General features: G+C 43.1%; 6 protein-coding genes across 12 annotated transcripts in view; 4 read left to right on the top strand and 2 right to left on the bottom strand.

The window, feature by feature from the left end:
- PRR15 (proline rich 15) overlaps positions 1–2349 on the top strand; it is a 3446-nt gene extending 1097 nt beyond the window's left edge. Inside the window, exons 1-2 of one of the 3 annotated variants that reach the window (XM_054021131.1) lie at positions 1040–1058; positions 1410–2349. In XM_054021131.1, the coding sequence (XP_053877106.1) occupies positions 1535–1888 (354 nt within the window). In that variant the 5' untranslated portion in view covers positions 1040–1058; positions 1410–1534 and the 3' untranslated portion in view covers positions 1889–2349. Of the gene's footprint in view, positions 1–1039; positions 1059–1201; positions 1220–1409 lie in introns of those variants that run through there. The other 2 variants (XM_054021132.1, XM_054021130.1) reach the window with 2 other exon arrangements.
- A 43308-nt stretch (positions 2350–45657) lies between these two features.
- Positions 45658–47885, top strand: LOC128830787 (uncharacterized). Its single transcript, XM_054016565.1, has 2 exons — positions 45658–46264; positions 47255–47885. The coding sequence occupies exons 1-2, from the start codon at positions 45688–45690 to the stop codon at positions 47728–47730; spliced, it is 1053 nt and encodes a 350-aa protein (XP_053872540.1). The 5' UTR covers positions 45658–45687; the 3' UTR covers positions 47731–47885.
- A 25263-nt stretch (positions 47886–73148) lies between these two features.
- On the top strand, positions 73149–127204 carry WIPF3 (WAS/WASL interacting protein family member 3). Its single transcript, XM_054020052.1, has 8 exons — positions 73149–73373; positions 89788–89944; positions 114332–114464; positions 115573–115701; positions 119586–120302; positions 122110–122265; positions 123228–123329; positions 124300–127204. Exons 2-8 carry the CDS (start codon positions 89843–89845, stop codon positions 124338–124340), a joined length of 1380 nt encoding a protein of 459 aa, XP_053876027.1. The 5' UTR covers positions 73149–73373; positions 89788–89842; the 3' UTR covers positions 124341–127204.
- Positions 127205–132195: 4991 nt separating this feature from the next.
- SCRN1 (secernin 1) lies at positions 132196–188164 on the bottom strand. Of its 2 annotated transcripts, XM_054020053.1 has the most exons (10): positions 187974–188164; positions 177821–177939; positions 170105–170264; positions 158878–159059; positions 152741–152943; positions 149040–149234; positions 147459–147624; positions 140819–140999; positions 135408–135567; positions 132196–135081 (listed from the first exon to the last, which is right to left on the bottom strand). In XM_054020053.1, the coding sequence occupies exons 2-9, from the start codon at positions 177883–177885 to the stop codon at positions 135409–135411; spliced, it is 1311 nt and encodes a 436-aa protein (XP_053876028.1). In that variant the 5' UTR covers positions 177886–177939; positions 187974–188164; the 3' UTR covers positions 132196–135081; position 135408. The 2 variants fall into 2 exon arrangements, with proteins under 2 accessions (XP_053876028.1, XP_053876029.1); XM_054020054.1 differs by lacking the exon at positions 177821–177939.
- A 15678-nt stretch (positions 188165–203842) lies between these two features.
- Positions 203843–217888, bottom strand: FKBP14 (FKBP prolyl isomerase 14). The gene is made up of 4 exons (XM_054020051.1): positions 217213–217888; positions 214538–214689; positions 210039–210166; positions 203843–205266 (listed from the first exon to the last, which is right to left on the bottom strand). The coding sequence occupies exons 1-4, from the start codon at positions 217407–217409 to the stop codon at positions 205108–205110; spliced, it is 636 nt and encodes a 211-aa protein (XP_053876026.1). The 5' UTR covers positions 217410–217888; the 3' UTR covers positions 203843–205107.
- Positions 217889–218177: 289 nt separating this feature from the next.
- Positions 218178–258410, top strand: PLEKHA8 (pleckstrin homology domain containing A8). Of its 4 annotated transcripts, none has more exons than XM_054020047.1 (16): positions 218178–218494; positions 225134–225195; positions 232562–232678; positions 233695–233850; positions 237981–238105; positions 239816–239974; positions 240869–240909; positions 242234–242391; positions 244418–244586; positions 245882–245967; positions 246375–246433; positions 248486–248710; positions 248793–248923; positions 249611–249681; positions 250818–250879; positions 251821–258410. In XM_054020047.1, exons 3-16 carry the CDS (start codon positions 232657–232659, stop codon positions 252016–252018), a joined length of 1662 nt encoding a protein of 553 aa, XP_053876022.1. In that variant the 5' UTR covers positions 218178–218494; positions 225134–225195; positions 232562–232656; the 3' UTR covers positions 252019–258410. The 4 variants fall into 4 exon arrangements, with proteins under 4 accessions (XP_053876022.1, XP_053876021.1, XP_053876024.1 ...); XM_054020048.1 differs by lacking the exon at positions 218178–218494 and adding an exon at positions 221793–221841; XM_054020046.1 differs by lacking the exon at positions 225134–225195 and having other exon boundaries at positions 218179–218494.
- Positions 258411–284538: the final 26128 nt, after the last annotated feature.

Genomic DNA, 284538 nt, shown 5'->3' with positions numbered 1-284538 from the left:
CCCTATGTGCATCCAGAGGTGAATAATCTTTGGAGGGGGATCAATGGCCCAGATAGGGGAGGGGGAGCTTGGCTCGGATAAAAGCTGAATAAGAAACTCTGAACTGCATTTTGGATGGATTTATCTGGCCTGTGTCTGCACCTGCCGCTCTGGTGTGGGGGAAGTCCTGAAGTGCTGTGAGAGGAGCTATGACTTGTGAAATAGTGGCACTATCACAAGACCTTTGGCTTCGCTCTCCCAGAGCAAAGAAACACTCATGACTCCTGCTAAGCATCTGATGCTCTGGTTGAAAAGTTAAAGCAAAGTCCCCTCTCCCCAGTTACTAGTGATCTGCACACGTGCAAAACTTGGGGTAGGGTTCACTCTCCAAAGCAGGGACTTTTATTGACTCCAAATGAATGAGATTAATCGGCTCATCGCTACTTTGTGTTTAGGTTAGTCAAGGGTCTGAATCTGTACCAACCCTATCTTTTACATCGGGGAAATGGTGGCGGTTTGCGACATTGTGAGAACTTCTGGGGTTTATGACCGAATAGCGGGAACTTGTCCGTCCTCAGTCTGGAGTTGTTTGCAGCGATGTTGTAGCCCTGCCGATCCCAGGGTCTGAAAGAGACTAGGCAGGTGGAGGAGTTGGTCCATAACAAGAAGAAGAACAGGAGTACTTGTGGCACCTTAGAGACTAACAAATTTATTAGAGCATAAGCTTTCGTGGACTACAGCCCACTTCTTCGGATGCATATGAATCCGAAGAAGTGGGCTGTAGTCCACGAAAGCTTATGCTCTAATAAATTTGTTAGTCTCTAAGGTGCCACAAGTACTCCTGTTCTTCTTTTTGGGGATACAGACTAACACGGCTGCTACTCTGAATCCATAACAAGAGATTACCTCGCCTACCTAGTCTGTCCCGACTGTCATACGAAGATCCCTGCAAAATAGGGACCGGTCTGGAGGCCTGGTGTGCTCCTAATTCCTAATGACTTGGTGATGGTTGCTTGATCCATCAAGAACTGCAGGAAGGGGCCCGCTGGAAATAAGCGCTTTCATTGTGTGCTGTGATCGTGAGTATCTCTGGAAACCACAACCCCCTTCACTGAGGCCGCTCACCCCAGTGTGATTCCTGCAGTTAGTGTTCCCACTCAGGTGATAGAGGCACCTGGGGCTGAAAGGGCTCTCAAGCCCAGCCCAGTTCCTGTGGCAGCGGCTGGCATCTAGTCAGCAGGTAGGTTCGGGCTCAAAGCCAGCCCCCGGGTAGAGAACACCCTGTCTGTGTGACTCGGAGCAGGGCAGGCTGCCTGCCAGCCTGGCCTCGGGCCCTCTCGGTCTCCTCCTGAGTCCTGCCCAGCCTGGTCGGTTACTCCGCTCTCCTGCCCTGGCAGCTCAGTCACTCGCTATCCTTTCCTCCCGCACAGGAGCCGCGCCGCGAGCGCCCCGGGGAGTTCCCTGCCTCGCACGTGGTCGCAGCCCAGGTGAGCCGAGCCGGAGCGGGGAGCGGCTGCCTCCTGCCCAGGCGGCGGTGGCTGGGCGCCGGGAGAAGATGGCTGACAGCACCGCGGCCACGGGCTCCTGGTGGAAAGCGCTGACCAGCAGCAGGAAAAAAGCCAAGGAGGGGCCGGTGGCCGGAGCGCCGCCGCCCCCGGCTGAGCCAGCCCTGGCGCCGGCGCCCCCCGACCCGGACTCTCGGGAGAACCAGCAGCCCAACTTCAGCAGCAGCGAGCCCAAGTTCGGCGAGAAGCCCGGCGGCGGCGGCGGCAGCAGCCGCAGGAACCTGAAGATCTCCCGCTCCGGCCGCTTCAAGGAGAAGCGCAAGGTGCGAGCCCCTCTGCTGGCCGAGAGCCCCAAGCTGTTCGAGGGCAGCGCGCCCAGCCACGCCGGCGAGGAGAGGCAATAGCTGCGGCTGTTTGCTGCCCTACAGCCTCCGTCTGACCGAGACTGGCCCTTGCAGCCAGTCCCCCAGCTCTCGCTCCTCCACCACCCAAGGAGCCGTGACTCCGTGTGGGCTAGAGGAGGAGACACCTGCTGCTTTGGAAACGCCTCGGGTGCCTCTCGTCGCTAGGAGGAGGCCTTCCATCCCCGGGGGGCGCGGTGACCCCGCTGTAACCAGGGCAGGGATGAACCTATTCTCTCGTTCGGATTCCAAATTTTGGAAACAAAAATAATCCCAGCGCCGTGTGTCTCTGTTCCTGGCTGCTGCACTTTGGACTGGAATATCACCCTCGCTGGCTGGAGCTGACCAGCGCTGCCCTGCTGCTTATTTTAGGGGGTAGGGCGGGTACCTTTCTTGATCAAAAATAGCTCAAGCAAATGGGGATGAATTTTAATAATGAAATAAAGCTGAAGTGTAAATGCAGATTTTCTTGGTCGGAATTAGAAGGTGCAAAGACGCTACAAGCGTGACTAAGACAATGCACTGCCATAAATTACTCGGGTGCTGTGTAAATTAACAACGCGTATAAACCAAAGTCTAGGAAGAGGATAGGAACATATTCAATTACATTCACAATGCAGTAGACTATAATATGTTGTAGTGTCAGTACCAGGGCAACCTATGTCCCTCCAGACGGCAGACCCCCTCCCCTCTGCAGTAGCTTTTCCAAATAGGTGGCTATCCTTTCTCGGCTTTCTGACCAAGGGGATTGTTCGTTGCTCTAATACACTAAGATGAACCCTCTTTTAAAGGGAATGAGATTGAAGTATTCTTACCTAAATTCAAGGCCAAGAACTTCCAGGGGTACCTGTAGATCTCTAACAATCATGGTCCTGTTTGCCTCTAGTAGATACGTCAAGCAAAAGAGTAAACGAATCCCTCTTACATTCAGTGAGTTATAAGAGGGTTATTGTAAGTGAGAGGCGCTTGGGTTCCCCTGCTCCCATCTAAGTGTTAGGATTTGCCTCTTGCCTATTTGAATAGAATTTCTCTCTCCATCCTTCCCTCCTCCCACCAAACTTCTAGGTAATTACAAGGAATTGCTCAAGAGGTGAATCTGTAATTTTCTTGTAGAGAAGAGCTCTTCAGATTTGTCATTCAGCTCACTAAGGAAGGTACACAATGCATTTAGTATGGTTCTCTGGTAACTGATGGTTTCAATCTAATGAAACTCAACCAAAGACATTGGGTGATAACACGTAAATGTCTTTTAGGGAGAGAATAACTCTGGTGATGCTGAACAGAGTTGTGTTTAGTATGTTTGCAGCCAACACTGAAAGCAAGAATGCTCATTAACATGTAAATGGCTATTGGTGGTGATGATGGTGGTCTTAGCCTTTATCCCTATGAAAACAGGCTCAAGGTTCCCAAAGTTTCTGCTGGTTGCAATCAAGCATGAAGTGGAACTACTGATTCTCCTAATAACTGAAATCTCAAACATCCCTTGAGTTTTCAGAAAGGCCCTATCACAAAGCGAACCATTAGCCAAAACACATTGGCTGAGACACTGAGATGTAATGAGGAAAACTAGAGTGGAAAAATGTCTGTCTATAGTATCTAAGGTAAATAAAACTGACTTTGAAAACCTAAACCCAAACTAAACTATGAATAGTCAAAATCACTTTCCATAAGCGGGACTAAAGACAAATTAAGGCAGCAGAGACTGAAACTTCTTTCCCAACATATTAGAAACTCTAAGAATTAATGTATGGTTGTGATATTGAATAGGCATTAGTCAGTCCTCCTGAAATTCCATGTACTATGATTTCTGAGTAACCTTAGTCCAGTAACAGTAAATTACTTACTTAATCTAAAGTGGGACAACAGTATACTCCTCTTCAGAAGAGTAAATAGTGAATGTTGTAAGTAGGTGGTCCATTAACCTTCAGGTGGGGTTATGTCTGGAGCGTGTAAGGCTATGTCCTGCTGAAAAGAGGCCAGGAAAGCCAGACTTCCCAGTTCTATTGTGACAAATTTCACTTACTCTGTCCACCTCTGGGGATATTTAGAAACCTCTTACCTGAGTAACTCTTCCTACTATCAAAGAACTTGGTCAGATCAATGACTTTATAACAGTGCACTCTAATATTACTTTATGCTGTTAAATAGTCACTGTCCATGCACAGTAATAGTGTAGCATTTGTGGGGAAAACGCTTAAATGGGGTTGTTTCCCTCCCACGTCCTCTTTACTGTTTCTAGATATAGCAGTCCCTCCTTCTCTCCCCCATCCCTGCCACAGCTCACCCTTTACACATTTAGATTCTATTTAAAAAAACAACCTCCCTTTCACTGACTTACAAAGTGAGATCTCAGCAGTGGGTGTCCTTTTACTACAAGATCATAGAAATCTCTGGGTTACTCAGTGAATTTTGACAAGTGGTCCACTGCTGTTTAGAAGTAGAGGGTGCAGTGCCAGCTCATTGAGGACCCTAAGCAGGAATATTTCCCCTCCAACCCCCAACTCATAATAAAAAGTGAATAGGGGCCCCCTTGAGCTGCTCTGGGGATCCCAAGAAATTGCTTAGTCTGCTTATGCCTAGCGCTGGCTTTGTTCATGTTACTTGAGCTTATCATACAGGCCCCCTGTCCTTGTTAAGGTGCAGCTGGATATTGAGAAAATGTAACTATATGTCCTTCTGAAAAGAGGCCAGGAAAGCCAGTCTTCCCACTTCCACTGTCACTCCTCTATTACAGGAGGGGGTGGGGTGAGAGTCTGTGGCCTGCAAAGTGCGGAAGGTCAGAGTAGATGACTGTGATGGTCCCTTCTGGCCTTAAAGTCTATGAGAATAGCATCAGAGTACAGCTAATTCCTGCACTGCATGGGAGAAGTCAGGGAAAGGAGGGGGAGCCATCATTATTCCTTTGTCCCAGCAAATCCTTTCAGGACAGCAAGAAATTTAACGGGATGTAGTGCTGATCAGTAGGGCTTTCATTTCTGACCCTACAGCTGGCTGACTATGTAATCTCTGACAAGTCACTTAGGGCCTCTGTGCCTCATCTATCTTGTCTAAAATGAGAATAATTCCTACTGTTTGTACAACATTTTGAGATCAACAATTGAAACTCTCTAGACAGCCATAAAATATTATGTTTTGATTCTTTGTTGTTATTGTTGTTAGAATTCGGCTAGGGTGTTCAAAATGTTGCTGTTAGGGTTTAATACCAGTACTGGTCAACATCTGACCAATTATCAAACATTATGTCATCATATTTTTAAAGTCCCATGTTATAAATGAGTAAGAGCTCAGAACGGGCAAACTATGAAGTCATTTTACCCCAAAACAGCCTGGATAGCAAGAATCTTCCTGTCTTTAGCCCTGGAGCTGGAGTTGTGGGGGGGTGGGGGATAATTTCTGACTCCCAGCTCAGTCAAGCCCTTTGCTTCTCCACTGAGACTAGCAAAAAGAAAAGTGCTGTCAGTGTTGATGGTGGCTTTTAACAAACTGGATTTATCCATTAGAAAATGACCTGTGACCATCATTTCATTGCACAGAGGCCATCAACTTCCAGGTAGTAATACATTTGGGCCACATTTCTAGAGGCGAAAGGTTCCATATCCTATTACCAACCCCCATAACCAATGAATCCACTGGTTTAATTAGCATAAGTGCATCCAGATTTTACACACTGCTAGCACATATGTCATCATATTAATTATGCAATAATTTTATGGAATTCTTGTCACTCCTAAGGAGGCTTTCTTTCCATTTTAGAGTGGGTGAGGGGGCCGTGTTGGAGAGTGCTTAGCCCAAGACAATGTTTTTCTATGCAATAAATGCCTATAGGGGGAAATTGTATTCAAGATACTTATATATTCCCCTTCTTCCTGCCCCACCTTTTTATAAAATGTATGTTTAAGAAAAGAAATCCAGGAAGTAGGACAACTTTTAAAAAAAAAGTAATTGCAAAGAGAAGGAAGATGAGGTTCAATTTAACTCTGCATGGTAGCTTTGTAATTACTCCTAATCTAAGTATCATTAAGAATTTGAACTGATTAAAGAAATGAACTTTTTAGGGTCAAAAATCAACATTCAAAAAATGGGAAGAAGCTTTATTAAGAACCTTGAAAAATGTTACCTTAAAGCCTAATCAGTCCTGCACCTGCTGAACTAAAGACAGCAGGGGAAGACAGGGTTTAACTGGCTGGTGACTCATTCCTTCCTACTGTATGCTGATCAAGTTGCTGCTCACTCCTGTTGCAAAGAAGATTGGGTAGGGCAGTAGGAGGCTCCCTTCTCCACCTGTGGAGAGTGACTTCATGTGAAAAAGTCATTTTGGCTCTTCTGAAGCCCCAATGTCTGCAAGAATTTAAAGGAATCAACATCTAATGCTGCTGAGATGTTTGTACCTGAGGATCTAATGTAAGGTGAACTGCAAAGGGATAGCTGGGATTACTTGTGCCTTTTATTGCTTCTAAATTATATTTGTATAGTTCAAATTTGACTTGTTTTACATTAGAAATATCAGGTCTTGTTTTTTTTGTGGAGAGTTAGTGGGATAATATCACAAGAGGTTGAAATCTGAGCAGCTATATTCCCAACCCTGAATTGAACAAAAGGATCAACATGCCCTAACTATCCTTTGAGAGCAGCAGCTCAGCTTTCAGCCTCTTGTGATGTCATGCCCTCTAGTCCTCCCGAGTGTCTGGCAGCAAAGCTGGGAAGCCAACTCCCAGTGTTTTTCTTCTTTTGTTCTTCCTTTCTTTCTTAACCATGGAAGAATCTTTGGTGCAGAATTTCTACATTAGGAGGAACAACCTCCCTATCATATCCTCCTTTATTCCCTTGCGCTTCATGTTCACCTAAGGATCCTTCCCCCCTCCTACCACTAACCTAAGGTAAGCCGGGGTGGAGTTTTGCAGGGGTCCAATATTTCCCAAACATCTTAAAAGTAGGAACAGATCTTTGGATGTAGACTTCAAATAAATCATAATGATTAGTAGCTCCATTCAAAGAATTGGTATTAACACTTATTTAAATACTTTATCTAGACGAAGCAATATGTGTGCACTGGAATACAAACTTATAACAGCCTTAGGCCCTGATCCTATCTGAGTACCTTTACTGAGATGAGCAATCCCCCCTGAAATTAATAGGAATCCTCACGTGAGTAAAGATAAATGTAAGACTTCGCATAGTTTGGGATGGCAGTTCATAATACACCTCTACCTCGATATAACGCTGTCCTCGGGAGCCAAAAAATGTTATAGGTGAAACCGCGTTATATCAAACTTGCTTTGATCCGCCAGAGCGCGCAGCCCCCCCCTCCCCCCCCGGAGCAATGCTTTACCGCTTTATATCCAAATTCATGTTATATTGGGCAGTGTTATATTGGGGTAGAGGTGTGTTTGACACTTGATACATACAGTTTATCAATACCAGAAGTATTTTGCTCTTGAGTGCCTGGCTTTCTTTGCCACATCTCCTTCTTCTTTTGTATCTGCAAGAACACCTGTTTTCCAGTTTTGATCCTTTCCCCTATTCCTAGGAACAGATCACTATTGCTTAAGTAAATAACTGAAGCCTCTAGCTCACCCCTCGCCCTTATGCTCTGAGCAGTCAACATTGAGTTAAAAACTCAGTCCTGAGTACCAATAACAGTTAAAGAAATACAAACCTACACATTTTGTGCAAATCGGGAAATAGGCATACTGTCCATTCTACTGTTCCAGATACATGGCCTTTTCTTTACACCACTAGTTTTCCATTCCAGGCCTAGAGTTCAATTTTCCAGGTCCACATTTTGTCCCCAATCTTGTAAATGTTTACACAGGTGAACCATACCATTGATTTCAATGGGGCTGGTCAAGAGCATAAAGTTATTTACATGCATAAGTGTTTGCAGGATCTGGTACACAATGGCCAAGAAAAAAAGAGAGCTCAATTTTACTCTTCCCTATAGAAACTGTAGAAAATTAGGTGCTGTAAATACACCTACCTGAGACATATGAATATTCTCCCAGGTTTGCAGTCCCTTGTAATTGCATATCTCCAGAGGTGTTCTCCATGACTGGAGCTTCTAAAAAAGATCAGTGTTGGCCCCAACTGCTCTAATATAAGTGGGAGCAGAGTTAGAACAATGTTGCGTGCTTTTGAAAAAAACACTCAATATCCTCCTCAAATGCTACCGGCAGACTCCAGACTCAGTTCTGAAATTGGTTAGTAAGGTAGAATTTTCTTTAAATGCAATAGTTACAGGTACAGGATAAATTTTCAAGGGCAAAACCCACAGCAGTTCATTTCAAATCGTTTTTAAAAAGAACCAAAACAAGTTTCTGGAAACTGAATATTGTGGGTGCAACCACTGACTAAAGGAAGGGGATAGACTAACATGGGTTTTGGTTTGTTTCTTTGGTGCGATGTCAAGATTGAGCATGATGCATGAGGTGATGCTGTCTTTATCAAGAGGTATAAAACCACAAGTAGTCCTTCTCTTGTGTAGTAAAGATACCTTAACACTTCCGGCAAGACTAGGTTGGTATCTCCAGTGTCCTGCTTGATTCCAGTTTGAATAACTATATTCAATATATTGAAATTCATCTTGTTAATGCTTTAGCTATAGTAGGTTTTAATACCATCCCATTGTCTGAAATGGGAAACTACTACATCAAGAAAGCAATGTACAGTATTATAGTTTCAAACACTACTGCCCGCCTCTCCACAACTTCTTACGTTGATTTGAAAGCTGAAACCTAGAAACACTATCTTTGCAATTACAGACAATCACTTTTCCTTACGCATTATGTAGAAGTCAATATTATTTTGCTGTGATTATGGTTTACTGTACAGCCGATTTTGACAAGTGATTTAATGCACTATTCATCCATTTGAATAAGCTTTCCAGTTGCTTTTTGTTGTACTAAGGGAGAAATTGGCCGTGTCCATCAACTGTAAAATTTTAGGCTTCAATAAACTTTAAGGATGCTTATACAACCCACCTCACACCCACGCACCCAACTTTAATAATACTTAGCAACTTGCATAGTGCTTTACTTCTCCATAGCACAGGGGTCTCAACATTAATCCTTATAACACTCCCAAAAGTAGATAAGTATTATCTGTATTTTACAGGTAAGTCTGTAGGGGCAAATTCAGACCTTATATAAGTAGCTGCATCTCCACTGGCTACGTGCATCTTGTATTTGCTATTGTCTGAGAATGGAAACTAGACTAGATGGAAGGTTACCTCAGAAAACCAACTTCTAATAAAATGTGGATTAAGATTCAGCTGAGCATTCTAAAATTGTTGGTCTCTATCTGAAGTGATTCTCCAAACCTCTTGAAGTTTGCCCATCACTTATCCACGCAATAAAGTGCAGATGCTGCATACCTCTAGCAAACAGTTACTGATAGACTGCATATTTATAAAGTATGGGTGTGATTTTAAAATGTGCCTGAATGACTTAGGAGAACAAGTCTAATTGACTTGCAATGGGACTCATACTCCTTAGGTCTCCTATTTAAAAAAAAAAAAAAAAAAAGTTTTGGTATAACCTAGGGTGAGAATTTAAACTGATTTAATTATACCAATATAACCCTCCTCGTAGATGCTTTTATTCCAGTATAAGGCTGCCTCAACACACTACACAGACTACTGACAAAGCTATGTTGGTGTTGCTATGGTGCTAGCATAACCTATAGTGCAGACAGAGCCTACACTGATGGAAGGGATTTTTCCATTGGTGCATGAACACCACCTCCTCAAAGTTACCTATGTTGATGGAAGCATTCCTCCATCGCCAAAGCTGCATCTACACTGGGGGTTAGGTTGGCATAGCTGTGTAAGTGAGAGGTGTGGTTTTCTCAAACCCTGACCGACACAGATATCTTGACCTGACTTTTAAGTGTAAACCAGGAGGGCCTTTTTTTTGGTTTAGTTTATGTCTCTTGGGTAGGGGTTAAGCTTAAATTGAAACAAGGTACTCTTGTACTGCCTGGAATAAGTGTGTCCACAAAGGGGGTTATCCCAATATAACGATACCTGTACAATCGATAAAACTTTCCGGTGTAGACAAAGCCTATGTCAGTTTAGTGCCAGCTGGGTATGACACTTTTCCTATCAAAACTATCTTCATGACAAGTATGTTAAATGCTACAGCACAGAGCAGTCATCATTGGGTTAATAAATAGTACATGATAGTTTTCCATAATGGCACATACCAGGTGACTGCATGCTAATGTATTAATTTCTTGTTCTGTGTTTTAAAGCATTCATGCTCAAGGGAGAGTTCCTCCTCCCCCAACAGCTAGTCTTGCCTTCCAGCTGCTAGTTGATCTTTTCCAGCTCTTGTTCAGAATTCTTCCTTAACGAATCTTTCAGTGAAACTTTTTCAATCAGACTGTAGTATAACATTTCTGCAAAGCTATTGTTCCTTTGTTCTCTTTCTCCAGATCGGCTTGTACTTGTAAGCAGCTTTCTTCATAAACCCAAGAGAAATCTTCTCTTTCCTTTTGTCTCTATTGAGAGAGACAGAGAGCAAAAGCCCAAGTCAGTTATAAGCCCTGAAATGTGTGTTTTTTCCAGTGTTTTGGTATTGGTTACTGCCATGGCCTTTATCTGTTCCCTTGGCCAGCCAGGAAAAGACATGCCCTCAGTCAACACAATCAAAAGCCATTTAATTAAAAGCTATTCAAATGCTTTAAAAATGTTTCCTTCCAGCAAACCCCAGTGTCAAGAAGACACCTTTCAAAAGCTGCCAGTGTAGAGTAAAAACAGCAGGATGATTCTATCCGTAAATTATTTTTAGGTCTGAACAGTTATCATAAAGACCTACGTTATGTTTCTGAGAGGATGTGGAGGGACACTTGCACAGGCTTCATTGGTTCTTTCTGGCATTTTCTGACTGTATAGTGGCTGCAGTAGATGGTACCAAGGATTGTAAGAATTTTATTCTCTCTCTCACACACACACACACACACACACTCACACACACAGTAGTGCAAATATAGGGCTAAATTATTCAGAGTCCTTGCAAATGTGGTATTTGTATGCCCACATAGCACCCAGTTGGTCACATCTGTATGCAAATACTTCACTTGTCAGTACACATTGGGTATTTGCATGCATGAGTTGACATGTGCAAATCCATATGCGATATGGCACGCATGTAACCTTTTTGAAAATCTGACCTTTGATGTCTCAATAAATGCTTTTAGGTTTGAATGGAGAATCCCTTGAGAGTTCAAGGTGAAATACAATGCAAGCAGGCGCTGAATAGAAACCCCAGTGTTCTGAACCTGCCATACCCCGTCCCAGGCTATTACAGGAGTCCTGAGAGAGGAAGAAGTACCTGCTCTAGCAGCAAATTAAGCATAAAGCTTTTAATCTGACAAAAAGCTGTTTAATGGAAGGTTTAAAAGTCACGGGGAGCCTGGAGAGCACAGCTCTACCTTTTCTGCTAAAATCAGAGGCAGGGCTCCTCCTCTCCTTGGTTTGTGGGGGGCAGTGCTGTGGTCAGCCGGTGCAGTGCAAGCTCTCCCACCTGTTTCAATCTAATTTAACCCATGATTCAGTAACCTCGTTTTGATGTGTTATGGTGAGGCTCACTCAGGGCTCAACTCACAAGGCACTTGGAGAAGTGCCAGTTCTGCTTGATCAAACAATTGCATGAGCTTATTAAATATATGGAGAGGCTGAGGGCAAATACAGAAGGGATTGCCCTTGCCCATGCAATAAGCATCTCTGAGGGTGGCACTGGGCTCTGAAACTCCCCCTTGACTTCAGTGCGACCAGAGTTGGGCCAATGCTAGCACTTCTGAAAGTTTCACCTTTAATGTTTGCACATTATAGAGCTCAGATGAAGATCTGTTCCTTTTGTGGCAATTTAGTGGACACACTTTCTTGCTCCTACTAGTAGCCAAGTCACTTGCATCTTGGTACTTTGAGGGGAAACATACCCTTGGGATTTCAGGGTATACAATGAGCTGACAATTGCAGCTGTAGTGAGCCAGTGTCTTTTGCTGTAAAGAAGGTAAATTCTGGAGGCATTCTGCTGAAATCCTGAACTGGACACCTCATTCTGCATCCCAGATATGGACTGGGGCTGGAGGAAGAGAGGTCATCTTGGTGGAGGGTTCTTACCTCTAGAACTCATTCTCCTTGCTGGTTTTTCAGAGCCCAACATGATGGCCTGCAGGGATGGTGCAAGACCAGTCTGTTTACCCAAATATTTTGCTTGAGCCAGGCAAGTGGGTCATCTTTTTCCCCCCCTCCTGATATTGGAGGCTAATAGCCTTTCTGGGTCATTTCCATCAGGCTCAGTGGTTGTGTTTGCTCTCTTATTGGTTACTGCAGGCAGATGTTTTTTCACAATGTGTTTTTGATCTTTCCTGTGAATTTGCCCAGATGCTATTAAAAAAAAATACACCTAATGATGTGGCTGTGTTGCTTTATCAGGTAGTTGTGCAGTCTTACCCACCCCACAGACTGAGAAGGTCCGAACCCAGTCAGTACAGGACTGAAAGACTGCCATGGAATAACTGTCGGAAGAGGACTGAGTCATTCAGTAGGTGGCATTCCTCCATCCTCCGTTAGTACTGAATCATGGAGTTGAGGGCAGAAAGTTGTTATCTGAAAGATGAGATGTAAAACTGAGGTCCTGATAATGTGAGAGGCAGGGTGAGTGAGGTAATTTTTTTATTGGACCAACATCTGTTGGTGCGAGAGATAAGCATTCAAGCCATCCAGAGCTCTTCTTCCTGATAACGTGTCAGTATTATTAAAGTTCCAGTAGCCTGCCTATGTAAGGTACTTACATTACTCCTATTACCATAGTATTTGAGTACCCCATGACCTTTAGTGTATTTATCCGGTGAAGGGAGGAAATACTATTATTCCCATTTTACCCTTGAGGAGCTGAGACACAGTGAGGCTATGTGACTTGGCCACAGGAAGTCATTGGCAGAGCAGGGAATGCTGTTCACAAAAAGAAGGAGGTTCCTGACTAAATTCCAAATTTGTTTGATAATTTCTGGGTGCCCCTAACTTCACCGTAATTCAAATGAATCTTGCCATGTCCTCTCCACACTGTCATGTAATGCTACTGCATGCTGTTATATTTCTGCAACATTTCACATCAGAGGTGGCTGTGTTTCTGTGAATTGCATACTGATTCCTATGCAGACAATCTGCAAAGTGCTTTGGTATCCCTCTGGATAAAAGATGCTGTATAAATATAAGTTGTCACAAGAGTGCCTATTAGGTTCCTGACAGTGGCTGTGGTCTCGTGGCAGAAATGCAGGCACATGCACTTGGTCACAAAATACATTTTAAAAATTATCTTTGCTTGCCTGGTGTTTGATAAAGTAGGTCTGAGATATGCACAGGTTGGTTGGCATGTCACACAGTGCTGACAGATATATAAGATTGTATAATGTTCAAATAATATAAATATTCACCACAATTATAAAGCAATAAAAGTGATCTCTCCACCCCTGGGATAGGCTGGTCTGACAGGCTCTTAGGCCCGCACCCTTTGAAAGGAACTCATGTCCTATTGGAGATTCTAAAGTCTGTTAGCTTTAAGGGACGAGCTGGTTCCAGTGGGCAGCGCCTCTCTTGTTCCAGTGCTGTTTCTAGTGGCTCCCCAAGCTTGGGCCTTGTCTACATGGGAAAGTCTTTGAGGTACGATTTTTAAACCAATAACTACTAATAAGAGCATCCACACAGGAGGAGGAGGGTTATACTTGATTAATTATATCTGTGTAATTGGTAAAACCTTCCTGCTAGACCTAAGGCCTAAGATGGCTCATTTGGAGTGGGGTCTGGGAGGGTATGTCGACATGGGGATGAAAAAAACCATGAGCCAGACTCAGCTGACCCGGGCCAGCTGCGGCTGTGCCGAGGGGCTTTTATCCCCCTGTAGATGTTCTCTTAGTGTCTTGTAAACAGTGTCCTTAAACAATGGTCACAGTTCCATAAGACATGACACTTCTGTACCCCTGATATACTTGTTGTAATAATAAATCCCAAAGGAAATCACTGAAAGCGGCTCCTTTTACAAAGGTTGTTAGAAGAAGGCCAAAGAATGTAGGCTACATTTATTAGATGGGGGACTCTATCCTGGGAATCAGTGACTCTGAAAAAGATCTGGGGGTTGTGGTGGATAGTCAGCTGAATATTAGATCCCAGTGCAACATTGAGCCAACAGGGCTAATGCGATCCTTAGATACATAAACAGGAATCTTGAGTAGGAGTAAAGAGGTTATTTTACCCCTGTGTTTGACACTGATGAGACCACTGCTGGAATGCTGTGTCCAGTTGAAGAAGAATGTTGATAAATTGGAGAGGGTTCACAGAAGAGCCATGAGAATGATTAAACGTTTAAAAATAATGCTTTGCATTGATAGACTTAAGGACCTCAATCTATTTAGCTTATCAAAGAGAAGGCCAAGAGGTGACTTGATTACAGTCTGTAAGTACCTACATGGGGATCAATTGTTTGATATGGGCTCTTTGATCTAGCAAACAAAGGTGATCCAATGCCTGGAAGTTAAAAATAGACAAATTCAGACAGGAAATAAAGTGCCAAGTTTTAACAGTGAGGGCAATTAACTATTGGCACAGTTCACCAAGGCTCATGGTGGATTCTCTATCGTTAGCAATTTTTAATCAAGATTTGATGTTTTTCTCAAAGAGATGCCCTAGGAATTATTTAGGGGAAGTTCTGTGGCCTGTGTTATACAGGAGGTCAGACTTGATGATCAAAATGGTCCCTTCGGGCCTTAGAATTTATGAAAGTCTGGAAAGGAGAAAAAAATCACCAGGAACAGTTAAATTAAGAGGGAAGAACAATTTCCTCCATTACTGGGATTATTGGGTGAAGCTGGGTCATGCAGGAGGTCATAACACCCATTTTTGCAACTTATGGGCTCTTAACATCTATGAACTTTGAAGCTCAGTCAGCCCCTTACCTTGGCACTCTCCTCACCATCCTGACAAACCAGTTTAAAAACACGCTGATTACAATTTTATTTGTTGGACTATGAAACAGAATTTTCTTATTGATACTCTGCCAAGGATATAGCTTGCCCAAAGTTTTTCTCCCTTACACTTCATTCAGTTTTTCCTCTCTGAAAATGCAGGAATGGAATTATCTCTGTTCTTCAAAGTCCAGGAATACACAGGGTGTTCCCACTACCTTGGTACCTTTAGGTGACACCCTTGGGATCTCAGGATAAACATCAAGTTGACAATTGCAGTTGTACTGAGCCAGTGTCTTTTACTTTCAGGAGCAGGGGTATGACTAATAATTTTGGCACATTTGGGGCTCCCTCTTGGCTTGTTAGGCCCAACAAGAATCTGTAGGATTCATGGGCATTCTACAGCCATCTCTAATACATTGGTCACTATAATAATATATTGGGGCAGGGAAGAGAATAGTTTAGCTCTTCTGAAAATCAAAAGCATGGTAAAATAGCTCAATAAGGGGCATGCCTAGGCTCATTGATTTTGTTAGCTTTCACATACAGGGATTTCATATGAAGATTATTTAACTTGGCGCTTGAGTCATTAATATGAATGAGTTTTACCATGCCAAAATATGAAGAGCATGAGACCTTTTAAAAACAGTAACTGGCCTTCCATCCCACCCAATATGTTGATCTGGTTTTGGACCCCACTTCCCCCAAATCTAGGTGGGCACTGAAGTCATTTATACCCTTTGTTTCATTCACGTTCCCTGGTAGCTGATTTCATTGTGTGTGTTCACTATTACCCTCTGTTCAGTTCTATTGTAGATTCCTAATGTTTAGGTTATAGGTCCCCTAGTTTCGATTCTTTCAATGGTGTGAATTTCTCCCCAGGATTTTTTTAAGTCAGTTCAGATATTTGAATAGCATATGTTTCACTTACTGAGAACCATTTTTTTTTTTTTTTTGCTTGATATAAAGTTTTGGTGTACGTAATCAAGGATATTCCTCAATACACACAAGGATATATGTCTTCAGATCTATTTCCAGTAGAACAGCTGTTCCCACAAGACAATAGTGATATACATTATGCAGCCTCCTGATCAGCAAAATGACAGAATCTGAAGTCTTCAGAGAAACCACCTGCAATGGAGATCAGAAATCTTTAGAAAGAATTCCCTCCACCCAACCCAAAACATGAAGAAAGCTAACTCCTCAGTATATTCTTCATGCACTTGCTTGGAAAGTTCTGAACACCGTAGAATGTTAGCTATTAATTGTATCAGTGCTAAAGGGTTCAATGAGTAGGAACAACAGCAGTTAAAGAATAAGACATAATGTGCTGTGAAGTATTTACAAGTGTGGTAGGTATAAGCACACTGGTGAGGTACAAGACATAACCAAATGTCTTCAAAAGTACAACATCTGTTATAAAACACAGCTTTGTACATACATATTTAGATATGGCCTTTACACTCTTTGATGGACACAGGCAATCTGATTTGCTGAGGCTAAAGCAAATTGGCAACAATACGGTGTGCTGAGCGGAGACTCACTATGTGCTTTATTGCATATGCATTATGAGCCTGAACCAGTTCTCACTGAAGTCAACTCCTATATTGGGATTCTAAGGAATACTTGGACTACAATAAAGTTGATTCTGATTCTCAGCCGGTAGGTGACAGGATGTTTTATTTCCCAGTTGAGAAAAGCTGTTGGAGAAAATCGTTCTTCCTGCGCAGTTGTTCTCTGGTTTTTGAAAATCTGTGGGGTGGAGTTTTACCAATAATTCTAGGTGAGCAGAGTTAGGCCAATGCTGAGCACTTCTGAAAATCCTATTCGCCATGTCTAATCATTGAAACAAGCATTCATTTTGAAGTCAATGGTAAAACTCCCACTGATTTTCACAGAAGCAGAGTGGAGCACTTTTGAAAATTCTATGAGCACCTTTGAAAATTTCACCCTGAAATCGACACTATTTTCTTTTACCGTTCCTCTCCTCAGAGAATCTAGATTTCCTGGTACTTCTAGAAAATGAGTTGTCATCGGTGCAGATCCCTTATACCACTTTGTGTTTCTTGGAATATATGATATCATTAGGCCACAAGATTGCATGGTCCAACAACCTACTTTATGTGAATGTGCAGTCACCAGGTCATGCATTTAAATGAGCACACATTTGAGTGTGTGACTGAAGGCTGTACATTCAAAGACAGGCACTGGGATATTTATCAGTATTTTCTTTTTCTTCTCTTGATTCTTCTTCTTTAAAAAAAAATTAGAAGAAAGAGTTCAAAGAGAAAACACCATGCTAATGTGATGATTGAGATTTTAAATGCACAGAAAGTCATTACATTCAAAAGTTAGGTTCTCCCAGCAGCCACATCTTGTAAATATGGGGGAGGGGAGGAAACAAAATTGATGCCACACAGAAATATGAAATACTCCTTATGCAAATAGGTGCCAAGTTACAGTTGAATGCGGTAGGTCACAATGACATGCACTGCAAATCTGATTTTTTTTTTTTTTTGGCAGTTTAACAAATTGAACTTGGGGGTTTATCCACCCAGTAATGGATATCTCTGGGCACTGTTTTATGAACATTCCATAAAAGTTGTGTGCAGTGTGTCATTGTATGGCAAACATTGCAGGAGAGCTATTGTAAAGTAGCATGATTTGCTTATTATCTGCACTCAATCAGCAAATAAGCAGCAGCACTGGTATATTGATACATCATGTTATTACTATGGTAATAAAGGTCAAGCCAAAGTCTAGGTGCTAGCATCTCAGATGTTTCATCAGATCCTGAGTTGAGGATCCAATTCTAGGTCTCTTGTTAAAAATTGGCCTGATTTTAAAAGGAATGAATATAGAACACACTAAAGCGTAGGGATCGGCCTAAACCAAAATTTGGGGCCTGGTTCACTTTAGAGTTCATAGTTTAAATGTATCTCTAGAAAAGGTGACTCCAAACAACTCAATATGGGAAGGCTCAGATCTGGATCCATATTTTTGAGCTCCCAAGTTTGGGAGTACTTAGAAGCAGAGCTCTGGTTTGGCCAATTATAGAGAGATGCATTTTTTATCTAGATTTAATTGAGGCACATCTCTACTAAAGAGCAACAATACTTTGCATCTACATAGCACCTTTCAGCTGGGGCTCTTCAAGTGCTTTACAAACATTAGTTCAGGCTTACAATCCCCCTGTGAGGTAAGCAAACATTACACCTCTCTTTTTGTTTTGTTTTTGTAGAAGAGAACTCCATGTAATTTGCTAAAGGGGTGTATGCTCTTCCATTAGAAAACAAGACATGGGAAAAGGCATTTTCTGTCTGTGTGTTTGGATTATTTCTCTCCATGAGGCCCTGGTACCCACAATACTGTGTCAATTTCTCATTATGCAATTTAAGGATAGTGGTTGTGGAAGTGAATAAGCTGAAGGTAAGGCTGGAACAAAGGTGGGCTTTACTATACTGTCACTTAGCTGTCAGCTTCCAGTTCTGAAAATGTATGTTTTGACTCATCTAGAATATCAGTTGATATGTTGTTTTAACAAGCGGGCCTAGAAGATGGCACCAACGTGCCACTTTCCAAAAATGTGCATGGCCAAATTTTCAGCCCAAGCTGTCTGACCTATTGTGAGATTGTAAGCAGCATATAGGGAGAATGAAGATGGCAGTGTGGAAAAGGTGAAAGAGGAAACAAAGATAAAGCTAGTATGATTCAGCCATATCACTCCAGCTGCGATCTTGTCATCTTTTGCAAGCTAAGCAGGGTCATGACTTGCCAGTAACTGGAGAGGATGTGCCTCAGAGAAATCAGAGAGCAAATGTCAGCACTGAAACCACCCTAGAGCATGGTACTAGGGGGCACTGTGCTATTGCAGCACTTGGCCAAAAGTGACTAGCAATTTTAGGTGCCTCAATTTCTAGGTTCTATCAATGGGCATGATTTCCCTGCAGCACCCTTCTGGCTAAATGTGGCTCTGCGGAGGGCTGCCTCAGTCTCCCTTTCATTCAGGATCCCTTACAATGTCCACACAGTCCAGATATTCAAACCATTCCCCCTTCTGGAGTCCAGTTTATTAAGTCCTGCACAAAGTCTTTCAAAAGAGAAAAACTTACAAAGCCTTCATCCCAGTTTCAGATGTGCCCAACTTGCCCTCCCTGAGGGTCTTCCTCCCAATATCTCTTGGCCTTTTTCACACTCCTTCCTCACTGGTGTCTTCTTTACTCCCAGAAGTACCTCCAGGCATCTGCCACTCACATGCAGATGTCTCACCCTTTATAAGGCACAGATACCTTCCCTGAAGCCAGTTGTGCACCAGGACCTGCTGCAGTGGACCCTGCTCTCTCTTAAATGGTCCTGTCATCCTGCGACAGTGGCCAAAATAAGGTACTTTGAACTGAAGGGGCCTGATTTTCAGAGGGGGCTGCTCAGCACTTTGTGAAAATCAGGCCCCTTTAAAGTGCCCCAAGTTGGGCATCAAAGTCTTGAGTTGCTCTTGAAGATATAGGCTATTGTGTCTTGGCTGACAGGTAAAATCAATTTCTCTCGCTCTGAGGGATTTCTCATTTGCTCATCATTGTTAAATGTATCTATTGGATGACAGAGGGTCATTCAAGATCTCCATGCACTATTTCCAGCAAATATAATGTCAAGCCCCCAATGTTCTGATCAAACTATAATTTTGGTAATTACATTCTGCTTACCTAAATTCTCCTGAACTGCAGTTAGGATTAGTATTCTTCTTCACCTCCTAACTGAAACGGTTTTGTTCTCTTGCTTCATACAGTTACAAAGTTGCTGTGTTCCACTCTAGAAGTGGCTGCATTGCATTAGCTGGTGAATGACTCCTGCATATATAGTGCTTTGGTATCCTTTGTGTTATATTTTCCACACACAAAGTAGCACTATGTGCTTTCAGTCCAGATGCTTAATTTTAGATTAAGAAAAAAAAATGTCTCAGGGGACAGAGAGAGAGAGCACCGTGTGAGTCTTTCCCTCTATAAAATTTTCTGTCTAGAATTGTCTCACAGCTCCGTGCTCCAAGCACTTAGTAGAAAGAATTCAAATTTAAAGGAGTAGTTCACAGAAAACAAATGAAATTTGCGTTGCTACAAACACCATAAAATAAAATGGGATAAAAATATATAAAAATTATATATAAAAATAACGTGACAGCATACAGGTCCTAGGCAGGGTACTGTACAATTAAATTTAACAGAGCTCTAAAATAATTTAAAACTGCAATTAAAAACAAACAAACAATAAAAACCCTTGCTTTGAAAGTCAACGCAGACTTTGTATTCTGCACAGTCCAAAACTGAGGGTCACAATTAGAAAAGTTCTAGGGTAGAATTTTCAAAGGCACTTAAGGGTGTTTGACACCCCACTACTGTAGGTTTTCAATTGGGTACCTAAATCCCTTAGTCACACTGGCTCCTAGTGTCTCAAGATTGCTTTCAGGACAAAACTAAACAGCTTGCTGCTTCATAAAGCATTCAAGGAACATGGTCAGGTATGCCAGTCCACAACCATTCAGGTCCTTGGAAATACTGTAACTAAGAAGACTTTAATATTAATATGAACTATTCAGGAATCCAGTACAAAGAGTTTAAAATAGGAGTGATAGGCTGGGATAACTGAATGCTTGTAACAATGAAAACTGCTGCATTTGGAATAAGCTGCATCATAAAAATAACATTGAAAATGAAGAGTTACAGTAACTTACAAAAGAGTCTATATCCTCAGTGAATGCAAGATTCCTATAATTTTACTGACAATCCAATTGACATGCCTTGATCTGTCAGGGTGTAACAACAGCAGGAAGTTTGTATGAAAACAAAAAGACCAAAAGCCAAATGAAAATTAATTGACATCTTTAATTTGTCCAATCCCTTAATGTCTCTCATCCCAAGAGCTGGATTCAGATCTCTCCCCACGGATAATGATGTACTGCCAATACTTTAACTGTGTGTGTGTGTGTGGGGGGGGTCCCTTAAAAACTATCCTCTCTGTACCCAGTGACCCAGGTCTGTAAGTGTTCTTGCAGAGGAGAATTTAAGCAGTAAGGTCTCTATTCTTTTTTTCCTCATTGGAGGAAGGCAGCATAATAGGGCAAACAAACTTATATTAAGATACTACTTGCTAGAAATATTTACATGTTGTTCCTGGAAAATACTGAATGAGCCAGATCCCTGCCATGGAGCTATGCCAATGTACACCAGCTGAGAATCAGCCCCTCGACAAGTTTATTGAAGATATAGCTTAGTACTATCCCATCTGCGCAAAGGGAGAGTAGAATGGGAAGGTAAAGCACAGCTTCTAGGGGGACCCAAAGGAATCCTCTTCTGGGAATTAAAAAAAAATATCTGTAGCCTGGTGGAACTTGGTCCATTCCAAAGTAAGTATGAAGAAGGCAGCAATCTAGCTTGCTGAGGATGAAGCCATGAATGACCATTGCAAGGTCTGCAGTAAAGAGCAATGGGCAAAGCTTGTGAAGAACCCGGAGGTAACAGCTACTCTAGAAACTGTCCCCAGCAGCGGTTTGCATGGTGAGAGGGAAAGCCAGAGTAACTCAAACACCAAGCTTGTCTCCATGGTGTTTTTCTCACCCTCTCAGCTCTTCTCAGTGCCCACAAAATCCATTTGTCCTATGTAGCTTGAGCTAGCCAATCATTCCTTAACCAAATAAAGACGCTAATCATGCAACTTGCTCTACAAAAAGTCAACTGTAAAGCAGGCATTGAGCAAAGTGTGAGGCTACCTCAGCTCATTTCCCTTTAAAATATTCCCTAGCAGTTTCATTTCCACAGAGAACAGCATGTTGCACAAGATGGAACTCAACAAGGGAGATTCTGAGGAGACTGTGACCATCACCATCGTGTGTGATGTCCTTGCCAGGAAAGACCCATCAAAAAGCAGTTCTGCCAACTCCAGCTAGGGCCCAGATAATCAACACATAATGGTCAGCAGTATCAAAAGGGGCTGTATAGGCTAAGAGGGGTAAAAATATTGATCCTGTTATTTGAATAGTTGTCCTTGAAAATGCAAATTGTGGTATCTGCTAGTTGTGTCTCTGGATCATTAGGTTCTGTTGATCACATAATGTGGCCATGTAATCTAAGTTGGAAATGTTGAGGCTCTAGTTCTTGTTGCTTTGTCATAAGTACGTTTGTTCTACTAACTGTTGATCTCACTTAAATAGAGAGTATGTGTAAACAAGAGGCATGTAAAAATGGTCTGTGCAAAATTGTTATTGAACAATTATAATACTACAGTCTTCAAGAATGAGGGAGAGAAGTTACTCAGTATTATGTAGGTGACAATATAAGGCCACATTGAGTCTGTGAGACCAGGAGGTGCACTGGGAATAATGCGGAAGGACATCACCCTGACAGGAGGTCCTAGGGCAGGTATCCTACCTCCAGGACCATGACTACTGCTACGAGAGTTCAGGGTGCATTCCCAGCACTGCTGGCTGATGTGGCAGGAAAGTGGGTCCATAGCCCCATTGTTTCCCTGTCTAATCTGAGGAACTCTAGCACCACCCTTGTGCCATCTGTATGTAGTTGTATACATACTACATACAACACGTGGCCAACTCTCATCAACTCCTAGTCAAGCCAGTGAGGGGTGAGGGCACATTATATCTCTCAATGGTGCTTGACACCTCATAGCTAGTGGGCCAGATCCTATGTGGGCTGGGATTACGGGTGGCCCTTGATTAGGGGCAGAAGCAGGGGGGAAGACCCTCCTACGCTTATAGTACAGACAATAAATTATGCAAACAGAAAAGTACAAAAGATCATTGAACAGATACTGTATATAATTATGGAGAAGATAGTCCAGAATTATTCTATATCGTTATGGCTTTAATTATTTCTATTACAGCAGCGCCTAGGGGCCCCAACTGAGATCAACAAACCCTTGTGCTAGACAATGTAGATTCACATGGTAAGAGTATCTGGCTCAAAGAGCTTCCAGACTAATTAGACAAAGGAAGTTATTATATTATCACCCTTTTTACAGATACGGCAGAAGAGATACAGCAAATTAACTTGTCTAAGGTGGCAAAGGAATCCGTGGCAGAGCCAGGATTTGAAGCCAGATCACTTGAATCCCAGATCAGTGGCTTAACCACATGTAGAATTTATTACATTCCAAAGTATTGTGTATTTACACAGTGAGCACTGTAAGATTTTACCAAAGTGTCTGGATCTTCCAGAAATGTTGGAAATGGCCACATACCCCTGCGATCCAGCACTTAGACCAAATGACCGTGAAAAGGAGACAGCCAAAGTGAAGAGCTGATACTCACTGACAGGTGCACAGAGCAAGTATCACTGAGGCAGTGCTATAACTGCTTAAGGGACAACGGTGATTTCTTCGGGTCTTGGGCCCCTTGTTCCTTTATTACAGCCTGGAGAGGTCAGGGACAAGGTAGTCTCACGCAGCCAGAATCAGCTGTTAACCCCACAATACCTGTGCCACAGGGCTCTTTAGTTGTGTGAAATAAATTCAGCGGAGGAGGAAGAATTTCTGTTTGGGTTCAGAGCTTCCTAACATGAGAAAGTGGAGAGGAACAACAGGTGGATTTGATTGGAAAAATCCACTGTCACTGAGACAGTCCAAAATAACCCTTGGGACTCCTGGCTGCCTGGAGAATGCAGGCCTAGGCCCCTAATAAACACAGATCTGAGGGTATTTTTAGTATGTGTGTTTGAATAGGAGTATTCTGAATGCAACATGACATCCCCACAATCAGTGCAGGATCACTATAACCAGAATTGCAATTTGCACATGGAGAAGCACTGAGACCCAGGTCCTCAAAGTTATTCAGGTGCTGTGAAATCAGTGGGTGTTAGGCACCTAAATACCTTTGAGGATCTGAGCCTGAGTCAATCTGAGTCCTTCATTCTGCTTCACTGTCAGGCAAAACCTGCCCATAGTCGTGACATGCCCAGTAGGCAGGGGTGTAGCTCCGGACCAGAGGGGGCACCTGTAGGTGGTAGGGGTGGTATTTCACCAACCGCTGTGAAATCCGTTTCATTCCACAGGGTTCCAAAAGGAACTTTTTTGGTTTATTTAGAATTTTTAGCAGAAATGTTTATTGGCTTTAAAATCCCCCCCCCCTTCCCCACCGTTTTCCTTTTTCCATTTTTCCACTGAGAAAGGGAGAAAAGAGGAGGGATGGGGAATGAAAACCCCCCAAAGTTCCTTTTTAGATTTAATCAAAAATGGTAATTTTTGAAAAAGTAAAAAACAAAGTCTAATTTGGGGGGGGGTGTCATTTTTCAATTAGAAAAAAGATGAATTTGAAACATGCTGACCAGCTGTAGTGAAGATCCTGCCCAGGAGTCTGTATCCCTGGGATACTGTTGGACACATGTTTCTTGGGGGCTTCTTCCATCGGAGGAACATAAGGTGTGTGGGGAGAGAACCATGCAGATCCACTGGCCATTCCCCTGTGCAGGGTAGGACACAGCCAACGGAGAGACCACTGCAGTCCTCCGGCTGCACTGGCTAGGGGAAGGAGTCCTTCCATCACCAACCCTGAACACAGATTCCTCCATGCCCTAAGGATTTGGCCCTACAAGTAGGTTCCACTTGCCAGAGATGGATGTGGGGAGTCTTGTCTAGTGGTTGGAGCAGATGTCTGTGGCTAGGAATAGGCGCCGGGGGTCAGAGCTAGGTATGTCTACACAGCAAGGAAAAACCTGCAGCTGGCCTGTACACCTGACTCGGGCTTGCAGGGTTTGGGCTGTGGGGCTGTTTCATTGTTGTGTAGACTTCCAGGCTCGGGCTGGAACCTGAGCTCTGGAACCCGCCAACCGCACAGGGTACTAGAGCTGGGCACCAGCCTGAGCCCAGACATCTACATAGCAATGAAACAGCCAGGGCTGGTGCTAGACATAAGCAGACTAAGCCATTACTTAGGCCCCCAAGCAGCACAAGGGGACTCCCTATTCACTTTGTATTATGTGTTGAGGCTCCCAAAAAAATTCCTGCTTAGGGCCTCCAATGGGCTAGCACTACCTAAACAGCCCCAGCCCTGCAAGCCCGAGTCGGCTGGCATGGGCCAGCCGCGGGTCTCTAGTTGCTGCGTTGACAAATCCTTACAGGCCTGATGTCAGCGCCAAAGTTGGAAGTCAGAGCTAAGGCTAACAGCTGGGTTACCTAGAGTGGGGCAGGGCACATACTGGCACAGAAGCTGTTTCAGCAGCTGGTGAACTGCTGCTGCTGGGCTTAAGAGCCAGTCTCCTGACTCTTCACCAACCAGGCAGTGTAGCCAAACAGGCAGCCTACCACAAGCCAGCTTGCACCCATCAGGTTGCCTGGAGACTGGCCCTGCTGCAGGCCCTGGTTCCAGGCATCACTATACATGGTTACTTTTGGTTCCTAATGAGTTAACTTGCTGGCATCTGCTGAAGAGCAACTCAGTGGTAACACTCAGTGATTGGATTGATTGATTGATTCAGGCACTGGTTCCTCCCCATTTTACCTCCAGAAGGCAGGAGTGTCTTGGCTGACAGCCAAATGATTGTTTAGGAGGGTGCATCCAGAGGGTTAACTTTCTTATTGAATCCCAAAAGCCAGTGAGCAGGAATGCAATGAGATTACATACACAGCAGAGAACAATACAGTTATCAGAACTTATTGCAAATGGCCAAATAGTTTGGAAAATATTTTGATATACAGGAACCCTACCCAACAAAGTTTCCAGCTCAGACTAGGATTTTCCTGCTTTCACTATTGCTTTTTCTTGTTTAATATCTTAAATACTATGTTGTGACATCAACAGACTAGGACCAAGCCCTTTAGGATAAGTAAGGTATAATAGCATCTGCTTTCTAAAGACACTTGCCTGGACCGTATTATGAGTCTCTTCAGTATGTGTATTGTGATCACTATTCTATATGCTCTAAAAGAACATGCATTACAATCTGTTCAAATCTAACCAGACTAACTAATAAGAAAACAAATGGGTAACTGGGTGTGGTGCCAACCTTTGCTCATGCTATATTTGTTTGCAGTTGTCAGGAAGCAGGCTGAACCATTTATCTTGTTCAGTGAAAACCATACACTAATATTTAATTGTTGTCACAAGGAAATGGGCATGTTCTTATAGGCACTGCTTTGGTTAAGGAAAAGTCGTAGTCACCTGGCGTGTAATCTGCATTTCATTGGTGGAGCTGTGGAATCTTTAAATTGTCCATCAAATGTAGCTGTCAAAGTGTCTTTGTTAATATTTCAGTATTCATACTAATTATTATTCTGTTGCCCTGGATAACTGGGAACCTCCCCAGATATAGTAATGCACAAGTATCAGGCAGGACAACTGTTTCCCACATTTTATATTTTGATCATTGATTCTTTTTTTAAAAAAAAATCTTCCTCATATGTTCATTTATATTTTGGGGTGTCTGACAAATGTTACTAATAACAAATGTATTTTATTATGCAGGGGTAATTACAAAAAATGCCTAATCAAGAATTGGAGCGACAAGGTAAGTGAGGGCATATGTTTTATTGGACCAACTTCTGTTGGTGAGAAAGAGAAGTTTTTGAATTATATAGAGCTCTTTCTTAGATCTGGGAAAGGTACTTATGGTGTCACAGCTAATACATGATCTAAGAGATAGTTTAGCATAAGTAGTTAGCACATATTCTAAGGAACCATTCAAGGTGAAGTGACTGGTTAACACCCCTGTAGTCAAAGGACAAAACGGGGGTGGGGTGGGGGGAAAGGGGTTTAGTGGGTTACAGATTGTTATAATAAGCTATAAATCCAGTGTCTTTATTAAGACCATGATTTTTAGTGTCTAGTAATGAATTTATGCTCACAGGCTCATCTTTTGAAAGTGTTGTGAAGGTTTCCTTTGAGGATGAGGACCAATAGGTCAGATGTAGAGTGATAGCTTTATGAAAAGTGTTCACCCAGAGGTGATAGGGAGTTTTTGTCTTTTATCATTTTCCTGTGTGATTTCATCTGAGAGTGTAATGATTGTCTGGTTTCACCCACATAGTTGCTATTGGGGCATTTAGTGCACTGGATGATGTATACCACATGTTATGATAGGCCAGTGTAAGTCTCCTAGAACTTGAAAGGTTCTGTTGTGTTGTGGGGGATGTTGATCATTGTAGCAGTGAAGAGATGTCTGCAGGGTTTGCATCTGTTGTTCTGGCAGGATCTGGTGCCGCTTTAAATTGGTGGGGAGCTTGCTTCTGATGATGAGCTTGGAGAAGCTGGGGGGGTTGTTTGAAGGCCAGAAGAGGGAGTTCACGAAAAAATTCTTTCAGCAGTCGCCATCGAGTATGGGTTGTAGTTGTTGATGATACCTCATATGAGTTCTAGCGTGGGATGGTAGGTGACAACAAGGGGTGTGTGGTTGGAGAGGGTTTTATTTCTGTATTGAAGCAGGTTCTCTCAGCGTATTTGGGTGGCCGATTCCATGATGTGATCAACTTCTCTGGTGGAATATCCTTGTTTGGTAAAGGCAGGTTTGGGTGTGTTAAGGTAGATATCCTGGACTTTCTCCTTGGATAAAAGATATTACATCACCCACCTCATCTCCGTAATATCCTGGGACCGACACAGCTACAACATGGCATACATAATCAAAAACTGGTTATTTTTATTAGAACGTGGACTGCTCTTAATAGTCCTACTAAGGCAATGCGAGGCTTGTCTGTGCAGGTGCTGCAGGACGGGCTCTTCATTGGACAACTAATACTTAAAAACATGTTAGTTCAGCAAATGCAAGAATCCAGAGGGAATACAGCACTGCTTCTATGTGGACAAGGGCCTTTTAAGGCTTACCCCGTCTAGATATTCATAAATTCTGCCGCAGACCCTATGATCACATAGAAACTCTGCATGCTGAAACTCAGAATTTCTAGTCCCTTCTAAAGGGATTTCCTCATATCCATCTGCCTAGCTAGGCACTTATTTGGCTTCCACTACTGTAATGCCCATGGAAAGGTTGATTTGTCCCAACAAATGGACTTATTTGGGAGCTCACCTGTAATGAGGCTTATTCCTATCACCTGTTAGGCAAAGGGGTTAAAAGCCAATCAGTGCACCTGTGATTGATTGCTGCCTGGGGGCAGAGGTTGGCAATGATAACTAGGCGCCTTCCCTTATAAGGGAGCTCAGGAAATGCAGAGGCTTTTATATGGTGAAAAACCAGTAGAATGTAGGTTAGTGCAGGATAGGTGGAAGAGTGGTGAGTTCAGCACAGCAAGGAGAAGCTAGGAGGGTTGAGGGAGAAGCCAGAGGCCTGAGAACTAAGGGGAGGTTGTGTTAAGCACAAGCTGTGGGGAAGTAGCACAAGGGAGCTTGGATGTAAGAAGCAGCCTGGGGAAACAGTAGCACATCTGAAGAAGTAGACTAAGCTGCTTAATACAGGGTCCCTGGGCTGGAGCCCAGAGCAGAGGGTGGGCCTGGGTTCACCTACCAGTCTCTGAAGAAGGGGCATGTACGCCACCAGAAGGAGGATTGAGCCCAGGGTCGGGTGGAAGAGTGACACCAAAGGCTGAATGGAAGAATAGCCCAAGGGGGTGGAAGGCTCTCATGTGTTGGGATGTCTTGTGATGTTTCAATTTAGACCTTTCCTTAACCTGGAAAGGGGTTGAACTTTGTGACTTGGTTGAGGTCTAAGCCACAGAAGACCTGGTGAGAGGCAGGTGGCCTGCAGGAGGTACTAGAGATGAGGGCCCCCTACAGTATTGCACCCTAACACAAAGGGATGCAATGGGTGGTGAGTACACTACCTTATGCCATCATCAAATGTAAAACTATGCTGGTCTCTGTTCTTTCTAGATCTGGGCAATACTACACAGCCAAGAAAGGAAAATTTATCTTGCTCTTGCCTACTATGTAGTCAAGATTGTTGGATTAGATTTTTAAAGTACTGTAGAATGAAATCAAATTTACTGACTGCGTCGGGTTCATACTGCTAACAAGTCTTTGTTGGCTTTGTGTTTATTGGTCAAATTTTCTCTTTGAGAAAATATCTATTTAGTTCACTCAGTATTACACTATTTGCTGTATGGAAGTAAAAGAGAGATTAAAATCAGAGAGGAGTGAGAGAGAGAGTAGCTAATCCAAAGCATCTTGCCTGGATAATTTCAGTTAGGTATTTCCATATATATTTACTTTCTTTATTTCTTACAGTAAAGTAGCATACATTTTGGACCTGTTGACATGCTAGGGTCTCTTTGGAGAGCAAATAATTATGCAGCGAGAATAATAACATTTGTGCGTGCACAAATTTGTTGGCATCAACACATCTGCTGCCAGCTAAAGAAAAGTGCTTAGTTCTAGCTCCTAAATGGATCTTCTAGAATTAGGATTTTGATACCAAAAATTATTTCTGAAAGACCGTGAATTAAATTACACAGTATAGGAAGGGAGCTGCTTCTCCCAAGATCATAGAAATTGCAATTTATAATCTATTTTGGCCAAAACCCTCATATGGTCCCTTGACATGTCCCTTATAAATAAACCAAGAGTGACAGATTACCAAATCCGAATTGTTTCATTTTAGCCTGTTGTGCTTTGACACTTTTCTGCATTATCCCATGCATTACTAAGTGTATGAGGTCTGTCATAGGTTATGCCCTCATCCCATTCATGGAAAGACAAATGAGCATGTCTGCACTCAGGAAGCAACAATTAGGTGAACATGCTCTGCCTGGAGAAGGGAAGCTTAAACAAGTGAAACTTGCTAAGGAGTGCGGGGTGGGGGGGGGTAAGAGAGTTTGCCCAGGAGGTGAGGCTGCTAGAACTGCTGTTGAGCTCCAGGAGCAAGGTAAGCCCAGCCTGAGGCCAGGGCTAGCTTTTCCTTCCTCTGCCCTCCTTTTTTGGGGACAGATGGACACTACCACCCTGACATGGAGCAGGCGCCCCGGAAGGCTGCTCCTAGCCAGTGCCCTGTGGCATGCAGCCAGGGACTAGAAGTAATTGGACTCAGAAAGGACCTCGGGAGAGAACTGAACTCCTGCCAGGGAAAGAAAGCTTGCCCAGGAGTGGGGGCTCCTGTACAGGGCAAAGGGACAGGAGACCCAAAGGGTATGTCTACAATGCCATTAAAAAAAACCTGCAGTGCCAAGTCTCAAAGCCTGGGTCAGCTGACTTGGACTCATGGGGGCTCGGGCTCACAGGGAGCCCAAACATCTACACTGCTGTCTTTAGTCCCCCTGAACCCAAGTCAACTGACCTGGGCCAGCGATGGCCGTGCTGTGGCTCTTTTATTGCAGTATAGACGTACCCAAAGAGACTCCACCGAGCCCAGGCTCAGAGTTGGCCAACTACAAGTCAAGAAAATGGTCAGGGATGGTCTAGATCAGGGGTCGGCAACGTTCGGCTCGCCAGGGTAAGCACCCTGGTGGGCTGACCCAGTTTATTTACCTGCTGATGTGGCAGGTTCGGCCGATCGCGGCCCCCACTCGCCGCGGTTCGCCGTCCTGAGCCAATGGGGGCGGCGGGAAGTGGCACGGGCTGAGGGATGTGCTGGCCGCGGCTTCCCACCGCCCCCATTGGTCCAGGACGGCGAACCGCGGCAAGTGGGGGCCGCGATCGGCCGAACCTGCTGCGTCAGCAGGTAAATAAACTGGCCCAGCCCGCTAGGGTGCTTATCTTGGCGAGCCACGTGCCGAATGTTGCCGACCCCTGGTCTAGATAATACTTAGTCCTGCCCTGAGTCTCTTCCAGTCCTATGATTCTAAGAAAACAGAACTTGAGTATTGTTCTCATTTAGATCAATTGTGCTATTCAGTAGGAAGAGGTCAGGTCTCAGATATACATTGTATATATCTTTAAGTTAATGTAAGAGAGCTGGGTGAGGGACTATCTTTTACTGGACCAACTTCTGTTGGTGGAAAAGACAAGCTTTTGAGCTCTACTGAGCTCTTCTTCATGTTTGGAAAATTTGATAGTCAATTACTTACTTGAGCCGTTGGTAACTTTTAAAAAAGCGAACGCCATCTAGTGGACCAAGGGAAGTAATGCTGCTCGCATAGTGCTGCTTTATTTGCTCTTCGAGGCAAATCAATGATACGTGCCTATTTGGCTTTGAATAATTTGATCTGCACAAACTTTTCTACCATGTAAATACTGGAAAGGATACAATAAAGCAGGCAGTTTTATTATGTGCTAGGATTGTCCCAAAAGGTTAAAAAATAAAATGCTACAAATATCTGTATGCATATCATGAGGGGACAACTCAGGGTGACTATTTTTATGCTTTATTGGAAATTGTCAAAACAGTCAAAAGCCAAATGAGACACTGCTTCAGCTACTGATGGTGATCACAGCTGGAACATGCAACTCCTTCACAGTCATTAAGAAAACCCATTGTAAATTTCAACTTTGGCACGTTTACTCTAATTGGATGGATTTCAAGTTGTCTTTATAAACACTTGCGCTACATTGATGACATCTTCATCATATGGACCCACGGAAAGGAAGCCCTTGAAGAATTCCACCTGGACTTCAACAGTTTCCACCCCACTATCAACCTCAGCCTGGACCAGTCCACACAAGAGATCCACTTCCTGGACACTTCAGTGCAAATAAGTGATGGTCACATAAACACCACCCTATACCGGAAACCTACTGACCGCTATACGTACCTACATGCCTCTAGCTTCCATCCAAGACACATCACATGATCCATTGTCTACAGCCAAGCCCTAAGATACAACCAAATTTGCTCCAACCCCTCAGACAGAGACAAACACCTACAAGAGCTTTATCGAGCATTCTTAAAACTAAAATACCCACCTGGGGATGTGAGGAAACAGATTGACAGAGCAAGACGGGTACCCAGAAATCACCTACTACAGGACAGGCCCAACAAGGACAATAACAGAACACCACTGGCCATCACATACAGCCCCCAGCTAAAACCTCTCCAGCACATTATCCACTATCTACAACCTATCCTGAAAAATGATCCCTCACTCTCACAGACCTTGGGAGGCAGGCCAGTCCTCGCTTACAGACAACCCCCCAACCTGAAGCAAATACTCACCAGCAACTACACACCACGCCACAGAAATACCAACCCAGGAACCAATCCCTGTAGCAAACCTCGTTGCCTACTCTGTCCCCATATCTACTCTGGCGACACCATCAGAGGACCCAACCACATCAGCCACACCATCAAGGGATCATTCACCTGCACATCCACTAATGTTATATATGCCATCATGTGCCAGCAATGCCCCTCTGCCATGTACATTGGCCAAACCAGACAGTCCCGCCGTAAAAGAATAAATGGACACAAATCGGACATCAGGAATGGTAACATACAAAAGCCAGTAAGTGAACACTTCAGTCTCCCTGGTCATTCTATTACAGATTTAAAAGTCACTATCCTTGAACAAAAAAACTTCAGAAACAGACTTCAAAGAAAAACAGCAGAACTAAAATTCATTTGCAAATTTAACACCATTAATCTGGGCTTGAATAGGGACTGGCTGGCTCATTACAGAAGCAGCTTTTCCTCTCCTGGAATTGACACCTCCTCATCTATTATTGGGAGTGGACTACATCCACCCTGATTGAATTGGCCCTGTCAACACTGGTTCTCCACTTGCGAAGTAACTCCCTGCTCTCCATGTGTCATTATATAATGCCTGCATCTGTAACTTTCACTCTATGCATCTGAAGAAGTGAGGTTTTTTACCCACGAAAGTTTATGCCCAAATAAATCTGTTAGTCTTTAAGGTGCCACCAGACTCCTTGTTGTGTTTATATAAACACACACATCTTACTTTATTTGTCTGTTGTTAAGCAATTGCAACTCTTCTCTGTACTAGTAAACATTATGTAGAGTGTATAAGGGTATGTCTACACTACGGGATTAATCCGAATTTAGATAATTCGGATTTGAGAAACAGGTTGTATAAAGTCGAAATGAGTGCGGCCACACTAGCACAGTAATTCGGTGGTGTGCGTCCAAGTACCGGGGCTAGCGTCGATTTCTGCACCGTTGCACTGTGGGTAGCAATTCCATAGCTATCCCATAGTTCCCGCAGTCTCCCGCGCCCATTGGGATTGTGGGTTAAGATCCCAGTGCCTGATGGGACAAAAAACATCGTCGCAGGTGGTTCTGGGTACAGCCTCACTTCCTCCCTCCCTCCCTCCCTCCCTGCATGAAAGCAACGGACGGCAGACAACCATTTTCGCGCCTTTTTTCCTGGGTGGGTGAACACTGCAGACTCCATACCACGGCAAGCATGGAGCCCGCTGAGGTCAAGACAGCACTCATGAATATTGCAAACACCTCGCGCGTTCTCGTGGAGTTTATGCTCAGCCAGGACCAGAAAAACGAGGCGAGGAGGCAGCGGCGGCGGCAGCGCAGCAACAAGCATGATGAGGACACGGACACGGACACAGAATTCAGTGAAACCACAGGCCCCGGTGCTTTGGAGATCATGTTGTTAATGGGGCAGATTCTATCCATGGAACGCCGATTCTGGGCAAGGGAAACAAGCACAGACTGGTGGGACCGCATAGTGTTGCAGGTCTGGGACGATTCCCAGTGGCTGCGGAACTTTCGCATGCGTAAGGGCACTTTCATGGAACTTTGTGACTTGCTGTCTCCTGCCCTGAAACGCCAGAATACCAAGATGAGAGCAGCCCTCACAGTTGAGAAGCGCGTGGCGATAGCCCTGTGGAAGCTTGCAACGCCAGACAGCTACCGGTCAGTCGGGAATCAATTTGGAGTGGGCAAATCTACTGTGGGGGCTGCTGTGATGCAAGTAGCCAAAGCAATCACTCAGGTGCTGCTACGAAAGTTAGTGACTCTGGGAAATGTGCAGGCTATAGTGGATGGTTTTGCTGCAATGGGATTCCCTAACTGTGGTGGGGCAATAGACGGAACCCATATCCCTATCTTGGCACCGGAGCACCAAGCCACCGAGTACATAAACTGCAAGGGGTACTTTTCAATGGTGCTGCAAGCACTTGTGGATCACAAGGGACGTTTCACCAACATCAACGCGGGCTGGGCGGGAAGGGTTCATGACGCTCGCGTCTTCAGGAACACTACTCTGTTTAAAGGGCTGCAGCAAGGGACTTACTTTCCGGACCAGAAAATAACCATTGGGGATGTTGAAATGCCCATAGTTATTCTTGGGGACCCAGCCTACCCCTTAATGCCATGGCTTATGAAGCCATACACAGGCAGCCTGGACAGGAGTCAGGAGCTGTTTAACTACAGGCTAAGCAAGTGCAGAATGGTGGTAGAATGTGCATTTGGCCGTTTAAAAGGTCGCTGGCGTTCATTATTGACTCGCTCTGACCTCAGCCAAAGAAATCTCCCCATTGTTATTTCTGCTTGCTGTGTGCTCCACAATCTCTGTGAAAGTAAGGGGGAGACCTTTATGGCGGGGTGGGAGGCTGAGGCAAATCGCCTGGCTGCTGATTACGCGCAGCCAGACACCAGGGCGATTAGAAGATCACACCATGAAGCGCTGTGCATCAGAGAAGCTTTGAAAACCAGTTTCATGGCTGGCCAGGCTACCGTGTGAAATATCTGTTTGTTTCTCCTTCATGAAAACCCTCCCCCTTTACTGACTGATTTTCTGTAAGGAACCCACCCTGCCCCTTCCCCCATCTTTCTTTCAAACCAAATAAAGTCACTATCATTTAAAAATCATTTATTCTTTATTAATAGATTAGAAAAAGAGGGAGGGAACCCGGGTGGTATTTGGGAGGAGGATTGCTGGGAAGGAAAAAGCCACAAAGAAAAGGTTGAAAAAATGACAGCCTTTTGCTTGGGCTGTCTACTGGGGTGGAATGGGAAGGTGTACGGAGCCTCCCCCCCCGCGTTCTTACACGTCTGGGTGAGGAGGATACGGAACATGGGGAGGGGGGAGGGTGGAACAGGGGCTGAAGCGGCAGTCTGTTTTCCAGCAGCCGTTCCTGAACCTCCACCAGACGCCGGAGCAGCCCCAGCGTTGCATCCTTCATCCTCTGGTCTTCCTGCCGCCATCTCTCCTCACGTTGGTCCCTCCTCTCCTCACGTTCACTGACTTCTTTCCTATACTTTGAAACTGTTTCCTTCCACTCATTCAGATGAGCTCTGTCACTCCTGCTGGATTGCATAATTTCAGAAAACATGTCCTCCCGCGTCTTCTTCTTACGACGCCTTATCTGTGATAACCTTCGGGATGGAGGAGGGAGGCTTGAGGAATTTGCAGCTGCTGTAGGGAGGGGAAAAAAGAGAGAATTGTTTTAAAAGCTACATTTTGCAGAACAATGCTTATACTCTTTCACGGTGACCAACACTGTTCACATTACATAGCACATGTGATTTCTGTGCAAGGTCGCATTTTGCCTCTTAATGCTGAGTGCCTGTGGCTTTGCTGCTAGAGATCACAGGTCTGGGCAACAGAATTCGGCTTGCATGCGGCCATGGTAAGCCATTGTTTTACAGCTTCTGCACCCTCCTTTCCCACATACCAAGCATAGCCTGTAGAGTGCTGCAGAAGCCTGGCCAATCTCAGCCAGTTGGGGGCGGGGGGCAGTGTGGGGGGGCTTGTCTGGGCCCCTTCAGGCAAGTAGAGTGCTGCGGTTTTTCTGTTAACATTCAGCAGCACCAGAAAACAAACTAACCCCCCCCCCCCCGCCATGAATTCTCTGGGATGATCACGGTACCCCTCCCCCCACCGCGTGGCTGGTATCAGGGAAGATCCCTGCAGGCACCAAACTACCCCCCCCACCGCCGACCCCCCCCCCTCGCCATGAATTCTCTGGGATGATCACGGTACCCTCCCCCCACCGCGTGGCTGGTAACAGGGAAGATCCCTGCTAGCCAAACGCGAAAAACTCAGGGCCAATTTCCCATCTGTGCTTGGCTAACTGCAGGGAAGGATTTATTTTCCGCCACAGGCAAACAGCCCAGTAGGAACGGCCACCTCTGTCCCCTTAATTAAGTTCCCGTATTTCAACCAGGTTACCAGGAGTGATATCACTCTCCTGAGGATTACACAACAAGATAAAGAACGGATGTTGCTTGAATGCCAGCAAACACCGGGACCATACGCTGCCAGGCTTTGTCAGGCAATGATACCAGATTACTTGCTGCAAGCATGGCGTGGTCAAGTGTTCTACCATGGAGGAGGGAATAAGGATGCACTGCCCAGAAACCTTCTGGCAAGGCTTTCGGAGTACCTCCAGGAGAGCTTCATGGAGATGTCCCTGGAGGATTTCCGCTCCATCCCCATACACGTTAACAGACTTTTCCAGTAGCTACAGACTTTTCCAGTAGCTGAACTGACCGCGAATGCAAAGTCAGGCAAAGTAATCATTAAAAACCGTTTGCTTTTAAAACAAGTTTTATATTTTAAAAGGTAAACTCACCTGAGGTCCCTTCCATGGGGTCAGAGTCTTGGGTACTGGCTTGGGAGGCTTGGGAGGGTACTTCAGTCAGGGTGATAAAAAGATCCTGGCTGTTGGGGAGAATGGAGTGCTGTGTGCTCTCTGCAAGCTCATCCTCCTCCTCCTCTACCCCATCGGCAGAATCCTCAGGCGTCGAGACTATCCCCGACCCAGAATCCACGAACAAAGGTGGGGTAGTGGTGGCAGCCCCCCCCTAGAATTGCATGCAGCTCGGCGTAGTAGCGGCATGTCCTCGGCTCTGACCCGGAGCGACCGTTTGCCTCCTTTGTTTTTTGATAGGCTTGTCTGAGCTCCTTGACCTTCACGCGGCACTGCTCAGAGTCCCTATTGTGGCCTCTCTCCATCATGCCCTTGGAAATTTTTTCAAAAGTTTTTGCATTTCGTCTTTTAGAACGAAGTTCTGCAAGCACTGAATCCTCTCCCCATACAGCGATCAGATCCAGTACCTCCCTCACGGTCCATGCTGGTGCTCTTTTTCGATTATCAGCCTGCATGGTTACCTGTGCTGATGAGGTATCTGTGGTCACCTGTGCTCTCCACGCTGGGCAAACAGGAAATGAAGTTCAAATGTTCGCGGGGCTTTTCCTGTCTACCTGGCCAGTGCATCCGAGTTAGGATTGCTGTCCAGAGCGGTCACAATGATGCACTGTGGGATAGCTCCCGGAGGCCAATACCATCGAATTGCGGCCACACTAACCCTAATTCGAATTGCTAAAATCGATTTTGGCGCTACTCCGCTCGTTGGGGTGGAGTACAGAAATCGATTTAAAGGGCCCTTTACATCGAATTAAATGGCGTCGTTGTGTGGACGGTTACAGGGTTAATTCGAATTAAAGCTGATAAATCCGAATTAAAGTCGTAGTGTAGACCAGGCCTAAGTCTTGCAATGGAAATAGCAAGACTAGTATGGTAAATAGTTGGTTTGTTTTCACTAACTATACTGAATGTAAAGGAGCCAGATTGCACAACAACAAGCAAGTTAACTGATCCTTAAAAGGAGACCATCAACTTGAAATCTGGTCAGCTGTAAAAAGTGAGTTTAAAAGTAGCTTCAAAAACTACACCTGCCCCTAAGTCACCCTGACAATGTTTCCAATCCACGACCATGAGTGTGGTGTTACAATCAGGTTTTCCTCTTTTTTTTTTTTTCCCCCCCCCCCTTTGCTTGGCTTTTTAATATTTTTCACTCCTGAGATATCCCACACAAACAGGAACAACTGGCTAAATGCATATAATCAGTTTTCACTATTTATAGAGTCAAAGCACTGAGGTTCTCCCCTCTCCTTTCCCCCCTTTCATGTCTCTGGTACATGAACATCCCATGTTATTTACAACACTATCCATTTAAACAACATTTTCCCAACTAGTGTTCCTTTAATTTTACTTTCTTGAGTGTTTAACATCAGAATGTTTCCTCTGGATTTCATACGGAACAACTGCCATAAAAACCTATTTGACAGAATAAAAAAGTGGCCTACAGAAAATTAAAAATTATACTGTCTGGCATATGCATGCTTCACTCAAGAAATGCAGAAACAGTGACTGTGCTTAAGAAGCCCATACAGAGATCCAGTCTCCTGTTCTTCCCTAGGGCCAACTCCTACCAGTTGCTGAGTGCCTTCCAGTCCCATTGAGTTTCATTGTGCCTCTGAGCTCTGGGACGTATTGCTTTGTGCTAGAGGGAGAAGTGACTTGGGATCCCAGCTTTTGTGAAATGCAATACTTGTATAATCATTAATCCTCTCCTGTTTATCTCTGTTTTTTATCTAATATTCATGGGCTGGGGTGGGAAATCTCCAGTTTCTCACACATTCTCTAACGGAAGGCAAGTATAATGTCAAGCCACAACTGTGGCCGCCTCCTGCGCGCTTAAACAAAGACAGCCTTTTACATCTCTGGTGATCCATGGAACATGGTATTGTGAAATGTGCCTGCTGCTAATGCACTGTGAGGTGAGCAACCACCTGGACTGCTTACTGCAATCATCTACAAAAATGGGGAAAAAACAAAGTGAGTGTGTATCTTCCCACTCTGGAAAGAGAAAACCTCATCCAAATATAGTGTAGGTGAGGGGCTATTAACACAGGGAGGTCAAACTCCATTCTAGGAAGAGCGCTGCATTACAGCTATGGGCCCTACAAAGTTTAGGCTCCTGAACAACCATCCGTCCACAACAGATATGCCCCACTGATAACAATAGGCTTCAGCCTGAGAGGAGTTGCAGGTGCTTAGCAGCTCGCAGGGTCAGGCCCCACGGAAGGTTTGCACAGAGATCAAGTATAAAAATTTGGCCTATGTCTAGTCGCTCTATATTTTTAGAGCCAGATCCTGGGCTCAGTTATGCAGGGCCAACTTCTGTTAACTTCAGTGGGAGGTGCAACTGTGTTAAGGGCCTGATCCAGTTCTACCAACTTCAGTAGATTTTGCAATGGGCTCTGTGTTCAGAATTTGACCATTAGCAAAGTTACTATTGCATTCAAAATCATTAGGGCTTGTCTAAGCAGTTCTTGTTCTGCAGATACAGTTTAAAGCAATACAACTCTCTCTAGTGTGGCCAGAGCTATACAGGTATACAGGTACTTATGTAGCACTCAAGTTAAAATAGGTATGTGAAAATATTTTCATGTGAACGTTTTGTTTAAGAACTGGATGGAATGCCAGGGCTGTATTTTCCTGGACCCTGCCCCTTTAAGGATTGGAGCTGAACTTCAAAGGTCAGAGGGGAGCCAGCTCCAGCGAGCAGAGATGTGGCCACAGCAGTATGGTATGCTCCCGTAGGACTCTTGAAATAGTTTTTGTGCAAGCTGGATTTTTTGTTCTTGTTTTCTGGGATATTTTTTATTTATGGCAAAAGCTTCATAAAATGCTCCTGTTTTAAACTGTCCCTGGTCTGTCAAGATAATTGGTAAATTGATGGGAATGTTATTCCAATATAGGCACCTTTATACAGATATAACTGTCTACACTGCAGAGTTTGTGCACTTTAACTCTGTTAGGCCATGTCTGTCTGTACAGTGGTGCAGCTGTTCTGACACAGCTACGCTGCTGCAGCACATCTGTTGAAGACGCTCTATACCGACATAGCACTGTGCACGTGAACAGCTATGTCGTTGTAACTTATGTCGCTCAGGGGGGTGGTTTATTCATACCCCTGAGCAACATAAGTTATGCCGACATAGGCAGTAGTGTAGACATAGCCTTACTACATTGTTGTAGTTAAAGTGGTACAAAAACTACCTGTAGACCAGGCCTTAGTGGGGAACAGGGCCGGTGCAACCCATTAGGCGACCTAGGCAGTCGCCTAGGGTGCTACAATTTGGAGGCGGAGACCGCGGCAGTATTTCGGCGGCGGGACCTTCCGCCGCCTCTGGGGGGGGCGGCATTTCGGGGTGGGACCTTCCGCTACCTAGGGCAGCAGAAAAGCTGGCGACGCTTCTGGTGGGGAATAATGATGCAAGGCACTCTTAGTATCACTATTTCTGCCCTTTATGTATCTGGCCATTGGTGAGTTAAACTGCCTGATCTGTGCTCTCGGTTGCTGAGAGTACAAATCAGGCACACAGTTGCAAAAACAAAATTCATTAATACCCTGATGAACTGAATAAAAGCACTCTCAAGGCTGCTAAGGCAAGGCTATCTCAGGTCATGTTTAGTAGGCTGTCTTGTCTTATTTTTTTAATACAAGCTTGTGTGATGGCTGCCAACTTAGCTGACACATCAGGAACTGAGCTGGGGACTTCCAGAGGTAAGTGTCAGTGCTACCGCTTGATCTAAAGAGCCAAGGCCGTGGCCATTGATATCCTCTATGGATCAGCACAGAGCGGGACCTGTAAAACATGCTCACGGGTAGGTTATACTTGCATTCTGCAGAATCTGGGTACCTCAAGCACATTAAATTCAGCCATGATGTTGATCAAATGAGCCCTATCCCCATATTAAATGAATACATTGCAGTGAAAAACACTACACCCTGTTCACCTTTACTCTCATTTATACAGTAACAGCTGTCAGTAGCTGCAGACCACAGTGGGTACTGAACTCTGACACGTGACAAGGTTGTTAACCTTTGGTAAACCTGAATCAGGTTGTGAGGCAGGAAATAAAGACCAGCATCTCAACTGTGTGTGTGTGAGTGAGAGAGAGAGAGATACCTTTATTACAGTAATGAAGAGTGCTTTCACATGAACTCAAGTCCTGTTTCTTATACACATTTTAAATGAGAAGTTTCGAAACTCTGATTTCAGACCAGCTAGCTGGATTAACATACACTTAGTTTCTTTGCACAGGAAAACAGGATGAAAATAATCATAATCTTGGCAGCTGTCTCCAATGGATAAGGATCATCTTACTGGGTCCAATTCAATATTTAGTTGAATACACTTTAGTTTTGTGTTATCATTCACTTGATTTCAATGGATTTGCACCAGCAAGATACTACAGTACTAGAGTAATGAGTCAGGCCCACTGTCTCCTGATCATAACTGATCTGATGTGCTGTTACCGGCCTGTCTGAGACCAATAACATTACTCAAAGCCAGAACCTGATTTCCAGGTTTAAAGGCAGATTTCACAGGTGTTCTATAGTGGAACCAAGTACATCTGAATAGGTGGTTAGCGGCTGCAGAATAGTCAATATTTTGATGCTCCTACCTCTGCCAGCCATAAACCTTCTTGATCTTTGTGTCTAAACCGTTCTACAATGTTACTGTATGCTATTATATAGCTGCATGTCACTGGTGGGAGAGAAGATTCCTGTACGTATAATTTGTAGAGAGATTCCCCCAGCTGCAAAGTGTTGATCCACATCAGGCCTCTGGATTTGATTTTTAGCTTATTAAAGAAAGGGTGAATTCTAAATCTGTGGACACTCACATACAGGGATGGGTTTGGACTAGTCTCTCATTGTTGGCAAAATATTTTGGGGCCATGATGGCTGAATGGTACTATAGAAATGACAATGGTTTTTATTGTCATTCCTCCATGTCTACCAGCTAGGGTGACCAGATGTCCCAATTTTATAGGGACAGTCCCGATTTTGGGGTCTTTTTCTTATATAGGCTCCTATTACCCCCACCCCCACCCCACCCCTGTCCCAATTTTTCATATTTGCTGTCTGGTCACCCTACTACCAGCAGTTATTCTTTTTAACTGCTTCATTCAGTTCAGCAGCCCTTCATTTAAAAAGGGATTCACTACTTTTAGGAATAGGTTTGTTTATATTCAGGCCTTTTCCTTTTTCTGCTGAACTACAACTCTTCCTCTTGCTATCTCTTTAATGTACAGGGCAGTTCAATATGTTTCTACACTATTATCTTTTTGTGTACAAAGTATCATTAAGTGCTTTGCAGTGAGTGTTAAAGTGAAGTGAAAAGGAGACTTTAACCCAGGGGTGGCCAACCTGAGCTGAGAAGGAGCCAAAATTTACCTACATACATTGCCAAAGAGCCACAGTAATATGTCAGCAGCCCCCCATCCACTCCCCTGCCCCGCTCCCAGCACCTCCCATGCACCGGCAGCCCAGCCAATCAGCGCCTCTCCCTCCCTCCCCGCACCTCCCGATCTGTTGTTTTGTGGCGTGCAGGAGGCTCTGGCGGGGCGGGGGAGGAGCGAGAGCATGGCAGGCTCAGGAGAGGGGGTGGAGTGGGGGCAGGGCCTGGGGCAGAGCCAGGTGTTGAGCAGTGAGCACCCCCTGGCACATTGGAAAGTTGGCACCTATAGCTCCAGCCCCAAAGTTGGTGCCTATACAAGGAGCCACATATTAACTTCTGAAGAGCCGCATGTGGCTCCAGAGCCACAGGTTGGCTACCCCTGCTTTAAACAATTAAGAGGAGGCTAAGACTTCAGGAGCAGACATTAAAGTACGTGGATATTAGGTCAGATTGCAGAGTGCAACAAAACCATGGAGAACTCTGAAAAACAGGAAGGTAAAACTGAAGCAAATTCAGAAATGGACAGGAAACCATTGGAGATAAACAGAGGATTATTAGCGTGATCCCATTTATCTGGCCCTAGTAGTTTTGCCTCAACCTTCTATGTTCCCTGAAGCTTACTGAATTGTGATTTATATACAACGTTAAGAGAACGGCTATCATCAGGATGGAAACTGTTGAAATGAAAAAGGATTTCAGTAGAGATGGTGAGTAAGGATACACTCTAGTTATGTGTTGGAGGAGGTACTAAGAACTGCAGAGAATGAAGGTGTTGGGAATTCTATTCAGTCAAGAACGGCTCCAAGATTTATGGACTATGACCAAATTTATCTTCTGATGAATCAAAGACATAGGATTATGGAGACTGTTGGGATGGGTAAACTGATAGTCTTTAAATCCTTGTTTCTCCTGAGTTAATGACATTTTAGAGTTGGTTTTATCCATGATATCTGGGGTTCAAGCTAGGAATGACCCTGAGATGTCCTAGAAAGAAATTATAGCTAAGCTAAATACCTAGTTAAGGTAGTCTTTGAGGTGCTCTGTAATAAAGAGTAAGGGGAAACTGCTCCTCCCCCCCCCATGTTTCAGTGAAATCATTACAATCAGATATAAATTAGAGCAGAAGATGATCAGCCACTATAGGGTGAGTTGAGACAGGGATCTGTGATCAGAGGTATGGAACATCATTAACCATACCAAGAAAAGTGGTTCTTTCATTAGTGAGGATACTCAGGGTGAAATTCTGACTCCACTTAAGTCTACATCAAAACTACAATTGATTTCAGTGGGGTCAGGACTTCACCCTAGATGTCTGACTGGATCCCATGTGGAGAAGAGAAAGCCCTGGTCTACACTGGGGCGGGGGGGATCGATCTAAGATACGCAACTTCAGCTACGATAATAGCATAGCTGAAGTCAACGTATCTTAGATCGACTTACCTTGCATCCTCACAGCATGGGGTCGTCTGCCGCCGCTCCCCTGTTGACTCCGCTTCCACCTCTCGGCAGTGGTGGAGTTCTGAAGTTGACGGCAGAGCGATCGGGGATTGATTTATCGCGTCTACACTAGACACGATAAATCAATACCCGATAGATCGATCACTACCCGCCGATCATGTGCCATGGCAAAGATAGAAGGAATGGCAGAAAGTGGCTGTTAACACACAAAGGAGTTGCTGGGTAAAAGGACAAGGGCATAATCTATAGAGACATGATGACCTTGTTGCCTACAAACTTTTTTTAGATTGTGTTTTGTTAGTAACTTTATCTTTGGCTGGAGTAAACTTGGCAGCCACTGCAATCTAGAGGTGCTGGTGGATTGCTAGCAAACAGTGGTTGGCTATGATTTTGCAGGAAGGTCATTTTGCCCTCAGTATTGAGACTAACTCAGTTGGCAAAACGTGTTGTGTTGGGTTCATTTGTGTTGAGCACCTGTGGAGTTTGGCACCAACCTTCTATGGAGTATTGTAGAGGAAAAGGAAAATTGCAAATTGTTCAGGTGACTTCATAGAAAGACTTTCTGCTATGGGGCCTTCTCTTAATACAATCCAGGGGCAGTGTGATTAATGGTGGGTCGTGCCTTCCCATAGAGTGACTTTCTGACTTTGGAAATAACCAGACTGGATTTTATTTAAACTTTTGTATTTTCAAGTGCATTTCATACTTGTAAAATGGGCTGGTTGGCTGGACTGTCCTGGACACTGGAATTGTCTTTAATAATAACACTGGTACCTTTATTTATATTACCATAGTGACTAGGAGCCCTAGTCATGGATCAGAACCCCACTGTACTAGGTGCTGTACAAACATAGAATAAAAAGACAACCCCTGCCCTAGAGAGCTCACAACTTAAGTATGTCCTGGGTAGGATCTAGTAGTCCCTGCCAATTGGATGGACTAGTTCTAGAAGTGAGTGGGTTGTTTACTTTCCATGTTTATTCACGCCTTTCTGTTGAGACTGCCAACGTCTGCAATGTGGTTAGAGAGACCAAAAAGGGCCATATTTTTGGATTTAAATGTACCCACACACAACCATAGCATATATCATTTGAAAGCTTATTTTACATGTACATTTATGTACATTTAGGTGAGGTATGTTGTGCAGCCGTCGAATAGTGCTGTAAGCCCATAGGTGAGGTGAAACAATGGTAACAAAATGAGAAAATATAGTGTTTTGCAGTTTCAGAAACACTGCAACATGATTGACTACAGTTCTTACTGCTGAAATTAATTTCAACACCTTAATGTGGCGTTAAGTGATCACAGCTACCAAAGGACAATGTATTAAAAGATTTTTATTGGTTTTGCATGGGCAAGTATTTTGAGAAATAATGAAGCTGTTTAACGTGGCAAATATCAACATTTTGCAATATACTAATGTGAAATATATTCACATCACATTTTTAATTGTCAAAGCATCTCACAAATGATTATAATTGTCTATATTTTAAATTGAAATTTAGTGAGCAAATCAGTCTCACACTGAAGGTTCTGAACCAGTATTGCATGCCCACTGTTTGTACTCCATAGTGGGTAGATATAAATGTATATGAATTCCTAATGCAATGCTTTGCTATGTACAACATAGCATCTAATCTGCCTGCTAGAAGGTTTTAATTTGTAATTGCTTATGCATGCAGTACTAGTCTTTGAAATATTCTAGAAACTACCTTTTTAATTCAGTGATGCTTATGCACAGTTTAGTATTAGAGAGGACAAAACAGTGGGCTTCAGTTAAAGTGCTCACTAAACAAAAATGGCAATTTTGAAACTACTGTAATTAAGCACAAATTATGTTAGATATGTCTGTATATTTGTACAAAATGAAAAGTGTGGTGGTAATGCTAACATGCTTTGGGAATCTTACCTCTACAGGAAAGTTACAGTATAAAGACATTGAGGATACAAGCCCCTTAAAGCTTACATCATGGAGGAAAAAGCTCTCAAACTTTGAAAACTGTTATTTCACAATAAAAGCAAAAGAATGCAAAACTGTCAAAAGCCGCTAGCACTGCACAGAATTCCGTGATGCTGGCAGCGGAAGCCAGGAGAGATGAACTGTATTGGTGGCTGCTGAATGTGTTTTTCTAGTTTGGCACATCATCTAAGGCCTGGTCTACACTAGGCGTTTATGTCGAAGTTAGCGCCGTTACATCGAATTAACCCTGCACCCGTCCACACCGCGAAGGTATTTAGTTCGACATAGAGGTCTCTTTAATTCGACTTCTGTACTCCTCCCCGACGAGGGGAGTAGCGCTAAATTCGACATGGCCATGTCGAATTAGGCTAGGTGTGGATGGAAATCGACGCTAATAGCTCCGGGAGCTATCCCACAGTGCACCACTCTGTTGACGCTCTGGACAGCAGTACGAGCTCGGATGCTCTGAACTGCCACACAGGAAAAGCCCCGGGAAAATTTGAATTTGAATTCCTTTTCCTGTCTGGCCAGTTTGAATCTCATTTCCTGTCTGGACATCGTGGCGAGCTCAGCAGCACTGGCAACGATGCAGAGCTCTCCAGCAGTGATGGCCGTGCAATCTCAGAATAGAAAGAGGGCCCCAGCATGGACTGATCGGGAAGTCTTGGATCTCATCACTGTGTGGGGCGATGAGTCCGTGCTTTCCGAGCTGCGATCCAAAAGACGGAATGCAAAGATCTACGAGAAGATCTCTAAAGACATGGCAGAGAGAGGATACAGCCGGGATGTAACGCAGTGCCGCGTGAAAATCAAGGAGCTGAGACAAGGCTACCAGAAGACCAAAGAGGCAAACGGACGCTCCGGATCCCATCCCCAGACATCCCGTTTCTACGAGGCACTGCATTCCATCCTCGGTGCGGCCGCCACCACTACCCCACCAGTGACCGTGGACTCTGAGGATGGGATAGTGTCCACGGCTGGATCCTCGGACATGTTAGCGGACGGGGAAGATGAGGAAGGAGATGAGGAGGACGAGGCAGTCGACAGCACTCACAACGCTGATTTCCCCGACAGCCAGGATCTCTTCATCACCCTTATAGAGATCCCCTACCAACCCTCCCCAGCCGTTACCCCGGACACAGAATCTGGGGAAGGATCAGCCAGTAAGTGTTGTAAAAATCTAAACATTTATTTGTAACAGAACAGGAATATTAACAATTTAAAAAATGGGTTTCTCATGATTAGTTTGATTAGCTTAACGGTTCAGTCATGGGCAGTGCAACTATTGAAAAAAAATCTAGCAATGTCCGGTTTTGCATGATTGTCCTGCCCAAGCCGCTCTACTGGTTAGTCACTGCTACAGCAGCTACAGTAAAATGCGGTCTATATGTCCGGGGATGGAGCAGAAATCCTCCTGTGACATCTCGAGGAAGCTCTCCTGGAGGTAATTGGAAATCCGCTGCATTAGGTTCTTGGGGAGAGCGGCCTTATTGGGTCCTCCGTAGTAGGACACGTTGCCACGCCACGAGACTATCAAGTACTCTGGAATCATTGCTCTGCACAGCATGGCGGCATACGGCCCTGGTCTTTGCAGGCTTTCCCGGAGCATTCTCTCTTTCTCGCTGTCAGAGATCCTCATGAGGGTGATGTCGCTCATGATGACCTGCTTTGAATGAGGTAGGGGAATGTTAGTGTTGGGACTGCTTTGCCATTCCTTTACAGAACTGTAACCGCTGGTTTGCAGCCACGCGGTGGAGGCGGGAGAGGGGCAGCCGAAAGGGATCGTTCCCGGGGACAGCCGCGAGGGTGTGGGACAGGAGCAGACTTCCTGCTTGCCGAATTGCTGGCAGCAGGGACCGACATTGATTTCAATGTGAAATGAGGCCATTGCTAATATTAAAGTTTTAAGCTGCCACAAGTCTACGGCTTACCATGTCTGCCTGCAACAGAAATTCCGTTCTCCTGAGAGGCTTCTCAAATGTGCTGTAGAAGACCCCAGGCACTGAATGCGAAGGCCGAGAATTCGACCTTGTGCTGAGTGCGCATGTGATAGGTGCTGTGCATGGTCTTGTTAACAGAGAAAGACTATGTTCTTTGTTCACAACTACATTTATCTTTCTGAGGAATTCACTCCCTTTTTCCCATTCCCACAGCCCCATCTGCGACTGTCTCACAACCTAGCCTGTCATCACACTCCCAGAGGCTAGCGCGGATTAGGCATAAGAAGAAGAGGACATGGGAGGACATGTTCTCGGAGCTTATAGCCTGCTCCAGAGGCCAGGCAGCACAGCAGACCCAGTGGCGGGAGAACTTGACCCGAATGCACCAAGCCAACATGGATCGGGAGGAGAGGTGGCGTCAGGAAGACCAGCAGGCGACTCAAACCCTGCTTGGACTAATGAGGGAGCAAACGGACACGCTCCGGCGCCTTGTGGATGTTCTGCAGGAACGGAGGCAGGAGGACAGAGCCCCGCTGCAGTCCATCTCTAACCGCCCTCCCCCGCCACCAAGTCCCATACTCCCCTCACCCAAAGTGCACAGAAGGAGAGGCGGCAGAGTCCCTGCTAACTCTCACTCCACCCCTGCAGAGAGCTCGAGCAGCAGAAGGCTCTCATTCCCCAAAATTTGACAAGTTCTTTCCTTCCCGCCTGACACAAGCCCCCGTCCAAGTTTCACTTTCCCAGTTCCATGTTTGGTTGATAATAAAAAATATGTTTCTGTTAACTACTGTTTCCATCATGTTCTTTTGGAGGAGGGGGGGATAGGGGGTTGGTAATTCGACAGGACAGTCACCTTTGGCAGGGTATATAGTCGGGGGCAGGCACAGCAGCAGGGCACATACATAGTGCAGTGATGCAGTGACTAGTTACCCTGGTTAGTCTGGGAGGTTGTTTTCATGTTATGTGGTGGGGGGTGGGTTGCTCTGTGACTTTGTGGCAGGGGAGGGCAGTTACAGATCTTAAGCGGCGGTCCTTAGGCAGGATCACAGAGCCACACAGCAGGGGATCTGTAACCGTCCTCCCCCTGCCACAAAGTCACATAGACCCCCCCATACACACAGTCCCTATCAGGAGGGGTGACAGGCTCCGTTGAAACAACCATCCCACCGCAGCGGAGCCTGTCAATCCTTGAGTTTAGAAGCTGCATTCGCGCCACTACAGTACACCCGCTCCGCACCACAGTCTGCGTCCCAGTTTTAAAAAATTCCCACGAATACAGTATTAAAGAAAACGGTGTGCTTTAACAAAGTAGAACTATTTTTATTTTGAAACATGTGTTGGAAGTGGGGTGAAGGGGGTATGTAACTGGATAGGATAGTCAACATTAACTGGGTAAAGAAACGGGGGCAGGTTTAGCTTCTCAATACACAAACTTTAAAGTCACAGGTTACCCTGCTCACTCAGGAACTTTGCTTTCAAAGCCTTCCGGATGCACAGCGCTTCCCGCTGGTCTCTTCTAATCGCCCGGCTGTCTGGCTGTGAGTAATCAGCAGCCAGGCTATTTTCCTCAACCTCCCACCCCGCCATAAAGGTCTCCCCCTTGCTCTCACAGAGATTGTGGAGCACACAGCAAGCTGCAATAACAATGGGGATATTGGTTTCGCTGAGATCACAGCGAGTCAGTAGGCTTCTCCATCTCCCCTTGAGACGTCCAAAAGCACACTCCACCACCATTCTGCACTTGCTCAGCCGGTAGTTGAAGAGTTCTTTTTCAGTGTCCAGGGCGCCAGTATAGGGCTTCATGAGCCAGGGCATTAGCGGGTAGGCTGGGTCCCCGAGGATGACTATAGGCATCTCCACATCCCCAAGAGTTATTTTGTGGTCCGGGAAGTAAATACCTTGCTGCAGCCGTCTAAACAGACCAGAGTTCCTGAAAACACGAGCGTCATGAACCTTGCCCGGCCATCCCACGTAGATGTTGGTAAAACGTCCCCTGTGGTCCACCAGTGCTTGCAGCACCATGGAAAAGTAGCCCTTTCTGTTAATGTACTGGCTGGCCTGGTGTTCCGGTGCCAGGATAGGGATGTGAGTTCCATCTATGGCCCCACCGCAGTTTGGGAATCCCATCGCTGCAAAGCCATCTATGATCGCCTCCACGTTTCCCAGGGTCACTACCTTTGGCAGCAGTACATCAACGATTGCCTTGGCTACTTGCATCACAACAACCCCCACGGTAGATTTGCCCACCCCAAACTGGTTCGCGACTGACCGGTAGCTGTCTGGCGTTGCAAGCTTCCACAGGGCTATGGCCACTCGCTTCTGGACAGTCAGGGCTGCTCGCATCCGGGTGTCATTGCGCTTCAGGGCAGGGGACAGCAACTCACAAAGTTCCAGGAAAGTTCCCTTCCGCATGCGAAAGTTTCGCAGCCACTGGGATTCATCCCAGACCTGCAGCACTATGCGGTCCCACCACTCAGTGCTTGTTTCCCGTGCCCAGAATCTCCTTTCCACGGCATCAACATGACCCATTGCCACCGTGATGTTCTCGGTGCTGGGTCCCCTGCTTTCTGAGAGGTCTGTGCTACTCTCAGACTTCAGGCCATCACCGCGTTGACGTAGCCTCCTCGCCTGACTTTTCTGCATCTGCCTCAGGGAAAGGTGTATGATAAGTTGCGAGGCGTTGAGAGCGGCCACAACTGCAGTGATGGTTGCAGCAGGCTCCATGCTCGCAGTGCTGTGGCGTCCGCGCTGTCACTGACTAGAAAAGTGCGCGAACTGATTTCCCGCCGGCGCTTTCAGGGAGGGAGGGCGGGAGTGATGGACGGATGACGACAGTTACCCAAAAGCACCCTGGACACATTTTTTTTACCCAGAAGGCATTTGCGGCTCCACCCAGAATTCCAATGGGCAGCGGGGACTCCGGGAACTGTGGGATAGCTGACCACAGTGCACCACTTCCAATGTCGACGCTTTCCCCGTTAGTGTGGACTCACAAAGTCGAATTACTGTCCTTAGTGTGGACACACACGTTCGACTTTGCAATATCGATTCCAAAAATTCGATTTAAGTAAAATCGAACTACTCTCGTAGTGTAGACAAGGCCTAATACTCCTATCACAGGGATTGCTTTCAGGACTACTCAAGCAAGTTGAATTTGGCATGTTAGAGTTTAACTCAGGAAAGAAAACAGACACTGCATTTGAACAGATTCAATCATGTTCACCTGCTTCTATAGCCACCAGAACGAACGTGTTCTCCAGTGCTTGGTACTGTTATCTTGTTTGTTTACTTGAGGAAAAATGGAAACATTTTGAGAGAGCAACCATCTAGGGGAGGCAGCACTCCAAACAGTAGATCACATGTTATTGTCCAGAATATCTGTGGAAGACAAACTGCATCCTTGGCAATTATCATTTAACATCCCTTTCTTTCTACTTGAGTAAAATGAATCTTAAAGCAAAACTATCTAGTCACACTGCAATAATAGTCACCTTATGTCATTACATTTTATCAGCTGATTGAAGAGAGAGATAATGATCTTGTAGCTTTGTAGCAGCTCGGACAGAATAAAACTCTACTTCTCTCAGATGTAGAAACTGCAAGGTACTCGGGTAGCAAATTACAGGCAAGTCTAGAAAAACACTGATTCTGCAATTTCATTCCATGGACAAGGCCAGCCTACCACTATTCTGTGCAGCACAATGCCATTAGCTGATGTCATCCAAACTGCCAGCAATCTGAATCAGGAACTTAAGTCATCCAAGTGTTTTGTGATGTTCTCCTGGCAAGTGAACCTGATGAACAGCTTTCAAAAGAGCAAGTGGTTTTTGTATAATGTCTCTTCAAACTTCCAGTCTGAAATAGCTAAAATGAAAGCTTCAGACTATTATCCAAAGCCAGGTGATTGTAGTTAACAGAGGTCAGCTACTTCTGTGCCCTAGTTGGTGCAGGAGTTTGTCCTTTGGTTGATACAGGAAGAGGCATATAATTCAGCCAGCAATTAGTATCATCCTTCAGAAGACCTTCAAAGAAGGTGCCTCTCAAATGCAGAGTGCATAGTATTTAACAGTTCCAAGATTATCGCATCACTGCCAGTGGCGGATTTAGAGTTAGTGGGGCCCTGTGCTCAGCTTAATTTTTTGGGGCACCTCCTTGGGACCCAGCCAAGAAAAAGAACATTCTCTCTTATGTCCTCCCGTCCCTGTTTTTCATTCTGTTTTTTTTCCCCATCCTCCTCCTATAAGTAATAGGAAGTAAATGAAAATAAAGTGAGGTACCTTGATTGTTTTTATATTCTAACTTATTTTTCCACAGACCACTTGAAATGATCTCGGCGGACCACTTAATGATCTTTCCAAATATTGTTTGTACCATTAGCTAACTATTGTAAAGCACTTTGGATAAGAGTGCTTTATTAAAAAAAATGTAAAAAAGCATTGGGATTCGGGGTCTGGCCAGGACTTATGGTGTAGGAGGGGGCTGAGGGTGCAGGGTCTGGGAGGAAGTTAGGGTGCAGGAGCAGGCTGGGGGTTGGGGTGCAGGGTCTGGCCAGGAGTTAGGGTGCAGAGGGGGCTCAGGGCTGGGATAGGAGATTGGGGTGTGGAGCGCTCACCTGGGGCAGCTCCCATTTGGTGCGAGGGGTGCAGGTGAGGATATGGGTGTGTGTGCAAGAGTCAGGGTGGGCTGGGGTGTGGGGGGGTGCAGGGGTCAGGGAGGGCAGGGTGTGTGCGGGGGTTGCAGGACTCAGGGAGGGGAGGGTGTGTGTGAGAGGAGTGCAGGAGTCAGTGCTGGGAGTGTGTGAGGGGGGTGCAGAAGCAGGCTTGGGGTTGAGGTGAAGGGTCTGGCCAGGAATTAGGATGCATGAGTGGGCTCAGGGTTGGGGTGTGGAGTGCTTACCTGGGGCAGCTCCCATTTGGTGTGAGGGGTGCAGGTGGGAATGGGTGCATGTGTGTGCAGGAACTCCCATTTGGTGCTCAGGGTGGGGAGGGGGATGGGGGGGTGCAGGAGTCAGGGCTGCAGTCATGGGGGTGCTATTACCTTGTGATGTCCTACCAATACTAAATGACATTTGATATTGTTACTCAGGTGATTCCATTTTGGACTGGTTTCAGTCACAAGCTTGCAACAAAGAGCAGTTGCATATAAACCTATTCTGGAGCTCAAACCAGCTGACAGGGCCATAGTCCATACTACAATGCTGAAATGTCAGCAGCTGTAGAACATTAGCATGCTGTTTGGACCATGGATCAGCAGCTCTATCTGCTGCCCAGCAAGTGAAATGGACTATCCCGAATGAACTTAGTACCAATGGGATTCACCCAGGTGGTCTTCACACCCTGGGCTGTTTTATTGCATGTATTAGGGACATTTTGGGGAGAGGCAGGATGGTGTGTAGGCAGCTTATGCTACAAGCAAATGCTTGCTTGTAAGTAATTCAGCTGTGCTCTTTGTGGCTTGACTCTCGCATTTGAGGCAACTGTGTGCTCTGAAACGTTATTCATTTGCTAAGCGGTGTGAGCAGGAAGGAGGTACTAGTATAGTTCCAGCATTTGTCTGGCAAGTGTTGGCTGACACTAAAAAGGTGTCATTAAAGAGCTTGATGCTGTAATTCAGCATATGGTACCACTACTAGAGGAATTTCAGACCTGGGGGGTACGCCCAGTTTCCTACATTCGAGTTCTGGGATCACTTTCTCCAGGTTTTGCAGATACTATATCTAAATGGCTGAGTGAGAGGATGATAGGAAATTTCTTTCTCTCTTTGCCCCCCCCCCCCCCAATGCATTTCCATACTACTTTACTGCAAACATGCCCAAATATGCCAGGTGGATACCAGTCTACCAAGGCCGGCTCTAACTTTTTTGCCGTCCCAAGCAAAAAACAAAAACAAAAAACAACGCCCTGCCGTAACAACCCCTCGCCCTCAGCGCCACCCGCCAAACCAAAAACAAAACAAACAAAAAAACCCAGAGCCGCCCCGCCAAACCAAGAACAACCCCCCCCCGAGCGCCGCCCCGCCAAACCAAAAACAACTCCCCCCGGAGCGTCACCCCGCCGAAACAAAACAAACAAACAAACAAACAACCCAAGCGCTGCCCCTTACAAGGTGCCGCCCCAAGCACGTGCTTGGTTGGCTGGTGCCTGGAGCCGGCCCTGCAGTCTACATTCTTGATATGTTAAATCTTCCTACACAGAATTGTGTTTCTGCCAAGGCAATGAAGACTGTGGTAACCCATGCACTCTGACAGATCATAACAATGAACAAGATGTTGACTAGAAATATCGCCAATCTATTACATTTCAATACTTGTATAAATTTATTAGACTTTGTTTTATCTGTGACCTCAAAGCATCATAAAGATCCCATTTTATGTCTTGAAATAATAAACTAACGAACAATGACACCATATACAGGTCAAAATGGCTGCTTTGAAATATTTGTATTAGTTTATACCTGTTTCTATGTGTAACTTCAGTGTCCTCGTGGCCAAGATGGAGTCTGCTCTGCAGGCACCTCTGGCCAAGAGAAGGTGCACGCAGGAATGCAACAGGAAAAATCCCTTCCACCCCAGGGGCACCTGTTCTAAACCCCCCAGAGTTAACATACACACCCACCGGAAAAGTACAATGGATATAAGAAAGGGAAATATTTATTTACAGAGGGATGAGAGGAGAAAAACAACAAGGGGAAATATAGGGGGAGCAGTAAAACAGGGCTGCATCCAAACCAAGGCCCCACAGGCCCAGTGGTAGCACAGTCTGGAAGGGCAGACACCGAGCAATGTGTCTGCACACCAAGTTCAGGAGTCCTGAGCAAACTTGAGGTGGTGAGTCTTGGGTGCTCCGGTGCCCTCTTCTGCCGCTCACTGCAAAGCCACACAGACCGACCACCTCCCCACTTAACTAGCTACAGCCTCCCTCCTTATTCCCAATGCAGAGTCACAAGCCCCAGTGCTCACAGCCCCATGCAGCTCTGGGCAGCAGTGATACTGGGTCCAGCTCTGGCCTGCCCTTCTCCGGTGATTCCTCCCTGGCACAGTGCTCCTGGCTCCTGTCCTGGGGTGTCCCCGATCGGCTGCCCTGTCCTTCCCAGGCTTCAGGCAGGTTCTCTGCTGCTTCACTTTGCCAGGGCCTGTGGGCTGCAGCCCTTCTCTCTCTGGAGCTCCAGAGCCACACCTTGGAGTTTCCCTCTTTTCTCTCACTGCTCCCCCTCCCCACTTAGGAAAAAGATTTAAAGGGGCCATGTTCTCTAAACCCCAAAGGGGTTACATATGGTAATGGCGTCACTTGACAGCTCCATATCATACCTCATCTTAATGTAAACATAATAAACTTTCAAATGGCTCTTATGGTGTTTGAGGGAGGGGTAGAGAGGGTACATTATCGACCAAATCGGTGATGTCCGTGGCTCACCTAGTAAATTTTTAATTTCTTTGTTAATAATGGTTCATGTGAGAGAGAACTAGGTGGAGACCTCACAACGTGATTCAATAAAAAATATTAGCAGAGCTGGTTTATAATTTTCCAACAAAATGACTTTTTGACAGAAAAGGCAGTTTGACACTTTCCCATAGTTTCAGGTTCTGACATTTTCAATTAATGTTTTTTTGATTTATGAAAAACTTTTGAGAGAATTTCATCACTGTGAAAAAAACAAAAGTTTTTCCAGTTTGAAGCAACTTTTCGTTTTGAAATATAAACTAATTATAACAGAAACTTTAAATTGAAACAACATACTTCAATTTGCCCTGAACCAAATATTTTGTTTGGATTTTTGGTTCATGAAAACTTTCAAGATTTACACTTTGTCCCAGGAAAACTTTTGTGGGATGGGAAAACCTTCCTGCCCAGCTCTATATCTAGACAAAAAAAACATTAATTTACTAGAAAGGGAGTGTGAGCTAATGCCTAGAGCAGGGAAACTGGGAATTAGTACTCCCCAGCGTTGTGTGACTTGAGCTCACTACTCCCCCTGTAAACTGGGTCTGATTCCTTCCCTTTCTCACAGGGGTGTCACAGCTAGAACTATGTTACATGCAGGGGTATGGTACGTCATTTATAACGTTGCCCCCTTTGCCAAGTGGTGGTAGATTTCAGGGCCTTGTGGGTCAGTTTCCCATTTGGTGCAGTGATGTGGTATTTATCTTACTGTGTTTTGTTTATATAATGTACACAAGTGCTGTTTCCTTGAGCAGGGATGGTAATAAACTACACAACAACCTCCTCTTGCAGAAATCTTAGGTAAGGCACCTCGTCTTGTTTCCAGAAGGATCTACAATGGCGCTCTATCTCTCAGGGCTCTCAAAACTCACCCAGATCCATTTGGGTTAATAACCACTCTGCGTCCCTTTTGATCCCTCCAACACCTTGCACTTTAGTGCAAGGCTCTCCTTAGAGCACATTGTCTGGAAAAGGTGGCTTGGCCATTTAACCATCCTCATGCACCTGCTCTGCTTTTAACCCTTGTGCACCTGCTCTGCAATACAAAGGAAGTTCTGTCAGGAAGGTGAATGTTTTGACCCACACCATTTCCTTAGCTGTCCGAGGGCATGCACTGCATGGCGTCTGTGACACTGAGCCATCGAGGGTTAAGCAACCTGCCGACTAAGGCTATGTATGCACTGTGCACCTTACAAGGCAAGGCTGCCCTGCTGCTCTTTGTTCCGGGAGAGAGCTCTCCTGGCAACAAAACCAAACCCCCCCCCCCCCAACAAGGGGCAGTCGCTTCATTGATGGGAGAGTGGCTCCCACTGTCCACACCAGCACTTTTCATTGTCAAAACTTTTGTCATTGAAGGGTGGGGGGTTCACACCTCTGAGCCACAATGATGCAAGTGCCAGTGTAGACAAAGCCTAAGTGACGCAAAATCAACCTTTAAGAACATATTAGAGAAGTATTGAAATGGCAAACAGGGCCATTTCTTGTAAATAGTTCTCAAAGCCAGGTTAAGTAGACTAAATTCTTTGAAATGTAAACCTGTATTATCAAAGAATTAGAAGTTACATACTAATTGTATTTGTTTACCTTGATAAATTTCTAACTTGTAGATAAACTTCTATTCATCTGTTACTATAGTCTATTGATTCAGAGATCAAAAAAGAATATTAACAGTTAAATGAAACTTGGGGTGTAATAATATCATTGTCTATATTTCTCTTTGAGGTTTGTAGTAAACTGTGAACTGCTTGAATGGTTAATTACTTTATGCTAATGAATGCAGCTAGTTACCAGTGTGTGCCTAAGAAATAGAGATTTACTTCAAAGCAACCATGTATTGTATAGGGGTGGCCAAACTTACAGATCCTCCAAGCCACATATGCTAATACTCAGAAGTTTGAGAGCCAGGCCCATCTGCCAGGGCACAGGACTTCTGCCCTGCAGCAGGGGGGTGGTGTTTGGGGCTTCAGCCCCATGGGAGACATGTCAGTGCTTAGAGCTTCAACCTCACTCTTGCTGAAGCTCCAAGCCCCGGCAGGTTTCTCCCATGGGGCTGAAGCCTCTAGAACCCCTCCCACTGGGCAGAAGTCTTTAGCCCCACTATAGGACAGAAGCCCCGAGTATCTCCCTACCCCCATTTGGTAGATGGAGAATGGCGGGCTGTCGTGGGCTCTGTGTGCCACACTTTAACTAACTGTAAAAGAGCCACATGTGGCTCGTGAGCTGATGTTTGACCACACCTGGTATAGTACCTATTCTACATCCAAGGAATGCCTGTTATGATGTCTGCTGTCAAGAGGCTATCAGAGCCTGCTAGAGAACTATAAAAGAACTCTCTAGTGCTTCATCCTACTTATCTCAGATCTGCTTAAACTTTGTCAGGGGAAGTTCAAGCCACAAGACTGAGGTCTCCAGGCCTATGCTGGAATGTCCCTGCAACTTCTCATGGAAGAGTTTGAACAAACTCTACACATGGACTGCCTATTGGACTATAACTTACTGAATTGATTCTGGAAGGACTTGTATAAATCAGCATCCGCACCATCTCTACCTAAGAACTTTATTCATATCAGTATGTATAATCTTTTAACCACAGCAACTCTGTTCTTTTCTTTTTTAATAAATCTTAGATTAGTTGATAAGAATTGGCTGTAAGCATGTATTTGGGTAAAATCCAGGGCTGGCCTTACCATGAGGCGAACTGAGGCGGTTGCCTCAGGTGCCAGACTGTGGGGGGGCGCCACTAGGACTCAGAGTGTTAAAAATTGTGTCTGCTGCTGGTTAATATGTATTCTCTTTGCAGATGCACAGAGATGGTGGAGTGCTGTGCTGGAGGAAGGAGGGCACAAGAGACATAACAGGCAGGAGAAAAGGTGAGAGGGAATAACAGAAAGCAGCAGGAGCTGCAGGGAGAGAGAGAAGGAGGAACCTCTTATGTACCTCTCTAGCACCCCCAGGAGCCTGGACTGATTAACACCAGCTTCTCAGGGAGCTTCCTGTTTCCTGCTGCTTTCCTGAACCCACTAGAGGAAAACAGGCAGTCAACTGAAGTAGCAGGAGCCAGTTAGGCCCTTAAGACGCTGATATCTTCCCTCACTCAGGCCCTGCTACCAACCTGCTTATTTGTCCCCTTCAATTGAATGTTGAGAGCCACTATAGCTGGCACAGAACAGCAGTCATGAGTGAAAGAAGAAAGCACCCCTCTGGGGCAGCATTCAGAAAAAGAAAGAAAGCAAAGGAAGCTTTTCTATCTAAGCAGGAAGGAGCTCTCCTGAATACATAGACACAAATGTTCACGGTGAGCCTTCCGGCCCCAGTGAAGATGTGAGTGGTGAGGAGATGCCTGATCTTCCAGTTAGTCAGAGTTCAGGTGACCTGGCAGCTACTGCAGCATCCATATCTCCATCTCAAATGGATGTAACCATGCACATTCCTTTGAAGAAAAGTGTAGATCAGAGAAGAGTGTGGTGGAGGCGCAAGAAACAGCTGCTGCTGAGTTTAGTTCCTTAGGTCGAGACTCTAGATGATCCAGGACTGTGGACCCACTTGAGCAGTAGCCTGAGTGGCCCACAGCAAGTGAAAAACTTCATGTTCCCCAAAGACAATGAAAATAAAAGTCTCCATCCAACACATTACTGGTGTGAAATCCCCAATGGTGACAAAGTGGAGAGGTCATGGCTTATGTACTCAAAAACCCAGAATGCTGCATACTGTTTTTCTTGCAAAATCTTCCAGTCTAATGTTCCAGCCACATTGGATTCTACAGGAACAAAGGACTGGAAAAAGCTGGCTAGAAATCTGGCATGCCATGAGAAGGCTGCAAATCACCAGAGAGCATTCCATAGGTGGAAAGAACTTGAGATGAGACTAAGGTTAAAGGCCACCACAGATGATCAGCATCAAGAGAAGATTGCATCAGAGTCTCTTTACTGGCAAAATGTTATGAAAAGGCTCATTGCCATTGTGAGAATGCTTGCTACCCAAAACCTAGCACTGCATGGCACTTCAGATCAGCTGTATGTGCCAAACAATGGAAACTTCCTTAAAATTGTGGAGCTGTTGGCTGAGTTTCATGCTGTACTCCAGGAGCATCTAAGAAGAGTCACCACCAGGAAATGTACACACACCACTACCTTGGAAAAACAATTCAAAATGAGATCATACAGTTACTGGCAACAAAAGTCAAACAGAAGATTGTGGCAGATCTCAAGTCAGCAAGATATTACTCTGTTATTCTGGACTGTACACCTGACATCAGCCATATGGAACAAAATACTTTAATGGTGCGTTTTGTAACAACAGAACCTAGTGAAAATGTCCCTGCAATGGTAACTGTCAGACTGCATTTTCTAGAATGTATTGACATTGATGATACTACAGGAGCTGGTATGACAAATGTGCTTCTTAAAAAGCTGGAAGATACGAGAATTGTGATAGCTGACATGAGAGGTCTGGGCTATGATAATGGTGCCAACATGAGAGGAAAGAACAGAGGAGTCTAGACACAGATCCGACAGTTAAACCCTCGAGTTTTTTTTGTCCCATGCAGTTCTCATTCATTGAACTTGGTGGTCAGTGATGCAGCATCAGCTTCTAGTGAGGCTGCTGAATTTTTTAATGCAATTCAAAGCATCTATGTATTTTTCTCTGCATCAACTCATCGATAGCAAATTTTGAAGCAACATCTGGGAACATCCTCTCTGACACTGAAATCACTGAGTGCCACACGATGGGAAAGTCGAGTGGAGGCGATAAAGCCTATCAAACACCAAATTGGGAAGATAGATGATGCCATAGTTGCAATTATGGATGATAACACTATGACAGGAACTGTTCATGGGAGAACAGTGACAGAGGGAAATGGAATCACCAGAAACATACATAACTTCAAATTTCTGTGTGGCTTAGTGTTGTGGCATGACATACTGTTTGAAATAAATGTTGTAAGCAAGAGACTCCAAGGTGTTGACCTTGATATATCTGGAGCAATGGGACAACTGGACAAAGCAAAGTCATATCTACAGTCTTACCGGTCAGATGAGGGATTTCAAAACGTTCTGAAGAGTGCACAGAAGTTGGCAGAGGAACTTCACACTGAAGCTATTTTCCCACCCATTCAAGAATACAAGAGTCACCGAAGAAGACGACATTTTGATTATGAGGCACAGGATAATCCCATAAGAGCCCCCAAACAACAATTCAAAGTTGAATTTTTTAACCTGGTGCTAGATTATGCAATACAGTCAGTTGAAGAACGTTTCATGCTGCTCAAGGAACACAGCAGTATATTTGGGATGTTGTATGATATTCCAAAACTCCTCACCATACCTGAAGAAGACCTACACCAGCAATGCAGGGCACTAGAGACAGTGTTGACACATGACATGCATGATATTGATGCAAGTGATTTAGGTGATGAACTGAAAGCCCTTTCAAGATACATTTCAGCAGGATCAACTCCAAAGGCTGTTCTGGAATATATGTGCACAAATAAGATGACCACCCTCTTTCCAAATGCTTTTGTTGCTCTGCGCATACTTCTATCACTTCCTGTAACAGTTGCCAGTGGACAACACAGCTTCTCCAAGCTGAAGTTAATTAAAACACATCTACGCTCCACAATGACACAGGAGAGGCTGGTTGGCCTTGCAACCATCTCAATAGAGCATGAGCTGGCCCAGACCGTGGACCTTCAGCTGGAAGCAGTTCAAATCTTTGCAACCAAGAAGGAAAGCACCACTTTGATTATTCAAACAGATAAAAATGCCAGTGTTTACTATGCAGACAAGAAAAGTTACATTTGCTGTTCAGGCGTTTGAAAGTTAAGTGTTACTTAAAATTTTTGAACAAGGCATTCTAAATTGTTAGTTCTCCTTTATCAGGGTAGGCAGCAGAGCAGTACCATGAGAGGAGTAGAACAGGAAGAAGGGAGAATTGAGACCTTTCAAAGTTTTGGCCCAAGTGAGGGGAATGGGGGCGTCATTTGCGCTCCCCACCTCGGGTGCCAAAATGTTGTGGGCCGCCCCTAGTAAAATCTGAAATATTCATTGACCAGGAAGTAATCCTCATTATATTTGATTTGGCTGTCTGGGTGGGAACCAAAGGCTGGATTGCTTAAGGGAAACTGTATTTTTGACTTCTTGGTAACCAGTAAGGTATTACACAAGCTATTTTGTGGTGAGTTTGGTGAATCTAATTATAGGAATAAACCACCAGTTTTGGAGATCGTCTGTCCCATTCTTTGCAGTTTGCCCTGATTGAGCAATCTTAGGCCCTATCTACACTGGCAAGTTTCTGTGCAGTAAAGCAGCTTTCTGTGCTGTAACTCCTGAGGTGTACACACTGCCAAGCCACTTAGTGTGCAGAAACTGTGCAGTTGCAGCGCTGTAAAAAAAACACTCCGACGAGAGGCATAGAGCTTTCTGCGCTGGGGCTACAGCACTGCAGTGCCAGTGTAGACACCATGGTCGATTCACAGTGCTGCAATTGGCCTCCAGAGGTGCCTGTTCTCACCTCTCTGGTCATCAGTTTTAACTCTGCTTCCCTGCCCTCAGGTGACCAACCGTCATCCTCACCCCGTAAATTCCTTTGGAATTTTGAAAGTCCTCTTCCTGTTTGCTCAGTGATGTGTGCAGTGGTCTCAGCGCATCTTTCCAGGTGGCCATGCCTGCTCCACGCACCAGGCGATCCCCTGCTTGGAGCAATGCCGAGCAGTAGCGTAGCTAGCAGGGTGCAGGGGAAGCTGCCGCTTCCCCTCAGCACATGTTCCATAAGCCGCACCTTTCCAAAAGCGGCCGGCAGCCATGGGGGGGGTGGCGGGCGCGGCCAGAGGAGCGGGGGGGCACAGGCTGGCACCCGGCAGCCATGGGGGGGCGGCGGGCGCGGCCAGAGGAGCGGGGGGAGCGTAGCATGTGGCCTGCAGTGGCCAGAGGACTGAGGGAGGGTGCAGGCTGGCGGCTCGCAGCGCGGATGGAAGCCATGGGGGGGGCGGCAGGCACGGCCGGAGGAGCGGGGTCTCAGCATGTGGCCCGCAGCACAGCCGGCAGCCGCGGCTGGAGGAGCGAGGGGGGACGCAGGCTGGCGGCCCGCAGCATGGATGGCAGACATGGGGGGGGGGCGGCGGGCGCGGCCAGAGGAGCGGGGGGGGTGCAGCATGATGGCTGGCAACCGTGGTCAGTTGAGCGAGGTGGGGGGGACCACGGGGGTGGCACGGCAGGGCCGGAGGAGCCATGGGGGGAGGAGGGGCAGTGCGGCCGTAGGAGGAGCCAAGGGGGGGGCGCGGAGCGGCCAGAGGAGGAGCCAAGGGGGGCATGGCCAGAGGAGGAGCCAAGGGGGGGCGCCTTTTTTGTTTGCTCCCCCTCCTCTTAGAAGCTGGCCACGCCACTGATGCCGAGCTGCTGGACCTCATCAGCATTTGGGGAGAGGAGGCTTTCCAGTCCCAGCTGCAGGAATTATGATACCTATGGACAAATTTAATGATGCATGACAGAAAGGAGCCATAACCGTGGCACATTGCAGAACAGGGTCAAACTGAAGGAGCCGCGGAACGCCTACCACAAGGCGCAGGGGAGGCAAACTGCTGCTTCGATGCTGCACCCACGAGCTGCAAGTTCTACAAAGAGCTGGACTCGATACTCGGCAGTGACCCCACCTCCACAGCAAAGACTCCTGTGGAAACTTTGGTGGCTTGCGTGCCATGCAAGAGTGGACCAAGTCAGGAGGAAGAAATCTTGAACGAGGATGGGGAGCATCAAGCAAACACGCTTCAGGAGATACTAGCTCTGCAAACCGAGCAACTCTGTGCCCACCCTATCCTGCAGCCACTGTCTCAAAACTTTCCCATGCTCCCCCCAGATACCGCCAACACACTCTTACCAACCTCCTGGCTCCAGTCTATACTCGCTGCATTCCACTCCTCCCCCATCACAGTCCAGCACTGCGGACTCCCACTACCCACTGCACTCAACACTCATCCCTCTGCAGTTTGGCCCTGCTGAAGTACAGCACCTGCTGCATTGTACTTTAGAGGAGAAGGTTGGATATGATCTTTGAACATAAACAAATCTTTAGCCGTCCCAGGACCCCACCTCCTCCTGGGACCTTCCTTTCCCCCATCCCCCTTATTGCTGATGGTTGTTTTTTTTTTTTTTGGTTTGACTCTCTCCTCCGGTTGTTTTTTAATAAAAGAATAGTGTTGGTTTGAAAGCAATCTTTATTCTATTAATTGAAAGCAAACAGAGCCGTGCAAAGCAACAGACAATTATGTTAAACCTTCATATTGTATCATCTGCACCAATCACCTCCTAGCATTACAAGCACTGCACACCCGAGCATAGCAACAACTATTAGTGGCTTTCAGCTTCAAATTGCTGCCTCAAGGTATCCCTGATCCTTATGGCCTCGCGCTGTGCCGCTCTAATGGCCCTGGTCTCTGGCTGTTCAAATTCAGCCTCCAGGCACTGAGCCTCCACAGTCCAGCCCTGAGTGAAGCTTTCAACCTTCCCTTCACAAATATTATGGAGAGTACAGCACACAGCTATAAACATAGGAATATTGTCATCAGCCAGGGCCAGTTTCCATATAGGCAGCGCAAGCGGGCCCTTAAACAGCCAAAAGCACACTCAACAGTCATTCTGCACTTGCTCAGCCTGTTGTTGAACTGCTCCTTGTTGCTGTCAAGTTGCCCCGTGTATGGCTTCATAAGCCATGGCATTAAAGTGTAGGCGGGGTCTCCCAGGATCACAATGCGCATTTCAACTTCCCCTATGGTTATCTTCTGGTCTGGGAAGAAAGTTCCTACTTGCAGCTTCCCGAACAGGCCAGTGTTCCGAAAGATCTGTGCATCATGCACCTTTCCAGACCAGCTTGCATTAATGTCTGTGAAACGCCCACGGTGATCCACAAATGCCTGGAGAACCATTGAGAAATACCCCTTGTGATTAATGTACTCGTGGGCTAGGTGGTCTGGTGCCAGAATTAGAATATGCGTGCCATCTATCGCCCCTCTGCAGTTAGGGAAGCCCATTTGTGCAAAGCCATCCACAATGCCACGCACATTGCCCAGAGTCACGGTCTTTCGGAGCAGGATGCAATTAATGTCCCTGCACACTTCCATCAACACAAGTCCAATAGTTGACTTTCCCACTCCAAACTGGTTAGTGACCAATTGGTAGCAGTCTGGAATAGCCAGCTTCCACAGTGCACTCGCTGTGAGCTTCTCCAGAGACAGGGCAGCTCTCATTCTCATGTCCTTGTGCCGCAGGGCTGGGGCAAGCTCATCAAACAGTCCCATAAATGTGGCTTTCCTCATCCGAAAGTTCTGCAGCCGCTGCTCATCAGCTCCTTAGTAGCATGTAATAGTTATAGCTGTGTTCTCAAATCACTTAAAGCCAGTTAAAACTATTAGCAGTAAAAGTACATTTGGATTTGATGAACACAACTGCATTTAAAAGGATAAATTATGTTAAAAGTAAATGTGTTTACTTGATTCAACCTCCTCTTTGGCACATGCCTAGATCTGGTCAAAAGGAAAAGCGAGATTCTGCTAGTTCAACTGCCTTGAAAAATGTCTGAAGACTAAATGGAATCTAGAGTGTAAGAGTTTATTTTAAATAGCAAATCATAGATTAACACCAGCAACTTGAAGTTATATCACCAAATCAAGGCTGTTTCCATGGGAACACCTCTAATTCCCAAGAACTGCTGTCAATGCACCAGTAAAAGCAAAAAATAAAAAGCTGGACCCAGGCTCCCGCTCCTTAGCCACATGGCAACTACACTGTCAAGCTTTGTTATAATGGAAAAGAGAATGTTTACATTTTGTGATATCAGAATGTGAGTAAATACAAAGTCCCAGCCTGTGAGCTGCCCTTGATTTCTATTGAAGTCCATAGGGCTCCAGGGCCTTCAGCAACTTGTAGGATCAGGCCCACGGTATATAATTTCCAACTACTCTAGCTGTACTGTGTCAACTCTCATTACAGCAGATGGACTCTGCTAGTGAAATAGTTTTCATCAATATAGTAAATCTGACCCAGTCTGAGTGATATCTTTTCCAGTTAAGATTATGACTAGTAATTGAGAAATAGGTCCAGTGATTGAAGGATGTGGAAGTTGGGGATGTGGGGGAGGGAGGAGAGAAATATTTCACACACACACCCAAAAAAGGGGGTAGAAAGTAGATTCCTTCCTCCTCTCTGCCCTGAACGTACAGCCTGAAAGGGGCATTGAATAGAAAAGTAAAGCAATGAAAATCAGAGCTGTGCCTAAATTAGCTCATTTATTATTTGTCCATCTCCTGTTTACCTAACTACCCCTCTCTCCTAGCTAACAGCAGGCCCTCCTCTGCCATTGGCTCTCACTGTTATGGTGTGTGCCCCGGGGTTCAGTGCCTGGTCCACCTCTTCTCTGCCTTCCTCACCATCTGAAAAACTGCACCATATCACATCCTGCACCTACCCCTGGAAATGCTGGAACAAACTGCCTTCTCCTCTTCTCAGAAATCTCTTCAGAGGCTTCCTGTCCATTTCAGGCTCCAGGATGTTGTTTTTAAAGATACAAAAGGCCAAATCACCCCGCCGCCCAATTTTTTAAGGCAAACAGGCACAAGATGTGGAAATATATACATCTTTGTGGATCCAAACTTGTGGTCATAGTTACCATAATTGTGTGTGAAAGTCAGACATTTTGCATATCCAAATCAGTATGTAGACATACTTTGATAAATTTATGCCATGATCCCATAATCTGACCCACACAGACAGACCCCTGCACTTCTGCTTTGCAGGACTAGGGCATATGTATTACAATTTTGGCAAAAGGTGAAATAGACAGAAGAAGAAGAGCGAATGAACCTTGGGACAGACATAATTAAGAGATCCAGGAGTTGAGGAGTGTCAATTGTTTCAATTACAAAGAAGGAGCAGTTAGATAAACTGAGTAGGGTTACCATACGTCCGTATTTCCCCGGACATGTCCGGCTTTTTAGTTGTTAATTGCCGTCCGGGAGGATTTTTTAAATATATAAAAATGTCCAGAAAATACGGACGTATGAAAACCCTACCCACTGCCCCCTCTCCTCTTGGGGTGTCAGCTCGCTCAGCCTGCGGACTGCAACCCCCCCATGCTGCTGCAACCCTGCGCCCCACGACTAGGAGCGGTGGCGTCTCTGCAGCCAGCTGCTGGTGCGTGGGACCCGCGGCCGCTTCTCCCTCCTCCGAGCATCCCCCGCGGCTCTGGCAGAGCCTCAGTCTCCCCCCCTCCGTCCTGGCCATGCAAGGAGCCCCCCGCCAGCGGTCCGTGCAGCTGGGGCTGTCTCCCCCCGGCGGAGCCGCTGCCCGGGGGCGAGTCCTGGCGCAGGGGAAAGTTTCTCGTTGCGCGGCGGTGGCTCCCGGGAGCCCGAGCTCCCCCACCCGGGAAGGGCTTGCGCTGCAGCGCCTCCCGCAGCCTGAGCTGCCGCAGCCTCCCCGGGTCCGGCTGGGAGCAGGGTGAAGGCTCCCCTGAGGGAGGTGAAGGGTGGGGGGGATTCTGAGGGGAGGGGGCTATGGGAAGGGGTGGGGGGCTCTGAGGCAGGGGCTGTGGAGGGGTTGGGCTATGGGAGGAGGTGGGGAAATAAAGAGTAGGGGTTATGGAGGGAGGTGAAGGGGAGGACTGAGGTGGGGGTGCTATGGAAGGTGGGGGGCGCTATGGAAGGTGGGGGCTATGGGAGGGGGTGGGGGGCTCTGAGGCAGGGGATGTGGAGAGTGGCGGGGGCTGCAGAGGGCAGGCTCTCAGGAGAGGAGGCACTGAGGCAGGAGAAGGCTGAGGATGGGCCCTGTGGAGAGCGGGTGGCTCTGGGGTGAGGCTTGGGGGGTTGGGCGGGCGGGCAGAAGGCGGCTCTGGAGTGAGGCCTGGGGGGGGGTCTGGTGGGCCGGAGGAAGCGGCTCTGAGGTGAGGCCTGGGGGTTCCGGCGGGCGGGAGGCAGCTCTGGGGTAGGATTACGATATGTCCGGATTTTCTCGGACATGTCCGGCTTTTTGGTCCTCAAATCCCCGTCCGGGAGGAATTTCCAAAAAGTCGGACATGTCCGGGAAAATAGGGAGGCATGGTAAGGCACCGCCTCCTCCCTGGGCTCCAACTTTCCCGGCTCCCACCGCTCTCCACCGCAGCGGGGGCCGAAGCAACTTCCCCAGCACAGCAGTAGCCGGGGGGTGGGAGGGAAGAGGGGGAATGCGGGGTGCTCAGGGAAGGGGACAGAGTTGGGGTGGGGACTTTGGAGAAGGGGCGGAGTTGGGGCGGGGAAGGGGTGGAGTTGGGGCGGGGCCAGGGCCCTGTGGAGTGTCCTCTTTTTGCAGTATTGAAATATGGTAACCCTAAAACTGAGATATTTGTACAATACTCAATTTGCATGCACAATGGCAGGAATTGTGTGCGCAAATGTGTGTGGTCCTTGGGTTTTTGTTTTTAAATTCTGTTCCATAATCCTGTTCTTGGTACTCTGAGTCACATCTTGCCATTAGACAGATTTGAAAATTTTGGCCAAAACACTACACATGGCTGCCCTGACAAAGGGACTTCAATATGAGTACAGGTCTGGCCTGCAATGACTATGGAATAGAGAGATCTTTTTATCTTAACAAGGGAAGTGGAAAAGGAAAACACGATCTTGAAAAATGCTGATGTTTGTGCACACAAATCACGTTGTACTGCTTTAGTAATACTCCCCCTAGTGGAAATGAAAATGTTATCCTGTTACATAATATGACATTCAATGGCTATAGCAAAACTCTCAATGCCAGCTATTTGAAGTGGATCTTATTTCATGGCTATGATGTAAGAGGAGAGTTTTATCGTCTCATTTTAGGTAATAGTCTGTTATACTCTGAAAAGTGACTAAATGTATTGTAGCAGCAAACTTGCCTGCTGCAGCTCATTCTGTACACAGGGTTATAGGATGGTGCCCCAGCTAGTGCCTAATCTTGCACTTCTGATGCAGGCAAATCTCCCATTGCTTCACTGATTGTCTTGTTCGGGAGAAGGATGTAGAACTGGATCCCTTATTTACTGTTGAGCTGTTCAACAGCTGTCCCCAGTTAGTCAGGATTGTCCCACTTATCTGTCTAGGTACAAAATGGCCCCCAGAACTGTAGTATCTGAAAGCCTCATAATCATTAACTAGTTTATCCTTGCAACACTCTTGTTTTTATATTTCAGACTGGGAGCTGAGGACCAGAGAGATCCCACAGGAATGGCAGAGCCAGGATTTGAACCCAAATCTAGTGCCTTAACTGTGCAATGATAATACATTCTCCCAGACTCACTAAAGAACAAACTAAAAGTAGGCAAAGAAAACTGCTGTCAGTTGGTGTAGGAAGGTAGCAGTATATGCTATTTATTCACTATAGGCCCAGTCCTGAAATCCTAATTGCAGCTGCACTGAAGGATTTTCCCAAGTAGGTCATGAGGAAAGACTTTGGGATTTGGATCTAAAAGAACAAGTGAAGAATAATACTTAAACTCAACAACAATAACAATATATTAACATTTTTAGACTACATGATTTCTGAATGTATTTGAGAGAGATTACAAAGAATACTCTTGCTGCACCAACTTTTCAGTCTGTGCATGCCTAATACGCGTTAGTATGGGTTCTCAACTATGTATAATCTTTCTCTAATTTTGTCCAGGCAAAGAAAAGAGCATTACACTTTTCCCGGATTTAGGATCATATTATCAGATATGACAAAGTCTCAAAAAAACCCACCTCCATCCCCCAGAAGAACACCCCAACAAGGAACATATCAAATATTAAATCAGTATTAGCACTTACTCTTTGTATTAAATAAGCTGGCTTAATACAGCAAAACAACTTCTGTGAACATTTGCATTTTTAATTAATGTAGTTTTCTTTAATTTGATTGGATAGTGCAAAATGTATGTATATGTATATGCATGTATATTTTAGTGCTATTTGTATTGCTTTATACTATTTAAAACAGAAGATTGTTAAACTTATCCTCTCAGATTGGGTCTCTTTTTTATATTAATGGAAAATTAGTACTTTAGGTAACAAATTAATGTGCAGGAATGTTTTTTTTTTTTTTTAGAAATGATTAATTTTAAAAGAATAATGGAGATTATTCACAGAAAGCAAACTTCAAATTTTCTTTTAATAAAAACTTGCACCAGAAATCTGATTTTCCCCTCTCCCACCCCAATAAACCAAGGAAAAGAGACCTTCCTACCCACCGCATCTGTCTCAGCACAGTGAGGGCCTTTAGAATGTTGAATAGTCTCTGTAAACAGCTTGTGAATGAGCTGCATAAGAATTATTTGTAAATAATTCGACAAATAATTTTGAATAACAAAATCAACAAAATTATACCTTCCTTGTGAACAGAAAAAAAGCTGACATGTGTTAGAGTGCATAAATTATTTAATCTTAGGGGTTTATAGTGCCACCTATCACTGAAGTATCTTAATGCCTTCCACATTAATAGCAAGAGTGATGTCCCTAGTGCACTTTCTGCACTTGGACACCCTATGATGTTCTCCCATTATGCGGTTAAAACTCTGCTTGTGGTAGGGTTTGGTTTTTTAAAATTATGTATTAATATACTTTTTTTGTAGTTTGCTTTGTTTGGATTTTTTGATTGGTTGGGAAATTTGAGGTAGAATGGGGTGTCATTGTCATGAGCATTCTGATGGTGAAAAAAGGAAAAGGACAACTATGTAGTTAAGAATAACTATACTCAACTCTAGTATTAAGTTCAGAAAGGTCCTTTTAGCCCCTGGTACAGAATATGAATGGGGAGAAGCTGTTTGTATTAACTGATATTCCTTCTTTCATTAACCAATGTTATTCAAAACTACATTTCCATTATGGGTACAAATGCTCACTAACTACCACTCACCCATCACATATTGCACAATACCACTACAGGCCATGCTCAATATGCCTTTATGAGCCATACCATCATCAGGCTACTTACCCACTATATAGAGACCACTGACTGTGCTCCTGTCTATCTTAGCTTCCCTGTACTTCTGGATCATATTATCATTGGTTTGGGCTCTTGCTAGTTTAGGCATCAGTAGTCTCTTAGCAATTACAGGCCTACAGTGAATTTATATTTCCCACATACTGGTCCAAACTGAGGTGCCAGAAAAGCCTCATGTGGGCCCTTTCGTGAAAGTGTTTTTCAAGGGTGTAAATTCAAGATGGGATTAATCTGAACAAGATGTGTAAGAAAAAGCAGGTGTAAATCCCAGGCACAGTGGCTGAAAGAATGACACTGATGAGCTAGGAATGTTACACAGGTAAGTTCATGAAGGCTAGCAGGAAAGCTGCTCACTGGTACAACATTCAACACCCATTAATGGCAAGTAGCTAAACCCACATCACCCAAAGCAACTGTTGTAGCTGCTCAAGCCATAATACACAGGAACCATAGAGAAGGTCACATTGATAGCATTGGACCATTACAGACTGCCTTATCGGTGGAACAGATACATTATCTGATCTACATTAAAATGTATTTTTCATATAATCAATTAAAATATATATTTAAATATTTCAAAATTTGAATTTTTAGAATGGTAAAACATAATATAATCCATGTATTCAGAGCTAGATATTACAAAACATTAATAATGTATTGCACCGATATACTTGATATAAAACTATACTGATACAGGTATAACATATAGTAACTATACTAAGCTAATTACTTAATAAGACTCAATAAAGGTCATTATAAAATGATGGGAAAGATTCACTTCTCTAGGGTTGTACAAATTGCATTCTTCCAGCCTGAGTCCATGGAGCTAGCTGTGAGGAGGAGGATCTGGGGGACGCAGAAGTCAATGGGGCTCTGTGCAGGTGTCTGCCTGCGCAGAGCCGATTCTAGTCCCTGGGGCCTATTTTGGCCACTTGCCCCACCACTGAATTGCTGTAGTGTGATTTTCTCTATGACACTGGAAGATCCTCTCTTAGACAGGCCCCACCCCTTTTTTGCACCCAGATCCCTGGATGACTAAACAGTTAGACAAATTTTAAATAGTTTGGCACTAAGCCCTTTTTTCTGACTAACACTCAGTGTACAACAGGGGGTGCGTAACAAAGATGACTACTGCTGGCCAGGTGTCAAGAACATAATATTTAAGTGTGTTTGAACTATTTGGCATATAAAGAATATACTGTGGGTAAAATTTACCACTGCATCAAGGACCAAGATGAGACCTATGCACCCCAGCAATCCCACTAAAGTCCTTCAAATAGGGCTTAGTTGGTATTTAATTCATGCATAGCCCCTCTGCACAAGGTGAATTTCATCCTAATGACTTAGGATGAGTTGGAAAGGGGAATAATCCTAGACTTTAGGTAAACAATCCACAGGAGCAGCAAGAAACAACTTTTAAAAAATATTATTGCTCTGCTTTTTGGATTCCTCACTACTCCTGCCTCTATATTTTCCTCTTTATGCCAAGGCAGTATTTGTGTATAAATATATAACTTGATTTAACCCAAATAGGTCATTTTCAGTTTAATAATATAAGTTCCAAGCCCACCCCATAAGAATTTGTGCAAGTAATTCTGGATGTAAGTAGCCCATAAAATTGATCTCTAATCTAAGCTAAAGAGCACTGTCTTGAAAAATTGATACAAAAACTATTTTAAGATGTGGCACTTAAATCTCTCTCTCAAGTACATTTTCAATGTGTCATTTTTCTTCTTCTTCACCTAGGACAAAGTTGTTTTTGTTTTTTTTGGAACACCCAGTCAGGGGTGAAAGTAACTTAAAGGATTTACCGGTACTCTGGAGTCCTGAGCAGGGGGTGGGGCCTCAACTGGAAGGGGCATGGCCTCAACCGGAAAAGGGGGGGGCCTTTAGAGCCCGGAGCCCTTTAAATCAAGATTTTAAGGGCACCGGGCTCCAGTTGCCGTAGTGGCGGCTGGGAGCCCTGAGTCCTTTAAATCACTGCCGGAGCTACCAGCATTTAAAGTGCATGGAGCTCCAGCCACCGCTACCACAGCTGGGCCCCAGGCCCTTTAAATTGCCACCTGAGCCCTGCTGCCAGAGCCCCGGGGTAGCAGCGGCGGCTGGGGGCTCCAGTGGTGATTTAAAGGGCCAGGGGTTCCCAGCCACCACTACCACCCTAGGCCCTTTAAATCGCTGCCCGAGCCCTGCTGCTGGAGCCAGTGGAGATTTAAAGGGCCCGGGGTAGTAGCAGCAGCTGGAGCTCTGGGCCCTTTAAATTGCCACCAGAGCCCCGCTGCTGCTATTCCAGGGCTCCAGCAGCGGGGCTCGGGCGGCAATTTAAAGGGCCCAGAGCTCCAGCTTCTGCTGGGAGCCCCAGGCCCTTTAAATTGCTCCCTGGGGAAGCCAATCTGGTACGGCATACAGGCTCTTGCCAGTACACCGTACCAGCCTTTCACCTCTGCACCCAGTCGAAAAGGGACCCATCCCAGCCTGGTGCAAATGAGCAAGGGAGGGAGGGAGGGTGGGTGAGAGAGAACAACAGAGGGAGGGGGGATGGAGTGAGTGGGGTGGGGTCTAGGAGAAGGGATGGGAAAGAGTGTTCGGTTTTGTGCAATTAGCAAATTTGCAACCCTTTAAGGTGCAAGTTAAGCATTCACTGGAAATGTGTTTAGAAGACTCTAAAACCTGTGGAAGCAACTGGAGCAGATTATTGAGGTCAAGGATTACCTGGTTTGATAACTAATCTGAAAACTGATTTTAGCAGCAAACAGTACAATGGGGAAAGGGATTTCCATGACTTAGAATTCCACAGAAAGACTTTCCATACCCACAACACAAAGACAGTGGTCCATAGGCTGCCAGCATAGCCTTTCAACATCCTCAGCGAGATGAGATTTCCATTGTCTGGATCTATGTGAAATGGATTTGCTGAGCCTTGGAATTACTTAAAAATCCTGCAGGATGTAGAGACACTTCATTTAGATTTTCTAAAACACCTGAACATGATCTTAATTGATACAGATCCAAGGAAATGAGCATCCAGTTACCTGAAGCACCTAGAAGGGGCTGGTGATTAAACAATCCCCAGACTGAGGATTTTCTGTTATACAAAAGCAACCACAAACGTTTTTCCTTATTCCTGAAAAGTGTGGACAGATCCTTTCAGGCCACAACTAGATTGTGTGTTTCTTCCTGCGTGAGCTTTTGATAAAGGAGAATCACAAACTGAATTTGTGGGAAAAAAAATCTGCTGGGATGAGTAAACAATATTTTGCCTTTCTAATTTAGAAAGCAAAGTCCTCCTCAAGAGCTACTCTTGGGAATTTAGAGATTTCATTTATATAGTTTCATCAGCTCCTAAAAACCCCCAATATTTGTATATGGTACAACTTGGGGCTTAGGGCTCCCACAATGGCCAGACTCCAGGTGCTCTATGTAATGTATCGGGGTGTGGATTTTTCCAGTGGAATAGGAGCAGCTGCACTCTTCTGTTGAGCAGGCAACTGTTTCAGGATTTGGGATTTAAAAAAGCTGGATCCAGCAAGTTCCAGGGGCTGGGGACATCTGTGTTGTGCAACGGCTTGGGTTTGCAACAGGAGCTGGAATTTTTCTTTAGACACTTAAATTTGTGAGGGGCAAGGAAGGGGGTAGATTTAACTGCCGGGCTCCAGGTAGTAGAACCGTGTGCGATCAGCGCTATTGGACCGGCATTCACCAGCTCCACCTAGTGAGATGGTGCAGTGTGGGGCTGAGTCATACCAGGAAATCTGGGGAACCAGGGCCAAAAGTGCGCTGGGGCTGGGGATTTTACTGTACTCCTGTTCCAAGCTGTGCCGAGGCCCGGATTCATCCCCCCCCCGGAGAAGCCAGGGGGCCTTGGGCTCTATGGGGATGGTGCAGCTCGGGGGCTGGGGACCAAAGATGCTCAGGATCAAGGTTTGACGATTTCCTTGGGGAGCGGGTCAGGGCTTCGCAGGCCTCTCACCTGAGCCCAGGGGCCGGAGCCGCCCAGGGACACCCACCCCCCGCCGCGCACCCGGGGCCGGGCCTGGCGGCGGCGGAGCAGGTGGGAGGGAGGGAGAGCCCCGCCCCCGCCTTCCCACGGCGCCGCCCGGCACCTCCCGCCGGCCGCGACCAGAGCGCAGAGCCGCGGAGGAGCAGCGCCCCGCGGGTCCCTGCGTCGCGGATCGCGGGGAGGTCGCGCCGGCAGGTCAGTGAACCAGGCTGGGGCGCGCCCTTGGCTTGTGTGGTCCTGCCCCCGCCTGCTGCCAGGGGGCTTGAGGGCAGAGTCCGACTCCCGCGCTCCCTGAGGGGGACCTCGGTGCTGCTCGGCGCCGGGCTCCGCCTCCCGTCCTCAGTCCCGTTCCGTGCTCCACGCCGAACTTCCCCGGGCGCGCAGGGGACTCCCTCGAGGGAAGGGTCGCGCCTGGGCTTTGCTGCCACCCCGTCTCCCAAACGGGTGGGCTGGGAACTCGCTGCCTGGCCAAATGCAACTGCTCGGTGTTTCCGTGCAATGCAGCCTGGGAAGCGCCTGGAGATGTGGGGCTGGATTCCAGAAGTGGAAAGTGCACTGGGTAGCGCCCCCCACCACCATCGCTTATCTGTATCTTAAACACCTGAGTGGCCAGGCCCTGCCTTCCGAACAGCCTATGCTCTTATTCACCGCCCTGTTGGTAACAGATATTTAAATGGCATCTTTGGCATGAAAATGATACACACTAGGTGTGACTGCTGAGTGCACTCGGGACTTTTCTTGCAGTTTCTAGCTGCTAGGTGAATCTACTCAACCTTCTTGTTTGTCCAGCATTTTTTAATTATTAGCTGTAGTGGTTATATAAATAATTATAACTCCCTTTCATAAAGATATAAAACAGCAAGGACTTCAATGGGGCCAAGATTTTGCCCAAGGTGCTTCAGTCCAAAGCCAACACAAACTGAAAACCGGGATGGTGGATGGCCGGTAGCGTAGCTGTAAATAAGAGGGGAGAGGGTATAGCCCTTTGAGATGTAGTGTCTTTCAGCAAGCAAGAGGTACAGTGTGGCTGGTTACAATGTGGATTTTGTGTTAGTTACAGATGTAGTTAGCATCAGTCTTTTTTTTAAAAATCTCTTTGAATCAGAATAACTTGTAAGAACTTATAAAGTTCCCCCTTTTCCTGTAGTTCTTACCCTGGGAATCTTGTTCAAATGCTATCTGACATAATTATTCTTGAATAATGTTAAGTTATATTAAGTGCATATAAACAGAGAAGTGTGTGTGTAAAACTATTGTCCTTAGTGATTTAGAATTATCCATGTTAGCATAGCATATCAGGAGAGTATATAGCTAAAGGATAAATTAAATTAGCTGGAGGGTTTTTTATACTTCAAATGTTGCACATTCATGAGAGTGTGAGATTATGTCACAGGCTGTAGGGGGGTTCGAGGAAATGTGTGGTTGTGTAGTTACAGTTAAGAACATCAGGAGTTCTAGGAATAGGAAAGAGGCATCCGGGCCAAGATGCCAGTCCTTTTTTGGTTTGTTATTGAAGACTGTATAGTTCTGGTTAAGTATTTTAGAATAGTAACAAAATCTTGCTAAAATTAAAACAATTTTCTGTATGGAAGTAAAAAGGGTAGTTAATTCAAAAGAAGAAAGGAACTTCAGATATATGGTAGGTGGTGGTCATTTCTACATGGAATAATCATGGAGCAGTCTTTACTTAGGGTCTAAAGTTTCCAAATGCTTCCAGTGATATAGAAATATTGCTTGAAATCATCTTCATCCATAAAATTGGTAAATATTACTGCGTATGTCATGTGATGTTTTTATTTAACTATCTATTAATATAACTGATCTTTTAACATCTAAGATGGCATGTTCTACAGACGTGTGTGTCTTTGTGTGTGTATATAGATGATGTGAAAAATTAAATGAAACAGGCTCATAAATCAAAAATGGAAGTTTAACTTTTTCTGTTAAATCAGAGTCTTTTGTCTTTTTAGTTTTATATAATTTCGTAACTTGAATAAAACAAGGAAATGCAGCTAGGTTATTACTATTAATTTAACATTATAAACATACAGCATAAGTTGTCTTTGGGCAAGTTTTGCTTTGCCATAACAGTACATGTAATACCTAGCTGCTGAAATATTTCAAAGACTGACTACTGCTTCCCTACAATATTCCAGGCATAGAAGTTCCTAAACTCAGCAGAACTTCTGTATGTGGTTCACTTGCATGGAAGGGCAAGCCACAGAGAAGCTATGCAGGGAGATTATGCAACTCTATTCTTTGATACCTCTCTGCGTTAGCTTGTGGGGGTGGAGGAGTTGTTGGGCATATGCCGGATGCTAGTGCAAGTCAAATACGTGGATTCACTGGCCTAAACATTGACATGAATGGAGTCCACAATGAGCATGGATGCTGCTGCAGTCCATGGCCTTTAATATATTTTGCATGATCTTGGGTGAGGAGGGAAGAGTCTGTTCTCCCTCCTCCCCCGCCCCCATCCTTTACCAGGTTCCCCTGGACAAGACTCTTTTACTTAAGCTTTGTACACGGGTTCAGAATTCCTCCCTAGGACAGAATTATTCTCATGTTTTGTTGTGCTATTGGTTGTTTTGCCTTAGATAATGATGACAAATTAAATATGGATTTGGCCCCAGTCCTGCAAGAAACTCTGTGTGGGTGGATCCTTATACTCACACAGAACTCCTTACAGGAATGTGGCCTAAGATATTACATGCAACCCATTGCCATGTTAGTGCAACACTGTTATTGATTATATGCTGTTTATATTACCTACAGGCTCCAATCAAGATTGAGACCCCATTGTGTTAGGCACTGAACAAACTCCTATGAAAACATGGTCCCTGTCCCAAACACCTTGCAATCTGGGTATGAGACTGTAATTAAAAAATCAAACACAGTTAAAGCTATTGTGCTTTTTACTGTCTGTTTTTAATTATTTCGGAAGTACACAGATGTTATGATAGAGGCTGTATACATTTTTAGATCAATAGAAATTTGGGCCTTAAACTTGCAAGCTACTTTATGTAGGCAGATTCTTACTGACTTTAGTGGAACTGTGCACAAGTGCAAGGGTCTGCTTAGGCTAAATTCAGTACAGGGTCAGTACAATAGGGTTTTTCATTCTGTGATCACACAATAGTGAAAAATGCAACATAATACTGAATTTGGCAAATAATACAGTCTAACAGCAAGGAACTCCATTTTTTTTTCTGTATTGCTTCTCCAATACGACAATGTAAATAAGCTGAATTTGTGTACTGATTTCTGAAACACGGGATGCACATCTGGTATGTCTCATTGTCTGTTACTGCATATATATTGTATTGTCATATAATGAAAGACCCCTGCTGGAATGTATCCTGATTTAAAGTTACTGCTAACTTTGAATTTTCTCACTCTTCTGCTAAAAAGGCTATGTTTGTTATTACAATACTTATTCTTTTTTTAATTTAAGATCTGCAGTTCTTTTTAAAGATTAAAGAGAGACAATATAAATAACTTATTTCAATAAGCACATAAGATCAGCATTTATCTGAATGTCTCATCCTAAAAAAGAAAAAAAAAATCACCTCTGGGCTGGGACTAAGCATAAGAATTTCGGCCTGACGGTAGATACTTTAGAAAGTCAAACTACTGAAAATAGGGGCTTAAACTGAAAAAATGATATCTTAACAATAACTATCTAATGAATAAGTGCATTCTAGCAAAAAAACTCAGGAGCTTGATGATGGTTGTGCAGACCACAGAAAGATATTGACGTGGTTAAATTCTGAATCCATTCCTGCATCAAACAGAATCAGGGATGTCTGCATTCAAAAGTAGTAGCACTACCTATCAAACTGCTTTGTATGCTGGTAGTAATTTGTTTGAGGCTTGAAAGTGAAATAATCTTGTCTACAAAAGATCTACGTGTTTCGTAGGCTCCTGTTTCCGTGGAGGTGTCTTCCCTGCAATTACCGACCAGGTCTACCTCTGCTTAGCTATTAAAACTAGATGAGAAAAGGCATTAAAACTAGCAGAACCTTGCTTTTTCTCCCTCTAACTTCCATAATTTATTGTTTCTGGATGAACTTGAACATCTGCTCTATTATTATGTGAGCATGTTAGACCATTAGTTTTAAAATGTCATAAATCACTGCACAGGTGAAAAGTTAGGGTATGTTACTGCTGCAGGAAATTTATTTTCTTCTTGCACAACAGAGCTCACAAAGTCCAAGCTCTTTAGAGAGTATAACAACTGAATATGACTTGTCATTTTTCAGTGATCAGTTTTGAATTAATCACTATGTTAACATGGCTATTATAGCAACACCTGCATTACTCTGTCATTACCTGTTTCTTACATTATTGGAAAATCAAAGGATTATGTTATTTGTAAATTGCATTACTATAAATTACTGTGAACATTTTCCTCTCTGGAAAATTAAGGAAGTCAGAAGTGGAAAATGGTTATACAGTTCTGAAACTCAGCTGGTCCTGATGAAACCTAAACAGGGCTTCCTAGTTTTTCATCCACAGGTGGTATTTGGTCAGGATAGTCCAATGGCTGTCAGAGTTCATAACAGTGATGACTGATGGTATAACCAGATCTGTTCCTGAAAACATTCAAAGTGCTTTGGTGAATGCTTAAATCAGTGAGAAAAGTATGTCCTATATATGCTCATAGTTTTCAAACGTTCATAACTTTAGGTTGTAACCAAGTGCCTTCAAATGGACTCATTCACTATTAGATACATGTCAGCTTGAAAACTTTAAAGCAGCCATTGGAAAACTATTATGTGAAACAACAAAAGAATTTTCATGTAATGTAGAAAACATTTTTCCCATGCTTTGATAACACAAAAAACAGTTGAATGTATTTTCTTCAAACTTTCCAAAAATATCCACCTCTGGGCTAGCACCAAACATGAGGAGCCTGATTCTCCATTGCTTGGCACATTATGTTGTGCATTGCTGTAATATTTACCCAGAACATCAGGGTTGGAAGGGACCTCAGGAGGTCATGTAGTCTAACCCGCTGCTCAAAGCAGGACCCAATCCCCAGATAGATTTTTGCCCCAAATCCCTAAATGGCCCCCTTCAAGGATTGAGCTCACAACCCTGGGTTTAGCAGGCCAATGCTCAACCCACTGAACTATCCCTCCCCCTCTCTTAGCTCTGTGCACAGTGGATGTAAAATGCTTTTGGATCAGCATGGTAGCACTTTGTACCCTCTCTGCATAGGGGTAAGTGCTGACATAAGGTGCAAGGCATGGAAAATCAACCCCAGAAATTTGCAAGATACAATTCTCTGAAATTTATAAGGAAATATAATAGCATTGGAAATATATATATATATATATAGTTTATCATGGAAATATAATTCCATGATAAACTCCTAGCTCAGTGTTGACACTGACACTTTGAATGATCAAGAAAGCTGCCATTGTGTCTGTTTTGCTACTTAAATATAATGAAATATGTATCATTTACACTCCTAGCAATTGCAAAGTCTTTCTGGTATGGTAAGTTAGGGAGAACTAGAATTACAATATATGCTTGGTTCCTATAGCTGTGTGAAAGCACACACTTCCTACTATGTTAATACAATGAATTAATTTACTGAGATAGTATCTGCTTAAATAGATCTATTTAATAAATTATAAGCATGATGATATGACTATTGAACCACTTGTTAACTGTATCACATTTTACCTTTGTTATAAAATCACAGACAGGACTGCAGCATATGGCACTAGATCATAATGTGTTTGGACCTTTGTTTCTTTGCTTACTACCTTGTTAAAAGGCACTGAAGATATGTTGCCTTCTTTACTAGCACAGTATTATGCAATGAAAAGTGTATATACTCTCTGACGTGCCTTGCTGTGTATAAAATAGTACTGGCTGCTGTTAGACTTTTTGCTCAAATCAGTTACACTTTTAAAATGCACTTGGGAAGACTGTTTTTCTTTTCTTCCCTGTATAAAATCTATGTGCCTGTTAAAGTCATCATGCAAATATACAAGAAATGGGCAAACCAATTACGATAAAATAGAGAATGGCCCAAACCTTTGTTAAGAACTCAGAGTAAAGCGAAACCAAACCTTGCTCTCAAGAAAGTTTTATGGTTCTAGCCAGGACTGGTAATGCTGAAATGCCACAAGAGAGGCTACGCTGAAAAGTGTTTCTCCCCTGGAAGTAACTGCCATAAATCTCATGACATTTTCAGCCCAATTTTGCTAACCCAAAGTTTGAATAGTTTTTATGAAATGCAATTGGATAAGCTTCCAAATATTTGGGTCAAGCCAAGCAACCAAATCTCCATAGGGTTACTTATCTCTGATCTTTTAAATAATAAAAAAAAAACCCACCCAATATGGTGGCAATATGCATACATTTATTAAATAATTTAGATTTTATAGCACCTTTTATCTACAAGTATTAACACACTTGCCCTACTGTAATGAACACATATATTGGAATCATCACTTCTTCCATCACTGGACTGCAGTCACTTTTGGGGGTGGAATGTAGCAACTGTTAAACAGTGTTCAGCCCAACAGTTTAAGAAAGGAAGTGAAGAATATTATATCCAGTTGACTCTGAGGTGGATGAATAGAATGTAATGACCTCTAATGGAATTGGCTCAGGAACCTAGTGCTAACACCCATACTCTTGCAAATAGACATGAGGATGAAATCCTAGCCCCATTGAAACCAATGGCAAAACTCCCATTGATTTCAATAGGGTCTGGATTTCACCTTAGGCTTTAATGTGACAAGTGGTCAGGCCCTCCATTGTACTCTAATTTAAAAGGCGGTACCCCAGCAACAGCCAGTATCCCCAACACAATGTTGAGGCATAAGATTAATATTGAATCAGAGAGAAGAGTGCTTCCCACTGATTGCCAGCACTACCTTCTGCAGCACCTTGAGTTTTGGGGTATGCCCTTAGCTGGAGAAACCTCAACCTGAGCTGTCATGCCTGCATTTCCAAGAGAAAAATAATAAATCATGATGAAATACTTTCAGATTTCAATCACAACTAGCTTGGAAGGGGGAAATGTAGAATGGGTTAGGCAGAGATTTAGTGAATCATCTTGCACCTTTGCTATTTAAGTTTACGACTAGTGCTACCTAGCTCAGCTGATATTTTAAAACATAGATTCACTGTCTTTGCCATGTATAGCACAGAATAAAGGCAAGATTGTGAATACTACCTTGCTCGTGGCTAAAAGACCAACTATTTAATTGGAGAGTGGAACTTTCTTCCATTGAAGGAACTGATTACTCAGCTTGCTGGGATTGTTCCTGTGGGAACAGTTCTGTGTAAGAAAAGGACCAAACAATCCAACTTTGCCAGAAACATGGTCCCCATTTCAATTTTTCCTGAGGTGAAGAACTGGAGAATAGCAACACTGCTGTTTCTGGAAAGACAGCAAGTCTTGAAAATGTGACTTGAGAGGGTGCATGCTGCAAATCAAAACAAAAGCAAAACACAACAATTTTGGATTAAAGGACTCAAGCCCTGCCCTTACTGAAACACCTGATTGATAGAAAAGTAGACAATGACCTTGAACTTCCATTAAGCCACTCTTTATTTGACGCAAGCCAATGATTGACTTTCCTAGTGATTATCATCAAAATTAATGTTATGTTTGTTTAGCTCTTAAATGATAAGATGTCTCTCTCTGAGTGGTTGACTTAGTCCAAATGTTATTCAAAGGAAACTCCATGTGTGGGTTCTTTCCTTCTACAAATGAATGCATTCACTGCTTTATGTCAGACGGAGGCACTTTAATGTGTGGTTCTCATCACTGTAATCTTAATGCACTTCTTCATGGTGAATTTAATTATAATTTTTTTCCGTTTCTAGTTTAGAGCTAGAGGGCCAAATTCTGTTCTTCTGCACTAGTGCAAATCCATTGAAGTCAGTAGACTTGACTCACAGCCATGGTCATAGGGTGTGTAAATGGCAGCAGCTTTCTGCACCAACAGAGAAAGCTGTGACTCAAAATGGAGTTGAGAAGTGGATGAGAAGTTGGATATGAGTTAGCCGTGTGCCATTCTTGCAAAGAAGGTCAACGGCATATTGGGCTGTATTAGTAGGAGCATTGCAAGCAGATCGAGGGAAGTGATTATTCCCCTCTATTCGGCACTGGTGAGGCCACATCTGGAATACTGTGTCCAGTTTTGGGGGCCCCCACTATAGAAAGGATGTGAACAAATTGGAGAGTCCAGCAGAGGGCAGTGAAAATGATCGGGGGCTGGAGCACATGACTTATGAGGCGAGGCTGAGGGAACTGGGCTTATTTAGTCTGCAGAAAAGAAGAGTGAGAGGGGATTTGATAGCAGCCTTCGACTACTTGAAGGGGGGTTCCAAAGAGGATGGAGCTCGGCTGTTCTCAGTGGTGGCAGATGACAGAACAAGGAGCAGTGGTCTCAAGTTGCAGTGTGGGAGGTCTGGGCTGGATATTAGGAAACCCTATTTCACTAGGAGGGTGGTGAAGCACTGGACTGGGTTAGCTAGGGAGGTGGTGGAATCTCCATCCTTAGAGGTTTTTAAGTCCTGGCTTGACAAAGCCCTGGCTGGGATGATTTAGTTGGGGTTGGTCCTGCTTTGAGCAGGGGATTGGACTACATGACTTCCTGAGGTCTCTTCTAACCCTAATCTTCTATGATTCTATGAGTCATGCCCAGGGGAGAGTAGCTGGCATTTGCAATGTCATCTTGGAATGGGGCTCCAGCAGGGAAGGTCTGCTTTGATTTGCAACCTGGGCTCCACTGGAAACCTGCTGGAGAAGTATGGAGTCAGATCATCCTCTAGGTCAGGGTTTCTCAAACTTCATTGCACCGCGACCCTCTTCTGACAACAAAAATTACTACAAGACCCCAGGAAGGGGGACCGAAGTCTGAGTCCCCCTGCCCTAGAGGCCGCTGAAGCTTGAGGGCTTCAGCCCTGCGCGGTGGGGCTTGAACTTGGGCTTCAGCCCCGGGCCCAGCAAATTTAATGACAGCCCTGGTGACCCCATTAAAACGGGGTTGCGACCCACTTTGGGGTCCCGACCCACAGTTTGAGAACTGCTGCTCTAGGTGCCAATATTATATACCTTCCCGGGTCAGTGCTGCCCTCTTCTGTGGCAGTGTTGCCTGGTTGTTAGCTTCCTGGTGGAATGGGAGTTGCAGTAGATTTTCCACTGCCGAGGGCCCCACACCAGATTCTATGCTGGCAGAAACCCATGCAGCCCTTGGGTGGATCAAGCCCAGAGGAAATATTCCATATGTAAGTTGGTGAAATTTGGTCAGGACAGCTTGCTTAATTACATAAAAGTATTTTCTACCAAGGCACTGATCCTGCAAGCAAAAGTCTAATTGATTTCAATAGGAATTTTGCAGGGATACCAGCAGGAGGAACAGGCTCTGTTTTTCTGTACATTCTATTAAGAAAGAATGGGCCATAGTCTGCTGTCAGTTACAATCGTGTAATTCCAGAGTACCAGTAATTTTAACTGAGAGCAGAATTTACCGCAGTAATTCTAAATAGTCTAAAAGAATTGTACATTTAAAAATTAAATTGGCATCTTTACACACTTAATGAAAGGCAAGACTTTTATTTGTCAGACTGTGAATAAAGATGTGGAGCTCTTAATATGTATATTAGAAAGGGTACATCAGTCTGTGGCACTTTGAATTTCTGTTGAGCTGCATATTACTATTAAACTCTTAGGACCTTCTTTGTACCACTCCATTTAGTCTCTATGGAAGGGGTTCTCAAACTGGGGGTCGAAGACTCCTCAGGGAGTTGCAAGGTTATTACATGGGGGGTCGCGAGCTGTCAGCCTCCACCCCAAATCCTGCTTTACCTCCAGCATTTATAATGGTGTTAAATATATAAAAAAGTGTTTAGAATTGATAAGGGGGGGGGTAACACTCAGAGGGTTGCTATATGAAAGGGGTCACCAGTAAAAAAGTTTGAGAGCCACTGCTCTAAGGACTCTAATACCTGCATACCTGCAGAGACTGGTTCCTATTTTATGTTCAGGGTAATCTCTTACAGAGAGGAGAGAGTCTGTGTGCTCTTTACTTTTGTTCTTGCTTATTTCAATTTTAAAAAGTCATTCAGACCAAAAGTGTCAGTTTGCTCTTTGTGTATGAAGAAACATAACATCTGGTGCTTAAAAATTACACGGTTTGGCTTCTGTTGGAATTAAAATTCCAAATGACTAATTCTGAACATAGAAGCCTATTCCAAAGTGTTTCCAATTGTGGTTTAAGTATAGCAGAAAAATTAATCTTGCTATGTAATGTATATACACTTTTCCTGGTTTTGTCTATTTTACTTGTGTGTGTCTATTGTGTTGTCTTTGTAACATTTGTGGTGCACCTGTACCAGCAATTTCAGCTGTTCTTTAGTGTTTGACAGGAGCAAGTGGTGGACACAATGAATCATATTGTCTGTTCTTCAGACCACGAAAGATGCTTTATAAGGCAGATTCTCCAATGTATCTTTATTTTTATAATTCTTGTACTTTCCCCATGATCTAAACATTTTGATTTGACTGAATATTTTAAAGAGTAGAACTCAGGGCAATATTTTTAAATTATAGTTAAATATTATTTCTGCTATCTAAAACTGATTTTGAAAACTAGGAGCACAGTTAATGGTTTGCCTTTTTTCTTCTTCTGTTAATCAACAAATTATATGTACATATCACCCATCATGCCTTTGTGTGGACTTGCAGAGTAACTGACACACTTCCCAAGCTGCCCTGGCCCCTGAAAATATCAATTACAAAACATTTTTTTTTTTAAAAATTGCACAGAAATTGACTTGTGTAACCCAGTCAAAGTGCATGGATGCTGTACAACTATTCCTCCGTAATACAGTCAGACTGAATGAAGAGATCTGACTTTTCATACTGTCTTCATTGTTATACCATAGTGACGGTGCAGTATGAAAATCTGATGGCTGTAGCAGTAGAACTCTACTTCTGAAAAGGGAATTGTGTGCTGCATAAGCGAAGGCATTTTACCTTGGCGCAAGGAGGTAATAGTTCCTCTTTGTACATCTGGTGCAATTGCATCTGAAATGTTCCAGGCATCCCATTACCAGAAAGATATTAACAAACTGGATAGATTTCAAAAATGTTCAAAGACTGGTGGACTGACTTATGATGAAAGATGAAAACAGCTAAACAAATATATCTAGGCTAAATTATGTGTGCCTGTGGGGTCATAATTCTACAAATATGTGACAGGTGCAGATGCCAAGGAGGTTAAATAATTCTATTTAGCCTGGTACAAGAAGGTATAACTAGGAGCAATGGGATCAAATTAAGAAAGGCAAAAATTAGACTGAATATCAGAAAACCTTCCTAACAGTGAGCGCTATTAGATTATGAAAGAGTTTCCCAAGGGATGTAATACAAGCCTTGTTATTTGGGACACTTAAAATTAGACTGCACAAAGTACTAAGAAATGTACAACCTTGCTTTGGCAGGGAGATGAACTAGAAAACCTAGTAGCTCTTTTCAGTCTCTAAATTCTGTGACTTCAGGGTCTGATCCTGCACCATGAAAGTCAATCAAAGTTTTGCCACCGACTTCAGCCTTACTGGGATTGAGCCATCTCTGCCCGTACTAACTATGGCCACGCTGCTTCTCCCTTTCTCCCCTTGTCCTCACAAACTGCCAACCTGTTACCTCAAATGCTAAAAGTCTCACCCCTTTTGTTCTTTATTCCCAGGGAAAGCTCAGCCCTCTCCAACTCCAATTAAGAAAACCTAATTGTCACATACTCTATAAAACTGCCTTCCCTAGTCCTCTCCGGCACTCCCAGATTGAGTAACAATATTGGCAATGGGGGCAGGGAGACATAACTCTAGTACATTTACCTTTTAAATAACTTTGAAAGGGAAAAATAAATCGTTTGAGGAAAAGAGATGGATGGACGGGGGGAAGAGGGAGAGTTGTACAAATATACAATGAGCGTTTTTTAAAATGCTGTAGTGAGAGCAGAAGCAGCAGAGGGTTAGAGGGTGGGGAGAAAGAGTGAGAGAGAGAGCACATTATTGATGATGCCTTGAAGGGCTTCCCTCTTAACTTTGTGTTAACAATCTACTAGGTACATTTCCTTTTTAGATTCAGATTCAGAGTTTATTTAACCTGCACTATGGGTATCCGTTACCAAGTAGTATCCTCCAGTTATTATCTGAAGACACAATCTTTGTTTTAACCGATAGTGGGGCATGGGTGGGAAGTTGAGTGCAGTGTAATCTTTAACCAAGGAATCAAGCTAGCAAAAGTGTAAGTGAAAGTATAAAAGATTTTATTGCTTCGTACCAAGAGAACCTGGTGTACTAACCACACATCAATGACATAAGTAGAGAAGAGGTTCACTTACTGACACACAACAATCCTATTCACCAACATTTGCAGATCATGCAGTAATGGACCTCTATCTTAAGAGCCTGATTTTCACTATAGGACTTCATCTCTGCTTCCACTGGAGTGTGCACACCTTTTTGTATGTACCCATTTCCCTAGCACTAACCCAGCTGTGTGCAAATAACAAAGCCTCCACCTTTGCAGTCCAGTTGGGCAAATTGAAATTTTACGTGGAAAACCCATCGCCTCTGCCCAGACCTGTCAGAACTTGTCTGCTGCACATGCTAGTCATTGTGCTGGAGACAGGTGAGCATCAGTGGACATGAAGGGGGCTGAAGAGGTGATGTCAGCTAGGGATTCTGAGCCTGAAGGGAGAGGCTGGAAAGGGTGCTGAGTGTGGGGCTGAAGAGCTTTTTAAAGGTCAAGCCTGGAAATAATGAACTCTGATTTACATTTCCTTCTCCTACCTGTCAGCCCCTCTGGGGTATGCTTTACCCCCCTGCCATGCATGTGTTCTGTAGCCAAAAAAAAAAAAGGGGGGGGGGGTTTCCACTCAGAATATTTTTCCAAACCCAATTCATATTGAAAATTAAAGTCCAGTGTTGCAGAGTAGAAAATAATGAAACAGAAACACTATCAGTAGATAAGACTCATGGCCCTTATGGGCATGCTTTTGAATGGCTTGATTGAGGAAAGGAGACATTACTATAGTAATGACTTTTTGTATCTGAGAATAAGGGGGGTGGGATAGTAGAGGTGCTGCTTTCTCTAGACAACTAGCTGAGATATGATAAAAGAGATTGTAACTAACCACACTGCAGAGTGTCACTGGGTGCTGTGGCCCACCGGTCCCCATTGGCAGTGTGCTCTGTGTCCCATGAGCTGGGAGGTAAATGATGCAGATGCTCTAGATTCTAGCCCTTGGTTTGTCTCCAATAATCATTTGCCCACTCCTAGCTTTAAAAGAAAAAGGTACTTCGCTAGGTCTGGCAGAAAGAAAATGTGCTGATATTCTAGGCATATCCTTAAACAGGTATCATAAAAGAGAATAACTTGACTCCTAGGGCAGTCCAGTAGGAGGGGTATAAGGCTACTCTGGCCTTGTATGTGGGCTAACAGACAATTCAGCGCAGGCCTGTAGACCCACTGGCCAGAGATCAGTCCTGTCCTCTCTGGTCTCACTGGGGACCTCTCCAGATTGTTCTCTGTGTCTCACCTGCTACTTTTAGGCTGTTCATCCCATACTCTGCTGTTGCGGGCCTCCTGCCACCAACGATCTGCTTCCAGGCTTAGCTTTCAGCTTTTGGGGCCTGACCTTCTCTTCCCAGCCAGCTGGGCTGCCAGCACTTGCCTGCTGTTCATACCTATAACCCAATGGCTCTCTCCCTGGTTGCCCAGGCTCTGTGTGTCACCTCTTTGTCCACTTCACTTAGCATCATGGAGCCCTCTGCTGGCTGGATGCTGAAATGAGTCTCTACTGTTACTAGTATGATCTGTGGACAATGTTTTTCTTCCAGCTCATGCTGGAAGGGATGGACTCGGAGGTGCCACTACTGAGTCAGCATGGTCACTACAATACTGAAAAAAGACATTGTTTAATCTAAAACCATCTTGCCGATTTAAAAAAAAAAAAAATCATTGGCTGGGTCCTCTGGTCCTGATGCTGAAGCTTTGTCCCATTTCGCATTGATTCACTCATGGTATTTATTGCTTTTCTTTAGTAACATAAACTTGGGCATTGTAATGTCTACTGTTTTGCCAGCTAGAAGGCATAATAACAGATGAATTGCTAATACTGTGAGTTTAAATATCCGACAGCAGAGCTTTTAGTATTGTCCTAATACTAAAGGTAATGTGATGCCAAACTGAATAATTTGGTCTTTCCTTGGATGCCTCAATGACCCATGAACCATTCAGTGCCAACTGGCAAGGGGGTTACAGGAATGTCCGGATCCCGGTATGTACATTCTGGTTCACGAAAGAATGTCAGGTGAAGTCTTAAATGAAAGCCAGGTCACATTGGTCATTAATATAATTGTAAAATGTATGTATAGATGCTATGTAAGGAGTTATATAGGTATATTGGAAATATGTTCTAAAGTCTGTATCAGGGCAGAGATAACAAACAGGTTTTCTGTCAGGCAAAAGATATTTCTTCACCTGTCTCTGTTTGCATGTAAATTAAGCATTGTAAGCTAACACAATGGAAGCTCCATTTACATATGAAGTCAATGCAGGGAGGATGTGAAATAAACAGGGAGGCAGCACACCAGAGAATAAGCCATGTTGAGGGGGGTGGGGGGAAAGGATGTCTGGCTATCATGAGTCTGGGTATTTTGGGGGAATATAAGGAAAAGGCAAGGAAAACACCCCTTTATCCTGCACCTAGGAAGTAATTGAGCAGTGCAACTACATTCATGAAAATGGGATCACAACCAGCCTTGGTTGAAATTCTGCTAAGGACCTTTGAGGTGAGATAAACCTCTGTAGACAGAAGGTTAGTCTGATAGGTGTAGTCTCTAGAAAGCATGTTATGATTTTCTTTTATATGTAACCTTTTGATTCCATTATCCTTATTCACTATCTCTTGACTCTTTGATAGTAAACTTATTGTTGTTTTCACTGTAAATATCTCTCAATGCTGTGGTACTATATAAGGAGCTGATCCTGAGATGAATCATATAGGCTGGTTTGTACGATGTTCCCTTGGTGATAGCTGGCCTGGTGTTTCTGTGAGTGTTCAGTGGAGAAGGGGCTGGATGCTACAGGGCAATGCTTCCAAGGGGGTTGGGGACTGAGGTGCACCTATTAAACTGAAAAGCAAAGGAAGGGCTAGCATTCCCACAGGAGAGTGCTTGAGTTGATAACGGGCTAGTAGAGTCAAGGAGCTGACACCCACATAAGCACAAACAAGTTTCCTTCATGCTGGAGCCAGGATGGTAACAAGTTGGCTCTCAGTCATGGGCACCCTGAGAACCATCATAGCCATCACTCAACTAAATCCAACTAGGAATTTTAGGACACACCAATCCATTCTTCTTAGCAAATGATAGGAAAAATCTGGCACTAGTTCACTGATGCTCATGAAATACAACTATGGAGAGCGCCCTACTTAAAAAATACCTAGACTCATGAACCAGAGTCAATCACCCAAACCGATAATACTAAACTTGACCTGTATAACATCTTCAAATTCTGTATTTATTTTAAATCTCAGCAATCTACCTCAGAGTTAAATTACTAAAAATAATGTATTTTAAAATTATTTCCCCAATCTTTGCAGTCCTCCAGAATCTGCAGTTCTCTATTTGTAAATAATTACCCTCATCCTTTTATTGGAAAATCAAAAATCCTTTTTTTCCCCCTTGATTTTGTATATTACTAAAAATTTTGGAAAATAAATTGAAAATTAAAAAATGACAGTGATGCTATACATATCTGACTAATACCTGAAATTTCTGGTGCTTGGAGTGCTGTTCTTTGGAAGTAGTAATTCACTTAATGAAACTCTATTCTGGAAAATTGTTTCTTTGTTTATTATTCAGTCATGTCTTTTTTTTTTTTTTTTGTATTGGACCCAATCCAAAAAATCCTTACAAAGTTCTTTATCTAGCTATAGAAATACAAAACTCTCCTTAAAATGGAGTTTCATCTGAATAAGGGCTTCAAGATTTGGCTTATTGTAATTTGTTCTTTTTAGCATAATTGCATTTCAAGTTATGAGCTGGATTAATCTAATAGCTGAAGTTGGACAGGTTGGCATCGGTACATTTAGAATTTATGGAAGCTGTCCAGCTATGTGAACTGGCTCTTTAGACGAACGTTATCTTCAGATATCTGTAATGAGGGCTGTTCATACTGTAGTACTAGAGGCTATAGGGTACAAAAGTCTTCAGTCTGCTGAGAGCTAGCGATTTGGCTGGGACTGTTCTGTTTGCGGTATGTAAGGACATTTTTCCCCCCCTCAGGATTTAGAGTTCAGCTGGAATCTTTCATAACGGAGTGAAGCTAGAAACTTGACAGATGCCTGTGCCGCCACCGCCTCCTCCCCCTCCGCCACCACCTCTCCCAGCTTCTGGAGGACCACCCCCACCACCTCCACCATTGCGATCTTCATTACCTCTGGTAAGATCTGCTTTTCATTTTGATTAGTGTAGCAAGGTAAATGTTTTCTGATTATTTTTCAGATTTATTTCAGATTATTGTGATAATAGCAGGGGCAAAGAACATAAGAATGGCCATACTGGGTCAGACCAAAGGTCTATCCAGCCCAGTATCCTGTCTACCGACAGTGGCGAATGCCAGGTGTCCCAGAGGGAGTGAACCTAACAGGTAATGATCAAGTGATTTCTCTCCTGCCATCCATCTCCATCCTCTGACAAACAGAGGCTAGAGACACCATTCTTTATCCATCCTGACTAATAGCCATTAATGGATTTAACCTCCATGAATTTATCTAGTTCTCTTTTAAACCCTGTTATAGTCCTAGCCTTCACAACCTCCTCAGGCAAGGAGTTCCACAGATTGACTGTGTGCTGTGTGAAGAACTTCCTTTTATTTGTTTTAAACCTGCTGCCTATTAATTTTATTTGGTGGCCCCTAGTTCTTATATTATGGGAACAAGTATATAACTTTTCCTTATTCGCTTTCTCCACACCACTCATGATTTTATGTACCTCTATCATATCCCCCCTTAGTCTCCTCTTTTCCAAGCTGAAAAGTCCTAGCCTCTTTAATCTCTCCTCATATGGGGCCCGTTCCAAACCCCTAATCATTTTAGTTGCCCTTTTCTGAACTTTTTTTAATGCCAGTATATCGTTTTTTTGAGATGAGGAGACCACATCTGTATGCAGTATTCAAGATGTGGGCGTACCATGGATTTATATAAGGGCAATAAGATATTCTCCATCTTATTCTCTATGCCTGCAATGTATTTTGGATCACGTGTTTGGAACAAAAACCTAGGCCAGAGGTGTGCATGTGTGTGTGCACATGTATGCGCACGCAAATTTAGCACTCATAAGTACTTCCCAAAACACAGAGAGCTTGATTTTAGTTTGAAAATGTGCACGTGGGAAGTGTTGATTTCTTCTTTCATTTCTAATAGCTTTTTTAAGGATTGTAGTGTTTTATCCTTAGCTGTTTTCCTTCCTGGGGATCCACCACATGATGCTTTTATCATGTTCACAGGTACAGCTACTGTATGTAACAGATCACCTGGTTGCATGTCACCAACCAGTGCATGTGCCCTTGCAGCGAGCGGCTGATGCCCTGGCTGGAATTCCAGGTTCTTATTGTACTTTGGTTATGCTGATCCTTGGGAATGCTTCTTCAGGCCCTTTTTTATGTGTTGCAATCACTTGTTTATTGGGTGTTTCAGCCTTGAAGTTATGACTGTAGAGAAAATAATGAATAGCCATAGTCAAGGCCAAGCATCTCTGATTTCCTCGCACACTTTCTCTGCCATGGCTCTACTCCTTGCAGCACGCATTAGTTTTCTATCTCTGTAGAAATAAGTGTCCAACTCTTTCAAAAATAGAGCTTGATTTCTTTTATGCTGATATAAATACATACTTCAGACCCTTGAACTTCTCTTTCCTGCTCTGACATCCATGCCCATTTTGTGAAGGAGTCTATCAGTTTTATTTGATTATGTTCCAACTTTGTCCTCTCCTAGGGAGAAATTACCTTGCACCTTCTTTAATTGCCATTCCACGTTTTAAGGTGTTCACAAACTGAACCGTCCCACAAAACTATCAAAAACATGTAAGGTGGTGAAGGGGGAAGGAAAGAGAATAGTGCTTGGGCTGAAAACATACAGGTGGAGGAATTCTGGTTTCTCTGGTTTAATTTTGATTTTCAGGCATATTGACTAGAGTTTTCCTGATGTTTGTCTCACAAATCCGGTGATACACCTAAATAGGTGGCCTGATTTTCAGAGCAGCTTAACGCCCGCAACTGCTATGGAAGTCAATAGAAGCTGCAGGTGCTGTTCTCTTAACATTAGCCACCTATATTTAGGCACCTAACTTTAGGCATCCAGTTTGAACATTTTGGCCGTGATATACAAAGGGACAGGTCCTCAGCTATGACCCAAGTGTGGGAGTCCCAAGTGTAGGAAGTGTGCATATGTGTGCAAAAGTGGCTTAAAGCTCAACATTGCACTCCCAGATCCTGTTACAGCCAGTTTCCCAGCACAGAGTTAGTGCTGTCGTCAGGCTAGTCTACCTTACACCAGCTATAAATGGCCCCAGTGGCTGAGAACCCAGCCAAAGACCAGCATAACAAAGGGCTGTCCTGGCCGTGCCACTTTTTCCTGGTATACCATCAGCAGGAAGGGGTTGTGGGATAAGAGCCTCTAGATCAGTTCCATGTAAGTTCATTCCTGCACTGGGATGATCCTCTGACTGGTTATACTGGTTTTAGGGCCAGTTTATGCTGGTGGCACAGGGGAAAGTGGCCACATCACACTTTAGAATCTGGCCAAAACATCAACCACTTCAGTTACGAGATCACCAGTCTAGACCAGTTGGAGGCAACTCTGTGGCAGGTGTTTTCCTTAGGGACTAGATGGCACCTTAACGACCCAACATTCTCAGCAATCTACCTCAGAGTTATTCCTCTCTAGATCTAAACATGTTCTCTGGCAGACTGGTAACTGGCCTAATTCTTCTTTGGTGTAAATATCTCTCTCTCCCTCCCCCACTTCCTGTGTTAGTTGCAAATCCCTTCTGGAAGACTGTGTAGCAGAAGCCCAACTAAATGTGTTGCTACTGTTTTCTGAGTAGGTCTGGTTACACATGGCACTATATCTGTTGGGGAAAAATGGAAATATCTCAGACATAAGGAGCTTTTAGAATATGCAGCAGCTGGCTTCAGACAGTTCATACTCTGCCTCCAAAGGGGTACGTTTTACCCTGAATTTTGCTCTCCCTCTATTGCCAGAGAATGCTGACATCTTCCCATCATTTCATTTTAATGAATTACAAAATGTATTTCTAATTTATAAAGCATACTCAGTACATTACCCTGTCAGCTGGAATTTGGAAAATCTTCCAGCACAAGTGCATAATTTAAAGGGAGTAAATGGATCCTGCATAAAGAATTATTAGGACAATTCTGCCAAATGTTATTCTCGCATAACAGTGAAAGGAATCTTCTCTGCTAAAGTTGAATCAGAGGGACGACCATCTTTAAGAGGCCCTCAGTGTCCAGTTAGTTCTACAGAAGCAAAATGCTGACATAGGTCAAAGCCCTATTACAACTGTGGATCTGGCCAAAGGGAATCCATAACAAGTAGCTACAGACCCTAGATTCTTTTGCTAGGAAGATATTGTCTAGAATTTGGCATCTGTATCTTACAGCTGCTAAAACTGCCCAGCTGTTGCTACAGCTGCTGAATTTCCTGCTGGAGAATGGAAATATAAAAATGAATATAATATAAAAATACCATTGAAACAAGCTTTGCCTTGTCAGTGCACACAGTTGAGTCTACACACACACACATGTAAGTAAAGGGGTAATTTTTATACCGATTTAGTTAAACCAGCACAAATTTTGTATGTGGAAAGACATAAGCCCAGTTTAAACTGATACAAGAGTCTCCACACACAAGTGTTGCATCAATTTAATTAAACTGATTTAAGTTAAACTGGTGCAGCTTCTGTGTGTAGACAAGCCACAAGGGCTACATTTAGTATTTAAATACCCTGCATTTTCAAGCATGCAATTATATGGGCTATGAAATTATATTATTTTTAAGAGTCCTGGATACTCATACATGGACCTCTGCAGTTTTCATCTTTGCTGTCACTAAGGGGAGCTTGTCAGCTTGGCCTTCAGAATAAGGGGAAAAGCCGTGTGATGGATATTTTATGAAAAAAATTATCCTGAAAGATCTCGTATCTTGTGTGGGAGCTTATCTTGGTATTTTATCTAGAAGATAGAACAGCTTTTATTTGGTGATCACATAACACTTATGAAATGTTGTTATGCAGGTGTGATCTGGCATCTGGCTTTGCTGCTAGTTAATTCAGGTGAACCTGCAGAGAGTGAGGCCTTGCGCTTACACAGATCAGATGACATTTGTTAAAGAAGAACCAGTCAATTACTTCCCACTTTGTTTTTGTCATTGTGACAGAACGAAGTAGCTGATTCAGGCCAGGCGAAGTCTAACAAAGGGAAAAGAAGGATGCTGAAAAATTAAGGGGGCAAAGAGTTGAGGCTGGTAGAGTAGAAGAGTGTTGATGTAAGGAGAGTGGGGACAAGATGAGATTGAACACAAGGAAAGAGAGTAAGAACAGAGAGGAGGACTGAGATGGAACTAAGTTTTAAGAAAAAAATGTAAGGAAAACAGCTGAAACAGAGCAGGATTGTTGGGTTCAGTTTGGTGGAGCGTCTCATTTCTACTTTCCCGCAGTCTCCTTTCTTTTTTTCTGTCTCCCTTTGGCTTTGCCATTGATGGATTGAGTTGTGGCCCTTCAGTTTGTGTCTGCCAGGCTTTTTGACCCTTGTGCCACACCTGCCTTATTATGTTCTTATTTGTGTGACATGGTCAAGAAGTACTTGCATATGCAACGTGGTTAGAATAATCATGGATCAAGATCACACTGCACCAATTTTATTAAATGTCACCAATACTTTGGAGTATATAGGGTTACCCTGGCCACTTGAGATGTTAAGAACTTCCACTCCCCAGGGTAAGTGAAATAGTTCTTACATTACCTACTTGCCTGCATATTTTATCAAGATCTCATCTAAAAGTCTGGATCCCTTGTTAAGCCACAATCCTCAGTGATGTTGCATCTTTTCCTTTCTCCAAACCCCAAACTGCTGTTTGCTCTTGAGTCCTTTGCAATTTTAATGCCTTTCTTGAGTCAGAAGAAAATTAGTTTGGTTTATACTGGTTTTTAAATCTCTTGAGCTTGGAGATATTCTGATATGAATGCTTTAATTATAAAACTGTGTTCTACTTATTTCATAACTGACCTGCTTTTTTTTTTCCATTTCCTTGTAATTCTATCATACAAGCAGTCACAAAAAATGTTGAAATGATACAAAGATGGAATTCAAGGCATGTTAGGAACCACCTGTGCCCAACAGCTGAAAAACTCCTGGCTGCTTGAGCATGTAATAAAACAAGGCTTTCAAATGAATTTTGAGGGAACATGGGGGGGGGAGGTATACATGCAGCAACAGGTGTAGGTGCTACTTGTTAGATATTTATGTGGCATGATAGGAGGCTGATACAAAATGTAAATATAACTAATGGGAGTAATTGAGCATCACTTTGTGTGCCTGCCTTCAGAGGTCATAGATAAAACGGGAGTTGTAGGAAGAAAAAAAAATGATGGGGCATAGGTTCAGGCAGTGGCTTATAGAGTCTTAAATCTGGGTCCTCCTGATGGAAAGGGGACAATTGAGGAGTTTGTCCTCATAGTCCAGTAAAACTGAAGGAGTTTTTCACTTAAACTTTCTAATCTTTCTGTTTTCCTCAGCTCTTTTTTTTTTTTTTTTGAAGTGTACGTATTTTTTTATTTGGTAGGGGAATGGGTTTCTATAACAGCCCATGATAATGTTAAAAACAGGCACTGGTCTGGAACTAGAAGGATTACAAAGATGTCATTGCTGAAGCTCACAAGAGAAGAATGAGAGTAGATGTTTTGTTTCGATAACCTGCTATTTGTTTTAAAGTGCAGTAATCGGTTTACTGATCTCCTGCATGTGTCTACAAGCATTCATTTCTGATGTATTCAATCAACCTCTATTGGCATGTTATAGACAACATCTGTGGCACCTTATAGACTAACAGAAGTATTGGAGCATAAGCTTTCAGGGTGAATACCCACTTCAAAAGCTTATGCTCCAATACTTCTGTTAGTCTATAAGGTGCCACAGGCCTCCTTGTCGCTTTTTACAGTTCCAGACTAACACGGCTACCCCTCTGATACTATTAAAATGTTGATATTTTAGGAAGTGTATTGTATATATTAGACCCTCACAGTAGATGTTTGTTTAATAATTCAGACATTTCTGAAGTTTAAGAAAATATTTCTGCCTCTCTTCAGAATTATTTTGTTCTTTATAATGAAGGGTCAGGGCAGAAATGAACCAAAAAGACACAATGGCTCAAATAATTAAAACCAATAGAATTACACCAGGAGTATTTGGCCCATTGTTATTTTAAAACCAAAGGTGAAAAATGTTCTTGCTTCAGGAAAGCATTTAGTTAGTACAATGTAAAACCTGAAATAACGCTAAATGTAAATTATCACATGGATTAATTATAACTGTTCCTGAATTCTTATTTAATGAAATAGAGTTAAGGGAAAATTACAATAGCTGCTGAACATATGGCAATCTACTGATTTCTTCAATTGGCTATTGTACCTAACTTTCTACTCTTGCATTAAAAACCTCAGAGGAACAATTCCTCTCTATATAACAGTGTGATAAATGCATAATTTACACAGAGATAGAATTTCCAACGTTAGGGAAAACATCAGATGATCTCTGCAGTGGGGGACTTTTTCCTTCTTCTCTTTCACACAGTTGCTATGTTTTGTCAGAGAAAACCTTGTAAGCCTGCTTAAGAAAATTGGAAAACTACAGTGTTATCTCTGAAGTTGCGTAGGAGTTGTTTTGCCGTTATGACATTTTTGTACTGCTAATGTTCAGAAATGGAAATAATACATGTAGAACAACTTGGTTGAATAGCATGGGAATTTACTGCCTCATGCATTTTGGATATATCTTTGAATACTTTTAAGTCAGGTACATGATTCATGTAACTTCTGAATATTTCTTAGTGTTCTTCTATTAGTTCAGTTAAGAGGTTCTCCCAGATGTAGAGGTGAAAGGTCACAATACTTTTGAGCAATGTCAGATCTTGGCTGTGTTTCAAATAGACTTTGACTTCTGTCTTTCTCCTAACTGCTAGAAGGAGTGATCTAATGCCATCTTTGGTTAGAAATCTCTTTTCAGGTGGTTGTATTTTTTTTTTTTTTTTTTTTTTTTTTTTTTTTTTTTTAATTCTGTAGCAGCTAGAATTGGCTGCAGTAAGGCTCTCAGATATAAAGAAAATAAGGAGAAAAAATGACTCTCCTTCCAGGTTAAGAGGTGATCTTAGAGGCAGTAAATGCTGCTGCTCATCTGAATGCAGAGGTTCTTTATGAAGTCATGCAGTCACTTTCTACCCAATTTTGAGGAGAATGCAGATCCCGCAGAATAGCAAGATAAGGAACTTGGGGTGCAAGTCAAATCTGGATCTCTCACAAGGCAGTGCAGCGTGTTATCAGTAGGCAGTCCTGATTCTATTGCAGCCTTTAACTTCCTAGTCTGTAGGCCTTGAACTACCAGTCAGTTTTTACCCCCAAAGTATCTATTTTGCTCCATATTTTTCTTAAGCCTTTAAACAGGCTCCAGAATCGTAAGATTTCCCAAATACTGCAGTATTTGGGCATATGTAAAAATAGGTTTCTTATATTAAATGCAGCTTGAATTTGTTTGACTTTAATAGCTACAGAGAGGCAGGCTGGATTGCTGGAAGGCCTGGACCATTTGGCATGAGGAGCTAAGCATTCCTGTTGAGTTTTCCTAGGGTTACCGTATTTTGAGTGTCCAAAAAGAGGACACTCCACAGGGCCCCAGCCCCGCCCATGCCCCCACCCCAACTCCACCCCTTCCCCAAAGTCTCCGCCCCCTCCCCTGCTTCCCGCGAACATTTGATTCGCGGGAAGCCTGAAGCAGGCAGCAGGTAAGCTGGGGAGGGGGTGGGGGTAGGGGGAGGAGGTGCAGCCCAGTCTGGTCCCCGCAACCAAGCGGCTCCCTCCGGCGGCCGGTCCCAGCGTCTCCAGCCTGGCTCGGCTCCTGGGGTGCCGGCCCCGGGCCAGCCCCCGGCCGAGCATCCCCGGCCCAGCACCGCTGGCCCCAGCCTGGCCCCCGGCCCCACGCCCCCGGGCCAGCCCCCAGCCGAGCACCCCTGGCCCCGGCCCGGCCCCCAGCTCCGCACCCCCTGGCCAAGCACCCCCGGCCCAGCACGTCCCTATTTTCCGGACATGTTCGGCTTTTTGGGATTTCCCCCCGGATGGAGATTTGAGGCCCAAAAAGCCGGACATGTCCGGGAAAATCCGGACGTATGGTAACCCTAGTTTTCCAGTGATTTCTTTATTAACTCTAGAGGCAGGATTTCTTGAATCACAGTCACCAACGGACTAAAGAAAAACACTCTTTTTTTCTTTTTAGACCACTCATCAGTGCCAGTGTTGCCAACTCCCATTACTTTATCAAGAATCTTGCGATATTTGGTGGTGTTCTTAAAGCTGCGCCTGGGGACAACTGATGACATGAGAATCTCAGTTTTCACTTAAAGGGAAATTTGTAGCCCTTGTTGTTGTAGCAGAAAGCTTGAAAACACAAACCAAGTGTACTCTAAAAGTTCAGAAGGCAAGCAAAAAGAGCTTCCAAATATTTTTTTAATCTCATGATTTTGAGGTCTGATTCATGATTTTTTGAAAGCTTGGAGTTGGCAATACTGCACCCCCAGCCCTGTCTTTTTATGGTATCCCTGCATATTACCACTCAGATTAGAGTCTGAATTTGGAGTTTGGCCCATTCTCTTCCTGGGCCACTCTCTGTAAAAGTGGTGATGAGAAGCTTAATTTAAAAAAAAAAAAAAAAAAAAAAAAGGAGGATAAATTGGTCTCAATATAATCTCAATGTTTTTAGCTTCATATGGAGCATCTTAAAAAATGGTAGAAGGGGTTAGCTTGCTTTTTTCCCCCTGGCTGTTTGTGTGTGGATTTCAATTTGCCTCGCATTGAGTAATGAAGAAAACTTGTGTGTCTTGAGTATGTATCCCATTGTGCTGTCTGATACTAGTATAGTTGGAGATGATCTTCTTGTAGACAGTGTTGTCACCATACAGACTGTAACTGCTCAAATAATTGGGATATTTGTGGATACCCACTTATTTGATTTTTTTTTTTTTTATATATAGTGGAAGAGGCTGGCTTGCAAAGGAGTGGTACTTCTTTTGTAGTCATGTTGAACTGTTACAGTTCAAGCTGCATGACACTGTAATCTTTATATATAACCTTCTGTATTCATAGCTTAAGTGGGGCAATATGAATACAAAGATAAAACCATGCCAAGATGACATTGCTCAATTTATTTCTGTCTGGACTGGTACAAGGACATGTACTGCATATATTTATAGGTGATAATACTCTAGAATGATATGTTAACTAGGATCATGCTGACTTTGTTGATAGGAAGCACACTTCATTTAAGCAGTTGTGTTCTGTACAAGGCTGTTTTTATAATATCCTCCATCATGCTTAACATCTGACTTTAATAGAAAGCATTCCAAACCAGAACGGCCATAAGTTTTTCATCCATATGACTTGTGCATAACTTTGCTGAGTGTAACTCACTGAAATACCACTAGGCCATCTGCAATACATACACATACTGCAGGTGCAAATTGTGACTGGTGGAATTTGCAATAGATTTCAGCCAGTCAATTGGTACTATTCTTACAACCTGTCAGTTAAAAAAAAATCCCACACAATGCCTTGAGTTAAACTTCTGTACATTGCTGGAATGTGATGGTACAAGAAACTGAAAAGATGTTCTTTTTTTCCTAGCCTTAAACTGATTAGAGTTTTTCATGGATACAAAAGGTCATTTAAAACCTTAGAATGTGTTTGTGTAGGTAGCCAGACAAGGTGAATCATATAGTTTCTTTAGAGTAGGCCTAGATTAAATTATGATGCTTGTAGGAGGTCAGAGATACTGTTATTATGTACTTGTATTACTGTAGTACAGAGGAGCCCTCATTATGGACCAGGACCTCTAGGTGCTGTGCAAATACAGAGTCAGTGTTGCCAACTCTCATGACTTAATTTTGAGTCTTGTGGTATTTGGCATTTTTATTCAAGTCTCAGCTCCTGGAATTATGTCATTACATGAGAATCTCATCTTTCTGGGAGGGAGGGAATGCTAGCCCTCATAGATGTGGAGAAAAGCTTGATAATGTGAAACCAAAAGGCAAATAAAAAACCCTTAATATTTATTGTTTCTAAAAATCAAGAGATTTTTAAACCAATCTTGTGATTTTTTGGGGGGTTAGGGGCAGGCTGACTCATGGTTTTGGAGGACTTGAGATTGACTGTACTCAGGGCCGGCTCTAGCTTTTTTGCTGCCCCAAGCAGCAAAAAAAAGCGCCGCCCCCTGAGCCCCCCAGCCGAGCGCCGCCTCCCGAGCCCCCGCGCCGAGCGCCGCCGGAACCTCCCCCCCGAGCGCCGCCCCCCCCCCGCGCCGAGCGCCGCCGGACCCCCCCCCCGAGCGCCGCGCCGCCGGAGGCTGCCCCCTGCCGAGCGCCGCCGGAACCCCCCTCCAGCGCCGCGCCCGCGCCCCCCCCACCGAGCGCCGCATGCCGGAGCCCGCCCCCCTGTGCCAAGCGCCGCCAGAACCCCCCCCCCCGAGCGCCGAGCCCCACGCTGCCTCCCCCCGCCGAGCCCCACGCCGCCGGAGCCCCCCCCCCGCCCCCCGCCGAGCGCCGCCGGAACGCCTCCCGCGCCGCCAGAGCCTGCCCCCTGCCGACTGCCGCACCGCCGGAGCGCCCCCCCCCTCCCCGCAGAATGCCGCGCCAGGCTCCCCCCGCCGCCCCTTACCAGGTGCCACCCCAAGCATGTGCTTGGGTGCCTGGTGCCTGTAGCCGGCCCTGACTGTACTGCAGAGTTCACATTGCCATCCACCTTGGTGCCCTGTGTGATTGTGTGTTTGAAGTGGTTTGAAAGCCTGCCCTGTAGAAAGAGAACTTGATACAAAAGCATACGCCAGCCTGGTCAAACTTGGATGCCGGAAAGTTAGGCACCTACAGTAAATAAAAGCGGCTCAGCACTTCTGAAAAATCCATATCACTTCTGTTCAGTTAACTAAACATGGATTTAGATCAGGGGTTCTCAAACTTCACTGCACTGGGACCCACTTCTGACAACAAAAATTACTACATGACCCCAGGAGGGGGGAACCAAAGCTTGAGCCAGCCTAAACCCCACCACCCCGGCGGGGGGACTAAAGTCCGAGCCCCCTCACCCAGGGCTGAAGCCCTTAGGCTTCGGCCCCAAGCAGTGGGGTTCAAGCTTCAGCCCTGGGCCCCAGCAAGTCTAACACCAGCCCTGGTGACCCCATTTGGGGTCCCAACCCACAGTTTGAGAACCGCTGATTTAGATGCTTACATTTAAACACTCACATTTGAGAATTTTGGCCATAATCCCTCAATCTGCCCAACATTTTGCTTGTTGCAGAGCTGATCCAGATTTGAAATAAGATGTACAATATTTCATATTGTCTGACTGTGCAGCGTCCATGTTACAGGAGGAGGATTTCACTAACTGGATTGGTGTGTGCTGGTGGTGGTGGCAGCAGTAGGAGTGATGATGGAAATGAGTGCTCAGATCCAGCTGCAGACAGTTAAAGCCTTGTCTATGCTACTTTTTTCCTTTCTGTTTCCCACCATGGCTATTGTGACGGGATATTGCAACCACATGCAGTATCTTTGGGACCATATTGTGTTAAGTTTATGTATTGCTGTGTGCCAAGGATTGTGTGCAACTCCAGGGGTGGATGGTTGCCACAGCTCTGACTGGAACTAAGAGCACTGAGTGGTGATTAAGGAGAATCACTCAGATTGTAAACACCTCAAGAGAGGTACCACCCTTGGGGAAGCTAGCATATACTGGTTTAAACTGGGGTTTCTGGAGACCAACAGACAAAGAAATGGTTTTTGCTATACAAACTGACTCAGGGCCTTCTTTCTGATCCAGAAAACAGACAAGATCTTCTGTCCAAGGGAAAGTACAGCCATGGGCAGTGGGTGGAGCCCCCCTTTGGGGAGGCTAGCTCCTGGCTCCGCCCCACGGCCAGAGCCCCGAGACCCCCTGCTTCTCCCCCCTCCCCCCGCAGCTGGAGCCACAAGCTCCCCTCCCAGAGTGACCCCTCGGCTGCAGGAAGCCTGGGCTGGTCAAAGCCCTGAGCACTCCCCGCCTCGCCTGGAGGTGCCCCGGGCTGGCTGCAGCCTGCAGCACTCCCCCTTGCCTGGCCGAAGTCCCAAGGAGCCCCAGGCTGGCTGAAGCCGCGCCATGCCTCCCCTTCCCGGACCCAACCTGTTAAGACGCTTTTGATGTGCCCCAGGCACATTCCGGGGTGGCTAAGGAGGTGGTATGTGCCTCCTCAGCCACCCCGGAACATGCATGGGGCATAATAAAACAAAAACTTGGCCGCCAAACCCTGGAACGTGAGGATCTGGTGGCCACAGCAGAGCCTCCCCTGGCCTATTATACCCACCGCCCATGAGTACAGCGATGAGAATTTGAGAAATAAGTCTAGGGTAGACACAACCTACCTAAGTATACACATTGCATGACCTTTTAAATTGGGTAGAATCAGATTAGAGTTTTCTGCATGATTAATAGTGAGGCCATAGTTAATAACTATTGAGCTGAGCATAGATGGCATGAAACTGGCTGTGTCGTTCTTTGAGGATAATAACCTACCATGAAACTATCTGGCTGTGTCCTCACTTGTGCTCTATTTGAAAGAATGTTTGCGTGGTAGCATTTCCTCACATGGGTAGTGCTTGAAGCTTAACTTTCTAGAGGACTGTGTTTACACAGAGATTGCCGTGTTTATTAAAGTAAACTGAATGCCAAGAATTAATTACTTTCGGCCCGTGCTGCAGAATAGCAGTACAATAAACAGCCCCCCCCCCCCCTCCCGATCCTGCAATTGGCTGTGCAGGTGGAGCCCAACTGAAGCCAGCGTGACTTCATGCAGGTGACAGGGTCTTGAGAGATCAGGGCGTTAATGTGAATAGTAAACCCCAAAATCACATACACCAACCTTCCCATTAGTAAACAGAGTTTTAAAATGGTTTTCTACTAAGCATAACGGAGCTATTTATATTTGTTTGAAGTTTATTTTGTTTCTTGAGATTCTTTTATAACCTAGCAAAGAGTTAAAGCAAACCTGTTGCATATTTGAAACCAATGCAATAAAAATGACTTACTGTTTTTCTCTCTGTTCCTAGTCTATTTTATGCCCACTAGGAATAGGGCTTTTAAAAAGGCTTTTCTCATTGTAATCACACTTTGTCGCATGGCTCTAACTGCCAGTTTGATGATTCTCTGTATTAAAAAAACCCCATAAATAAATACTGTTGCCTGCTGGGCAGACTGCTGCAACAAATTGAGAGGTAAATTCCACGCCAGTGTAATTATGATCTATTAATCAAGTTTGAGGTACTCTGGGCTTCGCACTGGACTTGAGCATGTTTATGATTAGAGCTGGTTAGGAATTTTTCAACTAAATTGTTTTTCTGTCAGAAAATGCTAATTTGTCAAAATTGTTCGCTAGGAAGGGTCCGTTTTGACAAAACATTCATTGCAAGATTTCTTAGGTCCAGGATGGAATTTTTGGTTGAGACAGTTCCACGGCCCAGAACAGCCAATAGCCTAGTGGTTAGGGCATTCACCTGAGACGTGAATTGAGGTCCCTGCTCTGAATCCGGTGGACAATGTATGTGTGTCTTGTTCTCTCTTCCTCTCCCTTCCCCTGACAAAAAACATTGAAAGGTATCAGGATGAAACTGAGATAGAACAAGAAACATTTCCAAAATCTCAAAAATATTTATGGAATGGGAAAATCATTTCTTGCCCAGCGCTACTTATATCGCCTGCTGTACTAAAGATGCATTATGTAGCACAAACGCTGGGCACGCTTTCAGATTCTTGATCTCCAGCTACCCTTGCACCCCACTCCTCTCCCAAAAACCCCAATACCTTAAATAGTCTATTTCCTTTTGATAACAAAAATAGAATTTTATTTTTCGTTGACTGTCCAGGCACCCCATTCCCAACTTTATATGAAATTGACAGATGTTTTTAAAAACAAGCTTATGAAATACATTGTGTCTGATTCCTACAGGAATTGCCCTATTGGAGCAGTGGTCAAACTAGTCTAATATCCTGTCTCTAGCAGTGCCAGTACCAGGTAATTCAGGGGAAGGTGCAACCCTGCCGCAGGCAGTGATGGACTAAACTACTTATAAGCAAAGTTTCTTCCTGATCCCCATTAGTTAGAAGTTGACTTGTGACCTCAAGGATGGGAGGGGTGGAGTCTGTATATACCTTCCAAAACATGTGGTGGTTTTTTTATTATTATTATTGTAATGCTAGATGTTCTTGTTATCTATGTACATCTTCTATCTTGTTCTGACTCCTGCTAAGCGCCTGCACTCCACTGCTTTCCAAATGTGTAGTCATTTACAATTATGTAAAGTGTGCAAAATACTACCATTCTAATTTGGTGGTGTTTTACACCTGCTGTGCACTGTGTGAATGACTATACAAGGTGCAGGGCAGTGAGAACTGGGTGCATTGACATTTAAGGGTCTCACGTGGAATACGTGGGTCTTACAGAAAGCAAGTCCCTATCATCAAGTGCAGTTAGTGCTGGAAAATCCTGTTTCTAGACATAGCTGCAAGTTAAAATTAATAGTAGTCCCTATCTCCTCTTCACCATTGCAGAGGAAGATTGAGGTGAAGGAGAAAGCACCTTGGCCTGGCCATGCTGATGCAGGTTCTGTTTAGGTCAGCACAATAAAGTGTTACAGTGCCGATACCCTAAGGTAACCCACATACCTCCTGGGTGTGGTGTTCTGTCCCCTCTAGTGGCACCGAGACCACTTAGGGATTAATGAGTCTGCTCTAGAGCCTTAGCTAAGGGCCATCTGGCCTTAAGTTCATGCAGTAGAGGCTCATGTATTTTGCTCCAGAGGTCCCAGGTTTGATCCCACCCACCAACGACCGGGATCTGTCGACGTTACAAGTGGGGGCTCGTCTGGGATTGCAACTGGGAAGTCTGTGAAGCTCGGGATGCGCTTCCTCAGCTAGGGGAAGTATGTAACCCACACGCCTTCTGGGTGTGGTGCTCTGTGCTATCTAGTGGCACCAAGACTACTTACAGAGAGATTAATGAGTTTGCTCAACAGCAGGGGTTCTCAAACTGGGGGTCGGGACCTCTCAGGGGGGTCACGAAGTTATTACGTGAGCTGTCAGCCTTCACCCCAAACCCCGCTTTGCCTCCAGCATTTATAATGGTGTTAAATATATTAAAAAGTGTTTTTCATTTATAAGGGGGGGTTGCACTCAGAGGCTTGCTATGTGAAAGGGGTCACCAGTACAAAACTTTGAGAACCACTGCTCTACAGCCTTAGCTAACAGTCATATGGCTTTTAGCTCATGCAGTAGAGGTTCAGGTTCGATCCCACCTGCCGTCGACCAAGTGTGTTGATGTTGCACTAACAGACCCAATAAACCATTTTGTCAGTAAAGTATACATTGAATGTGCTTTCCATCTACATTTTAATTTGTACAATGTCTACTGAAAGAGAGGGGACGGGCACATTTTGAACACAAGTTATCTACATATTAGATTTGTTTTCCTTTATTTTTCTTTGTATATATCTGTTTGTGAACTCTAAGTGCATTAAACTAATCCTTTTTCCAGACATCTTTTAAATCTTGTTAATTTAAAACAAGAAAAGCCCTACAGGCCAAGCCTGTGAGAGATATTCATAACTCTTAACGCATGTGGTATACATACATCACACAAGAATATTAATGATCAGGGAGTTATTTGTTTTCAAATGATATCTCACAAGGCATATTTTGTACAAAGACTACTACAGCAGTGTGTGCATACAGGCGTTCTTAGTGCCACTCTGACATCCACAGCTGTGTATCAGCCTGCTCCTGTCTCTTTTCTAGCCACAAACTGATCAGAGCTTCTTCTGGTCAAATACCTTGTGCAATTTATTTACACTATTCTTTCCCACCACCTTGACAAACTTGTGCAGCTCTGTATTTACAATAGCATACAGTCCTTAGCTCACTTAGCCAAGGGGGGGGACGGGACAGATGGTATCTTTCCCCTTGAAAGATCTCTCCTGCTCCCCCCTTCTCCCCTGAGCACTTCCTTCCTGTGGCTTTTCTTCTTTCTGGGCTAGTGGGTTAATTAGCCCAATAGCTCTCTCCTGCCCATTCCCAATCTATCAGTGAGGCACAGCTTTCCCCCTCAGATTTACTCTGGGGTGATATAATTAGTTATCCAGTGATCAGAGTGCTGGTACAGCTGCTGTTGACCACCTCTCTGTCAAAGGCTGTCTAGGAACTGTGTGGTATAAAAGACTGCAGATATGTTTTTGCTGGACTGTTGGCTTGTTTATTAAGAACAACTCTACCCTGAATTGCTGTGAGAATTAGATCAAGAATGCATTTCAAAATCAACAGAGTGAAAGTACCCAGCCCAAACCAAATACCCACCTGAGTCAAGAAGGAATTCCTCTTTTTCTAGGTACCATGGTAGGATTGCCACCTGCCTGTTTTTAACCGGCCTGGCCTGTTTTTGTAGTGTCTTGTCAGCTGCTGGTGAAAATGGGCCCTTTTTTCCCCCCATGGCACTAATGTTCTCTCTGTAACCTGCAATAAACACGTGCGGCAGTGTCCATGCATCGTGTAACTTCTGGCATGCACGCCACGTGGCTAAGAAGGGTGCATACTGGGACAGCACCTGGGGCCCACTCTGCAGGTCAGGCCCTCAACTTGCTAAAACTGCAGCAGCTCCTCTCAGCACTGGGTATCGGGAAGAGGGCCAGACTTGAGGCTTACCAGCAGAGAAGGGTCAGGAGCGGGGACTGGGATGAGGGTAGCAGGGTCAGCTTTAGGAAGTGCGGGGCCCAGTTCGAACATTTTCGGCGGGGCCCCAGCAGGGATGACTTAAAAAAAAAAAAACACGTAAAAAAACCCTTTCATTTCTTCCATGTATTATTTACTTTCCATAACTATATAAATAATAACAAAATTATATATTACTTACATTGCAGGCTGGAGGCAGGGCAGGGGCTGACTGGAGGTAGGGTCTGGCTGGAGGCAGGGCAAGGTGTGTGGGGCTGGCTGCGGGCAGGGCAGGGGTGCGGGGCTGGCTGGAGACGGGCTGGCTGCAGGCAGGGGGAGCGGGGCTGGCTGCAGGCAGGGCAGGGGGTGCAGGACTGGTGCGGGCAGGGCAGGGTGTGCGGGACTGGTGCGGGCAGGGCAGGGGGTGCAGCAGGGGCTGGTGCGGGCAGGGGGTGCAGCAGGGGCTGGCTGGAGACGGGGGTTGGCTGCGGGCAGGGCAGGGGGTGCAGGGCTGGTGCAGGCAGGGGGTGCAGCAGGGGCTGGCTGCGGGCAGGGCAGGGGCTCCCCTGCTTCCACCGCCCCGGCCCTTTAAATAGGTGTGGGATCCTTGGGGAAGCAGCGGGGCTCCTGCAGCTATTTAAAGGACCAGGGCGGCAGTGGCAGTTGGAGCCCCGGCCCTTTAAATAGCCGCCGGAGCCCCGCTACCCCAGAGCTCTGGGGGCTATTTAAAGGGCCCGGGGTTCCCCTGCTTCTACCGCCCCGGCCCTTTAAATAACCGAGGGAGCCCTGGGGAAACGGCTGGGCTCCAGTGCCTATTTAAAGGGCCAGGGAGGTAGAAGCAAGGGGAACCCCGGACTTTTTAAATAGCTCCCAGAGCCCCGCAGCCCTATCCCAAGGCTCCAGAAGTGGGGCTCTCGTGGCAATTTAAAGGGCCTGGGGCTCCAGCTCCTGCTGGGAGCCCGAGGCCCTTTAAATTGCCCCCCGGGAAGCCAGCCACCCCGGTAGGGCGTACCAGTGGTGGCAAGGGCACAGGGCCCGATTCAGGGGAATCGCCCTAAAGCCGGCCCTGGAGGGTAGCGGGGGCTCCTTCAAGGCCTGAGGCTCCTGGGAGAGAATGGGTATGAGGTTCAGGAAAAGGTAAGAGGCAACGAGACCTTGAACTGCCTCCAGTTCCCCGCCTGCACCACTTCCTGAATGAGGAGAGCAGACAGGGTAAGGCTACTGGTGTGGGGGCACCTGAGAGGAGAAGAGGAGGGTCAGGCTGATGGGATCCCTCTAGAGGGGAGGACTGCGTCTGTTTTTTCTGTGTCTTGGAGTTTGAAAAATACTAGCACAATTTTCCTTTTTTTAAAATAACTAATATTACCATAATTGGTAGAATCTTTCAAACATCTAAATGCCTTTTACTCTTAAATAACTATAGAATCTGAGCACTTCTCAAGTATTTATGCTGACCACACCCCTGTGAGATAAATCAGTAAATCAGAGAGAGAGAGATGATTCACATGGCTACGGTGTAGCTGTGGTGGCACATAGAGTAGACTTCCATCATGAATGGGCCCTTGGAAATCTTCTTTCAGAAAGAGTCAGCATGGGAGGATTTAGGCTTCTTACCTCCCTCAAAATTGCATCTTCCAACTTTATTTGTGGTCAGCCTCATGCTCTAATTCTTTCATCTTATTAGGGGAATTGAAAAATACTATTTCTTTTGTTTTTACAGTGCAAATATTTGTAATCAGAAATAAATATAAAGTGAGCACTGTACACTTTGTATTCTGTGTTGTATTTGAAAATGTAGAAAATATCCACAAATTTAAATAAATGGTATTCTATTATTTAACAGGGCAATTAATCGCATGATTAATTGTAATTAATTTTTTTAATCACATGACAGCCCTAGTTCTTATTATGCTTTTCTCCACTAAATTAAAGAGCCCTTTAGTGTCTGGTATTTTCTCCCAGTGACAGTGTGACGTTGTGCAGTCTATATGGTTTTATAAAATCATGATAATAAGTGAATATAACGTAACTGGGATATGCTTCATGCAAAAGGTCTCTTGTAAGGTACAAAGCTTATAATCTACTGAGTATGATCATCCGATTTGTATAAATGTACCACTCTTGTATCTAAAACTAGAAATATAAAATATAACTCTGAGGGCCTATTGTAATTATGTAAAGTGTGGGCCATTAATGATGGTTTGGAATCTTGATGACTCCCATTAACAAGGACCATTATCCGCAGATGGCTGTGTTTACCTGTGAGTCTTCCTGTATATGTGTGCGCTGGCAAGTGGGTAATGAAGTCTTGCAGTGACATGTGATCATGTCACCTGAACTGGAATCCATCTTTAACCTGGTGCTTTTCCAGTGAGGGGGGTGGGGTGGAAACCCAGAAGGACAAAGGGTTCCCGCCTTATGCAAAAGATATATAAAAGGATGGAACAGAACAAAGGGGAGAGAGGAGCCATCATGAAGAATCCCCTAGCTATCACCTGAGCTGGAACAAGAGCTGTGACAGGGGAAAGAATTGTGCCCAGGCCTGGAAGGTGTCCAGCTTGAGAAAAAACTTACTGAAGCATCTCTGAGGGTGAGATTATCTGTATTCAGTTTGATTAGACATAGATTTGCGCATTTTATTTTATTTTGCTTGGTGACTTACTTTGTTCTGTCTGTTACTACTTGGAATCACTTAAATCCTACTGTCTGTATTTAATAAAATCACTTTTCATTTAGTAATTTACTCAGAGTATGTATTAATACCTGGGGGAGCAAACAACTGTGCATATCTCTCTATCAGTGTTATAGAGGGTGAACAATTTATGAGTTTTCCCTGCATAACTTTATGCAGGGTAAAACAGATTTATTTGGGTTTAGACCCCATTGGGAGTTGAGCATCTGAGTGCTAGAGACAAGCATACTACTGTGAGCTGTTTTCAGGTAAACTTGCAGCTTTGGGGAAAAAGTAATTCAGACCCTGGGTCTGTGTTGGAGCAGACGGGGTGTCTGGCTCAGCAAGACAGGGTGCTGGAGTCCTGAGCTGGCAGGGAAACTGTGACGGGTTGGATCACAGAAACCTCCTTGGGAGCTGCCACCCGATGTGCAAAGACTACCCCTGCTTCTGTTTTCCCTGCCAGGTCAGGACATGGCGGAGGCAGTACCTGTAAAATTTCTGTTTGTCTTTGGTCACACTCCTTTTCAGTACAATTAATCGCATGATTAATTGTAATTAATTTTTTAAATCATATGACAGCCCTAATTCTTATTATGCTTTTCTCCACTAAATTAAAGAGCCCTTTAGTGTCTGGTATTTTCTCCCAGTGACAGTACTTATTATCAATGTAATCAAGTGATATCTCAGTCTTTTTTGACAAGCTTAAATAGGTTGATCTCTTTAAGTCTCTCATTGTAAGAGCATTTTCTCCAGCCCTCAAACCTTTTATTTGTGGCTGCTTTTTTTTTGTTTTTGTTTTTTTTTTGTCCCCTTTCCAATTTTTCAATATCTTTTTTGGTTTGTGGACATCTGAATTGTATGCAGTATCATTCTCACCAGTCATCTCCTTGCTCTGACTTGCTACACCCCTGTTTATAATTCAAGGGTTGCATTAACCCTTTTTTTGTCGCAGAGTTGCACTGGGCATTCATGTTGAATTGCTTGTCCGCTATGACCCCTAAATCCTTTTCAGAAGCACTGCTTTCCAGGATACAGTCACCCATTCTTCAGGGATGACCTGGATTCCCTGTTCCTAGGAACACTTAACATTGGGCTGTATTAAAACACATTTTGTTTGAAGGGCCCTGCTTACTACGCAGTCCAGATCGCTCTGTATGACTGCCCTGTCATCTTTATTATTTACCATTCTACTAATCTTTGTGTCATCTGCAAATTTTGTCAGTAGTGATTTTATGTTCACTTTCAGATCATTGATAAAAATGTTGAATAGCATTAGTCTTAATACAAATCCCTGTGAAACCCTGCTAGAAACTCCGCCATTCGATGATGTTTCCTCATTGACTGCTACTTTTTTTGAGCTCTTTCAGTCAGTTCTTCATCCATTTCATGTGTGCTTTATTGATATTGTATACTGCTAATTGTTTGAAACAGAAAGTGGTACAGCCTTACAAAAGTCTAAGTATATATTACATCTACACAGGAAGGATCATCTGAAGTATCCACTATTGGCTTCTGCCTTAGTATATAGACGTGAACCAATGATCTGATTGGATGTGCTACATCCTATGCAATATCCAGCAATAAAGAAATTTTGGGATATGAATATTGGGGTACTTGGTACAGTAGGCAGGAAAGCCTGTATAACAAAGGGGATTTAAAATAACCACATGAATAGTGTCTGCCAATGCAGAAACAACAAGGAGTCTGGTGGCACCTTAAAGACCAAGAGATTTATTTGGGTATAAGCTTTCGTGGGTAAAAACCTCACTTCTTCAGCTGTCAGTGCAGAAACAACATGGCCTGCACTTACCAGCTTAAGTTTAGGTGGCGTAATCGTAGGACATTAAATTGCAGCAAGGGCGGTTTAGGTTGGACATTAGGGAAAACTTCCTAACGGTCAGAGTGGTTAAGCACTGGAATAAATTGCCTAGGGAGGTTGTGGAATCTCCATCATTGGGGATTTTTAAGAGCAGGTTGGACTGTCAGAAATGGTCTAGAAGATAATACTCAGTCCTGCCTTGAGTGCAGGGGACTGGATTAGATGACCTCTCGAGGTCCCTTCCAATTCTATGACATGTAAGGGAAAAATATGGTGAAGCTCAGTGAGGTGAAAAATAAAGCATTTCTTTAAATTGAGGCTACTGCACATGTGACTTATTCTATTTCTGTAACAAACTATTTAACACGACATTCTTTTGTGTGAAATAATAGAGCAATAACCTGATGGTTACCAAGGAAATGAGAACCAACCAATTTAATTTCATTCTGTGTTACCTTAGGCATCTCTGGCATTTAGTAAAACAAACGATCTTCACATTCTTGTCTGCTTCCCTTTTGATTTTCAGTGAAGGACTGAAACATTTCCTATTCTGTAAATGTAGTTGCCCCATTAGTGCAGAGAAGTACTTTGTAAGAATGATACCCTTTATGTTGTACCTCTGCTCCCCTTGTGACTGCCAAGGAAAATGTATTTGTCTTCCTGCTCAAGACACTTCTGTGTATATTTTTAAGATTGAAGGTCTAACCCCAATGAAGAGTTCATTTCTGTCTTCTGGCTGCACCAGCTTACACAATTTATTTATTCTGTATAAATAACATGACAGTGAATCCCGGGCTAATTCTGCTTCCTTAACAGATATCTGTGCAGTACCGAAGAGATGATGCTTGAAAAGTCTGTCTACAGCTAATCAATTGGAGCAGGTTTCCTTGCTGGTGTAAATTCGTATTTCTGCCCTGATTGGGATACTTGTGCTAAAGGGTACCAGCACTCACTGGCACTATTAAAATGTCACAGACAGCATAGGTGTGGGCAATGCTGGAAACAAGAAATCCCTAGGAGAGTTCTCACAGGTGTGCAGCCAAGCAACACTGCTACTCGCAGACCGTCTTGACCTTGTAATGGAAAAAGAGAATCCATATCAAGCTGCTGCACAGCATAATCAATCACTAGACACATCAACTGCTCTGGCCATGAAGAGTATATATAAATGTACAATATGAGGATATAAAACTACAGGAGTGTGAGGGGGAGTGGTTAAAGTGAAGATTCCTACAGTTCTAGCTTATAACAATACATTTTATATTTGCAAAATGAAGTATTCCCTCTTTGTGTAGTGTGACATTCTCTCTCTCTCTCTCTCTCACACACATTTTATTTAGCAGTTGTTTATATTAGAGGGACACTGTGTCAGAGATCATTGTGACAAATTTAATCTACTACAGATTGTGTACTGAAATACACAATATTCCAATACCCTATCTGCTCACAAGAATGGAGCAGGCAGGCAGATCGGACAGGTGGCGTAATATGTGGACACATGAACCCAGAAACAAAAACACAGCTGTTGGATCTAATTTTAAACCTAACAGTCTTGATCAAGTGGCTTTAGATCCTAATTGACTGGCTACGGCTAAATTATTAGTGGGAGCGGGGAGAAGGAAGTTTGAAGATACTGGTGAAAAGCTTTTGATAAAGGCAAGATATATTTGCTCCAGTTATGGTTCGTCCATTTGTCACAGTAAGTATTGTGAATATTTAAGGAAAAAGTGACTGGAAATAAATTCCAACTGATATGTACCCTATAACATTGCTTATATCAGTCAGCCATTCAGAGCCTTGATAACCAGAATGATATATTGCTTGTACATTTAAACTTTGTTTAAAGCATGTGGGAAAGCACAACTGTTATGTAAATTAGGGAACTATCTAGAAATGATTATACTTTTTCAATGCCCTATTGAAGAATATATGGTCACAGTGTCAGTCACAAGGTTATTGCTGAGTTTTTACATCAGATGGCAGGAATGTAACAGACATTACTGTCACCTAAGAGTGCCACCTCATGGACATTTACAAATCCAGATTATTATTTTTTAAAGCATAGAGGATAAAAATAGGCAATAAAATGCAAGTATCAATTATATTTTAAATTAGCTGGGTAAAATTTCTGATCATATAGTGGTTTCTAAACATTTTCAGTCTTGTTTTCCATCTTCACAATTCTCAGATAACATTTTTTAAGAGAGTGAGACATTTGAGCCAGAGTAAGTATAAAGTTAAAGTGGAGCAATAATAGGCTGCTAAAGAAAAGGGTCTTGTGTGTTTTTGTTTAGGAGGGATAACTTGGCTATGATAACTTCCTCTGGACTTCGCTATAAGGACTTGCGCTGAGTTGAAGATTCTCATGTTCTAGGACAATCCAGTGCCACCCACACACTGGCTTTGGACATCTCCACTGTGTCCTTTTTTACCTGTTGAAGAAAAGCCAAATTGCCAAACATCTGAAATCAGAACAGATTTATGTTTTTTTTTTATTCTGGAGAGTCTCGTATTTTTAAAGAATATTCAAGAAAAAAAAAACCAAGATTTTATATTAGTGTGGACGTGCTCATACCAAGACAACGATTTCTCTTTACGCTTCTAGGCCTTGAACACACTAGAATATTGTTTGTTTAGCTAAATTGATTTTTAAAGCAATCTATTTAAACTATTTAAATCTATGCAATCCCCTAATACAGAGGCACTTAAACCCCAGTTCAAATGTCTGAATTATCATATCATCCAGATTAAACACAAGATGCTCTATTGCGATCATATCAGTATTACGGGTTGCAATGCTTATGATTAAATGGTCTTTTTTAACGAGGAAGGAGAAAGACAGGAAAAAATGAATTGTGTTCTGAAATTGCTCATGAAATCTTCCTTTCACAAAGCATTGTAGGTAAAATCAAAAGACCTATGTACCCTCAGTGTTTGAATTACAGGATGGGGGAGGGAGGCAGGTGTGCCAAGTACACCCAGGAACATTGATAGCTCATTTACCAGGAGGTCAGACTGAAATGAAAGTGGATCCCTTGTTTTGTTCAGATGAAATTAAACAGTGCCAGTACGGCCCCCATTAACTTGCAATTTCCTAGCTTTTGTGTGTCTGAAGACAGTTGTGTTAATTCCAATGTATATAATTTAAGGCACAGTAATAAAGATTTCAAGATAGCTGCCTGAGATGCTTGCTTCACTCTGGATTTACTCTGTTAAAGTTTATTTCTTGTGCTTCCTTTCTCAGCTTTTCCCTCACTGTCTAATATTGTTATCTTCAACAGGCAAGTACAGAGCCCCCAAAGTTCAGAAAGGAAGATCAAAAAGATCGAAGTGCATTGCTAGCAGATATTCAGCAAGGGGCTCGCTTAAGGAAAGTTACCCAAATCAATGACCGAAGTGCACCACAGATTGAAAGTAAGTGTGCAGCTTTGTCAAGTCTGAACAAGGGGCCCAGGCCTGCCAAACTCTTGGCCTGAGTAGTCCTGTAGAAGCCAATTGGACCACTTGTATGACTAAGGGTCTGCAAAATTAGTCAGGGCCTTACGTTTGTCTAAGGCCAACTTTAGTATGCACAACTACTGCGGGGAGAGCTTGATTTGCCAAATTTAGAACCCACTCTAAATTATAGGTTCTAGATTTGTTATTTAGCACCTTAAGTGCACTACAGTAGACATTTCACAGTCAAAATTGAATTTACACTCCTCCCCCGAAGAGCTTACATTCTAGAAGAGAATGTTCAAAAGAGAATTTGTCAACTGTGGAAAAATTAGGAGATCTTTTTTCCTTCTATGTTTTGTTTTATTTATCTGATAAATCCTAAAAGCACAGCTACTCTGAAACAAGAGCATTTATTGTCTGCCTAGCACAGGTTTCCATTTAGTTACAAATGCATTATTTTTATTAAATTACCCCTGGAAAACTGATTTTAAATTTAAAAGGTAAAAAATAGTTTTAAAATGAGTTCTAGAGGTTCTAGACACACCTGTGGGTCATTCCATTCTCACACAAACCACTTCCAGGCTTCTGAGTAACTGTTGGCGAGTTGCCAGAAGTTTCTCCAGCACCTCTAACACTGAAGGAAAGAGTGTTACACATGTGTGACAGCTTTAATCTGTGCTGGATACCAGGCTGATCCATAGGGGAAGTGATGCGCAGATCAGCTGGACCCAGCGAAAATAGTGCTTTAAGAGATTACAAGTGACTTCTTTCAGTGTCAGCTACTCTTCAGAATTGTATGAAAGATTAAAATCTCAATTTTTTAATGATAGTTTAACAGCTCATCACAAAATGATGCCTGAATACTAGACTAAAATGTCCTAGCATTATTGAAGCACCAGAGGGTGCTGTGCTCTAAGATGTGGTTAAATAGTAAAGTTAGCTCTTTTGCACCCTCAGTAACTTTCCTTGCTGTATATGTTAAAACAACAAAATCAGAGGCTGCTGTTTGCTGGTGTTAGCCATTTGAAAAGCCTGAATGTAGACAACAAAACACATCTATAAACTCCTTCTCTCCTTGTAACAGAACCCAGAGGACCTAACAGAGATGGAGATGGCCCAGCAACCAGCAAAAGTGGTGCTCAACCATCGTTGGGGGGCTTGTTTGCAGGTGGCTTTCCCATGCTGAAACCGGTTGGCCAAAGAGACATGACGGGTAAGGATGCTTTTCTGTAGGAAAGAACAGACTAATGAAACTGGGGTTGTAATGTGAAATAAAAACACTCCATGTAGCTTTTGTGATTTTTTTTTAAACCTTTGATTTATTTTGGCACCAAACTAATACAGCTCTTTATGTGCACCTGAATCCTCCGCCTTTAAATGCTAAATAGTAAACCCTCCAGACCAATGATAAGAAAAATTGCCTAATATATGCTTTTAATCCAGTTCCTCAAATCTACTGCACTACAGATGTGCATATGCTTTAGAGGCACATAAGAAAAATCCCTGCCCTCTGGAGCTTACAAAGTTAGACCTTGATCTAGCAAATTACTTAGGGCCAGGCTTTCAAAGGTATTTAGGTGCCTAGTGGGATTTTCAAAAGTGCCTGTGCACCTAGCTCCCATTGATTTCAATAGGCACTTTTGATGATCTCACTAAGTGCCTGTAGTCAATGGGACTTGGGCGTCTAAGTAATTTTTTATGAATATTTCAGCCGTAAGCAGCTATCCAATTTTAAGCATGTGGGCTTTCACATTGACTTGAATGGGGCTAGTTGCATACTTAGGCGCATGTTTAAGTGCTGTGTTGGACTGGGGCCCAAGGAAGTAAATCTCCATACCCCCTCATCACATGAGTAGTCCCATTGATTTAAATGGAACTACTTGGGTGTATAAGGGCTACTCCTGTGAATGTATGTTTGTAAGGAAGTCTCAAGTAAGACATGACACAGTAACAGTAACAAAAGTGTGTGTGTGGGGGGGGGGGAAGTGGTAACACTAAAGGAGTGTGAGTTATGCTTTAGTTGTGCTCTTAATGTTTTTTAGTCTTTATATAAAATATTTAATTATAATTTTGTTATAATATTGGTAATTTTTGGGAGTTAATGAACGCTAAGGCCCTATCTTCACAGGAGAAATTTTCCAAAAATTTCCTACTGTTTTTGAGATCCACTTAGCTCCAGAGATACTAGTAGTGTAGACAGAGAGCCTATTGCTGCCACTGTTTTATGTACCACATCACCTAATCTTCTTCAGAGGAGTTGCTCTTAAGGCACAATTGACCGCAAGCTTGTTAACACTAATGCAGCTGAACTGCTGTTGGTAAAGGTAGGAAATTTTGAAAAATGGTCCTGGTCTTGATGGTGCCTAAGAGGTCAGTATTAGAAGTGAGCTGAGAAATGAGTCTAGAAGGTTGCTTGGTCTCAACAACATGTTCACTTTTAGTCATCCCAATCGTGGCATAACTGCAAGGGTAGATATCATATACACTGTATCTTAGGGTACATTGAATTATTCACCTAATGCTTTTAAAACAAGGACTTAGAAATTGAAACTAGAACCTGCAGAACTTCCCCAGTCACTTTTCTAGTGGCTTTTATATAGACCTGTTTCTCCAGGTATAAGAGGAGTTGGCTTTCAGTATCTGGTTACCCTGTTGTGATCAGACTATCACCATAGGTTATAGAAGGGTCATCTTCACAGATAATGGGCTTCATGTCTCCATTTACTCCATTCTCTCTCTAATGCGATATGGAATTGAAATTGTCACTGTGTGATTAGTTAAGCCACTAATAAATTGATTGCTCCCCTAATACAAACCACAAAATTGTCTCAATTTCCTGTGGCAGTCAGAAGACAAACCTTTCTGAACCAGGAATGAAAATGAACAAGTGTTTTATGAGATTTCCTAGCTGGACCTAGAGACAGGAGTTAAAAATTAAAATTAAAACCTGTGCATGAAAACATGGATTTTATTCCATTTCCTCTGATGGTTTTGCAATATGCTGGACCAGGATCAGTAATGCATTCTGGATGCATTGTGTTAGTAATATGAAGCTCTGGGGAAAATATTAGTTGAATTTCTTGAAAATGTGTCAATTAACTAATTACTCAATTAAGTGAAAATGTCCTGGGACAGTTAATTAGAACTGAAACTGATCTTCTCGCTCAGGGGCTGTGTGTGTAAGTTTAGGGGAGCTATGGATTCAAATATATTGCCTTTATCAATGGAAAATAAATGGTAGTTGATAGCTGGACCTTTTGAAACAGTAAATGGGCTTGTCACAAAATTGCTTCCTAATCACTAAAGGCTGCTGTGGGTGCCAAAATGGTGGAGTTTCTCTTTCAGAACTAATGTAGGCTCAGACACTCCGCATCCTGTGTGCCTGCTGTGTCCACATAGCCCTGGTGTATGTGGCTGAAATAGCCACAAAGTTATGGAGCCAACTTTTTTGTTATGGCCCACCCCAAAAATCCATGGGATGGAGGGATCCCCATAGAGCACATCTGCACAGTGTGCAGGAAGTGAAGTGTGCACATTCGCCGCATTGGAACCACACTAGTTCTGTGGCCTATTGTGTCTTCCCCATCCACTGATGCAGAAGGATTTTCCCAGTATGATTGCCGTTTGGGACAGAGCTGGATCAGCAAGCAGAGGAAGGTATTGTACCAGAGTTGGTGTTTTTGAGAATTTGGTTTATAACATTAGCTCTGCAGCCAGATTTGCAAAGTGATGAATCTGGGGCCTCCCAGTCTCTGTTAAGAAACCATGATGTGCATCACCTGCCTTCAGAGGCTGAGAGAGGAGAATTAGAATAACACCTGCATTTTTTTATTGGCCATTATAAAAGGCAGACTAAGTGGAATAATCTAAAAGTGCAACTTTCTGAGTGGACCAAGTCAGTCTCCAGGGCTTATGCCAGACAGGACCAGGCATGAGCAATTTTTAAAACTATGCTGAATTGGGTACCAACCCACATGCTATTCTTAAGGCACTTGTCTGTCTTTTCATCTTATTCTGCCTTGTGCAGAATGGAAAGCCTGTGTCATGAGCTGTCACTTATGACCTCCAGAATTTTCCCTGGAGTAGTTTTTCCCCTCAGGTTTGTCAGGCTCTCACATAAGGGAGTACTAAAATGGCTGATAAACTGGAGAACGTTAAGAGGAAAATGAACAAGTGTCTCTTGTACCAAAGCCTTGCAACCCAGCCTGGTTATTTGGGGGGCGGGCGTGGTCTCTCTATTTCATTCCAAGCCTCTCAACCACTGTCTGCAGCAGTCATGGACTCCAGTTATTTCTCTTACTAGTTGGACCCCACTGATCTCAAGGTAGTGATAAGTAAGGTGAGGTCTCCTTTTCATAGTGGCTCTGGGATTCATGAAAGGGGGACTATCGAAGTCCAATCTGCAGTGGGCCACAGCATTGACAAAGGTGACTGGTTTGGAGGAACAGGCCTTGCTTTGGAGAGAAATGGCCTTGCTCCTAGGTGGCTGAAATTCCATCTAAATGCCCTAGAGCCAAGCACCGTGAGAAGGGCTCTGCTTTTCATTCCTCTTTTAGTCTGGTCAGATAATACCATGGTAGTACTCTAGCTACCTAGCACTAAACAGGCTGGATGTCTTTGTCCCCAGGGCTTTCCACAGCATGGGAAAGTGTTACCAGATTTATTGAGTGGTTATTGATTATATTGACTATTCAGAGTTTCCAGCTAGTCGCTGGTTAAACTTCTGAAGTTCAAAAGGTTCTAGTCACAGAATTCAGATTAAGTTCAGTGTCTGGTAGGAACCCTGACGTGCCCAATGGCGCCACTAGCACTGAGGGCAGAGCAAAGCTTTTATTTAGCACAATTAGTAAAAAAAAAAACCACATAAGTTCCAAACCAAATGAGATGGTAGCTACAGTGTAAAATCAGGCTGATATCCTTTGCACATATGGTCATATTTCTCATGGAGACCTAGTGGTGATCCACAAGGGTCCCACCCTGCCTCTGGCATACCAAGTGAGTTCAATGGTCAAGATCTGGAGGCATACATAGTGGTTTGGCCTATTCTAGGGTCTGTTGGCTCTGATCTACCTTGAGGTTTGTGGTTTTGTTTTCCAGCTGGCAAGGCTGGGCAGCTGCCTGGAGTCCGAGTGCCTCCTCCAAAGTCTCCAGCCCCATTGAACAGCAATGCCAAAGCAAGCAGTCATGTTTCAAGTCTGCCTGATTGTGCAAGAGCAGCACACCCATCGGAGCTACCCGGTGGGCCACGAGCAGGACCAGCTCGGCCCAGCATGCCTGCCCCTCCCCCACCTCCGCCAGTTTCCAGCAAACCTTCCCTTGTTTTCCCACCTCCTCCACCTCTTCCCTCTCCTCTGGAAAAACCTGCAAAAGTGTCACCCCCGAATTTGGTTCCTCCACCACCACCTCCTCCTCCTCCACAGAGTGACAAGCCCGCCAAGGTTCAAGCAACAGCTTTGTACCTGCCACCTCCTCCCCTGCCCCTGGCACTGCCTTGTGGATTGCCAGTCAGAACAACTGACTTTCCTAGTACTTCTCCCCCACAGCCTGATTTGAGGGATTATCCACCTCCAACTCCTCCCCCACCTCCACCACCACTGCCTCCTACTTCTTCACCCAGGGGATCCTTGCCGCTGCCACCCTCCCCTAGCTTTAACAGCGCTGTGAACAGCCATGACATTCCACCCGCACTGCCCCCCAAATCTCCACACTTGCTGTTCCAAAAACCTGGTATTCAGTCCATGCCTCTCCCTCCTGCCCCACCCTTCTCTCAGCCTGCTGCAGCAGTGCAGAAAAAGAGACAAGGCAGAGGAGCAGGTAAGTTTTGAAAAAAAGTTTTCAAACTACACAAGGCTACAGAAAAATACAGCCCTAGTCTGGGAGCTACAGTGGCAGGAGAAGACAGGAGCCACAGGATCTAGCCCACAAGTGTAGACAGGATCTCTGAACTTGAGGGCATAGATCACTGAGTTCCCAGTGAGAGCAGTTGCTCCTGCTGTGGGTCTGTCTGCCACACTGTTGAGAAAACTAGTCCGTGCTTGGTATTCTCTTCCTGAGAGCTGAGCAGTGCAGCAGGTTGGAACCAACTTTGGGACAATAAGTATTAAATGGATTTCCTGGGGCATCCCTAGGGAGAGATTAATTCCAGTTATGCAAAAACCCAGCTTTTTGAAGCTACACCCTTAGGGAGAGGGTCATTGTCTGCTGACTACCTGTTACAGAAGACTTTTATAAATAAAAGGCTGATCTGCCCAGACTCGGTTCTTGATACAAGATAGATGAGCTTGTAACCATGGGGAAAACCTAGTTGTAGGTTTCAAAAGACTAAAACCTACCAGAGCCCTAGTTTGGAGTGATCTCTGGTAGGCTTTTTAGCATGCATGTAAGTTCTTTTATTGTTTTAATGTTTTCTTTGTAATGCTTTTACCTCAAGAATAAATGTGATTGCTTATAACTGTGGAAAATACACTGGTCATGACCCTATGAGAGAAAGCCAAGCACAGGCACTGGCCATTTTTAGCAGTCTGGCTCCCTGAAGATATCACAGGGTAAAACAGGGAGCTGTGCAGCCTTAAAATCCCTGGTCAGCAGAGTGAGAGGCAGGTTTCTGCTCTAGAGAGGTGACAGCAGAGAACTGGACCCCTAAAGTGGGTGCCCTTTGTGGATCACGGAGGGGGAATACAGGAGCAGTTACCCTGAAACTGTGACATATAGGGTGGCACTGTGTGTGAGATCTATGACCGTGTGAATTTCTGTAAGTGCCAATGGCAGTGAAAGAAGCGTAGAAGGGCAAAGCACAGAGAAAAGTCGCATAGTCTTTACAGGAAAGGAACAGTGAAAAGAAAGAGGAAAATGTGTTATGAACAACTGAAGAGAAGACAGCTAGTTAAGCTATGTAGAGAAAGGCAGCTCAACACTGAAGAGTAGACAAAGGCAAAGCTAATGAACTTGCTGTATTCTGATGAGGAAGAGGAATGATGGGTCAGGTTCACAAAGAAAATCCAGCCCACTGACAGAGTCCAGCAGGCAGGAAAAATCTTAGAGCCCCAACTACTCGGAGAGAAGCAGGGAAGAGGTTGATAGAAACAGCCTCCATGTTCCATCCAGACCAAATGCATCATTGCAACAGGGATCGGGGACAGATCTACAGGCAGACCTAGAGAGGATACAGGTGGAGAGAGGCAGACTGCATCTGGAAATCCAGCTACTTGTAGACCAGAAGTGCCAGTTTGAAAAAATATGAAATTGGGTTTGTGAGAATGAAAAATATGCAGCTTCCCATAATAAAAGCCAGTTAAAGGGTATGGTCTGAACCTTACATATTGGCAGCAATGTGTAGAGAGAGCAATTAATTGACTATTTTTTTAAAGCTAAGGGAAACACCTTTTAAATATAATGGGTCAGGTATTCAGAGATAGTGATGAGTATAGAATAGATAGAATCACTACAGCAGTAATGCTTGGAATGTGGCAGCTATAAAATAACCTACTGCCATGGTGCCATTTGGCTTTGAACTAAACATTGTCTCAGGTCTAAAGTCCAAACAGTTCATTTTTCAAAGGAATGTCTTAAGAACTCATTCATCCATTACTGTATCTTTATGTGCTGTCTGCTTCTTTTTAAGTAAGCAACACGGGGAAGTTAATTCCACCTCCGCTGCCTCCAGCAAGATCACCATCAACTGAGCTTACGAGCAAGTGTCCATATACCCAAGTTTCATCGTGGCCAGCTGCACATGAGCCCTATCCACAGCACAGAAATGGACACATGCACATCATTGGTAATATTTTCTAAATTAAACCTCTTTGCTGTACTTGAAAGATTTCAACACAAAAGCCTGAGAAGTATACATACTACCAAAACCCCAGCTCACAAATCTTATAGTAACTGTGAAAGTCCAGTGAGCATGAAGTCTTCTGTGAAAAAGCAGTATAATGAGAGAGATTCTCTGTAGTGTTCCTCTGTAGAAGAGCCTTATACAACAATCAAGTTATAACTTTTCATTAGGTTTTTGGACCGTCTGATAGAATAGAAAAGTAGACACCTGTTGTAAAATTCTACAGGACAGTGCAAAATGCTATACAAAAGTAATAACTTTCTATTAAAATATATTGGGTTTTAGAGTAATATCTACAGAACCCTAGTGGTTTCATCCCCATTACATTATGTAGGACAGAGGTTCCCAAGGACACTTTTTTGTGGTTTAGTGAGTTGGCTGTTTGTTCTTATCTTTGTTTCTAGCTGCTTCATTACTCTAAAGCCAGGTGAGAATACTGTCAAATACTGTCCTAACCAGAGCCGTCCCTTGGGTAGGGTGAATTGGGGGAACCACTCCGGGCCCCGCACTTTGGGGGGCCCTGCGGGCTGGTGCAATTGGCCAGTGTGATTGGTCCTGGAAGTGATAGATTCATCATTTTTGCTGCAGGCCCCGAACTCCCCTAGGGACATCCCTGGTCCTAAAATCATTGTAAAAAATTGCTGTGGTTGCCTCAGGCATGTTATATGATTAATATTGGAATGGTGCAGTTGTGAACGAAAATGGGGTAATTAACCAGATAATTCCACTTAAGATGGAGTTTTTCCACAGTATGAACCACTGTAAACGTCACTGGGATATCAGTCAGGAACTTCAACTATAATAGTTAACTGGGTCATCAATTTTCTTCCAGTGATAATCCAGTTCTGTTAATGGTGGCCAGAATTTATTTTCCTGATAGAGTGATAGTTTTTTTAATTCTCCAGATGACTTTGAGTCTAAGTTTACTTTCCATTCTGTGGAAGAATTCCCCCCTCCTGATGATTTCAAGCCATTTCAGAGAATTTATCCCAGCAAGGCATCTAGAGGTAAGTGTAGCAAAATCTTGTACAAGCATGACAGGATTAATGCTGTTTTTCCAACATTATTAAAAATGTTGATGTGAATATAAACAAACACTGGGCAAAAATTTAGTGTGAAATTATGATTGAGTTGCTAGGATACACTGAAAGTATACCATGATTATTGTATCTTTGGGATTCATTATAACAGTAATGAATCATCTTTCATTATAAAGTGTTTGGTCTTTTTCTATAAACAGTAATATGGCTGACATGCCACCAGTTTAATTGTATTCATTACATTCTTTAAGTAGGAAGCCGACTTAGCATGGTCTTGACCCAGCCTTAATGTGTTCATAAACTGGTGACGTCAGAAATGAATTGTGGTTTAATACTGAACCTGTAATCGCTATATATGAATATAAAAGACAGTTCCAAGTTTTCAAACCTGAGTGCTTAAAGTTGGCATACTATCTCTATATTTTGGCACCTAAATAAGAATGTCAGATTCTCAGAAGCATCAATACGCTGGGAGATACAGATGCTCAGCCTTTGAAAATCATATCACTGTGTTTTGGGAGCACATCACCCACTCAGCTTTGAAAATAGGCATTTATAAATAGATAAATAAAATCACACAAGTTCCTATTCTAACCATACAGGCTACTATTTGTATAGATCCCATGTGTTCTGTATTATGTTAGACAACTCCCTACCCCCCGAATCTTCATCCTTGCACTACTTTTCTTAGACTGTTCCCATAGAATCATAGAATATCAGGGTTAGAAGGGACCTCAGGAGGTCATCTAGTCCAACCCCCTGCTCAAATCAGGACCAATCCCCAACTAAATCATCCCAGCCAGGGCTTTGTCAAGCCTGACCTTAAAAACGTCTAATGAAGGAGAAGTTTCTATGCAGGGCCATTCTTTGAAGTACTGTAAGCATATACAGAAACAATAGACATCCTATAATAGATGGTATCCTATGTATCTTACAGATACCCCTAAAAATCCTCCACTAAGAACACATGTGAGATGAGAAGATCCCTCTAACAGACCTCTGGTGCAGTACTACACAGGACGAGTGAAGATAACAAGATAATATATGAAACAGGAGGTTTTGTTAAATGAGTAGAGATTATATTTTAACAATCAAATGATGCAATGTCGGACCTGATTTGATATTTTTAAAACTGGAAAAGAAATACTTTAATTATGCATTCTCTGAACTAGTCTAGTCATCGTTTGGCAATAGAGGAGAGTGCTGGCACAGGCTTTTAAATTATTGTTGGATACTTTACTTCAGGAATTTTTAAAACCAAGCACCATGAGATTTAAATTCTTTAGTAGTGTTCACTATGTAATTCTCATTCAAATCATCATCAAGAGATATCATCTCAAACAGTATTCCATGCATTAAATACACTCAGATATTTTTCTTTGTCACCTTTTAAATATTTTTAGTACCCCCCCCCCGAGAGCTCTAATTATATTTACAGGAGTTTTCAATTAGCTATCTGAAAATAAGATACTATATATTGTATGGTTATTGGCATGACTCTATAATCTCATTGTAAGTTACTCTGCTGCCTGTTTCCTACCTACCCCCCACACCGTTGCAAAATGGCCTCTCCTTCATTACCACCACAGAGGGGTCCATAATTACAGGGATTTATTGGTCAAACATATACCTAGGCAGGAGAAAGGGGCTGTGGACACCACTGCACACAGTACGCTACTCTATCTCAGGTTTGCTAGTGGGTGTACCCGTCAGAAGGGAATGAGCTAGAACATGACTACCTGGGCTGGACTGCCTAACAGCATTGCCATGCATTGGCAGATAGGGCAAAGCTTTTCCAAACTGCTTCTTCTGAGGTCAGAAAGCAAAACTGGGATGAATGCATTTGCCAATAAGTGTTTGTTTAAGGGCACAGCTGGACCATCATGTCTCTAAAATGTGAGCCTTTTGTACAGTATAGATTTTCTCTTTAAATATTGCTTATTGCTAGCCAGGAGCCCACCTGCCACTTGTTTGACCGGCTTTCTAGACATTGTCATTCCCTCTCTCCTCTGCCCCCACATTACCCCCAACATGCCCCACTCCAGTTAGCTAAAGAAGCTTTTAATAGCTAAATACTAGAAAGAAGACAACTGGTATTGCTCATTCTCACCAATCTCTTCTGAATGGCTCTGGAAACAATTGCCAGAAGTCCTCCTTCATTTACATGCTCCATGCAGCTCTTTTCACCCAAATACTAAATGCGAGCCATGAAGGGCTGCAGTCTGGAACTGCAGATTGATTCGCAAGATACCTCAGTTTGCCACAGGCACCAAAAACTCTCCTCCCCCTTCTTTCAGTTGCCGTGGTGGCTGACAGGGTGGTGAGCTAATGCAGGTTACCTTCATTACCTCACTGGAAATCAGACTTTTCCTGGCAGATGCATCCATAGGTTGGTTTGTCTCTGATTGGCTTAAAGTTATCCAATTAAAATGGCCAGGTTAAGGGTGCTTCAATCAGTCTTTTAATTCATGTGTTGTTTCCCTTGGAGACTCTCACTTTCAGGACCCTGGTCCTGATTTTCCACAGAGTGGCCTTAATCTCTTGTTTTTCAGGAGCACGGGGGTGCCTGAAATCATTCCAGAGGTTCTGCACTCTGGCAGGCACCTCCTCATTAACCCTCCTCTTTCCAGGGGGGCAGTGGCTGCTTAGCTGAACAGAACTGATTCTGCAAGCAGCTGCCAGGAGGGGGAGCAGCAGGCTGCAGATCGGAGGAGGAGGAGGGAGGGAGGAAACTCTTCCCGGTTGGCTAGAAAAGGATCAGGATTCTGGTTTCCACTTCTCAGCACAGAGAACCTGGGCCCCTCCCTAGGTTAGCAGAGGTGGTAGTGATCGCCAAGGGAGGAAACTCAAATGTGGAACCAGAGGGTAGATTTTAGGAGAATGGCTAGATTTGATGGTGGGGGCTGGGGAAAACTGATGCAGTTATGACTATTCAAATATGCATATGAAATTAAAGCCTTATTTGCATAAAATCTGCAGCATCCCAATTTGCAAATATAGCAGGTATGTTAAATCCAGTTTAGGGCTATACTTCTGCCCTTTTGCTGTCTATCTCTGGATAGTGCCTTTCTCTGCAAAGTTAGCTAGTAGCCTTGTCATCACCACGTAAATACTAAGGAAGGCAGAAGTGGTCATGCCCTTGCAACTAGCTGGACTTTAAGGACATCATGTAAATAAGATCCCAGCAACTCTGCTGTGGACAGTTGGGGGCGGGGAAGTTGTTCACCTGGTGCCTGACTGGTCAACAAAAAGCAGGTAACTGTGTGTGGAATCATTCATGCATGGATAAGTGGGCTGCAGTTACCTACATATGCTTAATATACTACCCCGGTGAAGGGCTTGGGACCAGCTTCTTCAGTGAACTTTGGCCGTTTGACAGCTACTTTGCATTGCTGGAGCCGCGGACCACAGCCGTGAATCTGGCCCTGAGTCTGATTGGACAGAGGAGGTACAGAGTGAGGTTCTGGAGCCACTGAATTATCTCCTGGAAGATCAGCTTTTCCAGCTGTAGATTGCAGCAGCACCATAGGGCTTCTGAACAGTAACCCCCTCCTGGCTTTTTACTTGCCTGTACTGATCCCTTAATAAAGAGAGAGAGAGAGAGAGTGTGTGTGAGAGAGAGAGAGAGACACATATTGAAAATATAAATGCTGTCACCAGTATTGTAATTACAATAGTTAACTGTGCTTGAGCATATAAAATGTAATAAAGTCAAATTTAGGCAGGCGTCAACATGGGCATTGCATCTTTTCTTACAGAAAGTCTAATCCAAGGCTATTCAGGAATAGTATTCTGCTACAGTATTAGTGTCATTGTGCATTAAAAGCAAATGTGGAGTATGACTTCTTGCCTATTTTCATCTGTACTGGAACCTGTAATACCGCGTAACAAATATTTTATAAGGACTTTAAAAAAAATATTAAAATGTCTCCTGGTAAATTAGTTCCTCCTTTGTACTTCAGCTTATGTGCATTAAATGGAGATGGCTTAGTAGTATTCCACCAGGGTGAGTGAGTGGTGGTACTTCTCCAAACCATGCCTCAGCTTTAAGGGCCTAGATTAGGTGCCTCGGTTCCCTATATAACAAATGTGGAAAGAGAGGCACTTCAGCGAACAGGATTCATAAAAAACAGAACCCCAGGTCAGTGTTTCTCAAATGCGGCCACCGAGGCCAGGGGCTTTTTGTTCAGCTACAACCTCCTAGGCAGGATGGGGAAGGGGAGATGACAAAGCATTGGCTCCTTCCCCACCCTCCCTGTTGCTCCTGGATGCGCTGCCCTGCTCCGCCTCTTGAGAAAGGTGGGGCACAACACTGCAGGAGCAAGGTGAGTTCTTGACCCACCTTGGGAGAAGGGGTTTTGGGTGGCAGGCTCCAGTGGCGGGACTTTAGGAGCCTGGCCATGCAGCTCCAGCCACACAGCCCTGGCCTTCAGCCGCAGGGCTTCAGCCTTCAGCCCCTTGTTGTGGCAGGTAGTGACCCCCGCCTCCTGTCTTGGGCTCCCGCCATGCAGTGGCAGATGCTGGCCCCAGGTTCCAGCTCCGGGTTCTGGCCGTGCGGCAGTAGGCAGAGGCCCTGGACGCTGACCCACAGCTCTGGCTGTGTAGCAGCGGGCTCTAATCTCTGGCTCTGCCCATGCAGTTCCTGTCCCCGGTTCTGGTCACATGCAGCAGACACCAACCCCTGGTTCCAGCCATGCAGCAGCAGGGCTCAACCACTCCCATCATCCCTGGACCCTGCTGCCTCCCACTTCAATCTCCCCCATTCAGGGTTGGGTCCAGGGGCTTGCATGGATTGGTTAATATTACTTTTCTCAGCAAGTATCATTTTTCACAGCAGACTTACTAGCTCTCTGGGAGGCTGTGAAAAGTAATAAGTGATATTAAACATTCAAGTATCACTTTTCACAGCCTCCCAGGTAGCTACTAAGGCCTTGGCTACACTTGCAGCTGTACAGCGCTGTGAGGTAAACCTGTCTTTGTGCAGCTGAGTAGGGAAAAGCACTGCAGCCTGTCCACACTGACAGCTGACAGCGCAGTGGTGTGGCCACACTTGTAACATTTACAGCTGTGTTGGGAGCGGTGCATTATGGGCAGCTATCCCAGCATTCATGTGGCTGCAACGTGCTTTTCAAAACGGGGTGGGGTGGAAGAGAGTGCTTTTTGGAGCAAGTCAGCTCTCTATTTTGCAAGTTCCAAACTCCCGGCCCCCTGCTCATTCATTCACTCATTCAAAGCAAACTGCAAACTGTTTGCTTTTCTCTGTGGTACGAGCTTTGAAACCAGCACTTCCGCATTCCTGCAGCCAGTCACAACAATGGAGAGCATTGGCCACTTGACAAGGTGATTAGTACAGCGCTGCAAGCGTTTACACTCACACCCGTGAGTCGTAGCCACTCCGCTGCAGCTGTTATTCCTCTTGGAGATGTGGTGGGTGCAGCGCTGTAAGTGCCCTGCCAGTGTGGCCGGGGAGTGAGTTACAGCACTGTAACTTGCAAGTGTAGCCAATGCCTAAGTGTGCTGTGAAAAGTGATATTCACAAATATCACTTTTCACAGTATTATTTTTGAGTCTTCAGAATATATATATATAAAAATTACAATATTTGGGTGTGTATCTATGCCTATTTAAATTGTTTTTCTTAAAGTTAATTATGTTTTTTAGGAAAAAGTGTCAGTGCAACCACCAGTGCACTCTGAGGCCACCAAAAATTGTTTTGATAACCTGGGCATTAGGTGGTGCCTCACAGAAGCTAGCCAATAGAAGCCAATCCCCACCCCTCTGCAGTAGGCATCTAAGTCTGGGCTGCAGGGGGAGTGCCTTGCTGTGCTTGGGAATCTCAGCTGCCACCCCCTTTTTTTGGAGTTAGATGCCCATGCCACTTCAGCTAGAAGTGTGGGAGGACGAGGGAACCTGCCTTTAACTGTGGTTAGGATACTAATGTAGGATATTGGAAAACCCTGGTTGACAACACCTTCCCCCTGAGAGGGAGAAGGCATTGAACAGGCATCTGCCACCTTTCCAGTGGGATATTCAGGGAGGGGCACCTCTGTCTCTCCTCTTTAAGCTGTTCCGCTGTAGATAAAACATTTTAAAAAGTCACTGGCTTCTAGGTCTCCTGTGTGATTTCTCTAGCAACCACAGTACAGTGAGTCTCGTGTTTGCGTGCACACACACTCATTGGCCCCATGCTTTTTTTTTTTTTTTTTTTTTTTTTTTAAGTTATCTGCAGCACCACACCAGACTATCCCATAGTCCAGGGGTTAGTTCACCAGAGGTCTCCCAGATCCCAGCTGAGTACCCTAACTAGTGGGCTAAAAGTTACAAGGGAGTCCTCCTTGCTCCCCCGAGTCGGTTTGTCTAAGCCTGCCTCTAGGGGTCTGAGCTGTTGAGCTTAGTTGGTGCTGTGGCACCTGAGCAGGCATTTTGTGAATGGCAGGATCCCTAAATCTGGGGTTTAAGTGCTTAAATCCTTTTGTGAATCTAGCTTTAACTATTTAAAATTCCTCTGTACCCAAAATTTCATCCTACTACATTTTTATACAATTCATGGTGCTGGCTGACTTTCCCCTGCAGTCAGATGTGTAAAGAAAGTGGCTGTTGACTATCAGAGGCTGAGGTAGCAGGCAACTTTGGCCTCCATTACATTGTTGTATGTACACCAGCACATGAATGTGCCCATAGAAATTTAAAAACATGGAAGATGATACAAACACCTAGGGGTTCCCCCCAACAAAACCAAATTATTTTCACTACTCCTACACTTTGGTGGTTCAGCATCCATGACTGAATCCTTGATGCTTCTGCCCAGTCAGTAAGGCACTGACTCAACACTCAACTAACACTCTAAATCAGTAACTGAAGAGGGTATTGCTTTCTCCAGTATTATGGAGAAGTGCATGCAGTGATTGTATACACAAGAGAGGGTCTCAACCTCAGCCCTTGTTTTTTTTACAATGCACTATAGGCAATGGCCAGAGAACACCTGGCTCAAAGGGACTTTGCAGGGTGAAATTTTTTGTATAAAATACTAAGTACCTGGTTCATGGTGCTGAAATGAATTTATTTATTATTTTTTCCAAACAGCAGTTCCCCACAGATACATAATTCCCACAGTATGATTGCAAACCTATACATATTAGTTCCCACAAGAAATTTAGCCAAACAAGCTTTGCAGTGTCTTGATTCAGTCTGACGGCATACATCTTGACACACACCCGGACAGGCAACAGGGCTGTGTGAAAATAGCTGCATGAGATGGTGGGCACTAGCTGCAGAGAACAATACAAAACAGTGCACTCTATTTAAAGTGGACATCTTTATTCCCTGCCCCCTTTTGCTCAACATAGCCAAGCCAGAATTCAGAGTGAATGTGAAACAATGCCTCTGTGCCACCCACTCCACTGGCTTTGAAGTTTAGTGTCTTTATCCTGCAAGCATTAAACATATTTTAGAATTTAGCAAGTCAGCACAGGTATTTTAATTTACAACATACTGTGTTTCACATAATGCTTGTCAGCATCATTCAGGGCAGGTTTCGTGCAAGAGCTTATTTGAGTTGTGGACAATCAGGGTACATCTACACAACCAATGGCAGCCTGCAGCCAGGAGTCTGAGCCTGGGTTGACAGACTCAGGCTTGCACTACACTAGAAATAGCTATGTAGATGTTCAGGCTCAGGCTCTAGGGTGACCAGATGTCCCGATTTTATAGGGACAGTCCTGATTTTTGAGTCTCTCTTATATAGGCTCCTATTACCCCCCACCCCCATTTTTCACATTTGCTGTCTGGTCACCCTATCAGGCTCTGAAGTCGGGGGGAGGGAGGGGGAGTTCAGAGCCTAAGCTCCAGCTTATGCTGCAATATCTACACAGGTGTCTTTAGCACTGGAGCACAAGCCCAAGGTCTGTTGCCCCAGGCTCTGTGATTCTATGCCACAGCCTGTGGGCTAATGCCTTGGAGGCTCCAATCCTGCAAGTGACTTCATGCATGAGCATCCCTGAACCACATCAAGCCCCACTGAAGTCAAGAGGATTCGGGAGGTACAGCATTCTGCACGTAAGTTGCAGGATCAGAGCCTTAATGTGCAAGAATGAGAACACTAGCATTTTCATCTCAGTTGTGTGCTTTTAGAGGAGAAGACATCGCCCTTCTAAGCAGAACTCCTGTCTTACAACTAGAGAGGAGCCGCGTACAATATTCAGTTTGGGGGAATTTGATTTTTCCCTTTTTAACCATGGCTTCAGTACACAGAGTGCACTTACAGAAGCAAGATGGAGGATCAACTTAAAAAAAAAAAAAAAAAAAGTTGACCACAAGGGTCTTTGAGACATTTTACTTATTTGTTTCACATAAGTGGACCAGCTCTTCTTCAGGGAATCAGTATATACACTCTGATATTTCATTTACCACAACACTGCCTAGGCAACATAGAACATGATTACACACAATGAATTAGTCATTTACGTGTAAGAGAATCCAATACATTGGTGCAAAAGGCACAAAAATCACTGCCTGCCTGTATTTCCCTAATGCACAAGCCTGTCTATCCAGTTGCTGGAATTCCATGGTTTGGGTGTAGTTTTAGAATCTCTATGGACTATATGAAATGGTTGACACAGTCATTCACAGTGTAACATTTTTGGGACAGTGTGTGCCAAAGGAAGTTATTTTCATCTTTTTTTTATTTCAGAATCTGACAAGCAAACTTTCAACTCCAATCTGCCATTGCTTGGCTATGTTTGCATTACATTTACCTCGCTTTGGCAGCACATGGGTTTGTATTATATATGCTGCTGAACACTGGCCTCCTTGGCACCTTACATTATGGATGTAGTTGTGTTTTTTTGGGGGGAAGATGCACAATATTGCTTTGGCTGTTTTAAATTGCTGATGATCCAATGTACAGCAGCTGTGGCAAAATGGCTGATATTGGTATGGTGGATCCCATGCTTTTCACAGTTTGGGGGCGGGGAGGGGAGAGAATAGAGAGAGATTAGGACCCCACCCCTTGTGGCAGAAAGGGCCCCACTAGTGGCCCGGGAAGGTGGTAGAGAAGAGAAGCGGTCTGGATTTACTCCTCACTCTAAGCCCCAGCCCCTCACAATCCCTGCAGGTTTCTTACCCTTGGTCCTTAACGCTGTGGGAGGGCATCTCTCTTCCACCAGTTCTCTAGTCTTTCAAGTCTCAGCAACCCAACTCCAGTCCCCTCTTCTGCCTCACACAACCCTCTCTACCTGAAGCAGGGAGGTTTTATTAGGTTCCTGACAGGGCCTTAATTGACTACAGGTGTTCCAATTAACTTGAGGTAACCTTCCCTCGTCTACAGGGAACCACGCCTTAATTAGGCTAAGGTTTATATATCTCCCATGGCTCCCTGGCCCTGCTGGGAGCATATTAAGAGAATTGCAGAAACAGTGATATAAATCATATTTTATAGTGCATCTCATGCACTGTAAAATATCACAGTACACAGTGGCTCACCTCTGAACAGTTACTGAGGTTACCTGGATACTTTGTATAGTGGCCACTGTCTTATACTTGGAGTGGCAGCTACACTGTCTAAGAGACATGTTCAGCGTTACCTGCAAAGTCAAGGGCATGGAGTGTAGGACTCCTAGAAAGGTGTGGATCACCTCTGTCCTGTTTCCATTTCAAGCAAGTTGGAATTATAGTACTTATGAAAGAAGGGAGATAAATTAAAAAACAAAGATGCATTAAAAAACCCAAAAGGGGATACAAAGAGAATTAAAGGGGAATAACAACCAGAAAATCAGTTTGAGCCCAGATGTATTTCACTGGCAGATCTTTTTGAAATTATTCTACAATAACCTGGATTTATTTAGGTATTTATACCTGCTCCTGTATTTTTTCACTTCATGTTCTAGTCTAGCCCATGAAAGCTTATGCCCAAATAAATTTGTTAATTCTCTAAAGGTGCCACAAGGATTCCTTAGTTTTTTTGTTTTTGTTTTTGTTTTTTTTTTTTGGGGGGGGGGGGGAGGTTGGATTGATACTGTTGTTTGAGGAGAGCTGATAAAGCCACTACAGGACTTTAATAGAAAGCAAGTAAACTGAAATGGATAATTTTATGGCTGTATATGGTTTGTGTAGCCACAGCATAAATATAGACTTAAGTGTCTGCTGAATGGATTTATAGCTGGAAGTGGCAGATGAAGCATTAGTAAAAACTTCCTTAAACTGTGTTTGTAAGATGTTTGACTCTGATTCCAAGCAGCTGAGGGCTAAGTATTTTGTAGGGGTTGGGTGCAGCCCCAAACACACTGTGTCAAAAGAGTGGTAAATTGATGCTCCCCTTCTGAGAAACTTCAGTTCCTCAGTGGGGGCTTCTCTTCTCAATCATCAACCTCCCTCCAAAAGAAAAACTTTTTTGTTGATGCTGTTGCAATATTTCAATGGGTGGGAATTAACACTTTGTCCCCACCCAGCTCTAATATTGTCCCTTGTGTCATGAGTTAAGAAGGTTCCCTTGATCAATGCTCTTCTTAAAGTAAAGGAGTTAGGGCAAGAGCACACAAAAAGTAGATAATCACTGAAGTCACATAAATCCAAATATGAATCTAGAGGGTAAAATGGTGTGCTGATGAAAAACTGCAAATAAACCATTTGTATCCTCCTCTCTGCAGATTGTAAAGGAGTAACATTCAGATCATAGCTTCACTGTGAATTTGTGCCTTGCAAGGAGTAGGCAACAACTCAGTCACAATCACTTCCTTTTTCCTGTACTAAATAATTGAAGATTTCCTCCGGCTGTAAACAGCATATACCATTTGGAGATCTCACAGAATTGTCTTTCATACGGCAATATGGTCCCACAGCCAGACTACTGTCCCTAATTTTATCTTCAATGCCCAGCCTCTGTTCTTAACAAAAAAAAGGGTTCTGACTGAGTTGTCACTGCATTGATGTGTCTATCAATGCTGCCTTGAAGTCATTTGATTATATAATATACTAGGCACTCAGTTTGATTCTGCCTGCAATACACAGTACTATGAATTTTAGGGAAAGGAAAAAAAAAAAACCTACCAGGCATCACAAGTGCAATCGTCGTTTTTCCAAGGTATGAATAGGTGAGGGCAGCACTGAGTCCCAAGGGCATAATTCTGCTCATGTGTTCTGGCATAAGTCAGAGTGGCTCCATTGCAGCCAACAGAGTTACACAAGCAAGCTCAGAACCAGGCCTTTATCTCTAATTCAGACTGTCAGGTGCTGCGGTTTTTGTTTTTAAAACCTCTGTAGCTTCCAATGTGAAGTGGTAAGCATACATGTAGCTGGTGAAATTCTAAGCATTTGAGCTTTGCTACCTAGCCTGAGCTATACAGGGGGAAATAAAACAAAAACATTTGTTTGCTGTAAGAGATTATATGGAAATGACACTGGAATGAAGTTATTCCTTGTTTTAATTTTTTGTTGCCCAAACAATGAAACATTCTGCACTACATTAGCTGGCATGCACACACGGGCCAATCAGTGACTCTCTCCTTTCACTACACACAGAACAGGACCACCACATGATTGGACAAAGGAAAGCAATTTTGTTAACTCGATATAGCTACTGAGGAACATTTTTCTAGAAAGACAGAAGCCTTTTTGTTTGTTTGTTTTCCTCCTGCAAATTCAGCTGTGTGGACTGGAGACTATCTTTCAAGGCTCGAAGAACTATAGAGTCTTCTTGTGAAAAGGCTAATGGTGTCCACTGTGGCTGAAATGAGATAACAGTGGTTTAAAATCCACATACAGCAACAATCAAATGGAAAACTAAGAGAGGCTATAACATTATATAAAAGAAAAAGATTTTTGAGACAATCCATTCAGAGAGGTATCAAAAGGGACATAAAGATAATGGAGGCCTGATTCTACAATCATTTAAAGTGGTGTAAACCAGGAGTAACACCACTGAAGTTATACCAGCACAATCAGAATCAGACTAAGTCTTGCATTTATACATCTTATTTATACATATGCAGATGAGCTGCTTTTCTGACAGCTTAGCAGTTTCTAAATCAAAGTATTAAAACATTTGCTTACTTCACTTGAAGAACTTAATTTCTGTATCGACACAGTCATAGAAAAGGTCTACTACTTCAGCAGGATCCAGAACCTCTGTACTGGTGAGGATGTCCTCCATAGCTTCTAAGCCTTGTCTTTCAAGGTCTAACATAATCCTCATCAGCTTCTGACCTTTATCCTAAAGGCAAGAAACAGCCAAGTTAAAGTACCCATTAAACAAATTCAGGTGACTTTTTACTACTCCTCTCTGCTGTGGGGGCACCGTCACACTATTTGAAAACGTCCCATTCCTTCACACACACACAGCCCATACTGATTTTTTTTCTTCTGTGTTAGTGTGGTAGAACCCTAAGCAAAAATGAAAACAATGGTCTATCATTTAACATGCAGAACAAACAATAGAGACTAGTAATCAAGAAACAACTCTAGTAAAATAGTGAGTAGTAAATTCAAAGGAAATAAGAACTTTAAAGATTGTGCACAGCTTGAGAGTGGGGGATAAAACTTGTATAACTATGAGAAAAAAAAGAGTTTATTTGATTCACCTCAAGTCTGAAAATTCATTAACAACAAAAACACTGCAAGTCACTGAGGGGTTCCTGGAAGGATTTTCCAAAAACAGGCACTGGTACAGAGAACAGAATGTAGAACAGTATCCCTCAGAACATCACCCTCTTTACTCTAGCTTTAGTCACAGGATTAAAATTAATGAGTTTGCCCTTTTACCTTTTAACCTCTGTACAGTCAAACAGCATCAAAGTGAAAGACAGATGAAATGTTACGTCTAAGTTACAGAGAAGAGAGATTCCAACCCGGAATAGGGCCTGCGTCTCTATCAGACACTGCAAGGTTTACTAGGCTGCTGCTTTTCAACAGTTTCTATGTAGAAAGTCCTCTCCAGAAAATATATTGCTTCAGCTAGTTTTTAGCATAAAAGCGCACTTTCTACTTCAGTCTCTGTGAATGGTTGCAGCAAGTAGCAGGACTGCTCTGTGTGTTTTGGAACCGACTCCTTGAAAAGAAAATGCCATTTCTGTCTTTGTGGACTATTTCACTGATTCTGGAAGCTGCAAACAAGATTCTCACTCTAAGGAGGAACATTTTTAGCAGTAAGGGTTGCTGTGGCTTTTACAGGTTCTCTTATTTGTGCTCTATAGGTCTTCCCCAAAAGGACAGAGTCACTTATGCTAAGCTTCAGAGTATCAAGAATCCAAAGTTTCAGCATCATGGGCCCTGGTTAATTTTATATTTGCTCTTAAGGGTGTTCTAAAATTTCACATGAGAACATTGAATACTTTTCATACAGAGTGTGCTGACTCAGCCAGACTTTCCTATTTATTCTCCATGATTTGAAGGTTGGCCTCAAATTAATTTTCCAAATCCACTACCGCCATTTTTTTAAATTTTAAACATGGTAAGTTAAACTTTACCATCTATATTTACTGAAGAAGCCTTCAAGTCATCTTATGTAGCAGTTACTTCCATCACCACCATAGGTCTGCTAGGCTTTTCTGATTGTGAATCTATGTGACTCTCCAGTTGACAGCAAAAAACTAACAGGTTGAGGCCAGAAAGTTTTAAACAGGAATAGGCTGGTCTGTTTGCTTTTTGGGCTTAGGCCTTTGTGTAAAGAAAAACATAACTTTTCAGAGAGAAAATACCATCATTTAAAGGTACAGAACTAGGGTGGGATGGGGTTAGTTTTAGGATGGCACTGTGTTAAAAGAGGGTTTTCGATAGTCCTTTCCTCTGAAGAACACACTATGAACAGTCTTTTCCTTTATTAGCTCAAGAATCAGAAGGCACGTGTCTAATGAATCTTGCAGAAAAAAAATGAACTAGATCTTGTTTCATTCCTTTAACGAATGAGATGCACTAGGAGAAGATATAATAAGTAGGATGGTTTTTCATGATGTATGGCGTTTGGTGGAGCCATTGTATTTACCTGGTTGTGCTGATGATGAAATGGGAGGGAGGAGTCATCAACCTCCTGTACATAGTTTGCCAAAATGGCAGATTATTGATTTAATTCAGGCATGGCCAACCTGAGACTGAGAAGGAGCCAGAATTTACCAATATACATTGTCAAAGAGCGACAGTCATACGTCAGCAGCCCCCCATCAGCTTTCCCCCTCCCCCACTCCCAGCGCCTCCCACCCACCGGCAGCCCTCCCCACACCTCCTGATCAGCTGTTTCGTGGCAGGCAGGAGGCTCGGGAGTGTGGGGGAGGAGCAAGGGCACGGCAGACTCAGGGGAGGGGGTGGGAAGCGGTGGAGTGGGGGCAGGGCCTGTGGCAGAGCCAGGAGTTGAGCAGTGAGCACCCCCCGGCACACCGGAAAGTTGGCGCCTGTAACTCCAGCCCTGGAGTCGGTGCCTATACAAGGAGCTGCATATTAACTTCTGAAGAGCCGCATGCGGCTCTAGAGCCACAGGTTGGCCATCCCTGGATTTAATTCAACAGACCAATGTTTGAATCCTTAGAACACTGGTGCTGATTATTGTTATCTGCAGCTGCAGAACCCTTCTGTAAGTGCCCTCGAGCAATTGGATCCCCTTTTATCTAACTGGAGGGTTTGCAGTTAAATTCTCCTTCTCAAATTCCACCACTAGGAGTCTGAATGGGGCTGTCAGCAGGAGACCCAGGCTTCTCTTGCTTTCTGCTGAGGACAGTGCCTTTACTACTACCCCCAGTACAACATTTGTTCTCATTCTCTGCCAGCTCCTACTCTTCATTTCCTTGTGCAGCACAGCAAGAGGGAGAGGAGGCAGCTGGCGGACTCGCAAGAGAGATCATCAGATCCATCCCCACACAGGACTGAGTATGCTACAATGATTTTGGGTGTAAGGGTGAAGACCAAGGAGGAAGCCTTGGACAATGGGGAGGAAATGCTGACGTGCTCTATACTGCTAGCCAGTGTGGATTTTAATAATTGGAGCTGTGCTGATGATAGCTACCTACTTTTTTATTCTGTCCTCTTTTTTGTGGCTGTGGTGAGAAAGGCATTTCGTTCCAACAATTTTAACCATCTGTAGAGTGGTCCTTTTGTGACTTGCTTGGTTTAAGGTCACTTTCTCCTCAAGGGAAATCTTTTTTCATGGCCTTTACAAGAGTGGACATCTCAGGCTACACAAATGCTGAGGGGACCAATGATCAACCTGTAGCCCAAAGGCGTCCCACACCACCCAGGGTAAGATGTAGTTATACATGTGATGTTTACCACTCATGTTCCAGCACCATCTGGTGTGGGATACACAGTGCTTTCTGCTGACAGACTTCATGAGCCTCAAACACACCAACCAATTCTAGATACATTCCCTACTAGAGTGGATATAGACAGTACTGTCTTAACCTGGTAATTTCTAAAAAACTTCTTTTTAGAGGGAAAACAAAATTCCTGCTCTGAGGTACAAAAAAGAAAATATCTTGTTTCCACTCCATTGCAAGAGATGAGATGAGATGTGCAAGACTAGCCATAAATGTGAGTTTGTAAAATTCACACTAACAAATGTGTGACACACACGATTGCTGAAACAGGAATTGCATAAGATGTCATATCTTGAATGTCCCTTTAACAAAAAATTATACATTATGAATCATTCCATACTCCAGCATCTCAGTACTCAGGGATACATTTCAACCCGTGATATTCCTGCCACGATCCTATTATAATGTGACACAAGTTTTATAAACACATCCCAAAAACCGTTAACACTGTTCAAAATAACTCTGTATCTTGTGACCAAATATACCCCTGTATTCACAGCTGACATGCTACTGTAATAATCTTTGTACAAGGTATGCCTTGTAAGGTGTCATTTGGAAACTCAATTTGCTGGTCAGTATTGTCCCGATAAAATGCGTGCCAACATTGTACATGAAGCGATAAGATTCTCCTGTATGATGTTATTAACACATGTTTCAAACCCCACAACTCCGCCCAGGCAATAGGACAGACTTGATTTAATGAAGGAATGTGTGCTTGCCTTAATGTGCATTTAAGCAGTAAACAGAGTCATCAAGCAAGGAGGGAACACAAAGGAAGTTCAAAGATGTGAAAATAACCCAGCAGGGAATATCCTTTCACATAGACTCTGTCTCTGGGTCTCAGCTAGAAACGTTTTTCAAGAAGGGGTCTGAAACTATAAAAAGGAGGGACAAACACCCCAAGAGACTCCCCCGCCCCTCTCTGCCCACCTCATTCTCCGCACCTGAAAAGACAAAAAGAAACAACCATTGGACTCTGGGGGAAGGGTCCTGACCTGAGAGTTTGGTAAGTAATCTGCTGGAAGCATGTGGCGAGAAAGTTTGCTTTGCAACAGAGTTAGTTTCTTAAGTAGATACTAGTAAGTGTTTTGTCTTTATTTTTCTTGTAACCATTTCTGACTTGTATGCCTCATTATTTATACTCACTTAAAATCTCTTTGTAGTTAATAAACGTGTTTTATTGTTTTATCTAATCCAGTGTGATTAAGTTGAAGTGTCTTTAAGGTAATAAACTGGCATGTTATTCCCCTATAGGAACAACGGACCTAATATAATTATACTGTCCAGAACAGGGCTGGGCCGTACAGGACATACATTTCTGGAGGAAAGATCTAGGACTGGGAATGTGTTGTGGTCACCCTGGAGTATAACCCAGGCTGGTGAGAGCCAGGGTATAGTTGGCAGGCTGCAGTTACACACAGACAGACAGGATGTGGCTTGTATGCTGGAAGTCTGTTTGTGAGCAGCCCAGGTGGGAGCTACATCTGCAAGGCATTGTAAGGTACACAAGGTTGCAAGGCAGAGGTGACACAGCCCCCCACCGGTCTCGATTGTGCCCCGCATGTCACATATGTACAATGACAGCCTTTGAAAGTTTGAGGGATTTTATATGAGTTTTGCAGGCTCTTGTAAGTTTCCCTTTGATTCTTTTTTAAGGGGCAACTTGGGTGACCTGTCAGGTTTTTGTAAACATTCTCTAAACTTTGATAGTGTTCAATAATGCAGCACTTAAAGAAAAAAAAACCCACCACGATTGAGCCCTAGACAGAAGCAGACAACTTTTATAGTCTTAAAATTCTATAAGCTAAGAGTCTGAATAATGAACTCTGCCAACATCTAGTGGGAATTTTTTTTTTAATTCCATGTTTACAAAAATTAATATGAAAAGAATGCAACCAACCATGGCTAAAGTGTTCACTCCTCCATTTTAACTTCTAAGCCTCTATTCAGATTTTTAAGGGGGGAACCCACTTATTTTCTTTTAATTAGATTTAAAGGTTTCTGTGGAAAAAGATTTTATAGAAATTTTTCTAGAAAGAATGAAGCATAAGTCATGCAAACATTCAAAACTTTTCTTCACACAGTCAGCAGTTTAGATCCCAGGTGTATTAGTCTTAAGAAAAAAAACCTGTCTCTAAAGGCTCCAAGTCCTAGAGGCTTTACCTGATCATTCTCAGTGACAGATCGGGTCCGCTCATGTGCCTTGTACAGTTCGTGTCTCCGGTCAGGCCTCTCCTGGAACCGAGGTTTCTTTTTTACAGGATCGTCATCACCAAGAAAAGGCGATTGAACTTTTGGTACTAGTTTGACATCATCAACGAAGATGAAAGGTTTAAATATGGACCTGAAAGAGATAAGAACCTTATTCACAGGGATGTTCTGTATATGACCCAGGCTACTTTGCCAACAGAGACTCATTGAACAGTATTGCATGTGCATATCTATATTACTGTGGCGGGATGGGGTCACATATGGCACAAAAATAACCTCTTCTAATATAGGAAAACAGGCCACAAGAAAAATCCATTTACTTTCAAAAACACTGGGTCCTGCAAAGTTTTGCATATTAACCTCTCTTTCCCCGCTCCATCTCAGTTTCCCCATTTCTGTGAATTACAGCATTGAGCTGCCTTCCTCTGATTTTTTTTTTGTGGTGGGGGGGGGGAGGGAGAAGAGGGTAAATGTTTTGATCATCTTTAAATCCCAATGTTTATCCCCATACTACTCTCTTGCTTTCTTTTTTCCTTCATGTTCTCTCATCCCACACTTTAAGTAGTCTGTGGGAGCTGTGCTTAGAGTTTTCAAAGAAATTAACTGGCTCAGAACCAGTCTCCCAACCTAAAACTTCCCAGTTCTCCTACATTTACACAGCAGCAATTAAGGCCTGGTCCCCACTAAGTCCCCACTTCGGACTAAGGTACGCAAATTCAGCTACGTTAATAACGTAGCTGGATTCAAAGTACCTTAGTCCGAACTTACCGCGGGTCCAGACGCGGCACGGAGGCTCCCCCGTCGATGCTGCGTACTCCTCTCGCCGAGCTGGAGTACCGGCGTTGACGGCGAGCACTTCCGGGATCGATCCCAGAACATCGATTGCCTGCCGCCGGACCCTCCGGTAAGTGAAGACGTACCCTTATACATCAATAAAGCTCTTCACACAATATACATCTTAAGTCCTGCACTCAGTTCAGAATTTCTTTGCTGAAACAAACTGAAGGTGGATATATTTAAAGCCATCCACTTATGAGGGCTAGAGGAAGATTTTTGGCCAGTTATTACACAACCTACTAAGTATCTCTGAAGATTTGGCATTGACCACCAGTGTCTGAACTGGGAAGTCAAGGAAAGGATAAGGAAATGGTTACACAGAAAATACTGTAATACTTTTCATCAAACAAAGCACTTGAATCTGGAATTAAATGGGAGCTCAAAATACATTTGAAACCTGTCCCTAACCTAAGGGAATTTCATACCTAAAATCTAGATCTAACCTCTTGGTTAGGAACACAAGAGAAAATACTTTTAATAAATTGTTTTTTAAGGCAATGCCCTACAGCCAGTGTGAAGGAGCATGCCAAAAGGTGAGAGACTTTTGAAAAGAAGTTTGAAAACTAATGATAGAGCAGGAAACTGAAGTCTATCACTGCTGCTCTATCCATCACTCTAGAGAAGCCCTGCCATCACAAGATTCTGACCCAAACAGACTGGGGCAAGACATGTCTTCTATTACAGATATTTTTAAGAGAAGGCATGTAAAGCAGAAGTGACAGTAGCATACAGAGATGGGCTGTTATTCTTTATTTGTATTCTAGTTGCACCTATTGTTCCTGATTGACAGCCATGGAGATGGAAATGCTCTCAGAACAGCAGAAGCAGGAGCAGCGCATACTGTCCCAACAATTCAGCTCAGTCTTAAACCACAATGACCACTGCTAAGGGAGACAGTTCAGTCTCCAAGCCCACTGAATCATTGGCATCTGCAGAAACGGCCAATGAGAGTACCAATTAGATAAGATGATAGACCACCCCACCTGCCCAGTGCCTTATGTTGGGGGTTTTGTGAGGAGGATGCTTGCCCAATGAACTGCACTGAGACTAACATTTTGCATACGTTCATTTTGTCGCGGTTTCCTATTGGGGCCCAGGACAATGGGGAGCGTGGATGAGAAGAAAAGCCTTGTGACTCCCAGAGACAAAGTTCAGACAGAGAGTTCAGATGCACCTAAGGCTCATTAGCCTCCCCGAAACTCAGCCCTTATTTATTTATAAGGAAGACAATCAGCTGGCAGGGGTTTTCAGGGAGTGAGGAAGCAGGCTGGCATGACCAGAGTAGGACAGCTTTTCTCTTCACAAAGAAGCACTGACAGAGCTGTGAGTGAGTTTTTATTATATTTGATTATAGCTTGTCTAGAAAAGTTTTAACTCACAGAGAAGCAGGAACTCTGGTGTGGCTGTTTTTCTTAATGTCTTGTGTACAAACCTTGCTTTATTTGCTTTATGGGGAGCATAGGGTGCTGCTGCACCCCTTGGCTGTAAGTGGTTTCCATTATATACAGGGGTTTACAGTTTGGGTCAATGCTCTAAGAACCCGCAACTAAACAAACTGTCCCAGCACTTGTGATGGGGAGAGGGAAGGACCTCTGCAAGTCTCTCTGTTTGCCACCAGGCTAGAGGCTGTAGCTTTGCTCTGGAAGGAAAAGGAATCCCAACGGGTGTTGAAAGCCTTGCTGCAGCCTTTATGTGACACAGATGGGAGAGCAATGGGCCTGGGTAAGGTAAAGAGTAGTTTGGAGAAGCCAGCCTACCTACTGCCTTGCTCAGAGTCCAATGAAGACTTGAGTTCCCAGGTGAAGGATGAAACTCCCTTCAGCACTAAGGAACCCCTGTGGAAGCACGTTAGTCACATAGAGTACTTAAGGAAGTAGCCAACGCAACCGTCTTTGAGAACGTATGGAGAATGGGTGAGGTCCCAGAGGACTGGAGAAGGAAAAATGCAGTACCTACCTTTAACAAGGGGAATAAGGGGGACCTGGGGAATGATATAGACCAATCAGCCTAGCTTCTATAAATGGAAAGATACTGGAACAAATTATTAAGCTATCAATTTGTTCAAACCTAGAGGATAGTAAGATAAGTAACAGCCAACAAGGATTTGTCAAGATCAAATCGTGCCAAACTAATTTAATTTCCTTCTTTGACAGAGTAAACAGCCCAGTGGATGGGGGGAGGGAAGGAAGAATCCTATACCTGGACTTTAGTGAAGTTTTTGACAGAACCCCACATGATAGTCTTTGAGAAGACTATAAGAACTATGAAATTAGCTGTAAGGTGGGTACACAACAAGTTGAAAGACAATATTCAGAGTAGTTATCAATGGTTTGCTACAATCTGGGAGCACTTATCAAGTGGGATCCCAGAATGGTCTGTCCTGGCTTGGGAATATTCTGTATTTTCATTAATGACTTGGATGATGGAGTTAAGAATATACTTATAAACCTTGTGGGCAACATCAAGTTGGGAAGGGTTCCAAGCACTTTGAAGAAAAGGATTTGAATTCAAAATGACTGAAAATTGAAGAACTGAAATCAACGAGCTGAAATTCAATAAAGACCAGTATAAAATACAGCCCTTAGGAAGGAAAAATCAAATGCACAACTACATAACAGGGAATAACTGGGTAGGCCGTAGTACTGCAGAAGAGAATCTGGGAGTTATGGCGGATCACAAACTGAATGAGTCAGTGTTGTGGAAAAAGGCAAATGCCATTCTAGGATATATTACCATGTAAGGCACAGGAAGTAATTGTCCTGCTTTATTCAGCATTGGTGAGGCCTCAGCTGGAGTAGTGTGTACAGTTCTGGGCACCACACTAAGATGTGGACAAATGGGAGAAAGAGTCCAAAGGAGAGCAACAAAAGTGATACAAGATTTAGAAAACATCACCGATGAGGAAACGTTGAAAGAACTGGGCATATTTATGCAGAGGGGAGGCTGAAGGGGGAGTCTTCAAATAGGTAAATGGTTGTTACAAAGAGGATGGTGATCAATGGTTCTCCGTGTCCATGAGGGTAGGACAAGAAGTAATTTGTTTAATTTACAGCAAGAGTGAATTAGGTTAGATATTAGGTAAAACTTTCTAATTAGAAAGATAGTTAAACACTGGTTGTGAAATCCCCATCACTGAAGGTTTTTAAGAAGTTGTTAGACAAACACCTCTCAGGGATGGTCTTGGTTTACTTAATCCTGTCTCAGCATGGCGGGAGGGAGACAAGATGACCTCTCAAAGTCCCTTCCTGGCCTACATTTCTATGATTTCTAAGACAACTAATAGTCATCTGACTGTAGTGACCTTTGGTTGTCCAAGGGGACAGTCAGATTGGCATCCTCTCCCCCAAATCATCATTTCTCCAATATACAGTAAGTGGCAAATATTTTCTTAAGCTGCATGTGGTTTAGTTTAAAAAACAATACTGAGCAACCCAAGCTGGGATTCACAGTTCATGGTGAAAGAGACTTGTTAGGACATGGGTTGTTCCCTATAGTATACCCCAATACTCTGTCCTGTCCAGATTTAAGTAACGGGGGGAGGGGAGGTTATTTCTTCTCGAGAGGATGTTACAATAAACCTTTACGTAAAAATGTTTCCTGCTATTCATCATAACTTTTCTTTTCTTTTACCATGGTATGGTAATTTTATGCAGGGCAGTCATCACTTAGGCCACCCTAAGCAGTTCCTCTCCTTCTTTGAAGTTTACACACTGTATATGTAGTACTCAGACGTGTGTGTTCTTTTAATCATGGTCTGGACAATAGGTACAGGTTAGTGTGTCAAATCTTTTACTCTCCCTGCCAGTCACAGGATACAGAATCAAACTGCACCACTAGGCCCAACAAACAGAGTAGGGGTGGGAGCAGAACAGCTGTGATGTCAAAATGATCTAGCATGTTTCATGTAAATGTGATTTGGGGTTTTTTTGTTTTGTTTTTTAAGCGTAAATGATCACTGGCTTTTCAACTCTGATAGCTTCCATTTTAAATTGCAATAAACTACATTTAAATCACATAGCACTTAGGTGTTCCAACAAGGCTTCTAAGATGCACGTAAAGGCTCTGTCTGTTGAATGTGTTTCTGATGTTGTGTTCTAACGTAAAGCAAAATGTTAGTAACCAGTCATGACTGTGTCAGACTCATCTACTCTGACAGGAAGTGTTTTTTATACTACCACAAAAGCTTGGGTGAGGAAGGGACAAAGGGATCACCTTACCTGTTTTAAAGAATCAGATTTGAACCTATGAAACAAAATCTGAGTCAAGGTTGAAACTGCCCTTTAACTCTGTCCTAAAAGTTACTGGAACTAACCATTGTGGGTTCATAGATTAACAAAAGGAAATGGGGAGAATTAGGAAAGTGACTCGTAGCAAAAAGTCATTTTGGTTTTCAAGAGTCTATTTTGAAGTATAGGCATCAGTACCGTACTTGTCCTTTTATTGAGGGATTTACACCCTGATCTAAAGCCCATTGTCAATGGAAGACGTAATGAATTTTGTATCAGGTCTTTGTGTTTGTTTGTTTTTTTTAAAGATAAGTCTTTTGACATAATTAAGTACAAGAACCATGAAAATTCCAAGACCAGTTTCACCACAACTTTATATTAAACATGATACAATCTAGATGCAGCACAGATTGTCAGAAAACTAGTTAGCAACAAGAATATGTTCAAGTGCTTGGTTTTTTTTACATTAAATCCCAATACATCAAAACTGCAAATCAGAAATGCTTTAAATGCTACATGCACAATATTACTCACTCACAATAATATTACTTTTGTAACACTTTGTATAAAAACTGAAAAACTAGAACTTTTTCCCGTGTTGGTTTTGGGTGACAAAGCAGAGATTGCAACTTCTTAGAACTGCCACATTATTCCCTAAAGTTGAATTAAGATAACTAAACATTTTTTTTTATTGTGTTCATTTCTGTAGTTTAAGAATGAGGTTTGGACAAATTTGTTCAAACTTATTTTGGCAACACTAGAAATAAAAAGGCCAGAACAATGGAGTATCACTAAGCCTCTTACAGTATATGCTCAGCCATTATAATATGACACACTGTGAGAAGAATTATTCTCCTTCTTAAGATTAAAATTTAAGAAATTAAATTGAATTTACATTAATTTTACTACTTTCTGCTGATATCCTCCTTAAGTGAAATGGAACAGAAGAAAAGAATGTTTCATTTAAAAGAACTTGCCTCCATGGTGAACTATTTTTCAATTACCAAAGCCAGAACTCTGAACAAGTTAAAATACCATAGTAGGATTTAAGTGTAAGACCTAATGTATGGAATGTTAGCGAGCTACTGATCTTTACACCAAGATTAACAAAATGTGTTATCGTTTTTTTTGTCCTAGTACCGTAGGTATTTACTGGGATTTCTACTTAAACTGCATTCAGAGAGAAATCCATGTCCTGAAAACAAAGGTGTGATCCAAAGGGTGTATGGGAAGACGATGGGCAGGGCATAGAGGAGTGCTGAATCTTCTGACATAGAACATAGTCCTTGTGTGGTGAGCATAGACAGGAATTGCAGCACACCTCTGTGAAGGAACATGATGAAGGGGAAGGAAAATTATATGCACCCTCTCCCTCTTTGTTCACCCATGCAAAGCCAGTCACAAGGGGGCCCTAAATCTGTCACTAAAATCAGATTTAATAGCTTTCAATGTACATACACACAGCCAGAATCTCCTTATTAAAGCCTGCACCACTAAGTCTCAGAAGGGCAGCAGGCACCCTGACTTACCTTGAAGGGTCTGGAGTGCCAGTGAAGTAGTGAATACAGGGAAAACTAGGGTTCTGAGGCAAAACAGACACTATGCTAGCTGTAGTGAGGAAAGTTTCGGAGTCCACGCAGACACCACTACCTTTGTCACGCAAGACATCCATCATTGTTTGCACAGTGATATTTCCTGCAAGAAGGGGAAAAAGGTGCCCAATGGGCCTGATCCACATCCCACCAAATTCAAAGGCAAGTACTTTTACTTCAATGGGCATTGCATCAGGCCTAGCGCAAACAGTGCCACAGCATATAGGTGGCAACATACCCCCACCACTATTAACAGCTTGTATTTACAAAACTTAAACCCTGAAACATACTAGAACAGATTACAGCTGCCTTGCACTGCCTCAACCCTCTAACTGATGGACTTTTTGCCACTGTAAATGTCTCCATTCACAGACCCAAGTGTGAATTTGGCCCATCATGTCTAATGGATTGGAAGTAATTAAAAGTGTAGAGACAAGCTTCACAGCTCTAGGCGTGGTAAAGATAATCTATAACATGGATCATCAAATGTTTCCAGTGGCTTTTGATGCAGTTATCTATGTTTAACTAGACTGTATTATAGCAGAGAGTGACAGCTCTGCTACAGTTATGGTTAAGACCAGCTTTCTGTTTCAAGCTCAACTTTTTTAGGTGCTCTAATTAGTTTCTATTTCTTTCCCCTCCTGACCCTCTCCTGACCCTCTTCTACAGATTGAGAATTATTTTGAGTCGTGGGCATTGGACCACACCACCCTTACTAGCATTGTGCACTGCAGTGAAAAGTTTTTCATCCAGTCGCCTGTCGCACAATAACTAGATTTCGTTACCATTTCAAATATGCCCAAATCATCCTTAATATAGAGCTTTTAAAGAGAATGGCAACACTTCTCATGCATGTGCCTTGAACAAAGATTGCACATTACTCATGCACAGCAGCAGATGCTGCAGTAATTCCAAAAAGGGTTCTGGCCAGCTCCAGCTATCTTAAGTGATTAGTAAATTCTGGACCAGAACATAAACCCATTTCTGCTGATAGCAGATTTTGATTATTGAAATGCTCTGGTAATAAAAACATCCAGTTTGGCCTGAAAAGAGGGAGTGGAGGGGGGGGGGGGGGGCAGCTAGATAATGCCTCTTCCCCACCTCACAATAGGACTGATACGAACCTCCTTCTGGAAAAACACAATGCCCCCTCATCGTTTTCTACTAAGGTAAGTCATCTCTTCATGCTAGGAGAACAGGGGTGCACCGGTATGATATGACTCTTATTCCCATGTATCAAACCTACAATGAAAAGACTAAAAGAACCCACAAAATTTAGAGCTTTACACTCCATCATCCTAGTCTGTGTGATTTGATAAATAGCCTTATTCTAAATTTAGGCTGAGGCGTTAAGACTTCATGCAGGAGTTTTGCTCGAGGCAATTTGTTCTATGGATTTTCCTTCCATGTGAAAGTGCTCTCCTTGTACCAACTTAAGACTATGGCCGAACGTCTAGTTGAGAAAAGTGGGAATTAAGTGGCAAGAAAAATCAGTAAGGAAAAAGCCTTTCTACTTACCTTCTTGTTTTGCTAGGCTCTCCTGGCCTGAACAGCAGCCTAAATGGTCCTCAGCTAGAGAAAACACTTCTGAAAAATTGAATTCTGTATCTCCAGTCCACCAGCCTTGAGTCTCTGCATAACTCCTAAGCTCAGGATGCTCAACATCAATTTTTGTGGTTAATGAAAGCTGGTTGCAAATGCACTTTACTCCCTCTATGGAAAGAGCCACAGATCACAATATACCATTACTACAATAAGAAGAACAGGAGTACTTGTGGCACCTTAGAGACTAACAAATTTATTAGAGCATAAGCTTTCGTGGACTACAGCCCACTTCTTCGGATGCATATCATTACTACAATGTAGCTAGAAGCAGATAGAGGAGCAAAATATTTTATTAGCAAACTAAGCCATTGACCAATCTAGACATTTCTTTGTGATAGTCCCCTAATTACACAGGCACAGGATTTACTCATCACTTCGAGTTTCAGAGCCTGATTCTCCAGTGCATCTTGTGTCATGTTTAGATACTTATCCCTGCACCACATGATTGCACAATGCTACCGTATCAGAATGCTATGATTTTCAACCACCTCTGCACAGTGGAAGAGATTCTACAAGGTGCAAAGCAGTAGAGAATCAGGCTCTTAGATTTCCAGAAGCTAAGTTATGACACTTCACTTTCAAAAACTTGTTTGGAAGTGATCTTGACCCTTTGCCCGAGACCACATTAACTAGCTCATCCAACATGATTACAATCAACCCAAAGGAATTGACACAATAGTACTTCAGCCCAGAGTTGATCTGTGCGGCATTACGTGTTATTTGAAGAAAAAGTTAATCCCACTATTCAACACAGCATTATACACATTTGCTAAATAACTTTCTATCCCAGAAACTGTCACCTAATTATAACCGGCGATTTTAAGTTTCTTGTTCGAAAATGGGCATCATTTGAAAGACCAGCAGAAGAAGAGCTCATGTGGAATAACTCATAATCTGGTTTCCAATCAAATAGGAATACTTGTTGTTGCGGAGTGTGGGGGAGTTAGGGCCCTGCACCCCTCTTCCCGAGATTCACTGCGACTCTCAACCAGCCAGTAAAGCAGAAGGTTTATTTAAGGACAGGAACACCGTCTCAAGCAGAGCGTGTAGGTACGACCAGACCCCCTCAATTAGGTCCCTCTGGGAGGTTCAGGGAGCTTAGACCCCAGCTTGGGGTTCCCTGCGTTGCACCACCCAGCCCCAACCGAAACTAAACTCCAAGCCCCTCCCGCTGCTCCTCTCCTTTGTCCAGTCTCCCGGGCAGAAGGTGTTAATTCTCCCCACCCCCGTTCCTGGCTCAGGTTACAGCTCAGGTAGCTTCCTTCAAGGGAAGTCCCACATCCCCACTGCAACCCCCCTGCAACATTCCCAGGTCAAATCTGCCCTGCTCCCTGCTCCGTCACACTTGTTTAAAGTGTTTTTTTTTAATGTTCAATATTTAAAATGCAATATTGAATTATAAATCCTTCTGTAAAAATTTAATGTAGTGTCTTTGTGAGCACAAGACTTGTTTTTAAAACATGGTTCTCTAGGTGTTAAGACAATAATATGGATTGAAAATAATAAGCCTTCAATGTGTTTGTCTATTGTATGACTTTTTTTCCAAAAAAAAATTCTGCCTGAATTGTTTATATCCATACACATCAGACAGCATGACTAATGATTGCTACTGCAGATACTCACCAGAGGATACAGTAAACACATCATATGAGTAATGGGAATAATTGTTTAAACTATACTCATTATCCAAACAAAACTTGACAGTGAAGGTAGCAGACTTATTTTTAATAGGCAGGCTAAAGTGATTTATGAAATTTTTACTTTAATAGCATCATTAACAGCTATTGTTATAGAATCAGAGTTGCCTTTCTAATGTCCACTGAATAAAATTTGAAATAGTGATTACTAATCAAAGTTAAAAGCTGCTATACGCATTACTGCCTACAAACCAACTACAGAAATCAAGGGTTAGTGGCAGGCTGAAAGGTTTCAGTATGTTCTGCTTCACACATTCAAACTTAAATTGTACCATGAAAGGGCATTAATCTCTTAGCTGTTCATTTTCAGGAGACTGTAAGATTGGAATAATTTTGATTTGACCAACTGGAATACGTTATTATCAAGCAAAGCAAAAAAACCCATTAGCACCCCTTTAAATATTACAACAATTAAACATTTAAATTTTGTTCTTTCCAGTAGATTCAAATTGACAGAATTACTCAAGTCAGTGCTATATTCAGATCAGCAACAGGACAATTGCATGAGTATTATTCATTTACAAACGTCTATTTCCTGGATAGCTTTATAATTAAAGTATTCTTCATCACAAGTAGAGTTCATCAAGCAATTTCATTTAAGGAAAAAAGTTCTGTGTAACAAAATTATGTAGAAGACCCAATATACCAAATGATTCTAGGGACAAGGTTTGAAAAACCCAGTGTCCTATAAAGCACTGGTAAATAGCGAACTTCCCTGCTTAGTGTAGCATACCAGTGCCTGTGACTTTTGTAGTAAAGCTTTACTCTGAAAAGCTCAAGAATAGCTATTACGGTTGCAAAGAGAACCTCCTATGGGAAATAAATGTAAAACAATGCAGTGCCGCATTCCTAGACCTGCAGAGAGGCTCCTCCTCCATTCTTTCTCCTGCTGCTGGTAGCTTTTGCAAGCGGTAGGAGTGTGAAAACTGGTCAGTTTCACTGGTACTAATAGGATCTGGAAGAGCAGAAGTGAAAACAAACAAGAATAACTTCATGCTTCTGCCTGGGAAAAGCTACGAGCAGCAGCTGATGTAGGCAATGGAGTTATTGCAGGGTTGTTACAAGGAGGAGGGAGGAAAAATTATTGTTCTTAAACTCTGAGGATAGGAGAAGAAGCAATGGGTTTAAATTGCAGCAAGGGAGGTTTAGGTTGGACATTAGGAAAAACTTCCTAACTGTCAGGGTAGTTAAGCACTGGAATAAATTCCCTAGGGAGGCTGTGGAATTTCCATCATTGGAGATTTTAAAGAGCAGGTTAGACAAACACCTGTCGGGGTGTTCTAGATAATACTTAGTCCTGCCATGAGTGCAGGGAATTGGACTACATGACCTCTCAAGGTCCCTTCCAGTCCTCTGATTCTATTTAGTGGGAAGGATGACTTAGAAGGCGGGTGAAGGGTAGAGTCGCAGACACACTAATTGCAGCAACCAGGAGGTTCAAATAAGAGATGAGAACACTTAACATCAGCCAGACGGGTCAATATAAACAGGGTCCAGGAACAGTATCTTACTTCCCAGGAACTGGGGTATCTCATCAGGGCATTACTGCTGGACAGTCCCCTCCATCAGTCTCTAGTATCTATGTCTGGCTAGAAAAATTATTCCTCTGTCCCATAGGGGTCTGGTAAACTTTCAAGCCTTGCCTGGAGAAATAGCATAACTGCAGAAGGACAATCTGTCCACACAAAAGAAGGACATTTAATGGGTTAGACTGAAGCTAGGCTGCTACCAACATCATGCAGCTTTTCATTGTTTGACTGATTTGATACATCCAAGCCATTTAGACTTTTCCAATTAGACCTCTTCATAACCCCTTGATATCTTTACCCTAAATGAAAGGGAATAAATAAAACAAGCTTTGAAGAGATGTTATGCAGCCTTCTTATGATAACCAGTTTGCCACCAGTTAAAACTCACCTGTGATTTTTTCTGCTGCCCAATATTTCCCAACAGTCTCCAATACCCAGGCTTCTGCTCTGTCCACAATCAGAAATGCACTTTGGAAAGCATGGGAGGAGCTCCCATCTTCATAATAATTTCCACCTTGTCCATGCTCTTCCAACAAAGAAACTATTACATCTAAGGCCTCTTTAGCTGTTGCGCCTCTTTCTAGGCCAAGCCTTACAAAAAAAAAAAAAAAAAAAATCCAATACAATTTAAGTAACAGTGAAAAGTCCAGTGATGTGCTGCAGTGACTCATTTGTTTTAAACAAAAACCTTGGAATAGGATCCTATAGTATGAGCTACAGTTTTACTGATGTCAGATGGAATCATTTCTAAAGTATCTAACGGGAGAAGTGCATTCAGAAGTTATTGGTCAGACATCAGCAATTTCTGCTTTAAAGGTTCACTAGAAATACTAGGCCCAGAACTTTATAATGATGTTTTCATATTATCTAAACTGGTTTCTCCATCCACAAGTCTACAACAATTGCTACAATTAACACAAGTACTAAGTGTAACAGGGACTGTGTCTTAAGACAGCCTGCAAGATTCTATTTACCCTCTTCAGGGGGAGTGAATTTGACTGGTAAATAGAATTTTCCAAGACAGTTATAAAGTAGCAGATCTGTACACTTCTTGCTGTGTACAAAACACCAGATAATTTGGAATAGATATTACAGAAGGATGAGAGAATGAATAGTCAATGTGACCTTATCTTTATCACTCTTCTCTTCCTGTACTCCCACACTTACTATCCATCATACCCTCCATAGAAAATTAATTGCACATCAGCCTTCAGTGACTGTTTAATACTGTAGACAAAGGCATCTTTGAGTGTCTGTGGGCAACTCTATTGTGTTAACTTCTTAAATGCTGTTTGGAAGTACTAAAATGCAGGGTACTTACCAAAGCTGAATGTGACTGGCTTGAAAGGAGTGTAAAAGTAAATTTGCAAATCCTAACAAGTAAACTTAACTACTGGTTTTAGAAAACGAATCAGAATAGTAAAATCAATGGGGTTTAGCATATTGATCTGAAGTATTTATATTCAAAATGAAACCATCCTAGTTAGGAAATTAGCTAACAGCTACTCAGCTCTACTTAACTGCTGTCTAGGCAACAGATTAGAGGTTTCTATTTATTTAATCTTTTAATCTATTTCTGCCATCAGCTAAGTACAAGCTCTTTAGAAATATCAACACCCACAAATATGATTTCATTGATATCTTAACTCTGGCATACCATACTGTACATTCCTTATTGTCAGTTACATTAACCTCCCATATTAAAAACTTACTGTAGTAATAAAAATGAAAGTCTGTATTTACATCCGCCTTCTAGAGAATCAAAACCCTTTACAAAAATGAATTATGTCTTAGTCCTATCCAATCTAAGCCCTGCTGACAGGTGGGATAACCAAGGCAGCGGTTAAGATCCAAATTTTTGAGATTCTTTTCTCTAAAGTTGGGAACAAAATTTGACAGAGCTTTTTTTTATCTTCAGAGCTGTGAACCGCCCACACTGACTGAAGTCAGTCTCAAAATACAGCCCTGGGTGTCTGAAGCAGGGCATCTAAAGGAGTGCGCCTTTTGAAAATGCAGCTTTAAATCACTTACCCACGTTTGCACTTCAAGCCTGTGGCATAGCCAAGGCCTCCCCATCAGATTCTCAAACAAACCTTGACATTCCACAACAAGAAGTTTGGGGAAGCAAAGAACGGAGAAGCTTGGTTTTATTGTAAAATGATCTCACTTCACACTGTTTCCAGCTAAATGTAGAAGGTGAGCAAAGGCTAAGAATCTTTATCGCAGAGATGGGTCTGAGCACTCAGTGGAAGCAAGCCTAGCCCAAGGGTGTGCTCACTCCAATATTTGCTTCCACTCGCAGGCTGCTGAACATCTCTGGAGAAAGTCTCATGGCTGTATGGGCTTCCTCTGACAATCATTCTCTCATCCTTCAGCTTTGCCATCTTCCTGCTCAAGCAGTGCCACATCTCCAACCGCTGTATGTGCAATCCCAGTCACTCCCTCTCAAAGCCAGGATGCCTGACTTAAAAATCAGACAAGACCTAATATTCAGACAGTTGGCAGATGTCCCAGGACCTCATCCTGAATGTGCAATTAGATAGAAGGGTGCAGCTGATGGGTATTGGCCACTGGCCAACCAGCAGCATGTACTCCGTTACTGGGAATGCAAACACTAACTTTCTTTTGCATTGATGTTGTGGATGGTCATGCATTTCAAGGGCAGAGCTTTGTTACTGTCATGGGATTTCAAATACCATTAAACAATTTTAATTTTTGCGTAAAAGTTTGTTTCAAAATTTTTTCCCCTGAGACACACGGGAGTATGATACCCCAATGAATCAATTAGATTTCCTGCTACTAACAGTGGAAAACCCAATGCACTGGCAGATATCTTTGCATAACAGGCATATTTTTTGCTGGTCAAACAGTCACTGCATTTGGCACAATAGTCATTTCACACCTTTATTTTTGCCTCAGAGACTCAGCCAAAAGGATTATGATATAATTAAAGGACTGGGGAAGGCATATTGTGAAACTAAAATCTGATCAAACAAAACCTGATTACAGATGGAAGTTGGTTTCCCTGGTAATTTTCTTCTTCCCAAAATGGGCAGAGTCTAGCTCCCCAGCTAAAGGATCTGGAAGCCTGATTTCCACTAAAGCTGACTGAACATCTTAATCCTCTACACACTTATGTTTCTAGAAAAGATGAGCACATAAATGACACACAAAGTTGGGCATCAGATCTCTGGGGCCCAGGCTGCTGGAGTCAAGATCAGAAGTCTGGTGTGGAGGAGGCAGTGGGAGAGGAAGAGAAATAGCACTGAATTGCTGCCGGCTCTGCTCCTGTTGGTGTGAGGATATGTTTTTAGAGCGGTGGCTTGAAGATACTGAGGAAAATAGGACAACCTCAGAGCTGCTGTGTCCGCACAGCGTCTTGAGTGTACAAGGCTGGCTCTGATGGGCCACAAAATCAGATTCTACAATCTGTCTTTGTCCCCACTCCTCTTCGGGGGAAACAATTCATTCACTTGTTTCAAACAGATGAGCACTCCTGAGGCCGCCTGTAAATTATTGGGAGCAGAGAATAAAACAAGCAACCTGTTTAGGAGGTCTGACCTACAGCGGACCTGTAGTGGAGATGAAAAAATCCAACATAACTTCTGTCTAAAGATCTGCTGATCCCCATAACTTTCCGCTTCCTTAAGCCTTTAACACCAAGCTCTTGAGTAAAAATCAATCCTCTGAGGCTACTAGTGGGGGTGGGGGCTTTAAATCCATTCTATCCCCAGACCGGAATTCTTCGTTAACAAAGAAGCTCAGTGACATGCCCTCCAACAAGGCAGTCACAGCAAAATTGCAATGTTGTTAACCTGAAATTCTTAGCTCTTCAACTTCAACTCCTAACTGTAGATTCAGACTTTCACACAAACTACTAAAATGTGAATGAGTTTTAAATAAATAGACATTTGAACCAATACTGCTACTTTAAAGAAAAGCATCTTCAGTTAAGAGTAACGTCAACTTAGCCAAATTAGTTTTGGGAAAAGTCGAAAATAGGCAGCTATTGAACAAATGATGACATTTAGGAAATAGAAATGTCTGGTAACCCCAAAGCTCTTTTCAGACAGATGTGTTAAACCTTCATAAGGTGCCCCAGCACTTTATTTATGCATCATTTCATCTCATGTCCACAGATAAAAATAAAGCCTTCTGATTGTGGTGCCTAGGACTCTTCAGAATGAACTGTTAGAATTGTAAGGAAGGAAGCAATGGTGACACTTCAAGTTTAGAATGAAATGTGTTTGTTTTTTGCAATGTTGTTGGGGTTTTCTATGTATGCTTAACAGCACCCACACACATTTTTAGAGTCCTGGTCCATGTTTGCTGGATCTGAATTCCTAACTTGCCAGTGACAGAATTCCAGAGAAATGCCAGGCAGGCTTCTTACTTTCTGCATGAAGTATCCCTAAGGAGTTGGGGTACAATCTAAGCCAGGAGGATGATGGTGTAGGCCCCTCAGAAGGGCTCAGTCTCACATGGTCTCTTCATGTCTGGCTCAGATGGTAGGATTTTGGCTGAAGTGCCTGAGCAGTCTTATTGGTCTGAATACTCTTATGCCAGCTGTAAAGTTTAGAAACAATTTCCAAGGAAGGAAGCTTGTTTTCCGAAACAAAAGCAAAACGTATACCAAGTTTGAAAAGCCTAGAGCTAAGACTTACTGCCAACATAGAACTTGAAAGTGGGGGGGAAGGGAAAATTAGGGCAGAAAAGATCATGTTTCCTAGGGTATATCAACACTACGGGGACGATACCAGCATAGTAACGTCACTATAGCTATGCTGACATAATACCATAGTGTAAACCAGCCTGCACCAATGGAAGAGGGTTTTCCTGTCACCACTTCCCTGAACAACAGAAGCTGGGTCGATGGAAGCATTTTTCCATTGACATAACTGCATCTACATTGGGCATTAGGTGAGCATACCTACAGCTTTCAGGGGTGTGGCTCTCATTACCCCCAATCAACTTTTTAAGTGTAGATCAAGCCGTAATTATACTTTGAATGTCTCAATGGATTGCCCTCCCAATTAATCTCAAGTCATGCGACTGGCATGGTCTGCAAATGGCTGAAAAGTGGTGCTGTCAGTACCGATGGTGTCCACATGGCCTACAGACATTGATTCTGTACTTGCTGGATCTCCGTATTCTGGATATCACCCAAAAGAGAATTTTAATGTCATTATCCAGTATTCTAGAAGTTTTCACAACTAAAAAGAGGAATTTCAACAGCACGCTAGCCGTTTATAGTGATCTCTAGTTCTCCTTGGTCCAAGCTATTGTTGGCTTTGATCTTTGTCCTCTCCTTCACCGAATCAATTGTTCAGACAGTGGGTGATGCCCAACCACTACTGGTTTCTCCTTAGGTTGGCATCTACTCATATATTGCTGTGGATCCAGTGTTACTAAATGGCATATGTACTTAACTGCTAAACTAGACTTCTGACCTGCCATGATTCACACTTACTACACATAGAACTCTTTATCCAAACTAACAAATTTATTAGAGCATAAGCTTTCGTGGACTACAGCAAATTTATTAGAATACAGCCCACGAAAGCTTATGCTCTAATAAATTTGTTAGTCTCTAAGGTGCCACAAGTACTCCTGTTCTTTTTGCGGATACAGACTAACACGGCTGCTACTCTGAAATTTATCCAAACTGTCGCTTGTTAAAAACCTAGTAGCCTGTGGGACAAATATAAGTTTGATAGTATCAACCAGCCATAGGACATGCCATTAAAAAGAGAATCTTTGCTAAACAACAGGATACAATCATTTTATTCTGACCATTACCTACATTTGTGGCAGTCCATTTGCTCCCTTGCTAGAAGCAGTTCAGGTTTTCTATTAGCTCATTTGTGCCATTTTCTTTCTTCCTCCTGCTTGGTTTTGTTTTTATGATTCTCCTCACTGCTGCTCAATGTGCAGCTTCAGACTTACAATGCAGAGCAAGCCTTTCAGGCAGCCAGCCTGGAGTGAATGAACTTTCAGAAGTTTGTTTGTCAGCATTCAACAGAAGGGCAAAGGGTTTACATTGGAATGCATGTGCTGAAGTGGGGCTACAGTAACTTACTTATTCTAGGGTGTTTATGCGTAGGAGTAAGCTTTCTCGGTCAGAGTAGGATGCTTTAAAGAAGAAAACGATGGGCAATACAGAGCTGTGAGTTAATCACTTCTTCCTTACTACAGCTTTCCTTATTCTGACAATCTATCACTTCTGTTCTGTATGGTAGGCAGACATGGTGCTGATTTTAATGAATGCAAACTAGGTTGAAGTGGCAATATTTGCTAGTTTGATATATTCCAAATGTTGCAAAATGTTAACTTGATCATGTTCAGGGCCCTGTATAAATAGCGTATCTATAGGTGGTGTCTATAGCCTATACAGTTTTAAATCCCAATCTTAGTGTCTACTTCATTGATATATTGTGCCATTGTTGCTAATACCACAATATCCTGATACAATACAACCATCTTGCAGCCTTTAATAGATCCATAGTCTAGCCATTAACCACCCACCTGACAAGATCCATTCCCAGCAGGGCTTCAGTTTCAGAAGCTGGCTCTCTGGTGGTGATGGCTTCATTAGCGATGCAGACTCCATATTCATTGGCTCCCATTTCTGCCCCCCAAAGCCAAGCAGGTCTGCTTAGCATAATAGCATGAGTCTTCGGCACTTGATCAATTGCAATGTATGTACACTGCATTGGGGGAGAGAGAATGCTGAACGAAACTGAAAGCTAGCCATTATCTTGCTCCACTAGAGTACATTATTTTCTTATATACTGAAATCTAGTCAAGGAGATTTTAGTAGATTACATTTCCATACCCACAAATTCTAAAACACATGGTAGTTCTAGGCTTCACAAAAAATCGGGGTGGGGGAGCGAGAGAAGGGCTATTACAATTATCACACAATTTGTATGTCACTTGGGAAAAAAACACAACTAATCTTCACATTATAGAAAGGGTGAAACATTTTTATATTCCACGTTGATAGTACCAAACCGCCAAAAGATTATACTTATCATGAGAGACCAGCTGAGCTGGAGACAGAACTCATACAGCAGCAATACAGATACCATACCTGTCAAAACATAAGGGATACAAACCACATTTTGTAGGTAGTAATACTGTTTATAAAGATGGAATGCATATAGTCATGGCTAATCTGGACCTTCACCTGGATACAACATTAGGTGCCTTATGAAACATTTACTCCATTACTGCAACAAAACAGAACAAGCTAACGGACCTCCAGAGAAAATACCAAACATATCCATTTAAATTTGCTGGTTGTGTATATGTGGGAGAAATAAAGACTGTAAGAGTTTATCAGAACACAATGGTAGTGGTCACAGAAAAGTAACGTCTAGACTGATTTGCCTGAATTTAAGTTTTTGCAGTGGACCATTTAAAATTACAAATCAGAAGTCTATGGATATGTTCAGACAAGAAGAGGGGGAAAAAAACCAAGAGTGCATCTTTGAAAAGCTAAGCAAGAGAATAATCCATCAGTTTTCCTTTACAAACGCAATTTATTTTACTCTGTAGTTTGAACATCTCCCTAGCATTTAAAGATAGAAATGGTCTTCCCAAACTGTAGAAGAAAAAGCCTGATTTATTGTTAGGTTATTTGCACATATGGGGGGGAGGGAGGAAGGTCTTTTAATAAAAAGTCAACAGGAAATAAAAAAGTGAGGGGAAATGAAGGTGAAGAAATGTTTATATTTTAGTTTTGAATGCAATTAGTACTGTGGTCACATTTTTTTTCAGGAATACATTAGGGTTACCATATTTTGTGCCTCCCAAAGGAGGACACTCCACGGGGGCCCGGCCCCGCCCCCAGCCCCGCCCCAACTCCGCCCCCTCCCCAAAGTCTCCGCCCCCTCCCCTGCTTCCCGCGAACATTTCAGTCGCGGGAAGCCTGAAGCAGGTAAGGGGGAGTGTGGGGGGAGGAGGCGCGGTCCAGGCTGTCCCCGGCCCTGGGGTGCCGGCCCCGGCCCGGCCTGGCACCACCGGCCCGGCCCCCGAGTCCCCGGCCCGGCTGGCGCCCCCGATCCCCCTGCCGACCCGACCGGCCCCGGCCCCGCCGGAGGCCCCGGCCCGGCCGACCCGACCCGACCCGGCCCCGCCGGAGGCCCCGGCCCGGCCGACCCGACCTGACCCGGCCCTGCCGGAGGCCCCGGCCCGGCCGACCCGACCCGACCCCGCCGGAGGCCCCGGCCCGGCCGACCCGACCCGACCCGGCCCCGCCGGAGGCTCCAGCCCGGCCGACCCGACCCGACCCGGCCCCGCCGGAGGCTCCGGCCCAGCCAACCCGACCGGCCCCGTCGGAGACCCCGGCCCGGCCAACCCGACCCGACCGACCCCGCCGGAGGCTCCAGCCCAGCCAACCCGACCCGACCGGCCCCGCCGGAGGCTCCAGCCCGGCCAACCCGACCCGACCCGGCCCCGCCGGAGGCTCCGGCCCGGCCGACCCGACCGGCCCCGCCGGAGGCCCCGGCCCGGCCGACCCGACCCGGCCCCGCCGGAGGCCCCGGCCCGGCCGACCCGACCCAACCCGACCCCGCCGGAGGCCCCGGCCCGGCCGACCCGACCCAACCCGGCCCCGCCGGAGGCCCCGGCCCGGCCGACCCGACCCGGCCCCGCCGGAGGCCCCGGCCCAGCCGACCCGACCCGGCCCCGCCGGAGCCCCCGAGCGCCCAGCCCCGGAGCCCCCGGCCAGGCACCGCACCGCGGGCCCGGCCCGAGCCCCCGGCCCGATCCCCGAGCACCCGCACCGCCGGCCGGCATGTCCCGATTTTCCCGGACATGTCCGGCTTTTGGGGCTTTCCCCCCGGACGGGGATTTGGAGCCCAAAAAGCCGGACATGTCCGGGAAAACCCTAAATACATTCCACAGTCTAGATCCTACTCTCGTGAAAACCTTGTCTTCTGTATTCATAAGTCTCCCCTTACTGGTCAACATTCCTGTGTAAGGTCATCCTGGGAGGTCATCCTGCTGGAGAGAGGTGACTGGTCATCAGCTATATTAAGTGTTGCAGCAGCCTCCAGCAGGAGGAGTACTGATATATTTCCCCCATTTATGGGGAAAAAGGTCATTCACCATAGCAACACGTATTGTCTCTGTACCATGTTCTGAAGTCTGAGGGTACAGCGGCATGTAGTGTACAGACACTTGCATACCCAGTTAGCATGGGTATAAATAGCAATATAGATAGTGAGGCATGCCTTAAGCAAGTATAATGCCCTACATGCCTAGGGTATGTACCCCACACAACTCTCTACATGCCCATGCAATGCCTTCAGTGTCTACAGTGCTATTTTTAAGCAATGTAGTGTCCTGCTTTCTCCATTGCAATGAAAGACTCCAGCAGCAGGGAAGGGCTCTGCGGTGGGGAGACAGCAGGGAAAGTCTCACTGCCGGAATCCTTCCCTGCTACCTCTGCCTGCCTGAGCCTTTCACTGCCACATGTAACTACACGTCACAGTGGACACAGCCTGCCTTTCACTGTGGCATGTAGCTACACATGTAGTGCCTGTACTCTACATGACGATGCCAGTGTGGACAAGGCAAGTTACTGCCAATCAAAAGGTGGTGTTACAGGGTTTTCTTGCTAGCTTCTCAATTAACTTGTTTAGAAAATAAAGATTAGACGCTGGGTGGTAGCTTTAGGTCTCTGCCTTTGAGAAATTTCTTCTTTTTGTACTGGTTGGCCAATTATATGTTTTAGGATGACTGGTAGATTCCCTCATCAGAAGTGTGACATTGTTAGTAGAGGTCCCAGGCATTCTCTACTCTCACCAACCAGGAAGAGCCTGGATCAGTCACATGCAGTGACTCTGACTATTCTCAATGCTTCCACAACTACTAGTTGTGCAAATGGACTAACCTGTTGGGAGTTAAGCATTGAGTTAAGTTTCTGGTCCTGCTCTCATCTTGTTTTTCTTGGAGGCCTATGAAGACAGGGAGATGATTTCCTCTGTAAAATAAAAACTTCTTAAAGCAGGAGATGCCGTGCTTTGAAGTTATGTGGAGGCTGCCTGGGTTTAGAAAACTACAGTCTGCAGAAGTACTGCAGGGCGTGACTCTGCAGCCTCTGACAAAGGAGAGAGAGGCTCCCCTTGCATCCCTTTTCACAGTTGTATAGGTTCCTGTATTAATTGTTCCTGCCTCAGATTCTCTAGTTTTATTCCTTCCAGCTTCATGGGCCACAGGTTGTCTCAGAACTATAACAATCTGTGGGATTGTGACGCATGGCTAGAAAGGGTTAAACATCCTGCAAAATAAATAACCCTGAAGACAGGTGGAGAAATAATGTTTGTGTTTTTGTGTATATATATACATATGAGTAGGGTCACAATGTAATCAACAATCCCTGTCTATGCTGTATTCTGATCATTCAGAGGCCAAAAGAACATCCTATCATTTAAATGAATTGTAAATATGGGATATCTCGGTATTCATCTCTTTGAAATGTACTGTGAATGGTGGAGGAACAAGCAAATGGCCTTATGTTAATTTGTATAGCTAAGTACTGGTGATGGACCTCCTTCAAAGTCATCCTAATTACCTTTTCAGAGTAGCAGCCGTGTTAGTCTGTATCCGCAAAAAGAAGAACAGGAGTACTTGTGGCACCTTAGAAACTAACAAATGTATTAGAGCATAAGCTTTCGTGGACTACAGCCCACTTCTTCGGATGCATCTACGCCATCTACAGCCTCAGAAACAACCCTGACATCATAATCAAAAAGGCTGACAAAGGAGGTGCTGTCGTCATCATGAATAAATTGGAATATGACCAGGAGGCTGCTAGACAACTCTCTAACACCACATTCTACAGGCCATTATCCTCTGATCCCACTGAGGATTACCTAAAGAAACTACACCATCTGCTAAAAAAACTCCCTGACAAAGCACAGGAACAAATCTGTACAGACACATGCCTAGAACCCCGACCAGGGGTATTCCATTTGCTACCCAAGATCCATAAACCTGGATACCCTGGACGCCCCATCATCTCAGGCATTGGCACCCTAACATCAGGCTTGTCTGGTTATGTAGACTCTCTCCTCAGACCCTACGCTATCAGCACTCCCAGCTATCTTCGAGACACCACTGACTTCCTGAGGAAACTACAATCCATCGGTGATCTTCCAGAAAACACCATCCTGGCCACTATGGACGTAGAAGCCCTCTACACCAATATTCCACACAAAGATGGACTACAAGCTATCAGGAACAGTATTCTTGATAATGTCACAGCTAACCTGGTGGCTGAACTTTGTGATTTTGTCCTCACCCACAACTATTTCACATTTGGGGACAATATATACCTTCAAGTCAGCGGCACTGCTATGGGTACCCGCATGGCCCCACAATATGCCAACATTTTTATGGCTGACTTAGAACAACGCTTCCTTAGCTCTCGTCCCCTAACGCCCCTACTCTACTTGCGCTACATTGATGACATCTTCATCATCTGGACCCATGGAAAAGAAGCCCTTGAGGAATTTCACCATGATTTCAATAATTTCCATCCCACCATCAACCTCAGCCTAGATCAATCCACACAAGCGGTCCATTTCCTGGACACTACTGTGCTAATAAGCGATGCTCACATAAATACCACCCTATACCAGAAACCTACTGACCGCTACACTTACCTACATGCCTCCAGCTTCCATCCAGGACACACCACACGATCCATTGTCTACAGCCAAGCTCTAAGATATAACCGCATTTGCTCCAATCCCTCGGATAGAGACAAGCACCTACAAGATCTCTATCAAGCATTCTTAAAACTACAATACCCACCTGCTGAAGTGAAAAAACAGATTGACAGAGCCAGACGAGTACCCAGAAGTCACCTCCTACAAGACAGGCCCAACAAAGAAAATAACAGAACACCACTAGCTGTCACCTTCAGCCCCCAACTAAAACCTCTCCAGCGCATCATCAGAGATCTACAACCTATCCTGAAAGATGATCCTTTACTCTCACAGATCTTGGGAGACAGACCTGTCCTCGCTTACAGACAACCCCCCAACCTAAAGCAAATACTCACCAGCAACCACACATCACTGAACAAAACCACTAACCCAGGAACCTATCCTTGTAACAAACCCCGATGCCAACTCTGTCCACATATCTATTCAAGTGACATCATCATAGGACCTAATCACATCAGCCATATCATCAGGAGCTCGTTCACCTGCACATCTACCAATGTGATATATGCCATCATGTGCCAGCAATGCCCCTCTGCCATGTACATTGGCCAAACCGGACAGTCTCTACGCAAAAGAATTAACTAATTACCTTTTGTTTCCCGAGGAAATTCCAACTTGTCAAAAGACATGAAATTGTATAAAAGATCATTGGGTCCTGATTCTGTCATCTCAGATCTGCTTAGGCTTCATCAGAGGAAGTTTGAGTCACAAGACTGAGGTCCCAGTTATGCTGGTACACCCTGAATATGAGATTTGGACATTGGTCTATAACCTATGAACTATTTCTGAAACAACTACAAAGCTCTGCTATGAATCTGAACCTCAATGAATTGAACTAACGTCTGTATGTATACTGATCTTTTAACCATACTCTCTCTCTCTCGTTTTTTTAATAAATTTTAGTTTAGTTAATAAGAATTGGCTGTAGTGTGTATTTGGGTAAGATCTGGAATATTCAATAACTTGGGAGGTGCCACCAGACTCCTCATTGTTTTTCTGGGAGGTAATGTATACAATCCTTTGGGATTGGTACAACTTTTTCTTTTATATGATGAAATGAGATTTTCAGAAATCATCATATTTGACTTAGATACCTTGATGGAGGCCTGAGGCTGGATCAATTTAAGGGAACTGTGTTGTTTGGACTTCTGAGTAACCAGTGAGATAATAAAGAAGCTGTTTTATGCTGGCTTGGTAAATCTAAGTATTGGAATATCCACCAGTTTTATGGGCATTGTCTGCCCCATTCTTTGCAGTTCATCCTAATTGAGTGACCACAACTGGCTCCCCACTAGGACCCCAGTCACAGGGATCAAAGGGGGAAACCTTCACTGCTAACGTGTCAATAGTTGTATGGAAGAGGGAAGTCATGGGCATGGTTGCCAACGTGAAGCTTTGATTTTTGCCTTGCACAAATAGATGCAGTCACCTCACCATCTGCAGCATTCCCTTGTATTTCCCTATACTTAGGAAAGGAAATATCTTGAATACTGAAGATACCAACGTAAAGTTAGAGCTTGTCTAAACAAACACTTAGTTTGTAGCAAGCTGGGAGTGCATGGCAAGTTCACATTAGTGTTCATTTGGAGCACTAACAGTTCCATAGTGCACTTTGATGTACTTTTGCTTTAAAGTTACTCACACACCAGCCTGCCATGAAGTCTTCGTTTAGATAAGCCCTTCTCTATCTCAACTGCTAAATGGCTTTTGTAGGGATAAAAAAAAAAAACTCCCATTTACTGGACTGCAGCATCTTCTTTCAGACACTAAGAAGGTATGACGTTCCATACTACTATGAGCATATTCTATTCTTGTTAAGTACACAACTTGGGTTAACATACAAGGGAGTGGTGTCCATCAGGACAGAATTACAGCTGGGCTAACTTATATTTAAACTTGGCCCTTTTGTTCGAGCTGTGTGGCAACAGATCAGGATTTCTACAAATGTGTTTTGTATTTAAATATTTTGTGCAAACAGTGCAGGCTATAGAATGCTCATGAACTGTTTGCTACACATATTCAATATTAATTCACAATTAACTACACTGGTCACCTAAGTGACATGGTATTATTTTTGTTCCCTGACTGGATGATCATAACTTCTATATTTAGGCATTCATCGTGTTTAATTTACTGGGGGCTTTGATTTTCTTGGGGAGAGGATGAGAGCACTTAGAGAGAGGTAGATGGAGAGAGCCAGGTCTAGGGAGTTTTAAACTTTTTCCTTTTCCACAAAAGCATCATGTTCTGATTACATACACTTACACCCCACCCCGTAAGTCAAAAATGCCTGGGGTTCCCTCCCAAATCTGAGGATGTATGGAAAATAAAAACCACTGGAAACAAGACCGATTGCTGCTCATTGAGGCAATTCATTGTCACGTTCACATAGTAGTAGCAGTTAAAGCACATTCCTTCCACTCTTGTTGCAAGGATGCAGTACATTCTACAAGAAATGCATCTGCTGAGCTGTGAAAACACCTGGAGGCATCTCTGTTTTAATCTCTCAATTCTGAAAAGGTCTCATTCCATAACAGAGAATTCATTGAGCACAGTGGGAGCTAGTAAAGTAGCAAACCAATAAAATGCTGCCACTTCATTCTATACCGATTTTTTTTCATATTCTCTGAATTGTTTACATGCATTGAAGACAGTCTGTATTTTTACACAGAAATTCTGTGCAATTTCAGCTTCTATATTTTAATCCAAGTTAAAATAACTTTTGTGCTTGCATAATTTGCTTGGATTTCAACTAGGGCTGTCGATTAGTTGCAGTTAACTCATGTGATTAACTCAAAAAATTAATCACAATTAAAAAATAATCGCAATTAATCGCAATTTTAATCGCATTGTTAAACAATAGAATACCAATTGCAATTTATTAAATAGTTTGGATGTTTTTCTACATTTTCATATATATTGTATTCTGTATTGTAACTGAAATCAAATAGTTGCACTGTAAAAATATAAACAAAAGAAATAGTATTTTTCAATTCACCTCATACAAGTACTGTAGTGCAATCTCTTTGTCATGAAAATACAACTTACAAATGTAGATTTTTTGTTGTTGTTACATAACTGCATTCAAAAACAAAACAATGTAAAACTACAGGAATAAGTGGATTTGCAGGATCTAAAATTGTATATTGTTTTATTTTTGAATGCAGTTTTTTGTACATAATTCTATATTTGTAAGTTCAACTTTCATGATAAAGAGTTTGCACTACAGTACTTGTATTAGGTGAATTGAAAAATACTATTTCTTTTGTTTTTTTACAGTGCAAATATTTGTAATTAAAAATAAATATAAAGTGAGCACTGTACACTTTGTATTTTGTGTTGTAATTGAAATCAATACATTTGAAGATGTAAAAACCATCCAAAATATTAATTTTTTCAATCGTGCGATTAATTTTTTCAGTCTAGAACACACAAAAAGAAGAGGGTGTTCTTAAAATGGCCTGAATTAGCTTTTCTTCCCCTGTATTAGTGGGAAGAAGGTAACAGTAATAGAAAAATGGGGTGAGATGGGCAGGAAGAAAGAAAGCTGGGTTTCTAGTCATGCTGGCTGCTCTAAAAATGCCAACTTCATGACAGGAGCAGCATTGCAGGAACTTATTCCCATATACTTTCCCTTCTGGTTCTCCATACTAGCCTGGGTGTGTGGCCTCTCCCCCAGTCACTGTTGCCATCTCTTGGAATATTTGGTGTTTTCTCTTAAAGCCCCAGCTCCTGGAGCCATGTGCTTGTGAGAACCTCAGCTTCCATTTTAAAACAGAGCACATTTCTGGTCCTCTTGGTTAAAGCTTAACAACGTGAACTCTACAGCCTCAGAAACCAGAACGCAAATAACTTTAAAAAAAAAAACCACGATTGAAGCTAATTGTGATTTGGGGGAAGAGGGTGCTGAGCCGTGGTGGAGCTGCCTCATGATTTTTGAATGCGGTTGGCCTTACTCTCATTGTATGCACCATTCATAGAAAACTGGCACATAAGTCACTACAAATGCTGATCACTGAATCTGATGAATACATCTAGCTAAAATTTTAACTGCAGCACGCTATCCTTTTACTCAAATCTGAGGCATGCATCCTACAAGTGATAGCAACATAAAGTCTCATTTTTGTAACTAGCATTTTTAATTTTAGAATTGTAGCCATGATCACTTAAATACTTCTAAAAATTCAGCCTAGAACGACAAAAAGCTGCATGTGTGCTCATAGCACTGCCCTTAGTTCTCGCTGCTGCTGCTTGAAACAGGAAGAGTTCAGGGGGAAAATGGGGCAGCAAGGTACAAGAAAGCACAAGAGACTTTGCATGCAATTCCCCCCCACACCACCACCACCCACACTAAGGAGAATCAGGCAGCCTGGTTCTTCTGTTTCACTTCTAGCATAAAGGAAAAAAATTGATGACAGATCTAAATATAGTACAAAGCTTTCCAATAAGATGGGGGAATGAAGACAAGCACAAGAGATTCTCTTATATTAATGAAAAGCAACTATTGTGCTGTTCCTATTGTACTTGGTCAGCAGGAGTCTGATTCCTAGCACTGCCAGCCAAGCTAGTATTTCATAGTGGCCAAGTCAGAATTTGTCCTTGGTCGACGAAGACAGTGGTGATGGGATGTTTTAGAAAACCTATAGATTCTGGGATACAGGTAGAAGAGATCACTCCAACTACCCAGGTGCACACTTTCATTTTTGGATAACTCTATGCGAATACTGTAGGGCTCATAGTAGTTTGTGGTTTGCTCACTTCTGCTATAAGGCAAGTAGCATAACTTGGTAAAAACTCTACCTTCTAGTAGGCTTAGCACTATATATATATATATATATATATATATATATATATATATATATATATATAAACATTGGAGCAAAAGACCAATACTGTATATTGTTCCTACATTCAGATTTCAAGCAGCAATACATTGGAGCAAAAGACCAATACTGTATATTGTTCCTACATTCAGATTTCAAGCAGCAATCAGTAACACATGGAAGATTTTGTACATGCATCTTAACATCCCTAGCTGTATTGTTCTTAGCTCTTCCACTTGAAAAGACCAATGATGACAGGATTGCAGTTTAGTCAAAGGCAAACTTTAGAGGGTGGAAAGAACTGAACTATTTACTTGCAATTCATAGTAGAATTACACACTTGGTTCTGTCAGGGAATTTCAGGCATTGGAAATACTAAATAAACATTAGTATAACAATTTGCAAATAAACAAAATACCACAAAGTGCACTGAGGCACTGCAGTCAGGGAGAATTCTCAACGGGTGCCAGATGCCAAAACTGATTCAGCAATAAAGAATTTGTCAGGAATGCTACAGTACCAGTGTTATGTTCTACGAACCAACACAGATTTATTGCAGCATTTCCATGCACCACTGCAATTAACAGCATCTGGTCCTTTAGGAAAAGAGGGTTTCCGCAGACCCAAAGTTCAGTAGTTTAATACAGGGCATGTAAATGCTAGAGGTTTGCTGCACCTTTAAATTAGACATGCATTAACTGGGACAGATAAGAGCAGCACTGACCAACTCATTCCTTTTGATGTTTGAAAGGATGTGTCAGTTGAAAGGAATAAATGTTTGTTGCTATTCCCAGCTTATTAGGAAAATTTTACCTTGACAGAAAAATAAGTATTGGCAAGTAGTACGGACCATAGCACAAGCAGCGAAGTTGTAAATAAGTCAGCCTGTCCACTGCAGAAAATGCTGGTTTCTAGAGCTTTCCGGTTGGTAAAGTGCAGGATAACACAGCTTTTACTGTGGTTGCCATTTGGGAACTCCCAAGAATCTTCTCACCAGCTCTCCCCAACTTCTAAGGCTTGTCCTGGTAGACCGGCTCAGAATGAAGCATTATTCGATCATTCTGGACCTTATAAATTTGAGTTTAGGGAATACAGACTCCAAAATCTGACAGGAATACAAGGGGCACCTTTACCGTTGGAAATGGCACTCGCTTACACTGTAATTTTAAGCACAACGAAGCCCATTACCTCAACTTTGCTTCCTGGATCATGACCAGCAGCAGCAAAGTAGACCACCTCCTGTACTTCTTCTCGAGGCCGTGCAGAATTTTTTCCAAACACAACAAGCCCATCTTTAGTGCGTGGTGGAAAAGCAACAAAACAATAACTGGGAGGAGCCACAGCCATCCTAAAAAAGTGAAGGGAAAAGGATAATGCAAGTCTGACTAGTATTTCAACAAACTTTCAAAAATCATTAAATACGTAGCTAGAGCTGGAGAACAAATATTTCACTGTCATATTCATCTTATTCCCTTGTTATGTCAGTTAAGTGCAGTTAGTGAAAGAGAAACAGATCAGGTCAGCTTACTCTTATTTGGGGTTCGATAAACACAATTAAATTACAGTGAGCTACAGACTCCCCATACACATCTGTGAAGGCAGAGGTGTAAGGAGCAGGGGAGAAGAGAAGGTGATTGTTCCTTGGTAATAAGACCAGTCAGCCCCTGAAGAAGGAAGATACTAAACACCGCTGATGCAGAGTAACACTTGACCTAGAAGCATTCTGCTGACTCAGAAATAGGCACTGCACCAGAGCAGAGAAATGCAGAAGAATGTTAAATATTCTACTGTAGTCGTCTTCTTCTAATGCAGTTAAAAAAAAAAAGACGAGTAATCTCTCAAATGGTATAATGGTATAACTGGAACTAGGACTAAAATATACATAAAGCACAAGTGGTAGCGGAGGCTGCCTGTCAGTTTAACTACCTATCCAAAAAGAAGAGTTATAATAGTAACTGCTAAGTGATTGAACCTGGTTTTCTTCTATTGTGTGTCTGGAGATTTTTAAACCTCATGTTAATTGATTGCCAGTTTGTAAAGGCTAGTCTGGAAACTCCTCCAATGCTTTTATCAGGATACAAATGTTCAAAGTGTCCAAACTGCCAGTTAATATATTTATGCAGGTTAACCCGCTAACTTGAGGCAAAACACATCCTACTGTAGACAAACTACTGGATGACTATTCCGTCAAACAATCATGGTTTGTCTTTAAGCACAGAAACTTCATCTATCAGATGTAAATTCAAAAGAAAATTATTCAAGACACAGTACAAACAGTACAAGCGTCCCTAAAAGGAAAGGTTTCACGGTAGCAGCCGTGTTAGTCTGTATCCGCAAAAAGAAGAACAAGAGTACTTGTGGCACCTTAGAGACTAACAAATTTATTAGAGCATAAGCTTTCGTGGACTACAGCCCACTTCTTCGGATGCATATAGAATGGAACATATATTGAGGAGATATATATACACACATACAGAGAGCATAAACAGGTGGGAGTTGTCTTACCAACTCTGAGAGGCCAATTAATTAAGAGAAAAAAAACTTCTGAAGTGATAATCAAGATAGCCCAGTACAGACAGTTTGATAAGAAGTGTGAGCATACTTACAAGGGGAGATAGAATCAATGTTTGTAAAGGTGTTACAGTGTAAGACATTTGGGGAAAAAATGCAACTGTTTACTTTGGTACTTCTATAGCTCATCACTATGGTATCAGAGTACCTCCCAAATTAATAAAAACGAGAACTGCCCCTTCTCTGTCTGCAGGAGTCACTTGAAAAGTAGCAGATTTAATCGAAACCATATGATCAAAAAGTTCCCAACAACCATTGCTTAAGTTATAGCAATGACTCTCTCAAATATGTGGTACTCTATTACAAAGCTGCCTTTGGTCATTGACTTATATAATATCTGAAAACTTTAAACATCATGCACTCCATACAATTCAATACTTGAAACAAACATTTTTAAAACTATAAATAGAACTGAGCAAACAGATTTTTTTTTTATTTTATTAGGTGGCTAACCTGAAATCCAGAAACAATTTTGTTTTTTCTTCACCAACATAAAAAAAAATCCAAAGATTTCATTTTGAGTTTAAAAAAAAAAACATGTTTAGATTTTGGTGGGGTTTGGAGGTTTTTTTTTTTTTTTTTTTGCTTAAAACTAAATTTCTAACCAAAAGACCTTGAAATAAAGATGAAACATTTCAAAAACATTGGAATGAAATGTTTTGGCTTAAAAAAAAAGATTCTTTTTTTCCTGTTGAAACTATTTGCCAAATTCAACCCAAATTCCAAAAATTACCTGATTTTAGGGCAGAGATCATTCAACTCTTCCTGCTGGACGATGAGTCATATTGTCACTAGTAGGTTAGGGTCACAGAGACAAGAGGTGGTATTGGAGCATTACAGTGCTGACAGGTCTCTCTCACATACTATCCCCTACCTATTGGCTTGGCTCACCTAAATAGCATGCAACATTCAAAAAGCAGATATTGGACATTCTGCAAAATGCTAAAGCCCCTTTCGGCATAAGCAATTTTCTCAATAGTGAGGTTTTTGGCACAGTAAGGACAAACTGTACTTATTTTGCTCACACTTTGAAAGCTGATACAGTTTCAACCAGCCTCAAATTAAGCTCTATATTCTGTAGTTCTGATTTTATTCACTTCAGCAAGTGCTTATTCCCTTTTGAAATGTATCTATAGTATTTTCCTGATTCTACAGTAAGTTGTATGATCCACCTTGTAATCACAGCCAATTTTACTGGAACCAATCTCCCAGTATGCCAAGTACAAAGTTTTGAGTGCTAGTGTTTGCGTCTAGACCTTTACATACCACATTTGTTGAACATGTATCTCTAACGGTGCTCCTGCATGTCCATTATAACGTCCAACATGGGAAATAGCTTTCCCACAGCAGACATCACTGCAACTGACAGGACAGTAAAAACAGAATCGCTAGTGCTCTGGATTTTTTTAACTACCTTACAATCTTCCCCATTGTTGACGTTCTGTTTGCCCCAATGCAGATATGTGTATGAAGTAAACAGCAGAGAAATATTGCAACCTAAAATAAAGCCCTTCACTTGATATACTGGCAATCTGGTTGGCAAAACTGATTAATATTCTCCTTACTTTTTTCTTCTATAAATATACTTAAGAGCCTGACACTAAACTCTTGTTCTATGCATACATATATGGATGGGAGCACATACAGTCTGTTGGGTAGGAGTTTTGCCTAGAATCCTACGTGCCTCATTCAAACATGCATCACTGACTCTGCAATGTCTGCCCCCTTCAGTTTGTTCAGAATGCTACTGCTAAACTCCAACTTCTTTGCCCATCTGGCTGATCACGTAACAACCTTCTCTGAATGCCTCCATTGACTTATCATTTCAGCTTCTCACAACCTTCAAAGCTCTACATACTGTTTATATCTAGTTAAGTTCTGCGATGAACCTCCCCCGTCTTTCTACCAGTGCTCTCAGCCTCCTCAGTTTATCAGATTCTCACAATCACCTCCATGCCTTCTTCCATGCATATTATGTCCTCCCGGAGCTCATCTTCAAGGTCTCTACTCTGTTCATATTTAACACTTAAAGACCCGCTTCTGTCATACTGCCTGTACTGAATTCAGTAGGCTTGTATATACAGTTATCTATTGTCCCTCCTTCCCTAATCTGTACTTGTCATCCTTAGATGGTCCTCTGAGCAGGGATTGTTCTTAAGTCTTTCGAAAGACTAGCACATAGCATGTACTACTGTAAATACACGTAGAAGAATGTCTCTTGCTATATTGTCACAACTACAGAGGCATATTTTGTGTTACTTCAACATTTTCTAGCGCACAAGCCCATATTCTCATACATATACTCTTCATACATAAACTGTATGGTGCTCCCGTGTGGACACTTCTATTTAACCAAAGAAACTCCTCATGACTGTGCTAACTTAAACTTGCACTACATGATCACTGGCACTGTCCTAACGTTTCTCTGAAACACAGTGCTTAGATGCAGCAATTCTTGGAAACCAGCATAGGCAGATGTGATAGCAGCCAATGGTTTTTGTTCATTAAACATAGGTAATTGCTGGTTTTCAATATTGTGAAATAGACATCACACCATTAAGAGTTAAACAGAGGTACCTACTGTCCAATTTAAGGTTAAAAATCCTTATTTTCAGCCAGTGTGAATTATTCATAACAATGGAACTACACAGATGGACAACAGCTGTGGAGCTGGCCCTGTACCAGTAGGTTTTAACTTCCCCGCATTCTTTGTGTGAGCAGTTAAGTAGTTAGGTAGGTTATTTGTGAAAGACTGATAATACACTGGTTTGATGTAGATCAGAATAGACAGCAAGAAAGTCAGAAAACAATCCAATTCTGCAGTGATATCTGAAGTGACAACTCACAGGTAATTAATATCATTTGACTGATCTCACTCATCAAGTGCAGTTTGATAAAAATTAATTATAAAGGGAACTTGGCTTTATATGCTGTTATCTTTGTATTTCTTTTGTTGTCTTCTGGTTACCATGGCAGTCTACTTAATGTGTGCCTGTACAATATGAAGAACCTTTGATTTAACGTATTCCTTATTTTCCAGTATAATCTCTCATTGTGATAAATTTCATTTAAAGATCGCAGAATTAAACTCAGTTTGACAAAGTCACCATTAGGAGCTAATCTGCGTAATACTTTGTTGCAGAAAGAAGATATAGAACAGAATGTCTTAGAGCCCTACACAACAGACTGGATGTCCCACTGTGAAACATCAGCTATGACCTACATTAGAGTTTTAGAAGCCACGAGTCTGAACAACAGGATCAAGTTTTTGAGTCAGCCTGTGCCATATTTTTAACCTAAAACTATGTCAAGGCAGAAATGGATTACAAATCTAGAGATTTTACATTTTAAAGTTGAGATTTTACATCTATCAGGGCTACAATCTTTGGTTTATGTAGATATTTGCACTGGTTTCATTTCCATGATATAAGTGCCTTACAAATTCTAAGTTATAGTAAGAAGGATATTAAGTTCCCATTAGACTCTCTCATGTATTTATCCACATAGGATTAAGTTCTCAAAGCGAAATATGGGGAACACAGCTGCCATTATTGTTCACTGAGTCTGTGCAGGGGAGGGTAGTGACACAGGTGAGACACCACAGCCATCTAAATAAATCTAAGTGCTGCATGTGTTGTTCCTGGTTTTGGTTTTTATAACCAGTGCTGTCACAGATGTACAGGATAGATTGCAGTATCCTGCAGGACATCGCATCTTTAATAGGCTCACTCCATCGTGCAGAATCTCTGGACTCGTCAACACTGTGTATACATGCATATACCCCTTTATTTTCATATTTTAAAAAGCCAAAGACACTGAAATATCCTCCATGTATTTCCCATTTTAAGTGCCAAAATTTCTTTAACTGAAGTAGAACGGTGAATGGAGAGGAAAGATGAATGGAGAAGAGGAGACGTCTCCATTCTTTTTTAAATGGACAACTATATTTGATATTGGGACAGAGGTAAAGACTCCTAAAAATGGAATGAGAGACTTAAATTACCTATGAGTTTTAAAAGAGAGAGATTTCAAGGCCAGAATGTATCATTAGATCATCTATTCTGACCTCCCGTAGATCTCAGGCAATTAACTTCACCCAGTTACCCCTGTAACTTGACTAAAGCATACTTCCCAGAAAGGCATGAAGTCTTGACATGAAAACATCAAGCAATGGAGAATTTCTTCCCCTTGGCAGTTTGTTCCAACGTTTATCACCTCAATGTTAAAGTATTTGTGCATTATTTCTACTCTGAATTTGTCTAGCTTCAACTTCCAGCCACTTGTTCTTATTATGCCTTTCTCTGCTAGTTTAACGAGTCCTTTAGTACCTGATATTTTCTCCCCATGAAGATATTTATACACTAATCAAGTAACCTCTCAATCTTTTTGACAAGCTAAATAGATCAAGCTCTCTGATGCTCTCATTGTAAGTAATTTTGTTCACCCCTTGGATAATTTTGGTGGATATTTTCTGCACCCTCTCCAGTTTTTCAACATTCTTTTTAAAATTTGGGCACCAGAAATGAGGCAATGTATTGCTATTGGTCCCCCCAGTGCCAGAGGTAAAAATCGCCTGCTAGAAGGGACCTTGAGAGGTTCTCAAATCCAGTCCCTTGTGCTGAAACAGGACCAAATAAACCTACCATTCCTGACAGGTGTTTGTCTAACTCATTCTTAACCTCCAATGAGGTCCTTGGAAGCCTATTCCAGTGCTTACCTATCCTTATGGTTAGAAAGCTTTCCTTAATAGCTAACCCAAATTTCCCTTGTTGTAGATCAGGGATCAGCAACCTTTGGCCCGCGGCCCACCAGGGTAAGCCCCCTGGCGGGCCAAGCCGGTTTGTTTACTTGCCGCGTCCACAGGTTCAGCTGATTGCAGCTCCCACTCGCCATGGTTCGCCGTCCCAGGCCAATGGGGGCTGTGGGAAGCGGCGTGGGCTGAGGGATGTGCTGGCCACTGCTTCCCGCAGCTCCCATTGGCCTGGAACGGCGAACCGGAGGCAGTAGGAACTGTGATCGGCCAAACCTGCGGACGAGCCAGGTAAACAAACCGGCCCGGCCCGCCAGGGGGCTTACCCTGGCAGGCCGCGTGCCAAAGGTTGCCGATCCCTGCTGTAGATTAAGCCCATTACTTCATTGGACAGGGAGAATAATTGATTACGGTCCTCTTTGTAACAGCCCTTAACATATTTGACGACTTCTCAGGTTGTCCCCGCCCCCCCCATCTTCTTTTCTCAAGACTAAACATGCCCAGTTTTTTTTTTAAACCTTTCCTCAGAGGTCAGGTTTTCTAAACCTTTTATCATTTTTTGTTGTTCTCCTCTGGACTCTCCAATATGTCCACATCTTTCTTAGTGTGTTGCCCAGAATTGGACTCCAGCTGAGGGTTCACCAGTGCAGAGTAGACTGGGACAATTACTTTCAGTGTCTTACACACAATACTCCTGTTAATACACCCTAGAATATTGGCCTTTTTCGCAGTTTCATCACATTGCTGACTTGGCTTGTTGGCATCCTTTCATCTGTGAGAGACAGTGGGAATTGCAGCCTATGATGTAGATGGTTTGCAATGTCTCATGTGACTGAATAGTCCAATCTGGGATTTGCATGATCTTTGGCAGTTAGTGCAAATGTATGTATATTGGTTGGGAGCTGCTTGCTTCCTATGGGCTCTTTTCTCTTCAAGCTGTAGGAGCCAGCTTCTGTCATGGACTTTGATACCCTGATTGAGACAATGGTGCCACTTGTTACAATCACTTGCCAAGATTTCCCATTGGTCAGGATCAATTCCAAATTCCTTCATATCTCGCTTGCATGTGTCTTTATAGCGAAGCTTGGGACGTTCTGTTGTTCTTGTTTCCTCTGATAGCTCCCCGTATAGCATGTCCTTGAGTATGCGTCCGTCTTAATGCTGACTCATTCAATTTGTTATCCACTAAAACCTCTAGATCCTTTTCAGCAGTACTGCCTCTTTGATAGTTATTCCATGTTTTGTAGTTGTGCATTTGATTTTTCCTTCCTCAGTGCAGTGCTTTGCACTTGTCTTTATTGAATTTCATCTTGTTGATTTCAAAGCAGTTCTCCAATTCATCAAGATTGTCTGAATTCTAATCCTGTCCTCCAAGTGGTTGGAACCCCTCCCAGCTTGGTGTCATCCACAAATTTTATGAGCATACTCTCTATTCTGTTATCCAGGTCATTAAACAAAAATATTGAATACTGTAGTACCAGACCCAAGACATGCTCTTGCAGGCCCACACCAGATACGTCCCCTCAGTCTGACTGTAAATCATTGCTCGTTGAGGACAGTTTTTCAACCGGTTTTGCACCCACCTTATAGTAATTTCATCCAGACCACACTTCCCTAGAGTGTCACGTGCATCTGTGTCAAAAGCCATATTAAAATCAAGATCATCACATCTACAGATTCCCCCATCCACTAGGCCAGCAACCTGTCAAATAAGGAAGTTAGATTAGTTTGGTATGATTTGTTCTTGACAAATCCCATGTTGTCTATTACTTATAAACCTTTTATCCTCTAGGTACTTATACATGGATTGTTTAATAATTTGCTCAAATGTCTTTCTCAGTATCAAAGTTAGGCTGACTGGTCTAATTCCAAGCTCCTCTTTCTTCCCCTTTTTAAAGATAGGTACTATATTTGTCTGCACCCATCTTTGAGAACTCATGGGGGATAATTGCTAACAGTTCAGAGATTACTTCAGCTAGTTCCTTAAGCACCTGAATGTGCATTTCATCAGACCTTGCTGACTTATGTAAATATTTTTAAAGTTAGATGCATTCAACCTGTTCTTATACATTCAAGGATCCTATTAGCCCTATTTGCCAGAGCCTTACACTAGGAAGAAGTACTTTTAAAATAGTTTCAGGATTGCTACACAATATGTAGCAAAGAATGAGTTTTTGGAAACCTCTGAATTCACTATATAGATATTTGAGGTATCACCAAAATGGGTATATATTGCATGGGAGAAAGTGAAAGGCTTTGTGAGATGGTATTCATGAAAACCTTCACCTATGGGTACGTAGGATAGTTACATTTCCAATTACGTCCTTTCCAGAAGTCCCAAGTGTAGGTTGCCAAAAAAAGAAGTATTTTTTGTAATTTTTTCCCCATGGAGAACTTTATTCCCAAATGCACTTTAAGGAAAAGTGCATTATTAAATTCCATAACACAACTGCACCTACATGTGAGCCATTTGCTCAGATAACTATCCAATGCCATGTTTTCCTCTGACCTAAGTGTAAGTAATGGCTCTTACCACATTTTATGGTCATCTAGTTATAAGTGTGTCATTATTTTAAGTCTTTGATATAAAAATTTAAGTTGGAGCAAACAAAGTTGCTACTATCTTGCTTGTTTATTGACCCAGTGATAAAGGAAGGGTTTTTCAGCGTGCACTAGACACTCTCAAAACTAGTTGAGACAATTTTTATTGTGCATCTGCAATTTAATTTTAAGATGAAATTCTGTTCTTCAAAGATTTCAGAAAAGGAGGCAGCAGAGACAAGGTCCGAGGCCAGAGAAAAAGGGAAATGAAATGGAGGAGAGGGGGGTTAGTTCTTGGGAAAGAAACATTTTTAAAGTAGGTATTCACTTTGTGCTAGAGTTGCTACAGGAATGAAGTGATGTGGGATGGTGTTTTCAGAGGAGGTAGTCCATGAGCATTTCAAGAAGTAGTCCTCAAACTTTTCCATAGTGTGAACTCACGTCCTAGGCCAACAGGGCTCTTACATAAGGAAAAGCAGCCACAGCAGGAAAGATGGTCCAGTGTTTGGGGCACTGGCCTCGGTACTTGGAAGGCCCGTGTTCAACTCCCTGCTCTGCCACAGGCTTCCTGTATGGCCTTGGGCAAGTCACTTGGGCCTGGTCTACACTTAAATTTTGCTGTAATAGCTATGTCTGTTTGCAGTGTGGAGAGAAAAAAATAAATTAATCACACCCCTAAAAGACATGGATATGCCAGGAAAAGCCCAAGTAGTATAGACACAATTATACCAGCAAAGCAGTGCTCTTGCTGTTACAGCTTATTTCATTTGGGAACTGGAAACTTTTGGTGGTATAAGCTGCATCTCCCCGACATGGCTTGCCAGAACAGTTATCTGGCAAATCCCTTCTAGTGTAGCCAGGGCCTATATCTCTGTGCCTCCATTCTCCAGTCTCTAAAATGAAAATAATACGTCTCTACCTCACAGAGGTCTGCATTAGAGACAATGAGACACTATTTTGCTAATGGAAGGCCAAAGTAATAGATAGCTGGATCACTCAGAGCATGCGGACTTCCTCCAAGACATCTGGAAATTTGACCAGGATGATTTGGAGCCAGGTTAGGAATGACAAGCTAAATAAGCTATGTTTTTATAATGCTTACATGTATGTTCTTGGTTTAGTGTCCCCAAAAAAGTCAACCATGTATATTGAGGACATGATTTCCAAACACTCTTAACTTGATCAAGTCAAAGTCAATTTTGTCCAGAATAAGGCCACATATTGCTTCTCTGCAAGAATTACTTCCATACCAAACTTCAGATTTCAAAGGTAAGCCATTTTTACTCAAGCTATTTTAAAGAAATCACCATATAGTCACCAAGCAAAGAAATTTCCATTACAAGTTTCACAAAGTTATAATCTATGTGAACATAGGACTTGATAGTGGATGCTTTTATAGGTGTTGTTCCTCAATTTTACTTGGAAATATTTATCTAGTGTATTAGAATTACAAACTTAGATATTAATACTTTGCGATGCCTTCCTGTTTAGCCAATCTGACTCCTATTTCTGGGACAGTAAGATTGCATGCAAGTGTTTCTTGCCTACGACTGGTCCTTTGTCTTCAGATTGCAAAAACAACAGTCTTGCGGTGAAAATGCAGCATTTCAGTAACTAGGAAACTGTCTACAGAAAAACTAGACAAGTGTGGGAAAGTTGGGTCAGAATAAAAATCTGTCTTGACATTTAACTAGCGTTTATTGAATTGAATGAATACTCAGTCTTTGCACTGTTTTAATTGTCTGTCTTGACAAAGTGCCCTGAAGCTTTATCTCAGTGAAACCAAAAAATTCTCCCAATTAGTCATATATTAAAAGATCTTTAGATTTAATATGAAAAAGGCAGGCTGGCTAGGGTTTTAGGGTTATAAGTGATTTTGATATACAAAGCACATATCTGGCCAGTAGATTTATTTAACATTTCCTGAACAGTGGAAACTGAAAATTCATAATCTCCGCACAGGCTATTTCTGTCTATAGACCTATTTCTTTAAGGAGTGTAACAGAGCACTGCTGTGCTACAAGGAAATCTTAAAAATAACTGTTGGTTCTGCACCAACTGTGTTCTAATTCATCAGAATGGAGAAGTATCATAGTTTGGTTGGATTATTTCTTTATCAAATATTCATTTTAAAAATACAAAATGTTACAATATATCAAGGTGTTCCCCACAAAGCCTAACATGAAAGCCCAAAGTGGTCTCTACATTTCCTACAGCTACGCAATCTATTCACAGAAATCCTCCAACATCTCTTAAAGTAACACCAAAACAATCAGTACGATGCATTTTCAAACAATTTCCCTTGGTTTGTCTTAGCTGAGATCATACGGGCTAGTCTTTACTAGAAAGTTAGGTAGTAGTAGAACATGACATGGAGGAGGAGGAATTTTAACATGGGAGTTATGACTTGGCAGTCAGTGTCGACAAGTTGTGTGTGTACATGTTAGCTTGTCATTGGTAAAACCCTATGGAAACTAAGTTAATATTGTGTCAGCTGGTTGTGGTTAACAATAACATGACAGATTGTCCCTGTCTTCACTGACTTAAGATTTATTAACATAACTTGACTCAGTTTGTTTTAGCACTACCTAAAGGTCTAGTCAGGGCCAGCTCCAGGATTTTGGCCGCCCCAAGCAGCCGGAAAAAAAAAAAAAAAAAGCCACGATCGCGATCGCGATCTCCGGCGGCAATTCGGCGGGAGGTCCTTTGCTCCCAGCGGGAGTGGGGGACCGTCCGCCGAATTGCCGCCGAATACCTGGACTTGCCGCCCCTTGCCAGAGCGGCCGCCCCAAGCACCTGCTTGTCAGGCTGGTGCCTGGAGCCGGCCCTGGGTCTAGTGAAGGAACACTTAGTTGGTTTACGCACACTTGCTCATTATTCCATCCTACATAATCCACTATTGGACTCCTTGGTCCTTGATTTCCCTGGTGTTAATCACTGTTTTTATTTCCATTAAAGTGCCCTGCAAAAGGGATTTTTAATCTTTAAAGAACTCTACATTTACATCTTTAATGCTTGCTAAGAGCAATACTTAAGTCATTCACCAATACATAAAATCCTTCAGTCCCTCCCATCCTAAGACAAATCAAAAGTCTTAAAGGAATGGGATGAAGTGAAGTTTTGGATCCCCCCCAAATCATCCTATAACAGCCAGCCAAGTCTCATAAATAAGACCCTCCAAATCTCACCTTGAGAACAAGAAAAAAAATTAGCCTCTGCTAGAGGCCAGAGATATTACAGAACTTAAAGGAGTACACACTTCAACCATCAGAAATTGTTTACAACAACGGCTATTTATATAGCACCAATAGTATAGTGTGCTGCAACTTCTCTAACTAGAAAAGGTTTGCTACTGGCCGCCTTACAGATCACAGCTGAGATCACCTATGTTGTCTGAGGAAACTGGAGACAGGGTTTGCTTTCCTTCCTCCTCCCACCCCCCAGTGAAGGTCCTCAGCAGTGGAATTTGCTTCTTCCCTGACGGGAAAGCCTAAGTAGGGTGACATTCAAGGTGTACCACATGTTGTCTTGGGTATTTCTGTGCTGGTGGAGAGAAAACAGGTTCAGCTTTGTTGAGATAGGGAAGTTAATTGTGGACTTTGTAATAATTCATATAACATTTTACATGTACCTAGAGTAGAAATCTATTTCCATATCTTTAACATTAGTGTGTATATTTTACGTAATCTGAGATGCCAATCTCTTTTACAAGTCTGGCAGTGTCTTGACAGTACTTGTATATACAAATTATTAAAGATACATGACCATCATATCCTGCAGAAGAGGAAACTGATGATCCAAAATACACCTAATAAAAGCAAGATTCATTCTGCAGCAGGGCTGGAACAAAGAAGAGAATCTGATATGCAAGTCACAAAGAGATAATGGTTCACAACTTGAGGCACTGGAAGGTTTTAAAAATTGAAAAAACATGCAATGTTATGCTTAGAGCCCTGTGCGGATACAAAAATGTGGATCCGCATCTGCCAGAATTAACATGCATCCTACCTGCGATCCGCTAGCCATATTTTATGTGTATCCGCACCTGCAGCAGCAAGCTGTCTCACAAGGGCTAGCAATGGGGAAGAGGGCAGAGATGAGTGAGCAGGGGGGATCTTGCAGGGAAGAGGCGGCGCGAGGGCGGAGACTGGAAGTAAGGGGCAGTGCGGAGGCAGGATCTTGAGGTGAAGGGGCATCACATCACGTGCTGCTCCTGGGAGCTCACGAGCTATGGCAGCAGCACTGTTGCATCATGGCAGGGTGGAGGGGTGGGGCGCTAGGGGCTCACCCGCGCCAATTGCCGGGGGTGGGTCCTGCTGCCCAGGAGCCGGCAGGCCAGGAGCATGGCCAGTGCTGCCGGGCCAGGCCATGGCCAGAACACTAGCACTGCCCGTGGGGCCCGAGCTGCTGGACAGGAAGCGGCACGGCAAGTAGGTGCTGGACAGCCCTGACTGCGGCCTGCTGCCCAGCCCCAGCCACTGGCTGCTGGCCACCGGCCCCGAGTGTGCTGCATCCCCCATGCTGCCTGAGCCACATGCCGTGGGCCAGGTGCCGCATGTGATCAACTATCCACATCTGATTGACTATCCGTGGATATCAAGCGGATATCCATGGATTTGCAGGGCTCTCATTATGACTATACTGGGGGAGGGTCTGCAGTAAAAGTAATCTTATTTGTACATAAAATGGATACGAGGAGAGTGGTCTTGTGGACAAAGCACAGGACTCTAGGCACAGTATGTACTACATGCTGCATATTCAGACAGAATACACAATTAAAATCATTTCTATAGAATATAGATAGGGGAGGTAGCTATATTATGCTGCACTGTACGTTGACATCAGTATCTATTTATTTGAAACTTACAGATGTAGATAATTTAATTAATGTTGGATTAAGGTCTCTGTTGGGTTTATGAATAGGTTATCAAGCGTACTTTTGCATGCATAGGTTCTGGAACTAGGGATGCTGCCACACCCCCTAGCTTGAAGTGGTTTCCATCATGTACAGGATTTACATTTTGGTTCAATGGCTCCTAGTACCCCCACTATACAAATTGTTCTAGCACCCCAGTTTGCATGTGCCTACTTTTGTCTGGGGGAGGGAGAGGAGGCATAGCCAAAACTTGTAACTCAAACAGGGGGCTCAGCTCAAAAGGTTTGAAAACCGCTGATTTAAAGGATGTGTTGACCCATTACACAGGAGGAGAATTTACTCCTGGGGGTATTCTGCACAACTGTGTGTGCATAATTAATGAGCCGTGCATATTTTAAAGTTTTGGGGCAGAAAAAAGCTTCTGCCAGAAAGTTGCTGCAGTTCCGCCTTTGCCCACCAGAGAGAACAGAGCAGCAGCTCCCGGCCAGCTAGGGAAGAGAAAGAGCCTGCCTTCTTCACAGCGTCTATTGGACCAGGTCAGGAGACAGGGTCTATGGGGAGAAAGATAGCGTGGGGCTGGGGCGGGGGGGTCAGACAGGGGCTCATAAGGACTAAGGGGAGAGGACAGATTGGGGCAGGAGCTAAATGGCATTGAAAGCACAGGGCCACAGAGGGGAGGAATATGCAGGGCCACATGGTGACAGGGAGGGGCTACAGAGCCACATACAGATGGGGGTGGCTGAGTGGGGGCACAGAGACACATTGAGACGGGGGAGGAGATGCAGGGTCACATGGGGATGGGGGAGTGGGTGTCTGAGTGGGGGTGAAGGGACACATGGACAGGGCTACCAGGACACATGGGGACGGGGACAGATGTGCCTGACTAAAGGAGAGGCTAGGGGTCAGCCAACGTCTGCATAGGGGAAGCTCCCTAACAATCCCTTCCCACCCTCCAAAAAACCCTGTTCCATACTTTTCCCACCCATACCCAACAACCCTCAAAGTTCACACCCAAGCTCCCTCCTAGCAATTACTTCCCTCTCCCTCAGTCCTCCATTACCCCTGGCTCCTCCAAGCCTTTGCACTGCTTTTGAGGGGAGTGGGAAATACGGTTCTGTATTGTAGTTTAAATGAATTATTACTCAGTTCTGTATTAATATGCCTAGTAAGGAATCTATTGGTCAAAAACCATTTCCTGAATCATTTTTGTTGTCTGTATTGTTACAGAAATACTTGCTGACAAGTATTTTGAAATAAATTACCAAAAATAATTGAAACTGGTGTGATTAGATTGTGTGATCTTGACAAATAAAATATGCAGAATTTTAAAATATTGTGCACAGAATGTTTAATTTTTTGTTGCAGTATTCCCCCAGAAGAAAGAATTTCACCCTACATGCATACCTTGCTAATTCAGACTGACCAGCTCATTTCACATTACTGAAAATTGCATGTCTGTGAGTAGGTGAACAAAAGAGGCACAGAATGCATCAAAAGTATTTTGTTTACTTACTTTAAAAGATATAGTTCAGTTTGTGTTGGTTGTACCATAATTGAGCATAGTAAGTGTACCTAGTATAGCTTGTAACAATAATTACTAAACAAAAACACATCACTGCAGAACTCTGCTGTTTAAATGGCATCAGAGAAACAGGAATAGGCAGCAATTTTTGGTGCTAATTGTGAATGTGTATGTTCCCAAAGTTCTACTGAATTTACAGAGATTTAAGAAGAATCAGAGCACTCCGAGACAAAAATCTGGCCTTTGTGGCCACATTAAACAGAACTGTGTCTACAAGAAACAAGTCAATATTGAAAGCTTACAAAATATAAGTGAGTGTATTAATTCTGTATCAACTGTATGCAGTTAAGTTTTTTTCTGAGTAGCTAGGTTCACCACCTCTTTTCAGAGAGTTAAAGTAAATATTAAAAAAAATAGTCATGCCTTGTTTTAGCAGTAAAAATATATTGTCCTCCAAAATTTCTGCAAATATAAAACAAGCTCATAAACTGTAAATGGATTTGCTTACTTATCAGACATTTTGTAACTTGTCTATTTTCAGATTGTAAAAGGTGGCTTTGGGACCTTAACTGCTTGACAGATTTTATCTACTTTAGAAGTGTTACATATGATTGAATTAAGCTCTCTCCAAGCTTGGATGCTCTGAAATCAATGAGTGTCTTATTTTCAGTGGGAGAAAGTTCAAGCCCCTTCAAATACTTGGTTTTGTTGGGGTTTGTTTTGTTTTTGAGTGCAGCAGTTTGTTGTTTAGATATGTTTTAAAATTAGAATTAAGAGGAAATAAAGCAATAATTATCCACAGCATGTGCCCTGATGGCTGTCAGCAGTTAGTTAAACCTATTCCCATAAATTTCTAACAAAAGATTAATAAGGTTATTATAGTTGTTGGTATTATATTCATTTAAGTTATTAGTTCACATCACAGTATGAAGAGATTTATACATGTTTTCCTATTTGAGTCTGTTACAACACAATTGCTTCTCTCTTATCAAATCTAAGGCCCCATATGGTGCATGGCTTTACTCAAATGAGCAGTCTTATTAATTTTGGTGTGACTGTTCATGCGAATAAAAGTTATATCTTTTCATGTTTTGAAAATCGGGGCCTTAATATGTAGCCTTATGAGGGCATCTAGCTGTCTTCCTCATGAGCTGTTGCTAAAACATGTTATCCTTCTGAATTTTGGATATAAATATTGGGGTAAAGTCCATTTTATAAATATAAGTACAGTACCCAACTCAATACATTATAGATATAGGTGCCAATTCAGTAAATACTTGCACATTTAAGTAACTTTACTCACTGGACTACTCCTACAAGCAAAATTAAGCACATATATAAGGGTTTCCAGGATTTCAAGGTGACTGTAAAACTCCATTTTTTTAAAAAAGAGAGTATCTTAAACCTTTTCTCACCACTTTTAATTTTTTTTTTTTTTAAGAATGATCAGAGATTCCTTTTTCATACTAGGGACAAGGACAAGACTTACTGATGTCAGCCTCAAAATTCAATGTCATTTGAGACCTTTACCTCACATCCTTACTCTTAAGATTCTGCATAGAACAAACATCAAAAAGCAAATAACTATTCGATCTTAGGCTTTGTGGTTAAAAAAAATCCAATAACTATTTAGGAAAAAAATTGCATTAGTGTCACAATAAGTAATCCACAAAAGCTGCATGAATTGCAGGTGTACAAGACACTTCTTCAGAATGCTACTGTACTTAAGTAAATAAAGTGATATTAAAAAACTGCAAACATCACCTAACAAACCAGAATAAAATGCCCCACTTGTTCTCTGTAATCTGAACAAAACACACATCAATCACTCTACAGCGCATTAGTGTGGGACTCCCTGGCATGATGTGTTCTAACACAATTAAAATCACTTCTGTAGAGCAGGGTTAAAGGAGACAGAATGAGGAACAGAATATAGATAGAGGAGGTAGCCATATTATGCTGCACTGTATATTGACATCAGGTCTCAACCCTTGTGGCTGAAATATTTGGAGCTTGTGGTCATAGTAAGGAGTCACAATGGGTAAGGCAGACAAGATTTTCTAACACTATGGAAGCAGATAAATGGAAAATTTCACACAGACCGTGAGCCACTCAGCAGACGAACAACTATTCATTAACTCGAGAGGCTATAACCATAGGGCCAAACATATCTGGACACACATTTGGTGTGTGGGTAAGGCTATCCACATACCGTACTCTTTATACTCCAGAGCTATAGTGACACACATGATGAGCTACAGTTATCTGGCTGGTTTAGACCCACCTCGCCCTATAACGACGCACGGGGTAGGCAGGCGGGCTAACTCCCCAGCCCTGGAGCTTTTCCACATCCTCTAAGCCCCGTGGTTTTCCACCTGCCCTTCGCAGACCTCGGGGCGGGGGAGGGGGCGCAAACTATGTCTAAGATTGCCAAAGGGGTCTGAAATTGTCCAAGCGTTTGCAACTGAACAAAGGTTGGAAAGCACCGCTGTGGCTCGGAAGCGTCACACCCACCGCGGATGGGAGCTCTCCAGCTGCACCCCCGCTGAAGACAGCAATAAGCCGAGGGCCAGCGCTGGCTCAGCGCGCCCCCCTCCCTCCCCATAGCGGTAGGGTCCCTCCCGCATGCCCTGGTCGCCGGAGAGCAGCGGCAGGAGCCGGGGGCTCAGCCCAACGTCCCGAGCGCCCAAGACCGGCTCAAAGGAGGCGTTTGCAGGCACAGCTTGCGCCGGCCCCTCCCCGGCTCGCCCCAGGCAGAGGCGAGCGAAGCAGCGGCCCCGGAGGCCGGGCATCTCACCTGCCAGGCGCTCGGGCTGCTCCCGGGCTCCTCTCCAGCTGCCCCGGGCTTCTGCTGCGATAGAAGCCGCGAGGGCGGCGGCGGCCTCTCCAGGTAACAGCCGGGCTCCGGCTCACGGGAGCAGCCTCTCAGCAGCCAGCCCCGCCCGCTGCTTGCTCCGCGCCGGGGGCAGGGCCAGGCGGGTGGCGGGGAGGCGGGGGCCGCTGCTGTGCTGCAGCCGGAGCCGCGCGCGGCAGCCGGCGGAGGAAAGGGGCCGGGCCGGGTCTAGACGCAGAGAGCCCCGCGCTCGGGGGGTGCCCACGCCAGGCCGTGCCCCAGGCAGGTCTCTTGCATCATTGCCTCGGGTGAGGGGGCAAATGACAGGCGCTCAGCGTGCACCCAGTTCCCCTCCCCGGCCTGGGGCCGCTTGGGGCACGCGCTGGTCACGGGACATGAAAATTGGGCCAGCCACGTTTTGAACGGTTGGCCCAAGAGCCGTCCACACACACAGGACCAGCCGAGGATGTCTGCTGTTGTAGGGGGACAGACACGTGCAGGAGGCCGCTATGCGGCTCCCACGTCTGCGGCCAGGACCCTCGCTCTGCACAGCCTTGAGCCTGCCTCAATCTCATCCAACCGCCTCCTGCCTAGAAAGAGCGTTGCAAAACCTAGAAGGGAAGGTCAAAGGGGTGGTGGAGGTCAGGACTGGTTAGGAGGATGAACAGAGAGCATCAAAGGCCAGAGTCTTCAGAGGAAGAGCAGGGACAAGCCGGGATGGGGGAAGAAGGGACTGGCGGAGTTGGAGGAGCAGCATAGGGCATAGGAAACATCGAAGGACTAATCTGACAATAGGGGAACAGAGAATCAGTTTATTGAACCTTGTGTCAAAAGAAAAATCTGAAAGAAAAACAATGTGTGTTATTTCTGGAACTGTGCACTTTAGAATTAACTTTCTCCCAGCACAGAAAGAAGTTAAAATCTGGATGATTTCAGGAATTTTTGTGAGGTAAGGGCAGCTTTGGACACTGCTTCCATGAATTGTTATCCGCCCTTATGGCCTGTGTGAAATGAATTTGCCATTCTCAGGCTGGTTCTAAGTAAGCAAATGTCCACATCACAGGAAATGCCCTCACAATTTGCGCCCTTGTTGGGAGTCTCAACAGCAAGGATAAGGACTAAGTCGGGGTTATGATTGAGTTATTAGCTCACCCAGAGAGGTGGTTCTACCAGAACAGAGTTGAGCCACATTGGCAAACCAAGTAATTGTGCCTGGATATGAGCTACATAACTGTTTAATTTGTTGTTAGATTCCCTCCAGTTATAACATATAGAACATAAATAAATCTTTAATGGTTCTTTTCTATTGACATCTGTTGCTAGAGCTGTGTAAAGCAGCAACCTTGAGTGGTTGGAGCAAGGTACAAAGAGTTATGAGAACTAGCATCTATTCCAAAGTTTGTCACAAGTTTGCTTTTTGCCTGGGCAAGTCATGTAACCTCTCTGTAATTCAGTTACTTCATAGATAATCTGTGGGGAATTTTATGGGGATAGTAAGGCTTTTTGAAATCTTCAGATGAAAAGTGCTCTGTACTTTATTATAAGGTTAACACTGTACAGATGATCTGTTTATCTATTTGTCTTTATTAAAATGTCAGTAAAATGTATGGCCGTACAAAAACATTTTTTAGTTTTGCTTGTAAGAGATGAGAGGTGAAAGGAAGAGGAAGATCAGAAAGGATACCTATATTTAGAGAGGGGGAAATTGAAAGGCACAAAAGACCTTTCATCCATGAAAGGAAAAGGGCAAAAGACAGATATGGCAACAACCAGCTGTCTCCGTATTCGTACCCCTCTCTTACCCTCCTTTGAATCAGAGCAGTCCCTGTGTTAGCTAGTATCCATTATGCCTTTGGCATTTAGGGCAGTCCTTCTGTGGGTACCAAAAAATCTACATGCAACAGTAGTTGAAGGTCAAGGTGTATTTAATAGACCTACTGCAAAAAAACAAAAAAAAAATATAGCACTGATTTATTTGATTCATTATCAACCAGAGTAAGTAAGAGAGGGTGGCCATGTGTGCAGTCTGAGGGGTTAGGTAGCTCCTGCTTTGCACGAATCCATGAAGAGAAAGAAAAGAGTGTTAGTGTAAGGAATGACCAGGTTAGTCCAATGTTTGAAATGACACCCAAAAAGATCTAAGGTGCATACTTAATATAGCTCTCTGAAGCTGTGACCCAATTATCTGATGGATCCAAGAGGAAAGCAAAACAAAAAGCCATAATGCAACTTGCCAAATTGTGAAAATATTGCAGATATGAGAAAAAATTCTTCCCATCCCTCTTAATTCTCCAAGTTGGTCATAAGATGAGGTTAGTTTTTAAATTATGCAACTTGCTAATGAGTAAAACATTCAAAATGACAACAAAATACAGCAGAAACCATCTTGCAGACTACACAGCAAATAAAAACAGGCCAAGAGGCTTGATAAGGGCTCACATTCCTTTAACTTATAAAAGCCAAGTTTGTCCAGAAGCTAACATGAACTTGAAAATTAACGGGAATACATAAATACTGTTTCCTCATTCAAATGGTAGAATGTTAGCTATGGTGCATTGTCCACATTTTCCAATGCAGTCTTGATTTTATGGGTATGTTCATGTGTGGAGATCCAAATCAGGCAGATGCAATAAGCAGGATCTTCAGCTGGTGTAAATCAGCACAGTTCTGTTGACTTCAGTATTGCACGAGAATGCAGAACAGGACTGAGGAAAAGCAATGAAACTAGGCCAGTTTATACATGCTGAGGATCTAGCTCTCCATTTGTAAAAATTGGAAACATACTGGTGAATACTCTTCAGAACTGCTGCTGAATACACCAGTATAGACTGAAACAAAATTTACAGTTGTTAAATACAGAAGAATCCTATGCAGATTTTCAATGTCCACTTCCTCATGTATACCAACAGTTCAGATTCCTCAGGATTGAAATTGTGTTCATGAAACTAGAAGGGTGAGAAAAGATGTAATGCTTTTGCTAAGGCTTCTGGGATTTGGCTTTTTTTTTTAAACTGAAAAATGCACCAATATATATATTTTTTCTAAATGCGTGTATAGCTACCAGACCCCATTTTGTTTTTATTTAGTCAAACCATTCCCTCAGTCCTGATCTGCTCTCTAGTGGAATACTGGTTCAAAGTAGAAAGCTGATGACCTGGGATGTGTATGACACAAACAGTTTGGTGGCTTTAACTGACAGCTACAAGTTGTAACAATAAGCCTCTACCACTAAGTCTGTTCTGTAAGCTGTAAGAATTCAGTTTATAGTGCAGTATGGTGTAGAATTTCCAAAAGTGCTGAACAGATGTAGGGCAACACTGAGTACCTTTGAAAAGTCCACCCAACATGTCTATAGGATGACAGTCGTGCCACAGATTAATAAACTCAATTGATCTTGTATGTCAGGTCTGGAGACAAAAAGAGGAAAGTCGCCTGTATTTGCTTTTGACTTTATCTGGTGAGGTTGGATCAGAAAGTTGTGGTTACATTGCCCACCCCAACATGGGCTCATGCATACAGGCTGGCAGGTGCAGTCTTTCAAATCAGATATTAGACTAAGATGGAACCTCCTGTGTTTGGTTGTTTATTCAGAATGGTAAAAATGGGAGATAACCCCAGTTGTAGTCCCTTTATCCAGTTATACTACTGAAGAATAATCAATTTAAATGCAAACAGCTGCAGTTGCACGTAAGATGTCATTGTATGCACAATAGCAGGCTTAGATGCCAGGTTCTTACTCATGCACCATAGGAATGTAATTCATTTCACTATGATATAAAGTGACATAACAGAACACAATTGCTCAGCCAGTGTCATTGTGAAAGTGAAGCACAGCAGGCCACAAAGACTGCAGAAATTATTCCAGTGCCGTGACCATAAATGTCATAGTATACCAGCAGACACACAGCATTGTAGCACGTAACCGAGCTTCTCCATCTTCTGTTCTGTTTCTTAAAAAAGGCCTTTCATTCTAGGGAAAGTATACATCCATTTACCTATTGCTTGATTTTCATAATCTTCCTTGCCAAGTTTTCAGGCAAAGTTGTAAAGCTATCCCTGTGACATCATATTTATTGCTACAACAATACATTGTGATGTCACAAATGAGGTTTATTCCTGTCGGATCAAACAAAGAATGTAGATTGTAAACTGTGCAGAGCAGAGATTTTCTCTTACTGTGTCTTTGTACAGTGCCTGCTTCTATGGGTCTAGTACATTTAATAATAGTGAAGTTAGACTGTGAGGAGGAAAGCTGAAATCCAGGTTGAAGTGGCCTCAATAATAACAAAGGTAATACAGAAAATGCCTGGTGATGAGCTTTCTTTTTTTTTTAAATGCACAATATGCCTGTTGCAATACTGCTGTTTATCTTAGATATACCAGTAAGGCTGTGTGTATGGTTGCTAATATGAAGTTCCCTTTACTGAAATGCTTGCAGCAGAGCCAATGACTGTAACTGGTATTTCATTTCCATCTGCAACAAATATACCGTAGCTTGTGTGGTATATTCTAATGTAATGTACATCCTAAATAGTAATGGGTTTTTGATGTCATGTTTAAATATGGAGCATAGAGTTCCTCTTTGCTTGGCATGTTTATAAAAACATAGCCATGCTAGGAGCTAAAGGTTCATCACAGCTTGTGCATCAAGGAATACTGTGAGGAAAGTCCCAGTATTGTATGGACGATGCAGATAATTCTTTAAAATGACTGGAAAACATGAAACAGCCTTATATCTAATACTAGTGTGTCATGTCTCAATAATCTGTACATAAACTGCTATGAAGGCAAATCACAGTGTATATAGCAAAAAAGATGAGGCTATAATAAGATGGACAGAAAATACCACTGTGTGATTTATCAGCCATCTGGCATAATCCAAGCAGCACTCATTCATGGGAGGTTCTAGTTTTCTGATTAGTTACCACAGCAACAGGTCTTCAGAGTATGCCTTAAAGTCATGCACATGTCGGCACCCATTTGACTACCCAGTATACCTTATGCACTGGTGGGCTGCCAAAGATGACATTCTTCCCAGTTTACTTTTTTGTTTGCACCTACTCTTCCATTATACAATTAATGTGTGCTTTTCAGGGGATTTAGAACTTGAACATGGGTTTTAAAAAGTGGCATACAAAGTTTTAGCTCAAAAGAGAAGAAAATTATTACTATAATTAAGCCATTTCCAGGTTATCATAATACAGAAATTAGTAGGTGCTGGCTGGTTTTAAGGTGTCTTCAGATAACTCAGAAATATTTTAAATCTAAAATAAAAAATTCATAGTTTGATCTAAGCACTATTGGTATGTTGGAAAAAAATATAAATTAAAAATAGCCAAGATTGATTATTCCTCTCAAAGACAGAAATTTCTGCATATTCTTTTTTTTTCTTGTGTAGTTTTATGGAAATCAGAAAATGTCCAAAGGCTACATGAATGGCCTCAGGGCCGGCTCCAGCATTTCTGCTGCCCCAAGCAAAAAAAAAAAAAAAGCCGTGATCGCGACCGGCGGCAGCAACTGGAAAAAAAGAAAAAAAAAAAAAAGCTACAATCAGCAGCAGCAGTTCAGCGGCAGGTCCTTTGTTCCTAGAGGGAGTGAGGGACCTGCTGCCCCCGAATTGCCACAGGTGCTGCCCCTTTCCCTTGGCCGCCCCAAGCACCTGCTTGTTAAGCTGGTGCCTGGAGCCGGCCCTGAATGGCCTTCATAAGTTTCACGGCATACAACCAATGAAAAATTGGTTACTAGACAGAGGAAGAACAACAACACTTTTCAAAAAGTTTGGAATCCTTGGCAGCCTTTGTATATTATTCCTAGTATAGTTGTTTTGATACAAAAATGTCAAAAATAAAATAGCCACGGTAATGAGATTTAACTACTACTGGGTGTGTACTGTTGTATGGAGTTGTTTAACCATAGGTCATTGAGTCAAGCTTAGCCCAAGTTAGTAGTGACTGGATGTTGTTGACAACTAGCAGAACATGAAGGATGAAATCCTGTCCCCACTGAGGTCAATATGAGTTCTGACCATTTCTCCTCTATGTATGGAGTATGCACCTGTAGATAGGCAACAAAAACTACACTATCAATTAGCAAGTTTTGTCTTGGAACAGCCCTGGGTTTTGGGTTGGGGATGGATCATTTTCAGAAGTGGAGTCATGGAATTCCTCCATTTAAAAGCAGTACTACTAGTCCTGCCTTAATAAACAATGAAGCATCATAGTCAGAATCTGTGAAGGCAAAACCCAGCAGTATAGCCTTTGCTATTAGTATTATCATAGTATTACTATTTTTTCTGCTAACTGTAGTCACATTGATTCTTTCACCAGAGGTTGTCACTAATGTTTTTTTTTTGTTTTTAAACAATGAAAATGTGTCTATCCCCCTCAAGGATTAGAGGCCAACTCTAAACTAGGCTGCTTGCTCCCAGATATAGGGGAAGCTATATATAAAAATAATGGGTATTACCTTGTTCCTTTGTTCAGGGGACGAGGCGGAGGGGGAATCATCATCAGTTTCTGCAGAAATCAATTCAATTATAGTGAAATGAAAGAGGAAATCAAAGTGACTGGGTTGATTGAATGCTTACAGTCTTAATAGCAGATGAGGAATCAATTATCCTTTCTGTGCCATTTAATCTCCATTAAAGAGGCCTGACACAGATTAGAAAAATAAGAGCACTGTATCTTAGGGCAGGTCTTCACTACGGGGGGGGTCGATTTAAGATACGCAAATTCAGCTACGCGAATAGCGTAGCTGAATTCGACCTATGGAAGCCGACTTACCCCGCTGTGAGGACGGCGGCAAAATCGACCTCCGCGGCTCCCCGTCGACGGCGCTTACTCCCACCTCCACTGGTGGAGTAAGAGCGTCGATTCAGGGATCGATTGTCGCGTCCTGACGAGACGCGATAATTCGATCCCTGAGAGATCGATTTCTACCCGTCGATTCAGGCGGGTAGTGTAGACCTAGCCTGATGTGGAGAGGACCAATGAGTGGTAATTGACGTCAACCTCAGAGTTTTGTCTAATATGGAGAAAAAACAAAACAATAAAACCCAGTGTTAGGGCAGTCCTGACTAGATGGCTAGAATATGTGTTTGTGGGGGGTAAGTGCTCAAAAGTCAAATCCTAATTATCTAAAAACGTCCCTTTTGTTTACCCTTTACCAAACAATGACACAAGTGTGGTCGAAGAGGGCTGAAGTAAAAGGCGGGGAAAAAACACCATGAAAGCTTTAAGCAGACAAATAAATGTTGTCATCACTTAAAGACCATATTAATGTAGCAGTAGGAGGAGATCTCATATGGTGTGGCCCATGTAAAAGCTCTGCAACTGGCCAGTGGAGAATTTTCTCTGGTGCAGACATTGCATAGGGTCACCTACATTGCCCCAGCCTTTCCCCCAAGTAAGATCCAGCACAGGGTCAGCCAGAGATAGGGTTGGGGGATAAGGAGAGCATGTCAAGAAAATCTCAATAGTGATCAGGAAATTCCATGAGACCAGCTGTCCTGGGGAGATTTTTGCCACTAAGGGTTGAAAGCTCACAAGCACAGCTAGTCTCACCAGATTCCAGCTGCAGCTAAGCCAAAACCAGAAAACAAGTCAATTCCAGCTTTGGAACAACCTAGAATCAAAATCATTGTGCAGGGTAGGATTCTAATCTGAGCCCTCTACATACTTGAAGGGATCATAATCAAGCTTCTAGTTTTGCCAGTCTCTGTTTTTTATAGTCCCATTCTAAGCCCTCTTAATTAGAAGGTTTTGAGTAGAAATGTAGCAATAGGCCCAGCACAGCTATCGCAAACTAAGGCTAGGTCTACACTACCCGCCTGAATCGGCGGGTATAAATTGATCTCTCAGGGATCGAATTATCACGTCACATCGGGACGCGACAATCGATCCCTAAATTGACGCTCTTACTCCACCAGCGGAGGTGGGAGTAAGCGCCGTCGACGGGGAGCCGCGGAGGTCGATTTTGCCGCCGTCCTCACAGCGGGGTAAGTCGGCTCCGATAGGTCGAATTCAGCTGCGCTATTCGCATAGCTGAATTTGCGTATCTTAAATCGACTCCGCCCGTAGTGAAGACCTGCCCTAACTATGTTTATTATTGTGTCAAGGAATTATTTCCTTGTGTACCAGCAGAAAACTAAGTCAGAGAACATACAGTATTATGAATTATGATTAACGTAGGAGAAGCTATATTTATCTAAAATTGAAAATTCAAGCTAGTCTGTTTTTCTCTGTACTCGAAGAATCATTCAGCATTGAAGATGTATGAAACTTTTGTTGCAAACAATGGGAAATTCACCAAGTTTTGGGGTATGTTTAGGGACCGGCCTAACCTAAACCCCTGATCTGAATAGTCCTGAAATGCACTTTCGAACTCTATCTGAACGGTGAAAGATAAAAAGTAGAACTGGCATAGAAATAGGTTGAGCAGCGAATTCTAACCCAAATTCAGCTTAAGATCTGGGGTTTTGGTTGGGGCCCATCAGAAGCATAACCTGAAACATCTAGAGATTTGAGGAGGACCAATAACATGTACTTTTAGACAGGACCACTCAGTAAGCATCTCATGAATAATTTCTTTTAAGAGAATTTATGCTAGCAGTTTATTTAATATGCACTTGGATCGCTTTGGAGTTTACAACCCATTCATACACAGTGATCACTAAAATGCAGTTTCTCTGTACTAGCAGCATTAATGACATTGCAAGGACACAAGGGAATGAGGAACAGGAAAAGACCTCTGACCCAATAAATCTATTCCCTGTGTTTAAACTGCACTGTCATGTTTTGTCTGCAAACCTTCAATCTTCTTTCCTTCTTTTCTAAAAAGTATCTAAAAACCTTTTTAAAAACAAGTTGATTGCAGTAGCTTCACTTAAAACTTATTCTATACATTCCCTAGTCTTTGTGAATGAATCATGCTATTATGTTAATGTTTTCCACTTAAAATTTATTTCTTTATTTTGGGACTGATTGGGAGTTGGATCTAGCCCTGTAAGATCACATCCTCATGGTTTTTTAAGACCTCTCTTCAATGGCTATTTCTACTATCTCACCTTAAAAAAAAAAAAAAAAAAAAAAAAAAAAAAAAAAAACTTCTAATGAAAGTCAGATTTACTTCCTTGATTTTATCTGATAAATAATCTTAGTAATGGGCATGAAGATACTGGAAGCTACATACAAAGATTCAATATACGTTTGTAGAAAGACATATACACAATTTAAGTAGACAGAACCTTTATTTACAAAAGACAAGACAAAAGTTCAAAATATAGTCCCTTTAGCTAAATGTAAGGCTGTAAACTGTGCACTTTTATTTAAATTCATATTTATAAATAGAAACTTCCATATTTAAGGCAGATTAAATATTTAAATTGGTGGTTTCCAGAGTTTGCACTATTGCCAATCCTAAACATTCAAAAATCATGACCCAGATCCTAAAAATCATGAGAGATTTAAAAAAAATAAGCTGGGTTTTTATTTGTCTGTGGGTTTTTGAATTCACATTTCAGCCCTTTTTCCCCAACTAGGAAACCTAAATACTTTTTCTATTTTCTTTTCATAAAAGCTCAAATTCTAATGTAATAATATGACTCCAGGAGCTGGGGCTTTGAGAAAACACCAAATATCAGGGGACTTACAATAAAATCACAAAAGTTTCCAATGCCTTTTTTGACTACCTCATTTGGGATGGATTAGTACCAGACCCCAAATCAAAAAGGTAGCACAGAAGTCATTATTATTAACATAGCAAGGTTCCCCCAAATGGAGTGCCTATCTATATCTGCACCCTCTCACATCATATATGTGGTCACCACTCTCCCTCTCTTTTCCCCCACATTTTCTCTCACCTGTCCTTTTCTGACCTTTTTTAAACTTCAAATCTTATTTTGTTTGTATTTTTTTGCCATTTTATTTGTTTTTTCTTTTTCTTCTTTGTGGGTCCTCTGCGCCCATGTCTCATCCCTTCCTTCCCAACACACCTTCCCCAGAAGACTGCAAGCAGCTCAGAGTGGAGGGATGGGAATCTGCTGGTGGCTGGGCAGGGCTGCATCTGTTCTTGAAGCAGAGCTGAGGGCCGAAGGAACTAGGAAGAGAAGCTTGGACCACTTGGCTCCTATGTGCTAACTGGTCCAGCAGCCCTGTGTATATAAGCTTCTCCAATGATTGCCTGAATTCAAGGACACCAGGGAAGCAGAGCTTGTGGGAAAGTGGGAGTTTTCCCCAGCAGAAAGCATCGCGTTTTCTGCCAGATAAGTCATGTAAATCCCACAATATTTGGATTCTGAAATATTACAGCAGAGCTTCAGCCTCATGCTCTCATTCTCTCTACAGGCTGAGCTCCCTGCACAGGATACATCTCACATGATACATCAGAAGATGGGACTTGATGCATCATGGGAGGTGAAGTCCATCTAAGAACAGAACAGGTGCGTGAAGTATCTAAACAATTCCCACAAGATACTGTGGCGATGTTTCAGCATCCAACTATGTCAGTTTTCATGAACTTGGGATTTTTACATAAAAATTAGTTTTCTACAGAAAGCAGAGTTTTCTTTTACAAAAAATTAATAGGCCTGTCAAGCGATTAAAAAAATTAATCATGATTAATCATATAATTAATCACACTGTTAAACAATAAGAGAATACCATTCATTTAAATATTTTTGGATGTTTTCTACATTTTCAAATATATTAATTTCAATTACAACACAGAACACAGTGTACAGTGCTCACTTTATATTTATTTTTATTACAAATATTTGCACTGCAGAAAACAAAAGAAATAATTTTTTTCAGTTCACTTAGTACAAATACTGTAATGCAATCGCTTTATTATGAAAGTTGAACTTATAAATGTAGAATTATGTACAAAAAAACCTGCATTCAAAAATAAAACAGTGTAAAATTTTAGAGCCTGCAGGTCCATTCATCTTTTCCATCATGGTATCTCCAAACAGTATAGCAGCAAAGTTCCTCAGACAGGTTAATAGGCTGGTAAATCTGCATTGCCTCTGCTTGGAGACAGAGTTGATTAAACGAATGTGAATCAGACCAGCTGCTTCGGTAGTAGCAGATCGCTGTCTGAAAGGGCCAGGTGTCACATTCTCTCACTGAATTTCAGACAGTTGCACTTGCTAAATTTCTGAAGGGGCTTGGAGAATCTAAACTTGTAATGTCCCAAATAGCTGGTTCGGTTTTTATTTAATTCTTTTCTCAGATTTTTATAGGTGCATCTACAGCATGATAAGTTTATTTTACCAAATCTTACAATTTACAGCTTGACTTTTGTTTTAAAGACAAATAAGTGTTGAGAACTGTAATGACATACTGCTAAGACTACTGTTATGAAATATATATATATATTTTCAAACGTGATCTCCTCCCAAGAAGGAGGTGGCATATAGCAATTCTCACTGATGTTACCAAGTACAGCTGCAAAGATTGGACAGTTACCAAGCTTTCTGTTGTTTCAGGAGCATACATTTCCTTCCAAAGAATTTTTGTTAAAATGTAGCTACAAATATACAAAGCAAGACTTTTTCATTCCACTCTGGGCAATTTAGTGATTTTTGTGTTATTCATTGCCTTCCCCGAAATGTCAAAAAAACCAAAACAAAACTGTAGGCAACTCAGAGGGGAACCATAAAAATATCTCTAAGAATAGATTGATGGATGAAGAAATTAGTGGGGGTAGAGGAAAGGGAAAAGTAAAGGGCACAAACATTGTGAAAAGAGGAGCATTAGATTAGTTGAGGAGTTAGACAGATAGGGAGGATATATTCAAGAACAGCTGCCCAATGTATTCAACTAAAAATCTAAGCAGGTACCAGGAAAATAATTGCTAGCAGTGAAATCTATTAGACCTATTAGTGAGATCTAATAGGCTCCCAAAGGAAGTGACATTGCTTCAGTTATTTAAAACTCCCAAATGGATAGAAAATATACAGTAGGGAATAATCTTGGTCCAGGAAGGAAAGAAATGAACAACATGATTCACTTGGTCTCTTCTTTTAATAATTCTTGGGCACAGTAGATATAATCACATCTCTAGCTTCACTAAACATTAATTCCAGTACTGTAATTGGTGAAATTTGAAGCAGAGCCTTGGACTATAACTTTCTACTATTTAGTGTAGTAAAAGTAACATTATGCTGGAGTTTGGGTGAAATCTTGATGAAGCTGGTGGACATCATAGCTGCCTTTCATTCAGGATAAATATAAAAATCTATTAAAATCCCTTACAGAATAAGATAACAGATGATAGGGGCCACTTCCCAAAACACAGGCCACATGCAAGGAGCTGAGCTATGTGGCAGAGTGCAAATGCAGGGGGACTGGGTATTAATTTGGAGAGCTGTATGAGAGGAGAGAGAGAGAGAAATTCCACAATTAATTGTGGGTATAACATACAGACAGAGAAGGCAGCAAGGAAGCCCTAGAGACAGCCAGAGAAACTTGTACCATGATCCTAAGAGAAAGCTAAGAGAGTGCTTTTGGGTGGAGTGCTGGCTGAAAAGCGGCTTGGAAGTGTGAGGGGGAAAAACCACAAACAATCTGCTGTGTTCAAGGAAACAGGGTTTTATTTACATTCTTTGTAAATCAACTGAGTTGGATTAAAGAAATTCCTGACTCCATCATCAATTTCTCCTCCAAATAGACACAACCTTCAAGACCTCAAATAATGGCTAACCACTCAGATCAAAATGTGTAAACAGTAATGTTACATAGAATTGCATCATCATAAGGAAAGACAGCAAAAAAGTTTTAAAAACAATTTCAGTATATAAGCAGCACTCCCAAAGCCTTGACAAAAGCTGTCGTGTTCTAAAACATAGCAAATCTAAAATTTACTATAAAATGGGCTTTTAGGGCTGATCCTGTTCCCATTGCCTTCAAAGGGTGAAGGATTCAGTCTTTAATCACTATACGGCAGCTGTGAATGAGCACAGTGTGTACGGTCTTATAGAACCACAAAACAGTAAGGAAACTGTAGAAGGCACAGCAGGCTACACAACTGCAGAGAAGAGCCCCAGTACATTGTAACATCACTAATGAGCAATCTCCAGGTCTTCAGCACAACATTTACAAACATTTAAAGAGTTTGTTTTCTATGAAAGTATATACTGTACACATAATCCACTTGAAATTTCACCAGGTGCCATACAGTTACAAATTTTCCCTCTTCCTTTAATGTTAATTACATTGGCTGCATCTTTATCGCAAGCACAATGATCCTACTGGCAGTATAGTCTATGGATTAACTAGCAGGTTCATTTCAGCAATACAGTCAGAATTATTTGTACCCAACAGGTCTCCTCATCTTGACAGAGATACACAAATGGTAAAATTGTGGAACGTACTTCCTGAACCTATTGCTGACTTGTCAGTCTTGAGAGATTTGTTTTGAGCCCAACTGAAGGATTTTTACAGCTACCGCAAACTAAGGAAGTAGAGCCAGATCTTTGGCTGCTGGGAGTCCCCATAGCTACACTGATTTCAGCAGAACTATGCCAGGATACACCCGCTAAGGATCTGGCCCCTGAAGCTTTAATATTAGAGTGATGTGTGTGTGTGTGTATTTATACATATTTGCTAAGTTATTTCACTATTAGTGTTTTTAAGAATCTAATTGGTAATAGGAAAATTTCACAGCTTTCACCAATCCAGCACTTCCATTGAACATGAAAGACGGAATGCTTACATGAACCCTTTATCCCGTCTGAGATGCAGTAACCAAAGACAACATGCTTGTCAGCTACTGCAGTAACATTCCAAAAGAAATATTAAAAAAAAAATCTTGCTTATAGAAAAGAGGAAAGGAATCCAAGCATCAAAGTAATAGAAATATGCACCTTTGTGCTAATTTATCTTCATCTGATCCCACATCTACTACAGACCCCATCCTCTTTCCCCCTCAAAGCAACAAGTTGTATAACAGGACCTTTTTCCCCTTTGCACCCCCTTGTACAGAATATTTTCAGAAGTAAAAAATGCTTAGTTCAGAGCAAACACCTCCTCCCGCCACTGGTTTCAGAAGATCAGATTCTGTTGCAAATTAATAGGGCCCTGAAAATCTGCAGATATCCACAGACTATTTTTGTGGATCGGATGCAGATACAAATTTTGTATCTGTGCAGGACGCTACAAATTAACATATTTTAACTGAGGGTACTGAGCAATCAATTTATCCAGATCGATCCCCGAACGCACTCACCGTCGACTCCAGAACTCCATCAGAGCGAGCAGCGGTAGCGCAGTCGACGGGGGAGCCGCGGCCGTCAATCCTGCGCCGTGTGGACCCCAGGTAATTCGATCTTAGATACTTTGACTTCAGCTACGCTATTCACATAGCTGAAGTTGCGTATCTTAGATCGATTCCTCCCCCCCCCCCCCCCCCCCCCAGTGTAGACCAGCCTTGGCAGACTGTAGTGACTATAGCTCCATTCCTGCACATGCTTAGCTTTAAGAATGTGCATAGTCTCACTGGCTTCAAGTTGGACTTCTCCTGTGCGTAAAGCAGGATTGTGACCCATATGGACTAGAAGTCACAAGGGAAGAATTCTCTCCCTTGTTCCAGAAGAGCAATAGTTTGAAGCATCAAAGAAAAGCAAGACTGACAGCTCAGGGGTGAGCTGCACCTGTGATCTCTCCCGCAGCCCCTATACGTGACAGACCTTTACCTCAGTATTAAAAAACGCCAAATGTTCAAAAGTCTTAAATCAGGCTCACACAAATCATGAAATTGGCTTTAAAATCCTAAGATTATGTAAAAATAATAGATTTGGTGTTTTTTATTTTCCTTCTGCTTTCTAAGTGTTTAGGGTGCACCAGGGTCACATTTTGAAGTGAAAGCCACAGTCACGAGGGCTAGAAATTTACTTTTTCTTTAAGACTGAAGGCTGAAATTATCACATATCCACTTGACTCTAGAAGCTGGGGCTTTAAAGGAAAAAACAAACAAACAAAGACAAAATCATCAGGGTGGGCAACATTGCTACCTGCAGTCTTCACAGAATGGAATTCAGTTCACCCCACTTTAGACTGGATCATAGGCTACAATACCCTGCATTTCTCATCATCCTGCCATAATTACAGTTTGAGCGATACTTTATACCTTCACGAGTGCACCCCTCAGATGACAGACTCCGTTATCTTCACATCTCCCTAGTGGAACTCTGTGGTTCTACCACTCTCACCTGGATCCTGGAGTGACAGTCCCTGTTTCCAACCATGTTAACACAAGACACCCAACCATAATTGGTACTTGCAAGAAGCTTTCCTCAGATCCTGTAACCAGGATCTGAATGATTAAAGTGAGACTCTAAACAGCTCCTTCCAAACAGACAAATTGTCTATTCACCCAAGAGCAGAGAAAAGGGTTAAAGCTACAGCAACGCTGTATGCTTAGGTCTTATCTGGAACTCTTAGCTGCCTTTGACATTCCACTGGGCCTGCGTCCCAGGCTGACTGCTCTTTACGAACAGCCCGTGATCAGTGAAGCCCCCTCCATCTCTAAAGGAAGATTTTAAATATTTAGTGCTCCTTTTATCTTGGGACCTCAGCCTTGGTGAGCCAGGTGTGCAATTTTGCCTGGCCCCTGGAAGCAGCATTTTCCCAATTGATAGCTCAGCCACTATTCCCTTACTCCCATGAAGTATTATCTTGTCGCTGGCCGTTGTTTTGTTTCCTGCTTGCTCTTCCTAAGAGCTCTTTTTGGTTTAACTCCTCAAGACAGACTAAGCACTATCAAGCAGGTAAAGAGAAAGATCTTCCACTTTCTCCATGACAATATTGGACAATAAGACGTTCATGCCTTGAACGTATTTTTCTAAGTCACTTTATTGTTTAAAATGTCAGCACACTCGATCATCAATGTATTTTTGTACCACTCATGAAATACTGCAAGAAACATACTGCATTGTACAGTATACACCTCTGCAACTCTAAATACTGCTTTCCCTCTGCCCCCAATGGGCAACATAAAAAAGACAAAACCAACCCCCCAAAACTATTTAAGGCAGTGACAGGAATTGGACCAATGCGGGTGTCCTTGTGATCATTTCACTTCCTCTCAGGATACCTTTTTCCCTCATAGCTAAGCAACTTGAAACTTGAGCATTCAGCCTAAGGCATATTTAGTAGGTCAAAGAAAACATGTGGTCTCTTTGCATCAATGCAAGTTTCTTAATTCCAATGCATAAGATACTTATTAGCATCGTAAGTTTTCCATTTAGAAGTGTAGGTGTTGTGCTGTAACTTGATAGGTGTACAAATATCTCAAAAATAGCCCTTCCCTCCCCAACCCAAATGGAATGTTAATAACTGACAGTTTAAATAAATAGCAAAAAATAACTGGCAACATCTAACTCCTATCTTGGTTCTAGCTCATATCACTGAAATAAATACAAAATAAATCATTGGTTTGTTGGGGCACTAAGGAAGCTTACTATATTTATAAAAATAAACCAGTGGAAGACAGTAATTTTTCTTATTCTGTCCCACATAGATTACACTATATTGCTACAGCTGAGAAGGCTCATAACACGTCAGACCTTTGTAGTCTACCTCTTTTTGACAGCTTCAGGAAAATTAATTGACACTTCTTTTCTTGTGCTTTTCAAACACAGATTTGCAAAGGAAAATAATGCCATATAACTGAAGTCACTGATTTAAATTTAAACAAGCTTTATATTATTAAAGAGAGAGTCACCAGAAAAAAAAAATGATATATAGCACAGAAGAAGGAAATGCAAGGCAGATAAAGGACTGGATTTTCATTTTAGAAAGTTTGTTATATGGCAAGTTTTTGTTTCATAATTGCAAAATAAGTTAATACAAAATAAGGGTTCGCACAACGAAAACCACTATTACTGCATAAACCTTTTCAACTGCTGCACAAAAAGGCTTAATTTCAATACCTAAAAATAGTTAAAACAGTTTGGATCAACAGACAATCTTTTGAATATGGGAAAAAAAAAAAATGTTTCTTCTGTTCCATTAGAAACTGTCAGCGCCAAACACTGAATCAAAAATGTTACACAAAACTTGACACTAAGTTGCTTCATGGAAAATTCTGCCAGGCTTCTCTACAGCTCGTCATGCTTGTATGTGAACTCCCTGGCAGATATAAATCCATCACGGTCTTCATCTTCTTTATCAAATATGTCCTCAGCCAAAATATCATGATAGCTGTCATTTATTGGTGCTCCATGCTTTTCAAATTCCTTCTTCAAATATGTTTTCACCTGTTGGGAAAGATAGATTAATAGTTTTTAGAGCTGTCAAGCGATTAAAAAAATTAATTGCGATTAATTACACTGTTAAATAATAATAGAATACCATTTATTTAAATATTTTGGATGTTTTCTACATTTTCAAATATACTGATTTCAATTACTACACAGAATACAAAGTGTACAGTGCTCACTTTATTTTTTTATTACAAGTATTTACACTGTAACAAAAGAAACGGTATTTTCAATTCACCTAAGTACAGTAGTGCGATCTCTTTATCATGAAAAGTTGAACTTACAAATGTAGAATTATGTGTACAAAAACCCCTGTATTCAAAATAAAACCACGTAAAATTTTAGAACCTGCAAGTCCGTTCAGTTGTACTTCTTGTTCAGCCAACTGCTCAGACAAACAAGTTTGTTTACATTTGCAGGAGATAATGGTGCCCAATTCTTGTTTACAATGTCACCAAAAAGCGAGAACAGGCCTTCTTGTGGTACTGTTGTAGCTGGAGTCGCAAGATATTTACATGCCAGATGTGCTAAAGATTCAGATGTCCCTTCATGCTTCGACCACCATTCCAGGGGACAGGCACCTATGCTGATGACGGGTTCTGCCTGATAACAATCCAAAGAAGTGTGGATCGACGCATGTTCATTTTCAATATCTGACTCGGACGCCACCAGCGGAAGGTTGATTTTCATTTTTGGTGGTTTGGGTTCTGTAGTTTCTGCATCAGAGTGTTGCTCTTTTAACACTTCTGAAATCATGTTCCACACCTCGCCCCTCTCAGATTTTAGAAGGCACTTCAGATTCTTAAACCTTGGGTTGAGTGCTGTAGCTATCTTTAGAAATCTCACATTGGTACCTTCTTTGCATTTTGTGAAATCTGCAGTGAAAGTGTTCATAAAATGAATAACCTGTGTTGGGTCATCATCCGAGACTGCTACAACATGAAATATATGGCAGAACGTGGGTAAAACAAAACAGGGGACATACAATTCTCCCCCAAGGAGTTCAGTTACAAATTTAATTAACGCATTATTTTTTTAATGAGTGTCATCAGCATGGAAGCATGTCCTCTGGAATGATGGCTAAAGCATGAAGGTGCATACGAATGTTTAGCATATCTGGCACATAAAGACCTTGCATTGCCGGCTACAAAAGTGCCATGCAAATGTACTGTTTTCACTTTCAGGTGACATTGTCAACAAGAAGCAGACAGCATTATTTCCCATAAATGTAAACAAACTTGTTTGCCTTAGCAATTTGTAAGTTGCACTTTCATGACAAAGAGATTGCACTGCAGTACTTGTATGAGGTGAATTGAAAAATACTATTTCTTTTGTTTACAAATATTTGCACTGTAAAATAGATAAAAATAATATACACTTTGATTTTAGAATATATATGAAAATGTAGAAAAACATCCAAAATATTTAATAAATTTCAATTTGTATTCTATTGTTTAACAGTGTGATTAAAACTGTGATTAATCGCGATTACATTTTTTAATCGTGATTAATTTTTAGTTAATCGCATGAGTTAACTATGATTCATCAACAGCCTTAATAGTTTTCATCATAAGACTTTATTAAAATTCAGTTAATGGAGAAGAGACAGGCCTAGGAAAAGCTATCATATTTGTTATGGGTGTACTAGACAATAAATATCTACCGCATATACTCGATCATAAGCCGGTTCGTTTATAAGCCAACCCCCCCCCCCCAGATGGATAAATAAAAATGGAAAATGTTTATAACCTGTTCATAAGACAACGCTATAATTCAGGGGTCAGCAAACTTTGGCTCCCGGGCCATCAGGATAAGCCACTGGTGGGCCAAGATGGTTTGTTTACCTCGAGCGTCTGCAGGCACGGAGGTAAACCTAAGTAAACAAAGTGTCCCGGCACACCAGCTGCTTACCCTGACAGGCCGGGACAGCAACTGGTGGGGAAATTTTTTGGGGGTGGGGGGGGGAGGAGGGAGAAGCTGGGAGTCAGGAGAGTAACCCCTGTGACCCACCCTTCACGTGACCCCCCATCCCTAGCCCGGGACCCCACACTCTCCCCATCCCATCCCTTCCCACCTTATCTGGGGAGGATGTCTCTGGCCTGGCTAAAGCTGCTCCAGCAGGCTGGGCAGCACGGCCACAGCCTGCTTCAGCGGGCCAGACCAGGCAGTGTGGCCACATGTTCCAGTGGGCTGGGCCAGGCAGCACGGCCAGAGCGTGCTCCAGCAGGTGGGGCGGCGCGGCCCCAGCCTGCTCTAGGGGGCGGGGCCAAGCCGCACGGCTGCAGCCTGCCAGCCCTAGAGCTGCAGCTGCTTTGGAGGCTGGGGGGAGAGCAGCGTGGCCAGAAGTGGAGAGACTCTGGCCCCGCCTCTTCCCTTCTGGCTCTGCTGCCTTTCCTTGCTCCCTCTGTTGGGAAGAGGGGCTGTGTCCTCCCTCTCTACCCATTCATAAGCCGACCCCCTTCTCTGGTGCTTTCCTTTTTTACAAAAAAAATTCAGCTTATGAACGAGTATATACAGTACTTCCCATTGTCACTAAGGATATAAGCTCGTCTGATAGATTTCTGCAGCCTAACTCAGAAATGATAGCAAGGTCTTTGGTAGCTAAGACAATAAAAATAGTAGGTACAAGTCATCATAGCTTTAGGGTATATGCCAGAAAAGTGTGTCCTTTAAGTTTGGCTGTCTGTACTGTAAACTGAATATAACTAAAGAATGGAAATTTTTGGCTTCCAGTTATTTAGAGAGCAAAATAATTTCTCTAGCTCACAAATATCAGACGACGGTGTAAGATCCACTAACCCCCCCAAAAAAAAAAAAAAAAAAAAAAAAAAGTTAACCTCAGATCTTTGTCAACTTATTGGGTTGAGTTTCTAGACCAAAATGTATTTGGGAAACTGTCCATTACTAGCATTTACTGCGGGAACAGAAATCACTATATTAAAAAATTATTCTGACGCCAGAAAATCCCCACAATAAAAATCTTACCTATGAGACATGCATTTAAAAATTACTTAAACTCACTGCTGGAACATACAGTTATCTACTTGTACGAGTCTGCATAGGTAACACTTAATTATTCTGAGTGACAACTCAATCCTTATTCAGTTGTTTGAAGTTTATCCATCTTAAATCCGTAGAGTTCTAAACCATACTACCTTCTACTGAGATAGGAAGATATTATAAATTAGGTAATTACAGATGACTTACCCTACAATACCCAAGATTTGTTTAGGATTGAATTAACAGCAAGCCAATGGATCATATCTTCTGAGTTTTAAAATCTCTTTTATCCGCATCAGTACACTGCTTTGTAGCATTTGTTATGGTAAGTCAACAGCCATTAATATATCGATAATTTGCAAAGCTGGCTAACACAGTGCATTAGTGAACTGGATCAGTCTTTAAGCTCTAATTCCTGTCCTCGACTGAAAACAAAAAAGAGTTTAGTGGTCTCACCTAGCCCCCTAATGCAGGAATTCCCAAACTTTTTTCCCCTGAGGCCCACCTGTGCAGCTGCAGTAGGCATTGTGGCCCACTATTAACATGCATCCATCAGGGAGAAGGCACTGCAGGGCACGCGAGGCCCCTCACCTCAGCAGGGACCAGGGCCAGTGAGAGGGCGAAAGGGCCAGGCAGATGCCACAGCCAGCCCCCGCCGACACCCTCCCCTTCAGCAGCCAGTCACCCACCCAGCACCCTAGGGGTCACACACTCGGACTGCCCGGGAAACGTGGCACTGGGCTCCTCTGGCCCTGGGTGGGGGCCATCCTCAGCTGCAACTCCACCAACCTATACAATTTTGGGGAGGCAGGGCAGCAACAACCCTCATGCCCCCGCCGCCCCCAAACTCCACCCATAGTGAACCACCCGGGACTGTGTTGGGGCCTACAGTTTGGGAATTCCTGCTCTAATGGATGTATTGGCTCATCACAGAAGCTATATCGTATAGCTGGTATACACTGGTATAATTCAATAGGAAGGAAACAAGTCTGAAATACCAGGAGAGATCCAGGACAGGATTGTTGTACATGCAGAAGCCTGCCTGGCTAGAGTTTTTGATTTTCAGTTTAAAATAAAATAAACCACCACTTAAATAGTTTTATGACCTACGTTTAAAGAATAAGTGTTGAAACCTGCAGTTCTTTCCACCATTAAGTTCTATATTAAAGCAGAGTCCCAATTAAAAAAGTGGCGAGCAGAGGACGAACAATGTTGAATGTGGCGTCCTTTCAGGAAGGTCACATGATGAAGTGCCATCGGATGTTGGTGTTACAGCAGTAAGATTTGAAATCCACGTTGTGGTACAAAAACCAGAAACTGACGAAGTTTAAAGTACTTTTTAACTTCTAAAAAGGTCTAAGTCACACAAATTAATATAAAAATTCTAAGTGGTGCAAACCACGCTTAGAATGGGCGACAGAAGGATGGATCACTTGATGATTACCTGTTCTGTTCATTGCCTCTGAAGCACCTGGCAGTGGCCAATTTTGGAAGACAGGATACTGAGCTAGATGGATCTTTGGTCTGACCCAGTATGGCCGTTCTTATGTTATGTTAACCTAGGCCTCCATCCTGCACTTATGCGCATGAGCAGTCTCTATAGACTCAAGGCCCTTGCCTAGCACTAGTTAGATCAAGCCATAGTCCAATAGACCCTTTCTTGACAAATATCAATTTTTACTTCAACCTTTTATGAAAGGGAAGAGTTCCCTTTTGTTTACTTTATTTAATTTGTTTAACTTTGTTGAGTAGTTAGTTAGCACACTCACCTCATCCTTGGATAGCTTCCAGTCATCATTAAGATCCATCTGTTGGAATGACTCATGAGATCTCGGTCCACTTCTAATTTCTAGAAGGTCAATGTTGAATATCAGAGTGCTCTCAGGTGGAATTTTTCCTACCAAAGATGTTAAACATTGAGACAAATTAAGTGTTACATTCAGTACCTTAGAAAGTCCATCAATATTTGGGCAAAGTCTCCTATTAATCCAGTTTAATTAAAGTTGTTTAGGATTGCTGGTGACTGAATTAGTAAGGATTACTGTATGTGTAGTAGAGTGCAGGTATGGATTTGACCCATTCAAACTGTAAGTGGCTTCTGATCCTGCTGAGAGTGAAACACATATGTTACTTTACACATGCATCCCATTGCAGACAGGTATGCATTTAAGTCAATCCACAAACATTGTTTTGGGAAGACAGGTGTGATGGGTTGGATCACAGAAACCCCCTTGGGAGCTGCCACCCGATGTGCAAAGACTACCCCTGCTTCTGTTTTCCCTGCCAGCTCAGGACTCCAGCACCCTGTCTTGCTGAGCCAGACACTCCTGTCTGGCTCCAGACACAGATCCAGGGTCTGAATCACCTGTCCCAAAGCTGCAAGTTTACCTGAAAACAGCTCACAGTAGTGTGCTTGTCTTTAGCACTCAGATGCCCAACTTCCAATGGGGTCTAAATCCAGATAAATCCGTTTTACCCTGCATAAAGCTTATGCAGGGCAAACTCATAAATTGTTCGCCCTCTATAACACTGATAGAGAGATATGCACAGTTGTTTGCTCCCTCAGGTATTAATACATACTCTGAGTGAATTACTAAATAAAAAGTGATTTTATTAAATACAGACAGTAGGATTTAAGTGGTTCAAAGTAGTAACAGACAGAACAAAGTAAGTCACCAAGCAAAATAAAATAAAATGCGCAAACCTATGCCTAATCAAACTGAATACAGATAATTTCCTCACCAGTTCCAGAGTGCTCCCTTTTACAGGCTAAGCTCCTTTTAGCCTGGGTCCAGCAATCACTCACACCCCCTGTAGTTACTGTCCTTTGTTTCAGTCTCCTTCAAATATCCGGGGGGGGGGGGGGGGGGGGGGGGAAAGAGGTGGAGAGGCTCCTTCTTTATCCAGCTGAAGACCAAATGGAGCGGTCTCCCACAGGTTTAAATAGACTCTCTCTTGTGGGTGGAGACCCCCCTCCTCCCTCCTATGCAAAGTCCAGTCCAAGATGGAGTTTTGGAGTCACCTGGGCAAGTCACATGCCCCTGCATGACTCAGTCTTTGCAGGCCGTCCACATGGCATCTTGCATGTCTCCAGGAAGACTTCTCATGTGGATTGGAGCATTCCAAGATGCATTGTTTCCCAAGTGCCTCCTGATCAGGTACTTAACCTGGCGCATTCCTTCCTAAAGAAGCTGACCAAATGCCTCACAAAGCTTACTTAGAAATCAGGCAAGCATACAGCCCATATTCTTAACCTCGAGTAGAAAATGATATATATGTACAAATAGGATGAATAGATATAGTAGACCATAACCTTTACGGAGATATGTTACATGGCACAGGCAGCACAAAACATATTCCAGCTATGTCATCCATACATTTATAAGCACCTCCTCCCCATAAAGCCTTATGGGGTACACTGTCACAACAGTGTTCTTGGATCGGTCAGCCTCAGGCAGCAGAGCGAAGATCAGGAGGTAGTTTTGTAAAAGGTGTAAAAAGCAACAGAGGGTCCTGTGGCACCTTTGAGACTAACAGAAGTATTGGGAGCATAAGCTTTCGTGGGTAAGAACCTCACTTCTTCAGATGCAAGTCAAACTAACACGGCTACCCCTCTGATACTTGTAAAAGGTGGTCTCTGTACTGCCGCTATCTTGAATGGGGATCTAAATTAGGCTGGCTGCGGATGGCACCAAAGGGCCGCAGATATGGCAGCTGAGGATAGCCAGAGCCTAAGAAAGCCCTGGCCATGTTCCCTTTAGCAGCAGCAGAGATGGGAAGGGTATCACAGAACTGCTCTACACTGGGGTGATCCTCTTGTTGCTGGCTCTAGGCCCAGCCTTTTAAATATTGTTGTTGGTTAGTCTGATTGTACCTGTGTGCTCAGTGTACATGCACCAAGTGAATTACTTCATTTTAGATGCTTGAATAGGCTGCTGGTTTTCTGATGGTGACACAGAAAGCAGTCCACTTTTGGCTCAGAATGGTTGGAATTTTTAAATTTAAAATCACACACTGGCTTTACCAACATGTTATCTTTTAGCATTTAGGTCCAGTCAGTAAGATCATTTAAATGATTAACGTTTGAGGCACACAGCTATCAGAAGCACATTTTCATCTTTAACACTCCACTTAATTTTGTGCCTGCTGTGCAAAGCCTACAGGCGTAGAATACAGATCCTCGCTTTTGCTCCCCAGACAACAGCTCCCTGCCCCTAACAATATCCTCACAGCTCTGAAACCGCTTCCTCCATGCCATCTCTTCTACTACTTGCCTGATAGGGTGTGAATGATCTCCAGAAACCTCAGCTACTCTGACTCACAGTAAGAGAGATGCTAACAGCCTTTTAGCATGTGCAAGTGGGTACTGAATCTTGGGAATACAACTGAAGGGGGACAGTGAGTGGGTGGGGATTCTGCGTAGGGTTACAGGAAAGAGTGCAACTCATTCTCCAGGTGAGAGATCAAGGGCAGCACCAAGGATGGAGGGCCTGGAGACAGCATGTGTGCATTGAAGAAAGCAGCATGAAGAAAGAAAATGAACCAGTTATTCCACATACCTGCTGAGTGTATTATTTGAAAAGAGCTGTAGGCAGGCACACACTTTACAAAGTTTTCTGAAGCAAAAACTATTTCTTATGGCAACTGTCAGGTTTGTTTTAACTCTTCAGCAGGCCTTTAAATATACAAAACAAAGTCGCACTGTGTGTATGGACAATTCTTCCTTAGAAATCTGGGGGCTAGCTCGCCACTGCCTTGTATCGTAATTATTTACACTTGTGCTAAATAAGTGTGCATAAAGTGGCACCAAATGAAAATGGTAGCATTTGACATGCTTTTTGTGTAGTTATTTACACCTGGGCATGGTAGTAGAGAATTAGGCACCATGGGTGTTCTGGTGGAAAAAGACTAGCCAGGGTGCATTAATTTAAATTGCATACTAAAAGCTTGCTTTGCTTCTTGCATCATTTCTGGAAGACAAAAAACAGTGCTTCTAGAAAACTATAATTGAAAGTTTTATTTTAAGGAAAAGTGTGTTTAGTTGCCCTCCACCTCTTGCTCCTCCAATTTTGCCAGAATACATACACACAGTATATGGAGTCAAGTATTCCCAATTCCTAAACTAGTTTTGTATTATGAGAAGGCATAATAGAAGAGCTCAGTGGTTTGAGCATTGGCCTGCTAAACCCAGGGTTGTGAGTTCAATCCTTGTGGGGGCCACTTAGGGATCTGGGGCAAAATCAGTACTTGGTCCTGCTAGTGAAGGCAGGGGGCTGGACTCCTTGACCTTTCAAGGTCCCTTCCAGTTCTAGGAGATATTAAATTAATGGAGATACTACTTACTCCATCTGCATTAAAGGTCACACATTGCCTTAGATCCACATGACACAGGCAACCTCCATGATGCAAGTACTTAGCCCTATTAACTGTTCAAATAATATTTTTTATAAATCACTTACTGTTGTAGCCCAACAGCTAGCTATCTCCAGTTTGGACTCTCTTGTCCCAAAGAGACATCTGGAAGTTTTTACCATCTTGGAAAGTGAAAAATCACTGCTAAAGCTAGATCAAGTGATGCAGAGCCACATTACCACCATGAATTCTGATAAATCAATCCTACAGTGAAGAGACAAGTCTTTACAGTGTATATACATACAGCTGTGCTAGGGGCTGGTCAGTCACACCACCTTGTTGAAGTAGTGCAATGCTGACTTCCATTTAGGGCAGGCTAAATGATGGAACAATTAAATGCCTCTTTGTTTAGCAATAGCTGAAACAATGGAAAACCCCTACCCAAATACAAGACCATACGCAAGCCTGGGAAATGGCTGTGATTTCCCAGTCGTCTAATAGAGGGACAGAGGACTGTTGTGATTCCAGGTGTGTATCATGATGCCCACGTGCCACAGAAGCATACTGAGAAGGCAGCAAGGAAGGCCAACAGCCAGACAGAGAAGAACTTGACATTGAGAAAGAGCTAATGGAGAGAGTTTTTGGTTGAGTGCTGGCTGGAAAGAGGCTTGGAACTGTGAACAAAGAAACTATCTACTGCTGCTTGATTCCTATTGTGTTCAAGAAAACAGGACTTTATGTACAGTCTTTGTAAATAAGCAGGATTGCATCAAAGAAATGTCTGACTCCTATCAATTTCTCTTCCTAATGGAAACAACCTACAAGACCTCAAAAATCTGTTGACTACTTAGGACAAAAGAGGTAACAATACAGGTTTAGGAATGTGTTGCGCTTGAGGAGGATTTAAAAGTATTACCTTTCCCTTCTTTTCCGTAAGCAAGGGATGGAGGAATAGTTAGTTGCCGCTTTTCTCCTACACACATATCCTTCAAACCTTTGTCCCAGCCTTTAATGGCTTCCTTTATGCCAAGTGTAAACCACATAGGTTGACCATTGTTATGCTTGTGGCTGAAAAAAATGGAACAAAATATTTTAGTCCCTAAATTGTTTAGTATGTCCATGAAGATTAACCAGTATATTAAGCTGAACAAACTCATACTGCAGAAAGCAACGGAGGGTCCTGTAGCACCTTCAAGACTAACAGAAGTATTGGGAGCATAAGCTTTCGTGGGTAAGAACCTCACTTCTGTGGAAAGCTTATGCTCCCAATACTTCTGTTAGTCTTAAAGGTGCCACAGGACCCTCTGTTGCTTTTTACAGATTCAGACTAACACGGCTACCCCGCTGATACTTCATACTGCAGAGTTACAGCACTGAACCCCTAAATAATAACTTTGCACCTCTTTAGTGACAGCAGACCTAGTCCTTGCACATCTAAAACATAAGAAAAAGCAGTGAAATTAAAAATAAAACCTCACCCTACACAGGAAGATGTTGGTGCCTAGAGCCAGCACATTTTCTTTTTGTACTGGAAGCAGCAAATCTAATAATTTGTGTATCTGATCACTGTAGAAATGGAATCATATGGTTAAGAACACACAGCCATGGCTGTATTGATTAGTTGGTAGACAATAAAGCCCGAGATTTGTTTCTGAACCTTGATGGTAGATTGTAAAATATGTAGTATGTTTTAAATTGTTAACTGTGTTTGTCTTTTGAAATAACCATGTCAGGTAGAAACTCACAGCAGCCACTATGAACCAACAACACTACACAACTGATGTGTAAGTTTAGGCCAGAGGAAGTAAATGGATACAGGGAGACATTTTAGTTTAGATAGGTAGAACATAACCCCTCCCTTCCAAACTGAAATTTGGCTAGTATACCAGGACGATAACTACTGTACAGCTTACCATAGGATTCCTAGGCACCAATCCAACGCTCCTAACCACGTGAGTAATCACACTCATATTTAACAACACATTTAGAAAAAATTAAGTCAAGACAATTGCACTGAATTCAATCCCACTGACTTCCATGGGCCTGAACATGTGCTTAACTTTAAGTGCATGTTCAAATGCTTATTTAGATCTGAATGGGACACTTGCACATTTCAAATAAAGAACATGCTTAACTACTTTGCTGAAATAGGGCCTTAGCAACTACAAGACTCAGGACCTCTACTTTAGGTATCATTCAGAAGTCACTGCTAGCAGCTCAGTACTGTTGTGTACTATGATGAAATATTATTAGTTGTAGTACTAACAGAAAAAAAGTGCCTCAAAAACCACTTTATGGAGCATTTTGGTTTTCTACAAGGTCTCCCATCCAAGTAGTGACCAGGCCCAATCTTATTTAGTTTAAATCTAAGCACTTCAGAGCTGTGCAGTTAAAATGTTCCTTAACCAGTATAGCTGGTTGAAAACATTGTGAAAATTTGTCACCATTTTCATTGATATTTTGTTTTTTATCTGATTTTTCTGACCAGCTGTATTTACCAGATACTGAAAGAAGACACAGCAAAAATACAGAAATTAGTCATCAGTGGACAATTTGTTAGAGAGAATGACAAACATAAATATAATTCCTTTACAAGAAGCATAAAAGACTATCTGTAAGAGATAATTGGTCAGAATTTACGACTTGGTGAGAGATTTTACTTAAGACTGATCTGTAAAGAACAAGTAGTCTGTACTAGTTGGACTCTTGTAGAAAGACATATTTTGGACCTAGCCTGCAAATATTTAAGCATGTTCATTGCTCTGCATTACCATAGCATCTGACTTTCATGTAAACTCAGTATCTCTAGTGAAGCTGACTTCATGGAATTTCTGACTCTTCTCCCTTTTGGGGATAAAATGTCTGTTTAAAAATAGTAGATTTTTTTTTTGGTTGATTTTTTGTTTTAGGGAATTTGGGCAGGGAGGGGAAGAGTGATGTTTAGATAGAAGGTGTCAATGTTGCAATTATCACTTTTCCTGTAATGGAAATTACTTTTTAAAGTGAAAGGTTCTGCAGAGTTTCATAGAGACAGATTCTGGATTGGCCCGATCTTCTCCGGAAACTTGTTTTATAATCAGATGTCCCTTTCTGCACATGAGAAGCCCCACTGAGCTACTCAAGAATATTTATGAGCATAAAGTTAATCGTGTATATTTGCAAGATTGAAGCCAATATCTGAATTGTAAAACGTTGCTTAAGGCCCCCCATCCTTCAAGGGGCTCCATGAGGGTCTGTCTGTGTGGAGCAACTTGTATGTTTGGGTAGTTTTATTTTTGGGTCTTCATTGGAAGTGAGGGTGAGGAACACAGATCACATCCTTAAGACAAAATTAAAAAAAAAACAACAAAAACAAGTACATTCCATCAGTTATATTGCAAGAGAGGGAATTAATTAGGGACACTTTATTGTTAAAATGAATATATTGGGGTATGGATATATTGATGGGGTTTAGCTGTTTTACACATATATCCTAGGGCAATGGAGCTTAGACAATCACTATCCACACATCTAATCTATTTTTACAGATCACCAAAATTGCCAACGAAAGCACCTAGTGCTTTATCTTACATGCTTGAAAGAGTTACTTACGTGGAGTGAAACATTGAACCATCTTTTTCCAAGTAGCCTTCATAATGCACCAACATCATATCCCCCCATTTGGTTTTCCTCTGACAGATGAATGGCTTCTGGAGCACCTCAATCTTCACTTCTGCTTCTGGGATAAGAGCCCCAGTCACACAGGTAACAACCACACAGAAAAGGGGAGCCCAAAATGCAACCCTCATCCTTGAGTCACAGCAAGGGCTATTTTCTCATAAAGAAAAAAAAATCCGGATGACGGCTACGTAAAGTTTTATACAGTCGGGAGCCTGGAACAAGGACCCTCACCTCTCCTTCTCCTGGGTCAGTTACATTCAGTGCCTTTCGCAGCCGCCTTAAAGTGCCCCCAATATTGTCAGCACGAGAGGATTCGGTCTTTACTTGCACACCGCTGCGGCCAGGCGCTGAGTTTTGCCGGGCACTTAAGGCAGGTTTCGCTGTAACTGAATCAGACTTCGGGCTCCCCAGGGGCTCCAGCCCCCTGCAGAGGTGGGTGGTGCTGGGGGAAGAGGAGGGAGCCACATCCACCCTCGGCTCATCCCTCCCCCCTGTCCCTCCCCAGCACCACGCAGACGTGGCAAACTCATCCCGAACCAGGCTCAAAACTTCAGCTGGCGGACCCCTGCCCAAAGGAGCTGGGCTCCTCTCCCTCTGATTGGCTCTCCCTAGAGGGCGGGCCAGAAAATGTCGCCATCTATTGGGACGCAGATCTGTGTGTCTTCCCTCCCGCCCAACGGACAGCCAGCGCCGATCAGCGCTCGCAGAAAGTCATTGGTGCTCCCGGAAGAGAACGTTCATGCACAGTCCGGCCTTGTTGGAATCCTTACACAATTGAATCGGCTCCCGTGCGCCTCCGATTGGGTGGCGCTGTTGCCGGAGCAGCATTCTTATTGGTTCCCGGAAGCCACCGGCTTTGGATGTTCCATTTGCTCCCTTCCCGACTCCGCGCACGCTAGTCACGTGGTGGCTATGCCGGGGGCGGCTTACACAGCCCGCCTCCTCGTGGGGCTGTGAGGCGGTACCTGGGGGATGCGGAAGCCTTTGGTTGTGTGCTAGAAGCGTAGTGCGAGAGGAGGCGGGGAGGGTCTGTCTGAAACAAGCCCCAGGATGGCCCTGGGTGTCGGTGGCTTTGCGGTGGGGCGCAGGGGGTGGTTGAAGGCTTAGAAGGGCAGGGGCGAGCAGGGGGTTCCCCTGTCCCGAGCAGAGCTGGATGGGGGGGGCCTTGCCACCATGGAGGGGGTGCTATACAAGTGGACCAACTATCTGAGCGGTGAGTGCCTTCCCCTCTTCCTCCAGCCCTGCGAGTGGTGCCTGCCTAGGGCAGCCTGGGCGCGCTGAGATGGGGGGTGTTCAGCCGGGACGCGATTCTGTAGTTGCTTTGGGGGGTGGGGGGGGAGGCAAAGGTGCATGTTGGATCCTGTAGGGTCCCAAATGGATCCCTCACTCGGGAGAGCCAGACTAGCCGCGCCCACTGCATCGGGAAAACCGAACCCTCCCAGAGAGCATGGGTGTTGTCAAACCCTAAGTCTGGCACGTGGACCCAGACATAATTTGCTTCCCGGCCAGTGCTAGAACACCACAAAAACACATACCTGGCGCCCGGGTCTTGTCAGATCCAGCAGTGTTTTAACCATAGACATCTAGATTTTATTGCATACATGGAGACAAAGCGTACCTACTTCACCATAAAAATCCGGGCACTGGTACAGCCTTGATCCTGGCGCTTGTACAGCCTTGTATTTCTAATGCAAAAAGGCAAAACAAATTTTGCTACTTTATGGCACCCAAAACCAATAGACCCTGACACACAGGGTTGCCAACAATGTATCTTAAAATAAGAGACCCATGCTCCTGATATTATCATCATCATCATAAGCAGTAATACTCACCTACATTCACCAGAGGTATTTCTTGCTGCTTTTTGCAGCACTCAGCAACTCCCGATCTTGTTGTACAGAGATGGAAAAAATAAGGGACATCCCTGGTAATAAGGGACTTGGCAACCCTACCTATAACCCAGAGCATGAGTGCTGTAAAAATCCAGGTGTGGCACTGGAATCCAGCTGGATCTTGACTGTCTTTAGCCACAAACTCCAAAATGTACAATCTAAATAGAAAGCTGTTGTAGCAGCCTCAACTTGATTGGCAAAATCTGCATCTGCATGCACCCCAGCCCCAGTCTATGGTGCCCTGAGATTAATATAGCAGTCTCAAGGATTTAAACACACATCTTCCATTGAAATGTGCTTAAAATTAATGGAAGTTCTAAATCCTCTAGACTGTTTTGTAAATCTCAGTCAAGATTGGCTAAAACCACACAATGCGATCATCCACTTTTGTAAGATGAGATGGGTCACGTTTCTATGGTCTGGTATAAAATTAGGCTGTATCTAGAAAAGTCAAGAGGTTAAGTTTTGTTTATTGTGGCTTCATTAAAATACAATGTACATAGATTTATGTGATATGAAAGGACACATGCTGTCTTCAGAATTGCCACCCCCAAACATTCAAAAATCTGGACTCAGGCCCCCTAAAAATCATAATTTTGGCTTGAAAAATCAGGAGGGTTTTTTTTTTAATTTAGTTCTGAATTCTTTTTATTTTCCCTCTGAGCTGTTAGGGTCACATACCATTAGGGCCAAACACTTTTTATACATTAAAAAAAAAAAAAACATACAAAAAAAATCCTGAGTCTGTTGTATTTAGGGTGGTCCAGGAACTGTGGCTTTAAGAAAAACTCCAAATAGCATGAGATTCACAATAGAATTTTGAGAGTTCACAACACAAGGTCTATCTATAAGGTTACATTTTGAGGATCTAAGTGAAAAAAAAAATCAATACCTCTTGGATCCTGATCTACTTGGATTTTTCCCTGGTGCCAGGCTGTATCAGGTCCAGATTTTTATGGTGAAGTAGAAACACTTTGTCTCCATTTATGCAATAAAATCTAGAGATCTGTGGCTAAAACATAACTGGGTCTGATAAGACCCAAGTGCCAGATATGTGTTTTTGTGGTGTTCTTGCACTGGATTGTGATGGGGCATGAATTTTTCTTGTTAAATAGCTATTTTCTGGTAGAAGCAGTTGTTGTCTGCTTTGATGGTACAGTTTGGGAACTTGAAGCCTGACCAGCTCCAGGTGTTTGGATATGTTACTTTGTGGTGTACTGAGCCGTGATGCATTGCAATTTGAAATTTTCAATTACATGTGAGCAACTGCATTTCTTCTCTATTTAGCCAGTAGAGCTTTGGGATTAGTTGGTTGTCTGTGTTTTTGTTGATGTTGTTTGTCTGTTTAATCCCAAACTGGATCCCATGGGATCCAGATGCTGGATACATGTTCTTGTGCTGCTGCACTAGATAGCAACTTGATTTAGGTTTAGTGGTGCATTAGGAGATGCTACACTTGTTCCTCTATTTAGTCAGATTTTTGGAGGTTGGGTTGAAAATTGGCAGGATCCAGTTGACAGATGTTTCTCCAGTGCTATTGTCCCTCTGTGCCTCAATTCCCCCTCAGTAAAATGGGACAATAGTACACCTTTACCCCGATATAACGCTGTCTTCGGGAATCAAAAAATCTTATCGCGTTATAGGTGAAACCGCGTTATATCGAACTTGCTTTGATCCACCGGAGTGCGCAGCCCTGCCCCCCCCGAGCACTGCTTTACCGCGTTCTATCCAAATTCGTGTTATATCGGGTCGCGTTATATCGGTGTAGAGGTGTACTTGTCTACCTCACAAGGTTGTTCAAAGGATACATATATTAAAAAGACTGTGAATTGCTATGGCATACCTCATGTAAGAGAGAGGTTTGGGGTTGGTTTATGTTAGGGTCCAGATTTTTCCACTGAAGTAGGAGCTGCTACATTTGTTTTCTATTTGGATTTTACAATCTGAGACTCAAAATTGCCATGTGGAAAAGGCAAAAAATTGCTATGATCCTGCTGGATCCAGGTTTTTGCATTGCTTGGGACACATTAGGGTCTATAATTTTTTGGTGCTGTAGGAGCTGCTACGCTTTTTTTCTGTTCATGCAATGGAATTTGGGGAGTGAGGGCCAAAACTTGCAGAGTTCCAGTAGGTTCCAGGTGCTAGATCTGGGTTTCATGTACTGTGATATGACAAAGACAGAATATTTTAGTGCACTCAGAGCAGTTAGACTTGTTGTCTGGTTAGGAAACTGAGGCCAAAACTTGGCTGGATTCTTGTAATGGATCCAAGTTCTTACAGTGCTTATACTCTCGGATGTGTCGGGATTTGCGTTTCTTGGTGCAGTAGGAACAGCCAGACTTGTTCTCTGTTTGATGGGACTTGTGGCCAAAAAGCTGCAGGATCTGTCAGGATTCAGCTAGATCCAGACTTACGTTAAAACACAAAACAAAACAAACAAATTGAAACACACCTGAATCAAAATCCATTTTCATAAAGAAGGGAGATGCTTTGAAAATCTTAATAAAACTAATGCAGAATGAGTGAGTCTCCCTTCTCTAGGTGTGTAAGACTTAGCAAGTCTGAGTGCCCAATGAGCCCACACAGAGAAGGAGACTGTGGTAGATTGTGATGTAATTTTTTCTTTAGTGGCTATGCCAAACCCTGGCACTGCTACTGAATTTTGCAGGTCAGTCTCATCAGTGCCTCTTCTTTTGTTATTACTTAAATTATAAATTCATTGGTACTATGTAGTATTTTTGTTCTGTATTTGTAAAATGCTGAGTACGTTTACAGTTGTGAATAGTGTTTCTGCAATAAACAATGTAGTGCTATACAGGCAATATACAATGGGTATAATGTACTAAACAAACGAGTTTCTGTTACGTTGTAAAGTGCATAATAGTATAATACAAATGCCGAATAAACATGGAGTGGGGTGTGGCATTTACAGATTGATTGCTTCCAAGAAGAGGAGAAGTAGAACTGTGACATGAGAGCCAGCAGACTATCCTTTCATAGAAAATCAGATATTAGAGATGGAGAAAAGACTTGTTAAATCATCTGCAATAGTTACCTCTGCCAATATAGGAATTTTCCCTCCGAACTAGATGTGCTGCATAGTGTAAATAGTATATGTAAAATGTGTGCAAAATATAATGGGACCCTGAGTACTGCAAAGATATAAAAGTGTATAACAGTTAAGCTCTTTTTCTATCTTTCTATACCACCAATCTGTAATGCTTTGTTTCACATGGTCCAAGATCATACGAGACATTCATGGAAACAGGAAGCTTATTTAAAATATTTGAAAACATATGCTTTCTTTTTCTCTCCCAAGAGAGCAGAGGATGGAGTCTGCTGGGGGTCATCATCTCCAGTGGTAATGTTTCTATCACTGACACTCATGAGAGACGATGAAATTTGCCTCAAAGTTTTTCCGATATCCTAACGAGTGGTGCCTCCACCGTATTTTAATTTTCAATGCCCTCTCTATGCGTTTTTCCCTGAAAACTTCCTGCTCCCATATATCCAGGTTATCAAAGATAATAAAAATGTGTGGGCCCAGTTCTCAGCTGCTGATGTAATGGGTACACCTGCAAAAACCATGCAAGCAAAGTATATACACCTTATAAAAGGGTATATAGACCCTCAGAGGCAGGATCATGTGTTCACACTACTTCTGTGAACTATGAGACCATTCCTGTCTTCCCTCACTCTGCCAATTTGAGACTGCACAATTTTCACTGAATTATTAAACATAATACTAGGTGATTATACCTTCACAGGGTTTTTACAAACTCTAATTAATCCTCAAAACACCTACAGAGGGAGGTATTAAATAACAAAGGCACAGAGAAGGAACTTGTGACCTCAGACAAAGAGTGTGTGTGATTATCTCTTGATAGAACAGGGTGTGATCCAGGAACTAAGTCCATTAGATTAGACCTTGTCTTTCTGTCTAATGTGAATCTGACCTACTAAGTGTAAGCTGAGATGTGTACAGCATTCTGTCATACACAGCACCAGTTTGATTCTTGACTATGATAACAATCAAGACATTTTCTTTTTGGGCAAGTTGGTTTGAGTAGGTTAGATGAAGTACAAGTGGTGTTGCTCTGAGGCTCCGATCTTCAAAGGTATTTAGGCAACTAATTCCTGTTGACAGCAATGGGAGTTAGGTGCCTAAATCCTTTGAAGATTTGAGCCTGAGTGCTTTGGAAGCTGATCTACACATCTGTCTGAAATAGAGCCATAACCCGATGTTTGTCTTAGACCTAGTTTACTTCTTAGAAGTTACTTTTGCTGAGTCTTAGGAGACTGACTCGTAAAAAAAAAAAAAAAAAAAAAGCCTGATTTCAGACAAGACTTTTATAGGGTGAGTAAATTACCATTTATTATGGAGTATAAACAGCCCATAGGGAAGTACATGCTGAAGATGGGGAGCTCCTTCCTTTAATTATGTAGGTAATAGCTTGGTACTTCCCAATGTTCTTTCTACTCAAATTCAATTAACTTCAGACTTTGAACATGAGAAGTATTTTACTTAAGATCAGCTCGCCAGAGTCTTCATGTCTTTACTTGAAGATTAAAAATGTCTTCTAAATTAGAGATGGCAAATACTGATTACATCGACTGGCCCATGCATATGCAAGTGCAGAATTGTTCTCTGCAGTACATTTTCTAGCACTTTACCTAGTCTCTTAACAGTTACATGTGAAGTAACTTCCACCATTTCCCCTGGGAAAGCTATGCAACAGTCTAATGCTTGCTATCAGACCTTTTCCTGGCATGTAAATGTTCCCATAATTTAATTTTATAACTCATAATTAAACCTTGTAGCAACCGTAAATTATTCCTCTTTCTTGAAATGTTACACCCTTCAGATACTTGCCATGGTTAGCCATGCTACACTGTACCATATATAGTTATCTCTTTCAGTCTTTCTTTGAGTTATGACTGTTGTCCGAATTCCTTTCCGTTTGTCTGATTTTAATATGCCAAGACCTAAAACAGAACAGCAAATTAAAGTTCTGAATATAAAGTTCTAAATCACAAAAATCTAAATTTTTTTTGCCTCTAATGCCATCATATGTTGAAACTTGCATCTTAATAAATTCACTTTTTTAAATGAAAACTACAAAGAACACTAACTGATAGAGGCAGATTCTAAATACATAGGCTAATATTTTCAAAAGTGTCTCCTAATTTGGGTGCTGAACTTAAGACACCTGGTGCCTGAGTTTTCAGAGTGCTGAGCATGCACAGTTCCAGTTGACGTTAACCTCTGAAAATTGGACCCTCGGTGTTTCCACAAATGAAGGAGCCTATGCTTGAGAAGTTTAGCCCTCATTTCCTTTTAGCCTCCTTGATTTTGTCCTATAGAACTGGAAGGGGGGAAGGGATATCTCAGTGGTTTGAGCATTGGCCTGCTGAACCCCGGGTGGTGAGTTCAATCCTTGAGGGGGCCATTTAGGGATGGGGGGAACTACCAGGGACAGTACTTGGTACTGCTAGTGAAGGCAGCAGACTGGACTCAATGACCTTCAAGGTCCCTTCCAGTTCTATGAGATAGGTCGGTCTCTCTCTCTCTCTCTCTCTCTATATATATATAACAAGGTGGCTTTTGGGGAGCTGGAAGTATGCAGCTGAAGTTTTTGTAATTCCTAGTGCATCAGGTATGGGTAATCTTAGCGGTACTAGCCACTATCAGAGACTGGATACTTGATTAGGTGGACCACTGGTCAGACCAGTATGGCAGTTCCAGTGACCAGCCAACTAATTTTCTATGGGGCTTTGTGTGTTCTAGATTTCTATGCTTTTCTTGCTCTGGACCATATGGTTTGAGATCATGTTTTCATATAACATCCTTTTTTGTCTTATAATCTTTTAATTGAGGCAGTCGGAAGATGCTCTTTCAGTGAAGTTGATTAGGTTGTGGGAATCAAGAACATTTCATCTCTTCTTTCCTTGCTCTTTAGGTGGGGGTGTTGGGGCAACTGAGAGAGTATTTCCTGTATTGTTCTGCAGAATCTTCCAGCAGGTGAGCCATGTAACTCCAGTATTGGTGCCTGTATAGTTTGCTGTCTAATTCTCCTGTATATGAATGAGTGTGTATGATCACAGAGAATGGTTTTGGTGGAGAGAGAAATAAAGGGATGTGGTAGTGGAGAGATGTCATCTCTTGCATTGTGTAAATCCAGTGGATTGACTCAGATCAGTCTCATAACCACACCATAAATAAGCTAAAGGGAGCAGGAATTTAGACTTATAGACTTGAAGGCCAGAAGGGACCATCATGATCTCCTAATCTGACGTTCTGCAAACTGCAGGCCACAGAACCTTGCCCACCCACTCCTGTAATAGACCATAACCTCTGGCTGAATTACTGAAGTCCTCAAATCATGGTTTAAAGGCTTCAAGTTACAGAGAATCCATCAATTACACTAAATTAGACTTGCAAGTGACCCGTGCCCCAGGCTGCAGAGAATGACAGGGCCTGGGGGGGTTTTCACCTATCTGACCCAGGGTAAAATTCCTCCCTGACCGAAGACATGTTGATCAGTTAGACCCTGAGCATATGGGCAAGACACACTGCCAGACATCTGGGAAAGAATTCTCTGTAGTCACTCAGAGCCCTTCCCGTCTAGTGTTGGAGATATTTGATGCTGGCAGTTGCAGATCGGCTACATGCCATTGTAGGCAGTGTCATCATACTATCCCTTCCATAAACGTATCAAGCTCAGTCTTTAAGCCAGTTAGTTTTTTCGCCCCCACTGCTCCCTTTGGAAAGCTGTTCCAGAACTTCCCTCTTCTGATGGGTAGAATCCTTCATCTAATGTCAAGCCTATACTTGTTGCTGACCAGTTTATATCCATTTGTTCTTGTGTCAGCATTGGGGCTTAACTTAAATAACTCCTCACCCTCCCTAGTATTTATCCCTCTGATGTATTTATAGAGAGCAATCCTATTTCCCCTTAGCCTTTTTTCAGTAGGCTAAACTAGTCAGGCTCTTTGAGTCTCCTCTGATAAGATAGATTTCCATTCCTCGGATCATCTTAGTAGCCCTTTTCTGCACCGTTCCAGTTTGAATTCACCTTTCCTAAACATGGGAGACTGATAAGTCCCCAGTTTATAACAGAAATTCTTGTTAGTCCTTGTATGACCTTGCACTTTGCACTTTCTATTACTCCAGTTTTCAAGGTCATCCGGATCTTTTCTGTATGATATTCCAGTCCTCTTCCGTATTGGCTATACATCCCAACTTTGTGCCATCTGCAAATTTTATTTGCACACTGCCACTTTTTGTGCCAAGGTCATTAATAAAAATGTTAAGTAAGATTGGGCCCATGCCTGCAGAAGGTCAACGTCAGCAAAATGTCTCGTGGCCCACAATCAGATTACCCTGATGGGCCACTTGTGGCCCATGGGCTTCAGGTTGCCCACCACTGCATTAGAGGATTATAAGGAAAAAGCAGACCCACTCTTGTGTAGGAGCGCCTATGTTGAGAAAAACCTTGTATTTGTATTAGTTCTAGGGACAATCTGATTCTCAGAGAGAGACAAGAAATGATCCAGAAATTATCTAATCTGTAATTATTCCTTTGCTAAAGACTAATTGTTCTTCCTTTTGAATGGGAGTGGTGTGACTATTGATAGTGCTGAATGAGCAACCATGTGGAATGAACTTGGTTTCATAAGAAGTATGGGCAGATGTTTAATATATATGTTTTTCATATAATGTATGAAGCAAATTGGGATTTTGAAAAATACTGTGTAGAGTAGAACCTTTGTTGTTAGTGCAAATATTCAAGAGACTTCTGTAGCATTTAGGGGGATTGATTTAAATCAAAGTGGTATAAATCACTGATTTCAATCTTTTAATCAGCAAGCAGGCAACCTTGATTTAAGTCATTGATTTTAATCGTGTTTTGCATTTGTGCATCTTAGTTATTTTTCTAAAGAGAGGTTGATGCTCATTTTGTCAGGTAACCATTAAAACATGTTGATTTGCAACTAAATATAGCTTTTACACTAAGTTTGGTGTTTCTTTTTGCTAACCAGGAGAATACACTATATCTATACAAATTTATTTAAGCAATTATATAGCTTATCTTTTTACTAGATTAATTTTTTGCTTGCAATTTGTGTTGAGCTCTGTTTGGATAGAAATTAAATTTCAATTAAATACACAAAAGCAGCATTTAAAAAAAATAAAACTAAATGTGTTGGATACATAAGTGGAAAAGGTTATCAAAACATATTTTGCATTTAAAACTATAACTGATTTATTACATAACAAAAGTACTATCTGCAGTTAGTGAATTGAACTGTTTGTATCTGATTACTAGTTGTAACATCTAGATGGACATTGTGGAGCTCCACCTTTCACCCTAGTTTCTGTTCATAGATTGGTAGAGGAAAAACTGGTTTTTCAACTCCAAATTGGTTTCTTAACTATGAATCATCTGGTCATTTAATTTATTCAACTGAACTAGTTGAATAAATTAAAATGATGAAAGTATTCTCTCTGACTTGCAGAAGAGGCTACTGCTGTTAAATATTGGTTAGCTCTTCAACAAACTCAACTTCCAGGTGTTTAGCCAGTGATTTCCATCAATTCGGTGGTTTGACTTTCTTTAAAGCTTGGCAGCAAACGTGTACGACTTAATATTTTTGTATTCATTTTTGTATATAATTTAAATGGTTGTAGTAGATTATAATAAGTTTAGACATCAATATAGGTCATCAATTTCAAATTTAATTTTGAATAGATTTTATTTTTAAAAAATTAACCTATTTTTAAAAAATTAACCTGATTTTAATTTAAAATTTTTAAAAATCAATTCTTGTCAATCCTGATAGCCACCTTTCCATGTGAGGATCCCAAAGCACTTTACAGACATTAATGAATTTTATGCCCGGCAACATCCCTGTAAGATAGCTTTGTAATATTATCCTCACTTTACAGATGACAAAACTGGGGCACATGGAGAATAAGTTTCTTGCCCAAGGTGTCTTAGCAATTCTGTGTCAGCTCTGGGAATTGAGTCAGAAGATTCTTAGTTCTGTATGTTAGCCACTAAACATAGTTCCACTAAATGAAAAATGACTTGTTAATAATGAAAGGCTTATTCCTTGCATACATAGAGGATCAGCTGCCAACAGTATTGATCTCACCAGGTGCCTGTTTGGTCAAAGAAGGGGATGTTTTCTAGGCAACAGCTGCCACCTGAGTATCCAGGAGCAATCCAGGCTTTAATAAACTTCCTAGACTATAAACTTGTGTGGCATTGCCAAAGATCCTCCTCCAAACATCAGTGCTGATACCACCTTTGCCAGCTCTTCTGTTGTTTTCTTCAATATATCAATACTGCCTCAGTCTTGTCTGGACCAAGCCTTGCACAACTGTCATCCAGCCATGACTCTCATTCAGACACTGGTCATGTGTTTCGCTGCACCGTCAGGTCAGAGGTGATGGAGATATAGAACTGGGTATCATCATATGGAATAAATAGTGGAGTCCACTGCATGGGAAATCTTGGCGCATAGGAGTACCTTCCCTCTGAGACCTCAAAAAGAAAGGAGTGGTGGCCACTCCAGTAACCTATGCAACCCTGCTAAGGGCTGCAAATGTGTCAAGAAAATTTCATGGCCAATGGTAGCAGCAGGAGCTGACCAATCTAAAACACTCAGCCTGAACATTTGAATTTCTTCTTCTGCTAGGAGGAGTTCACTGGCTAATATAGGCACTTCAGAATCTGTCCCATATGTAGGCTTAAAATGTGGTTAACTGAGATCAAAGAAACCCACGTAGTCCATAAATTGTCAAAGTAGTCCTGCTATAACCCTCTTAAGTAACCTTTCTCAAAAGAGGGAAAAGAGATATGGGTCTGTAGTTAGAAAGAATGTCTGCATCAAGAAAGAGCCTTATACTAGCTCACCTGCTGGTCACTGGGACTCTTTCTTCTCCATTGCTCTAGGGAAGCAATGTCAATCTAAACCAATAGCAGGCCAGTATTTTCCCACCGGCCATCGTCAGCCTGGAAGGACATAGGCACATCTCCATCTTTTCCCTTTACAGATTAAAAAAGGAAGAATAATACTTATTTTCCTCAGTAGTTGGTTTAACAACTGATGTTTGTAAAGTGCTTTGAATGCCAAGAAGTAAATAAGCAATAAAGTATTACTTTCATAATCCAGTGGCTGAAATAAATCTTAGCATCTTTTACCTTGGTATCTTTAAAAACCCAACCAAATTAGTATCTCTTAATCAAAGCATGTTTTCAAAAAGTGTAGGACTGGAAGGGACCTCAATAGGTCATCTAGTCCAATCCCCTACATTCAAGGCGGGACTAAGTAATAAATAGACCAGTGGTTCTCAAACCGCGGGTCAGGACCCCAAAGTGAGTCGCGACCTGTCACCAGGGCTGGCTTAGACTTGCTGGGGCCAAAGCCCAAGGGCTTCAGCCCTTGGCGGTGGGGCTCATGTTACAGGCTCCAGCCCTTAGCGGTGGGGCTCAGGCTTTGGCACTCCCACCCCGAGCAGTGGGGCTCTGGTGAGCTCAGGCTTTGATCCCCCCTCTTGGGATCGTGTAGTAATTTTTGTTGTCAGAAGGGGGTTGCGGTGCATTGAAGTTTGCAAACCCCTGAACTAGACCATTCCTCATAGGTTTTTGCATAACCTGTTCTTAAAAACCTCCAATGACAGAGATTCCACAACCTCCCTAGGCAATTTGTTCCAGTGCTTAACTACCTTGGCTGTTGGGAAGTTTTTCCTGATGTCCAGCCTAAACCGCTCTTGTTGCAATTTAAACCCATTTCATCTTGTCCTGTCCTCAGTTAAGGAGAACGATTTTTCATCTTCCTCCTTGTAACAACCTTTTATGTACTTGAAAATTGTTCTTGAAAACTTGAAATCAGTTCCACTTCTCTGCATTCTCCAGTATTTAATTATTCCAGCTGGATTTGCACTGTGTGTCTGTCATGAGCTACATGTCTTCAAACTGTTTTTCCTCTGTCTCAGCAATCTGGAACCAAGACTTTCAGGATTCTTATTCATTACAACATTGAAGTCTGAATTGTGTCCAAAGTTAAGCTATATTATTATTGAACAAGTCTGAGATTGTTTGATAGTAACAGCCATACTTCCTGACGTGTGAAAACAAAAGTACACAAGCAGGCCTTCCAGCTTGTGGAAATGTGAAGACAATGCTGAATTCTTAGGCACATAAGGGCATTTATATTTCTGGTGGATAAGAAGACAAAAACGTTCAACTGCTAATGGTACTAATTTTAAAATACACTTAAGAGTACAATATGGTGGGACATGATCCAATGCCCACTGAAGTCAACTGGAGTCTTTCTGATCTCAGTGAATGTTGTATTGGGCCCTTGATAGACCTGTGCTTTCAGTGCCTCTTTAGTTTTATCTGCTTGTTTTATCGACAACATCAAACGTTTACTGCCAGTAGCTCTGCAGAGCTAATTCAAGCTGTGGAAGAATGAGCTATGTTCTGGAAGGCCTAGTGCATCATCAATGAAAGTGCACCTAAATTCTTATTCCGGAATCTTTATTGTTGTCAATTTTAACAAACAGAAGGAACACAGCTTTAACTCTTCAGATCCTAGGTTGAGCTTCTGGTACTCTGGGAGTTGGAAAATGATCTTGCAAACTCGATATGGAAGTCTATGTGGAGAAAATTAATCTAGAACACAAAAAGATCCATTTTTATAGGGTTAGTTTTGTGACCATAACAAAATGTAAAACTCCTGTAACGAAAGATACCCTGTTGCAGTATCAGCAATTTGTCAGCCATCTATTACTATTAGCCAGCCCTTCACGATAACCTTCTGATGGCTGGCTAGCTCAGCATCTTTGGGTCCCAGGTGGCTAATATATCTTCCAGCAAAATCCTTGCTATCTGACTTTTTAAAAAACTGGGACCTTTTAAATATTAAAGTCTGTTACTGGAAAATGCTATATGCTCTGAAAGTTTTGATTTCCCATACATCAATACTGATTTTGTTCTGAAAATGCATTCTGTATGCTTGCTTGTTCTACGTACTGAGAATTGTGACTCATTCTATGTTTGCTCATCTGTTAGAAAGAGAAATAAGATGTTAATTTAGCAAAAGACTAACTTTTTTTGTAGGGGGGACAATTTATTTAAATACATTTAAAATACAGTTTATTTAAAATACATTTTAACCAGCATGTGGGCAGGTACTCTTTGCATATTGCCGCATAGACTGTACAGTCCTTGATTGAGAGGCTGTAATTCAGTTGGACTCTGGTAATACTGTAACCTATAACAGCCTAGCTGAAATTATTTATGATCAACAGTAGCAGGAGCCTCAGAGTGAATTAGAGGCTGTATTGATGAGAAGTTATGTATTATTTAAGTAAGAGTTTCTATGCCATCAAGGGTCTGAAGCAATTAACCAACTGCTCTTCTGTGTTGAATAATCTCCACCTTACTGAGAGCTGCCTAAAATCAGAAATGACTCTTACAATTTTTGTCTCTCACAGCACTCCAACTCCACCCCCGCTTTTACTTAAAAACCTAATTGAGTGTGGTCTGTTCTCCCCATATGTACCTGTTACAAAAAGGTGTATGTTTTTCAAATAAAATAAAAGAACAAGGTTGCCAATAAATGGCAAGCTTTCTAAAAAGTATCTCTCGTAATTTCCTATGTGATTCATATACTCATTATCTAGAATACTGCAGAAGCTTAAGTAAGAAATCAGCTTAATTTTTTTCCCCTTTCATCTCATCTTATTAGCCTGGTTCTATAGAGCTGCTTGTAAATGGAGTGGACCTGTGCATCTGTTTTTGCCTGTAGTTTTAGGAGTCAGGGATTGTAGAGTTATTGGCGTGCTGATTTGTGTTTGGCTGTGAGTGTAGTTCCCCTTCACCCCCTTTCCTGGGGAGGCTTGAGAATAATATACCAATCAAATAGGTAACCAAGGTGAGCACAGACCAGTGCCCCTTAGGTTTTTTTGTGACAGGCATTATCACTAGAGCCTCAGGGTTTTTTCTAAACAACATGGGAGCTTGAGCTATCTTCAGTAGGCTTGACTGAGGAAATTAGTCTGTCTGTAGCTTAATACTCAGGAAGGGATGATAATTTCTTCCACTAAATGTTCTCATCTGATTTTCGCCTGCATCTCACAAATCCAGCAGGGCTGTAGGAAAAGCCTGCAATTGCTGCCAAAGGCTGCTGTGGTAAAGCTCAGTAAAAATCTCTATGGAAATTAGGTTAATTGAGCTTTAACCATCTTGAGTATCTCTTGTTTGGGCTTTCCTTGTATAGATTCCCACAAGAAATCCACATTGTTGTTGGACTAAAGAAATGTGTGTTCTATGAAAGATTAAATCACTGAGAAATGCAGTTTTGCTTTGCAGGCTGGCAGCCTCGATGGTTTCTTCTCTGTGGTGGTATCTTGTCATATTACGACTCTAGGGAAGATGCCTGGAAGGGTTGTAAGGGAAGCATCCAAATGGCCGTGTGTGAAATTCAAGGTAACTAAGGAACTTCAGAACCTGTTGCACAAAATTCTTCCAATAAATTTCTTACTCCCTTATAGATCTTAAATATCATTTTTTGTGATCTGACATGTCTGGTATCATGATTTCTTCTCCTCCTTCCACTCCCATATCATAACATGAATATAACCTCTATTAAACTTTAAAATAATTAAATAACGAACAAAGTATTCCAAGAACTATAAACGTCTAGTATGATGGGTATGCTGCATGTTGGCATAACACTTTAATTTCTTTTGTGAGCCATGGTGTAGGGGCTCACAGGTCCAGCTAAATGTTCCCTGGCACAGATCTAAAACAAGACAATCCACTCTGGCGGTGTAAATCGTAAACAAACTTCCGCACTTCAACTCTTAATCCATTAGGAGTGAGCAGACTAGTGACAATAATTTTGAGGTATAAATATAGGGAGGAAAACTGAAAGATGGACAGGGATACAGACTTGTTGGAGAAGGTTGCCGCAGATCTGCCTTTCACAGTAGAGAGTGTTCCCTTTTACTGACCGCCCCGCACTAGTATAAATCACATCAATATGTGTCATACATGTTCTCCCCTCTTCCATTTTTTTCTCTCTCCCTCCCTTTGTTTCGCACTTCTTTCTCATTGTATTGTAGCCCTCATGGGTCCAGCTGGACATGTCTGAGAGTTCAGCATTGCTCTTTTTTCCCCCCCCTTTTGTTATTAAAGTGGAAGGGATTCCTGTTTCATGGCATGGAACATTCCTTCCCCCAGAGGCTGACAAATTAAATTCACTATCCTGGGTCACAAAATGGCAAGTTGGAAAGTTTTTTTGATTGTTGATAACTAGCTTTCAAATATTATTTGACCTCAAGTTTTCCCCATACATTTGCAAGAATCCCAGTATTTTTCTATTGCAAAGTTAGGATGGGTTGGCTGGGTGGGTGTGAGGGAAAGCATGAACCATACTGGAGGGTTTTGACTCAGAAACTGTAGGGTTTTAATTCAGTGACTTTAATCTGTGTTGCTCCTAGTTCACCATGCAGATAGTACTCGGATGGATCTGATTATTCCTGGAGAACAGTACTTCTACCTGAAAGCCAGAAGTGCAGCTGAGAGGCAAAAGTGGCTGATTGCACTTGGAACTGCCAAGGCCTGTCTGACAGACAGTAAGACGCAGAGAGAAAAAGGTAAGAACATTCTCTCAGAGCTGTGTCTATCTGGCATTTCTAGCCTTTCTGAACAGGGGGAGGGCTAGCTCAGTGGTTTGAGCATTAGCCTGCCAAACCCAGGGTTGTGAGTTCAATCCTTGAGGGGGCCATTTAGGGAACTGGGGTAAAAATCTGTCTGGGGATTGGTCCTGCTTTGAGCAGGCGGTTGGACTAGATGACCTCCTGAGGTCCCTTCCAATCCTGATATTCTATGTGATTCTAATGCATTTTTTACTTGTTCTTTATCTCCTGTGACAGACTCAGACCAGTGGGGTACAGGAGTCTGGTAGAGAGCAAATATACTGGTCACTGGATGAGTAGTTTTCTGTTCCCTGAGTGACCAGAGCAGGGGCTGCATTAGAGTAATCAGGAACCTGCTAGAACCAGTTAAGACAGGCAGGATAATTAAGACACCTGGAGCCAATTAAGAAACTGCTAGAATCAATTAGGACAGGCTAGCTCAGGGGTCTCAAACACGCGGCCCGCGGGCCGCCAAGCTCCCCGTGACCCACCCCTCCCGCCCCTCCCACTCCTCCCCGCCCTTCTGCCTACCCGTGGGATTGCCTCCTGATGCTGCAAACGCCGCGCCACTCTCTGAAGCAGCCGGCAGCACGCCTCTTCGGGCCGGGGGGAGGGGGAAGGAGGCAGAGGGCTCCAGCATTGCCTCCTTCCAGGCACCGCCCCCCACAGCTCCCATTGGCTGGAAACAGGGAACTGCGGCCAATGGGAGCTTTGTGGGAGGTACCTAGAAGAGCTGCAAGAGCCGCACAAACAGGGAAGCCTGAGCCCGAGCCCCTCCCCCTCCCCCAGGGGCTGCAGGGACACGGTTCCAGCTGCTTAATGGAACGGAGCAGCACGGAGCCGGGGCCAAGGCAGGCAGGGAGCCTGCCCTGGCCCCAGTGAGCGCTGCTGCCACCCCAGAGCCGCTCTAGGTAAGCGGCACCAGGCTGGAGCTCACACCCTGAACCCCGCCTGCACCCCCAACTCCCTGCCCTGAGCCCCCTGCCACATCCCACACCCTGCCTGCACCCCAACTCCCTGCCCTGAGCTCCCTGCCACATCGCGCACCCCAACTCCCTGCTCTGAGCCCCCGCTGCACCCTGCACCCTTTCTGCACCTCCTGGGGGCAGCGTTGGGTTGGGGACTTCAGGGATGGTATTGGAATGGGGCAGGGAAGAGGTGGGGCAGGCGCGGGGCCTAATTGGAAGGGGTGGAGTGGGGGCGGGGCCAGAGGCAGCAGGCGGGGGAGGGTTCAGTGATGCGGCCTTCAGGCCAATGCACTAGTCCTCATGCAGCTCTCGGGGTCATCTGAGTTTGAGACCCCTGGGCTAGCTAATTAGGACACCTGAGTTTGTGGTGTGCATGCAAGGAGCTGGGAGCAAGAGGCACGAGAAGCTGAGAGTGAGAAGACATATTGCTGGAAGACTGAGGAGTACAAGCGTTATCAGACACCAGGTGGAAGGTCCTCTGGTGAGAATAAGGAAGGTGTTTGGAGGAGGCCATGGGGAAGTAGCCCAGGGAGTTGTAGCTGTCGCGCAGCTGTACCAGGAGGCACTCTAGACAGCTGCAGTCCACAGGGCACTGGGCTAGAACCCGGAGTAGAGGGCGGGCCCGGGTTCCTCCCAAACCTCCCAACTCCTGATCAGACACAGGAGGAACTGACCTGGACTGTGGCTTCTACCAGAGGGGAAGGTCTCTGGGCTGTTTCCCGACTCACATGGTGAATCTGTGAGGCGAGAAAATCTGCCAATAAGCGCAGGACCCACCAAGGTAGAGGAGGAACTTTGTCACACTCCCCATTTTTTCTAGGAGTTTTGCAACTGAGGAATGATAAAATCTGTACTCGAGCTAAAGTGTCCAAACCTGGGCAGGAGGCTTTCCGCACCTCTGAAAATCAGGCCTCATCAGAGATGTAGGACCTTGACCCTAACTCTGACTTTGAACATTCTGATTTTGGTTTATTTTAAATTATGAAAAAACTAATTAATCCCCATAGCTACTTAAGCCTTCAAGGATCCTGTGACAGTTAAATAGGGAACACCCAGACTTCTCAAAGGAATGTCTTAAACAAACATACACACGCTTACTCTGAGAATGCACATGAGACTTAGGCTGTGTCTACACTGCCACTTTCAGCGCTAAAACGTTAGTCATTCAGGGGTGTGAAAAAACACACCCCTGAGCGACAAAAGTTTTAGCGCTGAAAAGCACCAGTATAGACAGCATGTGGCTCCCGGCAATAAAGCTACCACCGCTTGTTCAGGGTGGTTATTTTTATCACCTGGAGAGCTGTGATTTGGGCAGTGTAGACATATCCTTACAGATCATGGGGAAAAACAGCAATTCCCTCCCTCCGTGTCCTCACCGCTCCTGAAAGTCTTTTGGTTCTGAGATCTGCCCGTGTTTGGGCTAGGTGGAGATGCCCTTGTCTCCCTGCAGCAAGTCCCTCTTGCTGCTGGCAGTGGTCAGCGACTTCCATGCAGAAACCTTCCTGCTAATAAGCACAGTCTTGGAGAAGAGTCCCAGGGTGAGGCCCCATGCTCCAGACATCTGAGTTCTCCTGCTCAACACCCTTGTTGAATAGAGGGTGGGAAAGCAGACAAGAGTCATTAGCAAGTCAATAATCTGGCACCATCTGGGTGACACTTCCTGTGTTAACTCTCCCCAAGGTGAGAAACTTTCCCTTCATCTCTGGCCTTGCTATGCATCGCATCAGACTATAAATACACCAATTCAAACTGGCTCTCAACACGAGTCACAAAGAGTCAGACACAAAATGCAGGGTCTACTCCACAATGCAAGTTTACAATAGTGAACTGTTAGCCAGTGCATATAGGTTACACACCCATGCATTAAAAGTATTATGCACATGGTGTTAATGTGGTGTATATTAAATATAAGTGTTGGGCAATCATGTGAAATCTTGTTATGATTACTCTTATTCACTTGTAAGTATCCCACAATACCTTGTAACGGTATAACTCAGCATTTGGCATAAGGAAACTGTCAAAGGCAAGATATGTAAGTATTCTACCCTGGTACAGGTAAGGAGTGGCCCATTTAGTTCAGAATTCTGTGTTCAAAAACAAAATATAAGAGGGGAACACCATGCTACCAAAAAACCAAGGTAATTGGGGCCCAGTATTTTCATATTAGTCTTGGATGACGACATGCTTTTTATTTGTAATCAGGTCTAGTATAAATAGAGGTGGGTTTGGGGGCTTATTTTGGGAACACATCTTCTGCACAAGGTGAAAAGAACATGCTGTGAGAACCTGCTTCTCAGAAGGATTGGGGACGTATTATCTCTCTTTCCTGTACAAGACTGTTTTGTCTATAGACAATACATTGGTAATTTGGTCTCCTGAACATTTTTAATATTGAAACCCAAGTGTTGTCAAAATTAATTGGCTATACATTTTAATCAATAAAATGACACAAAGCAAGATGAAATTCACAAATTGACACACTGTCACAAGGTGAAATACTCGGGGTGCATTCGCTGAACTTGAAATACTTTCAGCTAACAAAATTAACTTTTTTTAATTTGGGGATCATTCATAATCTATTTGGGGTTTTTTAAACTGGCTTTCAGGCATTCAGGTCCCTTAATTATGAATAATGAGATAGATGGATGTTAAGATGAGCTGTCTTTGTCAAGCTCCCTTTTCCACCCTCCTGTAGTTTACAAACAAGGAGCTAAGACCCTCTGACAACTGTTATTTATATCTCAGATTATTTAGCAAACAGGCACATCATAGTATGTAGGGATTTAGTCCTTGAATAAAAAGGCTCATGAAGTCAGACATCTTGTGGTTGAGACTCTTTTCTTTCTCTTTTGTAGTAAGTTTGTGTGTTATAATTTAACAGCTCAGCTGGAACACTCTATTCCTGTTTGTGTTGGCAAATATCAAAAGGTGCATGTTTTTCAACTGTCATAAAGTGAACATATGGGCATCCTAGTTCTAAGGCTTACGTTTTCAGATTAATGGAGAATATGGATGGGTTGGACTGCATTGAAATAGTACTAGTTATTTCCTCAACTTTCCAAAAACGTCTACTGCAAGACTGATGGGACGTGTCCAACTCTCTTCTTGTTTCATTTTTAGAGCTCACTGAAAACACCGAAGCCTTGAAAACCAAAATGTCAGAGCTTAGACTGTACTGTGACCTCCTTGTTCAGCAAGTGGATAAAACTAAGGAAGCTAGCATTTGTGGTGTATCAGAATCAGAGGTACAACTTTGTTTTCATACAGCCCTATCCCACTGGGTGCTGAGCACTCTGGACTTGTCCTGTGGATTGAACACCTCACAGAATGAACCCATCATGACTTAAGGAAGGATGTTATCCAGTTTAATGTTGCACTGACTTTCCTGCTGAATGCACATAGGAAAAAAGTACCTAAGCAACAGACTTTAGTTAGCAATATATTATTTTTATTATGTATTGCTATCCATTATGCTGGCTAGTACTGAGGTCATATACAGTAACTATGATCATGATAGTAATGCCTCAAAAAAAATATGGTTTCACTGATCTTGTGCATATAGTTCATGTTTCCAGGAATAAAGTGCACATACTTGATGAAGAGATGCTATGCAAGACGTGTATAGCACCTGATCCTAAATAGACTGCAGTCCAGGACTGCTAAAATCCTCCTTCAGTCAGTTCTGTTCTTAGGCTAAATACGTAATGACTAAGATAATGTAGAGCCACAGTGAAACTCAACTAAAGGAAGAAACTTGCTGACTGGCCCATGTGATGGCTTTCGGAGTTTTAACAACATTTGTTGGTTTCGCATTAGAAAAGAAATACCAGTTCCAGAGGCATCTCTTACAAGCTTTCCTAACAGAAGGAGCTCAGTTTGGGAATGGCCTTCTAAAGAAGAGGGTATGCTCCTTCTCAATGTGAGGGGTGGGGAGGTGGAAGGATTATATGTGAGAAAAACTTAGCCTCTCGGACAGGAGGTGTGGTTTTCCAAGTTGTATAGTCCTCCTGTGGTGCCTCCCAGAGGAATTTTATTCACAAGTTGCGGGGCTGGCAGCTGACTGCATGAAGGGGAGTTATTGTGGTGTCCTAGCCAGCCAAGTAGAGACACTGGCTGAAGTCTTGATGATGGATTTAACAAACTGTGTGGTGGTAGTAATGTTATTGTGCCTAATTTGGTCTTGTATAAAGGACTAGTAAGCAGTTGTTAGAACTGTTGTAACAAACACACAAAAAATTGTTGTATTTACCCACTTCATAATTCAGTGTTGTGGGGAAAATTAGTCAATATTTTTAGTGTCCCTTTACCTGGCAATGGATTATTCAGAGCTGCAAGGGTTTAACCTAATAGCAATCCGCTATCAATAACATGTTTCTATGTTGCATCTAATACACAAGGGTCAGGACAGATATAACCCTTTGTCCAGAGTATGTTATGTAGACAAAGTAGGGGTTTGGTGCCAGCATAGTACTTTGTTTTGCACCTTGTTCAATTGCAGTCACCTTTCATTGGGTAGAGGTACAATACATAAATAATGTTATCCTAGGCCACTTGAATTGTCAGCTTTTCATTCTCTTGCCATGGTGTCCTCTGGTCATGCCAACCTAATAGCAGAATGTCAGGTCCTGGACCAATACTGAATTCACCATCGCATGTGTTTACCATGTTTTAACTCTGGGCAAGTGGCATATAAATAGATGTTGCTGTTGAAATGCTGCGTTTTGAGATTGGTGTCAGAGGAGGCTGACAGCAACAGGAACATCTTCATGCAATCCCAATAGTGTCTGCTGTCATCGCTGTGATAAGATGGCCTCTTATGTTTAGTTCTTTGAAGATATTGAGCTTCTGATGATTAAGAAACACGACTGTTGGGATGATGGGTTTTGTAAACGTCAGTCTTTCCAAATTAGACGTTGATGGCAAATAAAGTGTCTTGCCATCTGGTTATTTCACAGAATGGAATTGATATGGGAGCTCTGTTGAAATCAACATGTAACACTTTCCTGAAGACTCTTGAAGAATGTATGCAGATTGCAAATATGGCCTTCTCTTCTGAATTATTACATCACACCCCATCGGGATCTCCCCACTTGGCTGTTCTCAAATCAAACAAGGTAATGTTGTGCAATCTCTGCTGTCAATCTCAACATGGAAAGCATACTGCCTTTCCTGGAAAGTAGTAGCTGTGGTAGTAAGGAATGGGGGTTTTAGCCCAGGATCGAGATAGTAACCACCACTGGTGACATCCTGGTGTGTCATATGGATTGCAAGTGATGCAGGACTCAACTGTACATTTAAGTCACCATTCACTTACTGTTAATAGCAGTTTAAACTCCTTGCTCAGTAATACTTGGGACCTGATCCAGCTGTGAATATCCATGGCCCAGAATATTGTGACTGTGTGCTAGCTGGAATGGAAGCCCTAAATAAATTTTAAAAATAACCCCAGCACCAAGTCTGCAATCGTAAGCTCCCCAGAAGATGGAGAATTCATCTCACTGGTCTCACTATCACAGTCTCAAATTCCCCAAGCATATTTGTAAAGCTGGAGCAACTCTCCTGGCTAACAACAGATTAGAATGAAGGGAGGAAGGCATACATGGTTTTTTCATCTGGCGTGTGTAGGGTTTTTTAATTTAAACATACTCAGGAAGAGGGTTTCATTTTCCTTTACCCAGCCTTTCACAATGGCCCCTCCAGTTCCCCAGCTCCCACAGGATTGCCATATTTAGTTTGTTTTGTTTGTGGAGGTAGGCAGTACGCTGCCTGGGGATTAGCCTCTCTTTTGATCTTTGCCCGGTAACCTTCGGAATAGATCGTTTACCTGAGAAGGGTCCGATATTTTCATGATTCAAACCTCATTGCATATGTTCATATGGCCCCAGATCAGGGAAGTATGAAGCATAAGCTTAATTTTCCTCATTGACTTCCGTTTGAGTTAATAAATGTAAAGTTTGAGGAGCACAAAATGCTGCTTTATTTTAAGGATAAATTTTCTGTTTTTATAGGTAACCCCTCCCGTCTCCTCCAGTAGCACTACAACAGAAAGGTACAGTGACACTCTCCCCCCGCCCCTTTCCCGTTTCCCCCCCAGAACGGCATAATTTTTTTTGGTTATGTCTGACTCTCCTATGTTGTGTTTTTTTTTTTTTTAATGTATTGATGATATTGCAAATACTAGATACAAGAACAAACTCTATTGCTAAGTGGATTTTCTTTCACTTCGCTCACACTTTTCCCTCTTGGCTACTTCTCTTACCATTATCCTTATTATGCTTTTCTGCTGGTGGTGGCTAGCCAACCATCTCACACACGCTTTACTGCTCTCTTCCCCACCTCTGGTTTCTGCTCCCTGCATTGCCATTATGAATGCTGCTGCAGAAAACAAAGGTATCAGGAGGCAGTGAATGAGCTGTCCATCAGAGCAGTGACCAATAATGCCATCAATGCCAGTATAATGTGCCACTGGAACATTTCTTTAAAATCTGGTCTGTCCCAACCACCTTCATCTGCACTGGTGACGTGCCCCCTATCAGCCTCCAATGCAAAGCATACATTTTCCCCAGGTCTCTGATGTATCTTTTAAGCCGAGTATTTAAAAAACAAGAGTTGTTAAAACATATTCTGTTTGCAGAAAAGGGTAATCTCTCTTCTGGATTTTCTTAGTTTTAGTAACAGTAGACTAATTCCAGTAAATATTTAATTCCTTTTCAGTATAAAATTTTGATTTTTGTTCTAACTGTGCAAACAGTTCCTTAAAGGCAACGCACTTCGTCTGAAAACTTTTTTACATGTTATTGTTACAAGTAATACCTTAAATTACTATAACTGAGATTGGGAGGAGTTCTTTGTGCATTTGATGACTTGTTGTGTATAGTTTGTTTTCCCACTTGTATGGCCATTTTCACCTGTTGTTTATGTTTGGGCTGTTCACTCAGAAAACAATGGAGAAAAAGATATCTGGGGGGGGGGGGGAAGAAATATGACTAAAACTGTGGCAGCAGGACTGTTTCAGATACAATATCTGCCCCTTACCTTTTTTTTTTTTTTTAACCCAACTGGATTTTAAGTTGGCTGTGCCCCTCTTTTTTAATAAAGTATCTACTTTTTTTTCTCTCAAATATTCCATATTCTTGCTTTAGGATTGTTTCAGTAAATATACACACTGGAAAAACATTTTTGGAGCCACATGGTTCCTTCTAATGTTTTTAGACAAACATTTTTCTCACAGCAATCTAGAACTGGCAACAATTTTGGATGTCAAGTCCCTCTTTCACATTGTTGTATACAGTTTGATAGGAAGAGACATGCCAAGCAAAGTGTTACATTTGCTCTTTAGTTTACATTTGTGTTTTTTTTCCCCCCTCCATCAGGCAGATGGAATTGAACAGTTGTGAAAATGGCTCCGTAAAGGCAGAAACTAATCATTGTGAGCAAACATTGTTTAACACTCTGATACCCTCACATCTGAAATCTAATGAGGGAGACTGTGACGTTTCAACTGAAAACCATGTTGAAAAGAAGTTGACAGGTAAACGTATGGAAAGAAATCTTATCCTGTACTTTTAAGCACAAACAGTCTTTTAAGAGTGTGAGATATCTCACTTCCCAAGAGAGACGGAGTATGTCAGCACTTGTTACAAGATTACTGACGTTTTACTTTGATCTCTGTCCATTTCCCAGAGGTTGTCTTCCCAACACAATTCACACCCTTGTTGGTGGCCTTGGTAGAGAGACCAAGAACTGAAGAGGTACAGGACTAAACTGTTCTCTCACACTAGAGCTCATCTGGGTCACAATTGACAGAAACTGGCAATGCACTCAGGCAACACTTGTACTGCACATGCTCTGTGAACCAGGGGCTTCATTCCCAAAGGCCCTCCATCGGCACCCTTTTCAAATACTCAAGGCCAGATTATCAAGAGTGCATATGGGAGCTGTGTGTGCATGTTTCTGAGCAGCTGGTCTTCAGTTCACTCATACGTGCACTGACATATCTTTCAAAAAGAAAACCCCAAACTCCTCCTCCTTAAATTAAGAGGTTATTTGTTTTAGGAAAATTCCACTACTATTCAGACAGCATTGTATTAAAGTACCAATTACTCTAGCTGGCATCTCTCCTAAATAGGCAAAGTTAAAACATTTTATTTATATTTTGATTTGGCATTGTTTCAGAAATTGCCTGATACTTATGCTAATGTGGTTATATCAAAACAATTCAGTATATGATGGAATCCAGCCCTGAGACACTATGTTGGAGTGTTTGAGGTTTTATTATTATTATTATTTGAGTAGCCTAGGTCAGACTCAAACACTTGTGCTTCCCTTACTGTACATTATGCAGAGCAGGCACTAGCAACCGGTGGTCTAGCAGAATTTGTGCACAAACATAAGAGGTATCAAGGTTCCTCTCAGCTTACCAAATTATGCTCTGTCTTTCACAAATATTTAGCTCTCCCACTGGCTCTCCAGAATTTCCTTTGCCCTTGTTTTCCCCCATTCAGTTTAGTTTGGTCTTGCATAGGCAGAAGAAATAGTTGAAAAATCAGAAATGCAGTAATTGGAAAGGAAAACGACTATGGGTTCCTATTGTGAAGATGTTGTGTAGCCTTGTCTGACGAGAGGTCTCCACTTCCCATGCTCTTCCCACCTGCTCTAAAACCAAGTCCACTTCCCCTTTTCCCTGGGTTTGGTTTTCATTTACTTAGGCTAGGTCTATACTACCCGCCTGAATCGGCGGGTAGAAATCGACCTCTCGGGGATCGATTTATCGCGTCCCGTCGGGACGCGACAATCGATCCCCGAATCGGCGCTCTAACTCCACCAGCGGAGGTGGTAGTAAGCGCCGCCGACAAAAAGCCGCAGAAGTCGATTTTGCCGCCGTCCTCACAACGGGGTAAGTCGGCTGCAATACGTCGAATTCAGCTACGCTATTCACATAGCTGAATTTGCGTATCTTAAATCGACTCCCCCCTGTAGTGTAGATGTACCCTTAGAAATTAAGGGTAATACAATATACTTTCAGCCCAAACCTTTTCCCCAGTCTTGGCTGAACTTCGGGTTCCCTAGATCCTTTCTCCACCAAGCCACTCCCACAGCCCTTTCTATCCGGGTAAGGTAACAGGACACGTGTGAGTCAACATTTAATCCTTTTCCAGGAAGTTCAATACGGCTCTCACATAGGGTATCTTAGGCAAACACTGCCATCCTTTTGCACATTTTTAGTCTTAGTTGCATTTTTTTTCCCTTCAATGGACAAAGGAAAAAGAAGAATAAAGTAAAAGATGTGATGACATTTCACAAAGTGACATCTCTTCCATGGAGCTGGGGCTGTTCCAATTTGAGTAGCAAGAGTGGCCAGTATTGTGTAGTCCTGCTAGTGCCTGTAGAAAATTGTGCATGCAAAGATCAATAGAGCCATTCATTGTGAATACCTTAGAAGACACCATTAAATTAATAAGGTGGATAACAAGAGAAGAACTAGTCAAAGAATCTCATTCAAATTAGATAACTGGTATCATTCAGCAATTGAGGTTTCCTTTCTTTTTAAATGTAAGGTGATGAAGTTAAAGACGATGGAGGAAGCAAGATGCTGCCCATAGAGGGCAACAATGCTAACGAATCGCTGCAGTTGGCAATGGATTCCATAAGTGGACCAGCTCCATCACATTGGGGAGAAGGAAATGAAGAGGATTTACCTACCTTCTTCAGTGTCATGAACAATAGGTAGCATAGCTCCTGCATGCGGTAGATGAACAGTTGCTGGTATATTGAGACTGTATGGTTAAAACCCTTAATCACCTGAGCATTTGATCCATGCAATGGCGTATTCACTTAAATAAATCCCAATGGAGATAATTTTGTAAATTGTACTGTTTGTAGTTCAGCTATAATACGTTTTGTAGTGCTCGGAGTTGGAACAAGGGAGTCTAATAGTTGAGTAGTATGGTAAAAGGTCCATCACTTAAATACTACTTTTTGTGATTTCTATCCTCCCTCCCTCCCTCCCTAACTCACCCCCACCATCCATGGGGTGATTCCTTTGCAAGAGTAACTGGCAGCAATAATTGTTGAACTTCTGAAAATTTGATTGTTGGTCAATTAATCAGAAGCTGGAAAATTACTCTATTTAAAGTAACTGTCTGTCTCTGCTAAATTGCCTGTGGTACGTCTCTAGGTTGAGAATTATTTTTTCCTTGGTGTGATTAAGAGCCCATTTCTGTACTGTCAAAATCACTGGGCTACATTCACCAATAGCAAAAGCTGGCACAGTGAAACTGATGTAAAAAGGATCTGATTATGCTAGTGGCTCAGTGCATGTCTAGTTTGCCTTATTCAAATGAAGCGGGTGTGTAATACAGTTTCTCCATTGAAACTGTACAAAAGAGGCAGTAGTGTAAAATAGAATTCTCTAATGCTTAAGAGATGTAGGAACAGGCTGAAACAATGATAATCAGTTCCCCACCCCCAAATTCAGAATCTGAGATCAGGGCCCAATTGCATTGGGCACAGTATCTGCATGTAGTGAGAAGAGCTTACAGTCAAAATAGCCAAGACACACAAGACATACATTTTCTCCATTACACAGGTGGGGAACTGAGGAGCAAAAGCACATGTGACTAAGATCACATGGGAAATTTGGGTTCAATCTCTGGCACGATACCAGTTTTTTTGAGTTCCGGTCCAGTGCGTTAACCATAAGCTCATCCTTCTGTTCTCACCATACAGGCATAATGTAAAATTTGCCTTTGTCAGTAAATGCGTCTCAATCAAAGATCTGATTCCAGCTTTTATACTTGTTTGTGAGCAAACGAAGCGTATCTTGTCTTTGTATATAAAACTCGTGATTTCCATTCAAACATTCATGTCCCTTACAGAACAAAACTCAGTATGTAGTTCTTGTGAAATATTGATTGCAGTGTGACCGCCTTCCAAAAAAGCAAACCCTTCTTCCATTGTTTGTGGGTAATGTATGACAGGAGTATTTAACGTTTTCTTTGTGTTTATACTGGAATCTCCAGGTTTAATGACATTGAACTCCAGGAGGGTGACGGCATACCCACAGAGGAATTTCTGCAATCGTGTTACGCGATAGTGCCAGTTTTGGGTAAGTGGTTACTTACTTTCACTACAGTCGGTGTCTCTAGCAGCTATGCCATGAATCCTTTTTGATTGCTGCCTAATAAGAGAAATGGCTGAGGTGTGGCTCAGGCTCATTAAGATCATTCAGTTCTTTAATCCTATTTGAGGATAAGGATACTGACTTCCGTTATAAAGTGCTTTAAGATCTATGGATAAAACTTGCTATAAGAGCTAGGTCCTATTATTTTGGTGTCTTTGGCTCGTGTACAGATTGGAGTTTTTGGCCCTGTAACAGAAAGAAGAAAAAGACTTCCATCTTTCTGTTTCTCCTTTTAACTATTCAGAAAAGCTTTTTGGTAGTAGGTGAAATAGATATTGCTGAGTCATGAGTACTAAGAAACTGCTTTAAAAATGTTGCCTTCTTTCTTCTAGACAAACTTGGACCAACAGTCTTTGCTCCTGTTAAAATGGATTTTGTAGGTAATATCAAGGTAATAGCCATTTCTAGCACTGACTTTTCAACATAACAAAACTTAAGATATTCTACCTAAGACTAAACAGATGCTGAAACACCCAAACAAATAGTGTATAAATGTAGATACCTGTTTCTTTAAGTCAGGGTGCACAACCAAACTGATATCTAATGATATGAACAATAATCCCATATTCAATCTATTGAATATTTTAAAATGATAGAAATTAGATAGGCCTTTTCTTTAGGAAGTCCACTATTCCACACTCCAGACAATGCAGGATTGGCCCCCAGTATATGTACTTAATAAATAATAATAATTGCAGTTTCTCCTCTTGTGAGAGGAGAGGCTGCTATCACTTCTGTTGGAAAACTATTCAGCATTCTTATAGATCTCACCATTAGAATAGGGTTTTCCCCTGATAATTCAACGTAACTTTTTTACATTGCTTAGTTTCACCCCATTATTCCAAGTAATAAATTCTTGTGCTACTCTAAAGAACTCCTTTCCCTCCTTGCCTCTTCCATCTTTTGGATGCAATAGGTGGCTTGTTCCATCTTTAATACCTGAGAGTTTAAAGATGTGTTTAAAACCATGAGGTAGGCAGAAATTGAGTTTACAGTCTACTGATCTCTAGTACCCACACGGTATTCATTACCCAGCTGGCTTGCTGTTACAGTTATGACTGTATGTAGAAACACAGAGTGACATAGGGCTGGTCCGCACTAACCCTCCCTCCCCCCCCCCTTTGAACTAAGATACACAACTTCAGCTACATGAATAACGTAGCTGAAGTCGAAGTACCTTAGTTCAAACTTACCGCAGGTCCAGACGCGGCAGGCAGGCTCCCCCGTCGACTGCACGTACTCCTCTCGCTGAGCTGGAGTACCGGCGTCGACGGCGAGCACTTCCAGGATCGATTTATTGCGTCTAGACAAGATGCGATAAATCAATCCCAGAAGATCGATGGCTTACCGCCGGACCCGGAGGTAAGTATAGACGTACCCCTAGGATCTAATGTAATACAGAAACCCTTACAAAGGAAATGTGTGTTTTGTTTGGAGCAGGTGAAGGTAGGTCAGGCATATGGAATATACAGGGGTGGGATTGGTATCTGGAGGTTTTGTAATATTTGCATAATGCTCCTATTGGTCAGATCAAAATGCAGAAAGGGACATTACACTGTGCACTGTAAGTGCAGAATATTTTTTCTATACAGTCCAACTTCTGGGTGTAACAGATTTTTTTAAACTCCGTTTGAGTGATGGCCTGGTATAAACCATTCAGCATGCTAGATTATAGTGGTTAATGAATATGATTTAAGTTGCTGTTTAGATTCTGTACTGATAGTGTTTTAAGTGAAGGCCTCACTAGCCACATCCGCTTTGTTAATGCTGTAAGCTGAAAAGAAACATTAGATTTCCTTCCTCAAGCAGAAGCCAGAGAGTATGTTGTGAGACCAGGTCCTCAGCTGATATAAATCAGCGTAGCTCCTTTGAAATCAGTGCTGTTTTACACCAGCTGATGAGCCGCCTCTGAATCTGAACATTTACTTTTGGCTCCAAGCTTGAAAAGGTTTCGTGTGCTACTCGAAGGATGAAGTGAAAGAATATTTATCACTTAAAATAAAACATTAAACACCTAATGGGGAACATAACTTATTTCAGGCTTCAAAGAAATACTTTTAAAAAATGGAAAATAAACAGCTTCCTCGCTTACCCAACGTGCCTCCTTCTCTTCTGTCACAGCACGAGGTGCTGCTGTAGCTACTAGCATTGAGCAAGTGCATAAAAAACATACAATTTAACAGAAAAGAATGCTGTAAAAACCAAAAAGGACTGGGAAAGATAGTACTGAGAGTGGAAAGGCAACATATATCGCCAATATATACAAGAAGAGCCTGTTAAGACAGTCTGATTGCGTTGGCTTGTGTTTTTTACAAGGGTGGGTTATATGAAACAAGCTACATTTGCAAAAAAAATAAAACAAACATTCTGAGTCTCGTATAGAATCTGCTGCTCCAGCTGCCACTGTAGTAATACCTTAACCATGTTTTTCTTTTCCCTGAAGTGCTCAGAGCATGAACTTCCCTCTCTGAAAGTTGAGGTATTCATTTTTCCTGGGGGAATGGACAGGACTCTCTTCATGGCCCGTCACTCCACTCCAGATTTAAAATGTCAGGGGGCTGTTGAACAAAGCAAGGCACTCCCCCCTCAGATTTGGAGTCTACTACTCCATGTATGCTGCAAGGAATTAATCTGGGAACCGGCATTCCTTTTGTGTGTGAGAGGCCTGGTAAATAGCCCTTGTGAGCCAGAATGTTTTTGTTATATAAAATGGAACCATGTAAAAGTATAAACTGTTGCCTTCTCTTCAGAAAATAAATCAGAAATATATAACCAACAGAGAAGAGTTCAACACTCTCCAGAAGATAGTGCTCCATGAAGTGAGTGCTGAGGTAGCACGCGTTAGAAACTCTGCAACAGAGGCCCTTTTGTGGCTTAAAAGGTAACTGCCAGGTGTCAAATCTTCAGGTTAATTGTAGGTGTTAGGATATTATCCAGATCCCTTCACCAATGTAGATCAGTCTCAGGAAGCAATTCTTGCTAGTTTCTTTGCACACCGGAGTAGTCAAAACACACTGTGTTCAAATTTAACATCCCAGTTATGGTCCCAGTATTGGGCATACCAATTACAAGGTCTAAATACCCACTTTTTCCTAGAGAAATAACTGAATAGTCTTGTTGGGTAACTATTCCTGCCATGCCTCTGAGTCATCCAGAGGACCTAGACTACAGCACATAAACTCTGACTTGGAGCACAGCCTGTCTGGGGGGTTGGGGAGTGGTGGCTGAAAGGGATTAGTAATGGATCCATCTCTTTACCCAGATGAAGAACATGTCTAGTCAATATTGTGTTTGCTGTTACAAGTGAATAGGCCAAGAGGAGACTTCACTTGTGTTTTCTCCAGGCATTTCCACCTAGGCAGTGAGACAGGGACTCTGCTCACAGTGAGCAGCCTTTAGTAATGTCCCATTTTGGCCAAAATGGTTTAAAGTGTTATGTGAAACCAGTGATTTTTTGTATACCTATGTAGTGATGTTACACACCCTTCCATTTCACTCAACAATTTTTGTGGGGGCTATCTGGTGATAATTTTTTTTTTTTTTTTTTTTTTTGGTTTCTTCCTGGCAGAGGCTTAAAGTTTTTGAAGGGATTTTTGACAGAAGTTAAGAATGGAGAAAAGAATATTCAAACAGCTCTGAGTAAGTGCCAATTGCTTTATTGTTCTTACTTTTTTGTTTATATAATTGAGCTTTTTCTCCATTATTTAGGGTCTGGGTGTTCTTCTCTTATTAATATTAAAATTAGTGTTCCCTGTAGCTCACCTTCAAGAAATACCTTCTCTGAAAACTGGAATCTTGAGCCAAATACCCAATTTACAGATAACTGTGTACGAGGCGAGTCTTTATTTGATGGGATTCCCCCTCTCCCCCCACTGTATGTTTACATGTAGTTAAAATGGGGGAGGGGGAAACAACCCCAAATGTATCTTAAAGCAAGTTAAAACTTGGTAAGAAACTTTATGCTTATATAGGTCTTTTCTTTACTGAGCCTCTTGGCATCCCTGTGAGGTAGGCACAGTAACTGCTGTATCTGTTGTTTACATGGGAAAGCACAGTGCTTAAGATGTTAAACAGCTGGCTGTGGGAGCTGCTGAAAGTGCACAGAGCTGAAATGACAGTACTAGGCACCTAGTGTTTGCTCAGCCCCTGTGCAGAGGGTCTTCCCCATAGTATGGTGCAATTGGCACACTGCTCAACAGCTTGCACTGAACGGAGTACTAGAGAGGAGGAGAACCGTGGGGGTGAGGCATGGGCAGAGCTAGGGCTAATCAGATAACAAAAATTGTACTTGCAAATAAATTGGTTTCCATTGACAGGGGATTTATTGGGTAACTTATTTGCGAAATTCTATTTGCCCATCTGTAGAAATGGTCAGATAATGAAGAAACATACCGGTGAATAACTTTCTTCATTTGCAGAAAATTGTTAAAGCACTTTTCATGAAATAATGTCCAGCAGGTAATCCGAGCAGCTGTATCCAGGGTAGAGTATTCTCCCAGGCCCTCCAGTGAGTGCAGAGAATGTGTGGGGCAGCCAGTATTAGGCCTTTTGGTTACTGCTACTGCCAGCCACAGGAATAGTGGCTAACTCGCATGGGCTTAAGAGCTCCCCTTGGACGAAATTGAGAGCAGGGGCAGATCTGAGCACTGGATGTTTACACTGAAATGCTGTGTGGAGTTGTAAGAAAAAATCCTCTCACAGCTGGGTGGAAGTGAGCTGGAAGAAAATTTAAAAATACAGTTGGGAATTTATTTTATCTTTTTCTTTCTTTTAAGACAACGCTTACGGCAAGACATTACGGCAGCATCATGGCTGGGTTGTGCGAGGGGTTTTTGCGGTAAGTGGCTAACATCTTAATGGCTGACTCAGCTAGTCGGAATCTTGGCTGCATTCACCTGTACAGTCTTATGCTATGGTGGATACCTGATACAATGTACTGAAATGTAAGTACCGAAAGAATTAACGAGATGTTCAGTTTGTCAGATCTCTGCCTCAGAGGCAAGGGTTAGGGCTATCATTTCATGTTTAATGTTTGATTTTTACAGAGAAATCTATTTTTCTTTTAGTTAAGAATTTTTGTCTATTTTAGATTTAGTCTGGAAATGTCTCTTGCCACACATCATATAGGGTCTTTTCTAGGAAAATAAAAATAAAGTCAGAATATTTTAGAGTGCGTCATTAACGATATCTTTTCCTAATATTTTTAAATGAATTTCTGGAAGTAGGTTCTGTTTCCTCAAGATGTTCTTACCTCCAGTGCATGAAACATTAGAGTAGAGTTGGAGGGAAGACTGAAACTTAATAGTTGTGAAAACAAGACCCACTTTACTCAAATAGAGTATCCAAAGAAACAGGTTGTCCTACCGCCAAGCTAGCAGCGCCCCCTGGTGTCTGTTGTTATAAATTGTATTGGTGAGACTATGTAAAGTCCCACCCAAGTGTAAATACAATGCTTTTCATGATTGAAGGAGAAGCAGCAAGATTTGGGGTAAAATTATTTAAAAAAAAAGTATGGGACATAGACTTCCAAGTTTCTGAGTTCTTGAAAATTAGACATAGGCTCCTTTTGAAAATGTACCCGTGTTGGTTATTTTAATGTTTTTAAAGTCTAAATAAAAATGATAATAAAAAATCACCACTTGTAGTCACAAAATATGCTGTATAGGCACTTTCTAAAAATCAGGCCTCTGTAAAGTGTCTCATAATGGGGATGCAAAAGTTGAAGCATCAAAAGTCACTTTCCAAGTTCGAGATTTTAAATTTCTATTCCTCTCCCAGTTAGCTTTAAGGGCAGCACCAACATATGAAGACTTTGTGGCAGCACTGTCTGTGAAGAAGTGTGATGATCAGGAAGAAGCTTTTTATAATGCAATGCAGAGAGACCTCAACATTTACTTGCCAGCCATGGAAAACCAGCTGAATATCTTGGACACTCTCTATGAAGTACATGGTTTGGAGTCGGATGAGGTGGTATAATCACAGTGACACAGTACCTCAAAACTTCAGGCACTGCATTTGTTAACGAGCTTTTCTGAATGCCGTTTCTCTTCATTGTATCTTTCCTTAGCATGGGAGGTGGAGGAATCGGTGTGCGTGTGTATTTTTAATCCTTGTTTGTGTTTAAATGAAGAAGTGCTGTTTCTTTGAAGGCCGCAACTGTCTGCATGGTGAATACCTTTGGGCTAAATAATTCTTTTTTTTACATGAATGTAACAGAGCAGAATTAGGCCTTCTTGCTCCAGTGCATGCTACTGGCACCACACGTGCGGAGGGGCAGCTTTGATGGGAGCACAGATGCTGTGCTGATGTCGTCATTTTGCCCTCACCCTGTTCTGTGCCTGTCCAAGTTGTGATGCTAGTCTCCATTTCACTGGTCTTCTCTCCATCTGGGCAGCTCTAGCCCTGCCCCTCTGCTAGTGAGAGCTGTGCTGCACTGATAGCAGAAGAGGGGGCAGTAGAACTCTCTACCTTATTAACTGAGTGGTTAGTCTGGTCCCATCTTGAGGTAAATTTGGGTTGCATCCTTGTGTTTTATACTGGTGACTTGATTTTACTCGCAGCCCTGTTTTAAAAAAATGTAAAGGCTGTTACTGCAAGTGTTGCCTTGATGGCCAGAGTCCCTGGGCCTCCCCTAAGAGTCAGCCCGTCACACTAGGCATGCTCTTCCTGTGCTTTCCTAGGTACTCTCCACCTCCTCACAGGTCCATGAAAACAGGATTGTCTCTTCCAGTGCTACTAGGCACCTGCTCCTGGAGCTGTTCTACCAAGAAGCTCCTCCTGCCTCATCCTGTGAGGGAGTGTGTGTGTGTTTGTGTGCAAGAGAGAGAGTCAGAAAAATAATCCTTAAATTCACTGTGACACCAGCCTTGTTGCTAAGGTCCCAGCAGGGGGAGGCTTCTACATGGCAAAGGGAGAGAAGGTTGTCAAGATGCATCACCTTGATCTTGGTACTAGTATCTTAAGTGCTTCCTTTGCCCTTGTGTGGTTAACATTAACAAGGCTTTAGTGCTAAGTGCTGGAGCCATTGGGCCAGATCCTCAACTGATGTAAATTGGCAAAGCCCCATTGGTTCCACTGGAGCTGCGCCCATCTACAGTAGCTGAAGATCGGTCCTGTTGTATTTACCCTGGTAATAGGCAGAATAAACTTTTCAAAAGCACCTAAGTATCATTGAAAGTCAATGGGACATAGACTCGTAAGTGTCTAAGTCACATAGGTGCTTTTGAAAAGTTTGCCTATAGCCTTCTTTCTAAAGGGCCTATTCAAAACCAAATCCCATAACTGCTGCTGGGTATTTGTGTGGTTTAAACACAACCAGCAATCTAACAAGTTATATAAAAATGCTTCTAGATTAGCATTTGGAGGAGGTGTGGGTGTTGGTTTTGTTTTTTGCTAATGGGGGTTACAAAAGGTTGGGTTTGAAATGAGTCAGTCCTAGGGGGGAATATAGTTCTTCATAAAACCATCACACATTAGTGCAGTTCTAAGTATATAATCCAAAAGTGTCTAGGTTTGACAGCGAATTAAGGATAATGGGGATTTTTGCCATGCTTTCCTCCCACTGACACGAGTAAAAGTCCACTGGTACTGTTGGAGTCAAGAATTAATAGCTTTCCCTGTAGTTAGTCAGATGATTAAACAGTGAAATTTGACCTCGTGTAGAGGGCCAGCACAAGGTATTTGGACTATTTAGTCCCACTTCAGGGTTTAAGTAGATCTTTAGTGCATAGGACTTTTGCTGGTATTCTGCATGGGATGAATTTCACATTGTACATTGGAGAGAAGGGAGGAACACTTCAGAATGAAGGCCTTGGGAAAGTGGTGAGCCATTATAAATAGAGGAGAAAACAACTCTTCAGAGACATTTTGAAATTTTTGTTGCCATCTCGCAGGAGAAATGCTTTTGCTTAGATCCAGCAAATCAAGGATACCAAGAGGATTCTAATGATGTGCAATGCACCCTGTGCCTGGATTCCTATAGATCAGGTTGTTTAAGCATAATTCCATAGTTGAAGCACAGCTATATACTTAGCACTCAAACCGTTCTATCCAGAGGACACTAAAAATTTTGAAGAAAGCACAAAACAGCTATAGGAAAAGACCAAAAACTTTAAATTTGGTGCCTGAGGGAGACACCAAAAGCAATAGATAAATAGTAATTGGCTTGATTTTTTTTTTTCCAGAGCTGTGGGTGCTGAGCCCTTTTGAAAATTGAGGCATTTTCTATTCATGCTTACATATAGAATTGAATATTTTTTGGCCAGAGTTTGCTTCAGTTACTCCACTACCTGCAGAGAATGAAGCCAGGTACCCTTGGAATTTACACATGTAATTCTCTTTAGCATAAATGCTGAGTAATCCACACAAATGTCAGTAGAACAACTCCAGACCCTGTCCCCCAGTGAGTGGTTTCTTCAGGGTTACAGCTAAGGTTCTTCTCTGAGGTGATGTGGGGAAGTTGGCTTCATAGCTCTCCTCAGGATACTCTGGGAAGATAGTGATTGCACAAGTAGCGACTACATTTTCACACACACAGTGGAGGAAAGGACTGAGAGATCCTCTTATAAAGTAAATTTTAAAAGAAACATTGTGAAGTTAGAATGAATAAAAAGTGGAATTTTCTTTTGCTCCAAGCTTCTCTCATAGTGGGAGACAGATCCCAGCATTCACATTTTTACCAGTGGGAAAATCTAAACTCACTGGTGCAAAGAGGGGAAGATCTTAATTTCTAAAGTAGAACACCGTTAGCGACCTCATTTGAATTTTTTAACTTCAGAACTGGCATTTTCCACCAATCTTACTGCTTCTGATAGACAGACCAATTACTGGCTTTGCATAGGTGGGGCACACTCCTCTTCAGAAGAGTTTCCTCGTCTCCATTGTTCCTTGCAGAACTGGTGCTTTTATTTGCAATTGGCTGGTCAGGGGCTTTCTAGGGAAACAGTGACAAAACTGAATAACTATTCAATATACCAGATTGCCAGCCGTGGCCCAGTATGTAGTCACTTATTCTTTATAATTACTAAATCAAAGGAATCTTATTTTCTATTTTTCTGACTAACACCACTGATAATTTTAAAGTTCAAAGACAAAAACATGTTGTTGTTGTTTTTTCCCAGAGTGGGTTGACACTTTTTAGTTTTAAAAGAATTTGTGTTTGCCTCACAGCCAAGCAACAAGCATGCATCTTGGAACTGATCTGACAGCTACAAGATTAAAATGTGGTTTTACTCCCACACGCTGATACTGTTATAGCCCTGTTTTGCATACCTTACGTGAACGGCATTGATTTGTTAACCTTTATCAGTATGAAGTTTTACATCTGTTTCCTTTAGAAATGCTTTCAGCTATTTCCTTTGTCTGACAGTTGCATACTCTCAGGGATTCTACATAGCCATGGCAAAAATATAGTAGGCTTACCATACAAGGCTGCTTTTTGTGTGAAGTTGGTATAGTTCAGTTCAGAACTCCAGCAAAAAGTATGACACTAGCACAGACTATCCAATGCACATGTTTGCTAAAACGTGATACATCCCAAAGCAATCTGATACTAATACTATAGAGAACAATAGCTGTCAGCATATTTTCATAAAGGTCATATCTCTTTGTAATACTGTGTCACTGACATTAGAGCAGAGCTCCCCAATAATTCAAATAGAGAGTTCTGCTTAGAAGTGGATGAGCTTTTATTTGATTTGATTTTGCTATTTTTAAAACAAACGTACTCTAGCATCCTTTTCAATACTTTAACACACCATAATCAACAGTTGCCTGTGCCTGCACCCTAGCATCAAGGCACCAGGGGTATTTTCTGGTGAACTATTAATACTCAAGTGTTTAGAGATCTAGATTAATGGATCACTGAAACATACCCAGGCATCTCATCTTGATGTTATAGTATGGCCCTTAACTTTTAAAAGCAAAATTTTAAATTTGAAGTTAATTTTAAACAAATGTTTGGTATTTTAAGGGCCATATGCTTTCACTCTTAGTAAAAGTAATTTATAATAAATCAATAATTTGGGCTAAAGTACAGTCACTGTTTACATTACATTGCACATATTTCATGGTTTAAGAATTGTCAAACTTTTTTTTGTAGTTGCGAGATTTTATGTATTTAAATATGCTGCAGTATTCTCCAGAACGGGTCTAACGCTGTAGCTTATGCCTACGTCGATACTGCACTTCCCGGGTGTGTGGCCATTATAGAATACTTTTTTTTTTAAAGAAAGGTTCCGCTCATTCAGTGGACTTCCTCCCCTCACTTGTGCTCCGAACTTCTGTTTGGTTTTTGCAACAGGTGGTTAAAAGAACCCTGGGTTCCCTTGAGGCACTGTTATGAGCAATAGCCAAGCCCTTGCAGGGCTAAAAACTCCCATTCACCCGACCTCTCCATCTCATGCCTGCTTTGCAGCCAGCTATGCTGCTTTCAGGCTACAGTGTCTCCTGTGCAAAGCTAAAATGGGGAGTTTGAAACAGCCACAGTGCCAGTGTATTAAAGTGATTAAAAACAGAGACTTTGAAGACGGGCCCAAGCTCAGAGCTGAACAGCCAAGCGAAAGGGGGCTCGTGAAGAATGTGCTGCCCTTCTTTGAAGTGTCTCTCCCTGGTACTGCAGTGTTTTGCTAATCACATTAAAACTCTGGGAAGTTTTAATTTGACCTTTGAAATCTAAATCAAGACACTTTAGTAGTGACAGTTTCTAGCTCTTATTGGCGAAAGCACAGTTTCAAAGATGGACTCATTTCTCTCTGCTTGCCTGCAAAGTGCTGATAAGAAGGCAAGGTGAGAGAGAAGGGACAGCTGAATCCAGGGCCCCACTACCCTGAAAAAACTAAAGGCTTTAGGCTTCCACGTGGTCTCCAAGTGTATAAAAATCATTTGTGTAGCAGGGTAGCATTGTGGGAGGGGACGGATTCCTAGCACACAAGTGAGACTATCCCATGATAAGTCTGGAAGTACCCATGGTTCATGTGGGGGTTTAAACAGTGCTCTGAAATCAAAATGGCCAAACTAATGAACTTGAAAACTTGGACCTCATGGTCTAGAGCACTGGTCCCCAAACTGTGGGGTGCACTGCCCTAGGTGGGCGTGGAGGAACATTTGGAGGGGATGCAGCGGGGCCCAGGCCAGCCCCCACTGGGGGTGGGATGGGAGCACCACCCAGCACTGCTCTGCCCCCTGCCGTGGCTCCCAGCCCCAGCTGCAGCTCCTGGCCCCAGCCATGGCTCTGTTCGCGACTCTACTCCCGGCTGTGGCTTCAAACCCTGGTTCCCAGTCCTGCCATGGCTCCAGCCTCAGCCCCAACCGTGGCCACGCTCCGCTCCTGGCTCCCAACCTTGTCTAGGGGAGGTGGGGGGCACCGTTAGAGGGGGAGGTCACGAGGTAGAAAGTTTGAGGCCCATTGGTCTAGAGTTTAATTTTGCCCCTGATTTAGGAAGGTCTTCCTGTTCAGGACTGCACTTAAGCATGTGTTTAACTTTAAGCACACATCTAAGGACTGTCCTGAACATGGATGGACTAAAGCATATGCTTAAGAGTTTTCCTGAATTAGGGTCTAAAACCGATGTGTGTGTGTGTGTATGTATATGTGTGCACACTTGTGCAGATGCCTGATTTAAGCACACAAATCCCCCATTGCATTAGACTGTATACTTGCTCAAGATGTGGATGTTAGCTTTTTTAAATATACTTATCTTATTCTATAACTAGAGAGACACCCCAGGAGTGCCAAAGGCTTATTTCATATATTAATTTTCCCTGTTTCAATATCCTGACTAGGTTTTAGCACTAAGCTTGTTTTATCCTAATTTATGTCTTAACATTCAGGGGCCCATATTTGCTCTTTGACCCCTTTAAACAAAAATCTCAACAATTTGAGGTTCCTGTGTATTGTTGTGTTTTATCATGTCTCCATGTAGTTATACTCAATTAAAGCAAGGAAATCACACTCCAGAATAAAATAACAAAACTGAAAAGTGAAGTGTTTTGGTTGTGCATTTTCCTTTCCCAGCTCCTTAATTTTTCCAGGGACATGTTGGACATCAATTTTATGAACATTAAATTAGGCTTATAGTGAGCATTGCTTAGATGTGTACTATTTAAGAAGAGAGAAGGTACATGGCCTTTTATTTTAATTTTACTTTGTCTTGACTGATGAACAAATCCCTCTGTGGTGTTAACACATTGATACTAGACCAAATGAAAGCAGGTCAGGCATCAACCTGCTTTTAATCTATGCTGATTCTCTCAACAGAATTATATTCCATACTTTAGATCTAGTTTGGTTGTTTTTTGTTTTTGAGAAATGTTTGAAGACCTCTGTCAGATTTTTATATTTAGTGATAATAAACTTATTTTTAAATATGCCTATTTTAAAATCTCGTTTTCTCTGCATGGTTTCCTAAGAAGCTTTGTTTATAATTTTTATTTATTACTTGTAAATACAGTGGGGCTTACGCTCCAGTCAAGACTGGAGCTCCATTATTCTAGGCACTGTAATCGGTTCTGGTTAGTGGAAACAGCCTGTATCTTTTTTTTATGAGAATGTTCATGCCAATGGAAACAGTTGGATTATAATAAAAAATGATTACTAAGAGCTGAAACCAGCAAATATTTGTGGCTTCCTGGGCCAGACAAGCTCCTGAAGCCCATAGATATGATCCGTTCCCAAAACATTACCCACTGTCTGCTGAGGTCATAAAACTGAGAGGAGTTTCTCTGGCTCTAGAGCTGAAGGAATTTCTGTGCATCATTCCTAGATAAAGATGAAGGCAAGTGTTGCCTGATGGTTAATTCGGGATCCTTTAGTGTTTCCACTTTAATATGCCATGGTTTGGCAGGGTTCTGCTGCCTCCAGTTTGGCCAAAGAATTCTTGTTAGAATGAGGACCCCGTGTAAATGCGAGAGATACTCACACTTAGTGAAGACCTTGTGAATCTGATATTTTCACTAGTACAACCAGAAATATCAGAAACCCTGCAACATAGCAAAGTAGACAGGGATAATACAAAAAGTTCATCATTTGCATGCTCACACTATCCTTTGTGGGAAACTGAAGTAGGTAACATAGATGATCGGCAAGTGATCGTCATTGCGGCATACCCAGAAAGATCCCAAATGCTTAGGCCTAGGTTGGTCCTTTTATTACAAGTTGCATGGTCGTCATACATATTCATAATGGTGCTAAACCCCCTATCACTATCAACACTTCCTCATCCTAACAATGTTGGGGTGTCCTCTTACAGATTACCTACTATTTTACCTCAACTAAATTAGCATATACATTACCTGGTTACCATAGCATTCTTGCAGTTGACCATCTGCTGATGTTCCTATCTTAAAATATCCAAAATTAGCATAAACTGGTGTTTTGTGATCACCTGCCAGCAGTTTAGCTGTACTTGTTTTTACAGCACTCTATCTTGTGACATCTTATGATATAGGGTCACTTAGTAGTTAGTTGCTTATGTCAAGTCTTTGGGTTTTAGGCATCAGTTTGGCTAAGCTATTGTCTTACAGGCTTGAAGCCTGTAGGCTTTTGCGTTACTGCCTTAATCCATAGCTATATCTTACCTAGGATATACCTACATATCAATAACAAAATAGCTGGCTTGTCCCTTTAAAAATGTTAGGGGAAAGTGGAGAGAACTTCACTTCTTCCTTGTCTCTTCCCTATGTGACCATGGAAGAGGAATGCAAGTGGTGGGGTCTCTTCTGCCCAGATCAGGAGGGGAGGCATTCCCTGACCCCTTTTTTGTGAGTTGAAGGACAATGGAAACCATTGACTCAGCAAGCCAACTTGTCCTCCATGGCAGAATTTAGGAGTGGAGATCTCTGAAATATGTCCTTGGCTCAGAGGCATTTCTTCAGCTGGAGGGGTTTGGGAGAAGGGGGGAGAGAGACAGAAACACATGCCAGAAGAAACTGGTGAGTGCAGAGGTGACTGCTGCATTCTGGAGTACATACAGGCCCAGCCCTCATACACAGCCACATCTGAATGAGGGAGGAGAGAATTACACACTCTGAACCAAGCAGCAGTCTCACGTGCACAGCCAAAGGCTCCCAAAGCTTTGGTGAGCCAACAACCCACAGAGGCTGCTTCCTAATGAAGTGGGGATCCTACAATAATTAGAGGCTTAGTCCTGCAGTATTGTGGATGAGGCTTCAGAGCGGTGCTGTGCCACCATTACAGCTGAGCATGGTGCCTTGTTACTTGTGGCAAAGTGAAGGCCCAGGTGCTGCATGCTGATGGGCCAAAAAGAGTATTGTACCCAGCCTGAACCATGAGGCACTGAGCAGCTGGCTGTGACTGATGGGTTCAGGGGAGCTGCCAGAAATGTTTCTGTGTTTGGGGCTGGCCTTCCATGACCACTTTTGCCATCTCTCCAAAGGTTAGCTCTCCCACACACTCAGGTAAGGCAGTGCTTCAGGATGGCAGACGAAGGGGCTTGCAATCACAAAATCAACTGCTATGCCATCATTTCAGTATCATGTGCATGCAAACTACTGTGTCCTGACCATAACCTGTCTCCCAGCCCATCCCCTGCACTCCTACTTCCTCCCACCCACCCCCTTCTTACCAGTGCTCACCCCGTGTGGGTTAAAGGAATGTTTGCATGGCAGATTTCTTCACAGTAGAGGCCCCTCCCTCCTTTTAGTGGGATGGGTGGGAAAAGGTTCTATTGAGTTCACAAGCTCTCAGCAGCCTGCAGGACCAAGTGGATTCTGTATACTTCATAATCCAAAAAGCTGGCAAATAAAGTTCTAGCATCTACTGTGAAAACGTCCAGTGATGGAGTGGTGGGTTGTCCTATTGTATTAACCATGCTGTCACTTGTTACAGTAAATCAGATACATTTTAAGAAATGGTGGGGTTTTTGCCCCAGATAATGCACATTATTTGTATCTTAACTTTTCAAACTGTTTTGAAAACCAAGGTGATAGGTCCTGTCTTTATTAGTGTTTCTGACTGACCACAGAACACTGTACATGTTTTTACACAGGTGAAGTTGTTTCCAGCAGTGTATGCTGAACAATACCCAGGGAGTGTGCGTGGGCCTCCATCTCTGTTAGGCTAGATTCACAAAAGGATTTAGGCTCCAAACTGCTGCTTTAGGCACCTACGTCCAACGTTTAGGTTCCACTGCCGTTCAGCTGCCTCCTAACACTAAGTTTCTGCTGGTGAGCACACACAAATCCCCTAAGTCCTAACTTTATCCCTGAGAACAGCAGGGATATCAAATTAGGTAGCTCTCCTTCCCCCACACCTACCCCTGCAGCGTGCTCAGAGCATGTGTAATCTGCACAAAAGGCAGCTGGCTGTGGGCCCCCTTATAGCCAATAGCCCAGTGGTTAGAGCACTAGCTGGGCAGTGGGAGACCAGGTTTGAATACCCATTCTGCCTGATTAGGGTCAGGGACAGGTCTCCCACTTTTTAGCTGAATGTGTCCTACCAGCAGCCTCTTGGCTACTCTGGGGTAGGCCTCTCTCAATCTTGCCTCTTGAAAGGGTTCCACTGTGTTTGTACATACTCCTTGGAGCAGAGACTTGACCCTGACTTTTCCATATCTCTGGTGACTGCCCTACCCACTGCGGTGCGGCGTCAATCTCTTGCTTACTTTTTCCCCCTCTCTTGCTGGCCCAATGAATATGTAATTATTTATACAAAGTGGAACAGCATCAATGGGAGAGATAGCAAGAGACCCACCCCAGAATTCCACCTATTCTGGTGGCCAGGGCACTCACAGGGAATGTGGGAGACTTGGATCCATGTCTGTGCCCCAAGTCAGACAGAGCAGTGACTTGAAAGTGAGTCACCTAGCTGTAACTGAGTGACCATGCCATTGGCTAAGGTGGGGTGGGGTGTGCCTCAGTCTCTCCCTGGCTCTTTTTTGGTGAGAAAGGACTGGCCTGTTTTAGGCACTTAGCATTAAGAGAGGGTGTAAGATAGGCACCTCCTTCCAGCCTGTCAGTCAGGTGCCCAAGCCCCTCCCCTCTGCATGAGATAGTAGCTGAATTTGTGTTTGTGGATGAGATTACCCAAAGATAAGGTGTGGACCTTGCACTTGCCATTAATACATCAACAGAGTTGATTAAATAAGCCAGGGGACAATCACTTAGTATGTAGTCTGTATTTTTTTTCTAACTTTTGGTAATTGGACTGCATAATTGTAAAACTTTTTAAACAATTACATTTAAGGCCCCATCCTTGTGTGTTATGCAACTGCTTTTAAAGGTTTCCTGTATCGTTTTGGCCAGCTTTTAACTAAATGTTAAGCAGCTGATTTTGCTAATCCCTTGGATGGTAGTTTAAGACAAGTGTCAGTGCAGTTTGGCTCAAATTAGTCTGTTTTGGATTAGTCTTTACCATGGTATTCCAGCCCCTCTTCTGCTCTTTCCTTCTTCCTCCCGCCAGCCATTGCCTCACAAAATCTTTCACAATGTATGGCCTGACTTTCAGAGGTGTTAAGCACCCATTTCTCTAATTAAAATCTAATAACCGATTTTTGGTTGGTCATTTTTGGTTTTACTCAGTGGTAGCCCACAGTGCTGAAAGCTCCGTATGGAACAGTAGTAGGAGCTGGCTTAAAGGCAGGACATAAGTGTTTCAGTTTAAAGGTGAATTTTCAGAGTGCACTAAAAGGCAGAGTCAGAAACAGAGAGCCTCCAACTTTGAGGGTCCAGGGTAGAATATGAGGTGCACATTTGTCATCATTTGGTAAAAGATTTCCCATGATAGGGCCCTACAAAATGACCTGTTTTTAAAATGCCCTCCTGCTTCCAGCACCTACCTGTTTCCTGACTCCTTCCTCCCTGTCCTCCCCTCTTTGGATCCAACAGTTACCTACTTTCCCAATCCCCTCAGCTCCCTCCCACTGTCTTAGCCCTTGTGGCTACCTATCAAGGCAGGGACTAGTCCTCTTGCAGTTGAGGGGAATCTCTTCCCACCCTGTGAAGTAAAGCAACATCTCCACCTCTCCCCGTTGTGCTTGGGAGGGTAAGGCTGAGCCCCCTTATGTCCCCTTTTCTCATTGTTCTACCTGGGCGCATTGTTAAAGGGAGGCATTTAGATATATCCCCTCAGCAATGCCTGAACACTGCTCCCTTACCAGCCAGCAGCTGCTTGGAGCTGTGCTGCCCTCAGCGCTCAGACTCTATCATCACCTGCCTTTGCCTGCAACCGTGGGCTTCCCCTCCTCCTGTGGGCATTACTGCTACTCCTGACCAGGAGTAAGGGGGATTTAAGATTCCAGCATCTAGCTCTGCTTCCCAAAACCTGACTGATCTTCCTGCAAGAGAACAGCAGGGCGCACACAAAGGTAGGGGCACTAATTGACTTGTGCAGGTCTATGGGGGATATTCCTTGTCAGAAAGTCTCTACTGTCCCTCACATGGGCCCTCCAAGCAGCGATAGGGAGGTAGTGGCTTTGTCTCACCAGGAAGACATGTCACCCATGGAGCTGTGCAAACTGGGCAGCTAAGGGAACAGGTAGCTGCCAGGGCCAGGTAGGATGAGAGTGAGGGAATGAGTGTCTGGGCATCAGCCTCAAAATCACATAAAGTTGCTTTGTATTATTGGGCGCATGCCTGGAGCAGGTGGCAAAACCTTGCTTGCAATAAATTTGCAGGAGATGGCAGTACTGTGTTACAGTATGGGTAGGCAGGGGGAGCTCAAAAATCATGAAACAGACTAGAAACCATAATTTAGTCTTCTTAAAGAACCTCATGATTTTTAGGTCAATGTTATGAATGTCTGGGACCCTGCGCTATTTAACATTTTTATCAATGACCTGGAAAAGAATATCAAATCAGTACTGATACAGTTTGCAGGTGACACAAAAATTGGGGCAGTGGTCACTGATATAGAGTGATCTGGATCGCTTAGTAAGCTGGGCACAAGCAAACAATATGCATTTTAATACAGCTAAATGTAAATGTATATGTCTAGTGCCGAAGAACAAAGTGCCTGTGAATAGGCCATACTTACAGGAGGGGGGACTCTATCCTGGGAAGCAGTGACTCTAAAAAAGATTTGGTGAGTCATGCTGGATAATCAGCCGAACATGAGCTCCTAGTGCAACACTGTGGCCAACGGGCTAATGCCATCCTGGGATGAGTAAACAAGGGCATCTTGAGTAGGAGTAGAGAGATTACTTTACCTCTGTATTTGCACTGGTACACCTGCTGCTGCAATAGTGCATCCAGTTCTAGTGCCACAATTCAAGAAAGAGGTTAATAAATTGGAGAGGGTTCAGAGAACACCCATGAGTATAATTAAAGCATTGCAATTAATGCATTGTAGTGATAGACTCAAAGAGACAGCTAAGGGGCAACTTGATTACAGTCTGTAGGTAGCTACCTGGGAAACAAATATTTCATAATGAGCTCTTCAGTTTATCAGCAAAAGGTATGACATGATCTAATGGCTGGAAGTGGAAGTTAGACAAATTCAGACTGGAAACAAGATGTACATTTTTAACAGTGAGGGTGATTAACCATTGGAACAATTTACCAAAGATTGTGGTGGATTTGCCAATCAAGCTTGGATGTTTTTCTAAAAGATCTGCTCTAGGAATTATTTGGGGAGAAGGTCTGTGGCCTGTGTTATACAGGACGTCAGACTATTTAATCACAATTGTCCTTTCTGGCCTTGGAATCTATGATTTTAGAATTTTGGTGGTTGGCAATACTGCAGTTAGGTTGAGGGAGGTATAAGGTACTCTGAGCTCCCTGAGTAACTCATGGTAGGGAAAGATGGGGCAGAGCTAAGGTTATTGGTGTGGCATGGCACGGGAGACATTATCTCAACTGTGCATTTCCTGGTCTTCTAACATTTACATTTTATTTCACTGAGTGGATTTCCTGGTTTTCAGAGGTTTCAGTTTTCAGCTGCTACCTTCCACATTCTGGAAGGGCAGGAGGCACTACTAAGCAGCCTTCACTCTTCTTCAACAAAGCTTTTTGTTAGTGAATGTACATGAGACAAGATGCCACAAGTACCTGTAATAGACAATTGAGGGAATGGGAGAGGAAGGGCAAGGGCAACAATAATAGAGATACTTGGTACATATACTAGTGATGTGGCAATGAGCTGATCTCTAGGTAATGTCACTATTACCCACTTCAGAAAGTCTAGCCCCTTCTTTTGAAGCATCTGGGGGCCACACAGAATACTGGATTACATGGCCCACCAGTCTGCCCTAGTATAGAAATTCCCATGTTTCGGCATTCCTATGTATGGGCAGCCCTGCCGATTTTTACAAATATAGAAACCATTATAATAATTTACCCCACTCTCACACAGAGAGAGACATCCATTTAAAAATGGCATCACATCTGTTTAGCTTTTTCACTAGCATTAAATGTTTAAAGATATTTAATTATCCCAGTTTCTCATGTGAGACTGGGACTGAAGATACAGTTGCAACAGAGAATTCATTTTCAGTGTCCAAATCAAAGTTGGAATAAGCAGTTTTAACAGCGCGAAAGTGTCCATGTCCTCTTGAGAGATATCAGCTGACTCAAAAATCTGTGTGAGGTGCAGCTGCATGACAAACAGTTGTTCCTCACATTTCCTCTCTAGGAATAAAAAGAGCTCATGACTGGGGCCTGCAGGGGAACACACAGCAAGCTGTTCTCAGGCCTGCTGCACGATCACTGCTACAATGTTTTCATATGCCAAATATCATAGAATCATAGGATTGGAATGGATCTCAATAGGTCATTTAGCCCAGTCCCCTGCATTGAGGCAGGACTAAGTATTATATATGTGAGCTAACACACCAAAGGAGAGCGGTTCAAAAGTAGAAGTAATCCTGATTTTTTACCAGCATGGGCATTGGGTGAACCCCCACCTTCAGGTAGGCTAGCCCCCTTCCGCCTAAGGCTCCCCCCCACGCCTCTGCTTTCCTGCGCAGCTGGAGCCTTGAGTCCCCCACGGCCTGAGCTGCCCCAGGCTGCGCTGGTGGCCCAACCCCCGGACCGGCCCAACCCAACCCCGGAGCCCTTCTGGCAGGCCCGACCCCTGAGCCACCCCAGGCCGCGCCGGCTGGCCTGACCCTCTCTGGCCAGGCCGCGCCGCGCCGGCTGGCCTAACTCTGACCAGCCAGCTCGAGCCACCGTGGGCCAGCCTGAGCTGCCCGGGCTACCCCAGCCCCTGGCCGCCAGCCAAGCCCCAAGCTGGAGCTGAGCCCCCTCAACTTCAGGGGTGGGGGGGCAGAGCATGGGCGAGGCTACAGCCTGAGCCTTCCCTGGCTTATGATACCCGCCACCCCTGCCAACTAATTCTGTATTATCTCACTTTACAATTAAAACATCTCACCCTGCTTTTGTGCAGAAACAAAGCAGAAAGAATACACTCTATGCAGGAGGACGATACTTATATGGGCTGAAGGCTTATCTGCTAGTATGAGTCACTGCAGTCACCTCTATAAAAACGTTCTCTCTGGCTGAACTCCTACTGTAAACTTAATAAGGGATGCACGGCTGTGCTGTATAAAAATGTTTTATTGCATAAAATGGCCTTAAGCATTAACTAATGGGCATAACCCTTGCGCCACCAAGGCCCAAACATGAGAGCAAGAACTAGAGTGAGGGAAGCAAAAGTGCCGGAAGCTTTTCAAAGTAGGAATTAATTCATTTATGGAATGGAATTAATTTATTAACGGAATTGATTTATTTAGCATGCCTAACACTTTCTGTAACCTCAGTAATAACGCCACGGCATTTCAGGTGTAGGTTTGTAACAAGGGAAGAGAGTTAATGCCGGATTTGTGCTGCAAGAAAATAGATTTTGGTCTGAGATGAGTAATGAGGGTCAGTGGAAATGGCTGTCACTGGTATAGTATTAATCCAAACACAAAAATACTGCATGGGAGGCAATACAGCTTCCTTTTAAAATATGCACAACTGTCTAATGCATGACAGAGCCCACGTCCACAAATGCAAATCTTCAAGATAAATGTACCATAGCTGTAAGTACTTAAAAACTTGTTGCAGGTACAGGATCATGAATAAACTGAAGCAAGGGAGAGAAAGGAAAAAATAAATAAATGTGTTAAACACCGTTGCATCCACTGTAGCTTTTACGGTGTCTGTGTGAAGTTCATTGTTTAAAAGGTCATGGGTTTTGACAGAAACTTTTTCAAAGGTTTTTTTCCCCCGAAGAAACTGGGCACAACTGCTCAAAAAACCCAAAACACAAACAGACAAATTAAAGTGCTAAATTTATAGGGGGATGTCGGGGCTTGGTATGTATGGCAGCTAAACTGGGAAACCTAAAGAGGAGCTGTTAGAAACTCAGCAATGCTATATTTTTTTTAATTACTCTTCTGGAATTTCTTCCTTGTTTCTCTTTTCTGGGGCAAAGCTGGGCTGAGTGACTTTATTTTGAGGGAGAAAGCCAATGAAAGCCTCATGATTCCAAAGGTTTGAGTGATCCAGAAACACAGAGTGAAAATGCTACCTACTTGTTGTCCTTTTGGACTAGTTGAAAATGCTGCTCTGTTGTTCACTCTGGGCTGCACTGTAGGGCACGCTTTGCCAGCCAGTGGGAGTGGAGACAGCTATTGAAATACAGATTTTTACAAAAATCAGAACCTCAATCTGTAGTTCAAAAATACAACCAAGGCACAAGCATTGAATACCAGCTTAGTCTGTTAACTCTTTGCTCTTTCTCTAATCACAGCTCTGGGGAGGTAAGTTATCTTTGAATATTTGCCATTCTCAGAACTGGCTGGGTAAGGGTGTGGAATTCAGTCCCACATGTTACCACACCTGAATAATACAAACTTTTCTTTTTTCTGTTTAGTAGTTTGAGAATTTTTGATCCAACTAGTTGTTAACATGTTTAAAATAAACTTAAATTCCAGGTTGGAATAACAAAGACGGTAAAGGAGTGTCTCATTGAATAAAAATATGGACAAGCCTGGGAACCCCTTATCATACTCCTCTATGGCTCAGGTCCCAGAGATGCTGAATGCCTCTGCACCCACTGAAGTCAGTGCAGGATCAGGGCCAGAGTTTGTGGACTGGTTAGCAAGGCTTTTCCAAGGCCCTTTTGTTAAAGTTCTCTTATGTCTCCCCTAACCTCCACCCTTAGCAACAGGCTCCACCTTGCTTTGCTGCTGTTCTGGCTTGCAGGGCAGGCTAAGGTTTCTCCAGGATCTGTTGATACCCCTCATGCTCCTCTGGTAAGGGGTCACTACTGATGCAAGAGCTTCTCCTGCAGCAGCAAGAGCAGAGAACAGTGACTCTCCAGTACTTCCAGCCCCAGTTACCAAGGAACAATTTAGACTCAGCTCCCCTGCTCGAACACCATGCAAGCTAGCACAGTCCTAACTCTAAGGAAACAGATACACTCAGCTGCTCCTAGAGAGATGTATCTGTATTTCTGCTTGGGGCACATACTGGCAGCTATGCCAGAGAGGGAACAGTTGAGTATATTGAGATGCAAATAAATGTAAAGTGTATTGATGCATTTTATATTGATTTGTCTTCCTGTTGGAGCTACAGCTCTCTGAGTATGGCTTTCAGCCAAGATTATTCCAATTAATTTAGCATCTGTTTCCAGTGTTGATATTGTCAGCTCATCTGTAATCTTCAGAGACCAGACATGCCTCACATAGTTTCCTATAGGTCAGAGTTTTCCACTTGGTTTTTGCTTAACAGCTGGTACCCAACCTCCTTCCTGCAACTGAGAAGCTGTTCATCATTGTGCCGTTGTCTCTTCACCATGGCTTACTTACAGTGCTTTCTCTGTAACCTGATATTTGAGCAGTGGGCTCAGGGATACAACACCCTGCTGAACTTGACACAGACCAACATCTCCTGCACATCATGTGGCAACCGAATTTCCCGAATGCAATGAAGCATCAAGGCTAAAAAAGATGCTAAAGAGGGTGAATCGGTCTGCTGACCTACTGAAAGGCATAGGCATACACTGTGTGTATACACCGGTATCTTGACAAAAACTTCAGTCCAATCATTGTGACTGTAATAAATTACAGTCATTCAAATAAAAGAGACTATGCTAGAAACATTTAGAAAAAATGAAGGTACCTACACTAACCTTAACTCTGCCCCCATGTACCTTCCATCCTTCATTTACTGCTTAGAGACCCTTCAGCAGTTGTTACATGAACCAAATGTGTCTATCCTGTTGCACCTGTGAATTACAACAGCATGGTCTTTTCTGTATGATTATAAGAATTGTACCTATCCCTCCAGCCTATACTAGACAAAGGGGACTGTCAGGCCAGCATTGTGAAAGTTCATATGGTATAGGGGAGGTGGGGAGGGAGTCAAGGCAGAGTGTATGAGGCTATTGTGACTGTTGTGCCCACTGTAATGGATTCCTCCCAGCTCCTGTCACATCCATAGGCCTAGTAGTTTAAAGCAGTGGTTCTCAAACTAGGGCCGCCGCATGTTCAGGGAAAGCCAGGCCAGTTTGTTTACCTGCCGTGTCCACAGGTTCGGCTGATCGCGGCTCCCACTGGACGTGGTTCGCCGCTCCAGGCCAATGGGGGCTGCAGGAAGGGCAACCAGCACGTCCCTCAGCCCGCGCTGCTTCCCACAGCCCCCATTGGCCTGGAGCGGCGAACTGCAGCCAGTGGGAGCTGCAATCGGCTGAATCTGCGGACATGGCAGGTAAACAAACCGGCCCGGCCCGCCAGGGGCTTTCTCTGAACAAGCGGCAGCCCTAGTTTGAGAACCACTGCTTTAAAGGTCAGACCCTGCATCTAAACCTTGTAGGCATCATAAGTAACAGCAAGTAAGCTCTGTGGCTCTTCTAGGCAATGAGCTTATGAATGCTGCATACCATTGCATAGAAGTATACCTATCTCATAGAACTAGAAGGGACCTTGGAAGGTCATTGAGTCCACCCCCTGCTTTCACTAGCAGGACCAAGTTCTGATTTTTGCCCCAGATTCCCTAAATGGCCCCCTCAAGAATTGAACTCACAACCCTGGGTTTAGCAGGCCAATGCTCAAACCACTGAGCTATCCCTCCCTCCTACTAGGCCTATGGATATGACAGGAGCTGGAGTGATAGTACTCCTGGAGAATAAATTAAAACCAAAATTGAGACCTTTAAAAGCTATGGCCAAAATGTTCAAAACGTGGGTGCCTAAAGTTAGTCTCCTGAATCCAAGTTCAGACCCCTAAGTACACATGGTCTGATTTTCGGAAGCACTGTGTATTCACAAATCCCACTGAAATTGATGGGAACTGCAGTGGCTCAGTGTGGCCGCTACTGCAGCCGCATGCAGTATCTTTGGGGAACATATTGTATTAAGTTTATGAATTGTTTGTATATCATTGTGGGCCTCTGACTGTTTTCTGCTCCAGGGGAGTGGGTGGCCACAGCTCCTCCCAGAACTAAAAACAATGGCGGCTGATTAAGGCAAGTTGCTGGAGCTGTTAACAGCCCCAGAAAGGTACCACCTCCTGGAGAGACTTGCATATACCGGTTCAAAGGGGATTTTCAGAGACCAACAGACAAAGAAAGGGCTTTTGGTATAAAAAGTCTGCATTTAAATTGACATGGGGCCTTTGTTTGATTAAACAAAGAGAGAGGACCATCTCTCTAAGGTGGGGCCCAACCTTTGCAGAGGTGGGAAAGACTTAGGCTTACTAGAGCCCCATAAAATTGATGGGTGACCTCTGGGTGACCTTTTGGCATGTGTAAAGGCATGTGTATTGATTTTATTTGTTTTTTTTTCTGTAATGCTTTTGCCATAAGAATAAATGTATTTTGCTTTGTGGTTGGTAACTGGAATGCACTGTTGTAGCCCCCGGAGAAAGAGTTAACAGCAGGTGCTGGATCCCAGTCAGACCTGCTGGAGAAATCACAAGGCGGTACAAAGGGACTGCGTGCCTAAACCCCTCTCTGGAGGGAGAGAGACACAGATCTCCACCAAAATGAAGGCTGGGAACCTGAAACCTGAAGCGAGTGTCCCCAGTGGGGGAATACAGGCGCAGTTATCCCTGAAACAGTGACAAACATGGTGGCAGCCTGAGCAATCTGTGACAGCAGGGAATTGTCAGTAAAATCCAACAGCAGTGAAAGCAAATACTGTTGAAGGGCAAAGCATTGCAGAAAAAACATATAAAAGCACTAAATGTCCCAATACTCATGTTAACTGTTTACTGGAGGTCACCCATCACTCTTATGGGGCCCTAGTAAACCAAAGTCTTTCGAGTTTTTCCACAAGTGTTGGGCTCCCCTCATGGACAGAAGGTCCTGTCCATCTGTTAAATCAAAGAAAGGCTCTGTGTCCATTTAAACTCAGCCGTTTTATACCAATGCCCTTTCTTTATTCATCTCTGACAACCCAGTTTGAACCAGTATATGCAAATTCACCAGAGTGGGTAACCTTTCTGTGGTTGGTTACAATGTCAACAACTTGCCTTAATCAGTGCCTACTGATTTTAGTTCCCAGAGGAACTGTGGTCACCCTCCCCATGGAGTAGAATACAATCACTGGCCCACAGTGATACATAAACCATTCCTAAACTTAATAAATAGTGCCTATGTAACGCTGACAGACCCTGGTCATTGGCAGGTGGGATTGAACTGGGGATCTCAGTGCATGAGTCTCCACCTCATGAGCGAAAATCCAGCTGGCTGTTAGCTAAGGCTGTAGAGCAGATTCATTTATTCCTTCTCACTAAGTGGTCTCCGTGCCACTAGATCCAAGAGAACACCACACTCACAAGGTCTAACATAGCTCCCAGTGTTACAAGGGAAAATTTATTTCTTTCACCTCTGGTTAGCTGAATTTTCTTGTTGCATAATTAGATTGAACTCCCTTATATATTATTCTAGACAGAGACCTACATCTTTTCCCTGTTTTATTGTTTGGTATTAGATTCATCTTGTAATGCCAGGTTCATCATCAGACATTTTCCCAGAACATGAAGGTCACATCTGGAAACAATAGCAGCAGAGGTGTCACATGCGCAATAGAAAACAATAAACCCCAAAGGCCTGTAGCCAGATATGGAGGGACAGAGGCTGCTCAGGCTGCAAAATCTCAAGAGTTGCTGACCAAAACTGCATCTTTCATTTATCCAGTCAACCAGGCCACATAGGCCCTTTAGTTCTGTGTCCATACTGATTTCAGTCAGCTTCTTCATAGCACCATTTAGTCACTATTAGAGCTTGGTTAGCTACTTACAGCACATAGATCATCCCTTTTACCCCTGCTTGAGAATTATCCGTGAACAGATTTTGATTTTATTTATTACATACTTGCTCATCATTTAAAATTGTTAAACAAAATAGTCATGAAATCTATTCCTCATTCATGTCATGACTGGTCTGACATGACTTAGTTACATGGGCCCAGATCCTCAAAGTATTTAGGCACCTAATTCCCATTGAAATGCATGGGCGTTGAGTGCCTAAATATCTTTGAAGATTTGGGCCCAGCTGTTATCCTTTCTGCTCCCTGACTTGATGACAAGCATTCATAAACAGTAGGAAAAGATGTTCACAACTTGAGACAGATAGATGGTTCCGACACAAAACCTCATGAAAAGGCATTTCCTCAAGTATCCTAGAGAACTTCACTATCTAAAAACATTCTTGCAGATCAAAATGGTACTTGTATAAATGTCGTGAGACATGAATTAAAAGGGAAGTGAACATTGTCAAGGTGAATCTGTGGTTTTCATTCAAATAAATGCTCATAAATATTTTTTTTTGCATATTCTCCCAGCTCTAGGAAGCATTCTCAGTTACCACTCAAGCCCCACTGAGGGTAATTAAATAGAAAACACAGCTCACATAAGGCTAGATTTTAAAAGTTCAGAGCCTGATTTTTCAAGTGGTCAGCACTCATCACAGTAGAGTTTCAAGAGAGCTCAACTCCCATTTAGGCACCTAGATTTTGAAAATCTGGAAAATGTGGTCTCTGGTGTTTGATGTGTACCTTCTGCCATTGTAAAATCACACTGACCGGGATGCTCTGTTGTGGGTGGAGGACACTAAGGACCAACTCCTGTGCCTTTGACTTGGTCCTGACCAACATAAAACAGCTAACAAACAGCATACATATGCTAACAAACTTTTAAAAAGCCTTTGTTTAAGTTTGTTAGCATATGTATTGTGCTGTGGCAGTGGGGAAAGTTGACGAGCGCAGCCCCACCCCCACAGCCATGTCCTCCAGCAGGGCTACGCAGCTGCGTGGGGATGGGGGCGGGGTGGAGCTTCTGGCATGGGGCTGTCCGGCGGCTCCATGTCTTTCCGGTACCCATACTGGCTAGAAATCTCTTGTAGGTATGCGGTACCGGAGGGTATCACCTTTCTTGCACTCCTGGAGATAGCATTCGCTGACACTGATAAGATGCTCAGCAGCCATTACAATAGGTACCATAGTAACCCCCTGTAGTACCACTTTCTCATAGCAGGTGAGAAGCACTAGATCCTGAAGAATAAGAAGGGATACCGACATAAATGAAGACCTAGAAATGAACAAGTATTCCTTGAACAAGTATTTGGTAGGCAGTTATTATTATTATTTGTACACTGGTAGCTCCTTGGTGCACCAGTCATGGACCAGGGCCCCATTGTGCTAGGCACTGTAGCAACACAGAATAAAACAACAGCCCCTACCCCCAAAGGTTTGCAATCTAAGTAAGTGTAAATGCACTGTGCTTTCAAGTAAGAGGGTTTCCAGAACAGGTCACCATTCCCACCCAGAGTCAGAAAAGTTCTTCCAAAAACCATTAATGCAAGTACATAGGACTGTAGAGGTAACTAAGGCATGGATCTGTCTCTCATCTTATTTGTCTCATCCAACCAATATTTTAGTCCAACAGGTAAATGTTGAATAAATGAGGAACAAGTGTGTTATTTGTGCACTCTGAGAACCCAATTCCATGCTGGCCTACGCCCAGTGCAAACTAATTGAAGTCTGTGGGTTTGTGTGGAGTGGAAGTCATAGTAGCTAAATGGTTATCTCTCTGCAAATCTATATGCAGGTAACTCCTTGTCAGACAATGTGGGGGCATCTCATGGGATGGGGAAGCAAAGAGCTTTTTGCGCCTTCTAAACTAGTGCAGCACAGTGGTCTACAGATCTCAAATGGCTCAAACCAAACTCCACAAGGGCTCCTGAGACTCCTAGTCATGTGCAGAGCCAGGCAAGGTGCCTTTATCTTTATTTAGAAGCTGTAAGCCTACAAGGCTTTGCACCTGATGTTGTCCTACTAGAATAAAATCCTGGTGCATAAAGAGCATTTCCCCCCCTTCACTGCTCTTGGTAAGAGAGAGGAGGGCAGCAGCAGCAGATTGATCACACTGTTTGCAACCATGTTTTTAAAACTAATTGCTTGGAGCCAGTAAAATGGAAGTGAAACACTGACTATCATTGCTGCCAGCAGATGGTTCATGGTTCTTTAGTCTAATGCATTAATGCAATGCAGCTGAAGTCCAGCTTTTAATTATACTTCACATAGTAGAAATCAAAAAGCATAGAGAAGCTGGCTATATTCTATTTACAGGAAATCTTCCCTGTGGTGCTTGGCTGCTCTGAACTACCTCTTTTCAACTCCAACTTATATTCCCCCTCCCTTTGATGTGACCAAAAGCACCCCTATATTCACAGCCCAAGCACCATTGTAATAATCTTGATATAAAATGTTCCCTGTGAGGTATCATTTGAAAACTAATACCTTGCTGGTCAATAATATCATGGGGAAATGTATGAATGCCCCCTGTATGATATCATTAGTACATGTTCAAAGCCACACAGGCAAAAGTTGTTAAAGAGGCCTATCCTAAACAGAGGAATGTGTGTTTACCTCTATTTACTTAGAAGCAGTAAACAGGGTCCTTAAGGCAGCAAGAGGGGAAAATGGCAGGGGACGAGGTAAAGCTGCATTTCAGCACACTCAGGGGAGAAGGAAGAGCATGGAGCCACCTTCACCACCAGACGCCCCATCGCCTTTACTGTTTGAATAAACTTTGCTTTGAGGGGTGATCCTCAGAAGAATCCACTTCAAAAGATAACTGGACTATAAAAGTGAGGGGCATTTCTCCTGAGATCGCCACCTCTCTCTCTTTCACGTAAGACAAAAGAACCAGCTCTTTGACTCTGGGGCAGACCCTGACCTGAGACTTTGGTCAATAATGTTGTTGGGAACATGTGGCAAGGATTTTATTTTGAACCAAGTTTAGCTTGTTAAGTTTTAGCTACTAGAAAGTGTTTTATCTTTCTTTCTCCTGTATACTCACTTAAAACTTCTGTCTTTGTAGTTAAACAATCTTGTTCTATTTTTTAATCAAAACTACCCCAGAGTTGTGCTGAAACTGAGCTGTTGGGTAACTCCAGTTAAAGTAGCAAACTGTTGGATATAGACCCCTTACAGGGGCAATAGGCCTCTCAGACCTGAACTGCCCAGGAGAAGGCTGGACAGTGCAGAACCCACACTTTGGGGAAAATTCAGGACTGGGAGTGTGTGGAGGTCACACTGCAAGTAGTAAGCAAGGCTGGTGGAAGCCAGAATGTGGCTGGAGTGTTGCTGACAGGATGCTGGTGTCATAGCTACCGGACACAGAAACTCAGGGTGTGACCTGCATGCTGGTAGGCTGTTTCTGAGCTGCCCAGGTTGGGAGCACCAACAGCAAAGCATTGTGAGGCACCCAGGATTACAGGGCAGGTGTGACAACCTCTCACTTGTCTGGACTGCACCCTGGAATGTGACATTTGATTGTAACTTCAAAATATGAATAGTCCTAGAAACTTAAAATCTTCTCTTGCAGGGGATTTCCTGCCCTGTATAGCAAATTCCATTGAATAACACTCAGTTGTTTAAAATATATATATATATTCCCTTCCTCAGGACAGATGGAAATAGGCAAGGTTCCAGAATGCACTGGTGCCTGGGGTTGAACTGGAGAGACTGTATCAGGCTGCTGCTCCCTCCCCTGGCTTAGAGACATGCTGGCTGGGATGTAAAATTTATTCTGATTTATAGTATAGCTGCCGCTTTAAATCTTAAGTAGGAATCAGTTAGAGGTTAAATTAGAAATGTCATTCAGCTGGACCAGGCAGAAGCTGTCCACAGGGAGAATTCATCATCTCATTGGCTTATGGGGTGTCCTGCATATTCAGCAGAGGCTGGGGACCACGAAGCAAGAAAATTAAGCCGAGGAAAGACAAAGAATTCCGTTTTCATTGTTTTCAGCAGTCATTGTTAGTGGAGATCCTGTTCACGCTCTTCTACTGATTGTGTGGTTTTTGTTCTTCTTTTCCAATTCCGCCCCATTCTCTTGCTTCACGTCTGATTGCTCATGCTTCTCCCTCCCTTCTGACTATCTTCCTCCCTTTCAGAACTCACATCTGCCTATGTCAGGGTTCAGAGGCACCGACTTCCCCAGTTCCCAGGGGGTGCTTGATCCCCACGACACCATCCCCATCCCACCCTGCCTCTTCCTGCCCCTGCTCTGCCCCTGCCCCGCCTCTTCCCACCATACCTTTTCCTGCCCTGCTCCCCCTCTCCCCCCAGCGCCTCCTGAACGCCGCTGAACAGCTGATTGCGGCGGGCGGGAGGCACTGGGGGGGATGGGGAAGAGCTGATTGGCGGGTCCTACCAATGGGTGGGAGGGCTGAGCGGGTGGGGAAGGAACTGATCCATGTGGCTGCCGGTGGGTGCAGAGCACCCACTATTTTTTTTCCATGGGTGCTGCAGCCCCAGAGCACCCACAGAGTCAGCACGTATGGCAGGGTTTCTTACCCCTTCCTCTGTAGCATCTGGTACTGATCACCATTGCATTCAGGACACTGGCTTAAATGGACCTCAGGTCTGATCCAGTATGGCAATTCTCATGTTCCTATGCTTGTCCTTTTCTGCCTCTCTTTCCCCCATCCCCAACACTTCCACCCCTTAAAAATTATCTAATCTGGTGTACCTACACCCTCCCATCCTTTTCAGAAATCCCCAAGTGTCAGGGTCATTAACAGAGTGGGGCCACCTAGCCAGCTCCCTCAGGCATAGACCTATGTTCAGGACACATGCCAATCGAATGGGCATCTCCTGCCACAGGTTTGTTTTCACTGCTGTAGTTGATTTGTTTAAAAGTGACATTCCATGCTTGTTTTAAAGGGAGAATGTCAATTGCCATTTTTCTACCTTAAAAAATAAATTATTGTAAAAAGACACTGCTCGGTCAGACGTTTAACATGATATTTCTCTCCCCGGGGTGGACCTGTTTTATCATGGCATTACTTCACTTTTACGCTCAACGGAGTTCCCCATCAAAAAACAAGTAAGGCTGACTGAGTCTGTTGTTCTCAATTCAACGGGTTTCATGTGTTGTAACATAATGCAGCAGCAGTCCCATAGGCACCCATTCACTCCCTTCGCTGTCTGTGCACTAGCACGATAGGTACTAGCAGCGGGAACATTCACAGAGCTACAGGGTGGGTTTCGGTTAATTGAACTGTCATTGAAGAAACTGACAAAATGACATACTTGGGGAACCCTGGATGGGTGTTAACCCAATGTCCTGAGCACTGCTTGACACATCAATCAAGTGGATAATGGACTCCCTGATAAATAACAGGCCTATTTATGTGGGAAGGTTATAAGGGATCTGATTTAGTGCAGTGTATTGGAGTGACTCTAAACCACTAATGCTCTAACTGGGTGACTGTGATGGGTTGGATCACAGACCCCCCCGTTGGGAACTGTCAACTGATGTGCCAAGATTAATTCTGCCCCTGCTTTCCTGCCCTGCCAGCTTAGGACTCCAGCACCCTGTCTTGCTGAGCCAGACACTCCCGTCTGCTCCATCACAGACCCAGGGTCTGAACCACATGCCCCAAAGCTGCAAACTTAACCTGAAAGCAGCTTACAGAAGTGTTCTTGTCTTTAACACTCAGATGTCCAGCTCCCAATGGGGTCTAAACCCCAAATAAATCCATTTTACCCTGTATAAAGCTTATATAGGGTAAACTCATAAACTGTTCGCCCTCTTTAACACTGATAGAGAGGTATGCACAGCTGTTTGCCCCCCCCAGTATCAATACATACTGTGAGTTAATTAACAAGTAAAGAGTGATTTTATTAAATACAGAAAGTAGGATTTAAGTGGTTCCAAGTAGTAGCAGACAGAACAAAGTGAATTACCAAGTGAAATAAAATAAAACATGCAAATCTAAGCCTAATACAGTAATACAACTGAGTACAGATAAAATCTCACCCTGAGAGATGTTTCAATAAGATTTTTTCACAGACTGGACACCTTCCTAGTCTGGGCACAGACCTTTCCCCTGGTACAGCCCTTGTTCCAGCTCAGGTGGTAGCTAGGGGATTCCTCATGATGGCTCCCTCCTTTGTTCTGTTCCACTCATTTATACATCTTTTGCATAAAGCGGGAATCCTTTGTCCCTCTTTGGGTTCCCACCCCTTCCTTCTCAATGGAAAAGCACAAGGTTAAAGATAGATTCCAGTTCAGGTGACATGATCACATGTCACTGTAAGACTTCATTACCCACTTGCCAGCACACACGTATACAGGGAGACTTACAAGTAAAACAGGGCTGTGCAGGGAGGGATAGCTCAGTGGTTTGAGAATTGGCCTGCTAAACCCAGGGTTGTGAGTTTAATCCTTGAGGGAGGGCCATTTAGGGAACTGGGGCAAAAGTCTGTCTGGGGATTGGTCCTGCTTCGCGCAAGGGGTTGGGCTAGATGACCTCCTGAGGTCCCTTCCAACCCTGATATTCTATGATTCTATGATCTGCAGACAATTGTCCTGGTTAATGGGAGTCATCAAGATTCCAAACCACCATTAATGACCCACACTTTGCATAATTACAATAGGCCCTCAGAGTTATAGTTCTAGTTTCAGATACAAGAGTGGTACATTTATACAAATAGGATGACCACACTTAGTAGATTATAAGCTTTGTAATGATACCTTACAAGAGACCTTTTGCATGAAGCACATTCCATTACATTATATTTAAACTCATTAGCATATTTTCATAAAATCATATAGAGTGCAACGTCACAGTGACTATCCTCCTTGAGAGTATATAACCTCTCTGAGGGGACATGCAAGCAAGCCCCCAAAAACTGAAGGGGGAAGGCCGCGAGAGCTTATACATTTTTTCTTTCTTGCCAGGGCTGGCTCCAGGCACCAGCCCAGCAAGCAGGCTCTTCGGTAGCAATTCAGTGGGGGGTCCCTCTCGGAGGGAAGGACCTGCCGCCGAATTGCCGCCGAAGAAGAAAGCGGCGTGGTTGAGCTGCCGCCAATCGCGATCGCAGCTTTTTTTTTTTTTTTTCCTGCCGCTTGGGGCGGCAAAAACCCCGGAGCCGGCCCTGATTCTTGCTGTATTATTTTCACCTAGAAACCCAGAACCACCTATTCTATGCTGAATAAACATTAGAGGCCTGTTTCAGAGTGGTAGCCATGTTAATCTGTATCAGCAAAATAATGAGGAGTCCTTGTGGCACCTTAGCGAGTAACAAATTTATTTGGGCATAAGCTTTTGTGGGCTAAAACCCACTTCATCAGATGCATGAAATGGAAAATACAGAGGCAGGTATAAATGCACAGCACATGAAAAGATGGGAGTTGCCTTACCAAGGTGGAGGTGTCAATGCTAATAAGCCAATTCAATGAAGGTGGAAGTGGGCTATTGTCAACAGTTGACAAGAAGGGAGGAAAATCATTTTTGTAGTGCTAATGAGTTCAATGTAATCAAGGTGGCCTATTTCAAACAGTTGACACGACGGTGTGTCAAGCTATCTAGAGTGGCTCACTATCATGAGTGCCAACCTCTGGGCAGACTGTTAAGAACCAGGGTACAAACCCCAAAGTGGTTGTGAGTTCTATACTTAGATTTCACCAACCATGTGTCAACTGTGAACTCCTCAAGCACTGTAACAGCCTTAACATGGAGTCACACACAGTCCCCTTGGGTACTCTGGTCTATCGTGCCTCGCCACACAAGCCTACCTTTGTGATAGATGGTCTCTTACACCAAGAATCACAATAATCAGGTTACTCCCAGTCCTAAAGGCCCAGTCACTTACTCCAGGTCAATTGTACCTCAGATCTCTCACCAAAGACAATGCTTGTAGCCATTCCTGTAATAAACTATCTAAAGATTTATTAACTAAGAAAAAAAATCAGAGTTATTTACAAGGTTAAAGCAGGTAAACATACACACACAAATGAGTTACAGTCTTAGGTTTCAAGAAGTAATAGAAGCTTCTGTAATGTGTAAGCTCTATATGTCCATTAGGGCTAACCCAAGGTAAATAGCTGAGGATCCCTTGCTTATGCTTAGAAGTCTTACCCTCTCCCGGAAGTCCAAATGGTATAGGGCTAACAATTTCTCTTGAAAGAGATTTTTCCCTGTCCCCAGAACTCAGGCTGATGGGATGATTGATTGTGCATGTCTCCTCGTCATGGGGGGGAGGGAGGATTAATCAACCAATTCTGTTGTCCACTGATGTTCCACACTGGCTTGTCTGGTGTGCATGGGCCTTCTTTTGTTGGAGAGGAGATGCACCTCTTGTGATAAACTTGTATTACAAATATTACTTTATAACATGGCATATAGATGTTATAAATAAGATTAATACATGCTTAATCCTACAAACATTTGATAAAGCCTAGACACATTCTTATCACTCTAATATCTGCGTTAACAATACTAACACACAGGCAACCCAGACTGGTTTCCAGCTATGCACGGGTCAGTGTTCCATGAGGCATAGAGACAGTGGCATGAGCTGGGACCTGGTCTGCCAGTGTCACAGCCTGGTCTTGGCTTCAGTAGGAGCAGGACCACACTCTAACTGTCCTCTTGAATCCTAATAACAGATCAGCGTTTTAGTCTGTGTTTGTACAATGCCCAGAACATTGAGGATCCTGGTCCATGATGGGGACTCCCAGGTGCTATAGTACTATAAATAATACATGATAATATTTAAAACAAATAATTTTGTAACAAAAAATCCACAACACAGTTATAATTAGAACAGTCCATAATAACCATGTCCATCACAATAATTCCATCTGAAACCTATCATATCCTTCAATATACTTCCCCTTCCCCATCACCAACCCTTCAGTTCATCTCCTCCCCAAATTTCCAAGAGAAATTATGAGCTCTACTCAGTGCCCAGAAGACTAGCAAATCCAGATTCTTGAAAAATGCAGCCTGATCCCAGTGAGGCTCTGGTAAAAGCTAAATGATTGAATCCCATTCTGTCTTTGACTAAATGAAAAAGAGACAGCCGTGTCAATGGGAACCTAAGTGAAAAGCATACTAAAAGATTTCCTAATTGACCCTTACACAAAACATACAGGAGGCTATCAAATTAAAAGCACTAGAAGGAGCAGGGTATAACTCAACCCTTTCTTAGTCCAGATTCTTTGCCAGAAAAAAAAATTCTAATGTAATTTCCAGCAGAAATACATTCCTGTAATATAATTTGGATTGGCTGCCCCATTCAGACACATCTCCTATGCTGAACTGGCTTAGGTCCATTCTCTTAACTGTCTCAGTAATTACAAATGCAATCGAAATATACCACCAGACTTTCGCTCTGGCCTATTAGAACCTGGAATGATGCCAACAATCATTATATAAATGAGAAGAGCTCTAGTTCACAGCATATAGCACAGCTCTGAAGATATAACTGAATGAATTAATATATTAACCTTGGAAATGGGAAAGAACAAAAGCCACACAGAAAATGTCTTATTTGTGGAGAAAGGGGAGATCCCCCTTCTTGAATTTAAGCTATCTCGTCTGTCCGTGCTTAGTCTGTTTGTAAATTGTATAGTCCCTAATGTATTTAGTAGACAACAGCTCTTCGACACTGACTTATTGACAGTAGTTTTACATTCATCATTTTGTCTGATTCGCTTCATCTTCCTGCCAGCACTATACATTAACCAAAGCAGAGTTCACTAACCCGTTACTTGGTGTCTTCCACTTAATAGAATGGTTTCTAGGGTCTGGATAATTACTTTGCAGAATATGATGCTTGAAGAAGGGAATGTCAAAGCTCACATGTTACAGAAGGAGCTTTGAAATCAGTTAAAAATGTATTTCTACCTTTACTAACTAGAATGCCCTCTACTTGGACTAACCTCTTCAAGACATGCACATCACATACACTCTAGAAATGCCTGTAGGTTAACAATACACATTTAAGAAATACAACAAAATATACAACTGTTAGGGCCCTGGGTTGGGACCCGGTGGAGTTGGGTGGGCCCGGGCCGCCCTGCCCTACCTGCCACCAACCCCACCCCTGGTGTGGTGACCTTTGCACCCCAAGGCCAGAAGTCTGTGCTTGGCTTGTGGCTCCCCCCATGCCCCGTTAGGAGACAGTGAACATAGACTGTGTGTTTGCTGGCTAAAGCCTGCACCCTGTTCTGCCCTGCCTAAAAGGCCAGAGCCCCAGACTGTTTGCTGGCTGCCTTAGCCAGGAGGCTTAGGCTAAAGCCTGCTCTCTGCTCTCTGAGAGGGGGCGCAAGCACCAGACTGTTACTGCTTGTTTGCCTCTGCTAGGCGGCTACGGAGCTATAGAATCTTATGGCTCGACCCTGCCAGCGAGACCTGAGCCCAAGTGCTATTGCCTGATTCAGCGAGGCGAAGTGTACTCCCTCCCCACTTGAGAGCGAGGAACCACTGCACCATAATTCTTGCTTTACTCTTAGTAGGTGCTAAACAGGGACTTTTATAATTTATATAATTACTAATTATTAATATAATAATTATTAATTTACTTATGGTAGCACCCACTAAATGCGAGGTGCTTTCCAAATGCTCAAGGAAGACAATTCCTACTGTGAGGAGTGCCCACTCTAAGGGCAAAGACATAGGAAGGGGTCAGAACGAAAAACGAATAGGAACAACATTAGGCAAACTATATAAAATTTTTATATATGTCAACTTGATTCTCTGTAAGCAGCAGAGCAGGTATGGGTCTTTAAATATGGGTACAGTAGAGGCTTTGCAGATGAGCTCACAGGTGTTGTACTATACATATGGTACCATATGGAAAAAGGCACAAAGTTGATTGCATTGAGAAGCTGACAGGCAGATGAGGTTGGGAGCAGAGTTGGGAGGCAGAGTTATATAGAGCTTTCAAGGTGATGATAAGCAGCTCAAATCTGATGCAAGAGTGGATGGGTGCATCTGGAAGTAGTCAAAGAGGGGAACTAGATAATCAAATCAATAAGCAAAGAAGACATGTTTGGTAGTTACATTTTGTATGAACCGAAGGGAGAGGTGAGGCAATGTGTGTGTTTGGGACACCAGAGAGGCAGCTGTTGCAATAGACATGACTCTAAAAAGTACCGGGAGCAGATATATTGGTGAAGATACTGTTTAGACAGCATCCATTTTCTGATCAAAAGCACCTTTGTATTTCATCTGATGGCTGTCAGAGCAGTACAACGGGACTGTACCACTACTTTACCATGTTCCACTATAGCTGGAAGGCTCGGAGAATAGGTTTCTTGTTCACTTTAGCCAATCAGAAACCATCTTATCAATAAGCACATTTCTAAAATCATTACAAGACCATCTTTTCAATTGCTTCTATCTATGACAAAGTAACCATTTGGCCTGAAATTTCCTGTGCTGGGTGTCTGTCTCAAGCTTTTTTTTTTTTTAAGTTTCAGCTAAGACAGTTCCACTCTTTCTGAGACTAAGGGTATGTCTACACTACGAAATTAGGTCGAATTTATAGAAGCCGGTTTTATAGAAATCGGTTTTATACAGTCGATTGTGTGTGTCCCCACATAAAATGCTCTAAGTGCATTAAGTCGGCGTACTGCGTCCACAGTACCGAGGCTAGCGTCGACTTCCGGAGCGTTGCACTGTGGGTAGCTATCCCACAGTTCCCGCAGTCTCTGCCGCCCATTGGAATTCTAGGTTGAGATCCCAATGCCTGATGATGCAAAAACACTGTCGCAGGGGGGTTCTGGGTACATGTCGTCAGGCCCCTCCCCCTCCATCAGAGCAATGGCAGACAATCGATTCATGCCTTTTTACCTGGGTTACCTGTGCAGACAACATACCACGGCAAGCATGGAGCCCACTCAGCTCAGCTCAGCTCACCGTCACCATATGTCATCTGGGTGCTGGCAGACATGGTACTGCATTGCTACACAGCAGCAGCTAATTGCCTTTTGGCAGTAGATGGTGTATTACGATTGATATCCGTCATCGTCATATTCCTCAGTGAGTTCGATCAGAGGCACCTGGGCAGACATGTTTTGTCTCCTGGAGACTCAGTCCTGCCAGCAGTCCTATTGAACCGTCTTGACGATGATGGCTAGCAGTCGTAGTACAGCATCTTCTGCCAAGCACCCAGAAGATGCCGATGGCTATCAGTCATGCTGCACAGTCTGCTGCCAGCTTAAGATGTAAAAAATAGATGGACCAGATTTGTTCTGTATTCATTTGCTTCCCCCTCCCTCCATGAAATCAACGGCCTGCTAAACCCAG

Source organism: Malaclemys terrapin, chromosome 2 (assembly GCF_027887155.1).
Source record: "Malaclemys terrapin pileata isolate rMalTer1 chromosome 2, rMalTer1.hap1, whole genome shotgun sequence".
Classification (NCBI taxonomy): Eukaryota; Metazoa; Chordata; order Testudines; family Emydidae; genus Malaclemys; species Malaclemys terrapin.
The sequence above is the reverse complement of the archived record's forward strand: the minus strand, read 5'-3'. Positions and strand labels throughout refer to the sequence as shown.

Bases quoted from the DNA above. Each gene is read 5' to 3' on its own strand.
- LOC128830787 (XM_054016565.1), top strand. From the start codon at position 45,688: ATGCAGAGCTCTCCAGCAGTGATGGCCGTGCAATCTCAGAATAGAAAG. The intron at 46,265-47,254 runs GTAAGTGTTGTA...CCATTCCCACAG, and splicing joins ATCTGGGGAAGGATCAGCCA to CCCCATCTGCGACTGTCTCA.
- PLEKHA8 (XM_054020046.1), top strand. From the start codon at position 218,455: ATGGAGGGGGTGCTATACAAGTGGACCAACTATCTGAGCG. The intron at 238,106-239,815 runs GTACAACTTTGT...GTTATTTCACAG, and splicing joins GTGGTGTATCAGAATCAGAG to AATGGAATTGATATGGGAGC. The intron at 250,880-251,820 runs GTAAGTGGCTAA...TTCCTCTCCCAG, and splicing joins TTGTGCGAGGGGTTTTTGCG to TTAGCTTTAAGGGCAGCACC.
- SCRN1 (XM_054020053.1), bottom strand. From the start codon at position 177,885: ATGGCTTTTGACACAGATGCACGTGACACTCTAGGGAAGTGTGGTCTG. The intron at 152,944-158,877 runs GTGGGTGGTTAA...TTTTTTTGTAAG, and splicing joins CTGGGAATGGATCTTGTCAG to GCTTGGCCTAGAAAGAGGCG. The intron at 141,000-147,458 runs GTAAGTCAGGGT...TATCTCTTTCAG, and splicing joins GGCACTCCAGACCCTTCAAG to GTCCATATTTAAACCTTTCA.
- WIPF3 (XM_054020052.1), top strand. From the start codon at position 89,843: ATGCCTGTGCCGCCACCGCCTCCTCCCCCTCCGCCACCACCTCTCCCA. The intron at 122,266-123,227 runs GTAATATTTTCT...TTAATTCTCCAG, and splicing joins TGGACACATGCACATCATTG to ATGACTTTGAGTCTAAGTTT. The intron at 123,330-124,299 runs GTAAGTGTAGCA...TGTATCTTACAG, and splicing joins TCCCAGCAAGGCATCTAGAG to ATACCCCTAAAAATCCTCCA.
- FKBP14 (XM_054020051.1), bottom strand. From the start codon at position 217,409: ATGAGGGTTGCATTTTGGGCTCCCCTTTTCTGTGTGGTTGTTACCTGT. The intron at 214,690-217,212 runs GTAAGTAACTCT...CATTTTTTTCAG, and splicing joins GGTTCAATGTTTCACTCCAC to CCACAAGCATAACAATGGTC. The intron at 210,167-214,537 runs GTAATACTTTTA...CATCTTTGGTAG, and splicing joins TTACGGAAAAGAAGGGAAAG to GAAAAATTCCACCTGAGAGC.